The sequence below is a fragment of the Podarcis muralis genome, chromosome 6 (assembly GCF_964188315.1).
Source record: "Podarcis muralis chromosome 6, rPodMur119.hap1.1, whole genome shotgun sequence".
Taxonomy (NCBI): Eukaryota; Metazoa; Chordata; class Lepidosauria; order Squamata; family Lacertidae; genus Podarcis; species Podarcis muralis.
Window position 1 is genome coordinate 7,312,485 of NC_135660.1, and position 240,005 is coordinate 7,552,489.

General features: G+C 48.0%; 5 protein-coding genes, 4 non-coding genes and 1 pseudogene across 34 annotated transcripts; 7 read left to right on the plus strand and 3 right to left on the minus strand.

The window, feature by feature from the left end:
* Positions 1 to 27,339: 27,339 nt before the first annotated feature.
* LOC114598062 (mitochondrial ubiquitin ligase activator of nfkb 1-A-like) lies at positions 27,340 to 35,957 on the minus strand. Of its 2 annotated transcripts, none has more exons than XM_028731713.2 (5): positions 35,819 to 35,957; positions 34,063 to 34,198; positions 31,563 to 31,650; positions 30,594 to 30,714; positions 27,340 to 29,422 (listed from the first exon to the last, which is right to left on the minus strand). In XM_028731713.2, exons 2-5 carry the CDS (start codon positions 34,177 to 34,179, stop codon positions 28,696 to 28,698), a joined length of 1,053 nt encoding a protein of 350 aa, XP_028587546.2. In that variant the 5' UTR covers positions 34,180 to 34,198; positions 35,819 to 35,957; the 3' UTR covers positions 27,340 to 28,695. The 2 variants fall into 2 exon arrangements, with proteins under 2 accessions (XP_028587546.2, XP_028587547.2); XM_028731714.2 differs by having other exon boundaries at positions 35,714 to 35,867.
* Positions 35,958 to 37,924: 1,967 nt separating this feature from the next.
* On the minus strand, positions 37,925 to 86,590 carry ECE2 (endothelin converting enzyme 2). 3 transcript variants are annotated; one of them, XM_028731712.2, is made up of 19 exons: positions 86,456 to 86,590; positions 76,243 to 76,329; positions 72,135 to 72,282; positions 70,128 to 70,343; positions 68,889 to 69,013; positions 66,783 to 66,929; positions 66,346 to 66,411; positions 62,158 to 62,346; positions 56,556 to 56,698; positions 54,471 to 54,585; positions 53,595 to 53,705; positions 52,778 to 52,876; positions 52,291 to 52,368; positions 49,202 to 49,305; positions 47,013 to 47,123; positions 46,074 to 46,141; positions 42,507 to 42,697; positions 42,228 to 42,323; positions 37,925 to 40,942 (listed from the first exon to the last, which is right to left on the minus strand). In XM_028731712.2, exons 1-19 carry the CDS (start codon positions 86,486 to 86,488, stop codon positions 40,766 to 40,768), a joined length of 2,304 nt encoding a protein of 767 aa, XP_028587545.1. In that variant the 5' UTR covers positions 86,489 to 86,590; the 3' UTR covers positions 37,925 to 40,765. The 3 variants fall into 3 exon arrangements, with proteins under 3 accessions (XP_028587545.1, XP_077785817.1, XP_077785818.1); XM_077929691.1 differs by lacking the exon at positions 86,456 to 86,590 and adding an exon at positions 86,261 to 86,399; XM_077929692.1 differs by lacking the exon at positions 86,456 to 86,590 and adding an exon at positions 86,064 to 86,155.
* TRNAI-GAU (transfer RNA isoleucine (anticodon GAU)) lies at positions 41,804 to 41,877 on the minus strand. Its single transcript has one exon. It is a non-coding gene; the product is annotated as a tRNA-Ile (tRNA).
* Positions 51,658 to 51,821, plus strand: LOC114598254 (U2 spliceosomal RNA; annotated as a pseudogene).
* Positions 86,591 to 86,634: 44 nt separating the features above from the next.
* Positions 86,635 to 95,375, plus strand: LOC144327938 (uncharacterized). The gene is made up of 3 exons (XM_077929693.1): positions 86,635 to 86,964; positions 92,497 to 92,554; positions 93,777 to 95,375. Exons 1-3 carry the CDS (start codon positions 86,635 to 86,637, stop codon positions 93,806 to 93,808), a joined length of 420 nt encoding a protein of 139 aa, XP_077785819.1. The 3' UTR covers positions 93,809 to 95,375.
* Positions 95,376 to 95,507: 132 nt separating this feature from the next.
* Positions 95,508 to 116,136, plus strand: PSMD2 (proteasome 26S subunit ubiquitin receptor, non-ATPase 2). The gene is made up of 21 exons (XM_028731711.2): positions 95,508 to 95,702; positions 97,318 to 97,374; positions 98,217 to 98,381; positions 98,835 to 98,956; positions 99,683 to 99,907; positions 101,239 to 101,397; positions 102,062 to 102,206; positions 103,445 to 103,505; positions 105,017 to 105,163; positions 106,269 to 106,375; positions 106,723 to 106,850; positions 106,933 to 107,020; positions 108,271 to 108,433; positions 108,556 to 108,657; positions 108,752 to 108,897; positions 110,166 to 110,249; positions 111,417 to 111,585; positions 112,541 to 112,635; positions 114,465 to 114,591; positions 115,492 to 115,610; positions 115,825 to 116,136. Exons 1-21 carry the CDS (start codon positions 95,544 to 95,546, stop codon positions 116,005 to 116,007), a joined length of 2,751 nt encoding a protein of 916 aa, XP_028587544.1. The 5' UTR covers positions 95,508 to 95,543; the 3' UTR covers positions 116,008 to 116,136.
* Positions 116,137 to 121,049: 4,913 nt separating this feature from the next.
* EIF4G1 (eukaryotic translation initiation factor 4 gamma 1) lies at positions 121,050 to 201,052 on the plus strand. Of its 23 annotated transcripts, XM_077929697.1 has the most exons (36): positions 121,097 to 121,200; positions 127,408 to 127,451; positions 129,415 to 129,482; positions 140,813 to 140,921; positions 141,345 to 141,434; positions 141,863 to 141,895; positions 147,711 to 147,731; positions 149,007 to 149,180; positions 152,179 to 152,278; positions 160,028 to 160,128; positions 170,089 to 170,181; positions 171,128 to 171,194; positions 174,907 to 175,773; positions 176,668 to 176,753; positions 177,738 to 177,912; positions 179,361 to 179,494; positions 181,266 to 181,385; positions 181,699 to 181,872; positions 184,976 to 185,173; positions 186,116 to 186,262; positions 186,440 to 186,676; positions 187,662 to 187,766; positions 189,462 to 189,621; positions 190,462 to 190,562; positions 191,289 to 191,391; positions 191,493 to 191,595; positions 193,230 to 193,495; positions 193,604 to 193,719; positions 194,603 to 194,775; positions 194,911 to 195,036; positions 195,130 to 195,211; positions 196,605 to 196,703; positions 196,874 to 197,008; positions 198,406 to 198,487; positions 199,229 to 199,369; positions 200,584 to 201,052. In XM_077929697.1, the coding sequence occupies exons 4-36, from the start codon at positions 140,847 to 140,849 to the stop codon at positions 200,763 to 200,765; spliced, it is 4,866 nt and encodes a 1,621-aa protein (XP_077785823.1). In that variant the 5' UTR covers positions 121,097 to 121,200; positions 127,408 to 127,451; positions 129,415 to 129,482; positions 140,813 to 140,846; the 3' UTR covers positions 200,766 to 201,052. The 23 variants fall into 23 exon arrangements, with proteins under 23 accessions (XP_077785821.1, XP_077785828.1, XP_077785833.1 ...); XM_077929696.1 differs by lacking the exon at positions 129,415 to 129,482; XM_077929703.1 differs by lacking the exon at positions 129,415 to 129,482 and having other exon boundaries at positions 141,348 to 141,434.
* LOC114598227 (small nucleolar RNA SNORD66) lies at positions 177,990 to 178,066 on the plus strand. The gene has a single exon (XR_003706985.1). It is a non-coding gene; the product is annotated as a small nucleolar RNA SNORD66 (small nucleolar RNA).
* Positions 181,442 to 181,518, plus strand: LOC114598229 (small nucleolar RNA SNORD66). Its single transcript, XR_003706987.1, has one exon. It is a non-coding gene; the product is annotated as a small nucleolar RNA SNORD66 (small nucleolar RNA).
* On the plus strand, positions 200,078 to 200,150 carry TRNAE-CUC (transfer RNA glutamic acid (anticodon CUC)). The gene has a single exon. It is a non-coding gene; the product is annotated as a tRNA-Glu (tRNA).
* Positions 201,053 to 240,005: the final 38,953 nt, after the last annotated feature.

Sequence of the window (240,005 nt, forward strand, 5' to 3'; positions counted from 1 at the left end):
AGGAGGAGATGTACAGAAGGCACAGCCCACATTTACGGAAGCTGCACAGACCGTCTGCAGCATTCAAGCCACAGGGGGAACTCACAGATACCGAACGTTCAGGGCAGGAAATGTCATCACAGCTCATTGAGAGGATCTTCATTTGTCGAGCCAGGAAGAGTCAGCACCGGTGGGGAAAGGGCTTTGGAAGGCTTCTTATAGCCCATTACCCCAAGACAATTATAGGGGGACGGGTGGGTGGACAGCATGCACAATGTTTGCTCCATCAAAAAAACATTGACAGCAAAAGCATCCCTGGGCAAGTACAGTAGCACCTGCCTTCCTTTGTCTCTTGCATTCCTGGAGACAAGTCTACAATAGAACCACCTACAACCCAGCATTTATCACTCAGTCCCGCTTAGAACCAGTGGCAGTGAATCCACTGGGCAAATAGGGCACTGCCCCAACCACCTCAGCCTTGGTTCCTCAAGGCTCACCTGCCTTTGTGCCTATAAACAGGTTTGACTCCTGTCAAACAGGCAGATTCAACTTGCATCACTACCACCATAATTCTTATTGTATGTTATCACCTATCCTTCAGCCTAAGGTCCCAACATTTTTAAAGGACTTTATAGTCGTCCAGTCAACTTTTGCATTGTATACTCCCGTCAAAATATCTTTGATGGAACTCTTTTCATGTGTGTGTTAAACATAAATGGGTTTTCATAACTGACGTTATGGCTGTAAACCACTTAGAAGCCATTTTGGGTTGGTTGGTTGGTTGGTTGGTTGGTTGGTTGGTTATCTATCTATATCTATCTATCTATCTATCTATCTATCTATCTATCTATCTATCTATCTATCATCTATCTATCATCTATCTATCATCTATCATCTATCTATCTATCTATCTATCATCTATCTATCTATCTATCTATCTATCTATCTATCTATCTATCTATCATCTATCTATCTATATCTATCTATCATCTATCTATCTATCTATCATCTATCTATCTATCTATCTATCTATCATCTATCTATCTATCATCTATCTATCTATCACACACAATTGCTCTCTTAGCTTCTGACAGGCTTGACTCTTGTGAAAGTGGCAAATCCAACTTACATCCCTACCATCATAACTCTTATTTTATTTTACCATCTGCATGTCATGCCAAGGTCCCAATGTTGTTGCACAGATGAGAGGTTAACTAGGGTTAAGCATTTTGACTGTCCTTACTGAAAGATTGGTTTCTAGGCTAAGGAGCCAGTGTGGTGTAGTGGTTAAGAGCGGTAGACTTGTAATCTGATGAACCAGGTTCGCGTCTCCGCTCCTCCACATGCAGCTGCTGGGTGACCTTGGGCCAGTCACACTTCTTTGAAGTCTCTCAGCCCCACTCACCTCACAGAGTGTTTGTTGTGCGGGAGGAAGGGAAAGGAGAATGTTAGCCGCTTTGAGACTCCTTCGGGTAGTGATAAAGCGGGATATCAAATCCAAACTCTCAGCAGAATCATATGACCAGAGCTGATCATCTTATGAGAAATACAGAAAGGGGGAAATACCATTTTTGGGCAGGAGCAAACGGAACCATGGTGTTAATTACCTGGATGAGAAAATAATTGCCTCATTCTTCAGAATCCATGTCTCTATTTGAAGTGGGGTCTTGGTAAATAGCAGCCTTCCCTTCCGCTTTGCCTTTGCTCAGAAAAATGACAAATGAACATACAGCACATCCTCTAAGTGACATCAGCTTTGATGGGAAGGATGTGTTGCTTCAGGTATGTTTTAATGCTTTCTAACATTAGAGAAAATAATGAGCTGTGCTGTGGTGACAAATACTTCCCTTTCTTTTCTTTGCTAAGTACTAAACAGTTGGCGATGAATGTCTAACGTTGAGCAATTGGTGAGTTGAGATATTTGAAGCCCTTTAAGAGAGACAGATGGGACGAGGGTGGCGCTGTGGGTTAAACCACAGAGCCTAGGGCTTGGCGATCAGAAGGTCAGCGGTTCGAATCTCTGCGATGGGGTGAGCTCCCATTATTCAGTCCCTGCTCCTGCCAACCTAGCAGTTCGAAAGCACGAAGTGTAAGTAGATAAATAGGTACCGCTCTGGCGGGAAAGTAAATGGTGTTTCCGGCACTACTCTGGTTCGCCAGAAGCGGCTTAGTCATGCTGGCCACAAGACCCGGAAGCTGTAGACTGGCTCCCTCGGCCAATAAAGCGAGATGAGGCAGGTCCCTTTACCTTTAAGACAGACAGATGTGTAGCAAGACAGGGTGGTACAACGCACAGCCCAAGGGCCACATGCAGCCCTCAATGCCTTTTTCATTGGCCCTCAGCAACATTTGATGCCCCCCCCCAGGCCTCACACTGTCTTCTCAAAGCCAGGTAAGCAAAGCACAGGGCTTTGAGAAGAAGGCGTGAGGCTCTGACAGGGTCCTAGAGCCCTCCTTTCTCCTTCCCAAAGTCTATTCATCACTTATCCAGCTTTGGGAAGGAGGTGGAAGGACTCTAGGCCCCTGCCAGAACCTCATGCCTCCTTCCCAAAGCCCAGCTCCTTGCTTAGCCAGCTTTGGGGAGGTAGCATGAGGGCTGAGGGAGGGGGCCTGAAATTTTTGCTTTCTCTCCCCCCCCCCCCCCCGTGACAAAGCAGTGTGGGGCCTGCAGTTTTCCTGTCAAAGTACTCTTGCTGCCCACTGGGTATGAAAATACACCACCAATAATTTCACTTTTACTTAATTCAGGTTCTGCATCTGCGTGACTTCCTGGACCACTTTGGTCCTTCTCCTCCCCGAAACACATTCATGACCAATATAAATATGTTTGGTTGACCTCCATCACTAACTTGAGGTGTCAGTCAGGGGCCAATGTCCTTAGGGCATCAGAACATAAGAAAAGCCGTGCCAGATCAGACCAAACACCCCCCTAGTTCAACGTCCTGCTTCTGCTATGGCCAACCAGATGTTCATGGCAGGGGTGGCTAACCTGTAGCCCACCAACTCCCACCAGATCCAGCTAACAAGGCCAATGGTCAAGGATCATGGGAGCTGTATTCCAACAACCTATGGAGGGCTACAGGCCAATCACCCCTGGCCTCTGGGATGCCCACAAGGAGGTCATGAGCACAATAGCACTCCCAGCAACTAGTATTCAGAGGTAATACAGCCATGATGGCTAGTAGTCATTTCCACAAAATTTAGAAACCTGAAATGCAGCACATATGCAGTTGAAGAGGCTCAGTTTGTGAATGGAAGCCTGAAAAGTGATCTTTGTGCAGCCAACAATCAAGATGTAAAGCACCCTATAAAAGAGTGAAGCAGCCCAGGACAGAGGAAGCAAGTCCACCCTGTTGGGCTGCACAGATTCCATTCCCCGCCCGCACACTTGGAGAGGAGGAGTTTCCAGGTGCACCTGGAAATGCCTCCTGGATACAAGGGAGTTTATCAATGCACACACTCAAATGGCCACGATGCCACAAAATCCACGTTGCAAGACAGATCCAGCGACTCGCAGTGCGGCGACAGCTGTGCAGACCTCCTTCCCTCGCAAGTCTCTCTGGAGTCACTTTCCACGCTTGGAACAGCCTTGTGGCTTAAGGTACTGGTTTGGGAACGCTTGGTTCTGGCTCAGATTCCCTGGACAGTGCTTTGACTGCTGCATTGCTTTCCCGGCTGCTAAATGAGGTGGCGGTGATGAGAAGAGGGGGTGCAGCTCTCCCCTTAGCTGGCAGAGCTGCTGTGACGATGAACATCCCATTAATACCTTAAGTCTCAAAGCGCTACATTTGCAGAGGCTGAATAAACTGCTGCATGCCATTCATTCCCTTCTTCCGGTTCAGACTGCAGAATCATCGAGAAGAGGCAAGAAGGCAGGACTGCCCTCGCTTAGTCCTAGTGAAGGTCACACTGAAGGCTCACTGTTAACACCCACTGCAGGAGGAGTGCAGACAGAGAAGTAGCAGCAATCACTTCTTGTTTACATTTTTTTTGTTTACATTTTTTTTATTAAAAATCCTTCCCTCCCCACTAATCTGCAAATTTTCTTTTTCTTCGTTCCTTCCCTCTATCCCACAGTGATTGGCAGCTGTCTGTGAACCTTCTTTCTTTATTTATGTAATATTTCCTGATGAGCATGCATGAAAGTTTGGAAGAGCCACCAGCTTCTCAATATGTGTGCAGGGACATGGTGTTTGTGTGTCCATCCTCCAGTTAATAGGGCGTGGTATCCTTATTCTGCAAAACTTTGGGTAATTTTTATTAAATGGGGAGGAAACCACAACACACCCTCCCCTTCCCACCCAGGGTTTTGTTTTGTTTTTTGAATGGGCACCTTTTTGGGGGGGGGGGGAAGCCTCATTCATCTTTTCCTGCATTGCCACCACTGCCTCTGCTGGATTTTTAAGGAAAAAGTAATTAACATCTGCATCACCTTGACGCAGAGTGAGCTGTGTGTAATGGTGATGATAGTAGATCCCTTTCCCGCACTGCTGACAGTGATCAAAATGTTGAGCCCATTATAACCACACAAACAGAAAGAAATGTCAACCAGCAATGCCTCTGATCCCCAGCATGGTTCTCCTGCCACGCCTGTGGATTTAACATGCCACTTAGGGGCTCTGCAAGCTACCCCTCTAACAAAATACAACAGAAGTCAGCATGAGTGGGGTCCAGCATATTCATGCTCTCAGCATCCACAACAAACCTCTGCTCTTCATTTTTAGGTTGTTTCATGCTCTGCTCTAACTGCCGGCTGGTTCATTCATTCGCACAACAACATGCAGGAACTAACAAGGATGCCTCCCCCCTCCCAAGAAGCTTCCAGTCTAGATTCTGCCAATAGCAGGGACAACACAAGGAATAGGTGGGGATAGCAAAGAACAGAGAAAGGGAAGCAGTGGGAGAGGGCAACAGGAAAAGGGGGCAGCAAGGTGAGCACATGCAATTCCTCCTCCTCCACCCCCCACTCAATGCCCACATCATTTGCTTTGTCTTCATTTGATTGCTCAACACCTGGTGAGCCAAGTGTTTGACTGTGCAGAACAGTGACTCTTCCCTGTTTATCCAGTGAAATCTGTTGTCTGAAGGAAAGTGTGGTTTGTGGCGGCTTATTTACACCCAATGCACCTGGGGATGGTCCTGATGCCTCATCCTTGCTTTTTTTGTCCTTGACCACTCTGCTTCTCCTAGGCTTTTCTGCTATTAGTGCCTCTTGTCCTGCCTAATCTCCCACTTCTGCCTCTGACTTCTACCAAGGCACTCACTGTACAAATGGAGCAACCTTTCCCCATTAGTTCTCCAAGCCACGTTTATTGTGGTTCTTCTCAAGACCTTCACCAAAGACTTTGCTAGACCAACATACCTCCACCTTGCCCTTACCAGGCTCACCTTTGGTCCATTAATCAAACACCAACTTCCTCCTCCACGCCAGATATGCCCATCCAAAGCAGGTTGCTAAGCCCTGTAATCAGGGCCCCTGTCATGGCATTGCTTCTTACAGGACCCATTGGCACCAAATATATTGTGCAGCCATTGTTACGAGTTGTAGAATGTTGATTTGAGGTTCAACCACTGCTTGGCCATCAATTTATTTGCTGGCCTTGGGTGAGTCATCCTCGGCTTCATGTTTGCTTTCTGTAAAATGGGAATAGCAATGGATATCCTAGATGGTCAGGCAGGCTAGCTTTTCCCAACTGGTGCCCCCCAGACATTTTAACTTCAACTCCCTTAAGCCCACATCAGGTTGGGTAATGCTGAAGACTTTAGTGCAATAAGGACAGGGCAGTCTCAAAGCACAGAGATAGATAGACAGATAGATAGAGATAGAGATTCCCTAAATCACAGCAAATAATAAGTAAAGCAGTGCCCACATGGCTGTCCAATAGATCTGAAAACCAAATCCCAAATTCTAAGAACCCTTTCCCCCAAATGTGAGCGGAGAAATAATGAGAAAGTGTTACATAAACACTTACATAATGGTATAGTCTTACATAAAAACTTTGCCAGGCACGCCTCAAACTGCCACCCAGATCACCTGTCTGATGTCATCCATCCCTTGTTTCGGATTCCTCCTCCAATCCCACCTTGTCCTTGAAACCTTTGGTATGACCCCTTGCATCATATATGCTCTACTGGAACCAACTCCAAGTAGGTGCAACTGAAGCAATCCCATAGACTTCCCAGTCTCCTCCTGCTTCCCCTCCTTGGTTATCCTTGGTGGTGTTGAAGTTCACATAGCAAGCTCCTTGGGGGCAGGGACCTTTCCTTTTGCACTCTCAAACACCGTGGACATTGATGGTGCAGCAACATAAACAAGCAAACAAAGAACAAAGGCACATCGTCTTACATAAAGCTAAGAGCTAAAGGAAAAGGTCTGCCCCTTCTCAAGAAGTTGTGGTAATGGGAAACCCATTCCTTTCAAAGCTTTCGTAGAAAAGGGCAGCTTTAGGCAGATGATGTGGAGCTCTCTAGGACAAGGGCTCCGGGTTGGATTGCATAACCTGCTTAGGTCTTTTTCTCAGTTCTGTGACTCCTCTCCCTGCAAAGGGATGTTGATGTCGCAGTGGCGGCAGGCGGGGATGGTACTAGAGCATTTTATCAATGAGAGCCACAGAGGAGGAGGAGGCTGCTCCTCTTCCCTCTCCCCCACCCCTGCCTATCTCCTAACCAGGACGGAGAAGCTCCAGATTTTCTTTTGCCGAGGATGCTACCTTTGGCGCAAACGGGCTGTATTAATATTCAGCACCACAGCCAGCTCCTTAACGCCCCGCCGCCCCGTCTGCCAGGCTGCATTGAGAAATTCCACTAAGGCTCTGGCAGGACTGCAGCAAGGAGCTCGTTATCTCCCTATGATCTCTGTCACAGAGGGACAGAGCAAGAGCAGAAACGCCGCCGGCAAGACCACTTCTCCTCCTCCAGCTGGTCAAAGGGGAGCAAAGACAAGGCTCAGCTGCAGGGCTGTGGGGCTAGGAACCCTCCCGCTTGCTTGGTCCAGTGGAGAAGCAAACTGCGAATTTCTGGGGTGCAGAGAAGACAAAACTCCTGTAGAGTAGCTATGTGAGGGATATTTGCAGCAGCAGCAGGGGATGTATCTAACATGGCAAAGGGGTAGTGCATCTGTTGTACAGTCAGGGGGTCTCAGGACCAAGCCACGGCAGTCCCAGGCAGGGCTGGGGGGGGACCCGGTCTGAAAGCCTGGAGGGCTGCTGCCAGCCAGTGCAGGCAATGGACCAATAATGGCCTGATAATGCAGCTTCCTAGGATACCACAAGTGTGTGGGAGATCTTATGAAGAGTAGATGTGCAATGGAAGGAAAGCAGTGTACCTGTTGCTGGAGACCACAGGAGGGGAGAACAGGCAAATTCTGGAGCAGTAGCTGTGTTACTTTGCTAAATTTACTGGATCAAAAATTACACCGCAATAAAATCTGATAGTCTTTCAAGGTGCCTTAGAAACCTCTGGGGCAAGCCTGGCAGGGCCGGCCCACCCATAAGGCTAGGTGAGGAGACCACCTCAGGCAGCAAGATCTACAAGGGCAGCAGATCCTGATACAGATATTTGTTCCCCCTTTGTTCCTGATGTCGATCTTCTTCCCTGTCATCCACTTCTTCCCGGGAGGGGAGGGGAGGCACCATTTTGTGGTTCGCCTCAGGTGCCAAAATGTCTTGGGCCGGCCCTGAAGTTTGGGGAAGGCAAATCATATGGGGAAGAAAGAGATTCTGTCTGGGACCAAGATGCTGTGGGTTTGCAAGAGCTCGTGACTTTTTGCATGCCTGAATTGCTTTACGAAGCTCAAGCAACACAAGAAGAGCCCTGCAGGATCGAGTCCAAAGGCCAAAGGACTCAGCCTTTTCTTTCTACCCAGGTGCATCCAGGAAGTTCTCAAGCAGAACGCGAAGGTGACAACCACTCAGCAACTGATATTGCATGGTACACTGCCTCTGAACAGAGAGGTTCGATTTAGCTAGTAGACTAAAGGCCTCCCTGTGCCTAGCAGCTGGTTGAGGAAAGAAGCACTTGCTGGGAGTTTAAGGGGCCAGGTGGAGGGTGGGCAAGGGGCCTGAACAAGCAAAAAAAATTTAAAAATGTGGGGGAGGAGATTGTGCAACTGTGCACAGCAGTGTGTCCCTTTTGTTTTGTGATCCTTTGTGCGGGTGCCTTTTTCATGTGCCTGTGCCAAGGGCTGCATCTGCGGCAACTGGCACTGGAATGCCTGCAAGCGCCTTTCACTAAAACCCTGAGTGTATCCATTGAAGAGGTAGCCAGGCACGTAGCCCATTTTTATTCATAAAATCTCTTGAATGAGACTGCGACTCAGAGCCCCGCCTCCTCCTCCTCCACTTGGCATTCTGGAGGGAGGCCTGCCGCTGACACCACTGCAGCTGTAGGGAGGAAGGAAGGCATGGAAATGTAAAGAGCTCGCTTCACCCAAAGCTGGGAAGCGTTTTGGTCCCCCCCGGAATAGCATGGATGCAGTCCAGGAAGCACTTCTGCATAGACTATAGAGCCGAATTCTATGGCCTGCCCTCCATGAGAACTAGTATGGTGTGATGTGCAGTGTCACAGTTTGAGTGCAGGTGGCACTGTTACACATCCTTGCTCAGCCAAAAAGTGTGCTGAGCTTTCCCAGCTGTGCCATACAGTAACAGAGGCAGTGTGGTGTAGTGGGTGGGATGTGTGTGCCAGACTTCAACCTGGTTCAAATCCCTGCTCAGCAATGTGTGGGATATTCACAATGCAGTCAAGCCAACAATGGCACATGATGGGAAGAGTTTTCCTGTAGGTTTTCTAGAGAGAGCTCTGAGTGCCACACTCAGTGTGCCCTGGCAGGGAGAGGATGTAGCCACACATAATCTTCCTCTTTGCTCTTTGCTTTTTCACTTCATTCCAGCAACGTGAGAACATATCTGAGCTCCAATGCTCAGACACCATCTTAAGCTAGACTAAAGTATGTCTTTGTAACTGAACTGCCATTTTAAGCCTGCCTGAACAAAGCTGCTTAATCTGCTACTCTTCAACAAGTACTCTGTGTGAGTAAATGTTATTTTTAGTGAAATATACTCGGAGTTGAATAGTGATTTCATGCTCTTTATTGCAGCTCGTAAAAACAGTGAATGAAATTTTTCCCAAACCTCTAGCTTTACATGCATTATTTACACAATGGGTCCCATCTGATTGGCCGATTCTGCTTCCCTCCTGGAGCCTGATTGGGTTGCCTTCTAGGATCCTACCTGCCTATTGTTCTAGGATCCAAGCTTGGTACATAACGTTTAGCTTTTACAAGACGGTTTATGTGATTGTTGTTTTAAGGGGGAGAATGGGAGAAAATACAAGGAGAATTTAGTCTGCCTTAAAGCATCCTGGATTGCTTAAACCAAAAATCTAAAACTAGCCTATCTAAACTTCCCTTTTAACCTGCCAAGGGATGCACTCTGCTGAACTCATAAATGTGAGGAAGAAAGGATAATATCTAATACATATATCCTCTCCTAACATCTACATACATCCCTAGACCATGAAGTTCCCTGGATAGCCTTAAACCAGTCAGTCTCTTAGCTTAATCTACCTGAAAGAGGATGCAAGGGAAGGGAGTCAATCTACTCCTGGCCTATTATGCTGATATGTGGAATTGATACTCAATTTGGATGCTTACCTCCCAATGCAATTAAAAGCAATGCCCCTGGTTCAGTGATCTGTGGCAGATAGGTCCAGTAGAATTGTTGTTGTTGTTTATGTATCTCATTTTTAAAAAAATTACATATTCTATCTTTATTACAGTTTTTGTTCTAGATGTATGCATAGATGTGCTTTGTATGTTGTGCTCCAGCATTTCTTTATTTATTTGTTTGTTTTAATGGAGGATACAAGAGGGTATGTACACATCTGCTCCTTGATCTCCTTTCAGGGATGAATGGGTCAGAAATGTAATAAATAAATTGAGGTGCGATTTGAGGTAGGCATGTCTGGGCTCTTGTGCTGCTTGCAGCAAAGCTGGTCTCCTAAGCAAACTGGGGTCATATGGTGGGATTTCCTAGTCAAAATCACAAAGGCATGGTTGCATGGCAGGCACGTAAGGGGCTGGCACTAATAGAGTTCCTGAATCAATATGGAAAGGATTTTAATGCTTTGGTGGTGTTATAAAAATTTTAAGGTCTTATATATAAAAAATAGATGTTCATAAATGTACCAAGCAAACACATACAAATATGGAAACCACATGTCTGAAACCCACAGAAAAGTCCTGAAAACATTTTCTCTCTCTCTCAAAATGACCTCAAATATTTCTCTGCAAGGTCAAAGGAAATGGGAAATCTCCCCATTGTCTCTTTCACAAATCCTGCCTTAAGGACACATTTAAGATTTGAATAGGGTGTGAGCCTGTGACCTGTGGCCTGGATTCAGGAACTGAGTAACAAAAGAGTGGCCAGGATGCCCAGGTAATCCAATAAAGCAACCTGGCAGACAAGAGAAAAAACAAAATAAAAAAATTCCTTCCAGTAGCACCTTAGAGACCAACTAAGTTTGTTATTGGTATGAGCTTTCGTGTGCTACTGGTAGGATTTATTTTATATTTTGTTTCAACTATGGCAGACCAACTATGGTGTTTCCTGCTTGGCAGGGGGTTGGACTCGATGGCCCCTGTGGTCTCTTCCAACTCTATGATTCTATGATTCTATGAGACCAACACGGCTACCTACCTGTAACAAGAGAAAAAACACTCTGATTTCTGTTGTAGTCTGCCCCTCCTGTGATGTATGTATGATGCATTGGGGGAGGTGGTCCTGGGATACACCCCTTCTGTGATGTATGTATGATGTTTCTGGGGGTGGTATGGAGTTTGAGGGTGGGCAATTAAAAAAGTCTATATAAGGGTGGGCACACCTTTGTTCTGGGTCCCTCCCCCCTCCTATGTGTGAGGGGAGCACCCTGTTGCAACAGCTTTAATAAAGATCAGGCTTACTAGCTGCTTTGCTTCTCAATATTCTCTGGTTGGTCTCTGTTATTTTCTCCTCCTGACAGAGAACCTACAAAGGGACTTTATATAGGCTCTTGGGTACCCCATAAGGAAAAAGGAGCAGTTTTTTCTCATAACAGGTGGGTATTTCTAACAAAGGAAATGATCCCCTGCACTTCCTTCTTGTGTGAGTGCGCTCTCTCTCTCTCTCAGTGTGAGCTGGTGTACCCAGTGGCATAGCACGGGTTGTCAGCACCCGGGGCAAGGCCAGTAATTTGCGCCCCCTAACCGTACCGCACGCCTGGCACCCCCCCTCCACAGTGGGGGGCGACCCGCCGGCTCGGATCGGATTCGCACAGCCAGCACTGTAGTGAGAGATAGTGAGTGAGCCAGGTAGGGGCAGAGAGCTGCAAGTGGGAGCGCGCCCCCCCCCCCAGATATTGCGGCCGGCCCCCCTGCACCCCCCACGCTACACCACTGGGTGTACCTGCCTGGGCTGTGGGGGCCACCTAGATAGGACAATAGAGCATTCATCAGAGAATTAGGCTAATATGTGGCAGGCATAGGTTGCCCATTTAAAGTGGCAGGTTCTAACTTCAAATAACCCATTGCTTGCCATTATCCAACTCTAATTTGGTGGCACTCTGGTAAAGATTATTGATTCCACTCCTGGTGTCTGTCCCCTGCCCCCCATGATCAGGCATGTTCCCTGCCTCTCTCCTCCTGCCCTCCCCCTCCCCAAAATGTGGAATCCTATATGGTACGTTGGACATGAAGAACAAGCAAGGCGATTATCCACAGTCACTGAGCTGTGTTTCCTGCACCTTAGGCTGCCTCTTGTTCTCTAGGTGACAGGCAGACTCAGAGCTGTCCATCTGGAGTCCCCTTGGGTGCGATTTCTCAGTGGGTGGAAACTGCGCTCTAGACAGCTGGCCATCACTTGTGAGTGGAGGCACCTCAGCCTCACCAACTGGAAACCAGGGCAAGGAAGAGAGTAGATTCCGGAGTGAATGGCAGAGGGCATTTTGTTCTGCTCAAGACAGTGGTTGACTGATGACCATCTGGCACAGGCACAAACAGAAAGGCTGCAGATGTGCGTCTTGGTAGCCTCCAGGTGTTTTGGACTACAACTCCCATCAGCCTCTGCTGGCTGGAGTGGAAGGGGAATTGCAGCAAAATTGGGTGAAGTGACAGCTGCAGCTTTTTACATTTGCACAGTGATAGGATTGTCATATTCCCCAAAGTGAAAATTCAGACGTTGTTGTTGTTAAGTTGTTTTGCGAACACCCCCCCCCCCAAAAAAAAATTTATGGGGCTTTTGGATGTGTCTGGAAAAACCTGGACATATGGGCAGCCCTACACAGTGCGATAGTTTCAATGCACATGTAATCCCCTCTATCCTCCAACACTGATGCTGAACACTGGAAGATTCAGGGCAGTCAAAAGTGCTCCACACAGCACATGGTTAAACTGTGGCATTCACCCCCACAAGAGCCAGTGGCTGCCACCAACTTGGATGGCTTTAAAAGAGGGCTAGACAAAGTCACAAAAGAGTAAGGCAATCATTGGCTGCTAAACCTGACAACTATGTTCAACAGTGGAGCAGACTCAGGAGGTGGTGGTCTCTCCTTCGATGGAGCTTTAGTGGCAGAGGTTGGATGGCCATCTGTCCTGGATGCTTGAGTCGAGATTCCTGCCTTGCAGATGACCCCTGGAGGCCCCTCCAACTCTGCAATGAGACTTCCATTGTGAGCCAGATTCCATGATGGTGGGATTCTTGCAGCCATCCTGCTTTTTGATCTGCTGGCTGAGGAGGGCTGGATGGGAAGCAGCAATCAACACAGCCGTGTTCTCCATAAGGCAGAATCAACACATCCCACACAGCTCAGACCCACTCACCCCCCCCATCACGCTAGCAGAGTGTTGCTAAAACTGCTCCTGGCTCCAGAAAGGCTTTTCAGCACCCAACTGCAGCTCCTGCCCTAGCAAGATTCCAAGTCTGCTTTTGCCAGCCAGCAACACAAACTTCTCATCCACTGGATGTGTGTGTGTGTTTTTCAAAAATGTATCTGAGTAGGAGACAATTAAGGACAAAAATCATTTGCTCCCCCCTTTGTTTTTAGGAATCATCTGATGCTGCTCAAAGAGCTCTGGATGGAACTACAAAGCACAAATAATCTTTGGAATAAACTGTACATAGGTTTTGGAGTGCCTCTTTCGGGAGTTTGGCATTTTGCTTCTGTGGGAAATGAATATTCTGAAATGGGGCATGGATGGACCATCTTGCCCTGCATAGGACAAAGAAAGCTGCCCTCTACTATTGGTCAGACTATTTCTCCATCCCAGGGTGGTTTGATCAGACTGGCAGTGGCTCTCCAGGGTCTCTGGTTGAGAGAGTCCCCACCATCTCTTACTACTAATTACAAGAAAGGAGATTCTGACTAAACATTAGGAAGAACCACCTGACATTAGGCGTTGTTTGACAGTGGAGCAGACTCCCTCAGGAGGTGGTGGACTCTCCTTCATTGGAACTTTGCAAACAGTTTGGCTGGTTATCTGCCAGGGATTATTTAGCTGTGATTCCTGCATTGCATGGGGTTGGATTGATGGCCTTTGAGGTGCCCTCCAATTCTATGATTCCTTGTCATCAGCCAGATTAGACATTGCAAGTGGATTTTTATTTTTATGTTCGTAATTTTAAACCAGCCTTCACCAACCTGTTGCTCCCCAGATGTTTTAGACCATGACTGCCACCATCTCTCTACTGGTTGGGGCTGGTGGGTATTGTTGTCCAAAACATCTGAATGGCATGGGGCTGGTGTAGGTTGTTTTAAACACAAGGATTCCAGAAGACCCAGTTTGTACTGTTGCGAGTTTGTAAGGATGGTGGTGGTGTTTAGGCAGTGTCCCTGAGTCCCTTCTAATTCCTGAATCCAGCAAAGTTTCAATTGTTGAATTAGCCAGGCAAGGGCTAATGGCCTCCTAAGTATGGGTAAAAAAGGTAAAGGTACCCCTAACCGTTAGGTCCAGTCACAGATGACTCCGGGGTTGCTTGCTCATCTCGCTCTATAGGCCGAGGGAGCTGGCGTTTGTCCACAGACAGCTTCCAGGTCATGTGGCCAGCATGACTAAGCCACTTCTGGCAAACCAGAGCAGAACACGGAAATGCCGTTTACCTTCCCGCCAGAGCGGTACCTATTTATCTACTTGCACTTGATGTGCTTTTGAACTGCTAGGTGGGCAGGAGCTGAGACTGAACAACGGGAGCTCACCCCGTCGCGGGGATTCGAACTGCTGACCTTCCGATCGGCCAGCCCTAGGCTCTGTGGTTTAGACCACAGTGCCACCCACATCCCTTTAAGTATGGGCACTTAAGGTAACAAAGGAAGTGGCTCTGTGCCAGAAAGCAAATGGGTGGGGGCCCTTCCTTACCTGGCTGGTAGTTAAAAAGACAAGGGCCAGTGTTGAGATGTGTGTGTGAGCTACAAGCAGGATGAAGATTGAAGCCAATGAGGAAGAGACATGCTTGATTTCTACTGGACTCCAAGGCTGTGGCTAAGGCAGAAGCAAGACCCTCTTGGGGTTTTAATGCTGTGAAGCCCTCCATCATAGACCCAGGCTGTAGAAATGTATAATGTATTTTTCTAGAAAAGGAAAAATAGGTGATGCCCACCTGAGAGGTTCTGGAACTGAGTTCCAGCGAGTTCCAGCTGGGAAAAAAGCCCTATAAAAACACCACAGTTGCCTCTCTCCCTCATTCGGAGGAAACGGAACCCTGAAATCTTGGAGGTTAGGATGGCATGAAGCAGCACATTTGGTGGTGAGTCACCATGTTTGAGTCCTTAACTGATGAGTAATCCAGCGCGGGGGTCCATCAGGCATGTCAGAAGTGACCTGCAATTCACCCAACACCTGCAAGTCGGGGGCCAGAGCTTGTAAAGCTGCCTCTTCATCTTTGAAGTCTCAACCCGGCCTCCTCCTCCTCCTGGACTATCACATGGAGCAAGAGATGCTTCAGCTCAGCAATCTTTCACCTGCTGCTGCTTCATATTCATCAGCTGCGATCTCACCCTGTCTGTCGCCATAACTATCGTTGCCGTAGCAACAGACAGCATGAGGGTTAGCGAGGGGAGGGAGCAGCCAGACGCAACAAGGGGGTGGGTTGCTGGAGGCTGGGAGGAGAGAGGGCACAGGCTGGCACATAAATGTGGGGAGGACAAGGTGGGGGTGGGTAGGGACAACCCATTCCTTGTTTACAAACACAACCTGATGCTTTAGTACATGTTCTGCAAATCCCAAAAGGTTTTGCCTGCTCAGAGATGGGGCAGCCTTTCTACTTGTAGGCCGGGCCAAACAAACCCTAAGGTGCGGCCAATTCACACATGCATTCTGCACCAGTCCATTTCCGTACACACCATGTGATTGGGAACCCCTTTAATTTCCCTTGCCTATGTGATGTTCGGGACGCAGGTGGCACTGTGGGTAAAAGCCTCAGCGCCTATGGCTTGCCGATTGAAAGGTCAGCGGTTCGAATCCCCGTGGCAGGGTGCACTCCCGTTGCTCGGTCCCAGCACCTGCCAACCTAGCAGTTCGAAAGCACCTCCGGGTGCAAGTAGATAAATAGGGACCGCTTACTGGCGGGAAGGTAAATGGCGTTTCTGTGTGCTGCGCTGGCTTGCCAGATGCAGCTTTGTCACGCTGGCCACGTGACCCGGAAGTGTCTCCGGACAGCGCTGGCCCCCGGCCTATAGAGTGAGATGGGCGCACAACCCTAGAGTCTGTCAAGACTGGCCTGTACGGGCAGGGGTACCTTTACCTTTACCTTTACCTTTATGTGATGTTCATCTCCCTAATAATGCTGCCCCACACTTTGTTATCCCTAAATCCAGAGATCCCCTATGCCCTGAGAATCCAAAGAGGAGAGCTACGTCCAGTGCTCTTTTTCTAGAAAAAGAGGTGCCGGAACTCAACCTGAACGCCTCCCTTGTTCTCTTAGAATGGCTATGGCGTCCACATGAGAGGTGCCAAAACTGAGTTCCAGTGAATTCCTGCTGAAAAAAAGCCCTGGCTATGTCACTTACACAGGGAACCTCCAGATTTAGGGAGGAGAAAGTGAGAGGCAGCATTAGTTGGGAGGAGAACCTCACATGGGTGAGGGACAATGAAAGGAAGCGCAAGGGGTTCACAATCCACATGAAGCCTGGAATGGCTGGGCCCTCAGAGTGGTCCATTATGCATTCCTAAGCACAATGGCAAAAGGGACATGGGTTTGCCTAACATGGACATATCCAAGGACATTCCCAGGCCAACTACCTGATGTTCTGATGGGTGGAGATGCCAGAGGCTGAACCCAAGACCTTCTGCATGCAAGAATGGGTTCTGCCGTTTCTGCCTTCCCCTGGGGAATGAGGGGTGGGGCCTGGGAGATTATGACAGGGGAGGGAACCAGTGTGGCATAGTGGTTAGTGTTGGACTAGTGCGTGGGAGACCAGGGGTCAAATCTCTACTTGGCCACAAAGTTCACTGGGTGACCTTGGTCCCAGCCTAGCCTAGCCTACCTTCCAGGGTTGTTGGGAGGATAAAATGGGCCAAGTGGTTCACACCTGTACACTGCTTTGAGCTCCTTGGAGGGATGGTGGGAAACAGGTGTAACAAAAACAACCACCACCTGTTTGTTTGCCTTTTAACAGCAGCTTGATGTGCCGGAATCAGCAGGTGAAGTTCAGGTGAAGTCCAGCCACACCCCTCACTATCCATGCATCTCACTCTTTGAAAGTATTGGCCTGGCTGGAATGTGTCCTTGAACTCTGCAACTGCTTATTGCTTGCCTGGGCGGAGACTAAAAAGGTGTCCGTGAGCAAGTGTTAGACACAACCCTACTGTACAAAGGTAAAACTAACATTCCTTGTTCCAACCACTTTGAGATTTTTGACTCTGCCCACAGCTTGTGGGAATGTTCAGGGTGGCAGGAGAGGATATATTGTTTAATAATATCATTCCTAACTTCCACTAGCAAGTTTCTTTACTTAGCAGAGTTTACATTCCACCTTTTACATGTACAACAGATAGCTGGTTGCAGGCTCGTGTGAGCCTCTCACTAATATACAATTCAGTCTGTCTCAGATTGAATTGTAGGTTCCTGGTAAGTTCCCTTGAATCCCTCTTAAAAGAATAAAGACGCCACAATCTTATTCAAAGTCAATAAAAAGAAAGTTTACTCACAATCAGGCAGAGCACAGTGTAATCCCTCAAGGCAGGCTTTAGGCTTAAAGTTACAAATATGTACATGTGGAGCTACCCCATATGAGGGAATAATCCCAGTGACTGCAAGATCACACAGGTTAGGTCACACCCACCTTCTATCACATGCGAAAGGAAGGATGCTCCAGCCAGGAGGAACAAGGAAGTTTCAACTGGTTGGACCGAACATTCCCTCGCATGTCTTCTCTAGCATGACAAGGAATGTTGTACTTGACTGCTCCCAGCGGATTACATCCCACACAGTTGGCATTTGGCCCTTGGAAAGTTGCATAGAGGGTAATGTGGCCCACAAGCTGAAGAAAAGTATCCTCACCACTGTGTCAAATGCACAGCTACAGACAGGGACGCGGACTTATAAAAAATATTGGGGGGGCCCGGGAAAGCTCATAAATAATAAATAAGCTCATGAATATGCAAATAAAGTGGCGCCGCCTCCTCGTGAGCGAATAGGGGAGAGCGTGCTGTGCCTATTAATCAGCTCCAAAGGAAATTGGGTGGAGCTTTTGCTCGGGAGGGTGGGCAGGAGGCATGCAGCCCGCCCCTCCCTGTGCATTTTGGGCTGGGGGAGGGGCGGCGATGGCGCTCTGCTGGAGGGGCGCCGGAGATTATTGGGGGGGCAGAGCCCCCCCAAACGAATTTTTGAGGGGGCTCGGGCCCCCTCAAGCCCCATGGAGTCGGCGCCTATGGCTACAGAGGCCGGTTGAAAAGTCAGCAACCTTAAGCCTGGTAGGAGGGAAGCCTGGGAGAATTTGCAGTTTCCTGGGCTCTCAGACCCAAATATGACAGGGCATGAGTTTTTTTTGTTCAGACCAGTAAAGGGCTGGCTGGCTGGCAGCCTATGCTGTGGAGTGGGCACTCAAGCACAAGAACCTAAGAAGAGCCTGTTGGATCAGGCCCATCTAGTCCAGGATCCTGATCTCATAGGTGCAAGGAGGTGCAAGGAGTCAAGCATTAAGGCGCTCTTGCCTCCTGTGGTTCCCAGCAACAGGTATTCAGAAGCATTGCTGACTCCAGCTGTGGAGGCAGAACATAGCTATTAATAACCCTCTCCCTCCGCCAGAAGCTCGGCCCTGCCCTCGCCAGTCCTGGAAGGATCCTTTTAAAAAGTCCCATGTGCTCAGAGACTTTGCGCCTGTTCATTGGGGGAGATAGGAAGCCCAGAGCACTTGTTCTGTAGATATCCCTTTTATGAAGAGGCACATAGTGAAACCATTGATCCTCTGCTGGTGAGGCTCACTGACCTCCCGGAAAAGCAAAAATTTGACTTTTTCCTGTTAGGCAAAGATCATAAGACGACCCGGATGGTCGCCAGATTCTGTGTACAGATCTGTAGGTGTAGACCATCCCCCAACCCAAACTAGTTCGTTAAGAAAATCCCCAAACCCAGTTCCATGGGTGACTCTGGGTCATCTCTCTGCAGCAGCTCATCTTAAAGTTTTAAGTATCTATACGCTTATCGCATTTATAAATTTTAAATTTATTGCTGTACATTGTTTTAAATGTTTGCTTTCCTTCTGGGATTGTACCCCGAAGTGTGTTTTATAAGCTGGTCTCCGCCCGTAATAAATTATCTCTCTATCTATTCTAACCCTCTCCTCCACGAATTTAACCTAATCGTCTTTTAAAGCCATCCAAGTTGACGCCTGCTCCTTGGGAGAAAGGCGATGGCAAACCTAGACAGCGTCTTAAAAAGCAGAGACATCACCTTGCCAACAAAGGTCCGTATAGTTAAAGCCATGGTTTTCCCAGTAGTGATGTATGGAAGCGAGAGCTGGAACATAAAGAAGGCTGATCGCCGAAGAATTGATGCTTTGGAATTATGGTGCTGGAGAAGACTCTTGAGAGTCCCATGGACTGCAAGAAGATCAAACGTATCCATTCTTAAGGAAATCAGCCCTGAGTGCTCACTGGAAGGACAGATCCTGAAGCTGAGGCTCCAATACTTTGGCCACCTTATGAGAAGAGAAGACTCCCTGGAAAAGACCCTGATGTTGGGAAAGATTGAGGGCACAAGAAGAAGGGGACGACAGAGGCCGAGATGGTTGGATAGTGTTCTCGAAGCTACAAACATGAGTCTGACCAAACTGCGGGAGGCAGTGGAAGACAGGAGTGCCTGGCGTGCTCTGGTCCAGGGGGTCACGAAGAGGCGGACACGACTAAACGGCTAAACAACAACAAAAAAGTTGGATGTCGAGGCAAGGAGGCACCTTGGGTCTTGCACGCTGAGAACTGGCTCCTTTGCTCCTCCTCGAGCTTTCAGTCTCTTATATTGGGTGCAAATCGGCAAAAGAATCCGTGGCTATGCAAGCACAAGTGTGATCACCAGAGGCGATCGCTGCCCGCCCCTCTCTCACGTATGCACTCTCGGAGCCGACTCACTTTTTCACACATCAGACATTCTCCGCCTGTTCCTGACAATCAAGCGCTGCCTCCCGCATCTGGTGTTTGTTTCATTCCTGAAATATCTCGCGCTGGAATGTTAAAAAGTCTTAAGTGCTAAGGGAAGCGGGAGGGAGGGAGGGAGGGAGGGGATGTGTCTCCTTCCTCTGCACACCGCCCTCTCCCCCAGAAGTCCTGCTGAACAACCCGCTATTCTGGCTGGACTTCTTTCCGTTTCAGGTCTGGCAGAGGGCTAAAGGGATATCAGAAGGGCAGAACAATTCAAAAAGGGCTGGGGATTTGGTTGCATGACAAATAGGACACCAGCTGATTTCAAAACACCACTTCTTTTTTGACACGTTAAGAACACTTTCTTTTCTTGCAGCTGATTTGATTGGCACTTTTTTCTGATGGATACTTTTAACAATGTATGGAAGCAAACCCCAAAATTAAATGGCAGGCAAGTAGTGTCTTTTAGGTATGCTTAGTCCTGACTCAAACTCAGGCAAACACAGACCACTGAATACATAACAGTGATTATATCCTCTCTCTCTCTCTTTTTTAAAAGGAGAGTAAAGGGATTTGTACATTGTGGCCAGAAAGACTTAATGCATGTGACAGCCCAATCCTTTGTATGTTTACTCAGGAGTAAGACCACTGTGTTACATGGTGTTTATTCTCAGGTGTAGATTATTTCACTGTTATACAACTCTTCCTCCCAAGGCTGGCATACATGACTCCACCCCCCACCCCAAACCTGTGAGGAAAGCTAGGGTGAGAAAGTGTGACTAGCCCAAGGTCGTTTTGAGTCTCCAACCCAAGACGGGGACCCTGTGACACCCCAAATGTTTCAAGATTACAGCAGTCGTCATCCCTGACCACTGGGCCATGCTGCCAGGGGCTGATGGGAGTTAGAAGTCCAAAAAGATGTAGGGCCGCAGGTTAGGAAGCTGAGTTACACACTTGGTGGATCAGAGGAATGCCGTGGACTTAGTGTATCTTGACTTCAGTAAAGCTTTTGACAAAGTCCCCCATGATATTTTTGAAGAGAAGCTGATAAAGAGTGAGTTGAAAGAGCTTACTGTTAGGTGGATTAGTAGCTGACCAAACCCAAAGAGTGCTCATTAATGGTTCCTCGTCATCCTGGGAAAAAGTGCCAAGTGGGGTGCCATCTGTCATGGATGCTTTAGCTGAGATTCCTGGATTGCAGGGGGTTGGACTAGATGATCCTCAGGACCCCTTACAGCTCTAAGATTCTATGAGTCTATGGCTCTGTGATTCAGACCAATGGTCCACCTACCTCTGTTCTTGCTTGTCCTCTCTCTGTATCAGCTGCATGGCAGGAGCATCTCAGAGACTCCTCTCTCCGAGGAGGTTAAGGTGGGTCTCTGAGAAGGCATGTTGGGTCACCCTGATGCTCTTGTGTCCTCGCCCACCTCCCCAACCCATCCACCATCCTCCTCCCTCTCCAGGTCTTCCCACGAGCACCCCCACCACAGAAACCAAAACAAAACAAGGTACTAGGGCTTTGGAAACACAGAACACCCAGGGATGGGTTGCCTGGGCAACGGAGGCGCCAAAGCGCTTTGATCAAGCGGCAGAGCGCTGGAGATGATGAGTGTGGCGTTGCCTTGGAAACCGGGAGAAGGAGCATGGCGCTTGCCCGCATTGTTGCTCCAGAGGCAGATCCTTTTAACTCTTTGGCAGCTGGGAGGGGAGAGGGGGAGCATATGGGCTCCCGCAGGCAAGACGAAAGAAAGAGAAGCAGCAGCAGCGCTGTTTAATGCAAGAGGTTTTGCTTTGTCTCTGCAAACTAACCTCTCTGGTTTCTTGGGTAAGGAAGCAGAAGAGGCGCCACGGGAGCATCAAGAGATGCCAACCTCCTTCCCCGATTTGTGAATAAGGAGTTTTGGGGGTCTTCCCAGCAGCTGTGCACAAATACAGTGCCTGACACTGGAATCAGCGACTGTGCGAAGCAGGGGTTGTGAAGCTGTGGCTCCCAATATGTCCTCGGACTCCATGTCCCAGCATTCTTGACCATCGGCCATGATGGGCTTTGTAGTCCAACAACATGCCCCCCATCCCTGGTGAAAACAGTTCCTGGACCAAATTTCCGAAGAACCCAAGAGGTTCACCTGAAGACCCATTGCAATGTTGCAGAGGATGCCAAAGTGAAATCCTTGGCTTGTGTGCAGCCTCTTTCTTCATTGGCACCACCACCTCATATTGGAGTCCTCAAGCAAAGGAATGGGGAACCTGTGGAGCTCCAGGTGCTGATGGACTCCAACTCCCATCAGCCTCAGCCAGCATAGCCAATAGCCTGGGATGATGGGAGATGCAGTCCAACAACATCTGGAAGGCCCTCATCTGAGCCTTCTTCCCTTGGTAGTTCCCCAGCTGGTTCCTCCCACCATTCCTCTGCGTCCAACCAGTCCATGACACCCGACAGGGAGGAGGAAGATGGGGACAAAAATATAACTAGTGGGTTCTGCCTGTTATTGGTGCCAGCTCCACCTACTGTTGGAGTCCCTGCCCTCTGTCCCACCACTGCCAACCTGGTACCCCCACTCCAATATGTACACAAAAGTAGTGTGTGCATCCGCAGGGCTCAAGTTGCTTGCAAAATCAGGCCGGTACCAAGCACAGCACGAACTTCCATGGACTGCTGCCGTCAGATGTGGGGTTTAGATTTGGAACAGGATAATGCGCCTAGACACAGGTCAATCTGCCTGCCTGCCTACATGCATATAGAGCTTGGGTTCTGCAGACCTAGGAATGCATTCACAGCGGCTGCTAAAACTCCTTTCCTCTCCATCCTCACCTCAAACCCATGCCTGATTCAAGAGTGCAAAGTTGCCCCAGAACTTCAGAAACCTGTCTGTCACAGCACCCCAGGCCTGACTTTGCCTTTTGTAAGGCCGTTTTCAGTTTTGGATGACTTTGTGACTCAGATTCTTAGTACAGTGGTACTTCGGGTTAAGAACTTAATTCGTTCTGGAGGTCTGTTCTTAACCTGAAACTGTTTTTAACCTGAGGTACCACTTTAGCTAATGGGGCCTCCCGCTGCTGCTGTGCTGCCGGAGCACGATTTCTGTTCTCATTCTGAAGCAAAGTTCTTAACCTGAGGTACCATTTCTGGGTTAGCAGAGTCTGTAACCTGAAGCGTCTGTAACCTGAGGTACCACTGTACTGGGTGAGAAAACCTCCCAGTATACAGCTGCTCTTCTAATGAGCGTGTTTTGGGCTGTGTACCAGATTATAGATTTTTAGTAACGTGGGAAAACATTCATCATGTTCCCCATTTTTGAGGAAGAGAGGTACAAAACGTCGCTCTGGCAGATTGTCCCAGTTATCAGGCTCCCTTTGACTACGTGTGTGCTGAATCTCAGCTTTCTAGGTCACATGAAAATACCTTAACAACTACAGTATATAATATCCTCCATCAGTCAGTTGCCAGTATATTACTTGGGGAGGTTTGCCTTCTTCAAACGTCCCTCGCTGCCACTGACACCCCTCCCCAAAAGTAGTTATTATGATCCCCAAATGTTAGCTGCCTTAGTTTATATTGATGTCTAAGACGATCTTTACTAATCGTTCAATGTTACTTCAAAATGTGGGGTTTTAATTGTGGTTTAATTGTGTATTTGTGACATTTTAAAAACGATGCAATCTGCTTAGAGACTTCTTTGAAGTACAAAGGTATATTTATAAATCACCTGGATAAATAAACAAATAAATGCTGTGGCAGGAGCCTTATAAGAACAAAAACTAGCCTAACCTTCCAGCAAACATGTGGCCTGGCTTGTTCTGTGATGGAATGCTGGGCTGTCCTATGAGATAAAATTCATGCTCTTGTTTCATGATGAGATATATATATAAAATCTCATGTTTAAAGTTTCCTGGAGATCTGTAAAGTACCAGATATCAGTTTTCTAGGTGGCCTAGAAATACCTCAAACATCTCGGGATACACTGCTTGCCCTTTGTTTCTGAGGAGAGATTCGGCAGAGCTTTGCCTTTCAGATTTGTCTAAATATTCACCAAATGTCAGCTTTGTGAATTGTCCGGAAGTACCTTAACCATTCTGAGTCCCTCCTTTTACTAATGATTGATGAAGATGAGTCTGTAGAAATCCAGATCTGTTAACAACAGCCACCCATTATAATACAAAGGCTGTCTTCCTCCCCCTGCTGGAGGCCAACAGTATTGCTTCACAAACCAACTGGTGGGACCAGCTTTTTCCATCTCCCTTAACGCCACACAAATATTTAACCAGCCCCGTTCCACCTGGCCCTCCAAGTTTGCTAATGTGGGAAGCTTCTGAATAAGGGAAGGGGGAAAAAAGGGTATTCCTTTCAACCAATCATTAAAAGCAAGCCTGAAAGGTATTTTTAACACAATAAATCTGTTCGCCTTCAAGGAGGGTTTAGTGTTGTTTTCTTCTGCCACCCATAAACACATGACTACCTTTCTGGAAGTCAATGTATACAAATGGGACCCACAAACATTCTCCATTCCTATCCCCATTGCACCCCCCCCCCCAAGCCAGCCATTCACTGTTGTGGGACCACTAATAATGTGCAGCGCTTACTGGTCTGATTTTGCCTGTGCTTTTATTCTGGATGGGGGGGTGTGGGTTACTTTTGGGGTTTCCCAAAGACTGCAGACAGTCACCTGTATAAAACAGATGCCTGTTTTCCAATCATAGCTGAAACAATAAGCCAACCATCTCTTGCTCAGTTCTTGCTTAAGCTGGCGTTCTCAGACTTTGGGGGTTCAATCTCCCCCTCTGAGCTCATACTGACCGGCTCCCCCAATCCCCCTAATCCCAGCCCCAAACCATCTATTCCAGAGGTGAGGGTGCAGAGACTCTTGCACAAAGTCGTGTGCTTCCAGCCTACCGAGGCTTGTGGGTTGAACCAGATGACCTTTGGAGTCCCTTTACAATTCTCTGATTCTAGGACTGGCGTTAAAAAAGGACTAGCAAAATATACCCCACATATTTAAACCATGCGCTGGAAAGTCACCATCAGAAAGCAACAGCTCACTCTCAGCTCCCTAGGTGAAGGGGGAGTGTGTTGCACCCACAAGGCCAATGGGATCAACTAGGGTTCCTATGCCGGGGGTGGGGGCATTCAACCCTACAAGGACGAGGCCAAGGGGGAGGGGAAATGAAGGCTCCACCTGCTTCAAGCATCCTATCATCTCCTGGAATGTCGCAAACACGCTGTCCCAAGAACTCTGTCCTGGAACTCGCTGGTGTTAATTTCTGCACTTGGTACCCTTTAAGCTAATATTATTATTTTTAATCATTTATTTCTATCCCACCTATTTCATCAAGGAGCTCAAGGTGGTCTACATGGTTCTCTCCCCCTCATTTAATCCCCACAACGGCCCTGTGAGGTAGGCTGCTGGCCTAAGGTCACCCTGTAAACTACATGGCTGAAGCAAGTTCACAGGAGGGGAGAGAATTGCTCTTGCGCTCGAATCCTGCCTGCTGGTTTCCCACAGGCACCTGGTTGGCCGCTGTAAGAACAGGATGCTGGACTAGATGGTCCATTGGCCTCACCCAGCAGGCTCTTGTGCTCCATTTCTGCCTGCATTTTCTACAACGCAAATATTTCTGTTTTAAAACAATGGCAAGCCAAGGACCCCTAAGGCAGGGACAGGGAACTCTTGATTCTCCTAACCATGTTAGGTTTTAGCTCCCATCAGTCCCAGTCGAGGATGATAGGAGTTGTAGTCTTAACAGGCTCCACATCCTTGTTCCAAAAGATGGGTCATGGTGCTTTAGTTCTAAACCCTGAACATCCACAGGGAGGCTGAGCCTCCATCAATTTATAGGTGGATTGGTGCCAGTACAGCTTCTGCCACTGGGCTCTGCCTGGACCTACATCTCTAAACAAGAGCACAGACTTCCCCTGCTTGCAGCAGGAGAATAAGAGGCTGGTTTGGGATGCCTCGGACTCAAAGTGCAAACCTCAAGCCACCTCTGCAGCTCATGAGCCTTCTTTGCCAACTCCATCCCTAGACATCGCATTAAGTCTGTCCGTTTACGCGGTTGTGTTTGTGTGTTCTCTTTTCTTTGCACTCCAATTTCTCCACCGTCTTTCCACTTAAGAGACTGCTGGCTTTGCTCTACAGACCAATTTGATCATGTGGCTTGGAAATTGGTGTTTTAAGAAACAAAACCCCCAGCTCCTACAAGGGAATAATTAGGCAAATTGACGCCTTCCTGAACTTGCACCGCTGCTTCTTCTCCAATTGTTCTTCAGAGGGTGTTTGTTTGCTTTGCAATCGCGGGGTGGAGGCACAGCTCAGGGACGCTGAGTCAACTCTGCGCTGGATGGATCCTCCCCCCCTTCCAGCAGCCAGCTGGGGGCATAGTGAGCTCACACCCACAGAAAAGCTGAATCATACGATTGCTTGAAATGGATCCTTGCTTCCCCTCAATTCACCCTCAAATCCCTCTCTCTTTTCTTGGCCCCCTCCCTTGCCAAAAGTGAGCTACAAATCAACTAGAACAATAGGTACAAATCAACTAGAACAAAGGCCTGGACTCAGCAATTGCACAGGGAAAGTTCATACAGCAGGGCCTGCCAAGCTCCTGTCCTATGTTGCAAAGAGAACGTCAGCAATGTATAGGCAACACAATGACCATGTACATACGCAATAAACAATATTTTATATGGTGGGAGGATATAGAATTGCTTCATAAACCCATCTTATTTCGAATGAATGTATGTAAATGAAAATATCAATTGCTGTGGAACAGTGCTCATGTAATAATGTAGTCAGTGACTATATTACTACATGAGCACTGTTCCACAGCATTTGATATTTTCATACATTCATTCTATATCCTCCCACCACACTGACGAAGAATTCTATGAAACAGTAGTCTATACCCGGAATCACTGTTTCAGTGTTGGACATCATATTTGCTGAATACACAAAGCTTCACAGCTTGTCTTTCATCATACAAAGTCTGATACCTCGCTTCCTTTAAAGATTTTCAGAGACTTTGAGACTAAAGATTTCATTTTGGACTTGTTATGGTTTGAAGTTATTCTATAAAAGGCTGTTTATTGAGCATGTACATGGTCATCGTGTTGCCTATACATTGCTGAGGCTCCTGCCCTAGTCAGCCTCCCCACCTGTCCTCTGGGACCCCCGGTACTTTGGCCCACAAAAGCTAAGCAGAAAGACCAGGCCTTTTGCTCCTTAAGAAGCCTGGAGACAAGGAGCCACCCACCAGCCAGCAGCTGCCCAGGAGTGTCTGAATTTTGGTCATTCCAGCGGTTGCTGGACTACCAAGGAGAGCCGGAGTGATGTAGTGGTTAGTTTGCTCGACTGGGAGACCAGGGTTCAAATCCCCACTCAGCCTTGAAACCCACTGGGCAGCCTTGGGTGCCAGTTGCTGCCTCTCTGCCTAGCCTACCTCACAGGGTTGTTGTGAGAATTAAATGGGGCCCGAGTGAATCTGAGAAAGTGCTGAATTTGCATCCCCAAACTAAGCCTTATGAGCTGCATATGTTTAGCGTGGGAAAGAGGAGACTGACAGAAGATCTGATATGTTCAAGTATCTCAAGGAAGATGGAGCAAGCTTGTTTCCTCCTCTATGCCCCTCCGCCTCCCAAAGTTCTGCTGCTTCGTTCTTGCCTTCCAAAGATGAGGACCCTCCCTTCAGATACTCCTGTCCGCCCTTCCTCCCCCCTTTGCTTCGATTCCAGCAGTGTTTAGATTAAAGAGACAAGGCAGGCTCTGAAAGATTCATCAATTTATCAATAAGCCTTGATTCCACATTTGCTCAGTGAAGCTCTGCCAGCGCTCGGCTCATGCCCAGAGGAGAGCAAACGCATCAGTCCAAACAGCCAGACTAAGACAAGCCGAAGGACTGTTGCTAATCCACCAGGAGCTCGATGCCAATAATCCGGGGGGTGGGAGACGCCAGCCCAGGAAGGCAAGTCCCCACCAGCAAGACATCAGCCAGTTGAACAACACATTGGGATGCTCACCCAGAACTTATCTGCCTCTCTGCCTCTGCATGAAACAGGAAACAGCTCCTAGTCATTCCAGGATGAGCAAGGGGACCACTGGCAGATCATGACTGAGCAACAGCCTGCTGCTCAGGGATTGGGTTGACTCAATGGAGAAAAGAATTGCCCTGAGATCCCAGGTGCAGGACTGCAACCGTAAGGGATTAGAGCTAGAGTACCGTTGGCACATTTCACCTACAGCTGCCGGCCTGCTTTTAGCAGACCCCTGCTTGCCCTGTTCCCATCTTGGCTACCTGTGGGATGATTCTCTAGGTGAAGGCAGCTAAAATGAGGCTGGTGCAATGCTGAAAACCTTCCTGCCCAAACGTGAGGCCAGGTCAGTCATCCCCACAGATCCTGCAGCTGCAGCAGAAGTCCTGTTGCAGAGGCCACGACATTACACCAAGCAGGTAAATGCTCCTGCGTCCTGCTTGCTAACAGAGGGAGGTGCTCCATAAAAACAAAACTCTACTACAAAATCTAAATCCATCTTACAGTACAGCACGAGGACAAGTGGTTCTTCCAGCAAGTTTTTCTAAAATGTGTTGCCTTTAACCCACTGCAACCCTTTTTCCTTGGGGGCCGGGGAGGTCAAAGCAGGGAGAGATGGTAGTCAGCTGGGCTCAGAGAGGTTGCCTCAGAGTGGAGCGTGGCCCAGATTCCAAGAAGCTGAAGTTGGGGGTGAAGATCCTCACCCGCTGCTGAATCTGCAAGGTCCTCCTCCTGTCTCCTGCGGCAACTTGGCACATGGGCAGGAGAGGTCCAAGTAGCTCAGGGGCTCCTTCCATGCCTCTGGGCAGAAAGTGCAATGGATCAACACAGCTTGCAGCTCTTTCCCAGCCTAGGAGTGCCGAGATGATGACCTAACTATTGCAATATCATCTTTGGACACACCTCTTAGGAACAATAATTTTTGGGCGGTGGAGGAGAATGTGCATCCAGCTCAAGAGGTGGAGTTTGCACCCCTACATCACTAATGGACACCCTCGCTTTCCATGCAATCGCACGCCTGTTCTCTTAACCTTCGCAGGCTCTCTTGGGGGCACCTAGTGGGACACTTTCAACATCACCCAGAGCTGTGCCCTCAGGCTTGATAGAGGGGGACCACCCGGTCTATGGGGCTCCTGCAGATGGGGCAGGTGCGGTTGGGGAAGGCCTGGAAGCAGCGGAAGCAGCAGCAGACGTGCCCACAGGGGAGCAGGACGCACTCGCGGAGGCTGGTGAGGCAGATGACGCAGGCATTCTCAGGCGGCTCTTCCGACAGATCCAGACCGGCACTCTGTTGGTGCCGGAGGTTCTCAAACTCCTGCCGCTGTGCCTCCTGCTCCTGGTGCACCTTGTGACGGTGGTAAGCTCGGCAAAGGGCACGGAGGATGACAGCCGCAGCCGCCAAGCCGCACAGCAGCGAAGCCCACTTCCAGAAGCTGCTGACTGAGCGCAGGTCAGCCAGGATGGTTTCCCAGTCCCCCAGGCGCAGGAAGTAGCCGGTGCCGTCCGCTGGGGGCTGGAGGTGGAGGGAGCCGTCCCGGTGCAGGGTGAGCTCACCGATGCCAGTGAGGCTGCTCCCCACCAGGAGCATCTCTTCTGTCTCCAGGAAGCCCTTGGGCTTTTCCCCGCTCAGGTAGTGGCTGAGCAAGTCCTTGAAGCCGTGCGAGGTCTGCTGGAAGCGCTCGTACACCGTCTCCACGGGCAGCTCGACGGCGTGGAGGGGCGACTCCACGCACACCTGCCCCGAGGCCTTGCCGCTGGGGGACGCCAGGACAAACGGCACCGTGTGGACTTGCTCCAGTACCACCCGCTCACTGTCCGTCCTGCAACGAGGTAGAGAGCTCTGAGGAGAGGGGCTGGGGCAGGGCGGCCGAGGAAGCAGCCTTTGGAGCGGTCTGAAATCTCCCCCAAACAGCACTGACCACCAGGGGCATTCATGCTGCAACACTTCTGCCGGGATGCAAGGCTGCACTGATCTAACCGTTTCTCGTCTGGCACATTCTAGCCTGCTCCACCCTGAGGATTAGGCAGGGTTGCAACCTACAGGCAATGGGCATCCGTATGAAAACCAGGCTCCCCATGAGCTGCAGCCACCAAAACCTTGTGATTTCTGCATTGCCGAAAGGGAACGAATTCTGCACCAAGAATAATTTAAATCTGTAAGGTGCCTTGGTGGTGTAAACAAAGTATGTTTGCACCTGTGTCCTTAGTCATTTTTTCTTTGCAAGTTATGGGGAGGCGGCATAAATAAAGGACACTTTATTCAGGACACTAAATAAAGCCTTGCTCACTAGAAATATGGCCACCAAATGATGCTCAATTGACTGTAAGGGCATTTACACAACCAAAAGGGCTAGATTTTCCTTTTCTTTTTAAAAGCAGAGATTCTTAGGACACTGAGCTGTGGTACCTGGCATCCTACTCGGAAGGGTTTTATGCTCCCGTCCACTGATAAAGATATACCTCTAGCCCTGCCAAAAGCCAAATAGGGTCTTGCAGAATTTCTAGAAAAATGTTTAAAAGAAGGGCTGGGGGATCTTTTTGGGCTTTAAAGGCCAACTTTGGCAGGTGGGTGGATCAGCCCACCTGTCAATCACATATTATCATGATGTCACATGATTGACAGGTTGGTTGTCCCGTCCTCCTGCCAACATCCCTTGTGTTGCATTCCCAAGCACTGAGGAATCTACTCCTGCCTTGATAGGCCAGCGCACTTCCCACCTGAGGAAGGACCACAGCTCTGCAGCAAAGCATCAGGTCAAAGAGTTCAATGCGCAGCATATCTAGGCAGGGCTGGGAAAAGCCCTCTCTGCCTGAAACCCCTGAGAGCCCCTGCCAGCTAGAGCAGGCAGCCGATGAATCAACAGTTTGACTCAGTGTAAGGCAGCTTCCTATGTACGCCCAATGCTCTCCTTGGGCAGCCTGATCTACAGCACATGCCAGCCAATGGGGCTGCCTCAAAACAGCTGCTTCCAAGGCTCCTCTCTTGCTTACCAGCTGCGGGCCAAGCTATTCCAGATCAGTCGGTGCTCCTTTAGCACCAGCCTCTCGATCACCCCCTGCAGTTCTTCATGGTATGGGCTGGTCAGAGCCGCCTCGACGGGCTGGACTACTCCTAAAGAAGGAGAGAAGGAGACGGGGGGTCGGGAAAGGAAGGGCAGGGTGTTTGTTGCAGGGTCTGAGTCTGGCTATCAGTTTGGTATCACCAGCACTGCCCAGCAGCGCCTCTCCAGGGTTTCAGAGAGGAGACAATTCCCATTCCGAACTGGAGATGCCAGGGAATGAACTAGAGACCTTCTGCATGAAAAGCAGGTGCTCTACTTTTATTGCAACATCGTTTTTGGACGCGACTCATAGCAACAACATATTGGGCGGTGGAGAATGTGTAATCCAGCTCACTAACCCCAAGAGAAGGAGATTGCATCCCTCCATCGTTAAAGTAGAGCCTTACTCTCCATGTGATTTACAGGTGTTTAAGAACCACCCCATTCCGACCCACTTAGATGGAACCCAAGAAATGAAACAGGGACTGAGAGAAGATGAAAGAATCAGAGAACTGTAGCACTGGAAAGGACCACAAGGGTCCTTGCAATGCAAGGCTCTTTTGCCCAACGCGGGGCTCGAACCCATGACCCTGAAATTAAGCGTCTCATGTTCTACCAACTGGATCAAGATTCCAGGCAATGCATATAGTAAGCCTGGGACTCCAAACAGAGACGCGCCATTCAGTTCTCCCTCTCTCCCATTTACAAAAATTTCTCTGCCTGGTGTCCTGGAGGCAATTCCTGCTCACCACAGCTGACCATTTACAAGCCTGCAATAAATCCCAACAGCAGAGATTTGCTGTTTCTCCTGGCAGAATTTGTGCAAAGAACTCCGAATGCAATAGAAAAGGGTTGAGGTGCTCTGATGTGGCCCCGATGGCTTCCAAAGCCAGGCAAAATAACCTCAGGGGCCCCTTACCTTCAATGGCAACATAGCCTAGGCAGCTGCTTCCTGTGGCAGAGAGGATGCTGGGAAGACTGTCATTGACTTGAAGCTTTGGTGCTTCCTGCATGGAAGAAGAAAAAAAAACAAGTAAGGGTTGAAATGGAAGAGGCAGTATAAGAAAAAACGTTAAGTCCCGAGTTCAAATCTAAGTTCTTTCCTGAGCTTCCGATTCAACAGTTCTAGTCAATTCTCTATGTCATAAGAACTGTATTTCTTATGTTCATCGGTTTTCTTGTGCAACGAGCCTCTAGGTGAGAGACGATCCAATATAGAACAGACATTAAAATATAGCAAGACACCAGCGGATTGCAAACATTTCAAAATAACACAGCTAATCAGCAAGGGAGGAAGAAGTATCTGCACCAGTGCAATAATATCAAAGCTAAAAACCCAAATGCAAGCTAAAGCTAAACGCCATCAAATTATACGGAGGCTGAAACTGGCGATGTTATAAATGTTAAAAGGTCCAGAAAGAATCCAAGCCCCCACCATCCTCCATGTTAGAGTGGGATGGATTGACATGGGGGTGCCCCTCTACCCACCTCTGCCAGCAGAAGAGCTCTGCCATGGCAGGAAGCCTTGTCACCAAGGGCCCTGGCGCCCCAGTGCACCCGCCTAAATGGCAGATGAGCAGAAAGTGCAAAAAGCTGCCTGTAACCAGCGGAAACCCCTGGAATAGGATGTGATGACGCCAGTACAAAGTCCCTGGTGTCCTGTGTGAACTCAGATGCTGTCACATAGTGGCAATGTGCCTGCACCAGTCCTCTTTGTTACACCAGCCTGGGAGTTGGCACAACACCTCCATCGTTCAGCCTGGACACTGAGGTCCAGCTCCGAGGGCCTTCTGGCGGTTCCCTCACTGCGAGAAGCGAAGTTACAGTGAACCAGGCAGGGGGCCTTCTCAACAGTGGTGCCCACCAAGTGGAACGACCTCCCATCAGATGTCAAGGAAATAAACAACTATCTGACTTTTAGAAAACATCTCAAGGTAGCCGCGTATAGGGAAGTTTTTAATGTTTGATGTTTTATTACACTTCTATATTTTGCGGGAAGCCGCCCAGAGTGGCTGGGGCAACTCAGTCAAATGGATGGCATATAAATAATAAAATGGTGGTGGTGGTGATGATGATGATGATGATGATGATATAAAAAGGGGCATTTATCCACCCCCACTCTTCTGCTCTGGCCAGGGTGAGCCACAGGACTGCAGGTGTGGTGCTGGCTGTGCTTTTTGAATTTTAATTTATTTTAATTAATTTTGGGATGCATTTTAATTGACTGATTGCTTGTTTTTATGCTTATTGTATTATTTATATGATGTTAGCTGCTCTGAGCCCAGCTCCGGACGGGTAGGGTGGGGTACAAATAATTTTATTATTATTATTATTATTATTATTATTATTATTATTATTATTAGTCCATCAAGGGGTCAGGATTGTAGCCTTGAAAGGTCTCCGTCCAGGACCAAAGTGGCATTAAAGTAGGTATCAGGAGAGCCTCTTTAGAGACAGAGTTCCATAAACGGGGGGCCAGCACCAACAAGGCCATCTCTCTCATTGCCACCCAAGCCATGTAGGGCTTTAATGGTTAAAAGCAGCACATTGATTTGGTGCTGTGTGGCTTGGGAACTAATGGACCATCTCTCCCTGTACATTCCTCCCCATGCCCCAAGGTCATCAACGGCAGGGATGGGGAGCCTGCGGTCCTCCAGAAGTTGCTGGACTACAACTCCCATAGTTCCTAACAACTGGTCATGTGGGCTGGAGGTTATGGGAGCTGAAGTCTAACAAGATCTGGAGTGCCACAGTCTCTCTAACCCTGATCTATGCAGATTTTTCTGCGAGTGCCACCTTAAAAGCTGCCCAATTCACATTTCAAAACTTTTCTGCTAAATTTACACTTCAAAGCTACCCTGCTGGTTTAGGCCAAAAGCCCATCTAGCCAAGCATTCAGTTTCCAGCAACACCCTGCAAGTTGCTTGGCAGAATTCTACCCCCCCCCCCTGTGAATTTGACCAACCCCCTTCCAAAGCCATCAAAGCTCATGCCCATCCCAAAATCTCATGGTAGTGAATTTTGCTCACTTGGTGGAGCATGAGACTCTTAACCTCATAGTTGTGGGTTTGAACCCCACGTTGGGCAAAAGATTCCTATATATGAAGACTAGATGATCCTCATGGTCCGTTCCAACTCTACACTTCTATGCTGTGCAAAGGGATGCTATCTTGTGTCTGCCCTGAAGTGACAACCATTGGGAAACCCTTCTAACCACCCTGGGTTCTAGCACTCCACTCCCTCGAACTCCAGATACAATATGTGGATAAATACCAGACTATCATATAGTACTATCGTAAAGATGATTGAAGCATCATGGGAAATGCTTTGAATACTTGAGACAAGCTGTACAGATGCTAAATATCACTCTGATCTGTTCTCCCAAGAGCAAGGGAGAAGCAGGATGTGCAACAGCATACCTGGATCTTGGTCACCACCTTGGCCTTCTTCCTGTGTAGGTAATAAAAGAGACCAGAGAAGGCCAGGCTGGATCCTAAACACACCAGCTCTCCTGGTGTCAAAGGCAAAGTATCCATCAGAGCTTCTTCCTGACAGCTGGAAAAGAAGCGAAATCAGATACTGAGTTACATAGGAAGAAGGAAACACCTCTCCCACCTAGAGTGATTCTTGGACATGGAAGTGTCCAGAAACACGGAGAACAAGCACTGTCTGAATAACACCAGAGGAAGCTGCCTTCTACAGTCACCAGACCCCTGGCCCATGTAGCTCAGTGCTATCTATACTGACTTGGAGAGACCCAAGATCAAACATGGGACTCCCCCCCCCCATGCTATGTCTGCCTAGCCCTTTATAGATCTGTAAAATCACTTAGATTATCTGGGGAAATTCCACTCACGGCACCACTATACTATGAAATGCCCTTCCCTCTGTAATACATGAAGATCGGACCCACAAGGTCAGGTGCTGTTTTTATTCTCTAGAGCATCCACTTTCGTTTTTAGATGTTTCCTTTACTGCGGCTGTTTTTAGTGGTGTTTTTTTTTGGTGTTTTTTTTTGTTCTCATGATATTGCCTATCACTTTTATGTTGTACACACTGCTTGGAGATTTTTAAAGCAGTTTACAAGCACAAATAAATAAATAAATGCACTGCAAAACTCTTGCTGACATGCCGCCCTCCGCTTTATGCAGAAAGCTGGTCACATGACAAGGGAGGATCACCCAGGCCGAGATATGCTTTATCAAGTCTGAACAAGGAAGAAGGCAGTGCCAGATTGATTTTTCTGCAGAGCTTTGCTTGGCATCCTATGCTCTGGTCAGTGTCCCCTTCAGTTGTCCTGCTGATATCAAGGACACCCAAAGGGCAGTCTCTCCAGGATGAAAGCAGGATTTCTGGGAGGTGGACAGGAATGAGAAGTTCAGCACTACTGGTTCAACACCTCCATCTTTACTCCGCAAAACCACCTTAGACCGGTGACCTGCATTTCGTTCATGAGCCACATAAGACACCTTGGATTGCATTCTACAAAGTTCAACTCGGAGCAGAAATGAATGAGCCTACACAATGGTTAGAATGTGGAGTTATCCTGGGAGAGACCGGAGTTCAAATTCCCCACTCAGTCACCAAGTTCCCTGGGCTAGTCATTGTCTCTCAACCTAGCCTACCTCACAGGGCTGTTGTGAGGACGAACCAGAAGGGGGACAACCAAGGACGCCACCTTGACACCCCGGAGGGAAAAAGGTGGGATATAATTGTAAAATAAATAGGCTGGCTGCTGACTTCAAAGGGTGTACCCAGCAGGGCTGGCCTTGACGTGTGGAATAGAGAAATCTAACTGCTGCACCAGGAAACTACTTGCTCCAGAGAAGGGAGCAGAGGGCTGGTAGGCCCTGGCAGCAGAGGAGGGCGCCACAATGCTTGCCCACCCAGGGAAAGGGAAGCCCCTCCATGCCCAGCCCTGCCCCCCACCCGAAAAACACGTGCTCCGAGGCACCCACGCCCGCCCCCTCCACCCAACTCCGCGTCCAGGATCTGGGTTCAAATCCCGCCCCAACTCAAGCCACGAAGCTCGCCGGGCGACCTGACAGCCTGTCCGCCTAAGGAACCCACCTCGCAGGGTTGAGGTGGGAGGTGAAAGGGAAACGAGACAGGTGGGGTACAAAGGCGACGCCGACATGCAGGTGCAGGTACCCGGCGGGTCCCGGGCCCACCTACCTCCTGGCGCGAGAGCGGTCACCTCCATCTCCGCGGACCTCTTTCCCAGCGGAACCAAGCAACGCGCATCAGATCCCCGGCCGAGCTGCCCAGTGCGTTACACCCACGCCGCTCCGCCCCTCGCCGCGGTGGCACACGGGAAGCGAAGTCCAGCGGGCCTCGCGCCCTGGTGGCGACGCGGCGAGCGCCTCCAGCGACGGAGACTACGACTCCCGGCATTCTCTGCATCGCCCAATGGCAGGCATCGGCATACGGTAAGTACCTTCCGATTCGCTCCGGTTACCTGGGACTACAAATCCCATCAGGCATAGCGGCGAGCTCAGCAAGCATTTAAATGGCTTTGACAGCGATTTGGAGGCGTGGAAATGGACGAGGGCGACGGGAAGGTTATTTTTTACCTTGCCCGGAATTTACCCCGTTTATCCGAGCTTGCACCGTGGTCTGGCAGAGGAGTTTGTTGCATTTAATTATCCTTCACCTGCTAGAAACATTCCTGCTTTAGAAACATTCCTGCTTTAGAAACATTTAGAAACATTCCTGCTTTAGAAAATTGAGGTGGTTTTGATCTGCTTTAGCATTTCAATTTTTTGTATGTTTTTAAAGTACGCCTGCAATCCCCACCCCTTGTATTTTCTTGTCCTATTTATTTTTTTGTAAGCCCCTCTGAGGTGTTTTTTTAAAATGTACTGTCAAGCGGTGTATACATTTTATGAAATAAATAAAAACAAATAATAAATCAATTATTGTTAAAGCCATTCATATGCCAGTTTAATGTCATGCCCTCTCTTATTCTAGGCTGCATCAACAGAAGTGTTGTGTCAGGATTAAGAGCTCCCTTCAAACTATGATTCTATCTAGTTGAAATTAATGCTTCGCAGGTGTTTGGACTAAATGACCCTTGAGGTCACTTCCAACTTTACAATTCTGTGATTCTAGTGTTCCTCTATTCTGCCTTGGCCACACCCAGCCTGGAGTTCTGTGGCCAGTTCCGGGCACCCTAGTTCAAGAAGGGTGTTGACAAGCTGGAAAGTGTGCAGAGGAAGGTGACCAAGATGATCAAGGGTCTGGAAACCAAGTCCGATGAGGAACGGTTGAAGGAGCTGGGTATGTTTAGCCCGGAAAAGAGGAGACAGAGGTGACATGATAGCCTTCTTCAAATATCTGAAGGGTTGCCATTTGGAAGATGCAGCAAGGGTAGGACCCAAACCATTGGATTTGAATGACAAGAAAGGAAATTCTTACTAAACATTAGAAAGAACTTTCTGACTGTAAGAGCTGTGGTGGACTGTCCTTCATTGGAGGCTTTTAAAGAGAGGTTAGATGGCCATCGGTCAGAGATTCTTTAGCTGTGATTCTTGCCTTGCAAGACCCCTTACAACTCTACAATTCTATGATTCTATGTACTCTGGAAAAGAAACATACCTAATAATCACTATAAGTAAAATAACAAAATATGGGTCTGATGCTGCATGCAGGCTACTGGTGTCATTAAACCACATAACTTGTAATGTTATGTGAGGAAGGATCCAGATAGATAACCATGGGATGCTGCAACACCCCCCCCCCCCCGACACACTCACCAGTGCAAAAATACCACTGAAGAGAGTGGGCATTTTCTGACCAAATGTGCATCGGGTATATGATGTCATTGACTATCACCATTATCCCACCCCTTTCCTGCCATTTTTTCTTACCACAAAAATTCCTTCCTCCTCACTTTTTCGGGGGGAGCATGCTTGTTATTCAAGTGTGTCAAATCCACTTAAACTCTGCAACTTAAATTTGCCGGTATATGACTCACAAACAGGGACTGGCTGGAAATGACCTAAGGCTCTACCTACTGTAGAGCAATGCCTACTAAGCATGGCCATAGCTGAGTGATAAAAGCATCTGCTTTGTGATACAGGAGGTCCCAGGTTTCCAGGGCTGGGAAAGACTCTGGAGAGTCACTGTCAATCTGTGTGGGCAACATTGAGGCCGATTGTCTAGGGTATGCTCCTTATCCCAATTTCTAGCCTAAAAGCAGGAGGCTGTGTTTGCTGTTTCATAAACCTTCTCTCTCCAGATTTCATTTTTCACCAGACATTATCCAGGACCACTTTGAAATAACCAAGCGGAAAGTGCTTTTAATAATTAAATACACCAACAGCATCCCCCCCTCCCCAACACACACACACACATACATACACACACACACACATTCTAATCCAAGGCACTATTCCCCACCAAGCTCGATAGATGGGAAGCAAAAGTTTGGAAAACCTCTAAGCTAAGCTAGTTTTGGACCGGTAATGATCCTGGAAAAGGGGTGAAAGGAAACATCTCCGAAGTGATCTGGTGGGTCCCTCCCTCTCCCATCTCTCCTGGGATCAGTCTCCTTAACGCCCAGCTTCTGCATGGATTCGTGTGCTTTCAACAAGGTGGTCTGGATCTGCCCAAGGGATCTGGTGGCAAGAGGTGGGGATTTCTCTTTGCGAATGAGTGGGGTGCTTGGTAGGTGCAACACTAGCCAGAAAGAGGCTCATCATTCCACAGTGATTTGGGTGGGATTGTGCGCACGCGTGGGTGGTGCGGCACCTCCCTCTGCTGCACAATACCGGCGCCATGGCGCCATAGCCCAGGCTAGCAATAGAGGAAGGTGTCCTATGGCCAGACGCTTGCTGCTGCTTTGGATATTTGACTTTGTAGGAAAATGGGAGAGCCACGTCCCTGCACTCGCTGTTGCGGCCAGGTGCCCATACTATGGTAAAGGTAAAGGTAAAGGTACCCCTGACCATTAGGTCCGGTTGCGGACGACTCTGGGGTTGCTCGCTCATCTCGCTTTACTGGCCGAGGGAAGCGGCGTTTGTCCGCAGACAGCTTCCAGGTCATGTGGCCAGAGCAGCCCACAGAAATGCCGTTTACCTTCCCACCGGAGTGGTACCTATTTATCTACTTGCACTTTCACGTGCTTTCGAACTGCTAGGTAGGCAGGAGCTGGGACCGAACAACGGGAGCTCACCCCGTCACGGGGATTCAAACCACCGACCTTCCGATCAGCAAGCCCTAGGCTCTGTGGTTTACACCACAGCGCCACCCGTGTCCCCCATACTACGGTATAGGCATACAAATCCTAGCTACATTGCACACCCTTGCACTGCATGGGAAAGCCACTGGCTGAAATGGCTATTTATTTGTGTGTTTAAAAAGAGAGATAACGACAATGAAGGATAGATTTGCTTTTAGTTAAGTGGGACCTCTCCCCATATGAACTGACCCAGACCCTCTGATCATCTGAGGCCCTTCTTCGTGTGCCTCCTCTGCAAGAGGCTCTGGAGAGCGGCAACATGAGAACGGGCCTTTTCTGTGGTGGCTCCCCATTTGTGGAATGCTCTCCCCAGGGAGGCTCGCCTAGCACCTTCATTATACAGTGGTACCTCAGTTCCCAAATACCTCCGTTTTTGAATGTTTCAGTTATTGAATGCCAAAAACCCGGAAGTAAATGCTTCCGTTTTCAAACATTTTTCTGAACTCAAACATGCGACGCAGCTTCCACTGAGTGCAAGAAGCTCTTGCAACCAATGGGAAGCCGTGACTCGGTTTTCAAATGTTTCAGAAGCCGAATGGTCTTCCGGAACAGATTGTTTGAGACCTGAGGTACCACTGTATATCTTTAGGTGCCGGGTGAAAGTGTTTCTCTATAACCAGGTTTGCAGCTGATTAAATAATCTTCAGCCTTTTAAATGTATTTGTTGGGCTATTGGGATTCTTTTTGTTTTAATATGTATTTTGTGTTCTCATTTTGTATTTTTTTGTTGTGAGCCACCCTGGGGTCTTTGGCTGAAGGGCAATATACAGATATAATATAATAATTTCCATGTTGAGCCAGTATATCTCAATGCCAGGAATGGGTTGCTGCCTTCATGATCTGCCTGTAAGCTCCCTAGCCTGCTAGAAACAGAACGCTATCCTGGATGAATCCTGCAGAGGTTGGATGGCCAGCAATCATGGATGCCTTAGCTGAGATTCATGCATTGCAGGGGGTTGGACTAGATGACATCTGGGGGCCCCTTCCCGCTCTACAATTCTCTGATTCTATGCTCTGATGCAGCCAAAATCTTCCGATGCACCACTCCCTGCTCAAGCTTCAAAGGCTCTTTTGCTATACCTGAAGCTTTCATAACTAGTCCCGCTACATGGTTGGGAATTCCTCGACTGAATCAGCATTGCCGGCCTCCAAAGAAAACCCCGCGGTATCTAGCTTGGAGGTCAAGAACCTGAGGCCATCCAGATGTTGCTGAACGACAACATCCTCCATCACCCCAGACTGTTTGGCCCATGCAGGCTTGGGCAGATGGGGGTCAGAGCCCAGCAGCACGAAGAGACCCACAACTTCCCCACTGCTAGTCGAAGCGCATTAGTAGACGGTGGTACCCTCCTTTGCCTGGCCACCCCAAGACCCCCCCACCCTTAAAAGTAGCAGTTTACAAAGAACAGGGGGTCCATCCTCTCTGCAGCTGCTGCAAGCGGTCGAGCAAAACAAAAGAGAGCGAGAAGCCAAAGGCATTGGGGCCAGCCTGGTGGGGTGTGGAGGAGGATCAGGGAGACGTTTCCTGGAGAAGCCAGAGGCAGGAGAGCTATAGCTGAAGGAGGAGAGCTGGAGATCCTTCGCAGAATCCGCGGAAGATGGAGCAGGTGGTGGGGCGAGCTAAGAGAAGTGAAGCTGTGCTTTTGCACACCACCCCATGAAGCGGGCTTTGGGCGGGGTGGGGGGGAGTTCACGTTAAGCTCACCTTTCTCCTAGGGCCGTAAAGGGGACCAAAGCTGATGAGGCAAAACCGCCAGTAGCACCCCAAAAATGTGACTGCCGGCCCCTCCCTCCCCCCCCCCCATGGGCTGGGTTTTGAGCACAGGCAAGTTGTGTGTATGTACAGACTCCTGCCAAGGGCAGCCTCTCTCTCTCTCTCTCTACCACACTTCGCAGTGCTTCCCAGGGTTCATGAGGGAGCCGACGGGGCATTTAAAGTGCTCTACAAAGTCCCGCGAGTTGCTGAGGGTGCCGATGACGCGGAACTTGTCCGGGCTGTGCGGGTCGGTCACCAGGCCCTCGTGCGAGCTCTCCGGGGTGCGCACCGAACACCAGACCTGCGCCAGGAAGGAGATGCTTGTTTATTTCATTCATTTGTTTCTTAGGTTTATATCCCAACTCCCCCCCCCCCCCGCCAAGGAACTCCACCTGGCATACGTGGTTCTCCTCCTCCTTATTTAATCCCCACAACAACCCTGTGAAGTAGGTCAGGCTGAGGGGAAGTGACTGGCTCATTCTCACCCTGGGAGCTTCATGGCCAAGTGGGGGAGCTGTTCAACAATGGAATGGTCTCCCTTGGGAGGTAGTGGACTCTCCTTCCTTGGAGGTCTTTTAGAAGAGGTTGGATGATCATCTGTCATGGATGCTTCAGCTGAGATTCCTGCATTGCAGCAGGTTGGACTAGATGACCCCTGGGACCCCTTCCAACTCCACAATTCTATGAGTTTCAAGCAGCATCTTCATGTTGCCCTGTACAGGCCAACAGCTGATCATTCTGTTGAATCCACGGCTGGTGCTGAGCTGGGCTCCAGCAGTTCCCACTCAAGAGATGGAACTGGAGCAGAACATCGCTCTAAGGACCCTGTGAGAACCATGGTACAGTGACAGGGCACTGCATGGCAACAGTCCCTCCAGTTCTCTGGAGGTTTCTCCAGGCTTTTTCTTGCCTTTACCATTATTATTATTATTATTATTATTATTATTATTATTATTATTATTTTATTACATTTAAATTCCACCTTTCCTCCAAGGAACTCAGGGTGGTGCGCATCGTTCTCCTCCTCCCCCACATTTTGTCCTCACAGCAACCCTGTGAGGTAGGTTAGGGCCAAAGGATAAGAAGACTCACGGAACTGCAGAGTTGCAAGGGACCCTGAGGATCATCTAGCCCAACCCCCTGCAAGGCGGGATTATGCAGCTGTCCCATACAGGGATCGAACCTGCAACCTTGGCGTTATCAGCACCATGCTCTAACCAACTGAGCCATCCAAGCTGGTCATGACTGGCCCAAGGTCACCCACTGAATTTCATGGCTGAGCGGGGATTTTGGACCTGATCTCCCAGGCCTCAGTTTGACACTCTAACCACTGCACCACACTGACTTTCTTTACCTGGAGATGCCAGGGATTGAACCTTAGCTCTCCAGCACTGAACTATTGGGGTGGTGGGCTCTCCTGTACTCCTGAGATGGCTTTTGTGCCCATTATCTTCAGACCTGCCAGGAGGGCTGCTAACACAGGGGTACTGGCAGTGGCAGACAGAATGCGCATAGATGTGGGGAGGGGGATATTGGGAACGGGAAGTTTCTGTTTCTCCTTCCCCCACCTCCAAGCCATGAGTTACCTGTGCAAACCCTAAGAAGAAGAGCTGGTGGCTAGTGAGGTCCACGGACGGCAGGCGCTTCTCCTCCCCGTTCTTTTTCAGCCAGACTTTGTAAGCCTGCAAGGAAAGCGAGAGCAGAGCCTGTGCTTCCAAGCTCAGGAGGGCTCAAGCGCCTCCCTCGCCTCACGGCCGCTGGGAAAAAAGACACCTTGCAGACACAACCAGCTCAAGACCTGCCAGGCCTCTCCCCCCAGGCCTGCCTTTTCGGTGAGGGGCACACAACCTGGACAAGCTACTTACGTTGTAGGCTGCCTTGAGCCCCCCGTTGTCAGCGATGTTCTCACCCAAGGTCTGCTTGCCATTGACATGCTCCCCGTTGACAAGGTACTTGTTGTACTGCTCCGTCATGCATGCCGTCCGGTTCTTGAAAGCCTCCAGAGATGAGTTCTGCCACCAGGGACGCAGGTTCCCTTCTTTGTCGTACTCGCGGCCTGGAATAAAATCGCCTTGCTAAACTGGGCTGAAGGTTCGTCTAGCACAACGCCTGAGCTCCCACAGAAGCCAGCAGGTACCCCCAAAGAAGCTCACAAGAGGTGCTTGATGGAGAAAAGAACCCGCCTTTCCTTTGTTCCTAATCAGGTGTTTACTGGCTCCAGGGATGGACTTACAAAAGAGCAAGGAACTCTAGGAAGCTGCCTTATTCTGGGTCCACTTCTTGCAATAACGTGGATTCTTACTGCCAAAGTGCCTGGGGCAACCCAGTCAGATGGGCTGGGTACAAATAATAAAATTATTATTATTATTGCAGTACTGGCAGTGGATCTCCAATAAGGGACTGATCCTTCATTGTGCAAATCAGGTGCTGGAGGTTCTTTAACTGGCAATGCTAGGGTCTAAACCTCGGCTACTGGCTTTGGTTCAGCTACAACGAACTTACAGCCAGCAAGCTGCTGTTTGGGTCTTTTGGTTCAGTTAATGCTGTGCATACTTTGCATTAAAAAAAAATAAATCAGAATTCTATGCAGAGGTAACCTACTTCCTGCTGAATTAAGGAAACCCACACTTTACACACAACCCAGAAGCAACCAAACTGTATGCATTTTCTTTTTGCACAATTTGTTCAGCTCCTACATGGCACAGAGAGTGCAGAGGAACCAAATCCTGCCCCTCTCACCAATGCAAATCCAACTCAGTCGCTACCTGCTTTCTGAGTCTTCTGCCAGGCGTTGCCCACACACTTTCGGGCGTAAGAGGTAGAAACTTGCTTTGATACAAAAACAAAAGCTCAGATGACCAGGAGCAGAATTCTGTGCCCAATGCTGCGCTCCATGCTTTATCTGTGCTGAAACGTCGATGTGGCATGCACACAGCCTTGCTCTATGGCTCCTTGGCAGCTGGCCTCTGCTAGACCTCTGAGCAACTGCTTCTTAGGGGGCATTAGAGATCCTCAACTCCATTCCACCATACAGGAGGGATTATCTCAGATCCAGGAAGAGTTGTGGCTCAATGGCAGAGCATCTCCTTTGCATGCAGAAGGTCCCAGGTTCAATCCCTGGGATCTCCAGGTAGGGCTAGGAGTGAACCCTGTCTGAAACTTTGGAGAGCCAGTCACTGTACACAATATTGAGCTAGAAGGAACACAGTGGCTTGGCTCGGTATAAGGCAGCTTCCTATATTCCGAAGTTCCCTGTGATTCACACCCTCCTTCCCTCCTAGCAAGGCACAGTTGCCCTTTGGGTCCTGCACCATCTACAGCTGTTGAGCACTGCAATGCTGGAAGAGTTGAGTTGCCCCAGGCAAAGGGTTCCCCAGCTTTAAAGGAAAGGGGACCTGGGGGTTGCTCCTGAAGTAGCCTTAAGCAGCTGTGAGTTAAAAGGAGAGGAATGGATCGGTTGTGGTGGCAGTGAACTCCCTAAGCTGCCAGCTGTGGCCCACTCGTGCAGAGATCATGAATGCTCACCAAGCGGATGGAGCAGGAGCAAAAGCAGCACAAAGAAGCCGGGAAAGATGACTGGAGGTGTCACCTGGGGAGAAAGGATTGCAAACAGGTAGGGAAGCAAGTGGACCGCAGAAAGGAAAGGGCGGCTTGATGGCAATGGCGGAATGGAAGCTGCCATGGAGATGGGTGCAAGTGTGGAGCAGGGGAAATGAATGGAAAGGCCACCAACAGGAGTCTTTCAGACAGGTCTGGCTCAACCCTATAAACCAGGAAGTGGGAACCTGTGGCCCTCCAGACTTTGTCGGACTCCCACTCCCATCAGCCCTGGCCAGCAGTGTGGGATGTTTAAAGCAGTGGCGTAGCGTGGGTTGTCAGCACCTGGGGCAAGGCAAGTAATCTGCGCCCCCTAACCCGTGGATTTGCGCCCCCTAACCTGTGGATTTGCCCTAACCCCAGATGTTGCGCCCGGTGTGGCTGGCCCCCCCTGCACCCCCCACACTACGCCACTGGTTTAAAGTGAAGCCAAACCACCAATTCATGTTTTGCTAGACAGGCACATGATAGGAGCTGAGTTTTCCTGTGAACTTGCAAGAGTTGTTTATTATTATTATTATTATTATTATTATTGTTATTATTATTATTATTATTATTATTATTATTATTATTATTACCCTGCCCATCTGGCTGGGTTTCCCCAGCCACTCTGGGTGGCTTCCAACAAAATATTAAAATACAATTATCTTTTAAACATTAAACGTTTCCCTAAACAGGGCTGCCTTCAGATGTCTTCTAAAAGTCTGGTAGTTGTTTTTCTCTTTGACATCTGGTGGGAGGGCGTTCCACAGGGCGGGTGCCACTACTGAGAAGGCCCTCTGCCTCATTCCCTGTAACTTGGCTTCTCACAGCGAGGGAACCACTAGAAGGCCCTCGGCACTGGACCTCAGTGTCCAGGCAGAACGATGGGGTGGAGACGCTCCTTCAGGTATACTGGACCGAGGCCTGTGAGAGATGCTCCCACTGTGCCCTGACAGAGGGAGGGCAGACCTATATATATTCTCCTACCTGCCTGGGAACACCCTCTTCCTCTATCTCTTTCCACTCTGCCAGCAATGTGAGAGCCTCTACATCTTAAGCTAGACCTAAGTATGTCTTTGTAATTGAATTACCATTTTAAGCCTGCCTGAACAAAGCTGCCATATTTGTTGGTATCCAGAATGAGTAAATGTTATTTTTACCTTTGACAAAATTGAGTGATTGTTGTTTTAAGAGGGAGAAAAGAGAATCCAGCCTACCTTAAAGCATACTGGATTACTTACAAGGCTAAAACTAGGCTATCTAAGCTTCCCTTTTAAGCTGCCAAGGGATGTACTCTACTGAACTCACAAACATGAAGAAGGAAATATTATATCTAACATATAAATCCCCTCCTAGCATCTATTCACATCCCAGGCATGGCCAATGGTTGGGGGTGATGAGAGTTGGGCGTCCAACAAGATCCGCAGATCTTCCCTAATGCAATCTCGAAAGAAGTCTAGGGAGGCTCACAGCGGAAACAGTTCAAGCTTTGCTCTGCTCTGGTCATGGCTGATTTCCCAACCGCCTCCCAGAATCCTCTGTGACACCAAGGTGACCTGGTCTGCCTAGGGTGGCAAAAGCCCTCAACGGCCCTTGCTGTTGGAAAACCTAGCTAAGGCACGAAATACTAGGAAGTCCAATGGGATGGAGCCAGAACAACTGGGGAAGAGATGCCCAAGGAACACAAAGAGAGGTTCGTTCCACCAGCTTCCTTGCGATTTGTTACAGATCTAAAGGCCCACGCAAGGCAGCACCAACCAAAGGCCTCCCTCGTAGGAGGACAGACAGCGCATACATGCAAGACACAAGAAGCCATGAGCACTGGTCCATCGATCCAAGCGCCTTGCTCCTACCTTGATCATCGAAAGCGTGGGTGAGCTCGTGCCCCATCACGACGCCAATGCCTCCAAAGTTAAGGGCCCTCAAGGGAAGAAACAAAGAGGAAGCAAGAGGTTATGACCCTAGAAGGCCACCTTTGGTACCCAGTTGATGAGAGGTAATGTGAGCTCATGTCTGAAATAACATTAAGGCAACTTTGGACACAGCATCAAAGGAGTTAGGCGTCTTGCATCACACATTGTGTAGCACAGGAATGGGGAACATATGACTTGACTGATGCTGCTGGGACTGTCAATTCCCATCAAAAATGGGCAACTGGCTGTTCTGGGTAGCCCTAATGGGTGCTGGTGACTAAATATAATATCTGGAGTGCCACAACTTCCCCATGCTTTATGTAACAAACATTTCTTCAGCTCCCCCCCCCCCTTTTATTAAATATGGATCACCAAATATAGAGCCTCTCTTTCGTTTTCAAGTTGCGTAACGGCGTTATTTCACACTATAAATAGATGCAAAATAGTGGAAGAAAGCCTGAAATTAAAGCCCTTCCTTCCCCCTTCCGGGAACGAGCACTGGCTAACTATAGGCCAATTATGGTGCAATTAAGTAATGCTGGGTCCCCTCTGATCAGGAAGCAATTACTGGGGCAGGAACCACAAGCAAGAGATTTCTAGTGGAAGGCGTCAGATGGACAGGCACTGCAACTCCGCTGCAAGTCTGTGTGTGTGTGTGTGTGTGTGTGTGTGTGTGTGTGTGTGTGCCAGAAATAGCCACATACAGGAAGGCCACCGCCATGTGCCCTTCTTGGTACAGATCTGATTCCCCTCCCTGCAAGCTAGGCAGTTGCAGAGCAGACAGGTCAAGTCTGAGCATGGCCAGCACTCCACCATATCCTCCCCAGCCTCCCGGCAAGCTTTCTTTTCCTACCAAACAATCAAGAGACCCAGACATACTTGGGGTGGTTGTGAGCGTAGAAAGGAGCCTGCAAAATTCCCGCAGGAAAGACGATGCCGTTCTTGGTGGGCAGGTAGTAAGCATTGACTGTCTGAGGGGTCATGCTCCACCTGGAGAAGGAACAACAACAAAAACTGCTTTGGAGGAGGCATTGTTTGTTCAGGACCACGACTAGCAAATAAGGCTGGAGGCTGGAAGACCCTAGAGCAGTGTTTCCCGACTTGGTGCCCTCCACTAGTTTTACACTACAGTTCCATTTTTTAAAAAAATGTTTTTATTAAACAATTTCAACATTACAAATTGTCAAACCGTATGATCACAAACATAGTCCCCCCCTCCCCCCTAGGACTTCCCTCAGCTCCTCTCTCTGATTTCTCTGCACATATTATTCTCTGCATGTTATAAAATTGTACATATCCTTACCTTATCTATCTATCTATCTATCTATCTATCTATCTATCTATCTATCTATCTATCATGTTATCAACCAATAAATTTGTGTGTGTTTCTTCAAAACCTGCCAAGGAGTCCAGTTCATTTTGTTGCCTTTTTAATTAATTTGTGAAAAGCTCCCATTCTTCCTTAAAGTCACAGTTGTCCTTGTCCCGCAGTTTTACACTGCAGTTCCCACCAGCCACAACCAGCGTGGCCACGCTGCCCTAAAGAATGAGATTTAGGCCTCAACTTTGAGAGCCAGTGTGGTGTAGGAGAACCAGTGTGGTGTAGTGGTTAAGAGTGGTGGACTCGTAATCTGGTGAACCGGGTTCGCGTCTCTGCTCCTCCACATGCAGCTGCTGGGTGACCTTGGGCTAGTCACATTTCTTTGAAGTCTCTCAGTCCCACTCACCTCACAGAGTGTTTGTTGTGGGGGAGAAAGGGAAAGGAGAATGTTAGCCGCTTTGAGACTCCTTCGGGTAGTGATAAAGCGGGATATCAAATCCAAACTACTTCTTCTTCTTCTTCTTCTTCTTCTTCTTCTTCTTCTTCTTCTTCTTCTTCTTCAACTGCACCATGCACTATGATGCCACTTTCGACGGTCATGGTCCCTCCTCCCCTAGGAGTCCTGGGAACTGTAGTTTGTTAAGGGTCCTGAGAGCTGTTAGGAGACCAGTGTTCCCCCTTGCAAAGTCACAGTTCCCTGGGAAGAGGTTTTGAGAGTTTCACCACTCCAGAAACTGTAGCTCTGTGAGGGGTTTCCTAATGACTCTCCGCACCCATAACACACTACACTTCCCGGCATTCTTCAGGGGGAGACCCATGACTGTTGAAAGTGGTATGATGCAGCGTTATAGTTCATATGGGGCCTAAGAAATTGCAGAAATGACACGACAGCAGAGCACTTTCTGGCCTTTGCTGCTTGAAACTCCTTGCTTGAATGCCCTGTCCTGTGGAGAGGGGAAAACTCCCTTCATATGAAAAGCTAGCATGACAAGATGATGCTTAGCTTAGCTTCTCCCTGAGATGCTCGCTTTCCACATGCAGTGTGGGTGAGTTTGCTTGCTTTCGTGTGGGAAAGCATTCTTTGTGAAATCAGCCACCTTCAGTTGGATGTGATGCAATAAAAACGGTTATTTGATTGTGTGCAGATTTGAATTTTCTGGAAGTTTTGGCTTCATCCTGACCGACCCTCCACGCCGTTCTCCTGTTCGAATTAAAACATGACCCTAAACTCAATCAATGTAAAACCAGGTCATTCCCATCTCCACCCCCCACCCTGTTTGCCTGTACTGAGGTCCAGTTCCTAGGCTGCAATCCTGACCGTGCCTACTCAGAAGTAAACCCCATTGAATTTATTGAGAATTACTCCCAGGTAAACGGGATTAGGGTTACCACCCTAGTTATGTAAGTCTAAGGTGTTCTAAGATATTTTCAGAAGCAATCATTCTGGAACAGGATCAGGCCCAAGGTGATCTGAGTGTGGACCTTCCCCTCTCTGTGACACTCTTTGTCAGGCTTGACACCAGTGACGCCATCTTGGGAGAGCTGGAGAAATTTAAAATGGCAGCAAGTGGGTGCCCAGTGCCACTGCCAGACAAGCCTGCTGCCAGGGGGCTGAACAATGAAGCACACTTTGCCATAGGCCTCCTCAAATCTTCCCTATGCTCCACCGAGCTCTGACCCCCCTGCCCTCCTTCTGCCATCTCTCAATGAATGAGAAGGGCAAGAAATGTATGGAGAGAAACCTTACTGGTCCCGGTTGGGGGGCTTCCTCAGCTGGTCTGCCATGAACCTGGCCGAGAAGTTGTAGAAGTTCAACATGTTCTGAAAGAAGGAGTCTTCTGAGACTTCGTACTAGAGAGAAGAGCAGAAAGGAGATGTCATGGACTTGCTGGACAAAGAGGAATGGTGGGAGGCACCAGCTGGCGAACCCCCCAAGGGAAGAAGGCTCAGAGCCCAGGGAGTGGTGGTGGGTCGATGATGAGCGGTCCCAGGGAACAGACTGGGAAGAGGATGTGTCAGAAGCTGAAGAGGTAACAGGGCTTAGTGAGCAGTGGGAGCTTGCGCCAGAGAGAAGCAGAAGCAGGAGAGGAGGAAGGCCAAGAGGCAGAGATGAGTCTGACTGGTGAAGAAGCCAGGGTGTCTCCCCTTCCTGCTGTAACAATCTCCCATGCCTCTGGTCTCCCAGAACCAGGAGAGGCATGAAGAGGGCGGAGCTGAGACGGGACATTGGCGTAGTCTCAGATTGCTTGGGAAAGACCTGGGAGAGAAGGAGATTGAGGCAGCCATGGGAAGGTGAGGATCTCCAGCCTCCACAACTGCCCTATAGGGGCAAGACCTATCGAGAAGAGTTGCTTTGCTCCTTGAGCCTTTGAGAAGGGTGCAGAGTGGGATCAGCATGTAGTGTGATCTGGATAAGAGGGAGTCCTAAGGGCTGGAAACACAGGCCTGGAGGAGCACATTTGGCCCCCAGGCCCAAGGTTCCCCACCCCTGGGATAACACGATCAACTTAATTTTTATTACTAGAACCCAAAGACCCAATGGCTGGGGACAAATGAAAAATAATGGACAATGCAAGGGGTACAGATGTCACATGCCAGCTGCACTCGATGAGCTGCAGACAGTGGAATGCTCATGAATACCTGCCTCCTAATAATCATGAATGATAATGTTATGCTTGCACCCAGGTAGGTTCATATGGAGAGAAGCAGTCCTTGAGGTGATAATTATGTTTCCTAGGATTTTTTTTATTTTTTTGCAACTGGTGTAAGGTTTGAGAAGAGACTTGTGTAGGGGAGATGGTTGAGCACAAGAAGCTAAATTTGCTTGTGTGGCTCCCCTCCACAACTGTATGTGGGATATAATCCACTGGGAGCAGTCAAGTGCAACATTCCATGTTTTGCTAGAGTGGACATGCAAGGGAATGTTTGGTCCAGCAAGTCAAAACCTCCTGTTCCTTCTGGCCTGGAGAATCCTTCCTTGCATGTTACTAGTAGATGGGCATGACTTTTCCAGACCTGGTAAAAGGCCAAGTCACACAGCTACCTTCTCTCTTTCCAACCTTCCTGTTTGTCCTGCCTGCTTTCTGCATCACCTGCCTGCCAACCAGCAGTCCCCTAAACTATCTGTACTGTTTTTAATATTCAGTTGGAAGCCGCCCAGAGTGGCTGGGGAAACCCAGCCAGATGGGCGGGGTATAAATAATAATATATTATTATTATTATTATTATCTCCCATATGGGGTAAACCTGTTTATACACGTTTGTAACTTTAAGCCTAAAGCCTGCCTTCAGGGATCACACTGTGCTCTGCCTGATCGTGAGTAAAACTACTTTTTGTTACTTATGAATAAGACTGTGGTGTCTTTATTCCTTTAGGAGGGATTCAAAGGGGTCTTACCAGGAATATTAGAACATATCTCAATCTGGGCAAGCCAGATTGAATTGTTTGTTGTCTTAAGAAACTCACATGAGTTTGCAACCAGCTTTCTGCTGCGTAAGAAGGGGAATGCACTCTGCTAAGTGAAGACACTTGCTAGCGCAAGTTAGGAAGGATATTAATAAACAATATATCCTCTCCTGCCACCCTCAGCATTTCCACACTGTATTTTCCCATTATTCTTTCCAAAGAACAGAAGGCCGTTGAAATGAAACTTTGGGGACCTCTGGTGGCATGCAGCAAGTTAACAGCTACCCAGAACATGATGCACTAAGTGGGTGGGATAATGCAGACATCTGGCCAATGCCTATCAGAGCAGCCAGGCAGGTGTTCAAGAAATAGACAAGGCTGAGAAAACCCACACTTCTTTTGAGATTAAACTGCCCACCAGGAGGCTGCTTAGCTGCAGAGGGCCTTCTCGCTAGTGGCACCCGCCCTGTGGAACTCCCTCCCACCAGATGTCAAAGAGAAGAACAACTACCAGACTTTTAGAAGACTTCTGAAAGCAGCCCAGTTTAGGGAAGCTTTTAACGTTTAACAGATTATTGTATTTTAATATTTTGTTACTTATACAGGTGGGGTATAAGTAATAAATTATTATTATTATTATTATTATTATTATTAGAAATGTTGTCACCGTATATTTTCTGGAATTGGAAATGGTCATTAGTCTGATGTGTCAGTGAGCAACCTGCAGCAACCTTTTGCTCTTAAACAGTTCAAAATCCACCAGAAAAAGGAGTCCTGGGTACTCAGGACAATCCAGTATCGCCTCTCAGCCTATTGGCTAAGATCAAGTGTAATGCTTGATATCTGATAAGTCCTCTCTTTGAGGATTACACATTAAATGGTTTTTTGGAAATGGGAGATGGAACAGGGACTTCATGCATTGACCTGGTGTGGCAGTATCTCCAGGACTGCTGCATCTCTCCTGTGGGGGAGATTATTTCTGTTTCCAAAAACAGACGATAAATAATGGAAACCTTGGAATAGTCCTCTTTATCATTCTAGGTTGCCTTTTTGTGTGTGTGTGTGTGTGTGTGTGTGTGTGTGTGTGTGTCATCTCCTAACATTAGAACTTGGTGACATTCAATGAATGTTGGAAGATTCAGGACAGAAAAAAGGAAGGACTTCTTCATGCAGCACGTAGTTAAACAATGGAACTGACTGCCACAGGATGGCCACTAACTTGGATGTAATTAATTACTATACCACCTTTCTTCACAGGCCCCAAGACCTGCAGGTATAGGGTGGTATACAAATTGAATAAATCATCATCATCATCTCAGGGAGGTTCGCAGAATAAAATACAAGGCAAAAACACAAGCAACTAGTTAAAACAAAGCAATACCCCCACTTCTCACAAACACATCTTAAAGCCTGTAGAATATTACTCTTACCCCATCATAGACATCATCCAACTCCTTGTCATCAAGGATGAACTCCGGGAAGCCGATCATGTCGTAAATGGAGTCAGCCTGCAGAGAAAGGAAAGCATAGGCAGCCGAGGCTTGCAGGCTGCACAACTGCAATAAAAGGTTGGGGCGAGGAGGGGGGAACAGGCTGTGCAGGTGGCGCCACATGCAGTGGGTAAAATCTGCAGGTGCCACCTCTCATTGGCTGGCAAACATGGAACCTCCATGCTCAGAGGCAGTTTATCTCCAAGCAGCAAGAGAAGACACAACCAGGGATAGCCATTGCTTTCATGCTCTACTTGAGGCTTAGGCCCAACCTATCAGAAGGACTGCATTCTCCCACCCGGATCTTCACATATCTAAGTTCTCATAATGTAAAATGCACAGTCATAAGGACTAGAAACTTCCTTTAAAAATTAAAGCCATGATTGTCAGGAATCCGAAGTCGGCAGCAAATAAATATCTGGGGCACCTTCTCTTTAGCGGCTTGTTTCGTCTTCTCGTCCATCCAGTCAAGATGGTCCAGCGATTCCTCGAAAGCAGTGCGTATCTCAGCAATCATGTCCTCTGCCTGAAGGAAAAGACATAAGAAGTCTATGGAAGGGCATCAGTGTGTTCCCCTTCACTCATCTCATCTCCAGCATGTCATCACCAGAATACCGTCTCATTCACTATACGCCCAATGAATCACTGTGCTCTGCAGGAGAGGACACCCTGCAAATACCAGCCTATTGGGAAGTCTGTTCTGCACCATGGGTAGCCTTGCCTAAACATGAAAGCGGTTAGCAGCTGCTGAAAACAATGCAATGAAGGTGTCTGCATAATATCAATAGGCAGGGAGTTCCAGAGAGTTGGTGCTGGGATAGCTCTCTCAGTGGAGCACGAGACTCTTAATCTCAAGGTTGTCGATTCAAGCCTCACGTTGGGTAGATGACCCACGGGGTCCCTTCCAACTCTACAGTTTTATTGATTCTATAAATGACTGATTCCTTGCAAGTTAAATGTTGTTCCATGATTGTTTCTGCATGTAAGTTCCATCCTTCCTGAGAAGGATGAGCAGAGCAGCTATAAATGGTTTCAGGTTGAGTGACAGGCTGGCAGGAAGCTGCTTAACCCTCCCCTTCCCGGCTGCGGCTACTGCATCCTGTCCCCAGCTGCTTTTCTCCCAGGGAAGAAAAATATGTAGGGGCCACATACAGCACACGGACAGGAGAATTTCACATCACGGGGTATTGTTGAAGGCGGGACATACAGAGGGCAGCTTTGTCGACATGCCTGGGGATACTCACAATCTCCTTGCTGTGCCGGTCGAAGGTGGCTTTTACGAACAGAGCCCCCAGGGCAAAGCCCAAAGTGTCATCAGTGTTGGAGATGCAAGTTTGCCAGCGGGGTGTGCAGGACTCCAGAGAAACGAGAGAGAACGAGACATAAGCGGGACAGCTCATGTGGTGTTGTGGTTAAGAGTCTTGTACGTCTTCACCTTAGGGGTGCGGGTGGCGCTGTGGGTTAAACCACAGTGTCTAGGACTTGCCGATCAGAAGGTCGGCGGTTCGAATCCCCACAATGGGGTGAGCTCCCGTTGCTCAGTTCCTGCTCCTGCCAACCTAGCAGTTCGAAAGCACGCCAAAGTGCAAGTAGATAAATAGGTACCACTCCGGCGGGAAGGTAAACGGCATTTCCTTGCGCTGCTCTGGTTCACCAGAAGCAGCGTAGTCATGCTAGCCACATGACCCGGAAGCTGTACGCCGGCTCCCTCGGCCAATAAAGCAAGATGAGCACCACAACCCCAGAGTCGGTCACGACTGGACCTAATGGTCAGGGGTCCCTTTACCTTTACCTCTTCACCTAATCTACCTCACAGGGTTGTTGGAAGCACAGAATGGGGGGAGAGCGGAGAAACATGCACAATACTCTTAAATATCCTTAGAGGCAGGATATTCATGTAGTAATAATAAATAAGTAAGGGGGAGCAGAGCTGGGCTCGTGTGTTGCTCTGTAAAGACACTGGCTGGCTGAGGATCCTGCCCCAACAAACAAACAGCTGGTCAGGTGGGCTGCAGCTGGTTCTCAGACTACCTAACCAGGAGGCCTGGGGTGCCGACAGCTCCAGAGGCCTACAAATCAAATCAATCATTAGATGCAGCCCCAAAGGAAGATTCACTTACCTTCTTGGTACCATACAGGGTCTCCAAAAGCTTCTCCTGGGCTGCCTCAAACCGCTGATCCAGGCTGGAAGCTGTCTTCTGAACCAGGTTCCAGATCATGTAATTGTTCAGGACGCTCGAAGAAGGAAAAGAAAGAGAAGAGGACCCAGCTGAGACCCAGGATTGGTGGCCAATGGGCTGGAGTGCTCCCTACCCTCTGCAAAGCTCAGACACTCTCCTCCCAGCTGCTTATTTATGGGAAGGCACAGCTGTAGGCTTAGTTCCTACTTTGGCCGGGCACCTGCATGCCTCAAACTCAAGTGCGACCTGCACCATGCTGAGGAAAGTTGGAAGAAAGATACCTGCATAGCAGAGGGGTTGTACTTGGATGACCCTTCCAGCTCTACAATCCTATGGTTCAAAAGCTCCAGATTTTTATATAATCTGAAAGGCTACACTGGGCTGACAGAGGGTGATGATTGGAAAGACTTGAGCAAAAAACCTGCTTCCGCAAAAGATCGGACTTTTTGCGATAAGGAAAGCGATGGGAGAATGCACTGGGAAATGTGGGCTAACACTTGCTTTGATGCATTGTCATCTAACCTTCATTCAAGCAAATGATCAGAAAATGAATGCCCATTAAATAGCCAGTGTTGCCTAATCTCCCTGCAAACAAATCAGGATGAGTGCCCAGTAAAGAAGTCATCTGGGAGCATTTATTGTGCTTTCTCACATTGCATGAGGGGTACTGAAGGGGAAGGGGAGGAACAGGACAGGAATGCAAAACAATATTTTCTATACTGCCCTCAATCCAAAGATCACAGGGCAGTTTACAATATAAAAACGCAAAAATGCAAAACTTAGTAACAAAAACAATATCCACCCCCAGTTTAGAAGGCCATAGGTTGTTTAATTAGCCAAAGGCCTGGGAGAAGAGGAATGATCTTGCCTGGTGCCTAAAGGTATGTAAAGAGGGTGCCAAGCAAGCCTCCCTGGGGAAAGAATTCCACAAGTGGGGAGCCACCGCAGAAAAAGCCCTGCTACTCTCCATACTTCTTTGGTAGGAGGCACACACAGAAGGGCCTCAGGTGATGGTCACAGGGTCCAGGTTGGTTGATATGGGGAGAAGTGGTCGTTGAGGTAATAATTATGCTTTCTAGGGTTGTTGTTTTTTTGCGAACAGCATAAAGTTTGAGAAGGGACCTGTGTAGGGGAGATGGTTAAGTACAAGGAGCTAAATCTACTTGCATGGCTCCCCTCCACACTCATTGCAAATTCCTTTTTGAGCTGCTTTTTCCTTCACAAAGAGGTCACACATAATAGCACTCTGGGTAGAATGAAACAGAGCGTATGTTGATGTTTAGTAAAAGCTGGGTTGCCGTGGGATAAGGGCACACTACTGTGTAGAGCGCCGAAACACACTTGCATCGTGCCTTTGTGGGCAGGCATTGTAAACAGCCATGACGAATGCCCCATTAGCTGCAAACCTTGCCTACGATCTAACCTGGTTTCTGAGCCTTCGCTAGTAAACACTCACAGAGCTGTGAGCTTTGCCACATTCTAAAAGAATCCACTGTGTCAGAGGCACCAGAGGCTGATTCAGCCAAAACCAAAGCATACCAAGGATGCTGAAATCTGTGGCCTCCACTTGTTGTCAGACTACAACTCCCATCATCTGTGACCACTGGCCATTCTGTGGTATACAATCAGATCAAAATAAGGGGCAAAAAGTAAAAGTGCAGCTGAGCCCTTAATTGCTGTTCTATGGTTCAACCTGACTTGTCAAATGGAGGTTGCTGTTTTCGGATTTTCTGGTAGAATTCCATTGTGGTGTTTTATTCTTTTAAATTGTACACCTGCCCTTGGAACCTATGACACGGGGCTGCTCAAACATATTCTAAATCAATCTCACAGCAGCACAATATTCTGCACCCAGTATTACAGGCAGAGAATATATCTGAGAAGAAGGCCACTGAGCCAAGATGCAGGAGCAGATTGCGTCCAGGCCTTCTGGGCACGAGGAAACAAACAAACGAGAACACACACACACACACACACACACACAGGCAGGCATTGTGTTCCTGCTGCATCCCCACCTCCTGGTACCTTTTGTCGGTGTTATTGATAAGCTGGGACACCTGCTGCAAATATTCCCTGCCATAAACCACCACAGGCTCAGCCTCGGTTAGCTCTAGCGGTGAGAGGAAGTAGGAAATGAAGTCTAGCCAGTCAATGGCAGGGGCAAGAACCTGCAGAAAGCAAGAAGAAACCTAAAGCTTAGAAATGAATTTAGCTGTAAGCGAAAAGGAACTGGTGAGACTGCCTGGTTGGCCACACCCTCTGACCAGTTTTTCGCTCCCATGCTGCAGATGCTGGAAACTCATGCCTTGTGAGTTATATTCCAAAAAGCAGAGAAGGCTGGAGATGCATCTGCATAACTGCTGAATTTTGTATTTTAAAAACATCTGGCTCAGTCATCTGTAACCCAGCTGACCTTAGTGCATAGCAGAGCTTAATCCAATGATGTTTGCAACGTGACCTGTCCGTCTTAAGTTATGTCACATCTGCAGCATACATTCTTCTTTTTTTAAATAATTTTTTATTTGATTTTCAAAAATATAAACATACAACAAAACCAATTCTGAATCCAAATATCGAGATTACTCTGAATCTCCTGACTTTCCCCCCATCCCTTCCATGGGCCCTATTAATCCCGTTTTTAAGGGCATATCACTACTTCTCCAGTTTTTTTATCTTCCTAAGTTATTCATACATACTGTTACATTACAAGCGTATTTAAAATCCTGCCAGTGTTTTAACCTGCTTACAATAATCTTGTATATACATTATAAACTTTCCCCATTCTTTTTTAAAGATCTTGTCTTCTTGATTCCCAGTTAATTTTGCCAAGTTGTCTATCAACTTGGTTTGCCATTCTTCTCTGGTCGGGGTTGTCCCTTCTTTCCATCTCTGGGCTAGTAACATTCATGCAGCTGTTGTCGCGTACATGAACAGTTTTTTCTGGTCCTTTGGGATCTTGGTACCTATGCATCTGCAGCATACATTCAAAACACATCACTCTCCCAAAAGAATCCTGGGAACTGTAGTTTGCTATGGGTGCTGGAAACTGTAGCCCTGTGAGGCATAAACTACAGTTCCCAGGATTCTTTGGGGGAAGGCCTTGACTGTTAAAAGTGGTAAAAAAGGTAAAGGTACCCCTGCCCATACGGGCCAGTCATGACCGACTCTGGGGTTGCGCGCCCATCTCGCTTAAGAGGCCGGGGGCCAGCGCTGTCCAAGGACACTTCCGGGTCACGTGGCCAGCGTGACGAAGCTGCTCTGGCGAGCCTGCACCAGCGCAGCACACGGAAACGCCGCTTACCTTCCCGCTATAAAGCGGTACCTATTTGTCTACTTGCACTTAAGGGTGCTTTCGAACTGCTAGGTGGGCAGGAGCTGGGACCGAACGACGGGAGCTCACCCCGCCGCGGGGATTCGAACCACCGACCATACGATCGGCAAGTCCTAGGCACTGAGGTTTTACTCACAGCGCCACCCGCGTCCCATAAAAGTGGTACAAACATGCTTTAAATGCACAGTGCGGATGTGACAAACTTTGCAACTTCACCGAGCCAGCTTCTTGGCACACATCCCCTTCCAGTTTTGCCCAAAACCCAGGCTAATGTTCTGCAGGACTCAAAAGCTTGCTCCCTACTTGTGACACTTTGGTTTGCTGCCATACAGATATTGCCCGATTGCAAACGTGATTATTTGGGTGGTGGCAGAAATGAACTCTGCACGTGCCCAATTTCCTTCACATTAGTCCTGTATATGTCCTGGCAATTGGCTCCAGCACCAAAGAAAAGTTCTGGGGCCAAGTTGTGAGCGAGATCCTGGGCGTGTGAGTGAGCAATAAGTGATTTCTCTTCCTTGCCTCAGTTTACAGCCCTGTCCTAATGCAGACCCGCCCCACCCCGCCCCCCATAGCAAGGGACCAGTTTGTTGGCTCCTGGCTCCTTTCCCCCAGGGACCAGATCCAGCTCTAGTCACTACAGGCCAAAGCCTGGACTTCCCAGAAGTGACACTTCTACAATCAGATTTTATTTGTCTCTCTCTCTCTCTCCCTGTTGCCATGGCAAATAGTTGCTTGGCAACCAATGAGTGATGAAGGAAGCTGGCTTCTCCATTTCACTGGGAGGTCCAAGGGATGGGAGGGGGACAAGAAGAACAAAGAGGAGCAGAGGAACAGAATACAGAGCTGGGGGGGGGGAGAGAGAGAGGCCAGGGTAGGGGAGTTAAACACCAGGAATACAGTTGTGCCCAATGGGGTGGGAATGCCAGAAGCCAGTGGTCAGAGGTGCAAAAACAAGGGGTTTTTTTTTGGGGGGGGTGTATGTGGAGTTTCACAAGCTAAGCCAGCCATGTGAATGGCCCAACCCTTGTCTTAAAAGAGCTTGCAATGCTTCCAGCAACCTTCCGAGGCGAGTCACTATTATTTGTTTATTCGTTATTTCTTTATCGCACATATATTCCTCCACGGAGCTCAAGGTGGCTTACGTGGTCCTCTCCTCGCTGAATCCCCGCCAACAACCCTGCGAGGTAGATTAGGTGGAGAGGCAGCAACTGGCCTAGCAGCACCCAGGGAGCTTCATGTAGCTAAGGGGGGGGGTTCAAACCCTGGTCTCCCAAATCCTAGTCCGACACTCTAACCACAACGCCACCATTTGGTTGAGAGGACCTTGCCTTAGTGAACTAGTGGCAGAGACAAAATTCAAGCTGGGATCTTCCTGATTCATGCTTCAGTTCCCTAGCTAGTACATAAAAATCTAAGAAGATCCTGGATGCTGGATCAGGTCAGACCTAGCTGATCTTTCTATTATTTCAGGTGCCTCTGAAACCCCCGCAAGCAGGAAGTGAGAGCCAGTTGCTGCCTCTCAGTCTAACCAGCCTCACAGAGTTGATGCGAGGATGAACTGGAAATGGGGAGGACTGCTTGAGGAAAGGTGAGATATGAATGTTGTCGTGGACCTGGGAGAGACCAGGACTCAAATCCTCACTCAGCCATGAAGCTCACTGGGCGACCTTGGGCCAGTCACTCCTCCTCAGCTTAACCTACCTCACAGGGGTGTTGGGGGGATTAAATGAGGATGGGGAGAACCATGTATGCCAGGTGGAGCTCCTTGGGTAAAAAGGTGGGATATAAACAGATAAATAAATGCAACATTTCTGTTGCATTTTTGCTGCAATGGCCCTTTTGGGAAGCAGTGATCCCCAAGGAGGCGGGTGGGGAGGATGAACTGTGTACAGCACTCAGTGAAATATTTGCACTAGCGCAAGGATCAGCACAGGTGCAATGGGACTTTTCCAAAGAGATAAACAACTACCTGACATTCAGAAGACATCTTAAGGCAGCCCTGTTCAGGGAAGTTTTTAATATATGACATATTAGTGTATTTTTGGTCTTTGTGGAAGCCGCCCAGAGTGGCTGGGGAAACCCAGCCAGATGGGTGGGGTACAAATAATAAATTATTATTATTATTATTATTATTATTATTATTATTATTATTATTTGCTCCCTGCTCCTCCCTCTGTGTGTGCCCGGACTGACTCCAACTACAAAAGCTGAGCCTGCTGAATAGACTCTTGGGCTGGAGTATTGTTTAGGGTTTTCGTTGTTGCTGTTATTGTTATTGTTATTAATTGTTTGTATCTTTGTTTTAAGAGCTTATTATGTGGAAATTGTTTGATTTTGTGTGTGTGTGTGTGTGTGTGTGTGTGTGTGCATGCACTTGCTTGACGATGTGTTCCATTTACTGCTGACGACTGCTTTTGCAATTATGTAAATTGTTTCATGTTTGTTGAAAGCCGCCTTGAGCCTGGTTTTAACCATGCAAAGACGGCGTGCAAATGAAACGAGGATGACGCACCACTCCCAAATTTGCCCCAGAGGACTGAGGGAGCCTCCGGGACAGAAACAGAGGGCGTACGAGGGGAGGAAAGGGGGAGATTGTCCCATGGCCGCAAGGAGAAACACTGTGCGCTGGTGCGCTTACGTCGAACACAACCCTCTTGCCTCCGGGAGCAGAACTGCATCCGAGGAGGGCCTGGAGGCCAGACTCAGCATCACAGCTGCAACTCTGGGCTCATTGGGATGCCGATCAGCTAGCCAGGCTCCTGGGTGTGACGTTCACAGCGGCTGAATAGCAGCACGGAGATGGAATCCTAATGAAGGGTCTGATGACGGTGTTGGCTGCCGCCTGTGCAGTGAGGTCTTTGCTTATGCAACAAAAGCTGGTTCTCTGTTAAGGAGGCTGCAGGAAACCAGGATGAGGGAGAAGGAGGAAGGTGGGAGAAGAGGGTGCTACTGCAAGGGAAGGAGAGAGGAAAAGCTGGTTGGCTGGGGACCTTTGAAGGCACTGCTATATGCCCTTCTATCTGCCCCTATATGTCTGGGGAACCTCCCAAAGCTCCTGCACGACACAACTGCAGCCTCCAAAAATCACAGAGAAGGGACCTTAGAGGCTCTCAAATCCAACCCTCCTTGCTGAGGCAGGAGACCCACTGCTGCAGCATCCCTGAGAGGTGGTCATCCAGCCTCTGCCCACAAGCCTCAGCTGGAGGAATGCTTACTAACAGGGTGGATGATGCCCTTGTTAGGATTTTAATCTATCCGAGCTGCTACAGTGGAGGGTACTATGTTTTGTGTATATCATGTGAGTGTCTGAGAGAGTGTGAGAAAGGAAGTCTGTCTTATCTCTTCCTTCTGAGTACTGTTGGAAGTTGGTTTCACTTCTGTAAGTGTCGCAGTTCTGTACTGGTGTTCAGAGAGCACAGATGTACTGATGGAGTCTGATGCATATAAGACTGTAAATAAAGTAGTTTAGAACTACGATTGAGTCTTTCTTCTGTTAGGTAAAGGTAAAGGGACCCCTGGCCATTAGGTCCAGTTGTGGCCGACTCTGGGGTTGCGGCGCTCATCTTGCTTTATTGGCCGAGGGAGCCGGCGTACAGCTTCCGGGTCATGGGGCCAGCATGACTAAGCCGCTTCTGGCGAACCAGAGCAGCACACGGAAACGCCGTTTACCTTCCCACCGGAGTGGTACCTATTTATCTACTTGCACTTTGACACGCTTTTGAACTGCTAGGTTGGCAGGAGCAGGGACCGAGCAACGGGAGCTCACCCCGTCACAGGGATTCGAACCGCCGACCTTCTGATCGGCAAGTCCTAGGCTCTGTGGTTTAACCCACAGCACCACCTGTGTCCTGTCTTTCTTCTGCTATGATATACCAAAAGACTGGCGTGCTCTTTTCAGGACAGAAGGATCGCTTATTACCAGTCTCTCTGGACTGAGGGAGATTTAAAGCCAGAGAGGACCACTGGAGAGACGCTCCAAAGACTTGGGAAGTTGGCAGCCTTCCCAGGGCGTTTTTCCAACAGCCCTTTGGGACTGGCAGGGCAGGGGGCTGTTGAACTACAACTCCCAGCAGCCCTGGTTGCTGGCCACGCCTCCAGCAACAGTGCCTGGAAGGCCACAGGCTAGCCATCACTGGCCCAAGGAATGACCCCACGTCTCTCTGCTCAAATTACGCAAGATGTCCCCAGTTGCCAAAGAATCCCATTTAGAGCCAGGACCAAACCAAGAGACCGAACAAGACCCCTCCCCACCAGATCCGCTCCTCCCCAGGGCCTTATCCAGGCAGGTCCCACCTGCAGCCCGGCGATGTTCAGCTTGTGGTAAATTTTCTCGTCATCCCGCCGCTCGTCTTGGGGGACGGTGAGGTTGGCCAGCTCGGTCTCCAGGTCCAGCACCTGCTGCATCTGCTCTTCTGTCGAAGCTCTGGCCCCGCCCAGCAGCATCCCCAGCTCCACCATGTAGTCCAGGTAAGCAGCCAGCACCTGCCAGAGAGGATGCAAAGCACCTGGGTGATTCCAGGAAATTTCGCCAGCCAAGGAGAACAAAAGGCGACAGCAGCAACAGGCCTCCTTTCCTCCCCGCTCAGCTCTTATCTTATCCAGCACCTTTTTCAAACTATGGAAGCTAAGGAGCTTTAGGCTGGGCTGCCACTGTCTCCCCCAACCTTATTGCTATTATTTATGAATCTCTTCACATGAAGCATCCCTAAGCAATCCAACAACGCAATGAAAACAATTGAAAACAATTGCACATATTAAACACACACACACACACACACATCCCCAATGCAATTGGTTAATGTCTGGGATAAAAATCTCCACTTCAAAAACTTGTTCTCCTCCTTTCACCAGGATGAGGAATGATGGCACACCTCCAAAACTGAAATATTTTAAAACTTAAATCTTTTGTTGTTTGGGACTGAAGTGTCAGGAGCTGTGGGGGGTGGAATGAGGATCTATGCTGGTGCAGTGCAGGTGGCTAAGAGATGGAGCTATGAATGAGGAAGTCACCAGTTTGAATCTTGCCCCTGCCGTGTGCTTGCTAGGTGAGCTCAGGCAAACTGCTCTGAATCAGCAGCCCCCACCTCCACCAACACTGTCTTGTCTTGCAGGGCTGTTGTAAAGATTACTTCTGAATAACACAAGTCAAGCACTTTAAACACATGTGAAACGCTAATAAAACAGTAACAATAATAATAATGCTATAAAATTATTTTCGTTTCTGCATGTGGCTGCCTCCAGCGGTCAGCAATCAGAGCTGCTTCTCGAAGCATCTTCTCTCTGCTGTGAAAACATCTGGGGGGGCGGGCAGGGGGGGGGGCCTCCAGACTGTCAGTGTTTGCAAAACGCTTTATTGTCCAACCCTTTCCAGAGGTCCTTGCAGGCTCCGCCCGTTGGCTGATTGTCATGTCTGAAGTCAGTGCTTTGAAAGGGGATTCTGAAGACCCTTGCAGGCAAAAAGAAAAGTCACCTGATGTCATTGTGACATCAGGTGTGATTGGCAGGTGGACGGAGTTACCCACCTGTCACACTTGGCCCATGAGGGGTGGGGGAGACCCCTGGGATAGACCAAAGTGCTGTGCTGAGTTCCCCACCAGTTGTCCTGGCCTCTGCATCTGTTCCCTTTCTCTTCACACCTATCTTTTCCATTTAATTTACCTTGAAATGTACAGAAATTATTATTATTATTAATAATAATAATAATAATTAATAATTATTATTAATAATAATAATAATTAATAATAACAATAACAATAATAATGCTGCTGCTACAGTTCTGTTTGGGCACAGAATCTCTGCCCCAGCCAGAGAATCTAAGCAGTTTATTTGTTTGCTTAAAGCAAGCTTCTAGCTTCTGATAGCTGCTGAGACATGCTAGACGGCATTTATTTCTCTATTTAAAGTACCCGTTCTACCATCTTTCAATTTAGCCAAAAATTCACAAGGCTGCTTCGAGGTGACAAAAAAATTCACACCAAGCTCCCAGAACAACAAAACCATAAAGCATAATGATTTTTTTAAAAAATCAGCATAAGGCAACATAAAATCAGGTGAAATGCCCATAAAACGCTGCAGGAAACGAGCTCAGCAGCAGCATAACCGTCGCCATCGGTGCTCAATTAAAATCCCGGGTAAAAATACTTATTTTGACCTGGTGCCTAGAATGGAATGGAACTGACAGCAGGCAAATTTCTCTGGGGGGGTGTGTTTCATAAACTGAAAAACCCCACCACTCTGCTGCTGTCACCCACCTCTGCCCTGATATTAAGGGCACTGATAGAATAGCTTCCACAGATGATGATGATGATTTATTCAATTTATATACGGCACCACCCTTTATCGAAAGATTCCAGAGCAGCGTGCAACATTAAGAACACATTTTACAGAGCACCAATAATACAAACATAAGAGCAAGCATAAGAACAGACAGCGCAATAATAAAATAATCATTAATAGCAGTCTCCCAACCCCCAGCACCCAGGCAGGGTTGTGGGCTTCCTTCAGATTGCCAGTTCCTAAGCTTGAAATGGCTATAAAGGTTAAAACCAGCATTTCTGAAATTGTGTGTGAAAACATACTGGAAGCCAGCAGGGCTGTTTTAACACCGCCAACGTAGTTTTAACTACATTCCATGCGTAGAGATCTGTGCACACACCGTACTTTTAAAGCACATTCAAAGCGCCAAATAATTCTAGGCACTGTAATTTTACCCCTCAGGGAGGTACAGTTCCCAGAAGCCCTTAGAGAACAACAGGGCCCAGAATTCTTTGAGGGGTGGAGGGGAAGGAAACGTTCTTCGAATGTGCTCTAAAGGGATACCATGAACACTGTCCCAGCTGAAGTTTGCAGCACTTACGGCTTTGCTTGATGCTCAACAAGGCCGGCCGCTGACAATATCTCACCTGTCAAATTGTGAAAGATAGGAGGGGGAAGCTGCGGCCCTCTAGATTTTGTTGGGCCCCAACTCCCGTCAGCCACGAGGCCAATGTGCCCCACACATCTGTCATGGATGCTTTAGCTGAGACAGGGGTGGGATAGATGACTTTCCAAACCCTGCAATTGTACAATTTTATTATTCTGTTTATGATTTTTATTATTCTGCTCATGATCCCATTGTTCTTTCCCTATTTGCTGCTGCTTTCTCTTTCCTCCTTCTGCTGGCTTCTTGTGTCTATTTTTGGATAGTAATCTGCCTGGGGCAGGGACTTGTCACACACCTGTTCTTTGTAAAGCATTGACCTTTGCAGAGCCAATGTGGCTTAGTGCTTAAGAGCGTCAGGTGGTGTCCTGGGGGTTCGAATCCCCACTCAGCCATGAAGCTCACTGGGAGACTTGAGGAAGGTCAATGTCTCTCAGCCTAACCTACCTCACAGGGCTGTTGTGAGGGTGAAAGGGGGGGGGGGCGAGAACACACTATGTGCTCCCTTAAGCTTCCTTGGAGGAAAGGAGGGATATAAGAATAAATGCGCAGTGTACTTACATGTGGTGCTATATAAATATTTAAAGGGCAGCATTCACTGAACCAAGCCCGTCAGTTAACACCCGTCGTAAGGACTTCCACTTGCGTAATGGGGCTTTTCCTCCCCCCCCCCCCCCGCCAAAATTGGCAGGGGGGGAGTTGGGAGAACAGCTTGTGGAGAGGAAAGAAGAGGTCGCTCTGTCTAGCAAGCTGCAATCCTTGCTCAGACGAAACATTCATCATGGTGCGTCACCAAATTCCACCCTAATCAATATTAATAAAACTAATATTCATGCACAGAAGCCCTGGTATACAGAAAGGAATAGGCATCTCTGCTTATCCTCAAGTATCTGTTTGCCAACTCGATAAAGGAATACCTACCAATGAGCAGCTATTGAGAATGTCAGCCAAAGGGGTCTGTCCCGCCCATCCTCACCTCAAAAAGCATTTTGACACTTGCCTTAGAAGAAGGAGGCACCACCCCCAAAAAATAAAATAATTTTCAGGGTCTGAACAGAGCCAGCAGAGACCTATTGCGCAAACAGCTCACTGGGCTGGAGAACAAAGATTTATTGGTAAATGTGACTAGCAATGACGAAAAGCAGACCATTTCAAAGTCGGTGGGAGCGCGCTATTTATTTACTAAAGCATTGGCAGAGAACTGGCTGCCCTCCAGATGTTGCTGGAACTCAGCTTTCGTGAGAGTGAGAGAGCAAGGGCTCACCCACCCTTCAGCTTTCCTTCTGCCTAGAAAACATGGATCCAAGAGGTTTTGCACTTGTCATGTGCTTCCTAGGCAAGGGCCCGAGCGGTTTTTCGTGCTCCCCACCACTTTCCCCCGGGGAAACTCACTGTTTACCATTGAATTGGAACGAGTGTTGAACCACAGAAAAACTGTTTGGTGTTCATTCACCAGTAAAGAGAAGGTTTCTCCAGGGGAAAGCAGCAAGACAATTGGAAGTGTGCATGACCCAAAGTGAGAGGCAGGGGTTGGTACCTAGTGCAGACTGTGACCACCTTACCTTTTCATTGGCTGTCTTGTTCAGGTAGTAATCCCGCGATGGTAAGAAAAGTCCTGACTGGTCCAGCTGCCGTGTACAAAAGGGAACCAGTGAGTCTATGCGGCAGAACACCCAGCCCTTAGCTTCCCCTACAGCTCCTTCTAACTCCCTATAACGCAGGAGAGGGAGATAAGGAAGGTGCCTTGCACAGGTAAGATCATAGGCCCATCCAGCTTAGTGCTGTCTACACAGACTGGCAGAAGCTCTCCCAGGTTTCAGGTAGAGGACATTCTCAGCCCTACCTGGGGGGGGGGGCTGAACCTGGGACTTTCTGCAGGCAAAGCAGAGGCTCTGCAATGGAGTTACGGTGCTTCCTGATGAGATCAGGATGCCGATAGAGATTCCCCTCCTCCAAGCTCCTTTTGCACAGAAACGCTCTCTCAGGTAGCGGGGCTTACCTGGATGATGTTGCTGTTGGAGCTCTTGGAATCAGCACCCACAAAAACGGTGAAGAATGGAGAAGCCCGGTACGTTCCCGATACCAGTTTCAGGACTTCCATGAAGTTGCTCTGATTCCATGGGCCGGTGATGTTCCAGCCTCCAATCTGGGGGTGGGGGAAGAGAAGGAGGATGCAGAGAGTAAGGTGAACAAGAGAGAAATTGCCACCAGCATCTTGCCTGCATTTTGAGATCACCTGCTGAAGTTCTTTTATAAGTGCCTCCTTCATCAGAAGTGTGCAATGCAAGGCGATGGCATCCTACATACGGAATGCCCAACCCAAATGACACCGGCATTTCCATTTTTTCTGCCCCATGCTAAGATTAAAAATAATAATATCCCCTGGCACTTTAAAGAGTGTCTTTCCTTAACTTGCTGCATGTTCTTGCTTGCTGCCTCATTTTATTGTTAATATTATGGATTTTATTATAGATATTTTAAGGTAAAGGTAAATGTACCCCTGCCCGTACGGGCCAGTCTTGCCAGACTCTGGGGTTGCGCGCCCATCTCGCTTAAGAGGCCAGGGGCCAGCGCTGTCCGCAGACACTTCCGGGTCACGTGGCCAGCGTGACAAGCTGCATCTGGCGAGCCAGCGCAGCACACGGAACGCCGTTTACCTTCCCGCCAGTAAGCGGTCCCTATTTATCTACTTGCACCCGGGGGTGCTTTTGAACTGCTAGGTTGGCAGGCGCTGGGACCGAACGACGGGAGCGCACCCCGCCGTGGGGATTCGAACCACCGACCATGCGATCAGCAAGTCCTAGGCGCTGAGGTTTTACCCACAGCGCCACCCGCGTCCCATAGATACCAGCATAGATATTTTAGCATTGTGTTATTAATTGTTTACACTTCTTGTTCACCACCCTGGACTTTGTAGGACAAATGATGGTATACAAATTTCTTAAATAGTCATTACATATTCTCTAATAACAAGAAGGAAAGAGCTATGCAAGTTGATAACAACTCAAAGCTCCTGCAGATCCTCCCCTGCCTCGTTTTTCTGGCTTCTGTGATTTCACTAAATTCTGCCTCTCCTTCCCAATGTTTTTCTCCTGGACCTTTGACAACTAGAAATGAAAGCAGCAATTCCCAGGAGGGTGAATTTTGCATCTGCTGCTGTTTGTTTTTTTTTTTTTATAATATTTTTTATTGCTTTGTTTTCCAAGGTCAAAGTACATCGTCAATACAACGTCAATAACACAACCAAAGCTATTTTACAAAAAGGAAGAAAAAATTAAACAAAAGTAAATTCATTTTTCCAAGTCTTTTTTCATCATCAACTGGACTTCCCCACATCCCCCATCCCTGCATTCTTTACAATAAAAATAAACAGCAAATTAATACCTTGTTTCATGTGTTTTTGTGTTTTCATCTAATTATTTACTCTAAAAATTAAACTTTTCTCAGTCGTAACTTAGTTTCAATCATTTCCGAATCTCAATACTGAAGCATGTTTTTCTCAAAACTTAGCAAATTCTCAACATTCATATAACTTATAATGTTTTTGTAAATAGTCCTTAAATTTTTTCCAGTCCTCTTCCACTGCCTCTTCTCCCAGGTCTCGGATTCTGCCAGTCATTTCAGCCAGCATCTGCTGCTGTTTGGATCCATTTGAGCTCTAACTGAATTGTCACTGTCTGCACTTTTCACATTTCATTTCCTCACTTTCATCCCACTGTGTTTGTGTGTGTGTTCTCTCTCTCTCTCTCTCTCTCTCTCTCTCTCTCTCTCTCTCTCTCACACACACACACACACACACACACACCTGCAACTCAAGAGTACACTCCAGGCATCTGATGAAGTCTAGTCTATAAAGCTTAGGCCATAATGATTAAAATTTGTAGTTTTTTGCTGCAAAAGCAACCAATGCAGGGAGAGCTCCAGAGTTTGGTTCCCACTTCTTCTATCCTTCTTCTGGTGCTAACATGGCAACTGCCATTCACTGACTTCATACCCAGCCCAGCCCAGCCCAGTGGCAGGAGTAAAAAGAGGGCCAGTTCTCACATGCTGGAATGAGACCTTCCCTCCTTCTCTGTACATTCTGCTTGCACCCTGCCAGGCTCACCTTCTCAATGAGCTCCATCAACGGCTGGGAGCCCAGTTCCTCAATCTTCTGCTCTTTAAGGCAAGACAAGTAATAGCGCTGGGTCTTCCTCTCTGCCTCGCTGCTGGAGTTGAAAGTTGCATTCTCTGCCAAGGAAAGCACACGGTTGATGAGGGAGTTGCAAGCGCTGGTCAGCCTGAAGGTGCCAACAACAAGGCACCTGTTTCCTACAGTGTCCTGGGTCCCAGCATCTCAAGATATTACAACGCTTGGGGTGGGGGACCAGCGCTTCCAAGTTGCCACTATTTTGGGGCAGGATTCAGTCACATACCAGCAAATCCAGATCCTGCAATTAAAGTTGATTTGGAGCACTTGCGCAACGAACCAGTTCCTTCTCCACAAAAATCAAACTTTTTTTGCAAGAAGGTCAGAGGCAGGAAAATGCACTAGAAGGTGCAGAAGAATAACTGCTTGGTGCAACGTGGTCTAACCTACCAGAAACCAGTGTGGTGTAATGGTTGCAGGGCTGGACTAGGATCTGGGAGAGAAAGGTTTAATCCCTCACTCAGCCATGATGCCCGCTGGGTGACCCTGGGCCAGTCACTGTTTCTCAGCCAAACCTACCTCACAGGGTTGTTGTGAAGCTAAAATGGAGAGGGGGAGAATTGCTTATCACACCTTGAGCTCCTAGAGGGGAAAAGGCTGGGATACAGATATAATACATGTGACAACCATCTAGTGTGGAGATTGCGTTCCTGGCCCCCGTGCACATCAGCGGAATGTGCTTAAGTGCCCCATACCCCATTACGCCCCCCCCATTCTGCCCTTTTCCAGGTCCAAAATGACCCACTCAATGGCGAAACAATTGGAATGTGCCTAAAATGGTTGGTACCTGCAATTCAGGTTGCTGAATTAAAGGTTTGACTCTCTTGTGCAACAAACTCACTCCCCCCCCCAACTCCAACCACCCCCCACCCCACATCAGACTCTGGGGAAATGCACTGAAAAGTATGGGATAACATTTGCTTGGCCCAGTATCAGCTAACCTCCCAAACAGATCAAAGCCAGTGCTCAGTAAATAAGGCAGAACCCTGCATTCTTTGCGAAAACAAGTCAGGACAGATGCTCAGTAAACCAGCTGCCATAAAGGGGACTTTCCTTCTCCAATGCTGAAATTAAAAGGTGGCTCAGAGAAGAGAGATTGTGTGTTTGTGTGTGTGTGTGTGTGTGTGTGTGTGTGTGTGTAAAGGAGCACCTCACCTAGCAGGTGTTTCATGATGGCCTGGTTTTGGTCCCAGATACTGTTGAAGGTGCTCCACTTGGAACGCCCGTCGGGCAGTGGATTCCGCTTGATCCAGCCCCCACATGCGTACTGGTAGAAATCATCACAGGGGTTGATCTCTCGGTCCAGGGCCTCCAAGATTTTGCCGGCCACAATGATGCAAGCTTCAGTCAGGCAAGTGGTGTGCGAGGGATCTGGAAGGAGCACACAAACATGCGTCGGGCAGCATGCCTCACCGAGAAAGACCACCTTCTTCAGCCCTTGCCATAACTTGGAAGAGTGCTCGCCATGTGTCATTCACCCCACTCTGTGCCATCAGGGGGGAGGAAGTCATTCTACGGCAGTGCATCGCATTGTGAGGATTCCCAGGGCACAATGGCAAGGGGGCAGCGATAATTTACCATGGGTGGTTCAGCTCTACTTTGGCCCAGGCAAAAACGTGCCACCACAAACGATGCCACAGATGCCAAAAGGTGTGGCCCAGTGGTGAAAAGGTTATAGCCAGCCCTGCTCCAAAGACCACATTTGCCAACTGCCCCCTACAATTTACAGCCACTTCACGGTGGTCGCTTGGTTAGCTCAGGCAACAGCAACTCAGCCTAAGCATGTACAAATGAAGCAGCCATAAATTGCTCCTGACTCCATTCCCTCCCCTTTTGCTGTTGTTTCCCTGCGCTGAATTTTAGGTTGTAAGCTCCTCAGGGCAGGAACCCGTCCTCTTGGAAGTGCCGTGCACACTAATCATGCTGTATCAATAACTATTATGCACTAGAAATTGGCTTTTTAGCGTTGCAGCTCCAAGCCCTCTGGAATCAGTTACCAACTGAAATGAGACAAGTGTGTAGATGGCAACTAAAGACACTTTCAGTAGTAGAAATGCTTTTATTGCCTTTAGTTTACTGAGTTGTGATCTTTCCTCTCTTATTTTTGTTATTATACACAGAGCCAGTAACTCTTAGTTTCAAAGGGGCTTAAAGACCTGCAAAAAAATTAATATTAATAGTACGGACAGGTCTGACCCGTGACCCTGAAAAAGCGGACGATGTTTTTCCTGCAGCAGGAAGCAGCTGCACAGATTCCTCAGAGGAAAGGTTAATGTCCAAAAGAATCCCTGAACGTAGGTGGTTCAAAATCCCCTGGCTTAAAGGAATCATCTTGCAGCTCTCCCTCCCATGCACTCAGTTTCTATACCTGCCCCTTGCCATTGTGCTTCCCAGCAGACCTGGCAGGTCCAAATGGGGTGGAGGGTGATATGCGACTCGTGGAGGATACTCAAGTCCACTGTGGCCACACCAACTGACCAGTGGCAGAGGAACCAACCCCCACGGCAAGTTGCCAGGAACGAATAAGACAAGGGAAAGTCCTCACCATCTGCTTTTATTCAATACAGTGGATGCTCGGGTTGCGAACGTGATCCATGTGGGAGGCACGTTCACAACCCGCAGTGTTTGCAATCCCCGACCCCCGTGTCTGAGCACGTGCAGGTTGTGATTCGGCGCTTCTGCGCATGCGCAAAGCACAATTTAGCGCTTCTGCACATGCGCAAGCCCTGAAACCTGGAAGTAACCGTTCTGGTACTTCTGGGTTCGGCGCGGTGCACAACCCAAAATCGTGCAACCCGAAGCGTCTGTAACCCGAGGTACGACTCTATTTACAGAGAGCGGCTTTGGAATGTAGCCTCTTGTCTCGAGTAAATATCCCATCTCCTCCTCTCCCACTTCCTCATTCATCATCTCTTTACAGGTGGCGCTGAGGGCCCTTTGCTCTCCTACTTTTAAGGCCTGCTGGGTTCTGTCAGCCACCTGCTCCAGCTCTGCCTCTTCCTCCACTCCCATTATCTCCCAACTTTCCACCTCGTCTTCCTCTGTGATCTCCCTCAACCCTCTGTTGTAATTCTGAACTGTCTTCTTCTCTGGAGGAGTCAGGCTGGGGAGGCGGTCTCCAGCCTTCATCCTCTGCCCAGTTCCTGAGACCATCTCGCCTACCTTTACTGTACTGGATGCCCATGGCAATGACCGAACTCAGCAGCAGCAGCAGCAGCACAAAGAGAGAGATGGCGCAGAGCACCAGCTTGAGTTGGGTTCGGGAGCCCAGGCGACTCAGCAGGGGGCCATCGCTTTTCCTGAAGCCCACCTGGAAAGGAAGCAAAAATGGAACCAGGAAATGAAAAGAAGAAAAGGGCAAGGAGAGGTGGGATGGGTTATTAAAATCAGCTGGAGAAGTGAACTGTCTCCACGGACAGCAGAGCCTCAGACAGAGCATTGCATCAGGGTTGGAAGGGCCTTGGAAGTCCAACTCTCTGCTCAGCACAGGAAAACATCCCTCTGCCCTGCCTCTGCTTGAAGACCTCTGATCTCAAGGGCTGGAACTGCTGACATGCATCCCTGGACTGCTCTGCTAGGGGAAAAGACCCCAGCTCAGTGGTAGAGCCTCTGTTTTGCATGCAGAAGGTCTCTGGTTCAATCCCTGTTGTCTCCAGGGAGGACTGGGAGAGTGATCGGTGTGATGCAGCAGCAAAGAAGCTAATGCTCTTCTAGGCTGCATCGACAGAAGTATGGTGTCCAGATCAAGGGAAGTCATAGTCCCACTCAATTCTGCCTTGATCAGACCACACCTGGGATACTGTCTCCAATTCTGGGCACCACAATTTAAGAAGGATATTGAAAGCTGGAAGGTGTGCAGAGGAGGGCAACCAAGATAATCAAGAGTCTGGAAACCTTATGAGGTTTATGAGCCTTATGAGGAGTGGTTGAAGGAGCTGGTATGTAGAACCTGGAAAAGAGGAGGTATGATAGCCATCTTCAGATATCTCAAGGGCTGTCACATGGAAGAGGGAACAAGCTTGCTTTCTTCTGCTCTGGAGGGCAGGACTCGAATCAAAAGTTACAAGAAAAGAGATTCTGACTAAACATCAGGAAGAACTGTAAGAGCTGTTCAACAGTGGAACGGACTCCCTTGGGAGGTGGTGGACTCTCCTTCCTTGAAGGTTTTTAAGCAGAGGTTGAATGGCCATCTGTCAGGACTGCTTTAGCTGACTCCTGCATTGCAGGGGGTTGGACTATATGGCCCCTGGAGGACCCTTCCAACTCTACAATTCTAAGATTCCTGCCTAAAGCCCTGGAGAGCCACTGCCAGCCAGTGTAGACAATGCTGAGCTAGATGGATCAATGGTCTGACTCAATATAAGGAGGTTCCCTGTGTTTCCCAGGTCCTGCGTGTTGGTGGCCCATCACTGCCAGGGGGCAGTGACATACCTGACAACACCAGCCTTTCTCACCAGCACCAGCACCCTGGCATTCACACGGAGCACCCATGGGCTAAGGCCTCTCCAGGAAGGGGGCAAGTTGTCTGCCATCCCTTTTTCTGGAGGGGACACAGCTCAGTGGCAGGGCAGGCGTGTTAAAAGTTCCCAGTTTCAGTCCTTGGCATCCACAGATAAAGAGCTAATGTTCATTTGGTGGGTTGTGGACCTACGGTGGGTTGCAGGATCAATGCTGACTTTTGAAGTGAGAGAGAAAGAGAAGAAGAAGAAGAAATACCAGCAGAGAGCTCTGAATAAATTTATTGAATAATAGATCCCCCTGCCCTATCATCATCATTCCATACCCAGCCTTTTGCCTTTTCCCCTCATAGGACTCAAGGCAGCTTACAGATAAAAACAAGAACCATTAAAAACAATCATTAAAAAACAATGGAACATGGATAGAATCTAAACTATATGCATACCAAAAAAAAACCACCAAAAAAAACCACAGCCCATTTAAAACTTACAAATGATTCCAATAAAAACAGTGCAGCACCAGCCCTTTCAATAAAAAGAGTCAGTTCCCAACAGCCTGTTGGAACACGGAAGTCTCCACCTGCCAGCAAAAGGACAACAAGGAGGGAGCCTGTCTGGCATCACCAGGGAGGGAGTACCAAAGTCTGGGAGCGGCCACCGAGAAGGCCACTGCTGCATTGCTAGGGTTCAAAGCAGTGCACATATACCCTTTCGTTGGAGGGGTATGTTGGTGATGTCTGAACCAGACCAACCATCTCCTTCCTCTGTGAGCAACCCACACACACGGTGCTGTGTGTGGCATAGGAGGGATGTGTGGCACTCAGGAACAGAAGCAATGTACCTTTTGAGTATCAGGTGCATTAAATGAATGCAAATAAAACCTCTAAAAGAGAGAGAGAAAACTCCTGTAGACAAGGCTTAAGGCAGGGTTCTCAAAGACTGTGGTCTGTGGACCACCAATGCTCCATGAGGTTCCTTCAAGTGGTCTGCAGCACGTCTGTGAATTTGTTGCTGAAACCAGGAAATGGCACTTTTCCGTCGCATTAAATAATCACATAGATTTTTAATTGCATTTGGACTGCTTCTTTTAGCGCCTAGGCTGTATTGTCTTGGGACTACCGTTTGAATTCAAATTGCAATACGACAAAATGCAAAGAAACAAAGAAGCAATAAACATACAATTGAAAACCAAACAACATCAGGCATAGTGCACTGCAATTGCTACAACAAGCAAAAAAACCTATTAAGTGGTTTGTCAAGGCATTCCGCGATTTTCAAGTGATCCATGGGGAAAAGGTTTGGGAACCGCTGCCTTAGCACTCAGGCACAGTTTTGTTTCAAATTCCAGGGTTTCGTCCTGGAACGTGTAAATAAAAAGGGGAGGAATAAGAATATAAGAACTGCCTTTATTGGATCATCCCAAAAGATTAATCTCTGGCTCTAATAGTGACCAGACCAGCTGCCACCAATTTGGTGCCCTTCAGATGTTGCTAGATGATGGTCAACCCTGAGCATTGGCCATTTTCCCTGAGGCTGATGGGAGATGGAGTCCAAAAACCTATAGAGAGCACCAGGTGGTGGAAAGCTGGGCAGAACCGTGGGAACTTCACAGGCCGGTCATGCGGGAGGCAAGAGTCCTCTGTGAACTGCCCCCAGCACCCCATAATCAGAGGTAGACAGCTCCTGACCACTGAAGTTTAATATGGCAAAAGCCTGTCATAAACCTCTTAAATAACTTTTATTTATGTAACCGGCAGATGGAGAAACAGCAGTCCTTTTTATCTTTCTTTATTGCTTCTTTTCGCTTTCGCTTCTTTTCCTTTTCTTCTCTCTTTCATTTCTTTTTCTTGCTTCTTTTCCTTTCCTTTTCCCCCTGTTTTTGCTTTTGTCTCTTGTTTTCTATACCTTACCGTATTATGAAAAGCTTTAATAAAAACCCTAACACATAAACTTTACCTCCATACATAATCTTTTTTTTTTAAAAAAAAAAAAGATTAGCTTAAAGATAATAAATTATATTTCCATCGCAATTTCTTCCATATTTCAAAGAGTATAGCTTTTCTGGGCACCATGAGACAATTTTAGTATGCGTGGTGCTACCTTTTCTGGATCCCAGCGAAGAACTACTACACAATCCTGTGCACGTTTACTCAAAAGTAAGCCCCACTGATTTCAACAGAGCTAGCAAATGTGCTTAGGAATGGCATTTAAAAATGTTCACGCTATTTCCTCCCAGTAGTTTTTACAGTTGCCTTTAAAAAAAAAGTCTATTTGTCTTCCTCCCTCCCTCCCATGCCTGCTCTGAAGTTACCTGTGCCTTAAATGCAGTTTATCGCGTCCATCTGGTTTTTAATTATTTCATACATAAGCAACCATATCATCCAAAATAAGATCATTGTAGCTTAGACTATTAAATTTGCCCCATAAGACAAATCTCCCTGGCTTCTCTTGAGGATTAAAGGCATAATCATAAATCACTGGTAATATCGGTGACTTTGGAGGGCAATGAAAGGTTTTGGCAAAGCTGTTGCCTGTGTCCTTTATGCAAGCTCTTTCGAAAGAGCTTCCCTTCCCTTTAGAAATAGCCTTTTTGCTCATCTATCTCCTACCCCCCCCCCCGGTTCAGGCTCGGCAACTGGCTTTGGTACGGTAATTACGTAGGCAGCAGAGACAATGCCTTTATTATTAATTTAATATAGTAATTGTGCTGCCAGGCGGCAGCAGGGGCAAGTCCTCTGGGACGACGCAGGGATGCTCTCAGAGCGCCTTGCACAGATTGCTCAACCACCTGGGAAAGGCCCGGTCTACCCTACCTCCACGCTGTCAGGAGAGATGCTTCCATCTCCAGCCGTGTCTGCTGCTTCGTCGTCCTGAAACATAGCTCGCTTATACTCCGCCATCTGAAGAGGGAAAGCATGAGAGAGAGAGAGAGAGAGAGAGAGAGAGAGAGAGAGAGAGAGAGAGAGAGACTAATTGCTGGAAAAATTAACAGGCCCGACGCTCAGGCTCGCAGGCAGCACCAATTCCATTAAGGCTCTGTCGGCACTGCCAACACGATGCCATTCATAGTCCAGTCTTCACCAAAGGAACCCTGGGAGTTGTAGTTTAATTACGGGGTTCTCTGTCAAGGGAACTCTGAAGTGCAGATAACCAGACCTCTATGATACTTTCTTGGCATTAAATTCTGGGCTTGAGATTCATCCCCCCCCCCCCGGTGTTTGTTAAAACAAGCTTTTGCATATTGGATTGCAAAAATTTCCCATGATGAAATGCATGGCACATCTTGAAGCGCAGCTGAGCTCTTGAGTGCCTTTGTCCACGGGATATCTCCTTTCGCACTCAGCTATTCTGTTTTGAAACCTCTTTGTTCAGCTGGGTCTAGAACAGGGGTCAGCAACCTTTTTCAGCCATGGCCCGATCCACCGTCCCTCAGTCCATGTGGTGGACTGGACTGTATTTTTTGGGGGGGGGATGAATGAATTCCTATGCCCCACAAATAACCCAGAGATGCATTTTAAATAAAAACACACATTCTACTCATGTAAAAACACGCTGATTCCAGGACCGTCCATGGGCCGGATTGAGAAGGTGATTGGGCCGCATCCAGCCCACAGGCCTCAGGTTGCCTACCCCTGGTCTAGAATCCCACAATTTTAAGGAACAATCCAAAATTGCAAATGCAGATGTGTGGGAAAACAGTAAGAACAGCACAGATCTGTTTACTCTAGAAATGCAGGGTTGCCACATTTTCTCCTGTTAGACGTTTCACACTCTTAAGTAACAGGCAGAAATTCAACAGATGCTGAGTTTTCTGGTTTGGAGATGCAGTGATGGAGAAAGAGGCAGTGGCTGAATTTCTGCCTGTCAAAGGGATGTAACTTCTATTTTTTTAAAGTGGCAACTCATTTTCTCTCTCTGTTATAGACAAAGTTATTTTCTTTACACAAAACACACGTGCTTTTAAAGGTATCTAATCTTTGCCAACCATTGACGGCAGCTCAGGACAGGCATGTAGCAGAGAGCAGGGCTGTTCGGGGGCTGGGGGGGGGGGTCACTATTCAAATTAGGTAGGAAGAAAATTCAAATTCTATATTCAAAAGAAATGACCCAAAACAACACTTATCAATCTATGCTTCCTCACACTGCATTCTCAGAATTTGCTGTTGCTAAATTTGGTCCTTCTGTTTGAGTAAGTCGCGCATGCAGGCAGTTCCACAGCTGCTCTTCCACTTCTACGATTGCCAACTTTTGAATCTGCTCCTGAAACTGTGCATTTAATAACTGCAGGAATTAGCAGGTGATCATGTCAGAGGTTTCTAAGCTGAGGTTGGATGGCCAGATATCTGTCATGGATGCTTTCGTTGAGATTCCTGCATTGCGGCTGGTGGTGGTGGTGGGGTTAGACCCAGGGCTATTTTTCTAGAAAAAGAGGTGCCAGAAGAATTCACTATGAATGCCTCCCTTGTTCTCTTATAATGGCAATGGCACCCACCTGAAAGGTGCCAGAACTGAGTTCCAGTGAATTCAGGCTGAAAAAAGCTCTGGTCGGACCAGATGACCCTTGAGGTCCCATCCAACTTCTATTGTTTCTACCTCTATGCCATTAAAAGTTTCCTTCGTTAGTATCTGCATCTCAGGCTGCTTCTCAAAAGAGCAGAACGTCCCACTCACACACACACATCCCAGGTCAGTTGGCAACCCTCTTTACTTCCATGGTGTCCATCGCTTGCAGAACCTCCCAGAATTCCTTGCACCCCAGCTGAAACAGACACTTAATTTCTCATCTCTGAAGGTGATGGTCCTTTCCAGTAAATTAAAGGCCTCAGGTGTGCTGGGAGTTTTCATTTCCCCCTGTTGTGCATGGTGGCTGGCCCAGAGGGGTCGTTTGCACCCAGTCCGTGCCAAATGCACAGATCAGCCCCAGCCTAGGTGCCACTTTGGTGAAGAGGGAAGCCCAGCAGGGCCTCAGGAGCTGAGAGCCCTTTTATCTTCCTCAGGTTGTCATGACTGTCTTGCTGGCTCTTTTGTCTCCCTGACAAGTGTCACACATGCTTCCGAGAGAGAGGCTTATCCTCCATTCCTTGGCAACCCAAGGCTCTGTCCCCTAGCAACACCACCCCGGGGCCGCCTCCTCCTCCTCCTCCTCCTCCTCTCTCAGCACCTCTCCTCAATCTACCATGCTGGAACTTCCCATATAAGCAGAAAGGTGCCACACTAAGGAACCAACCGAGATGGAGACAAGCAAAGGTGCCTTGAAAGGGAAAGGGACCTCAGAGGGCATAGCTGAGGGGCAGCACAGGAAATCTACCCTCAGTGTCGAGAACATTTTAGGTCACCCTTGGCACTAGCTTTCCACGGGTCTCAGCCAATTTCCCCCTCAGGAGGAATATGCAGAAAAATCACCCGGTCCGTGCACACCCAAGCAGTTAACCACATGCAGGCAGTGATGAGTCATGGGAAGGAGAGATTTAAAATCACCCCGGTTTACTAATATTAATGAATACAATTAACAATTTATGTTAGTGTTAATTTGTACTAATATTGGGAGGGAGGGATGGCTGTCGTTCTAATTAACTACTTTTATCTCATCCTTCTTCCGAAGAAGCTTTTGCTAGTAGATGTGGAGTTGTCCCTTTTTATCCTCCCAACCACCTAAGTGAGGGAGGGAAGAATGAGACGTAAGTGTGCTCAAAGGCCCTGGACGTCCCCCTCCAAATACATTTAGGGGAAAGCGGGACCAGGGCCGGCCCTAACATTAGGCAGAGTTGAAGGGGTCAGCATAAGTGTAGCCATGATTGTTCCTCTCACCCAGACTCTGCTTGCAAACCACAGGACCTTTTTAGCTGACACCTGTGCCTCATAGGAAAGGCTGAGCTGTTAACCTGGCTGACTTGGTGGTTGTAAAGTTCCTATTATTCTCTGAAAAGCAAAGCTCGGGAGGGAAGGGCTACAAGCAGCTTGCTTTAACCTGCTTTTAGAGGAACTAAGCCATCAAATCTTGTTGGAGACAGACCACAAAGTTCTCCTCTTGACACACTTTGTCTATGCTTGATGCAAAAGGGTATCAAAATAGCACATCCTCCAACATTTCTCTGATGAAAATAGGGATGTCCTATCCCATAATAATAATAATAATAATAACAAGAATAATTTATACACTGCCCCTCTGATTGGGTTGCTCCAGCCACTCTGGGTGGCTTCCAAAATATATATAAAAACACAGTAACACAATTAAAAACTTCCCTATACAGTGCTGCCTTCAGAGGTCTCCTAAAAGTTGTATAGTTACTTATCTTCTTTGCTTGGGGGTCAGATAACTCCATACCCTCCAATATTTCTCCGATGAAAATAGGGATGTCCTAAGGAAAAGTGGGACATTCTGGGATCAAATCAGAAACTGGGATGGCTTCTCCTAAATCAGGGATGTCCCTGGAAAATAGGGATACTTGGAGGGTCCAAGGAAGCTTTATATAGGGCCCTCAGCCTTTCAGAATGTGAAATGTGAGCTGACGTGATCTGAGATCTTGCAGATAGGAGAAATTGACTAGCAACGAGAGGTTTAGGAGCTGGGGGGGGGTGGGGGTTCCCAAGCTGCCATCTGACACTGCCCCATGGATTTGCAGTTCTCTCTCCAGAGATAATAAGGGCTAGGAAAACAGGAGAGGTGAAAGCAAGAAAAACAACAAGTGGATCTCAAGGTATCAAATGACATGTTTTCATGAAAAACAGGCACAGGCCTATAACTGAGGACAAAATAGTAGTTCATCCAGTATCACAGTTATTCTCAAAAAAATATCAGGCGCAAGCAAATTTAAGCATTCATAAGTTCCTGTGTTTCCTGCTTCTCTACAGAAGTTTACTTAAATCAGTGGGCACAAACCTGATGTCTGAAGTACAGTAGCAATATTCATAAACCAGTAGGGGGACATTTCTTTTTAACCAGGGCATTCAGAGACTGATCTTAAGATAGCCATAATATGAACAAATGGATTTCAGAGGGAGGCTGCAGTGTGAAACTGCTGAATTACAATTCATCAAGATGTTCAACTCCATTCGTTTGGGTCTGAATCAAGACAACGGTTTCCTTTCCCAGCACAGATGTTCATTAACTCAGCACTGCTGCCAAGGGGATGGTTCTGTCACCTACCACTGCTGTTGTAAAAGGGTCACTGCGCTTGTCTTGCATGCATTCTATCCAGGAGCGGCTGCTGCAGTAGTGTCATTGCTGTGTAAGAGGATGGGATGCATCACACACCAGTAGGAATGCCACATTGCACAGCGGTTGCACAGCCCTGATTTCATTGCTGTGCTGCACCAGTGAGTGGCAGTTTTGGACAGGGGTGTGGCACCATACCAGCACATTGGCTACATCTGAATCCAGTTATAATTGAATTGCCAGTATCAGTACTTCTTCCATTTCTTTTCCCTCTGACCTTACTGCTTACAATTCACCGCCACCACAATATGCATGTATAATACGTATTTATATTTGAGGATTATGCTTCCTGCATCTGCTGAAGTGGGCTCTTGTCCACACACAAAACTTGAAGATTGTTGCCATAACACATTTCGTTAGCATTTTAAGACTCTTTGTTGATCTTGCTCCAACAGACTAACATGACTGGATAGTAAGAAAACTAGAGGGCTCATAGGGAAATGAATATTCCCGGGCACCCCTAAAGGACCAGCATCAGAGAACCATCTGTTTATGCATGCAGCAGCCAATGAGAACAGAGACCCATGGAGGGATGTCATGGTTCTTGCAAGGAGGGCAAGAGCACCCAAGGCTGTAAGCTAGAATTCTGTCTGCCCCAGGGAAGAGAGAGGCACATTTTCCAAGTGGGGTTTGGCTAAAAAAATAATTAAAAAAGTAGAAAAAGATCAAGGGTCTGGAAACCAAGCCTGATGAGGAACGGTTGAGGCAGCTGGGATTGTTTAGCCTGGGAAACAGGTGACTGAGAGGACATATGATAGCCATCTTCAAATATTTCTAGGGTTGTCAAATAGAAAATGGAGCAAGCTCGTTTTCTCCTGCTTTGGAGGGTAGGACCCTAACCCATGGATTCAACTTACAAGAAAGGAGATTCCGACTAACCATCAGGAGGAACTTTCTGCTGGCAAGAGCTATTCAGCAGCGGAACGGACTAACTTGGGAGGTGGTGGACTCTCCTTCCTTGGAGGTTTTTAAGCAGAGGTTTGATGGCCATCTGTCAGGGATGCTTTTAGTTGTGATTCCAGCATTGCGGGGGGTTGGACTAGATGACCCTCGGGGTCCCTTCCAACTCTATAATTCTATGATTCTAGGTGCCCTATGGAGGGCAATGATGCAGTGCCCCCTTGTGTCTTTAAGAAAAGGCGTTGCGGCCACTGCAGTTTATTTCTTTTAGAGCAATTAGAGCCCACTGTTTCCCAGAACAGGTTCAAGGGTCATGATACTATTCTGTATTCCAGGCTTCCTCAACCTCGGCCCTCCAGATGTTTTGAGACTACAATTTCCATCATCCCTGAACACTGGTCCTGCTAGCTAGGGATCATGGGAGTTGTAGGCCGAAAACATCTGGTGGGCCAAGGCTGAGGAAGCCTGCTGTGTTCAGAGTGTTGGATTCTCTTTCATTGCAGGTTCTTAAGCAGAGGAGGGATGGCCACTTGCCATGGTTGCTTTAGCTGAGATTCCTACATTGCAGGGGGTTGGATCTGATGACCCTCAGAGTCATTGCTCTGGACTGGCCTTTCTCCAAATCCAGAAACATACCCAGTACCCAGAACCAGTGACTAGGGTTGAAAAACGCAACAGTTGGGTGGGGTAGGCTCCTTTGAGGGAAGGAGATTCTTACTCTTCCGCACTGTAAAAGTCAAATTTGGATAAAAACTGAACAGCGGCATACCACCAGCTATAGAGAGCAGTCATGCCAGGCATAGGCAAAGTCAGCCCTCCAGATATTTTGGGACTACAACTCCCATCATCCCTAGCTAACAGGACCAGTGGTCAGGGATGATGGGAGTTGTAGTCCCAAAACATCTGGAGGGCCGAGTTTGTCTGTGCCTGAGTCATGCAGCAGGATGGAATCAAAAGAAGCACTGAATGCTAAGGTGCTTCATGACTGCTCATCACAGAGGTGACAACCTTCTACATTAAACCTCTTACAGTAAACCCAAAGTTCTGCAACACACACAGCTAGGTGGTTCAAGCTGCTCAGATCAGGAGTCCATCTGCTGTTTCTTTTAACACCAAGTTCTTCTTGATTCTGTTTGGTCCCCAAATCTAGTTGGGCGTTGCTTTATTCAGGTTGCTGGTGGTGTGCAATTCTGTGCCCTGGCCCCTGGAAGAGCCGCTGGCATGTATCGAAATGCTACGCCAGGCTTGCAGGGCAGCACCTGTCAGTTCAACCTGTCAGGCCTTGTTAGATTTCTTCCCTGGGGTTGACAGGCCTTGCAGAGGGTAAATGAAGCCCCAGGGGTTCAAAAAGGGCATTGGAGAGGAATAGTGCAAGAAGGAGGAGGAGGAGGAGGAACTACGAGCCTCCGAAATAAAGGGGAAGAGTCACAGCTCAGTGGCAGGCATCTGCTTTGCAAGCAGAAGGTCCCAAGTTCAACTTACAGCATCTCCAAGAAGGGATGAGAGAGAACTCTTCGTGAAACTATGGAGAACTGCTACCAATCAGTGTAGACAAATTGAACTGGATGCCCATCAGTATCAGTGGAATGAAGCCACTGATGCACCTTCCTTGCCAACGAAGAATCTCTGTGCTTAATGAGATGATCCCACAAGGCAATAGTTTTCCTTGCTTTTGTTTTGTTTTTACATGTTATGACTCCTAGCGAGTGATAAATGCCAATTGTATTTTGGTATTTCTTCGCTTTATTTCATTCACATCCCTAAGAATTTGGGTTGGGGGTTGATGGCAGCTTAGTAAATTCATCAAGTTTGGTGAACCCTGCACCAAAATGTGAACACAGCTCTCGTCCATGTGCAGAGTTCTGGGTTTCCAAGCCTGCTGCAGCCTCAGGGATGGTGGAAGATGGAAAACATGACTTGCTTTCCTCCTCACAGCCATGACCTTTCCATTCAAGTGCTGTTGTTTTTGTTTTTTTGAAAAAAGAGAGATTACATTTTCAACCCTTGCGTCCTCAGCATCCAAATGGCAAGGAGCCAAGGCCCAAGGAAGTGTCACCTTCACGTAGCACCGTGTGCAGGGCTTTGCAAATACACAAACACCTTGCTGAATCAGGAGCCACGCTCAGTTTTCTGATGAACAAACAGTTGGCAGGCAAAGGAAAACAAGAGTCGGCGAAGGAAGGTTCCAGCGAACTGTTGGCATCTCGGCATATGCCTCGCCAATATGTTGCCAGTTGGAAATGGGCATCCCCACCCTGCCACCCACTCAACCAGCTTGAGGGATGCCCATCTCCTGGGGGCGGGGGAAATGAAGGATCCATTCTCCCCCTCACTCGACAAGGCTGCATCTCTCCCTCTTGCCCCTTCTCTTGTGGTTTGTATTTCTTCGACTCCTTCCTTCCCTTGCCAGTAAAAGGCCAATGAAAATTAAGCTACTCGCTTTCCTTCCAAATTCCCACACCCGATCTCAATCTTCCCTTTTTGCCCATTGTGTTTGCCCAACAGAACAGTTGTTTTCCAGCAGTCGTCCCCCCCCCACCCTCAGCAAACTGGGTTCTTTCAAGGGGAGCTTGTGCTTCCTTCAAGGCTCACCCACGAGAAGGCGAATCACGGCAGACAAGCTTCTCTAGAAACACGGCAGGTCTCCTGTGGCTGCCACCCTTCCTTTGCTGCGAGGAGCTGCAAGACAGCATAGGGCAGCGCTTGCCCAGGCCCACAGGGATCCCCTCCCCACAGCTGAAATAGGGCTTGGAAACATGCTATTGTGGCCAGTAGAGAAGGGTGTGGCGTGTGCTGGTTGCAGGGTGTGTGCCCATGACAGTCTCACCTTTTCGCACATGTGCTAAAGGGCTCCAGAACACTGGCAGAGCTTGGCATAGGGTATCGTGCAAGACCCATAGGGCCAGGCCACTGCATGAGCCAACTGTACACTCTAGGAAGGGGGGGCGCATTTCCTTGTGCTAGTCTTCTGGGGGTCACATGACAGTGGTGGTTGGGGCCAGTGGAAAGTGGGTGTGGCCATCCACTCTCATACAAACAGAGGGATAGCTCAGTCGGTAGAATGTGAGACTTAATCTCAGGGCTGTGGGTTCAAGCCCCACATTGGGCAAAAGACCCCTGCATTGCAGAGGGTTGGATTGGATTCCCTTCATGATCCCTTCCAACTCTATAATTTCCATGATTTCTATGATTCTACACACATCCCCATTCATACACAGGAATACCCACCAATTCATATAAATGGAGACATTCACACGTAACAACGGCACATTCATTCTCACATAGAACACAAACACACACTCATCCATCCATCCCCACTCACACCCATTCATTATCCTCTCTCCATCACACACACACACACACACACACACACAGGATACTTCAGGATTTCCTACAATATACAAGAGTAGTCAAAGACTCCCTTGGGAGGTGGTGGACTCTCCTTCCCTCGAGGCTTTTAAGCAGAGGTCGGATGGGGCCACCTGTCATGTATGATCCAGTTGAGATTCCTGCATTGCAGGGGGTTGGGCTAGATGACCCACGGGGTCCCTTCCATCTCTGCAATTCTATTATTCTAATAGGTGCCAAGTGAGCTTGAACACGCATTGCATTTTACATTCCTGATGCCACAAAGCTCGTTCCCTACCACCTACCCTCCTCGCACCTAATTCTCTACCACTGTACCTTCCCCATTCCCACACATCCCCGGCAAAGCACACAACAACAAAGGAGACTGTTTGTGAAGCTCCTGGCCACAAACACCAGGGCAATTTGTGCTTGGGAGGAGGACGTGCCTGCGATTAACATTTGGGCATGGGCAAGGGGGTGTGCATGGGGGAGAGCATGCTGTTTGAGATGTGGGCCATGAAATGTTGGCAAAGAGATCAAGATGCTACTTGGATGCAGAACCTGTGGTGCTGAGCTGCCAGCTTTGGGGAGGGGGAATCGAAGGCTACATACAGAAACAGCACCCCAGGCACCAATCCTCTGCACACATTTTACCTGTGAGCAGGGCATGGGTGAATTTGTCAGTTTAGGTTTCTGGGGGGGCTCTCTCGTTTTCCCACTCTTAAGTTCAGTTCCCCACATTCCCACATCACTCTGTGAAAGCTATTTTTTCAGCCTACTGGAAAACGCACCAGCATCTTAATTCCAATTTCTCCTAACATGCACAAAACAATTGCTCTCTCCCCCCCCCCCCCCAAATATAACGCACGTTATCTTCAACAATATTTGCATTCTTGCACGCGCTGCTTGGCTGGAGGGCCGCATTGCAAAATTCGGAGAAGAGCGGATTTCTAAGGGCGGCCACGATCCCGTTCTTGAATTGGCGATGTGCAAACGAGGCGGGTTCGCCTTCAGACGAGAAAACGAATCGGACCCCCTGCCTTATCCCTTCGTAGGGTTTTTCTTTCGACCAAACCTGGCAGGATCGGTAGATATTAAGTGGCAGAGCCAGGATCGGACCGGGGTGGGGGCATGGGAAACAACCACTCAGCGCCCACCTCTGGCACCCACCTCCAGAATGAAAAGTGTCTCTCTGTGTGCGCCGTTACAGAGGATGGTGATGGAGGTTTCCCTTGCTAAAAAGGTGGAGGCGGAGTGCGGGGATGAGGAGGAAAAGTTGAGGGTGGTTCATTTCTCCATCTCTCACCCCTTCGCCCTCCCTTCCTCGCCCCCACCCACCATCACCACCGCCCTCCCGCGGGGCTTACTTGCATCTTCGCCTGGGGAGCGCAGGTGGCGAGGGGCGATTACGCGCGGGCCGGCGGCGTCGCGGGGCTTCCTGCTTGCCCCGCCCGGCCCTCCAGGAAAACAAGCCCGCCCACCCGGGAGCGGCGAGGCGAGGACCCGGCTCTCCTTTCCCCGAAAGCAGCAAAGACAAGGCGGTAGCTGCCGCCACTACTTACGTTGCTGCCAAGATCCTGGAGCGCTACGTTCATGCTGGCGATGGGGACGCGGAGGGACCCGGCAGGCGCCGCCGCCTCCTAGCGCCGGACCCAGCCACGGGCGAGCCGGCCAGGAGCTGGAATAGGAACGGCGGGGTCCTCCGCCTCGTGGGCCATGCCGAGCTGCTCCACCAGGGGGGATGCGAGCCACCGTTGGGCGGGCCGGGCCCTTCAGTCCCTCCCTGCCCAGCGCGCCACGAGGAGAGGAGGCGCGCAGTGAGCGCACGCGGAGAGTTGCTATGGCGAGCCGACCATCGCAGCAGCAGCAGCAACAGCCGTCGAGCTCGCAGCGCAAGCGGCGCGCTCAGCTCCTCCCAGCGCAAGGCAGACGCCGGGCCTTGCAGTGCCGCCGGCGGCAGAGAAGGTCAGCGAGCGCGGGCTCTGCTGCTAGGACCGGGTGGGTGGGCGAGCGGAGTTGCTCCGGCGCGCTCCCACATCTCTCCATCTTTACGCACGGGCACACCCAGGCGGTGAGTTGACCGCCAGGCTTCCAGAGCTTTTTTTTGGGAATGAGACCGACTCCACCGCAGAGCTTTCGGAACAAACCCTCCCCCCAAGTTGCTAGTCCTCATAGAAGCAAAAAAACCAACCCCAACCAACAAGCCAAAATAGCCAACCAGCACAAAACACTTGGGAGCGTTGGGGGTGGAAGGGTGAGCTCTGGTTCTAGGGATGCCCAGCTAGAAGGAACAACCCCTTGCAGGCAGCCTGGTATGGCAATTTACCTCATGTACAGCCTGAGCCTAGGAAGAGTTTCTTATTAACAGGGAGAAGACTTTCTGCACTTGCTCTTCATCTAGTAGAGTAGGAGAGCTGGAATTTAGTACAAGGGGAGATGAGTCTAAAAAGCCTGAGACACAATTTTCATGGCCCTCTAGCAGCTGTAGTGGCTCATTGGTTGCCAGATGTGAAATATATTGACATTATTTTCCTACCCCACTAATCTGCTCCTGCTCCCACTCAAACATTAAAAACAGGAGCTCTCTGTTGGATTGTTTAGCTGGGATTCCTGCATTGCAGGGGTTGAACTAGATGGCCCTTGAGATTCCTTCCAGCCCTACAATTCTATTACTGCAGCCCTGGGGTGATTTTGTGCAGGGCAGCTATGCATCGTCCTTTGTGTTTAATGCGTGTGCCACATGATGTTCATGACTGATTCTTAACAGTAGAGATCTTTTCCTGCAAAATCAGGACTGAAACTCTTGGTGCCTTAGAGACCAAAGGCCCATCTAGACTGGTGTTCCCCCATCTGGGTGTTTTCTGCAACATATAATTGTGCATTTTTTGGTCTTTACAGCCACAGCAGATGCTGTAACTCTCCAACAGCTTGACTTCACCCCCAATGGTGCACTCTTCCATTGTCTCTCAAGGCAGACGGATGGCAACAATTTTGCCTTAGTGCTTGGCTTATACTGGACTGGACCACACACCATTAATCTTTAGTACTTGTTCTGTGATGCTTCCCCAATGCATTATTGCTATATGGAGGGGCACTCTTGCACTACAACAAAAGCGGAACAGCAACAAACAAATCAGAACCTGGAATCTTTGAGGGGTAAAAAGTTGCGGGAAGTGAACTTCTCTAAGCCTTCCTTCTCAGGTCTCAAGGATCCGCAGACTGTCAGGATGTATCTTATCTTCTGAGGTTTAGACTAAGCCAAGGGCTTTGGGGCTTGCTGATTTAGGCTGCTTCCACCCTGCACACCTGGTCTTTGGGAGATGCCACAGCTAGGTGGTAAATCACATCCTTTGCAAAAAGTCCCAAGTTCTCATATTTAGCAAGATTTTACAATGTCTCCAGCAGACACTATTGTACACAAGTTCCGAGTCCTTGCTAACACCAGCTCTCCTGCTAAGGAAGTTTCTCATACCCCTTCCTTTCATCTACCTTGCCTTTTATGGCTCCTCTAGGGAAATGCTTGCCAATTCCTCTTGGCCTTCCTGCTCCATCCTCCATTCTCTCTTTCCTTGTCTGCTTTCCTCTGTACAATATTTATGTCTCTGCTTCTGGGAGCCTCTCACTAGCAACTCTGCCGATCTCCACTCCTTCCCCTCCAACCTTTCCCTTCCTGGGACCTCTCTCTGACACACTTAATAGCTGCTGGTTTACCCTGCTGCTCTTTTCTCCAGCGTGTGGCCTTGCCACACCGCTTCTGGCACACTCCACACACAGCTCTCAGAGTGCCTGGTACACAACTGTCCCGGTACTTCCTTTCCCAGGACTTCAGTAGGAAGCTTTGGGAGATGTGCTGATTGCAAACAAAGCAGAATGACCACCCCAAAACGTTGCAAACAGTACTGAAAGCGGGATTGTGTATAACCTTCCCAATACCATCATGTGCACAAATAGTCATGAATGCGCAATATAAATGCCATATGGAGAGGCCCTGGCTGGTTTTGGCAGAAGCTAGTGTGGACTAGGGACCACTCCGTCAGGTGCACAATGATCTCTTCACCATCATCTCATTCCTAGTAGTTCACTGTTTGTGTATCCTGTACCCACTTTTCCTCCTGCAAAATTAACAGCTTGCCAGGAGTCCTGGGTCAGAGACATCAAGCTTCTGAGAGGCTCAGCTAGAAGGCATTATTTTTTTAAAGGACTGGGGTACTTTTGTAAGCTTTAACAGTGTACTTTTATTTTGGTTATTGGGTGTTCAGATTGTATAACAGTTGCTTTGTGAAGCTACTTTCCTAAAATGCAGAATACTAGTCTGTTCAATAAATTTAACAAATAAGGCCTAGGCAAATAAGAATGAAATCTCTATGTATGATGCTAAAAGTTCAGCCAACCGACTTAGCCCCAGGAACGTCTCTCCAGGAGGGGCATTCCAAATGTGTGGGGTGGGACAAGTGAAAAAGCCCTTTCTCCCGTCACCTCCCACCTAACCTCAGAGGTTGGGCAGACTTAATAAATGCTTCCAAAATCTGCTCCGGTGCCCACAGGACAAAGCAAGCCTGTTGCTCAGCACCAAGGAGAGTTCCTAGTGAGCAACTTGCTTTTGACAAGGCTTGGAAATGAACAGAAGTCTTTTGAGCCTCTGCATAAGAACACAGGAAGCTGCCTTAGAGCAAATCAGACGATTACCTTCAATGACTGGCAGAGGCTGTCCAGAGTTTCAGGCAGCAGTTTCTCCCAGCCCTACCTGACAGTGCTGGAGGTTGAACCTGGGACCTTCTGCATGCAAAGCATAGGCTGTACCACTGAGCTGCAGCCTCTGTGACAGGAGGGAGCCAGCAGGAAACCACACTGAGAAAGTTGGCATCAACTCTTTATTAGCAGAAATAGGATCTACACAGGAGTGCCAGGCCTACTGAGCACAGCAACTCTTCTCTGGCAGGTCTTGCCCCCCTGAAACACATGCGAAGACTAAAGGTCCCCACCTCCCCACAGCTGCCAAGTCCCTGCCTCTTCAGGGTTTTCCCCAAGCAATCTGAGACTGTGCCTGAGTGAAGCCAACTTCTCCACTCTCTTCATACCTCTTCTGTTTCTGGGAGACCAGCAGGGAAGTGAGCTTGTCACCATAGGAGGGGGAGACACCTGCGCCTCTTCACCATATGGATTCCTCTCTGCCTCTTGGCCTCCCTGCTTCAGCTTATGCCTCTGATTCTGGACTTCTCTCTGACACAGACTCCTCCCGCTAACTAAGCCCTGTTTCCTCTTCAGCTCCCGACACCTCGTCCTCCCAGTCTTCTCCCTCTGACCACTCATGATCACCTACCACCACTCCCTGGGCTCTGAGCCTTCTTCCCTTGGGGGATCCCCAGCCAGTTCTTCCCAACATTCCTCTGCGCCCAACCAGTCTGTGACACTCTGCTTCTATTCCACTTCTCCTGCACTCCATGGGCTGCTGAGTTGGATGCTTCCTACACTGTTGGGCTAGCAAGGTACTTTGGGAAGCATTTCCAAGGGAAGACACACATGTTTATCCTGGTTTGGTTTTATGGACTCTGGTGCTGTGGTCTCTGGTTCAGTAGGTTTCTGCCGGCCAGCCTTGGGTTCAGTGGTCCTCTGATAAGCAAGAACATAGTTTGACTCCTTAGCTGATGACACTGTATTCTCAGCTTAGTGTCCCGTTCGCTGCTGGACTTTAGGATCATGACACTGATGATGACCAGAGAAGTCACAAGGTTATGACTTCTGGGCACGAGTGCTGCAATGGAATGTGGCTGCACTTCTTTAAAAAAATCAAAATGGGCACGGGATTAAGTAGTTGCAGGCAGCCTTGTCACACCCCGAGGGGAGGAAGGGAAAAATTTAAGTGCACCATTTATTTACAAATTTATAATCTGCACTTCCATAAATATATAGCAAGGCAGAGTACCAACATACAAGAGTAATAAAACCAACGAGATGCATAAAAGCACCAACAAAACATCAATAATTCTAGCTGACAACTGCCCCCCTCTTTAAAATGGTGGTGTGACTCAGGCGGTAGCCCAGATGTAAATAATAGCTGGGAGGGAGGTTTGAGCTGCAGCATTTGTTGCCTGTCATCTGCTGGGAAGCTTGATGAGTGCCATCTGGTGGAGCTGCGGGTAAACAGAAGCAGATTGTGTTGTAGAGCAGAGCATCGTTGAGGACACATAAAATAGCTGAGCCAAGAACATGGGAAAGCTTCTAGTGGAACCATACATGGCAAATAACTCCCGTGGCACCTCAAAGCCCTCCAGATTTATTGAGGCAAAAGGCTCTTGCAGACTTTTGTTGTTGTTGTTTAGTCGTTTAGTCATGTCCGACTCTTTGTGACCCCATGGACCAGAGCACGCCAGGCACTCCTGTCTCCCACTGCCTCCCGCAGCTTGATCAGAGTCATGTTGGTAGCTTCGAGAACACTGTCCAACCATCTCGTCCTCTATTGTCCCCTTCTCCTTGTGCCCTCCATCTTTCCCAACATCAGGGTCTTTTCCAGGGAGTCTTCTCTTCTCATGAGGTGGCCAAAGTCTTGTAGCCTCAGCTTCAGGATCTGTCCTTCCAGTGAGCACTCAGGGCTGATTTCCTTCAGAATGGATAGGTTTGATCTTCTTGCAGCCCATGGGACTCTCAAGAGTCTCCTCCAGCACCATAATTCAAAGCGGACTAGACAAAAGTAAATAACCACACTAGCAGAAGTCAGTGGAATGATGTCTGCTAGTGAAATAAGACTTCCCCCCTTGACAAAACTGCTCTGGAGAGACAAGATAAGTCCCCGAACAGCATGCAGGGGGAAGAAGATAGGAGATTGTTCCATCAGGCAAGCATAATGCAACCCTTAATTTTAAAGTCACAATTTTAATTTTAAAGCCACAGGACATGTCTGAAATTTTACTGCAGTTTTTGCTTTACTGCTCTCAACTCAGCTACTCATGTTATTTGAGATGAGTAAAGCAGCATATACTCCAACATTTATGTGATAGGGACGTCCCATTCCATAATGATAATTTTAGTATCCATACCCTACACATCTTACTGGGTTGCCCCAGCCACTCTGAGCAGCTTCCAATATATATAAAAACATAATAAAACATGAAACGTTAAAAAACACACCTTTCCTATACAGGATTTCCTTCAGACAGCTTGGGGGTTGGATAACTCCATACCCTCCAACATTTATCCAATGAAAATAGGGACATCCTAAGGAAAAGCGGGACATTCTGGGATCAAATCAGAAACCGGGATTGCTTCTCTAAATCAGGGACGTCACTGGAAAATAGGGACACTTGGAGGTCTGAAGGAACAGTGGCAAATACTAAGCAGAACAACCTTATCCAGCTATTATTATAACCTTTAATTTTTAAAAGTGTTCAGTACCTGGGGCTGTAGCAGAAGCAAGGAAGCTTTGGATGCTCAGAAGAGTTATTGAACCGAGGAAGCCTGCATTTTACCGCCTCAACATGAAATAGTGTCAAAAGACACTCCTTCTTAAATACTTCATTCTTAGGCTGCAGTCTTAAACAGTGAGTCCTAATTTCAAACAAGCATTGATAGGGACTGAAATGTTAATGCTACTTTCATTATGTTCCAGTTAATGTGTGTTGGATCAGCAAACCAGGATCGAGTGGTGGAGAACATGACCGTGGAAGGTACTTTGAGGCAAAATGGTAGTGAAATTATAGAAGCAGGGGACTGGGGAGGTATATGTGGAAAAGTACAGGCATTAGGCTTTAGAAATGCTTTTCTTTTTTGGCAAACCAGTAGGTAGGATGTTTATTAAATTATACACATATAATTCAGATTTTACTGAGCTACGCCATTGGGTGGGGAGGGAGAAGTTGCATATTTTACTACTCTGCAGTATGTAAAACCTTGTGCACATACAAAGCAGCGTGTCAGAGAGAAAAGTCCTAGTCTAGCATTCTCACTGACATAATCACTTTTGTATGTACCACTCTGGCATGCAAAATGCTAGTTTTGCCTTGCAGATGTTAGTGGGCTTCAGATGCTGCCATCGCCAGCCAGCATGGTCAATAATTAGGGGAACTAGGAGATGAAGTCTAGCAAATCTGGAGGGCCATAGGTGCACCAGCCCTGGCTTAATAAATAAGCCTCTTTCCTGATAAAAATTGGCTATCAGAGCCCTTATGGAATATATTACCTCCCCTGTCCCTAACCAAGGCCATAGAATGCATTCTGACTCCTGATGCTGGTTATAGACCAGGGCTAGGGAACCTCTGGCCCTCCAGATGTTGCTCCATCATCCTCAGCTGGTCTGGCCAATGGGCTCAGGGCTGATGGGAGTTGTATTCCAACAATGCCTGGGGGGCCACAGGTCCAACAGACCTGGCCCACAGGATCCTGCCTTGGAGCATTTAAAGGCACCAGGACGATTAACAATGGAGCGGTCAAGGAGAAGATGTGAATGGCCTTTGTTGGATCAAGGCCAGGAAAGTAAGCGTTTGCCAGATCTATTTCATGAGTCCATCAATACAAGCTGCCAAGGCTGGGGTGACAGCCAATTAATAAGTGCAGCAGAGCCAGACAGCCGAGCCAGCAGCAGAAAAGGGATGCCAGTGCTATGTAACAGTGTCTCGGGAAGCCAAGTCAAAAGTAAGGGCTCGCAAGGGAGGAGCTTGGGGAAACCAACCCCAGAAAGCAGGAGTTTGGGGTCAAAGAGTCATAGGATGGTGGACACAGAGTGGTTATAAAGCAGGCAGGGAGATTTGAACTTGAATATATAGAAGGTGAATCCTGGGATTCTTGGGGAGTAGCCTTGGGGAATCTGCTTTGCTTTTGCCTGCCTGATGTGTCATTGAACTCTGATAATGCCTCTTGCTTATTTCAATCATTTCTTCGTGCACCATCCAGATTTTCCTGAAAAGTTTCTGTGGGAAGATTAAACTTGGCTGTCCAAAGTGGGAAGTCAACGCACACCAGTAGCTTCTCATGTACAATGGTTCCCAGACACTTCAATAACGGCTCTGTTTTAGGAGGAACACTCTGGGGGTCGATGCTGCCCCCGCCCCCAAAGCACCTGCCACCTGTGACAGGTGCTGCTTTCTGGCTAACGGTAGGGCTGGCCCTTTACAGCTATAACATTCAGCATGGAACATATCCATGGCTTTGTGATAGCTGTACGCAGGGTGGGCTCACCCATGAGACAAGGTGAGGCAACTGCCTCAAGCAGCAGGATCTACAGGGGCAGCAAATCCTGTTGTCAATCTTTCTCCCCCCCCCCCCATTTTCCTGAAGTAAATCTTCTCTCACCCCTTCTTCCCTGGTGGGGAGGGGGATGCCATTTTGGGATCTGCCTCAGGTGCCAAAATGTCTTGGGCCAGTCCTGGCTGTTTGCTACCTCCAGGATTCAGTCTCCGGGTACCAGTCACCTGTGGGCTTTCCATGTGCACCTGGCTGCCCAGGATACTGGGATTGAGATAATCTCTGGAGTCCTTTGGCTACAATTAAACAAAGAATGGGCTTTAAAGCTGTGAGTGATTTACTGTTTCATTCATTAACAGTTTGGGGCCAGGTCACCCACGAGATCGTCTTATCCCACATGTGCCCTCTCAACTGTTTCGATTGGCGAAATTGGCACTACTATAGGTGACACATGATACCCATTCCACATTTGTAAGAACTCAGTTGTTTAGTGTGGCAGTGCCTACACCTTGGAACTCCCTGCCTATTGAGATCAAGCAGCTGCTCTTCACTGTACTTTTTTTGGCGCCTGTTGAAAACATTCTTGTTTAGACAAGCCTGTCCAGACGCTTAGAAAGTCGAGGCAATCCTAATCTGTTTTAGTATTTTAACGTTTGTGTATTTTAAAATAGGGTTGTAATTTTTTTCTTGATTTTCTTGTATCTTTTTGTAAATCACCTTGAGAGTTTTCTTTGTTTACAAATGGTGTATAAATTTTATTAAACAAACACGTGTTTTTATACTATACACTGCCCTATGAACCTCGTTTCAAGGGCAACATATTAATGTAATGAATAAATGAATGTTTTTATGTCAAACTTCTTGTGGGGGAATGTATGCAGTATACATCTTTTATACATACTAAATGAAAGAGTTTTTTTCTTTGCACATATACATATGTACGCAAATAGGCTGCCGTACGTTGAGAATTTCCCGGACACATAAGGGATTCGCCCGTCGAAAACAGCGCCCGGAAGGATTTCCCGAAAGTCAGTTACAGTGTCCGTGAAAACCCGGCCGTATGGCAAGCCATGTTGTTTTTGGCGAATTTCCTAAAAATTATCTCAAAAACTTCATTTTTGAAACATGGCAACCTTGATTATACAAAATGCATCACGTGCTAAAAAAACAAAACCTATTCTCTAATTTTAGCCAATCGGAAGCGGGCGGCCCCCTGGAGGTATGGAGCGACCTCCACGTGGTCTTCGCCGTCGCCCCGCCCCCCTGATCCCCGCTCGCCAGGCTCCTCCCCTTCCCCGCCTTACTTCCCCCGGCTTTTCTGCCTCGTAACGTAACGCGTCACTCGGCGCGCGCGCCCCGCCGCTCTTTTTCATTTTTTTCACCTTACCGCGCCGCGGATTGGCCCGCCTAGGCCCCTCCCTCCCCCCTCGCGCCTGCGCAGCTCCCCTCCCGTCCCCTCAGAGGAAGCGTTCGGCGATGGAGGACGGTGGCGGCGGAGGGAGCAGCAGTTGCCAGAGGCGGTCTCAGTCGGGAGGAGGGTCGGGCCCCGGCGGCGGGGACGACAAGCCGGCGGCGCTGTGGAGCAAGGACAAGAAGGACCCCAACGCCTCGGCGGCGGACAAGGAGCAGGAGCTGGTGAGCTGCTGCGCCGGAGGGAGCCGAGCTGAGTCACCGCCAGGCCCCGAGCCGGGAGTTAGCGGGGACGGCCGTCGCCTCGGCGGCGCGTGACGTCGGGCCCCGATCTCGCGAGTTTGGGGGATGGGCCACATAACCCCCCCGCAACCCCTCCTCCCTTGTGGGCAGCGATTGATGGCCAGGGAAATGTCATTTCTGGAATGTGGGAAGAGCCGAAGGAGCATGTGCAGAGAGAGCTCTCTGGCAAGCCTACTGCTTCTGAGCATGTGCAGAGTTCCGCACAGAGCCGAGTTGCTTCTGAACATGTGCGGAATGCTTTTATGGGGGGGGCGGGTTGCTTCTGACAGCCGCAGCTGGGCTTAGCGGGATGTGAATTTCATCCCTCTTTACTCCCCTTTTTAGGGTGCGATGTTTATATTGTGCTTTTACGGCTTGCTTGTTTTGTTTTGTTTTGAGCTGCCTAGAGTGACTGGGGCAACCCAGTCAGATGAGCGACAAACAAACAAACAAACTAAAAATAATTACAGTGGTACCTCGGGATACATACGCTTCAGGTTACAGATGCTTCAGGTTACAGACTACAGACCCAGAAATGCCTTGGGTTAAGTACCTTGGGTTAAGAACTTTGCTTCAGGGTGAGAAAAGAAATTGCGTGGCGGTGGCGTGGCAGCAGCAGGAGGCCCCATTAGCTAAAGTGGTGTTTCAGGTTAAGAATGGACCTCCGGAACGAATTAAGTACTTAACCCGAGGTACCACTGTAGTGTTGTTTCTGCGGGCACTCGCAACCTGGGTTTTCCTAGTATGCCAAATGAGACCACTTGCTCAGTGGAGCTGGTAGGTGAGGTAATAAAAATGCTAATGACAATAATTAGTGGTACGTATTTGGCAATACTTTGGGATGGGTTATGTTTGCCACGGTAAGAAGTGGGCTTGCCCTCCCTCTGCTGAGAATATTATGATTGGGAGGCCCTCCTTCTGTTCCTAAGGGCAGGAAGGTTATATCTGGGCATATGAACCTGAGTGGGTGTGTTAAGAGTTTAGGATCTGATGGTTTCTTCCTAGGTGAGCAAAATGAAAATGAGTTAGATATGGCATTATTCCTCAATAGGGAAGGGAATTGCACAGAATTAAGACTGGTCCTTCATCTAATTTAAATGAAAGCCCCCTCAAGTTGGTAGTCAGTCTAGTCCAGTGCTGGCGACAAATCTATATAACTACCTTCCTAGGTGTTTTAGGCAGTCTCAGTGCTTCCTGTCACTCACCCCCTTTTCTGAAAGTGTTTATCACCAGTTTTGCCCAGCAGCTGAAGATCTTTTGGGCTGGGAGAAAGCGAGCACCCCCTCCCACTGCATATTGTTGCAAACATCAGTTGCACTTCAGAGCAATTGAAAGGTCTAGTTGATTTTCTAGTACAGGAGGAGAACATTTTGCATGGGGGTGCTGTTCCTGGCCCCTGCACGTGCTGGTAGAGCATGCAGAATCTCGCCCCTGTTCTGCCCTCTTCCAGGTCCAAAAGGATCCGCACATTGTCAATTGGACATGTGCAAAATGGTCACCAACAGTACAGGTTTTCCAAGAGGCCTGAAGTTTCACATCTTTCCTTAATTCCTTACAGTCTGAAGAAGATAAACAGTTACAGGATGAGCTGGAGATGCTTGTGGAGCGCTTGGGGGTAAGTTCCCTGTTCTTGACTGGGAGCATTATGCTTTTCTACATCAGTAGTATAGATCACTGTGTGGTGCAGTCACTCTCTGGAAAGGTAGAGTGCATGGTGGAGTCTGCAGGCTGTGTTGGTAATAGTCCTCATTCTCCCCACTCTACCTCCACCAGTCAAAACAATTTCTCTACTCTTCTCTTCTCCCAGGCGTTTGGCTAATTAAACAATGTATGGCCTTTGAAATTGTGTGTGGGGTTTGTTTCCTAGCTACTATATTTTGTATTTTTATGTTTTGTAAACCACCCTGTGATCCTCAGATGAAGGGTGGCATAGAAATTTTATTAATTAATTATTATTAATAATAATAATAATAATTAAAAGAAATTTACAAATTAGATCAAGTAGTAGTACTGAAAATGAAGCATCACAGAATAAATGCTCAGGTAAGTAACAATCTATGTATTAGTAGATAAAATTAGATTTTGCTGCATGTTGAAAGCTGAAGCAAATTAAAAGGTATAATCAACTTGTTACCTACAATTTCAGATAAGGCATCTCGTATTCCATAAATGTGGTATCGTTAAAAAAAAAAAAAAAAGCTTTCCCTGGTTGCCCCCTGGGTCACCAGGAGAGAATCTGGTGAAGAACTCAGGGCTAGGGCAGGTTCTTAAGAAGGTTATTGGCTTCAAAAAGTTATCTGTGTCTGTTTCCAGTAACTCTGTGTGGGTTTCTGGTGGCAAAGATGTGTGTTGACTCACATTGACACTATTAGATATAAAGAGGCGGTCTTGGAAGTGGTGTTTGGGTGGTGTTGTTTGATCCCCTCCCACTCCTGATAGCAACTGATTTTATTGTAGGAGCATGACACCACCCTCTATCGACCTGCACTGGAAGAGCTACGCAGGCAGATCCGTTCTTCCACAACCTCCATGACTTCTGTACCCAAACCCCTGAAGTTTCTGCGGCCACATTATGGCAAGCTGAAGGAGATCTATGAGGCTATGGCTGCTGGGGAGAACAAGGTATGTAACATTGTTTGGCCTGAGAAAGTGTTAGATGTCATCTCAAGTCTTGCTTTCATCTCTCCCAGTGCTGCAAAAGCGAATGTGGATTGCAAGTGCATTAAATTTATTTGAAAAGAAAGAAAGATGCCCTTCTGGTATGGATTGCAAGCCCACTTCCTGTCTTTGCAGTGGGAGGACTAGTATTTAGTGGAGTTGGTGCTGTTGTTTGTTCTTTGGAAAGAAGTGAACAACCTTTACCTTGAAGCATTGTGCCTTATGTATTTGGTTGGCCCCTATGAGAACAGAGTACTGGATTAGATGCAGCTTTGGTCTGATTCAGGGAGACATATTTTGAACTGGGGAAGATGCAAATTATAATATTGTTTTCAGTTCTGCTGTTCTTCAATTTATACCAACCATATTCATGGTTGACCATATGATGCATCTCTAACACTTGCTTTCTGCCCACAGCGATTTGCCGCTGACATAATCTCAGTTTTGGCCATGACAATGAGTGGAGAGCGAGAGTGTCTAAAGTACCGGCTGGTAGGATCCCAGGAACCCTTGGCCTCGTGGGGGCATGAATATGTCAGGTAAGCAACAAATGGAGATATTTGACTTTACTGAAACTCTGGGGTGTATTTTTTTGTATTTTAATTATTATTAACTGAAATGCCACCTTCTGGGTAACTCCAGGAGGTATGCATAGGGTTCCCAGGTGAGATCTCCCATCCAGGAACTAGGTGGACCAGCTTAGCTTCCACAGAACTGCTTCATCAAATTCCTACAGCAGCTCAGTGCTGTTTTCCATTGCCAAGCTAATATGCTTTTATCAGCTCAAAGAATTAATTATTTAATTATAAAATTTATACATTGCTTGATTGTAAAACACGCTCAAAAGCAGTTTATTGAAAAGATAAGACAATAAAATCAAGATAAATTTATGATACTTTAAAACGTACAAAAGCTAAAATGCTAAAGCAGATTAAAATTAACTGAACTTTCTAAGCATCTGGGAATCTTTTTAGTAGGTGCCAGAAAGTGTAAAATGAAGGCACCTCCTTGATCTCGATAGGCAGGGAGTTCCAAAGGGTAGGTGTCGCCACACTAAACAATATGATTTTTTACAATAATATTTTTTATTATTGTTGCTATTGCTATAATTATATTGGCAGTTTTGCTTCATTTGCAACCTGCTTTGAGAACAGCTGGTCAAACGTAGGTTATAAATCCCGCCAGAAACAAGATGAACCTGCCAGAAAAGAGATGAATAAATATTGCTTCTGTTGTGACTCTTCCCGCTGTTTCTTCCTCTACAGACACTTGGCTGGTGAGGTGGCCAAGGAATGGCAAGAAATAGATGAGGCAGACAAGACCCAGAAGGACACTCTTCTGACCCTAGTGAAGGAGATTGTGCCATACAACATGGCACACAATGCAGAGCACGAGGCCTGTGACTTGCTTATGGAGATTGAGCAGATGGACATGCTGGAGGAGTATATTGATGACAACGCCTATGCCAAAGTCTGCCTCTATCTGACAAGGTGAGGGAACTGTGGTGTTTGGTTCTGTGGTGTGTGTGTGTGTGTGTGTGTGTGTGAACTGCTCTGCTGAGCTAGGATGGAGACTTGGGCTTAAGGAAGTTGGTGTATTCAGAACCTTCTTGCCTCCACAGAGACTATTAAGTGGAGGACAGCAATAATGAGATCTAGTTCTTTGGTTTGGTAACGTAGAGGATACCTAGTTTAAAAAAAAATCTGTGGAACTAAGAAAGCCAGCCTTTGGATCCTGAGGTGTAACTGCATGAGAGGCACCTGGTATGGCAACAAATAATTAGCCAAGACCCTGTAGGATCACACAGAAGGACTTGGAAAATGGAGGGGAGCAGCCTGATGAAGAGTGGCGGGTATAGTATATTTGCAGGTATAGAGGCCAGAGAAGAACATTCTGAAAAACAGCAGCTGAGGGCTAAAAGGAGATGAGCTTGTGCAGGGTGGGAAGTGTAAAGGTTTAAGAGAGTACAAGATGGAGAGCTTTGAAAGTGGAGGTATTGTTCTGTTACTTCACAGTCAACTGATCTTTGCATTCCAGTTTTGATTATGACACTGCAGTGCACTTCAAACGAAGGCTGGAACCACATGGGCTAGCTTGTGTTTCCAAATGCCCACCCATCTCTCCACCTTTGCAATGTATCATTTGGTAGGGGACAATTTAAAGGACTAAAAGGGCAATTGGAGGAGGGGGTTTAACCCTTGCTTACCTCTTTTCCTGTGCAGTTCATTCTATTCTCTACAGTTGAGCTTCCAACAATTTTATTGTTGGCAATAAAATCCCAATGGGGGACTTGTGGAAAGGTGATGAGTGGAGGCAGGGTTAAATACCTTTCTCCCATTCACTGCTTCACCCTCTTGTAAATTGTGCCATCACCACCTTGCAGTGGAAAAGGTACAGTTAAACAATAGGACATGTAAGCTGGCAAATAATGTGTAGCTTTGGCCTAAGAGTGTCTGCAGAGTGAATTGATCTCTTGTCTTGGCTCACAGAACTGAAGTTCTTGTTGAATATTCACTGTGGTGTAGCTAATCCATCTTTAAGTAAAGTGTTTTATTGTCACAATTTGAACTGGGATGCCCCTTGAGTCTGGTAACACTCATAAACGTGGATCTTATTTACTAGCCATTGAGATTTCTGGCTGCATCAACAATGGGTGTGTGTGTGTGTGTGTGTGTGATGGCAAATATTTTGCTGTGCATACAGGTACGGTGTTCCCCCCGAATGTTGTAGCGATTGCCTTCTCATCCATTACTGAGGAAAGGGTTTGCCCACCATGTTGATACCACCCAAGCTTCATCATCTCCCTCCCTGTCTCTTGCAGCTGTGTTAGCTATGTCCCTGAGCCGGAAAACTCTGCCCTCCTCCGCTGTGCCCTCAGCATCTTCCGAAAATTCAATCGCTACCCAGAAGCCCTGCGCCTGGCTCTCATGCTGAATGACATGGAACTGGCAGAGAACATCTTTATCTCCTGCAAAGATGTGTATGTGGGGACCTTGTCTAGGGCTGGGTGTTGTCACAGAGGTCCAGGTTGTTGGAGGAAAAGGAGAGCAGATAAGTAGTGAGAAGGCCAGATGCAGTGAGCAAGGCTGGTGTGGTTATTCTCTCTTAAATCACAGGTCAGGGTGGGGAATGGCCTTAGAACTGATAAGCAAGGAGTAGATGAACCGCATCCCACAGGCCACATCTGGGTTCCCAAAATGTTTTCTGTGACCATACCAAAGTTTTCATTTAGTTTTTTAAATTACCTTTATTTTTTTGCTGACCGCTGACATTGGTCCCCTGCTGTGATTTTGTGATGCCAAAAGGTTTTTGTGAACCTCCCCCTCAAAAGTTCTTCCAGAATTTGATTTTTAAAAAATTAAAAATTGGCCATGACCACTTAAACTGGCCACACCTGAAAGGTCATAGTTTAATGGTAGAGTAACTGATTTGCATGCAGAAATTCACTCGTTCCATTCCTGGCATCTCCATGATGCCTTAAATACATAAATTACTTGCTCTAAACCTGGTCTATAGTTCTTTTTTTGGCTGAAAGCTAGGAAGATACTAGTGAGGTTTCTGCAAGCCTTGTTATGTGAGGAATGGAATGTTGCATGCACGGTTCCTTGTGCTCACATGCTTGCATTTTCTGCCCTTTACTGCAGGGTTGTTCAAAAGCAAATGGCCTTCATGCTGGGTCGCCATGGAGTCTTTCTGGAGCTAAGTGAGGATGTAGAAGAGTATGAGGATCTCACAGAAATCATGTCTAATGTCCAACTCAACAGCAACTTTCTGGCCCTGGCCAGGGAGGTGAGTGCCCTGCAGACTGCTGTGAGCTCACACTTATGGATGGAAGTGACCATTGGATCATGTAGGGGAGCAGTTGTCTCTGGTGATTTGCAGAAGACACATTTAGAATGGAGCGGATAATATCTCTAATAAATACCAAATTTATTAGAGATGTCTGGGAATACTTACCGAGGCAGTGAGGTTTAATTTAACAGAAAACCATGTGAAACTTTGTTTCCTTTGTCTTTTGCAACCAAAAATTGAAAGTTATTGTTCTTGAGATGAAATGCCTCTTAATTAAGGGCCAAGTGCCTCATAGGCTATTCAGTTATCCCCTGTGACTAGGGGTGTGTTGCTTGAGAGACCACCTTATCCCTTAAACTCCCAATAGATTGCTGTGATCTGTGGGAGAGTTTCTCCTGCAAGTTTCTAAGGTCTCAGGAGCCTGTTCTGCAGTAACTCAGAGCAGGGCTTTTAGTGTGGCTTACCCTGTTCTGTGGAATAACATTATTTGTTTCATGTTTTTAGTTATTTTCAATGTACATCACTTTGAGAAGGCAGTTAATAATTTGAGGATAATAATTATGGTAATGATAATAATGCAGCATGGGCTGCAGTGTTGTGTGGACTGGGCTGGGATGCAGAAGTCAACTTCAGGGACCCAAGCTCATTAGAGGCAGAAATATTTCTTCTCAATCCTTTTTACATACCTTGGTCTCTGGATTGGAGGTTTTGCTGTGGTGTCTTGAGGAGGAAGAGAAGGCTAAGACAGGCTTGCAAGTAGGTTGCTTGCACTGCAGAGCGACTGGGGTTAAAGGACTGACAACTTGGCATAGCTTCTGACAGAAGCATAGCTTCTGAAAAATGGCATACAGCCTTTTTTGCAAAATGTGTATCATGGCAACTGATTGGTCCCCAGTGGAGATGAGCTATACAGTGGTACCTTGGTTCTCGAACATAATCCATTCAGGAGTCTGCTCAACTCCCAAAACGGTTTGAAAACCAAGGCGCGGCTTCTGATTGGCTGCAGGAGCTTCCTGCACTCAATCAGAAGCCGTGTTGGGTGTTCAGCTTCTGAAAAACATTTGCAAACCAGAACACTTCTGGGTTTGCGGCATTCAGGAGCCGATTTGTTCAGGAGCCAAGCCATTCGAGTACCAAGGTACCACTGTAATGCTTTCCTGTAAAGTTAGGAAAGCCATGTTATGGTGCTGCGGCATCATATGGCTAAGAAGAATAACCTCTTCTTTTCCTTCCAGCTGGACATCATGGAGCCAAAAGTGCCAGATGATATTTACAAAACCCATCTAGAAAACAACCGTAAGTGTTCTACTCAGAGCAGTGGGGTAGCCATCCAGGCAGCTTCATCAGGGTCCTGACGGCAGAACCAAAGTTTATTCAAGTTACAGTAAAGGAATTTCACTTATAAAGTAAATAAAAATGGTTTCATGCTATGTTACATATCTACAGTGGTACCTCGGGTTACATACGCTTCAGGTTACAGACTCTGCTAACCCAGAAATAGTACCTCGAGTTAAGAACTTTGCTTCAGGATGAGAACAGAAATCGTGCTCCATCGGCATGGCGGCAGCAGGAGGCCCCATTAGCTAAAGTGGTGCTTCAGGTTAAGAACAGTTTCAGGTTAAGAACGGACCTCTGGAACAAATTAAGTACTTAACCTGAGGTACCACTGTATTAGATTTTGAATGACAATATACACATTAGCATGTACTTTATACGAATAAAGTACATGTTAATGTGTACATTTTCATTTGTATACTGCTATTGTCTTTAGGCACTCAAAGCAGCTTATATACCAATATCTATAGCATATTGAGACTGATATCTCGATCATCATAGCAATTTCTAAAATTCACACATTGTAATATGTAGCATCTATTACACGGCATCAAATCAGTGAGCTTTTATCAGAGCTAGAAGAGACCTTATGAAATAGGCATGCTTCTGAAGCTCTTAGTAGATTGGGCCTGGCAAACTTCCCTTGGGAGGGAATTCCACCACACAGATATCACTGCTGAATATCTCTGTTCTTAAGTAGAGGCTAACTGTAAGCAGATAGTCTAGCTGAGTTTAGCTGCTGCTACTGTTCATTGAGTTTATATCCTGCCCTTCCTCCCAAAGGAGCCCAGGATGGCAAACACACCCACAATTTAAAAAGAAAAACAGTCTACTCTAAAACAGTTTAAAACATTTAAAAGCAGATTCATTTAAAAACATAACTTTATCCAGTGATCTTGGGCTTGTCAGGAATAGTCTGATTAAGCTGCCAACTGCTGCTTGCTGTAATATTTGCACATTTATTTTGCGACGACTGTGGGTTTGGAATAAAACAAACTTAAGAATTAACTGCAGGCAGTGGTGGAACCTGGAGCAATGTCTTGCCTGCTTAGTTCACAGGGATGATCTGGTATTGTTATATGTAAGAGCTGGGGGATTCCAAACTTTTCAAGGTTTGACCACATGCAAGGTATTATGATAGTCCAAGCTGATAAATAAGTAGTTCTGCCGGAGCTCTTAGGCTCACCAAATTACTTGTGCTTTACTGCAAAATGCTGTGTCTTGTCTTCATTGTTGCATGCAGTTTTCTATATTAATCAAGCAATCATTCAGCTAGAAAGTGTAGGTGTCTTTAATAGCTGGTGACTACTCATCCTGCAAAAATGCTATCTTTCCTTGCCTGCCACGTGAGATGAATGGGAGAAGTGTGAATGGAGCGCTGGCTGAGAGGAGGACCTGTTTGAGTAGTTCTAGGCTGACACCGGAGTCTGTCATCCTCAACTGGCTCCCTCTTGTGCGTTCTGCTCCTTCAGGGTTTGGCGGCAGCGGCTCTCAAGTGGATTCGGCTCGCATGAACTTGGCCTCGTCCTTTGTTAACGGTTTTGTGAATGCTGCTTTTGGGCAGGACAAGCTGCTGACAGACGACGGCAACAAGTGGCTGTACAAGAACAAGGACCATGGTGAGTCGGAAGAGGAGCAGGCAGCAGCTGGTCTGCTTGGGAGAACATTGTGGGGGTGGGAGGGGGATGGTGGTCAGAGAGCTCTCCCCTACTGTTTTTCTGTGGCAAAATTTGACTGAATGACCTTTTTGACAAGGGCCTGGTGATACTTTTGTATGTTATACTTTCTAACTTGGTGCTCTTGGCCAAGGACTTCATTCCTGAGGTTTGAATTCTTTTGGCTGTTATGGGCTTGGGACATTTCGTTCATTGGTACTGGGAGTGCTGCATGTGTGACATTCGCTCAGTTAAATTGGTTGCTTCAGGCCAAACTAGGGGTGAGGGGTTAGCCACTTTTGTTTATTTTTATATTTCATTCGTGGCATCTGCATGGATGATAGGTGGCCCAGGATTTGCTTTTAATTATAGATCGATCTGGCATAAAGCAGAAGGTGGGAAGCAATTTTTTACAAAGAAATGTGTGCATAGGTGTGGAAGCATCCCCTGCTTTGTCTCCCCATCCTCTGTCACATCAGGCACTTTACTTCCCCAGCCTGGATCTCTGAACATGGTGCGTGATGGTGCCTCACACCTTTTCATTTTAAGACTTAGGACCCCTCCCCTTACTTTATATGTGAATAGGAAAGGCATAAACGAACGAGATTGCTGCTGCCTTGCCAAGATTGCTCACTCCAACCCAGGCGTGAGCCATGTTTTCCCCTGGGTTAGTTCTTCAGAGTGTGAAATCCTCACCATTTGATGTGGGGTTGGTTTGACTTTGCGCAGCTGAGAGTATTTGAGTTAGATGATGTCTCATCTGAAAGACATCTCATTACTGTGCCAAGCAGTGTCTTGATGTGAAACACCTAGCTTTGAAATAAGGGCTAGTCTCTTGACCTTTAAGGCTCTTTGACTTTAACACAAGGTGTTCTCTGAAAGCCTGGAATATTTTTGGTTACTGCTATCATCTGTTAAGCAGCCTTTGCTGCTTGCCCCTCCTAGTTGTCCTGAATCCCTTTCTTCTTCCTCCCCGGTGTAAATTCCCATAACCCCAACAAGACATCCTCTCATTCTCTTATAAGAGTGTCCATCTTCACCCTAAGCATCTTTTACATTTATTTTATAGGGATGCTGAGTGCTGCAGCCTCGCTGGGGATGATCCTGTTGTGGGATGTGGATGGGGGGCTTACACAGATTGACAAGTACCTGTACTCCTCAGAAGACTACATCAAGGTGGGTGACCTTCCTTTCAGCCTGAGTGTTAACTGCTCACAGCAATCCAGTCATATCAAAATAACAAGACAGACTCTTTTTAAGAGTATAGGAAGTTTCTTTACACTGAGACCACTAGTCCATCTATCTCCACATTGACTCTTATTATCAGGTTGGCATGTGAGGCATCTGAGTGACAGGTCATCTGCCCTGATTCATCCGGGCAAGGACTACATAACTTCAGTCTTTAACATAATGCCACCCTCCAGTTGGTTTAGCCCTTTTAGCTTACTAGATACTGTATGGGCTTGTCATGACATGCGTTGTACTTGACATTGCCTCCCCACTTCCTATTTTGTGTCCTATAGTCGGGGGCTCTTCTGGCTTGTGGTATCGTGAACTCTGGCGTGAGGAACGAGTGTGACCCTGCCCTTGCATTGCTCTCGGACTATGTCCTCCACAATAGCAACACCATGAGGATCGGCGCCATCTTTGGGTGAGGACCTGCCTAGGCTTCCATTTCCTTCTCTGCAGAGCATTGCATATATCATTCTAAGTGACATGGTATTCTCTTGCAGGCTGGGGTTGGCGTATGCTGGTTCCAATCGAGAAGATGTCCTGACCTTGCTTCTTCCTGTAATGGGAGATTCCAAGTCCAACATGGAGGTGAGGGAACAGCGCCACAGCCATCTGGTGCTTCGGTCAGCTGCTTGCCCAGGGGTGGATGGATGGGGCTGTGTCTTTCATGGAGTGTAGAAGGCAATTAGAAGCAGAGTTTCTGTGCTCTAGCTTGGAGTTTGTCTTTGTGTGAATGGCTGAGGGCCATTTAGTTGACTCAGACTTTTATGTTGTAATATTGGGGTGTGTTCTTCCCAGAGTCCAAAACAGAATGTTGGATCTAAAAAGTAAGTAACCTAGTAAAAGCCTGTTGGTCTATCCTATTGATAATGAGAAGGCAGGTGGACCAAGACCTCTCCAAGTGACCTTGGGAAGGGGGAGGTTCATATCCCAATGCCCTCAGCATGTCGCCCAGCAAAATCCAATTTTGATAGGAAGTTGGTACAACTTTAAAGATGCACAGGACTCCAAAAGCATCCCTGTGGAGAGCCTTCTGCTTGACTCTCTTGGCTTGGAAGGATTAGTGAAAAGGTTTATCCATTTCTTAAGTTTGCAGAAACGCAGACCCTGAAGTGTGGATGTCATCGCAAGCCACTTAAACGTGTTTGCCATGCAGTAGGCAGTGGGCAAACAATGCTCAAGGCCAACCTAGGAGTTGTGTAACCTTGAGGTTCTGAATGCCAATATATGTCAAGTCTAGGTTTGAAAGATGATCTTGACACTCTTCTTCTCACGTGGAATGGTTCAGAGTTCTTGGCTACCTGAAATCCCATCTGTAGTGGTTTGTATAAACCTTGAGGAAACCAGGGAATGCTGAACCCGTGAAATGATGTGTTTCCTAGTTTCAACTGCTCAGTCTAGTAAAGTGTGACTAGTTTTAACGGTTGCTTCAGACCTTACCCTGATAGATTGGCGGCTATCACTTGGAAAAAGGGGAATGTTGCCATGCATATTCTTCCCTTTGTGTGCTGCAGGAAAATATCAATGAGCAGGTGTTTCAGTGATTTGGCTCTTGGGAAGTAGCACTGCTTTGCAGGAATCTGGTGGATAACTTTCACTCTGTAGTCTCCTTCAGGATGCTGCTTACAATATGCCTCTGAATTCCAGTTGTTAAGAATCATAGGTGGGGGGAGGGCTGTTGCGCTCAGGTCCTGCTTTGAGGCTTCCCACAGGCATATGGTTGGCCACTGTGAGAACAGGATGCTGTAGGCCTAGCCGAGCCAGTGGCCTGATCAAGCAGGCCCTTATTGTATTTTCCAGCTGCAAGGATTTTGGTGTGATACTATTTTTCTCCCCAGGTGGCCGGTGTGACAGCCCTGGCTTGCGGAATGATTGCTGTGGGCTCATGCAATGGAGATGTTACCTCCACCATCCTCCAAACCATCATGGAGAAATCTGAGACGGAGCTGAAGGACACTTATGCCAGATGGCTACCGCTTGGCCTGGGCTTGAACCACCTTGGTAAGCACATTCACTATGGCCAGGTCTGTGGGTGTCAGGCACACACTTGTGTAGTGAGGAGGAAGGGTCTCTGGTCAGTATTTTGGGCTTCTCTTGAGCTGCTGTTGTGATGTTTCCTATAGGAAAGGGTGAGGCCATTGAAGCAATCCTGGCAGCACTGCAGGTCGTGTCGGAGCCTTTCCGCAGCTTTGCCAACACGCTGGTAGACATCTGTGCCTATGCAGGTGAGTCTGGGCTCAGCATTGTTCTGGCTGCTTGTGAACTGGGTGTTGGAGGCCCCAGTCCCATTTTACTTGTGGTCTTGGGTTTTTCCTCCAGGATCCGGCAATGTGCTGAAGGTGCAACAGCTTCTCCACATCTGTAGTGAGCATTTTGACTCCAAAGAGAAGGAAGAAGAGAAAGAGAAGAAAGAGAAAAAGGACAAGGAGAAAAAAGAGAACTCTGCCGACATGGGGGCTCATCAGGTAGGGTAAAGGTTCCGGGTCTAAGAAAAGGTGAGAGGTCTCTCTCTCTCTCTCCCCCCCCCCCCCCAGATGCTGTGAATGGGAGAACAGAAGCTTACGGGCAAGGCAAACATTTGGCATCTGCTGTGTGTGCAGAGGTTCCCAGGCTCAATCCCTGGCATTTTTACTTGAAACATCAAATAGCCAATGATGGGAAAGAGCCTCTGCCTGAGACCCTGGAAAGCCACTGCCTGTCAGAACTGATTCTACTTGGTTCTTCAAACAGTTTGGCCTTGGCATATGGTTGATTCTTGTGCTCCCAACCTAGACAGATGGGCTGACAGCTGCATAGACAAAGGTGATTCTGCTCCTTGGCATTGGGATTGACTGTGCAACAAGACCAAAAAGAAAGTCTGGTTAAACAATTTTAAATTGTTGCCTTAGGTTTGTGCTTGAAATAAAACCACCAGCTTAGTGATATGTTGAGAAATGATGAAAAAATAAATCCTGAAGAAATGTCATTGGTTATCTGCTTGTAGGGTTGTATAATTGTATATGCATGGTAACAATCAACACCAAAAGCTGGTCTTAAAGTGCAGTTTTGGTTGTACCAGCCCAGAAGTGTGGGCCCTTGTTCCTAACTGAGGAGAAATTGCTGATAATTTGCAGCATCAGCTGGTTGTAATGTCCTCAATTATGTCCTCATCTTGAAATCAGCACAAGGGTGCTCTTTCACTTCATGGAGTATTTGAAAGCACTTGGTCATGGTTGTAGGAATATAGGAAGCTGCATTATACTGGGTGTTGACACACACTGGCAGTGACTCCAGGATTTGAAACTGGGGACACTACCAGCCCTAGTTGGGAGATACCATGGATTGAGCTTGTATGTAAACAGGTGCTTTACCACTGAGCCATAGCCTTTCTTCAAAATACTAGCTGCTAATATTTTATTGCCCAATTGGATGGTGTTGCCTTCCTGTTTGGCGAAATGTGATTTAATTCTGCTAGTCATGGGGAGGGCCATATGGGGCACTGTGGAATAAAGAGCCCTGAACTAAACCAATGGACAGCAATCAGCCAGAATTGGGCTGACAGATTTGAGTGTAAAGTTAGTACTAGCCTGGGAAACCTTTTTTCTTTCTTACTCTCACAATAAAAAGCTCTGAGGCAGTCTTAGGGTGGCCTTGCTTGAGGAAGTTGGGATGCCACATTTAGCTTTGGGGAAAATGTGTTTCATCCATGTCACAAGGTATCCTGTGGTTTCAGAATTTGTATTTCCCTCTGCAGGGCGTAGCTGTACTGGGGATTGCACTCATCGCTATGGGGGAAGAGATTGGGGCCGAGATGGCTCTGCGCACCTTCGGTCACTTGGTGAGTAGGATGGTGTGGGGGAAATGTTCTCTCCATTTGGGGGCAAAGATTGCCACTTGGGATCCAGTGTGCAGCCAGGGATCATTCTGTGTCATTGGCCAGCCCTGCCGTAGTCTGAACTGAAAAACAGAATAAACTTGCCTGCTGTTCCAACCCCTTGTCTGAATTCCTTCCTCAGTGAAGCCAAGTTTGTCACAATTTTGAAATAGTTTTGCAGGACTAATGGAAAAGAGAGAAGACCTTCCAGGATTACAAGCCATGTTCTTCATTTAGCCCTACAAATAAGGGATTGGTCTGCTCTTAAATTTGAGCAGCACCTACCATTAAGTCATGACAAGGGAAATACTGTTTGTTGGAAGGGTGGGGTAGAGGAGAGCCTTTTGACTAAAAAAAAAAAAAATCTGTCGTGTGAATAATGCAGATCAGACTAGGTCTCTGGAATGTCCCTAGTTGCCTAGGAATGTGTTGCTTCAACATGCCTTTTTTTTTGGTGTTTGTGTATAATACAGCTAGATATATTAAGTCTACCCTGAGAGAAGAATTCTGAACTGGAAATGTGTCCCTAAGGGACTGCACTGACACTGGGGAACAAAGTGAAAGTCTGTCCTATCCCGTTCATTGCCTGCAAGTTCCAAGATCTACATTCCATGTGTTCCAAAACATTTCTTGGCCCTGGTTCACATCACAATTTATACAGGCTTGTTGGGTGGTCTGCACTCTGGTGCACCACTGTAAAGGGAGGGTGACCTCAGCCAAGGAAATACTGCTGCTGCTGCTGCCCCTGTGAGCTGCACTGCTCCCACCCCTGGTCTGCCAGCCGTATGCAGGGTGTGAGCTGTGAACCTAAATGAACATTGCATTCCTGAGAATTTAGGAGGGGCAGGAGTTGCAGTTTGAAACTACAAAGCTTTGCATCTAACAGATGTTGTTTTAGGGTTTGTTGAGACTTTAGCTTTGCTTTCTCTGTGGATAAACTGGATGGTTGCTACATATTGTCTGTGAAGCCCTTCTGCTAAGAGTTTGGAGTTACTTTTTGTTACTCTGGCAGCTGGTGGATGCTCTGATGCCTCTTGGACTGCTGCTGCAACCTTCAGAAGGGCTGCATTTTTGTCTCTGGTTGCGTGTGTCATTCAATCCTGGCCTCACCTTCTCCTCTTCCTTCTACAGTTGCGGTATGGGGAACCCACTCTTCGCCGAGCTGTCCCCTTAGCCCTGGCCCTCATCTCTGTCTCTAATCCCCGCCTCAACATACTTGACACCCTCAGCAAGTTTTCCCACGATGCTGACCCAGAAGTGTCCTACAACTCTATCTTTGCCATGGGCATGGTAGGCAGCGGTAAGCATGTTCAGAATTTTGGGTGACTGTGCAGGCCATGGGCCAATGGGAAATCCATGCAGTTGGTCTGAAATGCCTTCTGACGATCCAGAATGCTCTGGTGTTTAGAATACAGCATTGACAAGTGCAGAGGAGAGGTTGGATTCATGCAGGCGCAGTCTCCAATTGCTTGGGGGAAAGCTCTGGAGAGGAGGTGGCTATAGGGAGGTGGGGACTTTCAGTCTTGGCAACTGATCCATGGGGCAAGACCTACCAGGGAGGAACCACTGTGCTCATTAGGCACGACAACCCACCCAGTCTGTGCAGATCGTGTTCTTGCTGATAAAGAGTTAACTCCAACTTTGAATGGTGTGATTTACTGTTGGCTCGCTTCTGACACAGTGTTAAGTCTATTTCGGAGAAAGCGGGAGGAAGTATTTTGTGGCACTTTAAAAACCTAAGAATTTATTTTGGTACGGCATCTTAGGAAGCTGCTGTACACATGGTCAGACCATTGGCCCACCTGGCTTGGTCTTGTCTGCTGTGGCTGGCAGCGACTCTGCAGGGTTTCAGGTGGAGGTCTCTCCTGGCCATACTTGCAGATGCTGGGCTCTTGCATGCGAAAACAAACTAAAATGAAAACTGAAAATATGTGGACCACAGTGCTCCTCTATACATTCACTTCAGTTTTTCTTCTCCCCCATTAAGCATGAGTTAAAATATGTGCAATAACAAAGCTAAAATCTTTTGGATCTTTCTGCGATGGGAGATTAAGGGCTGTACCACCCTGCAGGCTCCTTTACATGCCCTAAGTTGCACTCCCTATGGAACCTCCCCGTGCATACCTTTTCATTTTGTCTAGTGGTGGGAGGAATCCCCCTTGTTCGCAACAGCAGTCCTGTCCTACCCAGAAAGTGATTGTGGGAGCTTGGACTTTTTTAGTTGCTTCCTGATCCCTCCTTTCCGGACCTCACAGGTACCAATAATGCCCGCCTGGCTGCGATGCTTCGGCAGTTGGCACAATATCATGCCAAGGATCCCAATAACCTCTTCATGGTGCGATTGGCCCAGGTAAGTGGCTCAGCTTAAACTCTGCCCCAAGCTAGAGGTTAGCATTGTTAACTTTAGAGTTGTTAAACAGCTAGATTAATATACCAAATATTATTATTAGGCTGCATCTGTGATTAACATTCTCAGCAGAAATAGTGACTTTTGAAATTTAGTATAGGTGGGTTTTTGTTCTGCTTTTGTACTGTGCCACTATTCCTAGGCAGAGATTTCACAGCAGCAGGACTAGGTTAGGGTTGCTAATGGGCTTGCTTTGAAGTACGGCTGCAGGGTTTTGCAGCAGTGGCGGAAGGGGAGCTGCAGAGGTGTGTGTTCAGGGGGTGTCTGTATGGGATTGTTGTGTGTTTTGCTGTGCTGATTTTCATTCCCCTTGGTGTGCTTCTATCCCCACTAAATATTACCAGAAGACAGATGCATTTTTCCCCCTCAGTTTTGCCTCTGTCCTGTTTTCCGAATAATATTTCTCCAATGCTGTCAGTGCCCATGGCATTTTAAAGAGTAACTGCAAGAAAAGGCAATAAAATAATAATAATGCATCGAGGCAGCCTGTGGTTTGTAAAAAATTATGCAGATTGGGCAGATTTACAGTATTTTTGCACTGTGTAATCTGCTTATCAGCATCTTGAGAAGTAGAGACGTCACCTTGCCAACAAAGGTCCGTATAGTTAAAGCCATGGTTTTCCCAGTAGTGATGTATGGAAGTGAGAGCTGGACCATAAAGAAGGCTGATCGCCGAAGAATTGATGCTTTTGAATTATGGTGCTGGAGAAGACTCTTGAGAGTCCCATGGACTGCAAGAAGATCAAACGCATCCATTCTTAAGGAAATCAGCCCTGAGTGCTCACTGGAAGGACAGATCGTGAAGCTGAGGCTCCAGTACTTTGGCCACCTCATGAGAAGAGAAGACTCCCTGGAAAAGACACTGATGCTGGGAAAGATGGAGGGCACAAGGAGAAGGGGACGACAGAGGACGAGATGGTTGGATAGTGTTTTCGAGGTTACCAGCATGAGTTTGACCAAAGTGCGGGAAGTAGTGGAGGACAGAGGTGCCTGGCGTGCTCTGGTCCATGAGGTCACGAAGAGTCGGACACGACTAAACGACTAAACAACAACAATCTGCTTATGCTCGTTATTGGGTGGAGCAAGGGGCTATGCAGAGCACCAAAGCCCCTGCTCTGAATCCTGGGGACCATATTCAGCTACACCCTTCAGTCTTTCAAGATTTCCACAAACATTGCCCATGCATCAAGCACTTACAGGATCATGATGCATTTGCAACCCTGAATGGGAGTTTAGGGGGATGTATAGAAAAGAGCAATTAGAACTCAAGCAGCTTATCAACTTTCTGAGAAAGAAATGGGATTTGGGGCTTTGCAAAAATAATAATAATGATGCAGTATAGTACCACATGAAAGGTTTTCAGTCTGTGAAAATTATTTGGAGTCTTGGGACCTGCATTTCCAAACAGTCCCTGCTGTGACCTGTATCTCTGTCATGGTGAGGAGGGTTGTCTTCCTGTAGAAGGAAGGAAAGCTGGAGAGAGGGTGGAGGGAAAGGGAGCAGGTCTGCAAGGGTTGGTGAAGCACCACCACCGGGCACTCGGAGCAGATCTATGGTAGCAGTTTGGAATGATAATGCATACACACTGCTGACCTCTTACACTCCTCACATAGTGACAGCAAGTTCAGAATAGCCAAATGTTTGGTGTTTATTGAATGTTAGGTTTATATCCCACATTTAAGTTGAATGAACCTCAAGACTGCTTGCGAGTGGTCCTTTGGTCCCAGCCATGGATTTCCCCATCACCAATATATTTTCTGCTTGCTATGCAGGGCCTGACACACCTCGGGAAAGGGACCCTCACTCTCTGTCCTTACCACAGTGATCGGCAGCTCATGAGCCAGGTGGCCGTGGCAGGCTTGTTGACTGTGCTGGTGTCCTTCCTTGATGTCCGTAACAGTAAGTATTGGCCCCTGGAGTTGGGGAGTATAATTGGCTGGCCCCTCTAATGGTGAACTCTGGAATTAATTACTTTTCAGTGGTTAAGAGACTATTTCATTTTTACTGGAGGCAGGTGCCATCATTACTGTAATGTTTTTGGCCCCCGTTTTTCAGCCATCATTCAGATGTGAACAGTTGAGAGTAAGTGGAGGAGTTCTAGGTGTCTAATTCTGGAACTCCTTTCCTCTAGAGATCCACAAAGCTTCAAGGGAGAAGCCTTAGTACACAAGATCCTTAATTCAGTGCTCCTAGAATTCTCCTTTCTCTTTAGCGTGAGATCCTGGAGAGCTTTCGTAAGTCAGGCTTAACAGTTATCCAGTTCGGTGGGTCATTGTTCTGACATACATAAAGGATTCCTTCGTATGTGTCTGAGCCTAGGCTTCCGGGCCATAATCCTGCTTTGGTTTTGTACTGGAGTATAGATGACAAAGAGCAAAATTCATGTACCCAGTGGCAGTAGAGAATAGCACATGCACATTTAAATTGCCACTTGGAAAAAGACAGAGAAATATGGTAAGTGCTCTCCTTTGTCTTTTGCTGAAAAGAGCTTGCTTGGCTGATGAGGACCATGTCCTTTTTGTGTTCTAGTTAAATAAAAAGTGAGAAAGTGCTGTTGATGATCAAAGGACGATAATGATATTTCTGTTCTATATTACTGTGCATCAAAATGGTAGCTGAATCAATAGACAGACAAGATATTTTTTTTAATGTGGTTCATTGATCCCTTGAATTCTGTCTCTGCCTTTTACTGGTGAACAGATTTAATCAAGTATGAGGGCAGCTTTGGATTGGATAAGGGAAACTTCCTTAGTGGACCAGTCTCTGCAGGCCTTGACTTATGTTTCCTTTCTCTCCTAGTAATTTTGGGGAAGTCCCACTATGTACTGTATGGCCTTGTGGCTGCCATGCAGCCACGCATGCTTGTGACCTTTGACGAGGAGTTGCGCCCCCTGCCAGTGTCTGTGAGAGTGGGGCAGGTAAGTAGGCTCTGAACAGTAGCTGGGAGGGTCCCTGCTTTGCTTAGGGATCCCATGGGGACTTTGGCTGTTCATGGGTTACTATGGGTAGCCTTAGTGGAGAATGGGGATCTGGGGCTCTTTCGTTTCCTGGCTTCCCTGAAGGCTTGAGGACCAGAGGGTTGGGGGAACAACTTTCCTGTTCACTAGCACTAACCTCTGGCCTTCCTCTCAGGCGGTGGATGTGGTAGGCCAGGCAGGCAAACCGAAGACTATCACTGGCTTCCAGACCCACACAACACCAGTGCTGCTGGCCCATGGTGAGCGGGCAGAGCTGGCCACAGAGGAGCACTTGCCAGTGACACCCATCCTGGAGGGCTTTGTTATTCTTCGCAAGAATCCCAACTATGATGTCTGAATTGCCTGAGGTTTTGGGGTGGGGTGGGAGTGGGGAGTAGGATGCGGCACTGTGAGGAGGGACTAGCCTCCTCCATCTTTTTTGTTACAGAAGGAGCTCTTCTTAGGAAAATAAATTGACCGGAGTTAATTTGGCTTCCCGTTTGTTCTGTTCTGATCTTCCTATCTGTAGAATGGCAGTAACCAGAAATCCCTTGGCCTTTACTTAGGAATAGGGAAGGTAGGTTGTAAACTTGTTGGGCTGTGCATAGGCTGCCTGTAGTCTCCCAGGAGCAGCTGCAACCTGGACACTGTTATTAAGAGGTTTGTGTAGCTGACATCTATTGATGACTGAACAAAGTGTCTCATATTCATCACTACACTTGAAAAGGGCAAGGAGAACTTAGGTGGTTTTGACAGCTGGAAAACTATTTGGTGAAGATTGTAATGCTTGAAAAGAAAGTATTCCCTCGAGAACACAGGCTACAGAGGTTTATAGATTACAACAAACTGGGCAGAGGGCTGAAGGCCCCTAGCCATTGGAAGATTCCAAGTCTTACTGTGTCATATCCTGTCCCCCTGCTTTGATTACAGGGTCACTCCACTTTGCCAGCATGCCTTCTAGCTTGGTGGTAAGCGCAGGTCTTTAAAAATGCAAGACTCTTGCAGAAATTGTTCTGTTGTGGCTCCCACACTACCCAGTATTAATTCACAGAATACTGCCAGATCCTTCCAGACCAATAAAGTGGCTGCATTTCTCTAGTAAAGAAAGGCAGCAGTTCAAGGGAAGGATGCAATTTTTCAGTCACTTTGTTTTCTAACATGAATAATCAAAGAGATACAGAACGGCAGAATCACATTTCCAACCACGGAAAGGTATTTGGGGCTGAGGAGCTGGAAGAAACAATGGGAGACCATGTATGGGTGAGCTAGTAAACTGCTGTAATCTTTTGTGTGCTGGATAGAAACTCAAGGGAATCTTCATATGATAATCATATGGTGCTGCTGTGCTATCCTACATTTTTACAGAATCAGATGAAGTAGGTTTGCCTGAAGAATTGTTTCAACTCAAAATGTGCTGGACTACAGCAGGTCTCCTGAGCACAAAGCCTAAAGGTCTTGCCTGGCCCTCGGTTGCCTCTGTAGCCTATGGCATCCCCATCTCCACATTAATTCACCAGAGAAGTGTTGAGGGGCTGATTTGGCATCGGTTTGTCCCAGCATTAACAGCACAGGTGTCAAAACGAGGGCAGAGTCCAGTGGGTGGGAGCTGGCATCTTGGGAGGCTGATAAAGGCAAGATGATGCAAGATGGCACATCGTGCCCCCTGGACATTGGTTAGATGTGTGTTGGGTCCTCCAGCCCCTCTGAGGTTGAGACAGATGCTGTCTCTGAGTCTACAAGCATCATATAGCCATTTATAAAACTAATTTGGTGAGTTAGTTTTAAACAGATTGGCCAAACTTGGCCCTCCAGATGTTTTGGGACTACATCTCGCATCATCCCTAGCTAACAGGACCAGTGGTTTGGCCATGTCTGGATTAGACAATGTAAATGGGTGGGCACCACCACATCTTTGAGAATACCAGAGTTTAACTGCACCACGTGAAGAAGTAATTCCTTCTGTCTGTCCTGCATCTCCCATCATTCTGCTGTAGTGGATTCTAGCTTTGGAAGAGGGAGAAAAAGCTACTTTCTCCATGCCATACGCTTCTATTGTGTCTCTCCCTCCCTTGCCTTTTTTCCCTAAACAAAATAGCCCCCAAATGTTTTAAGTTCTCCTTGCAGGGGAAGTTGCTGCACGGCTTGTGAGTATTTTGGTTGTTCTTCCCTGCACCTTTTCCAGCGGTGCACCTTTCAAGTTTAATATGTTGTAGATGCATTTGATCAGGGAATACTATTTAAAACATGTATATGTATGTGTGTGTGTGTATATATATATAATTACACACACACACACACACACACACACACCCCATTGTGGCTGTAAGTACTTTTCAGAAATCGCAAAAGGATGCATTGCACCAGTCTCCTAAATAGCCAAATTGTACCTTTATTTCACTATTAGAAATACATCAACTGAGGCATTTTTTTTTAAATAGCTGTAGGTCACAAGATAAGTCATCCTTGCTAACCGCACAGCTATATGCATTGTACTGATTAGAAAGTAAGCAGATGGAATCTCCTCTATTATTCCCCTCATGGCTGTGGGGCTGGGGGATTTATTTTCTACTTCCTTTCCTTAAATCCTGATACTGAGTATCTCAGTGCTATTATATACCTTGGGTGTCTACATTTCTTTTTTTTTAAAAAAAGTAAATTCGGGAAGACATCATGCCAAGGCTTAAGAATCACTTGCTATAGAGCAATGCAAAAGCCAGAAGTTTGGCATGTAAGAAACCAAATGTTGGGACAATTAAATGGTAGACACGCATTTTTTTGGGACCCTGTGGTGAGCTTATTCAAATTTACATTTGAGTCTGCTGGCCAGGGAGGTGAAAAGAGGAGCAGGCGATCCCTCATGAAGGCTCTTGATCCATAACTGCCAGAAATCTTACTTTTTCCTCGTCTTTTGTTTGAAGAGTTCACCAGACGGTCTGCAGATTCTGACATAGCCTGTGTTTCCTGTTTTATCTCAGTTCTTAGTGGTCCTGATGTTGGCAAGGAGTTTTCTTGAGCATCTGTATACTGCAGCTTAGGCAATGAGTTCAGATCTCTTGTAAGAGCAATCTCTGGCAGCACTGCTAACAGGGAGGAAAGGAATGGTAGAAAAAAATACAAAGGTGGCGGAAAGAAAAGTCACGTCTACTTCTGACGCTGCCTACCCGGCCCCTGTGGAAATGTGTCCCTCTTTAGAAAAAAAGGTTCCCCACCCCTCATGTGAATGACAAGAAAGGAGGAGTTTTTAGTGGTTGGGGACAGAACACAAACCTTACAAATTAAAAGGAAACAGAAAGGCACGGCAGAGGAGTGAGTGGGTTTCATATCTGACTCTGGGCTAGGTTTTTTGCAGAGGTAGTATGGGTGGCTGAAGGGAAGAAAAGGGAATTACATGAGTCAGTGCTACAGAAAAGACTAACCGTCCCTCCTGACTTGAACACTGGGTGATGGTGAATAAGCATGATCTCATATGAAAGAAAACACTTCAGCTCATTCATGCTCAGGCTCATTTTGCGAGAGGATGGTGGGGTGAGATGACTACTGCAGAGTGTCTGCATCGTTATCTGTCACCATAAGCAACATTTAGCAATTATCTTGCTTGCTGACTAACCAACAGTGTGATTTTGAAGCGTCTCTTGACAATTGGATTCAACTGCTGATCAAAGCCAGAATTCAAGATACGGATGTACTATGTTATTTAAAAAAGTGTCCTTTCTGACTCTAGCTTGTTCAAATTCCACAAGTGTCTAAAAGAACATTTGATGGCTTTGGGTTCAGGCAGGTTCATGGCCTTTCCTTTCCTTTCCTCTGCGTACAAACTTACGTCCAAGAGAGGGCACTTTTCAACATCTGCAAGCAAAGGCCAGCATAATATCTGCAGGGCACTGTCAGTTGATGTTTTTCATTACTGTCTGCTTCATTACGCCATTTTGACAGGTAGGTAGATCTTTCATAGGAAACACTCAATCATTATTTTTAAACCAGCATATTTGCACAGAGTATCTTCGTGCAATCTTGTTGTCTAGGGTCAGTCAATAAGTACATAATTTACTCACTTTTAAATCACCATGCAGTTTATTATTAGTTGGAGCTTAGTCCTTGTGAGCCCAAGTCATAGAGGTGAGTTGAGGGAAAAGTGAGAAAATGCCCCTAGAGATTATGTGTTTTTGAATAGGGCCAGGGAGAGGGGGGAGAGGAACAAACCGATTTAGAAAGAAGCAATATTTGGAGGGAAGGTGTTAAGAGTGAACAGTTGGAAACAGAAGGAGATGGCTGCTCAGTCAGCATGCACTCAAGCCATTTAGAACTTTAGAAGTAATGACCAGCATGAATTAAGCCCATTTACAAACTGCCAACCAATGAGTGCAGCTGCTGTAAGATAGGTATAATGAGCTCCCGTGCCCAAGCACCCACTTGCACCCTTGCTGCCACATTCTTTGCCAACTGAAGTTTTCAGACACACTTCAGAGGCACCCTCTATATGGTTTTATCACCCAAGACCTGCAATCTGGGATCAGAGTGCCTCTGAACCTAGAAGTTCCATTTAGCTCTTGTGGGTTAAACTTGATACAAAGGTGCCATGAGGAAATCCAGAGGCGGGGTGGAGGCTGTAAGGGAACAGCAGGGACCACCGACAGAATGTCAGTCAATCATTGGCTGGGAGCATCGCATTCTGAACCAGGTGGAAGAGAAGAATGAGCTGACGCCGCCCTTGGAAGCCTGAAGCCACCAGCAGCTCCTGTTACTACGTATGCTGGTAGGGCCAGTCCTATTGGAACACTGGGATGTTTAGTATAATTATTGTGCATTTATTTATATCGCAGCTTTCCCCCATCAGGTCTCGAGGCGGCGTACATGGAGAAAAAAATAATTAAAAACAACTAAGCATTAATAGAATAAAAACATTATTGCTCTCCGAAATTACTGTTGTGCGTGTGTGTGTGTTTATAATGTACATATATACAAACACACTTATATATATATTGATTTCCCTGTGCTTATTCATTAAGAAGAGCGAGGAAACTACTCCGGGCCCGATCCCCTCCCCCACCACCCACACGTGTCACGACCATAGAGTGGCACCGGGCGGCGGCAAGAACGCTTTTCGACAAGGAAAGGGGAAACGGAAGCTCCTCTCCCCGCCACATGACGCAGGTGCGCGCGCCGGCCGGCCAGCCCGCCCGCCTCCCTGCCTCGCGTGGAGGTCACGTGCCCAAAAGGCCGCGCCGACCGCGCGGGGGTCACCTGACCGACTCTTTTCTTTCTCTCCCCTCCGTCCCCCAATACCAGAGCATGGCGCGAGCCACGTGACGAAGGCGGGGCGGCAGCTCACCCCACCCCTCCCAATTCGCCCCACCTCCCTCCCTTCCCCCTGAGAGGCTTCAGGCGAGCCCCGCCCCCTCGCCGCCGTCCTCCCTCGCCCCGTGACCGACCCTCCTCCTCCTCCCTTCCTCTTGCCCCGCCCCTCCCCTCGGAGAGCGGCTCCGGAAATGGTCGTGCTGGGCTGCGCTGCGGCTGCGTCGGGCCCCGCTCCCCGGACTGAAGGAGACTGAAGGTAACCGCGGTGGGGGGAGGGGGGAAGGTGCGGCGGGGGGGGCGCGAGAGAGAAAGCCCGAGTAGGCCGCGGTTGGCGCGGTGGGGGGGGTGGGTGGGAGGATCGAGGCGGGGCTTCGCCGGTCTCCTCCCCCTGCTGCCCCCCTCCCGCGACGAGGGCATCCCCCCCCCCCTCGTCGCGCCCTGACTGGGCTCCGGCCGCCATTGCCCCCTCGCCTACCCGGCCGCCTGCCTGGCCCTCGGAGGCCTCGCCTGAGCACCACGTGGGGCGGGAGGAGGAAGGAAGGAGACGCCGGCCGGGCTAGGCCTCGTGGTCCCCGCGCCCGGGTGAAGGGCGGCTGCCGGGAGAGAGGAGAGAAGACCCGGCCTCTCCCCGGTTCCTCCTCCCGCTGACTATGCTTTCTCTGGGAGCGTGGAGCCGGCCTTTGTGCTCCCGCTTCCTTCGGCCTGCGCAGGGTGCTCCTGGGCGCGTGCAGACGGCGCTTCTCTCTCGGCTTCCTCGCGTGCGTGCGAAGCGCAAGGTTACGGAAAGGGTGTTTCCGAGCAGGGGCGAACCTGGGCTTCCATTTCACCCGGGTCAAAGACCCGGCTTGGTATCTCTTCGCACGCGCATTTGGGTACACACACGCAGGCCCCTTGGGGGGGCTTCACCAGGGCCAAAAAAAGCCCCCTCGTAGCTACGCCTCTCATTCTGAGGCTCTGTCTGCTCCAACAAACAAACCTTTCTTTCACCTAACGCCAGTATCTTGTTTTTAAAACGTCTCCGCACCTGGAACAGATGTGAGGTTTTTCGGTCCTGAATTCGAGCCCTTTCTCTCGCTCCCCACCCCAAATGCAAACTCCACAAGGCAGCCTAGTCTCCTATAGGTCATGCCTGTGGTGCCTGTATTTTAATAAACAGTAAATTTATTTTTTGCCCTGCATCTTACTCAAGCTGTGTTTTAAGAACGAGAGCTTTCCAAGTAAATACGCCCTTGGCACAGGCCAGTAGTGGGGGACAAAGGTCCACCCTCATAGCCAGCCTCCTTTCGGAGAACGCCCTGAAACTTAGAGGAGCCTTTCCTTATCTATCCAGGTACTGAGGAGGATTTTGACCCTAAAACTTGAGCCCTTTATATGTGCTGCTGTTATAGGGCCTTAGTACAGGTACTAGGCCTCTCTCAAACTGCATATGAGCCCGGAAGAGAGGCCTGTGCTCTAGAAGCATAGCCAGTCTTGCATAACTATCAGTAGGAACTCAAAACAGTGTCTTTCCAATGGGCAAACACTATAATAAACAGACCCCTCTGCTGCACAATCTGTATAATATTTATGGAGCCCAAGGCCTTTCTATGCAAGCTTCTTTAGGGTTTCTGCTATACGTACAGTTAACTCTAGATAAGTACAGTGTGAACAAAGTCTGAAGCCAGTGTGCCATGAATAAAACATGACTTCTAAATAATTTTGCACTCTGAAAGTGTTAATCAAAATTACTGAAGAAACAGAATTTCGAGCTCCACAATCAATTCTCTCCCACAAAGTATGGGGTCAACAAATCCCTTCTTCCCATGAATTGTGCACTGTTTAAGACATGAAATCACATTTTCTGAAAGGATACCTGAAACCAAAGGGGCCTTCTAGAGCTTAGTTGCATGACAACTTTGGCATGCTAGCGCAGTACTACAATGTCTAAAGTTGAGACCAGCTGCTATCTCATATAATTCTACTTGCTGCTGAAACTATCAACCAACTCATTTCTGTACAGTTAGACCTTGTTAAAGTCCCCTCCCTGCTTATCTATAGAGCCCAGTATCTAGCACACACAGTATTTAGGGCACCATTTCCACAATTTAGAAGGAAGTGTGGAGCTTCTAAGGCCTCCAGCTGCCCCTATATGCCATATTTATGATATTTGTAGCATTTGATGGAGATTGAGCTTTAATTTTATGCGACTTGAGTTTAAATAGCTTGAGGTCTTAAACCAGGTTCCCTTCTTGGCCAGTAGCCATGAGACAAACCAGGTCTGTCCCAAAATGTACTGGCAGCTTGTATTTTATGAGGTTATGCTCTTCTGAGGCCTGAAATTTAATATCTTCAACTAGCCCCCATCCTATTTGGACTATTAAAATACAAGACTGGACCTTTATAAGGTTCTTATACTTATAGATTATTTCATTTCCTTATGATTATTTCTCTTTGAGTTCCTTTACATCTGAGCCATTTAGACTGCATCTGGAGGGTCCGATCCTGCTTTCCACTGAATTGCAACTTTGTCCCTGACAAATCTTTTAACACCCTCCTCTCTTTCTTTCCACAATAGTTTTGTTGGTATCACTTATTAAAACGTTTCTACTCCACTTTTCCTTATAGAGTTCAAGGTAACTACGGGGTGTCCTTGGATTTACCACTATGCCTTTTTGGTAGTTTAATCCATAATCTAGCCCTTTTCTGAACTCTGTAAAATAACATAGATTAAAATAACTTAATTAATGAACCTGAATAAAAGGGAGGTGAAAGCTGCATAACCTTGAGTGGACATCTGAAGATCTTCTGGCACATAAGCTTTTGTTCTCCTTAGTACATATAGGCAGGAATCAATTGTTTTGGTACATGCTTGTGACATTCCAGTCTCCTATTGTGCATGTATAGGACTGAATGTCCCCAGACAGAATACCTTTATGGAGAGGACCAGTCACCTCCTGGATGTTTTGGACTACAGTGATGTTTGCCCATGTTGGAGAAGGCCGATATTATGCAACAAAACAGCCACTCCTCTGAAATGCGCCTGCCCCATATAAGGCTGTGATGTGCCTGCTGATTGTATATACATTTCCTTGGAAGTAAAACCCATTGAGCTCAGTAATTTACTTACAAGGCCTGCCTGCGTTCCTCTGTAGAGGTTTACAATGTGGTGGTGTATTTAGATTCCTGAATCCTGTACCCCGCTCCATATGCTTTGAAACGGGCTCAGATCTGCCGATAACTGCGACCCCCCCTCCCCAACCGCCTCCGGAGTTTCCAGTCCCAGCATACGACCTCATAAAATGTGGCACTCCTCTCACCCCACCCCGCGTTTGAAACCTGCAGGACTCTCGACCCCGCATAACCTGTGGTATCTAAGTACTGTTGTGCTTCGTATGCAGTGTTTTGGTTCATTTGGCATAGGTAAGCACCCCGTTCAGTTCGGAATGGCCCTGCCGTAAATGCATAGGGCCTGCGGGGGTCTGAATTTATGGAACACGCTGGGAAATGTAGATCTTCACTCTTGCATCCAAACATATCAGGGGTGCTGTGGGTGGGTGCACGCCTTAACGGGGCTCATCGGCGCAGCAGCTGCCCGCTTTTAGGCGAAGCCGGGAAGCTTAGGATCGCCCCGTTCTGTAGTGGTATTGGGGCGTGGGTGCACCCTCCTCTAAAATTCCAAGCAGCCGCACCCGGTAGGGTCTCCCCTTCCGTGGCCTCTGCGCACGTGGGAACGGGGCGGAATCCGGGCGATGGCTGCTCTGCAGCTGCGCGCCCACATCTGCGGAGCACTCGCCGCGCGCAGGGACCCTGCGGCGCCGGATCGGCCTTTCCCACCCCGCTTGTAGGCCCGAAGCCCGCCCGGTGCCTGCATCCCGCTGGGCCCACGTGTTCGCCTCTTCCTTCCTTCCTTGCTCACTTCGTCCTGCCCTAGGCCGCCGTCGGGGCTGGCCCTGCTGCGGCTCCACCTCCTCCGCTCCCTCCACCTCCTCCCTCGCTGGCTGTGGCTGCTACCGCGCCGGTGCTTGGCGTCCGCCTCCGAGAACCGGGCCAGCCCCACGTGCTTGCGGCGCAACTCGGGTACGGTCGGAAGCGGCGGCGGCGGTGCGGGGACGGGGCCCGGCCGCGCTACGCCCGCCTGCCTTTCTCTCGCCGCCCGCCGCGGGCGCTCTTTCGGCCATCGCGCAGGGCGCCCGGCAGTCGCCACCGCGTGGGCCGCGGCTCCCTCCCTCCCCTGCGGGGCCGCCCGGCTAGGACACGTGTCCTTGGAGCAGGCGGGCCGGGGCCTGGCTTCCTGCTTGCCATCCTGGCCGGCGCGACGCGCGGGGGAACCTCGGAGGGGAAGAAAGGCCACCCTCCACCCCCGGAGGAGGAAGGTCTCGAGGTTTGGGGTTCTCTTTTTTTTGCGCCCATGTGCCACCGGCGGAGGTGCGTCCGGGTCCTTTCTCTCTCCAACCCCCCCACCCAAATTCCCTTTACCCCTCGCTTTCCGGTTGCGGCTGGGTTTGGGGCTTTTGCAGAGCAGGAGAGGGGGGGGAAGGGCTTGGGGTGGTGGGGGGATCTTGGTGCTTTGTATTTAAGGCACCCCCTTCTCTGAAATATTTTCTGGCCCGCCCTTATTCGCCGGCTGCTGCCCTTTCCCCAATGGATGGCTCTTCATGCTTGCCTTCCGGCCCTTTGTACAAAATAAAATAAATGCGGAGGGTAAATAAACCTCTGCATCTCCTTTGTCTTGTGCCCTCTGTTAGTTTTTGCGTGTGTTCCCCCCTCCCCACGCCGGCGCACATTGGTTGTGCCTTCTTTCCCCCAAACATATGTTAGTCCTCTTACCGCCTAGAACAGACTTAAAAATTACTCAGCAATTTCTTAAGCAACCCAGTTTTACTTGTGCACGTCTAAACTTTCAGATTTTGTTGTGTTGAGTTGTTGGGTTTTTATTTTGAAAACAACAACAACCCATATTAATCTGTTCGTTCAGTCCCTGAAAGGCTGCCACTTGTTTGCGCATTTTCCTTTTAGGAAGGCGGCTTGCTGTCATGGTGGGTTTGGATGGTGATTAAAGGAGATCTTACTGTGTGGAGTAACACCAACTGTCTCTGAAAGTGTGGGAGAGGGAGGACATCTTGAACCTCGATTGCACATTTCCTGGTTTTATGTAGTTTGCCCTACAGGGGAGGGTGGAAGGCTTGTATCGTAACAGTCCACGTTTGCATTTCATGCTAAACTGCGTTTCATTGGGTTGCTTCTGGCAATGGTGGTGGGTGGAATTCTCTTCTATTTTGTCTGGGAGTGTGTTTGTGTAAAGTGAAAGGGTGAGGGGAGTCAGGGAATAAGGGTGCTCAGTTCACATCTGAAGACTTGCTTCACTTTTCTGCATAGCCTTCTGTAATGGAGGAATACTCTGGCTCTTCTTTATAATTGCAGAACACATGGGTGTGTCCCTCAAAAGTAGGGCTAGGAAAATATTTCAAATTCCTAAGCTCTAGAATAAAAATAACAAAAATAGGAGCAAGCTCTGCCCAGGAGCAGGAAGTGTCAAAATGAAGAGGAACTACCACCATGTTTCCCCACCGTAAGGTAAAGGTACCCCTGCCCGTACGGGCCAGTCTTGCCAGACTCTGGGGTTGTGCGCCCATCTCACTCAAGAGGCCGGGGGCCAGCGCTGTCCGAAGACACTTTCGGGTCACGTGGCCAGCGTGACATCGCTGCTCTGGCGAGCCAGAGCCGCACACGGAAACGGCGTTTACCTTCCCGCTAGAAAGCGGTCCCTATTTATCTACTTGCACCCGGGGGTGCTTTCGAACTGCTAGGTTGGCAGGCGCTGGGACCGAGCAATGGGAGCACACCCCGCCGCGGGGATTCGAACCGCCGACCTTTCGATCGGCAAGCCCTAGGCGCTGAGGCTTTTACCCACAGCGCCACCCGCGTCCCGTTTCCCCACCATATCACTGGGCAAATGTAAGAATCACAAGTCAAACTGAGTGGTTTCCTAGTTTGATGCCTCCATTGTACTTCTGGGGCTATACTGTGGGGCAGCTACTGGCCTTGTCCTCTGGGAAGCAGTTTCCCCTCTATCCAAAGCGGTTTCCCCTTGTTGTCTAGCATGTTACATGTCCCCTGTGCTTATCTTCTTTCACTGTTGGCATTTGCAAGTGGTTACAGGATTAAGCTGTGACCCATGAAGGTCCTGGTTCAAATCTCACTCTGCACAATCTTAAAGGCACAGGATGCCTTTCTGAAGGCAGGTCTGTATCAGTGCTTGGATGGAGGACCACCTGAAAGCCCCTCATCTACCATATTCCATGATGGACGGAAGGCAGAATATGAATGTAATACATAGTCACTCGCAGGGGAGGCCTTTGTCAAGCCTCAGACATTTGTGGATAATGCTAACCTACCTTACATTGTTGCTATTTTTGATAAATACTGAGATAAAATGTGGAAAGGTGCTACATAAATACTAAATATTATTGTTTTCATTACGCAGTTTAGGAGCTGAGGCTGAGAGTGTGACTTCCCCAAGGCCATTTGGTGAGTTTGTGGCCAAGCTGGGTTTTCAGCCCAGGTCTTCTGAATCCAAGGATACAAGTTTGTTCATTTTAACCACGCTACCTGTCATTCATCTGAGATAAAGATTTGTAATGGACAGTAGCTTCTGTGTAGAGAATTGTATGTACCCCGGCACATAGTGGTGTGTGTGTGTTAAATGGTCAAGTTTTGTTTTTTATTGAATCTGAATGCAGCAAAAAGCCTGAATTGGTCAGTCTGTATACTGGTGGAGTACACAACTGCTCATTGCATGCAGTGATGTCTGTATAATTCCCTATACAGAAGTCCTAAAACACCCTTAAGCAGTTCAGAAGAGCAGTTTATATTCTCAAGACTTTCCCTTTCACCCGGAAAGGTCCTCCCTCAATTAACTTCCCTCAGAAATGGTGCCTGTTGCACTCTGTTCCATGTTCACTTCCTGTCACAGAGAAGACGGAACAAAGTTCTGCCTTCAGGGACTAATGACAGGGTGGAGGTGCAAAATGCTTCCTCTTTCCCTTTCCCCACTTCGTCATCTGGAGAGAATCCTGCCTTTCCAGGTTTCTTTTATCTTCCCAAATCCCTTGTTGGAGAAGGCATTTCAGGAAATGATGATACTGCCACAGGCAAGAGGCACAAGAGCGCTCCCTTGTAATTTTTGTTAATCTGGAATATTAACTTTAGCTACCTTGAGAAGTTGTGAAGCGTTGAGAGTAGAAGTGTGAGCCAGGAAGTCCCAGATTCAAAACTTACGCAAGCCAGTATTCGCCTCCCCTCAACCCCAAATGAGTGAACAATCTTCAAATCCAGCATTTTGTTCTCACCCTGGACAACTGGATTCTTCCAGTGCCTACAAGTTTGACAGCCTTGAGTGTTCAGATGCAGGTTTCATATGGCAGTGATAACTAATAGCCAGAGATAGGCCCATCCTCCCTTAATTTGTGCCATCCTCTTGATTGTATATCTGCAATTTGCGGTGTGATAACTAACCTAACAGTTGCCAGGGTCACTTAAGGTAATGTATGAGAAGTGCCTAGATGTTTTTACATCAGTGCAGATAAAACAAGCAACTTGAGGTTTCATATCTGCAGTCACCAGAACACAACAATACTCCTAGATCCTTGTTTTGCCCATAAACATTCTTTGAAAGGATGGGAGAATATCTGCTTTTGCTGGGAAAACAACAGCGCAGTTGGCAGAGTAACTGAACTGCATTAAATGAACACGAGGACAGAGCATTGCTTTGGGATTCCAATACCATCATTCCCTTTTGAAATGGGGATCTAGGGGAAAGGACTTAGATGTTAGGAGATGGGACCTAAGTCTGTTTAGATCTGGAGCAGGCTGCTTTTTGGAGTGCTTTTGTCGAAGGCCAGTTGGGCATCTGCTGAGAAGTTGCATAAAAGGGCACCATCTTGTTATACTTTCGTTAAGTGACGGAAGATATGAAAGGTTTAAGAATAATGGGTTGGAATCGTTGAATTGTAGAGTTGGAAGGGACTCCAAGGGTCATCTAGTCCAATCCCCCCTGCAGTGTAGGCATCTCAACTTGTTCATATGTGACAAATGGCCATCCAACCTCTCCTTAAAATCCTCCCAAGGAAGGAGAGTCCACCACCTCTCATGAGAGTCTGTTCCACTCTCAGACAGCTCTCACTCAGAGAGTTCTTCCTGAAGTTTAGTCAGAATCTCCTTTCTTGTAACTTGAAGCCATTGGTTTGGGTCCTACCTTCTGGAGCAGGAGAAAACAAGCTTGCTCCATCTTCCATGTGACAGCCTTTTAGATATTTGAAGATGGCTATCATATCACCTCTCAGTCTCTTCGACACCCAGAATATGTGTGTGACCTCTGGTTTTGGTTGTAAGCAGCACTTAGACTTAGCATTAGAGAGCGCAATACCACAACTCTTAAGGACTAAGTCATGGCCCTCCAGAATTAGACAAAAATTTGTTGCTCCCTTAATAGGATTTACAAGCGAACAACGAAGGAGCAAAATAAGCAGGGTGCCTGTCCAGACATCGCAAGAACCCAAGGTAAATTGTTTCTTCCTGCCTTGTTTCTCTCAGTGGCAGCAGGGCACCATGCTGCTCATTCTCAATAAAGCACAGTAAGCTAGGAGCCCTTCCCTATCATGATGTGGTCGATCAAAAGTTTTAAGTTGGAGGTGTCAAAGGAAAGGGAGACAAGCAAGGTCTGAAAGGGAACAGTGGGGAGCAAATTTGATTAAATGTGCTTGGGCTTTATTTTTGTTAGGATAGGAGTTATGGTGTTAACCCAGCTTTCTCCAACTTGTTGCCTTGTAGAGGTTTTGAACTGCAGCTCCCATCTGCTCCTGATAGCAGTGCACGTATCTCATATCTTACGCAGGGTTTAGTTTCTGGGGGTCCATGTATATAAATGCGTACTGCCAGGAATTTCCGGAACCAGGCTCCCTGAATGGTGGAGGACCTCTTGCCCAACTTCAGGAAATAGGCGGAAAGGGCTCTGGCAGTGTCCCAGAGCCCTTCCGTGGCCGCTTTGTTGTGAGGGTTTTGGCAGGATCCTAGAGTCCTCCCACCTCCTTCTCAAAGCCTAGTAAGTGCTTGCCCAGCTTTGGGGAGGAGGCAGGAGGCATCTAGAACCATGCCAGAGACGTTGCACCACCTCCCCAAAGTCTGGAGCCTCCCTTTGCTGGCGAGGGCTCTGGGCTGCCTGGTAAGCCCGTAATGGTGGGCAGGGAATAAATAAAATGAAGAATGGGTTTCCTCCACTCTCCATTTTATTTTTAATTTCCCCCACCCACACAAAGCTGTGAACACAAGTAAAATAATGTAAGATTGTGAGTTATCTGTAGTCCTAAATATCTGGAGCACTCCAGGCTAAGGAAAGCTGTGTTAAGCAGTTGGCTTCAGTGGAGAAAGGTATTTCTTTGAGAGGAGATTTGTAGGAAGATAGACTAGTCAGGGCAGTTGCAGTGCCTGCCTGAGCACCTGTGGAAGAAGTTTTATTGAACCAGTGAATAGGAAGCTGCTGTAAGCAGCCACAAAACAAAGAGTACAATTCCTGCTTTGTCAAATGCTACTTACGAAGTCGTGGGCATCTTGCATTCTCCATCGGCCGTTTTCCATTTGTGGCATGTTCACCCACAAATGGAAATTCTGCAGTTGGATTAATTTCTGCAGCCTCATTTCCTAAACTCCTATTATACCTGTTCCTTATTGCCCATTTTCAGTGCTTTGAGGCAGAACTCTCAACATGCCAGCCCCATGTTAACCTACATTGCATGGGTTGCAATGCATGTAAGTGAAGCAAGATTGAATTTGCTGTCTGCTCGGTTTTAGCACAGTCCAGATGAGCCAAGCAAGTGAGCTAATTCAGTGTTCCCATGCAGCATCCTTGGGCAGCTGGCATGGGCCCCAGGGCCCTGGCATGGCCTGTCACCATTAACGTCCCCAGGGACCCTCTTAATGCTCCCCCTTTGTGTTCTATACTGGTGGCCACCATGTAAAATCCTTGGAATGGCCTGGAGTAATTCTAAATCAAGAGCATCATGAAAAATTAAAATGGTGGCAGCCTGGTGACAAATCAAAAGGGTGCCACCCCAGGTAGGCCTGGCAGGAGGGGTTTATCAGAGGGCACCCTGTAACAAATTATTCCCAAAATAAAACTTTCACCAGGGTGGAGGGGTTGAGAAGGAAGCCATGCCATATCTCCTGAGCATTTGCAGTGCATTGGCGCCAATACTCAGTAGATGGGTTGCTTGCTGTTTCTTACAGATCCTGGTGAAGCCAATTGCCCTGGACATCACAGTCCCCACCCCTTCCAAAACTTAAGTCGATTCTGAGGGAGCATCAGGACCTTCTGTCCGTCCTTGCTGTTAAAGATGGAATTCATTTCCTTGTTCCCCTCAGTCCTAGCACAGAAACCTCCCCAAGTTTTGGGTTGGGCGTTGCAAGCTCTTGCACCACTACAGGCCTCCTTAGTGTGCTTTAGGTCATGTACTGTTCTCTCTGAGCCCCACTTTCCACCCGAGACTTCTTGCTTGTGCACCTGAAAATTTAGAACGCTAGTGCAGCAGATGTGTTTCTTCCACATGTTTATTGGGTGCCTGAGAGCTGTGTAACATGGTGATGGTATGATGATATTTATTTATTTATTTATACCCCACCCATCTGGCTGGGTTTCCCCAGCCACTCTCCTGGGGATCATAGTTCTGTCCATTGAAGCATAAAGACAAGCCCCCCGGAGCAAGATCAGAGATGCCTTGCACCGCTTCCCTTCGATCGGCAAGTACTGATCATGATATATCAAGGTGAATTTTGGAACCTCACAGTTCATTTGGCAAAAGAGGATTCTAATGTGCCTGTCACCCATGCCCGCCCCCAAATGGGGTGTAGTTTGTGATGGCTGGTGACCTAGTCCATGCAGACTGACCTTTTGATTTCACAAGTTTGGGAGCATTTGGGCAGCCTAAGGTCAGAGTGGCTATTGATTTTTGCCAGTGAAATAACCAGTGCCACTGTGGTCTCTTCCCAGAGGAGCTTGCATCATCATTGGACCCCAACTCTTGACAAACAGGTCGGGGAAGTTTCCTTTTCCCGCATGTGGGTGTTGTCTCACCTGCTGCTTTGCTTTGGTTGGCAATTAGGGTTTGGGTTGTTGTTTTTTTTAAAGGAAGGGGATCTACACCAACAGCAAACCTTAGCATTTTTGTAAAAGTTTAGAATTTGGAAAAGGTGTTTTGCATTCAGCACCTCAGCAATTTTGCGGCAATCCTGTCAAGGTAGGCCAGAATTACTACCAATGCGTGGCTGATGGGAGGCCTTGCAGAAAACGCAACAAATTCCTGGCACGGGTGTGATTTGGATCTGGTGGCAATAAGGTCCGCTGCTGCTTGGTCCCTGTGCTGCCCTTGCAGGGAAGGGCCGGCATCTGGAGACAGAAGAGGGGGAATCAGAGAATTGTAGAAGGCACCATGAGGGTCATCTAGTCCAACCCCCTGCAATGCCCAATGTGAGGCTCGAACCCACAACCCTGAGATTAAAGGGTCTCATGCTTGTGCCCTACTGACTGAGCTATTGCTGGTCTTAACTGGACAGGAAGAGCCAGGATGTTGACAAGGAATAAAGAGGGGGGATGTGGCAAGTAGAGTTCTTAATTCCAAAGCTTGTTAGGAAGGAGGTGAGCTCCAGTCATCTCCAGTCATGGGTGTGGTGAAGCTGGGTGGAAAAAAGCATTCACAGCTGAAAAAGGGGGCTGGGGAGGGAATGGTTATCTGCTCCTCCCATTTGTTCCTTGATGTGCTAATGGACCCTGGAGCACAAGGGAGCTGCCTCTTGTTAAGTCTCCGCCTCCCTGCTTTGGCACTCTTTAACCTTTGAGGTGTTTGTTTAATGGGCTTGGCCATGCTAATCGATATGATGCCGGCAGACCTTGAGTGGCTGAAGTCTTGGGTGCTTGTGAATTCGCCAGCAGCCAGCTGGCCGGCTTTTGTGGGGAGCAGTGTGTCTTTTCCTTCCAATACAGGAGAGAGGAGGACCCACTGCTTGGGGTAGCAGTTGGGTCAAAGTCCTGGAATAGCTCCCTTCAAAAATATGACCTGCATATCCCTTTGACGGCAATGATCTTTGTGGATTGGTGCTAACACCTTAATGGTTACCCTTGGTGATGGTAGCGGAGCCTTTTCTTCTCCTCCCAACCCTGCAATATTTTGGACAACTTTTTCCATTTATATCATGCCCTTCCTTCAAAGGATATCAGGGCTGCAAACATAGCAGCGATAAAACAGTTAAAAAATAAAAGCATAGTTGAAAACGGTCGCCTAATCTCACAGCTGATAATTTCAGGGTTGCTGGGAATGTTATCTTTTAGCCATTAAATGCCTAAGTAGACTGGAGCGCTTTAAAATTCCTCCTAGATGTGGCTACTAAGGAATACCTACACACCTCACCAGGAAGGGCACTCCCCAAATGGAGAAGTGCCACCGAGAAGGCCCTGCCACTGGTCAATGCCAACCGCATGCCACCACCAAGTTGGCTTCCCCTGCCAAGTGTAGGGCCCCAAAGTGGGTGATACTGGGGCAGCCGCTCTTTAAAGAACTTGAGTCCAAAACCTTTTAGTGCTAACACGGTAGCTCACTGGTAGGCAGTGGAGGACTGGTGGCAAGGGATCCCAACAGGTTGGACCACTTGCCAACCTGGCAGTCACACTATGCTGGCTGCAGTCTCTGGACGTGGGGCAGCCCCATATAGAGTGCAATGCAGTGGTTCAGGTGGGAGGTCACCTGAGATTGGCTGGTCCAGGAACTTCCATAGCTGGTGAAACAACCTAAGTTGGGCATAAGCACTCCTAGCCACAGAAGCCACTTGAGACTCAAGTAACATGTTGAGTAACTCCAGTAACATGTTGGAATCCATGAGTTCTCCCAGGCTACAAACCTGTTCCTTCAGGGTTGTGCAACTCCTCTCATAACTGGTTGCCTACCTAATTCCCGGACACAGGAACCACCCACCCACAGAACCTCCCATCTTCTCGGGTTTCTCCCAGACACAGGTCCCGATGTCCTCACTTTCGAAAATGTATTTAGTGTACTGTCTCTTGCCGCTCCTGAGTTTTTTGCCTTGCACCCTTCCATGTGGAGCTTGAGTTCTCTAGACCTGAGATGTCTTAAGCAGGGACTCAGTGTGGTTGCAACCCAAACTTTGGAATACCTTAAGATATGCTAATGAAGAACCGTGATCGCAGAGTTCCTGAGTTAGGAGGCACCACAAGGAGCATCTGGTCCAACCCTCTGCAATGCAGGAATCTTTTTGCGCAATGTGGGGCTCAAACCCAGGACCCTGAGACTAAGAGTCTTGTGCTCTATTGACTGAGCTACCTTTCCCACCTTCCCCAAACTCCCCTTCTTGGCCTTGTTTGAGAAACATTGGCCCATTCGATGGGACCAAAGAAAGAAGTGGTGACTGGCCATTGGGGAGAAAAAGAGCATTGTTGTCAATGCTTCAATTGCGGCTTGGGCTGTAGTTCTGTGCAGTGTGTGGTGCTGTCTGTTTCATGCATACTGTGTTGGGTTCAGGCCTAAAGCAGGCAATGCTGATTCTGCTGTTGGCTTGTCCCTTTGTGTGTGTGTGCGTGTGTGTGTGTGCGCGCGCGCGCGTGTGTGTGTGTGTGTGTGTGAAAGAGGGGAGGTCTTCTGTCTCGTGTGAAGAGAGTTTGCCTCTGTAAGGCATCGGGTTCTCAGGTTTTCTGTAGGAATTTGAGCATGGGAATGCGGCTTTCAGTCTTTCCTTGTGCATCTAATAATAATAATAATAATAATAATAATAATAATAATAATAAATGTCGCCCATCTGACTGGGTTGTCCCAGCCATTCTGAACAGAATCCAACAAATCAAAACATCCAACACAGTAAAAACTTCCCTATACAGTGGTACCTCGATTTAAGAACAGCCCTGTTTACGAACTATTCAGTTTACAAACTGCGCAAAACCAGAAGTCCTTTCTTAAACCGAAATCATTCTTAAACCGAGTTGCACTTTCCCTAATGAGGCCTCCTGCCGCCGGTGCTCTTCCACCGTTCATATTCCGTTCTTAGACTGAGGTAAAGTTTGCAAACTGGGACACCACACCACTTCCGGTTTTGCAGAGTTTCCATAGGGAGGGCAACACTGCCGAGAAGGCCCTCTGCCTGGTTCCCTGTAACCTCACTTCTTGCAGTGAGGGGACTGCCAGAAGGCCCTCTGAGGTGGATCTCAGTGTGATTCTGGGCTGAACAATGGGGGTGGAGGCGCTGCTTCAGGTATACAAGGCCAAGGCCATTTAGGGCTTTAAAGGTCAGCACCAATACTTTGAATTTTGCTCAGAAACATACTGGGAGCCAGTGTAGATCTTTCAGGCTGATGTTACATGGTCCCAGCGTATGTTCCTAGTCATCAGTCTAGCTGTCACATTCTGGATTAGTTGTAGTTTCCAAATCGCCTGCAAGGGTAGCCCTGCATAGAGTGCATTGCAGTAGTGCAAACAAGGGATAGTCAGAGCATGTACCACTGGTGAGAGAGTGCATAGGCCGGTAGGGTCTCTAATGGAGCACGCCCTGGACATAGAAGTGACTTGTGCCTCCATGGACAGCTGTGAGTCCAAAATGATTCCCAGGCTATGCACCTGGTCTTGAACTGTTATTTACAGGTAGATTCATGAAGCCTGCTTGGCTACGAGAAGCCATCTGTTGGTGGGACAAGGTTGTTTGAGAGAAGGCACTGAGGAAATGGTACCTTCTGGTGATTGCTTAAGTGATTCCTATAAGTTCCCAGAGTGTACGACAGTCTTCGGTTGTGCAAGCCGGCGCATGGGTCGCTGCTGTTCCCAGTTTTCAGATGGGGAACTGAGTCTGGGGGTGATCCTCGCCTGAAACCACGCTGTGTTTATAGTTGTCGTGGGAACCGCAACCCCAAGTGTCCCAGGCCCAGCTAGTGAAGTACTGAGAGAGGAGCTGCACCAGTGTCTATCCAGTCAACCCCCCCCCCCCACTAGGGCTGCTGCTTTGCAAATTCCCTTAGCTGCTTTACTCCTCTCCCTCTTAAGGCAAGTGTGGCTGCCTCTTGCTGCCCCCTCTCCATTCCAGCCACTGCTGCTCTTGCTGATTTTGAAGGGCAGAGTCTGAAGGGTGTGCAGTTCCCTCTCCTTGACCTGCGTCTTCTGCACTTCGGGATGGGGGTGAGGCAGGGCGCCTTCCTGGGCGCAGGGAGGCTTCCTGTGGGTGTAGGCACTGCGAAATGGCGCAGCACCCAGACTTCCTCTGCTGTCTGTCTCGTGCCTGCATTGGCAGCACAGGTGGGTGCCTGGTTGCTTGGTCCTGCCAAGAGGGAAGAGGCTGGGCTGGGCCAGGAGCCTGCCTCCTTCCTCCTCTTGCCTGTGCAACGCGAGTGACTCAGGCGTGTAGGCGTGGGATTTTCTCCGACTGGTTTGGGCAGTGCCGGGGCCGAATGGCTGTGACTGTGGGTGGGGTTTTGGGTGCTCCCTGGTTCTCTTCAGCCTGCCTCTCTCCTCTCCCTGTCTCGGTGTCTCTGCAGTGCAGCAGACTCTGCGATCTGACACCACCGGCAGCTCCCGGCACTCATGTTCCTGGCCTTCCCAGGGTGGGGGTGGGGGGCTGTCCCCTGCCTTGCCCATGTTTGGCAAGCCCGACCCTCCATGCCGCTCACCAGCAGGTTTGCAGGCTGATATTCTCCCCCCCCCCTCCACCCCACCACCCTCTGTCGTTTTCTCAAAGTCTGGCAGATGAAAAGTCTCAGCTGCTTGCAAAACTGGCCTGGGGTTTTTCCTACTTAGGGGTGAGTATTTTGCATCTTTTCTGTGCATGTTTTGAGGATGGCGGGGTGAGGTGGGGAGGCTGTTCCACATTGAGACCTCGACTTTCTGCTTGCCCCCGTTTTGGGAAGGGGGTGTCATGGAGCAGGGTGGGTGGAGGAAAGGAATTGCATAGCAAATATCTTTTCTTCGTTGCCGGCGTTGGTCAGGGTTGGGCCTGCTCTTCGAGAATGCCTCAGCGTGGGGAGGGAAGGGTGCTTGGCACGGGAGCTGGCCTGCCTAAAGAATTAACTGGGCATATTTGGAGCGCCGGGGAAACGACTCATGCTCGCAGTTGCCTCTCCCCAGACCTTGGGGTGGTGCTGACTGTCTGCAAAACTTCGCGTGGGCTTTTCAGGGGGGACTAGCTACTTCAGCTGGGCCTCCCCTAAAGCAACGATCCAGCTCCCTATACCTCCTCTGGGGCCTCTGGCCTCAGTTTTTTTGGGCTGGCCCCTTTTCTTTCTGGGAGCATGGCTGTCCCTGCAGTTTGGTTTTGCAAGAGGTGTGGGGGGGTGCTTCTGTTTCCATGTCTGGAAAATTCAGAACCGTTTGGGGTGGTGTCTCCTGGTAGACGTGCCCCATCAAGGCTGTGTGGAGCTGCTTCCTATAGGAAGGGCTGCTGCATGCTCCCTCCTTGCCTGTCTGCGTGATGCTGCACCACACTGTGTCTAGATGCTCAAAGGTGGGGGGGGGGGATAATTGTTGCAAACTGTGCAGTTGTGGTCTGTGCAGCTTCAGCTGCTCCCCCTCTCCTAAATCTGTGTGTGCGCGCACACACACACATACACAGAAACGTAGTAAGTACTAAATTATGGTCCTTAAAAAAAACATATCCCGTTTTAGTAAGGGCTGACGATACTGGGGAGAAGGGAATTATGAGAACTGGTGGCTCTAATTCTGAGCAGAGGTGAAGAAATTGGTGCTGATGTGCCACCCACACCCAGGACCACCACATATACTTAAGTTTTTTTATTGTTGTTGTTGCCAATGCCCTGGGAAAATTTCAGAATCAAAAGGCTTGTTAGGGTGTCCTCGGCGAGGCCCCCCCACAAATATCTGGCCACGCTGTTCTTGTGTGCTGAACTGGAGCCCTGCAGAAGCCTCCTGGTCCTGTCTTGGTTTTTTGCCTCCTTTGCATTGCGTACGTTTCCGCCTCTCTCCCAAAGTCTTTAGTCGCCTGCAACGCTGACAGCAGCAGCCCAAGGGTCAGGTTACGCCAGGGCTCTGGGTCTGTTTGGGTAGAGTGGCTCTACCTTGCTTTGTGCTGGAGAGGGCACTGCCCCTGTCCAGACCAAAGGGATCCTATTCCCATAAGGTTCCACAGGGCAGCTGTAGGACTGTTTACTGCCTGGCGTCCTGGAAGACGTTCCCTCTGCCTTGCCACCCTGGCCTATGCACCTTCGCCCATCTGCATGTGCTTGTGAAAGCTGCAGCCAGTTAGCCCTTGCTTAGGCTGAGGCCTGTAGACCAGGGGTCAGCAAACTTTTTCAGCAGGGGGCCGGTCCACTGTCCCTCAGACCTTGTGGGGGGCTGGACTATATTTTGGGGGGAAATATGAACGAATTCCTATGCCCCACAAATAACCCAGAGATGCATTTTAAATAAAAGGACACATTCTACTCATGTAAAAACACACTGATTCCTGGACCGTCCATGGGCCGGATTTAGAAGGCGGTTGGGCCGGATCCGATCCGCAGGCCTTTGTGTGTCTCCCCATGCTGTAGACCATTAGGAGGCTTCTAAACCCACCTTAGCCCATGCAGGCACTTGGTGGAGCAAACCTGGGATGGGGTGGGGGGTCTTTTCTTGTCGTATGTAGGAGCTGGCTGCTCAGATGTTTGCTCCTCATTCCCACCCAGGTGAATTTGGCTGCTTTGTCATATAATACAATGCTGGGTGGGCTTGCAACACGGTTCCTTTTTGACTTGGCCTATTGCACTAGGGAGCACAATAGCAAGAAGAGCTGGCATGCTACCTCTGCAGGAAATGTGTGAGGGGCACCCACTTGCCCCTTGTAGTGACCGAGAAAATGGGGAGGACCTGTTGCGAGGGGGTAGTGGGGATCATCATGGTGCATTGGATTTGTGTGTCTGGTTTGGAGGCAGAAAACGCTGTGGAAGTCCTTGGCCGGCCAGCCAAAATATCTAGAGTTGAAGCTCCGGGGTTGGGTGGAGGCTGTGCGGGGAAGTGGTGGGTGCTGCTGCACTACCCCGTGTGTGAGCTGTTGGGCGGGGAGAATGAACAGTGTAAACAAAGTCTCTGTGTGCCTCCATTCTCCTTGGGGCTTCCCCCACCCTCGCTGGACTCCAGAGAGGGTCTCCTGATGAACCCCGAGGACTCTCCAGCTCTCTCTAACCATTTCCTGGTATTCTATTTATTTATTTCCTGGCACCATGTGTATATGCAATCACACGGGAGTTGGAGGGATGCCTGTATGGTGGAAGGCCCCAGAGCAAAGGCCAAGGCCGTGAAAATGGGTTGACTTCCTCGCATTATTTGTATACAGTCTAATGGCCAGCAAGAGTCGATAGGGAGTAGAGTTTGTGTCGATTCAGAGTCTGGGTCTTAGGTGGGTGGTTCTCAAAATGGTTTCTTAGTGTGGCTGCAAGTGGGGCCAGAGACATGCAAGATAGCTGCCCTCATAGCCCCATGCATCCATATCCCATATAGATCAGTGGAACAAACTGCGGCATCTTAGCAGTTGCATTCAAGACATACGGGGGTCTTGGATAACCTCCATCCTTCAGCTTACCCAGAGAGACTTGGCTCCGACATTGGTCCAAAGGCATTCTGCATATTGCACATCTCTAAGTGCATCTTTTCGTTGGGTGCCTCTTTCATGCGCTTTAATGTGAATCTTTCATTGTGTGGTGCTGCTTTGCCTTCAAGGACTGGGTGGGATTGATCTCTGATGGATGCCTTTCAGGTGAATTGGGGTAGAAGAGTGCAGTTTACAGCCAATTTGAGACCCTTTTGACACTACCGCAGCAACTTTTCATCTGAGAGTTGTTGAGTTTTTTTGAGAGAGATGATTAACTTAGGGCTGAATGCAAGCTGGCAAGGTTTTGTGCCCAGAATTTTTAAAAAGTCACTATTTCCCCCCAGATACTGTGTTTGGGCAGGTGGGAGATGATAACTTTTTGAAAAAGCTTCTTAAGAAGCAGGAGACCTAGAAGAAAGGAAGACAGAAGCCATTCATCAGATAGCCCTATGTTTCTCTGGGAATTATGGGTACTAATGAGGGTTCAGAAGGTCCCCCTTCCTCATTCATAGTTGTTGCAGGCATGGTGGCTAGAAACTTGATTTTTTATATATATATATATATATATATATATATATATATATATATATATATATATATGCATATATTATAATGTTTCAGTTGCAAATGGATACCTGCACTTCCTAGGTGCCCTCCAATCAGCCCCAAGCAGCACAACTGATGGAAGTTGTACACTAAAACAGATGCAGGAACCAGGTGTGTGGCCGCTGGAGGCCCATGTGGGTGTCTCTGTAGCAATACAGAGCATCTTCAGGTGAAATTTAAGCCAAGGCACTCTGTGCTAGATGAACATCAAGCTGCCTAAGGATGCACAGGCATAAGGTTAGGGAGCGAGTCTACAGTGGGGTGGGGGCTGCACCACTAAAAAAGTGCGTACAAGCATAAAGGTACATGGGGTGGCTATTTATCTTGGTACCAAAAGATGCAGTTGCCTAGGAGTCCTCTGGGACTCTCATTGGCAACATCCATTATAGCCCCTCCCCTGAATTTTGCCTGAAGTTGCTGCTGTTCCATTTCTTCTCTGATCCAATCGTCATGCGGCGCTATGAGATCTGTCCGTGCAATGCCACTCATGCTACGTGGAAGTGCGGTCTGGAGGGCTGACCATCCATCCTTGTTTGGGCTGCTTCTGTTTGCCCTTCCATTCTGCTGCGGGGTCCAGTTTTAGCTTGGAATTTTCCCCTCCGCCTCTAGTTGTGTTGCGTTCCTTCCATGCTTGTTTTTACCGTGCCTCTTTTTCTCTATCTCAACAGGTAGCAAGGGGATCCTTATGCAGCACCACGTGAAATGAACAAAACTCCACAGCCCTCAGGAGGAACCCCATCAGCCCCACACCCCTCCCCCTCTCCTGGACTTCCACAGGTAAAAGGATTCTCCCTCCCAAGCTGCCATGTCCCCCTCTGTTCTACAATATGTAATAAAAACTATCTCATCTTTTCCCCGTTCGCAACCTCCATTGGCTGCTCTGTCTTCTCTGGTGGCTCCTCTTCAACCCAAGTTGTCACACACACACACATGCACACCTTTCTGCATTTCTCTTGCCTTTTGCTTGTGGGTCAGTTCTGCACTGTGGGTCCAAACAACCTTGCAAGGCAGGATTTGATTGGACGACCCTCTTGAGCCCCCTTTGCAAAGTTTGCCTTAGGCTCTCTGCATGCGCCGAGTGTTCGCACAAATTCTCCACGCACCCCAATCTTGCTCTCTAGAGGGTGGGGTTTGGGTGTGGGTTGGGGGCAGCTACGGAAGCTGCTAACTTCCTCTTCCTCCCTTCTCCCCCTCCCCCAGCAGTCAGCATTTCCTCCTGGCCAGACGGCACCTGTGGTTTTTAACCCAGCGCAAGCTACCCAAATGAATACGCCTTCCCAGCCTCGACAGGTAAGGGGGTGGCCGCTCTTGCCACTGCTGCTCTTCGGCCGCGAGATCTCTGGGGTGGTAGCCAGGCCTTCTCTGAGGGGCTGCCAAACAGGTTCTTCCATGTGGCTCAGGGATTGCCAGGCAAAGGGAGCCCTGGAGGCTGACTCCGTCTGCAGGCACCGCTGACTCAGGAGTTCATCTGCAGCGCATGCTGGGTGGATATGTCTGTTTGGGTGAGCGCAGCTGAGACAGCCATGAAGGCAGAGGTGTGGTGGAAATTGCCCTATCCTTGGTCTTTGCACAGTGGGGGGTTGTGGGGGTTCTGAGAAGGCAGGTCGGGTGACTAGATAACTCCGAGGAGTGAGTTGGTGGCGGTGGCAGGGGGATGCTTGTTTCTGTTAGTGATGTTCTGCTCTTGTCTCCTCTCCCCTCGCTCTTTCCTGTCTTAGTTTCCAGCAGGGCCTCGTGCTTTACATCAGCAGGTACTAACCCTTCTCTACTCCCTTCACCGCATGCTGTGTATGCAATCCGGGGCTGGGCTGGGGTGCATCTACGTTGGGGAGGGGGTTTCCTTGGACACTGCAGGGAACCTGGCTGGAGAAGTGTAGAGGCTGCTGGTCGTTTGTCCTGGCTGGCAAGGCAAGAACAGCCCGAGATGTTTGGTGCACATACTGTAAAAGACATAAGCTGTGAAGCCCCTGGTCCAAAATTTTTGGCTGCTGCCTGAGGTCGTCAGGTGGCCCAAGGCAAGGTGCGCTCACTTGCCCCCAGCTCTCTGCCCTCAGTATGAGGATAATGACACCAGCCACACCTTACAGGGGTGTTGCAGTGATCACACGATAATAGACGTGAGATGTTCCGGATGTTCTGAAGTGCTGGATGAATTACATTCCTAAAGAGAAGTATTTTAAAGCATACAGAGAGAAAATGAATTAAGTCAAATAGGAAAATGAAACATGGGAAGGCAAAACTATATCTCAGGTGCTCGGCTGTGTCTGCTGATCCCAGGGGTGACCAGGCTGCTAGGGTCTGTTTGACTGCAGTGTCCAAGGCAGAGGACTCTCTCCCCTTCCCATGTGACTTGCATGACATGCTGACTCATGACAGCTGCTTCGCTGCTGCTGCTGCTGCTGCTTGCTTCTTCCTTGTTCTGTGCCACCCCTTCCCTTCCTGTGGAACAAGCTGCCTGTCTGTGCCCAGAGATTGGTTTTAGGACCATTTCAAAACTGTCAGCTCGCTTTCCTTTCTCGGCCCGCCCCCCCAGTTGCCCTTTGGGGTGCCATGGAGAGATGACGAGGCTTCATAGTGTTGCCCCCCAGACATTTTCTCGAAAGCTTCAGTTACTGTTAACTTTGAGGGGATCTGACCCAAAAAAGGTTGGAGGTCTTATTCCAGGGGTGGGGAACCTCTGGACCACCAGACATAGTTGTAGTACCCTGGTAACAGGGCCCATTCATTGGGGGTGATGGGAGTTTTAGTCCAGCAAAATATGTAGAGCCATAGATTCACTCATTCCCAGAAGTTACACATTCAGGAACTGTTTCCTGTAACCCTACATGCTTGGTTAGGAGTTTTTAAAAGGTGTCACCTAGGATTTTGAGTCTGGTCTCGTTCCTCCTCATTGGTTCACTCTGAAGAGCCCAATCCACTTTTGGTCAAATAGCACCTGTAATGCTAACCGAAGAGATTTGTATCCTTGCTGGACCTCAGATTGTATTCTCATTTGAAGCTGGTGTCCCAGTGCCTAGTCAGAACTCCTGACTCCTTGAGTCAGCCCTTGGCGTGGGTGTCATACACACCCACAGTGGACAAAACATGGAGCGTGGTTTTACAGTAGAGAATCTGTGGACTGCTTCAGATCCCCTACTACAGTGTTTCTCAAACATGGGTCCCCAGCAGCTGCTGGACTACAGCTCCCATCATTCCTAGCTAGTAGGACCAGTGGTCAAGGATGGTGGGAGTTGTAGTCCAACAACAGCAGGAGACCCAAGTTTGAGAAACACTGGCCTACTGTGTCTCTTGCTAAAATACTGGGCTGGGAATGAGGAAATATGGACTTCAGGTTTCACTTTTGCCATGATCTCAGTGTGTGACTTTAGGAAGCCACCACCTGTCAATATCAGCCTTCCAGAGAAGATGATATTGGCCTGTATTACAGTACTGTTGTCAGAGTGAGTGCGGTTTAAAAAAAATAAAAATTAGCTGGGAATACTTCTGTTCCACAGTTCAATTTCTGAAGATGACCTGCTAAGAATTAATTGCTACTCAATACTAGTTCCCTTAGTTCAGAACTGATTCACTGTGTTAAATTACACAGTCTAGCAGTTTTCCAGTTTGCATGCCCAGTATCTTAAGGAACTGCAGAGTAAAGAGCACCTTCTGGGTGCATAGAGGGGATTGCCCCAAGGTGGCAAGTTGATGATGCAGGGGGAGGCAGCTCCACCTGACATCTACGTTGATGACTATCTAGAATAACCCTTGTCCTCAAAGCTTGGATGGCTTTAGAGCAGATTGGACAAAATCCGTGGGAGAACAAGTCTCTCAGTGGCTGCAAGTCTGGATGTCTGCAGAGCAGCTCCCGTATCAGAGGCATTTGGCCCCTGAATACCAGCTGCTAGGGATCAAGAGCTATCGTGCTCATGTCCTACTTGTGGCTTCCCAATGGTTGACCTCTTTGGGAAACCGGAGGGCAGGTTAGACTGGCCTTTGGTCTGATGCAGCAGGGCTGTTACCATTCTTCACGTCTGCCCCCCGCCCTCTGGGGACGTCACTATGGATCTGGCTGTTGCTAATGAAGCCCATGAGAAGTAGCGAGAGGTTCCTTGTCACGGCGAGATGTGCTGGTGGGTCACTGGTAGCCCACTCCCATCTGTGATCTCCTCTTCTGCTACATTGCCCCTTGTCCCTTGGGGTTTGAATTCCCCTCCTCTTTACCTCTTCCAATTTGCACAGCACTGCCACTTTGCTAACCACTGAGGCCTCCAGCTGCTTTGGGTTCCAGGCTGTGCACATGTGCATGCAAGTACATTTGCAGTTATGGCTCATTTGGGCCGTGCTTAGAAAGGGGGTTGAGGGTGGCTTTGCCCTTCGTAACACATGGCCTCCTTTGTGATCCCAAAGCTTCCCCTCCCTCACCCATCTTCCCATCTTTTGAGGGCCTGCCCAAGAGCTTAGAAAGCTGGAAAACTGAGATAGTGTTATGCACCGGCTCCCAGTTTGTTTCCGATGACAATTCAAAGTGTTGGTGCTGACCTTTAAAGCCCTATACGGCCTCTGTCCAGTATACCTGAAGGAGCGTCTCCACCTCCATTGTTCTGCCCGGGCACTGAGGTCCAGTGCCGAGAGCCTTCTGGCAGTTCCCTCACTGCGAGAAGCCAAATTACAGGGAACCAGGCAGAGGGCCTTCTCGGTAGTGGCACCTGCCCTTTGGAACGCCCTCCCACCAGATGTCAAAGAGAAAAACAACTACCAGACTTTTGGAAGACATCTGAAGGCAGCCCTGTTTAGGGAAGCTTTTATTATTGTATTTTAATATTCTGTTGGAAGCCGCCCAGAGTGGCTGGGGAAACCCAGCCAGATTAGGCGGGGTATAAATAATAAATGATGATGATGATGCAGGGAGCACGGCAGCTGAAAGGTGTTTCTTTCCTTCAGAAATGGGGCATGGGTTCCAGTAAGGAAGACTTGCTCATTCATGGAGGATAAGACTGCCGATGGTTATTGGGCTCATTGGCTGCATTCTGCCTACACTGTTGGAGACAATATGCCTCTGAATCCTAGTTGCTGGTAAAGATTTTAGGGATAGTGCGATTCCACCTGGTTGCAGGTTTCCCATTGGTTGGCCAATGTAGGAACAGGATGCTGGACTAGATGGCTCTGTGGTCTGACCCTGCAAGGCTCTTCCTACGTTCTTACATTTTAGTCATGGGGACACTTCAGGTAGAAGCAGTTAAGGCTTTTATTGGCTTCTCCTCTTTCTGTCCCCCTTCCCATTTGTTGGCATCCGTCTGTCTCAAGAGACAATGGAGTGCACCTCTGGGGTGAAACCAAACCACTGTGTTGGCAGCACCAAAATGACCTCCCTGGGGTGGAAGCCTGGGCAGAGTGTATGGAGGTCCTGGGCTGCCCGGATGACAAGACCCCTCTATTGGACTCTGATGTGGTTCAAAGGAAAGCAGAGCAAAATGTTTGGCACCACCTTGGCTGCAGCAGTTGCTGGAAGGAGGTGTACAAGGTGCCATCATTTATTCCCATTTATTCATTATGAAATTGAAAGTATTCGTGCAAATATCCAATCATATGCAAAGAAAAGGAACCTTGCGTTCAAATCTGTATACATCTATTTCCAGCAGTGCTGTCATTATATAATGTGCAGTTGAACTGCAAACATCTCCTTACGTTTTCATACTGTATCTACTGGCCTAACCAAAATAAACAAATCCCATCACTTCCTTAAGCAATCACTTTTTCCTGGTGCAAAGATCACTTTCCAGTGTTGTGCAAATTCCAGTCAATGAGAGCAAACAGTGTTGGATCACATAAAGAGGAAAACCGTATTTGCACAGTTCAGCAGAAATAGAAAGTTCAAAAATTAAATGAACCTTTCAGAGCAGTTCTACAAAAAGATTTTTAAAAAATCAAGAAAAATGTACAATACTTAAAAACATGCAAATGTTAAAATGCTAGATTAAAATTACCCAACTTTCTAAGCATCTGTGTAGCCTTATCTAAATAATGTTTTTAGCAGGTGCCAAAAAGAGTACAGCAAAGGTATCAATAGGCAGTGAGTTCTAAAACATAGGTGCTATCACAGTAAACAATCAAGTTCTTACAAATGTGGAACGGATATTATGTGGCATCTGCAATAGTGCCAATTCCAGCCATCGAAGCGATCACGTGGATATGTGGTGTAAGCTGATCTCATAGACAAACTGGTCCCAAGTTGTTACAGGCTTTATATGCTGATACTAACACCTTGAACTTGGCTCAGTAGCAAATGGGCAGCCAGTGCAGGTCTCTGGACACAGTTGTTACGTGCTGACAAGGCCTCATTCTTGTCAGCAATTGTGCTGCAGCACTCTGCACCAACTGCAGCTTCTGGATCAAGCACTAGGGAAGCCCCACATAGAGCGTTGTGCTGGGGTGCTACACCCAGATGCATATTCTTGTAGGACTTGTAAAGAACACTTTTGATTAATGTTTTCAGCAACTTCCATGACTCTTGAGTGCTGCCAGGCGCCCATCTTACATTGAAGTTCCCAAGGATGTGTTCCAAGTCAATTAACTGATGCCATAGGTGACATGTGCCATTTCCCCCTTCCTCTTTCCCTGTGTCTCCAATAAAGACATAAATAGTTATCATTATTATTATTATTATTATTATTATTATTATTATTATTAGTAGTAGTAGTAGTAGTAGTAGTAGTAAATTCACACTGACCTTCACCCAAACATCACAGGGCAATTTAACAGCATTAAAAATCCAAAATGAAAACAAAACCGTATTAAGAACAGCAAAAACTGCAATATCTTCCTTTCTAGGTTACAGGATTTGTTGCCTCTAGTATGGGAGACACTGCGGATGAATCCCTAGTTCAGAGTTCTTACTCAGGGCCAGCAGTGTTTTGGGCGCTGTGACAGTCTCTGCCCAAAGGCCGGAGCAGGAGATGCTAGGACGTGAGTGTGAGAAGGAGGCAGATTATATAGATGAGCTTGGTAGCCAGCGGGAAAGAGGCAAGGGGAAGGAAGACGAGTCAGAATGCAGAGATGGAGAACGCGTTGCAAGTGAGGGCTGGACCACTTGCAAGTTAAATGCAGAGCATGTCAGTCGATGTAAAGGAGGCCGGCACCATTTGTGACTCACGATCTGTTCTGAACACAGCACAGCTGCACATTCTGGCCTGCCCAGCTGCTTGACAAACAACACCCTCCCCAAAACACACACACACACTTTTCTGCAGTTAGGTCCAGAGTTTCATTGAACCCTTGGTGGGAAGTGGTATAAGGACTTTGCAAGCAGAGTTGTTCCCCAGGATGGCGTTTTCTTGCCTCTGGTCATGCATCCCAGCCTATTTCCCTTTTCTCCCTTGAGCCTCCTCCTCCTTACCCCTCCCCCAATTCCAGTTTCCTTCTCATGGCGCTGCTGTTGCTTTCCTGCTCAGCATTCAGCTGTTCCCCTGAGCCTCGTAACTTGTCTGGCTGTAGGTAACTCCTGTCTCTTTCTCTTTCTCTGTGTGTCTCTCTTCTCTCTCCCTTTTCTCCTTGTGTGCGTGTGCGCGCGTGCGTGCTTGCTAACAGGGAGGATTCAGGTCTCTTCAGGTAATGCCTTTTCTATAACCCTACTCTGGTTGGGAGCGGGAGGGTCCGAGCATTGGTGCAAGTCACTTAGAGCCCACTCTAGTCTCCAATCCGTAGCTCAGTGCGCAACTAAAACAAAAGTCAATATATAGGGTCAGTCTTTGTGGGAATGGGGAGAAGCACAACTCATTGGCTAGAGTACCACTTTCATTGTGCAGAGGGCTGAGAAAGAGAGTCACGTGAATCAGCATGATCCATAACGGGCTTCCTTTGCATCTTGGCAAGGGGTGGAGATGTTCCGTACTGATCTGGCTGCCTCTGGAACACCCTCTTGCTCTTGTGTAATTTCTTAAAAAGTATTTGCTCTGTGGGTTGCAGAATTCACTGCTTCTATTCCCCCCCCCCCCCCGCTACCTTGCCTTGCCCATGTGATGTTGCGTTGCATCCTGGGGCTTGTACGCATATGCCGTAGCACCTCTAGAAACCCCAGGTTGGCTGCAGATGAGCTTCATGTGTTAGTTCTGTGAAATTCGGGAGAGGCAACCCAGGTTTGGAATTGCCTAGTGTTGCCAGTTCCTGTTGGATGTAGTCAACTATCATTTGATCTTGAGTTTTGAAGAAACTTGACCCATTTGTAGTCAAGGTAATTTGCATCATGTATCCTCTCTGCACATCTTGCATTGAGTTTGTTTTGTTGAGTTTTGGTTATGCTTATTTGACTAAGGAGGACCTACACACATAGAACAGTATAGCATTGAAGGTCTGCAACAGGAGACCCCAGGCTAAATTGAACCGTTTTCTCTGCCCCTTCAGCTATATTTGTGGACAAAGTGGTGGGCCACTCATAAGAGGTGGAAGTGCCAACCCACCACCATTCTCCTGCTTCTCACAGGTAAACTAGGTTGCTGCCTAGGGCGGCTGGAGGATTGTGGCCTCTGCCATCTTAATATAGAGACCCTGTAACCTTCCGTCTGGAAGACTAGAGCAAGGCATGTGGAAATTGGCCATTTGTATTTCTCTGCAGCCTTCCAGGTCCCGAAACTTGCTTTCCTTCTTTGAAATAAAAACAAAAGCTTGGTTTGCAGAGAATCCAGGTTTGGCATTGGCAGTCCCTGTGCCATGCTTTTATGGGTACAGGCAGATTCCTGTGCGCCACCTTCTCCACGTATCCACAGCCAGAGTCTTTGGGAGGTGGACACGGGACTGGCAGCTGTGTCTCTGGGGTTTCCTCAGGCCAGGCCTTGCTAACCAAGCATGCCCCTCTCTCTTCTCTCTCCCTCTCTCTCTTTCTTGAAGCATTTCTACCAGAACAGGGCCCAGCCTCCGACAAGTGCTTCCCGGGTGCAGAGTAATACGTCGGCTCGGCCTGGCCCACCCACTCATGTTTATCCAGCTGCTTCCCAGGTGATGATGATCCCCTCACAGATCTCCTACCCTGCTTCGCAAGGCTACTACATCCCTGGACAGCAGGTGAGGGCTAGAACGGGGCTGAGGGCAGACCTGGAGAGCTCTTTGCACTTTCCCAAGCGAGCCTTGTCTCCGGGAGCCTGCTGCTGGCTGGTTTTTCCTTGGGCCTCTTGATAGAGTTGTGGGTCAGGCTTCAGACCCTCGCTCCTGGCACCCTCACCTGTTAACCCCCAGCACTCTCCTCCTGCCTCCAACGTTTCCTGTGGTTATCTATGGGCACTGCTGTCTTGTTTCGTAAAATAAGATTAATGGTAACCCCGCTTATGCATGTGCACATATTCCTGGCAAATGTGCTGGTCAGAAACAGCAAGCCCTGGGAGCAGAAGGGAAATGTCCCCCGTCCTGATGAGAGGGGGCAGTTGCAGAGATTTGGCATGTCTGATGTGATCCATGTCCCGCTTATTGAGCGGTAGGAGCTTAAGAGGTAGCGAAGCTGCTCTTACAACCCTGCGTGTGAACTATTTACTTCATGTGACGCATAACCCACACTATCCCAAGGGCTTGGGGTGGGTAACCTGCTAATTATGCTGCCCTCTCCCTCCTCATTCACCCCAAAGGAGTTTGAATAAATAGCATCTTGCACCTTTTAAGGAAACCATGAAAGGCCGGGCTTGGGTGAGTCACCCAGAACTGAGGGATGACCACTGAGAACGTTTTTGTGTGTGTGCACGCTTTCAGGCTGGTTTGATGCACCTATGATGTCTGTATGGGCTGCGAAGTTTAATCAGTTTAAACCATTTTGATCAACTCAAAAAACAAAAAAGTGACCCCTGATTTTGTCAGGTAGCGGATCTAAAATGTAATGTTGGTTTCAGGGTGGATAAAAATCAATGATTAAAAAAATGGATTTTTAAAAAATTGGCTTTTTAAATTTAAATCGAATTTTTAAAATAAAATGCTTTTGGAGGAAAAATCTTTCTAAAGATAGTTTTCTATTTAAGTTACGTTATAGTCCAAAGGCTGTTAATCAGGAAATAAGGATTTGTCTTAAGTTTTTCATGTGTGCTAAAACTCAGTCTAAGTTTTTTTTAAAAAAAGATTGTTTAACCACATCAGTTAACAAACATGGATACATATGCTATAATGTTATTGTTTGAGTTAACTAAATTGTTTAATTTGTTATTAATGAAATGATTATTTTTCTCCTTCCAATAAAGTACAGTAGAAAAGCTGTCCAAATATAAACAGTTAACTTATTAAACCTCACAATTTCCATAATTACCTGTCTATGTATTTCTAATAGTAAAACCAAATCAGTAATTTTTTTATATAACGGTAAAAACTACCCTGAAATTTTATTATTCCAAAAATGAAACCTTCATCTGGTTGTAAATATTAAGATTATACCAGCAAGAATGAGTCTTTGTGTAAAAAAATGATTTAAATCAAGTCTTACTGACTTACTGGTTGGTTTTAATACAAGTCTTTTCAAAAGCTGCAAAGGGCAAGCCTTGTTTTTCAGAAAGCATTAACTTGTACAGGAAGGCAGGTGAGATCTCTCATTGGTGATGCCTGCAGCAACTCCTGGGCACACCATAAAACAAACTAACCGTGCTGCTGTTTTCTTTTGAACTGGTGTGTATTCTTGTGGAAAATGTATACAGAGAGGATGTTGACAATTTATTTCACTCGTACTGTTTTTATCAATTTGAGATCTGATCCACTTGCAGCCCTAAGCTCTCCTGGGCTATGTGTCTACTATTTATTTAATTTCTATGCCGCCCTTCATCCAGGGATCACAGGATGGTTTACAGTATAAAACCACAAAAAACATGGGAACAAACAAAAACAACTCCTGCTCCCTCTACGTTTTAAAAGGCCATGGATCCTTCCACTCCCACATTTTCACCCCAGATGCTGGAGTGGAGAGGCTACTGATCTGGGGGTGTTGTTGTCGAATATGTGCGTGAGTAGGCTGCACATGTAATTCTTTCAGGTGATGGGTATCCAGCTACTGGATACCTTCCAGCCTCGCTTTATGCCAGCATCCATCATAAAAGTGGGAAGGAATCTCCCTGATGGCCTTGTCTGATGTCTAGGGTAAGGTACCCAGAGCATCAGTGCCATCTGAGCTTTTATTCAAAAGCAGATTCCACAATGCTAGACCACAGGTTCTTGATTTTCTGTCACTGTGAGCCTCCCGCTGCCCCAAAGTCAGGGGGTTGAGAGGGGTAATGATCCAGTTTTTGAGATAGTACCCAGACATGGCTGGTGGAGCTCACTGCCATGGCACACAGATTAAACGCAGCATTATTTATTTCATTTCATTTCATTTCTATACTGCTTTATATTTTCAAGAAAAATCTCAAAGTGGTTTATAGAATATTAAAATATCAATAAAACAATCTGAAGGAAGTCAAATGTAGAGTATAAAAATAGGGAGAGAACATGAAAGCTGTGTGTCTATGGCTGCTTTTTAAGCTGGTGGGGAGAAGCTGCGGAGGATCAGAAAGGCTGTAGACAAATGGTATCAGGCAGCTTCTGTGTCAACCCTTATCTAGGATGGGGCATAGAGTTATGTAGTACTGGATAAGGGATAAATGAGCAGGTGCTTCGTGATTCATTAAAGCGGATGCAAAAGAGGCAGTATTTGGAAACGCCCCCTTTAGTTAGAAAATGCCTTCACCACCTCTAGGGAGGTTGAATGTAAGCTTTGGAAAGCCATAGCTTGGTGTCCCCAGGTTCACGAGCCCCTTAGTGGGGTTGATGGTATCTTTTGTTCTGTATGTATCACAGTATTTTAATATTCTTTTGGAAGCCACCCAGAGTGGCTGGGGAAGCCCAGCCAGATGGGCGGGGTATAAATAATAAATTCTTATTCTTATTCTCTGTGTTTATTGCGGCCTTGCTTATGGCCTGCCGGTTCTGCTCCTCTTGATCTGGTGCACATTACTGGGGCATTACTGCAACCCCTGCCCCATTTGTGTCAAGTCTTCCTCCTCCAAGCTTAATCTCGGGAACTTACTTGCTACCCTTTTCTTCCTTTTCCTCTCTGACCCAGGGCCGCTCCACATACGTTGTTCCGACTCAGCAGTATCCTGTTCAGCCAGGTGCCCCCAGCTTTTACCCTGGAGCCAGCCCCACAGAATTTGGCACCTATGGTAAGGGGACGGGTATGACTGTCATTGTGTGGTGTGTGGGGGGGAGAGGAATATATCACTACATGTTCTGTTTGTAGCATTGCAGGGGGTTGAACTTCCAGTTCCATTGGGGTCCCTTCCAGTTTTAAGATCCTGTGATTTTGGTGGTGCTTAAAATTGCAGGGTGGGAGCAGCTTTTTCTTTGCCTGACTGAGCGCTGATGGCATGCAGTGTGTTTCTGCTCTTGATCCTGTTCTGCAAGTTCCATCTATGTACAAGACGTCTCTGGGCTCGAGTCACCTTTGCAGTTTTGCCTTGAGCCAGTGGCTTTACCTGCTGTGAAAGTGTGGAAGTCAACTGATGTTCTCCCTGCTTGATTAAGTTAGAATTCCTTTTGCCGCAGTCATTCTGTGTCACACACAGTCAAGAAAATCTGGGGTGGGGTGGCGTGGGGAGAGAGGATGTTGTGGGAGGGAGAGAAGTCTAGTTTGACTTAGCTCTTCAACTACAAAATGAAAGGAGGGTCTCAACTGCGGAAAGCCTCCAATTGAGCGTGGTTAAGAATTTACTTCTACACCACTGTTTGTTACCCAGGTTAGGGACCAACTCTTAAATAAAACACAGAACTAAGGGAACTAATTCAAGTCCTGCATCTAGGAGGGACCTTCAATAAAAAGTATTTATACTAAACATTTGGCCCAAAATTCTAGTTTTCTAGTTTTGCAAATTCACTGAATAGCAACCCAGTGTTCTGATTGGAAAATTAATATAAAGCTAGTTCAGTTACAGCCCGATTCCAAATTGCTTCTGTTCTTCCTGATTGTTGATTTGCACGTGTGTGTGTGTGTTTTCCAAGTGATTCTCCTCTGCCCCTCACTCCCTTCAGACTAGAATATGGAAGTGCAGGAGTATCTAATCACTGAGCAAAAGATGTTTTCAGAAGAGACTGGGGGAGTCCCATGTAGTTGGATTCTTACCTCTGGACTGCTAGCCTCTATTCCCTTTCTGTGTCTGTGCTGTGGAAATCTAGCTAAGAAACAAGCAAACTGAGTGGTGCAAGAGATTTTTGTTCCAGGAGGTTGAGCCTATGATTTTTGACAAGATTGTAGGCTGCGCACGATTGCAGGCTGTGCTCACTATCCCAATTAGTTGCAAGGTTAGACAAAGAGAGACGCTGTAGAAGGAGAGTATATTGGCTCAAGATTACACAGTAGATGCAGTTGCAAATAGGTGTGTCATTGTTCCACTTTCAGTAGGGGATGAGAATTAAGGGCCTTAAGAACAGGGTTCTGGGGAGGGCAGATGAGAACCTCCCTGTGTGTGTGTGTCAAAGAGACCTTTGCTAGTATGAAAGGAAAGGCTGCAGCATAGTTATTAAGGGATTGAGCTATGAGACAGCAAGTTGCCCTGTTCAGATGTCGTCTCAGCCATAAACTTGCCAGATAGCCAATAGCCTGAGGCAAGCTGCGGTTTTTTGCTGTCAGCCTCCCTGCCTTTTTACAGGGCAAGGGGGTAGACTAGTGGCCTACGTTAAAGGGCCATTGTAAGGATCGCTGAGATATAACATACATGAATTGATGTAAAAGTTCAGAAAACTCTTAGCACTTTCCCCATAAAAGCAGACTTAACTGTGAGATGATCAGGTCTGATGGAGTTCTGGACAGCACCATTTAAGATCACAAAAGGGTCTGAGCAAAGGGCTTTCTAGTCCAGCATTCTCTTGCCTACAGCTGCTTGCCAGATGCACCTTGGGAGTCTTATCAGCTGGTTATGAAGGCAGTGGCTTTCTCTTCCACAGTTGCCCCCCAGAAACTGGTATTCGTTGTATGCTGGCCCTGATACCAGGACTTGAAAGAGTGCAGGGTGGGGCGGGGGACAAAAGTACAAAGATTCACAAAATGTTTAGGGGTATGCGTACCCCCAGAAAAAAACTTCTGTATGTGCTAGTTCACACTACACACAGGGAGCTCTTTGCATTGGAAGCGTGTTTGAAAAATGTATGATCTTCCACTGCAATTTTGAAGCGGTGTTTATAGGAGCAGGCCACACGGAATTGGCACTACTACAGGTGCCGCAGAATACCCATTCCACATTTGTAAGAGCTCAGTCATTTAGTGTGGCAGCAGCTACGCTTTGGAACTCCCTGCGCTTTGACATCAAGCAGGTGACTTGACTTGACTCATTTTGGCGCCTGCTAAAAACCTCCTTGTTTAAACGAGCCTACTCAGGTGCTTAGAAAGTTGAGACAATTTTAATTTGCTTTAGTATTCTGTATGTTCTAAAATGCGTTTGCCTTTTTTCCTTGATTTTCTTGTTTTACCTTTATTGCTTGGGGGACTTTTGATTTTTCTTTTCTTTTTTTTACAATCAAGCAGTGTATAAATTTTATTAAATAAAGACATGTTTGATAAAGATAAACATAAGGGCGGGAGTTGCATGTACTGGAAGGAGGCCTAGTCTAAAACTGATCAATTTCCAGTTTAATTTCCTCTCGCCCTCTTGCTTTTTACTAGATGCACTGATTCTCACACTTCAAGGAAGGGAGCATGCAGTCCCAGTAATAAGATTTTTATTAAAGTTTTTCATACTACAGTAAGATAACAGTGTGTGTGTGTGTGTGTGTGTGAGAGAGAGAGAGAGAGAGAGAGAGAGAGAGAGAGAGAGAGAGAGAAGTAGAGCCTTAGCACTTGCTGGGGTGGCAGGCCTGTGTCTGGGCTGCATCACTTCAGACTGCATGTGTGGGCTCAGGTGATCAGATGTTTGTTCTTACAAGACGTTGCATGCATTTTTGGGGCTGGTGGGGGATTTCATTGTATGGACGATTGTTAAATCGTGGGAACCCTCACCTGCAGTCTGAAAATGTACAGCTGCTACCCAGGTTAGCTACCACAGCAAGAACTAGGCCAGAGAAGCAGGTAGCAATGTGAGAATAAGAAACACCACCACATGGGACTTCCCTGAGAGGCCTCCTGGTGGTACTGTTAAGAACACGGGTGGCCTTAAAATGTTCCACCACCCATCTGCTCACAAGATGGCTCAGCGGCCAGGGAGGATGGCAACTGTAGGCCAGCAGCACCTGTGTGAATGCTCTCAGTTTCTCCATTTCTGGTCTAGAAACTCGGGTGGGTGTTTGGTTAATTGCAAAGCAGAGATTATTGGGAGAGTCAGAGTGAGCAGGTAAGGATATATATTCAGAGCGAGGTGGAAGGGTGAAGCCTAACAGGGAGGAAGTGTTAAGCCAGCCCTGAGCTGCACATTCAAATAAATAAAAGAAAACATGCAGTGGAATGGCCGAAGAATGGAAAAATCCAGAGCCAAGCTCCCATGTCAATTTCCCAATTGCCAGCTTTGTTGGTGCAGATTTTCTTTCCAATCCCACTATTGCCTTAGGGATACTTAAAAGTCCTTAGGCAGCCACCCACCCGAATGGTTTGGTCCAGATTTCCTCTGCTGATTCTGGACCGATGGCCGCAGGGATGGGGAGCTTGTGGCCTTCCAGGTGTTGTTGGACTCCAACTCCCATCGGCCCCAGTCAGCATGGCTGACGATCAGGGATGATGGGAGTTGGAGTCCAGAAAATATCTGGATGGGCACACGTGTCCCCATTCATGGCGTAAGCCTGGGAGGTTCACACATTCGTCTCTTGTCTTGCTACCCCTAAATGTCACAGAAATGGGACATTTTTGAAGCCCGACTCCTGTTGGAAGTGATCCTGAGCTGCGAAACAATAGTTCTGATGGCAAACCGAGGCCGTGGTTGCCCTGGCAAGAGGGCGTGGGAAGCAATCTTGCATGACATTCCCTCAGAGTGACTGAGAACTGTGCACACTTGTTCTCTTCAACTCCCGTTTGGTCTCAATACTTTTATTTGCTTTGAAATAATTTAGCCCACGAAAATACAGTTCCAAGAGTGACTCGGCACTAGAGTGTTGGATCATGCAACCTGTGTGCTTGGGCAGGTTGGGTGCAGGATCCGTCTCGTCTCATCTCTAGGGGCCCCTCTCCTCTTCTCCTTTCTGGTGGGGTCAGTTTAATCTTTAACTGCCCAGCCAGTGGCTGCGCAGACTTTAGCCTCAGCCTGGCTTTGGATTGCTGCGGCAGCACAGTAAGAGAGCTGCGGGTTTGATAGGAGCCCCTGACCCAGTCACCCCTGAAGTGGCTTTTAGTCTTGCGTTTCCAAGCCACAATGGTGGGTGGGTTTGCGCATGCGCAGCAGGGGGAGACAACACATTCTCAGCTCTGCCTTGCACAGATTTGCTGCTGTTGGAGTACACACTCTCTCCTCACCACCCCAGGATTTAATATTTCCCCATAACTTCTGTCAAGTTGCCTTGAGTGTTTGGTCCTCCTCTTCCTCCCTCCCTCCTTCCCTTCCCCACATGGGGCTCACATGATCACTGAGCACTATTGCTATATTTAGCCTGGACCTGTCCCAGTCTGCTCCTGCAGACTCAGAAATGTGAGCTGAGGCCTCCATCCCATCCCAGTCCTGCATGTCATAGTTCTTTCAGTGCTGCAGAGGTTGCAAAAAAAACCCCCCTCCTGCCCACACCCTTTCCCGAAAGGTAGGTGCATTCAGCTTCTTCAGAGGTCTGAGTTGCAGCGGGTGTGCTGAGCCTGATATGCTGCCTGCTCCTATCCCATCCCTTCCGTGCAGAGTTGGGGCCTCTAGGAGAGAAGCTTGTGTGTTCAGGACCCCAATCTGACTCCTGTGCCTTGAGACCTGGAGAAGCAGGAAGCAGTTGATCAGTGCGCAGTTTCTCCTCTTCCAAGCCTGCGGTGATTGGAGGAGGTGAGCTTGATGGTCCTCTCCCCTGCTGCCCATCTCCCACAGGCACTGGCAGCTTCCCTTTCCAGGATCACTGCCTGCTTGGGCAGCCTCATGCCACGGCCGGCTTGCTGCGTGCTTCTGCGGCTGCTTGCTTCAGGGGTGACTGTCAGCTTGTGAAAGTGCCGCACTGCACTCCCCACCCATAAAGTTTATTAGGCCAGATGACTCAGCACAGGCAGAGGGCTGCTTCCATGTGCTCAGAACAGGCTAGACTAGTCAGTGCAGCAGCTCCTCTCTATGGTCTAGCACATGCAGGCAATGCGCAGGCTGCGGGGTTGGTGCTTAGGCGCACCTGTGGAACGTGGGGCATTCGGGGTGGAAACACCTTGACTATGGAGAGAGAGTCCCACAGGAGGTCTGGAAAGACACTTCCTCTGTAGTTCGTGATCATTTTTGCTTTGAATTTCTCCCACCCTTTAGAAATCCTTTGAATGCCTTCTTTTGTGCCTCCGCTGGTCCAGGCTACCTTAGCTCTGACGATATGCATCACACCTCAAGGGTTTCTTGCTCCCACCCCCAATCTTGTTCCTTCTGATACCTGATTCACTTTGGCCTGGTTATTGGAAGGACTGAGCCACAGTTGCCTTGCGGAAGGTGTGGGGAACCAGATGTTGCAGAACTACTGCTCATCTTAGCAAGCATGGCCAGTTGTCAGAAATGATGGGAGTTGTAGCTGAAGAACATCGGGGACGACGACGGGGGGACAAACGTCCTCCACACTAGGGCAGGGCAATATCTGGTTTTCAGCTTTGTGATATATCACCAGCTAAACATTGTGATATACTGATACATTACAATGTCTGAAATAAGGATGGAGCTATGTAAAGGCATTGGCTAGCTTCACAATTTTTACCACATTGTGATTTTTGCATAGCACACATGTACATATACCCACATACATCATGATTTACAGTATATTGCCAGGTCAAAAATTATGAAACCAATATCATGGCATGGGTTTGAAAATGGTTTTGGACACTATATTGATATATCACTCAGCCCTCCCCCATGCTGTGCTGCATTGCTTTGGTTCTGTTTGAGGAAACCACGGCAATTAAACTGCTTTTGAAGCTTCCCTTGTAGCACAGTTGTAAATCGGAACATTTTGTTCTGTTATTATTAATCAAGTTGGTAACCTTTTGGATGTGCAGGACAGCCAGGAAGTAAACACTAGCAGTGTCTGGTAGCTATGCCATCTGGAATCTAGGTTCCTCCCAACCCAGATTGCCTGGATTGCACACAGCTGTAAGGGTGCTCAATGCCTAAGGAAGTGTGGGGAACATGACAAGAATCCCTGTCCCTGTTTTATTTCCCCCCTTCTCTTCTCCATGGGCTCTGTCATACCACAATCGTTAAAGGCTGTCCTCCCATCATTTTGCCCAAGCTCTGGTCCAGGCATAGTCCAGTTTCATGGTTGTCTCCCCTGCCAAAGGCACTCTGTCCATCATTACACCTTAGCACCACATTTATCTTGGGGCTTTCTGTCTGCTCAACCCCAGAGGTCAACTAGGCGAAGCTTTTCCATTGCTTTCCTCACTTCGCATCAGCAGGTGAGATGTTTGGGAGAGCAACCTTGGAAATCCCTTGATAGTTCCTCTCAAGGCTTTGCTGCAAATGTCCATTGGGATTGGGTGGCCCACAGTTGAAATATCTCATTCTGCCAGGAAGATGTCTGTCTGGCAGATTTTGGGCGGCCAGAAAGAAAGTCCGTCTTCGTATGGTGCTTAATAACTTACGGATTTTTTTGCCACAAGCTGTAGGAGGTGAATCTGTCTGAAGTTGGCTATATGGTGCACCCTTTACTAGTTCTGTTATTTGTTTGCTCTGGTTTTTCATGTTTTCTACGTATTGATGTTTTAAAATGTGTCTTGGTGAGTTTTTAAAATGATGCAAACGGCAACTTTTCTCCTTTTGAGTTTGCTCTAGGGCAGGAATGGCGAACCTGGTGCCTCCCAGATGTTCAGAGCCAGCAGGGCCAGTGGTTGGGGATGATGGGAATTGTAGTTCAACAGCACCAGCAGAGGCCACATGTTCCACATCCCTGCTGTAGAACTTGTAATTCTCAGCACGATTGCTTCTCCACTCATTTCTAGAACTCCTTGCCCTCCCCTAGACTCTCTTACGTTTTGTCTCCCAGAGTCTTAGATTCAAAATAGTCTGCCCAATGGAGAGACTAGGTGGGTGCCATGCATGCTGGGTAGAAGATAAGGCCACGAAGCTTGGGAAGGTGGCTGGGGGAGGAGATGCCAAGAGACAGTCCCTGCTTCTGTACAGTCTTCCTAACTCTCTTGTTTGCTGCTCACAGAGAGAGTTGGGTTGGAAGGAAGTTTGGAGAAGAGCTGAGGAGGTGGCCCAGGGAATTCTGGGGACACGCAGTTCTAGACCACAGCCATACTTTCATTCCTCCCCTCCCCCCTCCATGCAACCAGGCAAACGAGGCCGCAGATTTAGGTAGTTACAGCTGAAGCTCTTCAGCATGCCTTAATTTAGGATGGGGCAGCCTCAAAGCAAGGGGTTGCCCCAGGTGGGGAAGTGGGGTGGCTTAGGGACGCTCAGGATCATGGAGAAAGAATGCTGAGGTGTCGCTTGCTGAACAAGTTGGTCTGGTTTTGACATTCCTGACCAGGTCTAGAGGCGAACATGCCACCCTTGAGCCTCCTGCCTCTTTTGGGAGTTCCTGCTGGGATATTCATTCTCTCTCTTCTTGTTCGTACGTGTGTGGAGGGGGAGCTGAGCAGTGACTTGCCCCAGTGCTAGTCGGGGGATTATTTCCCCCACTGAAAAAGGTGCTTGGCAACATCGCCTGATGGCTCTGCCCTGCGGTTCATTCCTTTAAGCTTGTGAGATGAGCTCAGGAACTACACCTGCAGATGCATCATTTGCCCCTTGGAATTCTGGGACAGCAGTTCCTTAACTTTCCTCCTTTTCTCCCCTCTCCAGCTGGTGCATATTACCCTGCCCAGAGTGTGCAGCAGTTCCCTGCTGCTCAGGTCATCATGAATCAGCAGCCACCGATCCCGCCAAAGCGAGAACGCAAGACGGTAAGATGGGAGTTGGGGGGTGGCCGCTGGGCATGAGTTAAAAGTTTATGTTGTACAGAGACTGCATTTTGTTGGGTGGTTGATGCCTCTCATATCCTACCCACCCTCTCATTCTACCTAGTCTTGGGTATGAGGCTGTTGAAAGAGAATCCCAGGCATTGTGGTTCTCCTGGAACCTAGGAATTTGATGCTGGCATCTAAAGTGCAAATTATAGACTTAGCCCGTGTCTGTGTGTTTATGTTCCAAGGGAAGTGGCTCAAAGTAAAGGTGAGCACAAGTATATGTGCCAGGCAATGGGATCTTGCATAGGTTTATTTAGAAGTAAGCTCCATTAAGGCCAATGAGACTTGGGCTCAAGTTGGGGCTCAGGGGCTTGTGGGCTTCAGCTTCAAGATAAGAGAGTTGAGCAGCTTCTGCAAAATTGATATGTTACCGCAGTTAAACAGAAAACACACACAGCCTGTAGCATTACTGAGTAGGGCTGGGTGATACCTGGTTTTCAACACTCTGATACATTACCAGCTAAACATCACGATATACTGACATACCACAATGTCTGAAATAAGGATGAAGCTGTGTAGAGGCATTGGCTGGCTTTGTGGTTTTTCCCGCATTGTGATTTTCGCATGGTGCATGCACACACACATATTGTGATTCCCAATATATTGCCAAGTGAAGAATTCTGATACTGATATCATGATACGGACTTAAAACCGGTTTGGGACAATATATCGATATATTGCCCAGCCTGATTACTGAGTTTATGAGGGCCAGTTGGATCTTCTAAAAGGAGAATGCTGGAGTTCAGGTGCCAGAAAAGAACTGTAGCTCAGTAGAATAGCATGTGGTTACAGCATCCTGGCAAATCCAGCTGAAAAGATTTCAACTAGCAGGTTTTGACCTGAGATTTGGAGAGCCGCTGCCAATCAGGATAAAAAGGTAAAGGGACCCCTGACCATTAGGTCCAGTCGTGAACGACTCTGGGGTTGTGGCGCTCATCTCGCTTTATTGGCCAAGGGAGCCGGCGTGGCCACCATGACTAAGCCACTTCTGGCGAACCAGAGCAGTGCACAGAAACGCTGTTACCTTCCCACTGGAGCGGTACCTATTTATCTACTTGCACTTTGATGTGCTTTCGAACTGCTAGGTTGGCTGGAGCAGGGACCGAGCAACAGGAGCTCACCCCGTCGTGGGGATTTGAACCGCCGACCTTCTGATCGGCAAGTCCTAGGCACCCACAGTGCCACCCGCGTCCCAATCAGGATAGGTGATGCCTATTTATATGGCTCAGTAAACTGACAGGGTCTGTGGCAGCATTTGATATGAGCCTACAGTGGTGCCTCGCAAGACGAACGCCTCGCAAAACGAAAAACTCGCAAGACGAAAGAGTTTTCCGTTTTTGAGTCGTTCCGCAAGACGAATTTCCCTATGGGCTTGCTTCGCAAGAAGAAAGCCCATAGGGAAATCTCCGGGGACCTCTTTTAAATGCTGGCGGTGGGGAGCAAAGCCTTTCACCCCCCTCCGGCCTTCAGAAGAGGTCCAGGAAGGCCGGCGGGGGCCGAAAGGCTTTGCTCCCCACCGCCAGCATTTTAAAAGCGGTCCGGGATAGCAGGGAATTGCGCTGCGCTTTCCCGCTATCCCGGACCGCTTTTAAAATGCTGGCCGTCGGGAGCAAAGCCTTTCGCCCACCGCCGGCCTTCAGAAGAGGTCCTGGACCTCTTCTGAAGGCCGGCAGGGGTCAAAAGTCTTTGCTCCCCCCCCCCGCCTGCCTTCCCGGGGCAGCGGAGACTTCTCCGCTGTCCCGGGGCGATCTTAAAATGCTGGCGGGCGGCAGCGAAGCCCTCCTGCCCCCAGAGCTTGCGGGGCGGGAGGTGGGGAGAAGGGCTTTTCTTCCCACCGCCAGCCTTCAGAACAGCCTTCTGAAGGCTGGCGGTGGGAAGAAAAGCCCTTGTCCCCCCCCCCCAGCCTTCAGAAGAGGTCGGGGGACAGACTGTCCCCGGACCTGGTCTGAAGGCGGTTTCCATAGGAACGCATTGATTGATTTTCAATGCATTCCTATGGGAAACCGTGCTTCGCAAGACGAAAAACTCGCAAGAAGAAAAAACTTGCGGAACGAATTAATTTCGTCTTGCGAGGCACCACTGTATCAGGAAGCCATTCCCTCTGCCAAGAAAATCCTTCTTCTAGAAGGGTGCGGTAGTTGGCCTTGGCTGTTTAAGTGGTAAGGACATCTACTTTGAGCCATTTTATGGTTTCCTCTATTCTCTAGGTTTAGCCCTGGCACTGGCAAGAGGTTTCCTGTCTCAGCCAGGGAACAAATCTAATTCCTGGTTGACTTTCTCTTGGTATCTGTCTCCCTCCCTAGGTGGAGTCATGGCTGGCATTTTGAAATCTATTATATTTTAGAAGTCTATCTAACCGTCCACACACACCCATTGCTGGGTTTTTGTGCAGTTATCTGAAGTTGCCTTCGTGCGGAGAGCTCGCTTTGCCTGTCCCCTGCCGTTGAATTCCTTGCAAAACTCATGGCGCCATAGGAAATATACAGCTACACTCACAGTTGGGTGCAAAAGACCTTCAGAATCTCTGTGAAGCCCGATGGAAAAGTGTAGCTGCTCACCTTTCCTCAATGGATTTTGTGTGTGTGGATTTGGCAGGGCAGGGGAGCAGGGCCCACCTCCGCATGCTCTTGTGTAATTTCCGGCCGAGGGGCATGTGGCAATCTGGGTCAGAGTTCAGCAGGGATCAGGAGTCCGGAATGCAGCTCGGCACAACGTTGAGAAATGGCAGGGGAGAGCAGGCTGGAGCTGTGCACAGGCTGAGGCTACAGCTAGGTGTGGCTGCACGCACCCTGGGCTGGTTATCCTCCATTACTTGTGTGGTATGCTTCTACACGGTCCATTTCCACCCTGTGCCAGTTAATGTCTCTGGAGAAGAATCGGGTGAGAAGAGCAAATGCATTGATTTCCTTTCTCCAAAGGAAGATCCCGGCTTAATAGTAGCTTTTGCAAGCGTCTCGCCCCTTCTCCCTGTGCTTCTGGATATCTTCTTTATGCCAAGCCAAGGTGATTGGTGACAAGGGGCGGGGCCTTCTCTGTAGTGACGCCCTCAGCACAGAACTCAGTCCCTAGACCAACCTCGCAGGTAAATCCTTACTTTCTCTGTTTAGGAGGATGTCAAAGGGGATTTTCTTCTGGCAGGTGTGTTGGGACGTGGCATGACCGTTTCTCTTTCTCTTTTTCCTTTTAATCGAAAACTTTTGAGCTTACCGTAGTCCTGCCTATCTAATGCTATTGCTTTAGGTAGTTTGGTGGCTATATGATGATGCACTTTCATCATGTTTTTGAAGTTTGGTTTATTTCAAGCTGCCTCTCTGGAGCCATAATAGCAGGGTGAATATTGCAGCAGCTATAAATAAAAAGATGCATTGCTGATGGGGGCTGTCAGCCATGCAGGGGCCACATCCGTGTCACTAGTACACCCACCTGGCGCCCTCTAGATGTTTTGTACTACAATTCCCATCAGCTCCAAACAGCATGGATGTGTAATGCTGAGGCTGATGGGAATTGTAGTCTCAAAACATCTAGAGGGCACCAGGTAGGCGAAGGCAGCACTAGCATTAATACTTGATATTTTATTATGTTTTTATATGTGTTGGAAGCCTCCCAGAATGACTGGGGCAACCCAGCCAGATGGGAGGGTTATAAATAATAATAAAAATTATTATAGCAGCATATGGGTGGGATTGGAGCTTGCTTATTCTTGGAGGACATCTTGCCTTCCTTCTCCATCACACATTGCACAGAACATAACAGGTAGACCTAGAGGCACAGACTGTGTGCATGTAACTACATGCGGCTCGCCCTGTTTCAAGAGATGCATTCCATATTCCTGGGGGGAGAGAGATGTCCTGTCGGAGGCGCACAGACCATAGACCCATCTGGGCTTTTCCTCCTGTAAAAGTTTTGGGGGAAGTGTTGTGCAAAATGCGGGGATCTTCTGAAAGTGTTCCACCCACCACCCCCCGTATTTTGCTAGTCATTGTAACTGTCTTGTGAATCCTAGTCAGGCAGGGTGTCCAACAAGCACCTGAGCTGTTTATAGCCACTAAGGAGGGGTTGTTAGAGCAGAGAGTTATGCTAGACACTTAAAATAGTAGCATTTGCGTGCAATGAGTTACGCCCGTGTAGGCGACCGGTTGTCGCGGCCTGTGTGCCTTGTGTTGACTGAGTCGGCTTTTCTTCCATCGGCTGGTGATGGTTGTGTTTATGGGGATGTGAATGCGAACTTCACTTCTGAGGCTGCATGATGTAGGCATGAAGCCCCTTTTTACGGGCTTTGGCAGCCGTTTCGCATTCATCAGTGAAGGTGGCAAAAGGGTGGGTCCCTCTCTCCCCATGTCATCCCTGCCTTCCAGTGTATACATATGTGTAGAGTCAAAGACCATCTTAGTTGGCTGCTGAGAAGCATTGTGTTTTGTATAAATCTCCTCTAGAACATGGATGTGGGAGCCTGAGACCTTCAAGAAGCAGCTGGACCACAATTTGTACCATTCCTGATGTTTGGGAGGGTTATTGCTCAGTTGAGAGGGCCATAAAGTAACTGAGACCATACCCTCCAACATTTCTCTGATGAAAATCGGGACATCCTAAGGACATTCTGGGATCAAATCAGAAACTGGGACGGCTTCTGTAAATCTGGAAATGTCCCTGGAAAATAGGGACACTAGGAGGGTCTGTGAGACCTGCCAGTCAGATAATGGTGGTGTAAGAACAGAGCCAGTAACAAAATGGAGGCAGAGGTTGGCATAGCCAGCTGGCAATTGGAAACGTAATTTTCTACTGATCTTCTCCTCTGATAGATCCTGCCATTCCCACCCCAACAGTTGTGGGGCAGCATACAAATGCCACTTAACAAATAACAAGCAAAATAACAAGCAACTTTTTTATTTTTGAGTAAGCAGATTTGATTGGTGTCAGCTTGGTGTAGCATCCATGTGCCTGGCATAGGTCACTGTGACTCTGTTGCAATGTTTCTCAAACTTTGATCCCCAGCTGTTGTTGGACTACAGCTCCCACAATCCCTAAGCACTGGTCCTGCTAATTAGGAATTATGGAAGTTGTAGAAACACTGCTCGCATTCAAGGCGTCCAACTTTGTGGCCATTGCTGCCTCCTGCAGCAGTGAATTCCGAAGGTTAACTATGTGTTGCAGGGAAAAGTACTTTATTTCATCTTGTCACAAATCTTCCAATGTTCAGATTCATTGGATGCCCCCAAGTTCTAGTATTTTATGCCCTTACCTTACTCAGCTTTTCTCTAAACCAAAAACAAACAAACAGAAACAACAACAACAAAAACCCACAAACCAAAACCCAGCTTTCCTCCCAGGGGCGTATGTTTGGTTGCCCTTTCCCAAATCTTTCCCAGCTCACCTTTTTGAAGCAAGGTGACAAGAACTGTACACAGTATTCAAAGTGTGGCTGTGCTGTAGGTTGGTAGAACGACGTTATAATATCAGCAGATTTATTTTCCTTTGTTTATGATCCCTGTCTTTTTTTTTTTACCAATATTTTTTATTAATTTCCATCAAGAAAAATACATATCGCACCACATTACAACTTAACAAATTTTCTCATTTTTGGACTTCCTTCAGCCTCTCTGACAATCGTGCGAATTAGACTTTTTAATTACACATTTCCTAAATTTTCTATTGCCTTTTAACATACCCTTCCACACCTATTTTTCTTTCTTACAATATTTCTTAGGTTTTTACAGAACGTCTTGTTTATGATCCCTGTCAATGCATTTTTCACAAGTTGCCACATGCTGGGTCAGCTAACCACCACAAACCAAGTGTCTCTTTGTTGGTCAGTTGCTGCCAGTTCAGATGCTGCATGCATATTTGAAATTTAGATATTTTGCCCCGAAATATCTCTTGTCGCCTCCCACCTCACCTCAGCTGACCCCTTATAAATGCTGGGTGCATTACTGTTAGGGTCTCTTTACGGACAGAGTCTGGGTTGCAGCCATCGGTTGAAGGAGCAGGAGAAAAACCGGCCCATTTAATCTTTCGTCAGCTCCTCTGCGATCATTGAAAGGGTGTCTGAAGTGCCTCATTCATGTTGAGTCATCGGGAGTGCCATGCCCTGGTGTGAATTTGGCACATTGATGCTGCAGCCAAGAGTGTGCGCTCATTCAGAATCCAACTTGATTGTGTGTGTTTTTTTAATTACTGTTTTATGTGTTAACTTCCTGGAGCTCTCTGTTGTTGCAAGTTGGGAAAATATCGCCATGGCACAGACTGCAGGGGAAACGGGATCCTGTGTTGTCCAGGGCAAATGGACAGTCTGTCCTTAGTAGGCCAAAGTCCCTCCCCTGTACTTCCGGATGTTCCGTTCTACCAGAGGGAGATAATTCACTGCACGTAACCACTTGCTTTGTGGGGAACTGTGCATTACTCTTGTGGCAAGGTGCCATTATCATTTGCAAGGCATCATCAGTGCTGCTGCCGAACTCTACACAGTGAATTAAACAAGCTGGTCCCTGCCCTAAGAAGACCGCAATTTAATTTCCAAGAGTGGAGCAGAAACAAGCAGGAAAGGTGAAGGCAGCGTTAGAAACTCGAATGTATAAGCTAATTGCCGAATGGCATTGTAAACCTGGGTTACGGAATGTCTAGGAGCTATTTTCCCCCGATGGAATTTTTTATTATTCATTTCATTTATATAATGCTTTATATTTTAAAGGGGAATAAATCTCAAAGTGGTTTCAGCTCACTAAAGCATCAAATAAAACCAGAATAAAACAAATTGGAAGTTTTAGGAATAATATTTCAGATCCTTTTCTAAGGGACATTTTGCTTTCCCCATATTTATTCACCTGCTTAATTGGATATCACTGCCCCATGGCAGAAAAACTATAGGAAGCCAGTGTGGTGTCTTCCTAGGACCTGTGAGAAATCAAATCCCCACTCAGGAAGCTCACTAGTTGACTTAGGGCCAGTCACAGCCTTCTAACCTACATCACAGGGTTGTTGTAGGGATTAACTGAGGAAGGAGGAGAACCATGTGGGATATAAAGGCAATGAATAAGCCCTTCTGCTTGCCTGCTTAAGAAAGATGGGGGGGGGGGCAGCCAGATGGATGATGTCACAGTCACCAATCTGGCATCCAGAGATCTCCATGTGGTTGCGACTGGACCTGTGCCAGTTGCAAAATGCGCCTGGCTAATGTCTAACACTGGGTAAAGGTTAACAGGAATAAATGCCAGCTGCTGCAGGCACATCAAGGCAGGCTTCGTTTTGGTTGGAGACCTCACAGGAGGGGAAGGTTTTGTAAATTGAGGGGGGGGGGGAGAGAGATGGTACTACAACTGTGTACAGCAATGTCCCCATTTTGGCCTAAAGTTGCATCCTTTTGTACATGTAGTTAGAAATAACAGTTGGTGCACCCTGGCTCCCTCACAGAAAAGGTATTTTTATTTTTCTGCATGGGAGCTACTAATTTCCCACCCCTCTTCCCTGAGCCTTAACAGACCTTTGGTTCATATGAAGCCTAAGTGACCGTCTTCCTACTGCGCTGAACCATTAGTAAACCAAACTCTGTTGTTTCCATTGTTGTCATTGTCATCTGTCTGTTTTGAGAGAGAATGGAGTATGCCTTCGGGAGTGAAGTCAAGCCATTGCATTAGCCTCTCTAAAGTGACCTCACTGGGGTTCAGACTGTGGGCAGTGTGTATGGAGGTCCTGGGCTGCCCGGGCGACAAGACCCTTCCCCCCTTTGGCCTCACTGATGTGGTCCAAAGGAAAGCAGAGCAATACGTTTGGCACCAGCTTGGTTGCAGGAAGGAGGCATACCAGGCACCACTCAACTGCCTTAGGGACTCCACTCTGGATTTGTGTAGGGTTTATTCCGTAGCTTTTTCTTCTCCTGAAGATACCCTGCAAGGCAGCAGAGGTTTAAGACCAGTTGTCCTTCTCCTAGAGGGTCTACCTTCTCAGGTGGATGAGTTCTTGTCTACTTTATCTGGTAGTGGCTGCTCAGCCTTGCTTTCTGAGGTGCAAAGGGCAGAACTTGTGAGGCTTGTGCATGTAGAACAAAGGTGGTTAAGCTCTGGGTCTCCAGGTGTTGGAATCTCAATTCCCATTAGCCCCCATCACCATGGCCAGTAGTCAGGGATGTTGGGAGCTGGAGTCAAACAACATCTGGAGGAATGAAGGCCCCCCCCCCCCCCCGATCTGAAGCATTTTCTCTAGCTGTGAACTATGGCACATTTTTAGCAGCTTCAGCACTGACTGAGCCTATGGGCTTGTGATGCTTCTGCGAATATACTCATAGCCACAAGAGGGAAGTATATGGATGCAACCCAAGAGTATTACGTAGCTGCTGCATCTAAGGGCAGAGCTAGCCAATGAGTGTGCACCTTTCTCAGAGCATTGTGACATGACTCAGGTCACGTCAGAATGCATGGACTGTCCTATTGGGAAAGGGGTGTGGAGGGTGGGGGGCGCTGCCGCATTGGGGAGAGGGCAGAGGGGGAAGGGCCCATGTCTTGTTCTCCCCCAGTGCTCCATTTTGCTGCTCTGGGTTGCCTCTGCCTTGGCTGCAAGCTCAGGCCACTCTGGAAGAGGGGCTAGTGCCCAAGCCTTGCCCTTGCTCAGCTGCTGTGTCCAGAGCTGCCAAACAGAGCTTGCTTATGACCTCATCAGCTGCTGCTAAGGACCTGTCTTCCCTTTGCTCCCTCCAGCAGCCACCCACCCTGGGCGCTCAGGGCCAGGAGGAGGAGCCGGCTTCCTCCTGGCCTCAGCCCTGTGGTCGGGAGGTCGGAAGGGATATGCGCCAATCTTTGAACGGCATGGCAGCTGGCTTTAGCGAAGTTGCCCCCCTGATATGGGTGGTCTGAGGTCCTTGCCACGCACGAGTTTTTGCAGGGTGACTTTAGGCCTCCGCGTTGACCTCTGGAAGCTGGACTGACCCTTTTCTGTCTCTCTGCCTTTGAGGTTCCCTGCACCTGCGAGGTTTTGGATGGGCCAGGGATCTATAAGGTGTGAAGTTGGCTACAAACTCTGAGATTAGACAAATAGGTGGAGGTTTACATCCGAGTGTCATTTAACAAAGCTTAATGGATGCTCAGCGGCAACGTATCTCCGAGTACCAGATGCTGGGGTCAAAGAAACTGAAAAATTAAAGCTAGGAGCTAAATGGCACCTTAAACCTAAGTTATGGGCACAACAAGTCTAGACGCACTTTTTTATAAAAAGAATACAAGGCTGAAAATGAATGAACTGCAGCTAAAATATTATGTTCATTTTCACACCCCTAATATTCTTAAGAGGGTCTCATCACCAGTATTCAGAGAGTAGCTGGAAGTGGGGAGGCAGAAAAAGGTCCTCCGTTCCTTTCCACTCTGCAGTTTTAATATGAAATCTTAGGCCTAGAGCTTAGAAACTGCTCGCGTTAATGAAATTCCCTGTCGCAAAATGCTGCTAGAGTAATGGGCGTTTCAAACACTGACAACAGGAGATGGTCATCAGCTGCTTAGGAGCTTCCATTGGCCAGTCTTGGAAGCAGAATTCGATGGAGCTCTGTCTGATCTTGCAAGGCAGGAGGCTGCTGCCTTCATGTCCTGCATGTGAGCTGCCTGGCCCTGTTGGAAACAGGAAATAGAACGAGGTAGACAAGGTTTTTTTGATCCAGCACAGGACAGTTATTTTACGTTGTTAACCTAGTTGTGTGCATTGCGTGGGTGTGCTGGGCCAGACCATGCACTCGACTCCAAAATGAATTGTAGATGTCCTTCTGGGGTTACCTTGAGGGTGGGGAACCAGGCATGGTTTGGCAGTCATTAGCGCCTTAGGAAAGTGACAGTGGAATGCCCCTCTCTCCAGCAGCAGAACATACACAATCTTTATACTTACAGTGCTAACAGCAAGTGCGTCTTTTTTCTTCCTGTCTGGCAGATCCGAATACGAGATCCAAATCAAGGCGGCAAGGATATCACAGAGGAAATAATGTCTGGCGCTAGAACTTCCTCTACCCCCACTCCTCCACAGGTAATGTTGATCTGCTTTTTTAGCTTTATTCCTCTTCATCTGCCCTGGGAAGGCATGTAAGAAGCAACAAATCTGGGGCCAGTTCACGCGGCCAATTTCCTCTGCAGGTGAGCAGTTCTGGCCCCCTCCTCAGAGTGAAGTTTGTGCAGGAAGAGGATGTGAACACGTTCGCACACAGCCTTCGCGATTCCTGTGATTGTGGCGGCTGGCGGCGGGGGGAATTGCTGCAAGCACAGAAAGCAGCTACCGGCCATTCCCAGTACATGCTGGTTCATGCCAGTATTTCCACAGACAAACAAAGTTTATATGCCGTTTGATTGTAAGGAGAACTCCAAGCATACCAAACGATCGTCTACCAAACGATCTAAAGCTAATTTTGAATCTCATACGTAACTAGTCTCTCTCATGAATGCAACCACAGTGCCTTGGAAATCTTTTCTGAAGGAGGGATGGGAATAATTTTGTCTCCTGGAATTGCAGAAATGAATTCCACAAGCTATATTTGTAGAGGTGTTGGGTCTTGCGTTAGAGGGTCTCTCTGCGTTAACTGGGTTGCATTGCGTTAAGAAAACGTGACATATCTATATCTGAACTCAGTTTTTTAAGACTCCTTTCCTTAGAAGAAAACAAGGTCATGGCACAGTGATAATGGCACAAGCCATTTATTTATTTCCATCTCTTTATATATGTCAGTCTTTCATCTATTTGATGAAATGTGGAAATCTATGTATCAGTTCTGAGCTGATATTTGAGAAAGATATAATTGGGAAGGGGAAAGGGAAACTTCAATAATTCAACCCCTCAGTTTTGCGGGAAAGGCTTTGCAGCTAACGCTTTACACTGGAACCGAAACTTAAGCTAAAATATAGTCAGTTGAAGCAAACTTGGGCAGGTAATCCTATAATAAAATTGTTCTACTTTTTGTCGCCCCTCCCCTCTCTTACAGGCTGGAAGTGGTCCAGAACCACAAGCCAACGGAGAGACATCACATGTAGCAGTTATTGTCCGGCCAGGTATGAAATCCAATTCAGGGTTTGGGTTTGGCTAAATCAGACAAAGGGAATGCTGAGGTTTCTCTTTCTGTGTGTGTCTCTCTGTCCCACTAATGTGAGGTGGACAGAATGAGTGGTCATGCGGGGGGGGGGGGGGGCAGTTTCAGTTTGCTTTCAGCCCAGATAAGACAACCTGAGGTCCAGCCTCATTTAACGTGGCTCCCAGCACCACCTGAAGCTTCCTTCCTCTGTTAGAATGCCTTCCTGTTTTGTTTCCTTCTGATTTTCCGCTTTTTAAATATGCTTTACTCTGTTTGTGTGCGACTTTATAATAAGGTGAAGGGGAACTATTTCATCTATTAGTTTTGCTTGTTCATTTTTTACTCTTTTCCTGATTTGGATGGCTTGGAGGGTAGGTAAAGTTTGTCTGAGAGCAAAATTGGTCACCTGCCATTAATGCCTTGCCTTATCTATAGCACACTAAAGTCAGAAAACAATTATTTTCACTTGCTTTTCCAGAACGGTAGCTGTATTGGTCTTATAAAATAATAATCTTCCTGCATAATTGTTTTGAGAGTAACTCCATCAAACCCAGCAGAGTTTATGTCTGAGCTGACCTGTATAGGATTAGGAATTCTCATCTGAGGTGGCTGTAATGAAATTTTGAAGCGGGGCAGATTTGTCGGCCGCATTGAGCTACATTTATTATGCAGCATAGCCTGATGCATGAAAAGTGCTTCCTTAGCACATTTCCTACAGGTGGCTAAATTCAGCTTTTTCTTTGGGTATATAATTTTGATGCCATGCTGGACTGATGCCAAATGGCATTCAGTTTTCAGACCGGCATCTGAGAAAAGCGGAGCTTAAAATGTACATCTTTGAATCTTGGCAGACGGCCTCAGAAACGATAACTGTGCAGTTGGCCCGACAGCTGGTTCTTTGAGAACCTTCCTGGCTCTGCCAATTTTGTTCTGCTTCTGTGATGGAATTATTCAAGGTTTTGAAAAATCTAAGCATCATCCGTTCGTTTGGCCAGCCAGAGGGGCCTGCCTTAAACCGAGCAAATGCTCTCGCGTGGTCCCATTTGCACCATTAGCAAATTAAATCTTTTAACTCTGTGTGCAAGAGTCTGTGTTTTGCTGTTGCCCTCCTGGTGTTCTTGGGCTGCAGTTCCTAATAATCTCTGAACGTGGGCTGTGCTGGCTAGGACTGATGACAGCTCGAGTCCCAACAGCAATGCAAGCGTCACTTCTTCCCTGTCCTTTGCACACCCCTTTCAGCAATTACAGAAGTCAAATGTGGATTCACAGCAGATGTAGATATCTCCATAGGTACTGAGTTCATTGCAAAAATGAGTAAATCAGTCACTGAGCAAGTTCAACATTGAAGCCAGTACTGCACAGCCATACCTCGGCTCCCGGACACCTTGGGAGTCAAACTTTCCGGCTCCTGAACGTTCTTTTGGAGGCTGAATGTCTGACGGGGCTTCCGATTGGCTGTAGGAGCTTCCTGCAGCCAATCAGAAGCCGTGCTTCGGAAGTTGACTGTTTCGGAAGTCAAATGGACTTCTGGAACGGATTCTGTTAGACTTCTGAGGTACAACTGTACTCTGTTCCTAAGAGTCATTTACACTTTCGAGCCTGTCACTGAATTAGTTCATTCAGAGTCTTGCCTTACTTAGCAGAAAACCCTTCTGGTTTGGAATTGTGCAGGCTGTTCCTTCGGATGAAGATACCCATGATTAGAGCTACAAATTAAAAATAATAACAACAGCAACAATAACAATAATATTCAGGGACTTAAGCTCACTGTCCACCTTCTAGCAGCACTGAAAGCTTTAATTGTCCTTAATCAGTAGGCCAAGCAATTAATCATTGTGCGTTGATGATCTTTGAGGCTGGAATTTCATGATACAGTTCTTTGTGTGTTGGGGCTGAAGCAGCAGCCAATGTGGTGGCCAGTAGATGTCATTGGACTACAACTCCCATCCCGCCCAGCCAGGCATGGTCAGTGTTCAGGAATGATGGGATTCGCAGTCCAGCAGTTACACATTGGCTAAACCTGGGATAGAGGGTTATCGTACATCAGCACTGGGGAAGTTGTGGCCTTTCATGTGTTGCTAGACTCCCAGCCACTGCCATCCCTGGCCATGCTGATCGGGGCTGAGGAGCATTGTAGTCCGAAAACATCTATAGGGTTGGAGAGTTCCCATCCCTCACTTAGCACCTTCCATCAAGATCTCAAAAAATAGCTCACAGTTTTGCCAGGTAATGGCCTCAGATGCTCTGTTCTGGGCACTAGGAGGCAGGATCTTTCAACAGAAGAGTAGATGGGTTTGAGTATGAGCTTCGATCCTTAGGACCAGGTGCATCTTGCTGTTTTAGGAGGCCAGAGGTTGATTTTGCTTTTGTTTCTTTCTTGATTTCCATATTTCAAACCAAGTCATCAGTAGAACTCCACCCCTTGCCCCAAAATCCCTTCCTTAATATGCAGCTGTTGTGCAATCCAATTATTTTGCCATTTTCAGTGTGCTCCCTTCCAGTTGTAAATTGTGACTAAGCCAGGGTTTTTTGCAGCTTCACATACAAGACCTTTATTAATTATGCACATTTATTACCTGTAAAACGTCCCAGGGCAGGTTGCATAACAAATGCAGTTTATAGATCAGTGATTCTCACACTTGTGTCCCCAGCTGTTGTTGGACTACAGTGGTACCTCGGGTTAAGAACTTAATTTGTTCAGGAGGTCCGTTCTTAACCTGAAACTGTTCTTAACCTGAGGTAACACTTTAGCTAATGGGGCCTCCCGTTGCTGCCATGCTGCCACCGCATGATTTCTGTTCTCATCCTGAAGCAAAGCTCTTAACCCAAGGTACTATTTCTGGGTTAGCGGAGTCTGTAACCTGAAGTGTCTGTAACCCAAGGTACCTCTGTATAGTATTTGTAGTTGTGTTTGCAGAGCATAAGATCTCAGATGAACCCACCACAGGAAAGATGCCTCCTGGTTGCTCAGGGGGGAAAGTAGGGGGAAACCACAGGGGGGTTTTAGGACTAGAAAATAAATGAAAATCAGTAAAAGTGCACTAAAGCGGAGGGGAAAACAACCACTTTTTAGGGCATATGGGATTCTTGTCACCTGGTGTCCATATAACTCACTTAATGATAGCAGCTGTGATTTTACTCATTGGCTAGAAACATTGACAGGTGGAAACAGCCAGGTTGGCTCATTTCACACAGATCGCCTAGAAAGGTACTTACAGAGTTGACTTCCTGGCTTTCTTACTTTCTAGGAGGGCTAGAGAAGTACTTTTTTGAAAAATGAAGGCTTAGCATCCGGGGGCCCTGCCTGGGTGGACCAGTGAAGGCCTTCATGGGTGCCAAGTTGGAGACCCCTGGCCTGAATAGAGTCGTATATAGGGATTTGCTGGAGCCAAGGCCCTGGTTCGGCCACAGTCCTATGGTGTGTGGAACGCTTCAAAAAAGAAATCTTCCTTTCTTCAGAATTGGTTATTTGCCTCTTTGTTTAAAGAGCAACTTTACGGGTCCAGAAAAGTTGCTGTGAGCAGATAAAAGTTCCCCCTGGGAAGTTTTTCTCCTTATGTGTGACCAGCCACGTGCTTCTTTACAGGCCCGTCTTGTGGTTTCTGTTGCCCTCCCAGGTGTTAGAAACATTCCTTTCCCCATTCACCTAAGCGCTAAATGCTGCCTTCTCTTCCTCTTGTTTCTGCACGCAGACGATCGTCCCAAGGCTGGCCCAGTAGTAACTAAACCTGTTTCCTTGGAGGCGAGCAAATCGGCTTCCCCGTCTCCCCCTCCGCCGCTCATAGCAGAGGCCGAGGCCGTGCTGCCAGTCGTGCCGCTGGTGCGCCCAGGGAGCCCCATTGCAGTGGACACTACAGAGGAGCCGCCTGAGGTCCCCGCCGATATATTTGAACCCGTTAGCGCCACCACTACAGTGCCAGGGGGGCCCGTGCTCCCCCAGGAAGCCCCCGTCTTGGACACAGAGTCACAGGAGGAGGCTGCTGCTAGCCCAGTTTTGGAGCCTCCCCCCCAGCCGGTTCCTGCAGAAATGCCGGTGGCCGAAGAGACGGTGCCGGCGGAGACAGTGACTGCCCAGCAGGAGACCCCTCAGCCAGAGGAACCGCTTCCTGCGGCTCCGCCAGGGGCTCCCCCGACCCCACCACCTTCCCTGGAGGAGGTATCTGAGGGGGCTGTGGAGTCTAACGGGGTGCTGGAGGAGGAGACGCCAGAGCCCGTGCCCAAGGCTGCCACGTGCCAGCCAGATTCCGCCGTGGAGTCCCCCATCGCTCAGCCGGAGGAGCTGGCAGCGATGTCCCTGGATACCCCAGGGAAGCTGGCAGCCGAAGAATCCGAGGATCAGCCCGAGTCGGACATGAGCCCCATCTCCGAGCCCGAGGAGGTGAAAGCCGAGGAGCCCCTGGCCCCACTGGCCACACCTCCTGCCGAAGAGGAGGAGGAGGAGCCGGAGGAGGAGGAGGAGGAGGAAGAAGAGGAGGAATGTGAGGAGCCGGCCGAGACCGCAGAGCAGAGCACCCAGCCAGCAGCTGCGCCCTTGGAGGCCGCAGAGGTGGCCACACAAGGTGAGTGCGGCATTTCAGAAGGAGCCCAGTGGGAAAATGCAAGCAAATCTCCATCTGTGAGATGGGGAGGTCAGTGGTGTGCAGCAAGCCTTGACTGCTTGTTTGTAGCTCTTCAGTGCAGCTTTCTTCCTTTAGGAATCAGCTTTGGTTTTTCCCAGAGAGAGAGGGCCGTGTTTAGTAGCCAGCTCTCTGTAGCTCTTTCTCTCCAGAAATTCCTTTTGAGTCAGTCAATCTGTGGCCCTAGGTAGTAAAAAAAAAGTCTGGTTGGTGGATTATGGATTTTTGTCTGCATTTAGATGGCAGTGAAATGGGAACAAAAAACCCTAGGCTCCCAATAACTAGGTGTGAGCTTGTTCTGTGTTCCCTGTTGAACCGTGTGTCCTTTGGGAAGAGACCCACGTTCTTTTCAGGAACCTTCAAAGGGCACCAGCAATCAGTTCCAGAATGCCATTCTCTGGTTAGGTTCATTGTATTGGTGGGAAAACAGCAAAGGCTGTTGGGTTGTAGTTTCAGTACATTTAAAGGACCTGGAGTCTCCTGGAGCGTTTTCTCCTCGGCTTCTTTGGAGCCTTCTGCCTTTGATGATGCCTTGGTTTGTCCCAGCCGTATTATTCTAGGATTCTTTCCTACCAACAGCATAGCATGTCTGCATGTGGCAAAGAAGCCAGGACATTTACCTGGCAGGTAACAGCAAACGTGTTTTGTCACAAGCGTTAACATCCCGCAGCAAATCACTTAATTTGCTTCGTAAGATTAATTGGAACTTGTTCTGTGTTAACCTCCTCCCGCCGCCACCTTGGAGCAGTGGTGACTGTCACTGTGGCAGGGGCTGCTCTCCTGTGAGTCCCTGGCTAGTGTGGCTCATCCTCCCCAACCCTCTTTGCAACTCTCTAGTGGCTGTATCGGTGCCAAAGAAGAAGCGGAAGATGAAGGACCTAAACAAGAAGGAAGCTGTTGGAGACCTGCTGGATGCATTCAAGGTGGGTGGCCCCCACGGTTTAGTCAGGAGCTGAGAAACATAGCCTGATCCATTACCCAGAGTCACCTAGCTGGGTACCACTTCTTCCCATCACTGACTATATGCTGCAGGTTAAAATAGTTTGACGATTCTTCCCCCTGCAATCCCATGGAATCCTGGGGAACTGTTAACTCTGCAAGCAGCAGCATCAGTCTTGCACAGATAATACTTAAATATGTGGATTGTGAACTATGGCTTGGGGCAGGTGGCACTGTGGAATCATAGAATTGTAGTGTTGGAAGGGACCCCTGAGGATTGCAGTCCCCTGCAATGCAGGAATCTTGCCCACAGGTGGGCTCAAACCTGCTTAGCACTCTGTCCCACTGTACCAAGTAATAAGGAGTGAAGGGTGGATTCTGCAACGTGACCCTGAATAGCACAGATTGGCATAGCCTTAAGATTTCAGCACCTTGAAAACCTCTTGTTCAAAAGGCTGCTAAGGAGGGCTTGAGGCCCTGCTGGTCAGTACCCAGTGGAATCTCCAAATCCTGGCAGTGGGTGCAGAGCAGAGTGATCAGGGAGAAGAGGTTTAAGTTGAACTGATTTATTCCCCCCTACCCCTAAAAAGTGGTTTCTCCCAAAGGAAATCCATCAACATTCCACATGGAATAGGCTGTGCTCATCTTCGTTGATCACTTCAACATGCATGTTGGCTGCAAACTAATACAGTAATTTGAAGAAATGTATATACAAGACTGCAAATGGGTTTACACTTCCCCATTGTTATTTATATATCCCTTTTGGGTTGTTACTTAAAACTCTCTTTGTTCTCCTTTTCTTGCTTAATCACCGTAATTGTAATTTTGTCACAACAACTACCTCCTTAGCTGTGATAAACTATTATGGCACCACAAATAAGCCATTGACAGTAAAATGATTCCTTCACTGGAGCTCAGAGCTGCAGCTTTTGCTTTATTCTTGAGATCTTCTCTGCTTGCCCTCTTAGCCCAGTGAGGGTGGCTCAGAGATAGAGAACAAGCCCCCCGTGCCAGCCCCAGAGCCCGAGGAGCCTGCCCCCGTTCGCTCCCAGGAGGAGCCCGATGAGACGTGGGAAGAGAAAGAGGATAAGCTAGACCCTGAGAAGGTCAAGCAGGCTGACCAGAAGTACAGCTACACAGCAGGTGAGGCTCGTGCCAAATGACTTTCTCTGTTCTACCTCCCCCCCCCCCCCCGCCCCCCGGCTGCTACCTATTGGAGCCTTCTGTGATGATCTCGTTTTTGAGCCATCGTGTCTGGGCCACTGACACACTGTGATGGAGCTGAGCATCTGAGCAGGCTTGTGACTGCTGGCTTGTCTTGGGCTGTTGGGGAAAGGCTTTGCAGGAATTCCCCTCCACTGGGTGTCCAGTCACTTCAGTATTAAGCAATAGTTGCTCTCAGCAGGGGCCGAATCACTCATGCCCCTTTCGTGCTAAGTCACTGTGTTTACAGAAGCCTCTCTCTGACAGTAATGGTTCCAGCAGCAGGCACAGGCACTCGTGGCTATGCAGCCCCCTGCTAATTCACAGCTAGCCGCTCCCCTGCAGAGCAGCCCCCAGCTTTTCCTTCCTGAAGAGATCATGCAAATAACTGGGTGGTTTGTTCCTTTCGCTTTGTACTAGAATGGGACGGACGGAGATGCAGATCACCAGCACACAGAAATAGCTGCAGCTCTTACACTGACTTGCTTGTTTTCTCTGGCAAGGAAGAGCTGGGTCTGCTTGGAAACTGAAGTGCAGTGCCTTTGAACTAGCTCTTTGCTAATTATGTAGGATGAGATGTGAGCCAGAAGACCTTGGAAGGCATGTGCTGACTCTTGGATCCAGAAGCAAGCATGGGCACAGAGAGCACCCCCTCTCCCCCCTTCACCTTTTGCATGCAAATGTTGCAGTATCTTTAAGAGCTTAATCTTAAAACAACAGCAGTTCTGCAAAGTTACTGAATGGGAGGAAAATGTCATTGCTGCATTAACAACAGTAACATCTCATATGTTAAAAGAGTAACTGTGACACTGCAACAAAGGAGATGCAAGGCAGTCCCAAGTTAGAGATCTGGCAGTCAGCATTTAGATAACGGGGGGGGGGGGGGGTGTTAGAAGATTGGGAACTCTGGGTAAGGAAACAGTGAAAGATGCAAGGAAATTTGAGTAGGAGCATTTGCCAGGCACCATGGTGGGAGGCACAATTTTGCATGCCATAGCAAGTGTCTGGGCTTCTGAAGCTCTCCAGAGTGCAGCTCAGTTCTGGGGTATGGAACCCCCCCCCCCCCCCCAGTTGAAGAGAAGGGCTGAGAACTGCTCCTTCCGAGCTCCAAGCTTACAGCAGGGAAAGTGGAGCAAGGAATTGTCCCTGGCCTCACTGTAAAGTTCATTGTGACGTAGGAGCAAGACCCAAGTCCTTGTGGAAGGGTGATCTTGGCAACAACGCATTTTTGGTTGGCCAAGATTTGTGAGCCCCACTCGATTCTTGCGGATGCACCATCACCCTTTGAAAGTGCAGGTGCTTCTTGCTCTACTGCTGCTGGGAATTCTTGACCACCTGTTGTGAGTGTGATTTCAATTTGGTGCTTTCCACCTTCCTTTCCTTAACAGAGCAGTGGAAGCCATTGAACCCAGAAGAGAAGAAGAGATACGACCGGGAGTTCCTGTTGGGTTTCCAGTTCATCTTTGCCAGCATGCAGAAGCCCGAGGGTTTGCCCCATATCAGCGATGTGGTCTTGGAAAAGGTCGGTCCTCCATTTCCAGCTGGGGTCACCAGATGTCCCGCAGACGCTTCCTTTTGTTTTTCTTGGCATGGTGTGCCCAGAGAGTCTATCCTCTCTGGACAACTGCACAAGGTTGGGCATTGACCCGGTGGGTGGGTGGTGGTGGGGTGTCAGTGCACATCCCAAAGGGCAAAGAAGGGGAACTGGCCATCTGGTCCGATTGTACTGGCTACTGATTAGTTTCTGGGCCCAATTCAAAGTGCCGGTTTTGACCTATAAAGCCTTAAACGGCTCAGGACCGCAGTACCTCAAGGACCGCCTCTTTCCATATGAACCTACCTGGATCCTGAGATCATCTTCTGAGGCCCTCCTTCATGTGCCCCCTCCTCGAGAGGTTTGGAGGGTGGCAACGTGAGAACAGACCTTCTCGCAGAGGCTCCCATCTGGGGAATGCTCTCCCCAGGGAGGTTTGCCTGGCGCCTTCATTATATACTTTTCTTTCTTCTTCTTTGGCGATCACTCGTAGCTGAGTAAGATTGTCTTCCATAAACACGGTTTTAACAATGAGTCCATAAGTGACTGTGGAGGCCAATTCTGGATCCACACGTCCTTTCACAGTGGGGACATTGGTTTCCTGGTGGGAGTTAGCTAAGCATGCCTTCCTCTTAGCATGTTTCTCCCTTTTATCCTGAATTCAAGTGTCTTCAAAGCCCATGACACCTTTGGTAAAGGCTGTTCTCCAGTTGGAACACTCGCAAGTGTTCCCCAGTTGTTGGTGTTTATACTACATTTTTAAGATTTGCCTTGAGACACTCTTTAAACCTCTTTTGTTGACCACCAGCATTATGCTTTCCATTTTTAAGTTTGGAATATAGTAGTTGCTTTGGAAGACGATAATCGGGCATCCACACAACATGACCAGTCCAACGAAGTTGATGTTGAAGTTGATGCGGGTGGTGCTGTGGTCTAAACCACTGAACCTCTTGGGATTGCCAATCAGAAGGTTGGCGGTTCGAATCCGTACAACGGAGTGAGCTCCTGTTGCTCTGTCCCAGCTCCTGCCAACCGATACACCTTTAGGCGCCAGGCAAAAACGTTCCTCTTTAATCAGGCCTTTGCTTAACTGATCAACATCTTACACCCTTTGAAAGGTGGCTCTATGGGGGGGGGGCGGTTATTGGATTATTGTGATTTTTATATTATATAAAAAAGGTAAAGGCACCCCTGCCCGTACGGGCCAGTCTTGACAGACTCTGGGGTTGTGCGCCCATTTCACTCAAGAGGCTGGGGGCCAGCACTGTCCGCAGACCCTTCCGGGTCACGTGGCCAGTGTGACAAAGCTGCATCTGGTGAGCCAGCGCAGCACACGGAACACCGTTTACCTTCCCGCTGGTAAGCGGTCCCTATTTATCTACTTGCACCCGGGGGTGCTTTCGAATTGCTAGGTTGGCAGGCGCTGGGACCGAGCAGCGGGAGCGCACCCCGCCGCGGGGATTCGAACCGCCGACCTTTCGATCGGCAAGCCCTAGGCACTGAGGCTTTTACCCACAGCGCCACCCGCGTCCCTGGTCTATATTTATATAGAGCGGTATATAAATTCAATAAATAAATGAATGAATGAATCTCATTGGCATCAGCTCATGTTAGGCTAAGACCTGTGGTGATTTCTGAAAAGTAGATTTTTAGGCATGTTCAGAGGCAAAACTTCGAAGATTTTAGCTGCACAACCTTAAGACTCTCAGAACCTGTCTTACCTTTTGTGTGTTCTTCTCCTTGCCCTTTGACTTAACAGGCAAATAAGATGCCCTTGCGACCGCTGGATCCTGTGCGCCTGAGCACCATGAATTGTGGACCAGATTTCACACCCTCCTTTGCCAACCTGGGCCGCCCAACGCCACCTAACCGTGGACCGGTATGTACCATCACACCGTGTCTTGTCTTCCGGCTTGTATCCCCTGCCAGCTTTGTCTGCATGATGAACTCCAAGTTAGTGCCATCGTGTCTGGGCCACTGATGCTGTGTGATGGAACTGAGTATCTGAGCAGGCAGGCAGGCAGGCACACCTTCTGCTGCCCCCCCCCATCTTTTGGAGCCAAGCATACTGGGAGGCAGGCTAGCATCATGCTGGCAGCGCCACCTCTACGCCAGTGCTTCTTTGTGCTGGGGGGCAGGTTGGGTGGCATCTGAAAAGTGCTGGCATCACTTCTCCCCCTTTGCTTCCACAGCCTGCAGGACCAGGGCAACGCCGTTCCCAGCAAAGCCTGAGGAAGGAGCCTCGGAAGATTATCGCTGTAGCGTCCCTGAACGAAGATGTCAAGCTCAACAAGGCTGAGAAGGCCTGGAAGCCCAGCAGCAAGCGGGCAAGTGAGCCAGAGGATCCTGAAAATTTAAAAACTCAGGTAAGGACTTGCATGACCTCATCTGTACCTTCACACTTTCCTGGTTGGTGAGTCTCCTGCTAGCTGCTTATAGATTCTGCAATTCTGGGCTGCATCAATAGGAGTATAGCATCTAGATCAAGAGAAGTAATAGTGCCACTGTATTCTGCTCTGGTCAGACCTCACCTGGAGTACTGTGTCCAGTTCTGGGCACTACAGTTCAAGAAGGACACTGACAAACTGGAATGTGTCCAGAGGAGGGCAACCAAAATGGTCAAAGGCCTGGAAACGATGCCTTATGAGGAACGGCTAAGGGAGCTGGGCATATTTAGCCTGGAGAAGAGGAGGTTAAGGGGTGATATGATAGCCATGTTCAAATATATAAAAGGATGTCATATAGAGGAGGGAGAAAAGTCCAGAGAAGCGGACACGGAGCAATGGATCCAAACTACAAGAAAGAAGATTCCACCTAAACATTAGGAAGAACTTCCTGACAGTAAGAGCTGTCCGACAGTGGAATTTGCTGCCAAGGAGTGTGGTGGAGTCTCCTTCTTTGGAGGTCTTTAAGCAGAGGCTTGACAACCATATGTCAGGAGTGCTCTGATGGTGTTTCCTGCTTGGCAGGGGGTTGGACTCGATGGCCCTTGTGTTCTATTCCAATTCTATGATTCTATTCTATGATTCACATGCTCTCTCACTTCTCATATGTAAAGTTCCCCTTTTTCCTTCCGTGGTTTGCTCAAACCCTAGCTAGTGTGACCACCCACCAACTAATTAGAGCTGAAGTCAATTACTTGAAGCCCTGATTTGCATGCACCAATTTTTAACCAACATTTTAAACCTCAGCTTTAAACGATTGTAGTTAGTTCTAACTATAATTGGTCCCAATGCTGATGTACAGTGGAACTTTGGTTGTCGAATATAATCCATTCTGGAAGACAGTTCAACTTCCGAAAGGTTCAGCAGCTGAGGCTCAAAGGGTTATTGGCAATACCCATTGAGAAAATGGAAAAACACACCGCGGAACCCGTTTGATGTCTGAGGCGCGTTTGAAAATGGAAGCAATTTATTCCGGGTTTTCGCTTTTCGGGTTCCGAAATGTTCGGTTTCTGAGACACTCGAAAACCGAGGTTCCACTGTACCACTAAATGAGGGTAACAGCAGGCTGTATAAAGGGCGCGTGTCTCCGTAATTTATGTGGTTGAGACTGTGAACTTTACATCTGAAATAGACCACCAGGGTACAAAAAAAGAGGTGGGGAAATAACCTCTTGCTTTCTTTCCAAGTGCTTTACATTGTGCATTTTATTTCTGGAGGGTAGCTCCCCCCCCCAAAAAAAGTGGTGAAAAACAGCTGGGTGGTGGTGGATGTCATTCAGTAACTTGCATTTTAGCTCACCAACAACTTCATCTGGATACTGGTATTTTGGAAGACATTCCTGCTCTAGTCTCTGTGCTTGCCTCAGAGGAAAATGTGAGTGCCTGCTTTTGCTCCCTGGAGGGAAGAAAGCCATGCCCTCCGTGGTTTACTTCCAGGCTCCTTTCCCTGAACCTCTGGGACACGGTTCATTCCTGCTGGAGTTCCAGCCTCCTTTACTTCCTTTGGGGTGTGAACTCTTCCTTTGAGGTGGCAGAGATTTCAAAAGCCCCCCCCCCCCCCAAAAAAAAACCCTGAAAAGAAATTGGGAAGCATTTCCAATGCATTTTATTTTTCTGTGCAAAATAGTCCATTTCTTAAGTTCATTAAGGAACAATGAATAGATGGCAATTTCAAATACAGTATTTAGGCAAGCGTGGCAGTTTGAAAGGGTTTGGCTTTGCTTACTAAATACAAGTAAAACTAACGTTCTAAATTGGCACATTCTATAGAGAAGTGGGGACGCGGGTGGCGCTGTGGGTAAAAGCCTCAGCGCCTAGGGCTTGCCGATGGAAAGGTCAGCGGTTCGAATCCCCGCAGCGGGGTGCGCTCCCGTTGCTCGGTCCCAGCGCCTGCCAACCTAGCAGTTCGAAAGCACCCCCGGGTGCAAGTAGATAAATAGGGACCGCTTACTGGCGGGAAGGTAAACGGCGTTTCCGTGTGCTGTGCTGGCTCGCCAGATGCAGCTTGTCACGCTGGCCACGTGACCCGGAAGTGTCTCCGGACAGCGCTGGCCCCCGGCCTCTTGAGTGAGATGGGCGCACAACCCTAGAGTCTGTCAAGACTGGCCCGTACGGGCAGGGGTACCTTTACCTTATAGAGAAGTGGTTGTGAACGCCCCTAGGGAGCAGTGGGATTACACGGGGTAGCAGTAATAGAAATAGGGGGTGCTGGAGGCCGTAAATGACTCTCGGACTCAGAAAAGCTGGTATCAACAGGAACAAGTTAATCAATCTTGTTGCAAATAGTTCCAACTAGATTTTGAATACATGTGCAAGTAATTGTTACTGTTTTGAATGTTATGTGTCAGTATCTTCCTTAGTGGGTTGTGTAGATCGCTATTCTGAATAATGCCTTTTATAGGGTATGGGGCACTAGGGAAGGGTTTATGGTACCCAGGGGGTGGTGGCCCAAAATTTTTAGGGACCCACTGCTCTAGAGCAGGGTTTCTGAAACTTGGGCCTTGGGGGCTAGCTAGCACCACCAGTGGTCAGGGATGATGGGAATTGTAGTCAAGCTTGGGAAACCCTGCTCCTTGAGCATTGGGAAAACATCTTAAAAGAAAACCCCAATACAGAATTATTGGAAAACCCACGTGGCTGCTCCCGAGATTAAACCGTAGAAGATAAAGGAAAATGATAAGGTTCTCAAGATTCAGAAGGGGTGCATGCTTTTTCCTGCCCTCAGCACTTGTGGGGAGACTCGTGGGGAAAGGAAAGATGGTTGCCACCTTCCAGCCCCTGTGGATTTGCTTTCCTCTTGGCTTCTCCTTCGCTTGCCCAGTTCATTCCAGCAAACTCAGCCCTGGGCAGAGCAGAGCAGCCAGGAGCTGCTTGCCCTCCCTACCAGCTTGCTGGGCTGGCAGGTTTCTGAGCTCCCACGTCCACACCTGCAGAAGGAAGGAACGGGTGGAGCAGGACAGGTGTCTCTGTGTGTGTTTATGCCAAGCTTACCTTGCTGACGGCGCCTGGGTGTTTCCTCCCCACAGGAGCTGTTCCGGCGTGTGCGCAGCATTCTGAACAAGCTGACGCCGCAGATGTTCCAGCAGCTGATGAAGCAAGTCACTGAGCTGTCCATCGACACCGAGGAGCGCCTCAAGGGCGTCATCGACCTCATCTTCGAGAAGGCCATCTCTGAGCCAAACTTCTCTGTTGCCTATGCCAACATGTGCCGTTGCCTTATGGGGGTGAGTGCTTCCACCTCTCTCTGGGCTGCAAAGGGCCTCAGATTCTTGCTCGGGATGGGAAGAGGCATGGAAATGCTGTTCGCTCAGGGCCACGGCTTGGCTATCAAGCCTGTATCCTCACCGCCCTTAAAGGACCTTTGGAGAGAGGCTGGCAGTGTGTCCCAAAAGCACCAGGCTAGAGGACACTGTCAGGCAGATCTTGCATCCAATCTCCAAGAATGGTTGCCTGCGGTCGAGGGGGGGGGGCAGTCAGATCTCCGGTTACGAATCGGATGGGCCCCACAGGAGTTTACTGGTTTAGAGCGCGTGAGCTCATCCCTAACTGCTGCAGACACATGAATTTACAGGTTGCATGCGAATATGAAACAGAGATGTAGCATTAGAAAAATGGGATAGCTCTGTTTCTTACTACGTTTGAATTATTTCATTTCCCATGGAAAGAAATTGTAGCCAAAGTAGCACACCTTGATTTTATATATGTACAAGACAGGGTCAGAAATTGGCCCAAGGGGCCGCTTGCTAATAGTGGTTGCATAGCTTACTATTTGAGCAGTACTTTATCTGTGGTTTTGTTAAATCTGTGTCAAAAGAGGTGCCTGGGTGTAGATTTCAGTTTCAAGTTTCTGTTCTCTCCCTTTGGCTCGTTGCCGTAAAGATGCGAGGAGTCTGGAATTCACTCCTTTATCCACAATTACATGGCTGCAATGCATTGATACATTTATTTCTATTTGCTTACTATGCATTTTGTCCATGTATTTTCCTTTCGATCCTGTGTGTTTCCTCAGTGCATGTTGATGAGCTGTGGCTCGTGGGAAAGGCTTGTGGGTTGAGGTGGGGGAGATCAGAACTGGGGCTTCCAGCCCACTCTGCTGGCAGTAGAGGGCCAGTTGGAAACTGTCTGAAACCGCTTCCCATTGTGACTCGTGTCTGTCCCTGCTCTAGCTGAAAGTCCCCACTACTGACAAGCCGACCGTGATGGTCAACTTCCGCAAGGTACTCCTGAACCGGTGCCAGAAAGAGTTTGAGAAAGACAAGGACGACGACGAGATTTTTGAGAAGAAGCAAAAGGAGATGGATGACACAGCTGGTGTGAGTTGAGCTTGAAACTTGGGCGGGGTGTGTGCATGAGAAAAAGGTTCCCCACCCCTGGGTTCCAGTGATTTATGGAAGTAACAACTGTGAAATACGTATGCACAAATACAGAGATAGAGGTAATCAAGTTCAGCTTTCGGATCCTCCTGACCTCTACCCCTGTTCCATCCGCAGCCCGAGGAGAGAGCTCGCCTGAAGGAGGAGCTGGATGACGCCCGGGACAAGGCCCGTCGGCGCTCCCTGGGCAACATCAAGTTCATCGGGGAGCTCTTTAAGCTGAAGATGTTGACCGAAGCCATCATGCATGACTGTGTGGTGAAGCTGCTCAAGAACCATGACGAGGAATCGCTCGAGTGCTTATGCCGACTGCTCACCACCATTGGCAAGGACCTAGACTTTGAAAAGGCCAAGGTATGGCCTTGCCCAGTGTTCAGAAATGCAGCTTTTCATAGCACACAAGAATACACATCCCAGATGGCACTGCCCTTTCGCTTCATGTTGGGCATCAGCAGGGCGGTTTCTCTGCTGCTGCTTCTCCCCTGGCCTTCCCCTGTTGAGATGCTGGCTTCACAGCTCTTGCTTAGAGCCTACAGGGTTCTGTCCTCCATGCTTTGGTGCCAGATTGGAAATGCCAAGTATAGCTCTAGTCTGGAGGATCCTCCTGTTGTCATTGAACTACATCTCCCATCATTCCCCAGCATTGGCCAACTTAGCTGGGGCTGATGGGAGTTGGAGCCCCAATCATATTTCGAAGGTTGCAGGTTCCCAGTCCCTGGCATGGCACCACTGCTTAACCTGGCAGGCTTTCCTTGCATTTTCCGGGAAGGTTGAAATTTGGTGCTCATAATCTGACATGGGAGAGGGGGAAAGGCAGGAATTGGCAGAGGGGCTTTAGCAGCAGAGCTGGGAGATGGCTGCATGCCACTTGACAGTCGGCCCCCCCCGTCAGTTTGCCTCTTGCTCAGGAATAAATGTGCAGCCATTGCCCAACTATACAAGCTTACTTTTTTCTGTAGCTACTTGTGATGCCTATTGGAGAGTTTCGAGGGAGCAGCCTCCCCCAGCCAAGCTACTTTGCAGGGTGGAGAGAACTGTGCCCAGGACTAGATATTTCCCAGACAGACAGAGGCCAGACAGCTGGGCTGGGGAAAATATGTCTCTTCTCCCCAGCCCAGAAACATTCAAGGAACCAGCTACCCCAGCCCTGGCTTCAACAGGGAACTTGTACAGTGGCTGCTTGTTTCCTTTCTTGAACCTCACCTTCCACCATGAGTTTGAAGCCCTCAAGGAGAACGTCTTGCCTTGGTTGCTCCCATCCCTCCCGCAGCACGTAGGCACATTGCTGTCTCTGTTCATTCGTCGTCACTTCTCTCCTTTTCTCCTCTTCCCCACCCAGCCTCGGATGGATCAGTACTTCAACCAGATGGAGAAGATAATCAAGGAGAAGAAAACGTCTTCACGTATCCGCTTCATGCTGCAGGATGTGATTGACCTCAGACGGGTAAGGTGCAGACAGTTGCTCCCTTATGGCCCCCTCCGGGCTAGATGAGAGCCCTGCCCCCTTCCTGGGATAGGCCGGCCTGACTCCGGGTAAGGTGCAAGACCCGCCTTTCCATCCCAGGGCAACCTGAGTGGGAACGATGGCAGCACGAGCCAACGCACACTTCTCTCTCCCCCAGCCCCTTAGACACTGTTGCAGCCTGCAGCCCTTGGCTTGTGCGGCTTAGGCAATGGGCTGACAATACTGCAAGCAGCTGTGTTTGGTGAAGGGAGGTTTCCAGCGCTGGCCCTTTTCTACACCAAAGGGTGCTATGTGCTCAATTGCACCCCGGGAGAAGGTGCTGCCCAGGAGCTGCTCGCCTGTGTTCAGGCATTGTTGGACTCCCATTATACCTGGCCATTGACTATGCTGGCTGGGGAGTTGGGAGTTGGAGTCCAACAATGCCTGGAGGGTCACAGATTCTCTAATCCTGACTCACACCCAGCGGCCTTAAGATTGCAGTTCCAAGTGTCACACACAAATGGCTGCTTTGCTTCCAGCATGTGAATTACAGAAGCTGTAGGGGTGAGGGGACAGGCTATTGGAAGTGCTGCAGGGGCTCTCAACTGTTGCAAGGGGAAGGGCTGCCTGCTTGGAAGGGGTCACACGAAAAGCCCCCCTTGCATGTTGGGCTGCTGAGCATTCCCCTTGCATGGGCCTCCTGCCAAACAATGCTTTGATGCCTGGATAGCTCAGGACTTGCTTCCGTTCCATTCTCTCTTACTGCAATTACTGGACAAGTGCTCTTTCCAGAGGTTTGAAATAGAGCTGCCCTTGTCAGGCATAGATCTTCAGAGACATAACACATGAGAAACAGGGCAGCCTTCCCCAGATGTATGGGGTGGTGCTATCGCTTAGTTGGTAGAGTTTGTGCTTTGAAAGCAGAAGGTCCCAAGGTCAATTGCTGGCATCCCCAAGTAGAACTGGGAAAGATTCCCTGCCTGAAACCATGAGGAGCATCTGCAAGTCTGTGTAGACAATCCTGAGCTGCTGCATCATCATCATCATAATCATCATCATCATCATCATGCCACTGCCCATCTGACTTGGTTGTCCCAGCCATCTCCCAACAAAACATTAAATTAAAGCCTCAAACATTAAAAACTTCCCTATACAGGGCTGCTTTCAGATGTCTTCTAAAATTTGTGTAGTTGTTTATCCCCTTGACATCTGGTGAGAGGGCATTCCACAGGGTGGGCGCCACTGCCGAGAAGGCCCTCTGCCTGGTTCCCTGTAACCTCACTTCTCACCAGGAGGGAACCACCAGAAGGCCCCCGGAGCTTGATGGTCTGGCTTTGTAAAAGGCAGCTTCTTGTCTTCTTACAATGTTGCTGGGACTGCCAAGTGCCATCACTCCTGCTGGCTGGAGATGATGGAGGCTGTGGTCTTTAACAACACCTGCATCTGGCCAGATTAAGAGATGTTGGAGGGAAGAACAAAGGGTGTATGTTTAGAGGTCAGTTGCAAGAACAGCGACCAGGTGGACTGGCCGCTGGTGCTGTTGGCTCTGGAAGGGAACCTGAGCCCAGAGGCTGGTCCTGGCTAGACCAACAGAGAAGCTGGTGCTGACTGTCTCTCGCTCCTCCCTTGCCTTCACACGCCAAGCGTTCTGGGTGCTGTAACCTCTCCCCTTGCTTTCCTCTTTGCCTCTTGCAGAACAGTTGGGTGCCAAGGAGAGGAGACCAGGGCCCCAAGACCATTGACCAGATCCACAAAGAAGCTGAGATGGAGGAGCACCGTGAACACATCAAAGTTCAGCAGCTGATGTCCAAGGGATCAGATAAGAGGAGAGGGCCTCCAGGCCCATCGTCCGCAGGTGGGTGGGTTGGTCGCCTTCTCAGTTTCTGGATCCATTGCTGCCTTGTGGAGGCCCACCCGCTTTGAATGCCCCTGGAAGAGAGAGCAGCTTTGGGACGCCCCAAGTTAATTGTGTGTCTATGTGCGTGAAGCAGCCGGGCGCCACCAAAAGATGTGCTCCTGGCGTAGCTCGCCCTTAAAAATTAGGCAGAATTATTGATTTTATTCATTTTCATAAAATTTATACACCACTTGATTGGAAAAAGAAAAGTCAGAGTGGTGTACAAAAAGATGAAATAACAAAATTTATGGACTTTGGATCCATGGTGGTGGTTAAACAGAGTTTCCCAGTTTAGAAGCAATATGCTATTGAACATCATAGAATCATGGAGTTTTGAAGGGAACCCAAAGGTCATCTAGTCCAACCCCGCTGCAATGCAGGAATCTCAACTACAGCATCCGCGACAGTTGGCCATCCAACCTCTGCCCACCACCTCCCAAGGGAAACCATTCCACTGTCAAACAGCTCTTGCTGTCAGAAAGTTCTTGCTGGTGTTTAGTGGGAATCTCCTTTCTTGTAACGTGAAGCCGTTGGCTTGAGTCCTACCCTCCAGATCAGGAGAAAAGAAGCTTGTTCCATCCTCGGTGTAACAGTCCTTGCTGAACTGAATAGGCTTTTGGGCTGATCCTGCCAGACTTTTTTTTCTTTTCTTAGCCAGCCCCAAGCTGCCACACCTTTCTGGCCTTTGATAGGCTCTCTTGTTCCAATAGGAACAGTAGACATGTGTACGCATTCACAGCTAGTTTGCCACGGATAGGCTGTTACAAATGATAGACCTTGACTCGGCTGTCTCTGCAGGTGGGCGGGGCAGCCAAGTTTCGGATGACGGCTGGAACACCGTCCCCATCAGCAAGGGCAACAGGCCGATTGACACCAGCAGGTTAACAAAAATCACCAAGGTAAGCTGCTGGGCTGGAGTGGGTTTTTTGGGGTAGGGGAGGGTGCTTGTTTTTTCTGCATTAGGGAATTGTGGCCTTTTTCAATTTAAAGCAACAGTTTCTATTGGTTGCGAAAGACGAGAGAATTTTAAAAACCCACTTAGGATAAGGCTACCTGCCTGTGTCAGCTCAATTCATGTGCTTGATCTGTGTCCCTCTGATGGGAATTGTAGTCTAAAATATCTGTAGGGCACTAGGTTGGGGGAAGACTGTATTTAAGCTCTGGGCAACAAAGGATTGAATGCAGGCAAGCACATAGAATTGCACACATGAGTGGGTGGACTGGCTGGCTGAGGAGCAGCAGATTGTTTGTGCACTATATCTGGCATAGAAAGCAAACAGGTTACCAGATGTGGGGTGGAATCCTGTACCTCTCCTACCAGCCCCGCATCAGGCTAGTGGCATTTGTGGGCTGATTTACAAGCCTGTACTAACTAACTTTGTATGGAAGGACCTTGTTTATCCCTCCAAAATTGAGGGTTTTTTTATGACTTCTGGGGTGGTTGATGGCGCTATTGTTGACATGGAGGGATAGGGAAGGAGGAATACATATGGGGGCGGACATCTAGTAGGGGTTGGGCAATTCAGAAAGCATTCTGTCATTGTTAAGTAGATGGGTTGGGTGCTTCTTTGGCTGCCTCTGATGGTGAATGAATTGCCTCCTCCTCTCTCCTTGCCGCCTCCCAGCCAGGTTCAATCGACTCCAACAACCAGCTTTTTGCACCCGGCGGGCGTCTGAGCTGGGGGAAGGGCAGCAGTGGTGGTTCGGGTGCCAAGCCTGCCGAACCAGGTAAGTGCAGCTGGCGCAACGAAGGGTTTGCAAAGTGGGTGGTTCTTCTGCAGCTCCTTGGTCCTCTAACCCGCTGTCTTACCTGTCCTTTCTTTGCCCAGCGCCTGACTCCAACCGGCCAGCCACAAGTACCTTGAATCGCTTCTCAGCCTTACAGCAGTCGGCTCCTGCAGAGAGCCAGGACGTGCGGCGTGTGGTGCAAAGGTCCGTCTCATTCCCACTCTTACTTAGATTCCCCGCCCCCCCACTCTTGCTCCTCAGGCCTGCCAGGTCCATCCTGCTGTTCCAAGCACCTTGGGTGCATTTTTGGATTTTGCCTTTGCTCAAGGGGAGGAAAGTATTTGGCTTTTGCCAACGCATGAGCTCCTAAACCTCCTCACGTGCGAATAGGGCATGGCTGGCTGCAGATGTTGGGTAGGAGTACCAAAAACAGATACAGTGGTACCTTGGGTTGCAGACGCTTCAGGTTACAGACTCTGCTAACCAAGAAATAGTACCTCGGGTTAAGAACTTTGCTTCAGGATGAGAACAGAAAATCGTGCAGCGGCGGCGCGGCAGGAGGCCCCATTAGCTAAAGTGGTGCTTCAGATTAAGAACAGTTTCAGGTTAAGAACGGACCTCCAGAATGAATTAAGTACTTAACCTGAGGTACCACTGTAGATCAGAGTGGGGGAATAAATCCCCATCTTGCAACTTGAATACAAGTATTCTAATAAGTTTGCGTAGTTTGATACATGTACTTTATTCTGACTTTCCCTCCTGCCTCCCCATTTTATGTAACTTGGAACTACATGGGACACTTGAGCATCCGGGGAGAATGCAGGGAAGCAAGATAGAAATTGATGTGGAGGTTTCTTCCTGCAACCTTCCAGCCTCTCTGCCACTTGCCTCATCGCCCTCTGCCGCCAGCAGTGCCAGTGGTCAGGGATGATGGGAGTTGTAGCCCAACAATGCCTGAAGGGCCACAGACTCCCCATCCTTCCTTTGTTTTTGTAGTCTTGGGACACATTGATGGCATCATGGGGGAAGGACCATAAATCTGCTAGAGTGCTCTCCAAACAGAGGGTCACAGGCTCAACTCTGCCCATCTCCGGTTAAAGAATCATAGAGTTGGGAGGGACCCCAAGAGTCATTTAATCCAACCCCCTGCAAGGCAGAAATCTCAACTAAAGCAGTCATGACAAATGGCCATCCAACCTCTGCTTAAAAACCTCCAAGGAAGGAGATCCACAGCCTCCCAAGGGAGTCCAGTAAGAGTTCAACAGCTCTTACTGTCAGAAACCTCCTCCTGATGTTTAGTCAGAATCTCCTTTCTTGTAACTTGAAACTATTGGTGCAAGTCCTACCCTCCGGAGCAAGAGAAAACAAGCTTGTTCCCTCTTCCATGTGACAGCCCTTGAGATACCTGATATCGTATCTCCTCCCAGTCTCCTCTTTTCCAAGCTAAGCATGGCCAGCTCCTTCATCCATTCCTCATCAGGCTTGGTTTCCAGAGAATCATAGGCCTGGCAAGAGCTTCTACCTAAGACCTTTTGAGTAGGCAGAACCAGGCTGGATTAGACGAATAGTCAGCATAGGGCAGCCTTCCCTAACCTGCTGCCCTCCAGCTGCTACAACCTGCAATTTCCAGCTGTGCTAGCTGGAACTTTTCATCCACTCCATCGGGAGGGCACCAGGTTGAGTGAGGGAGGGTATTACAGAACTTTGCCCTTTTCTTCCCTTCCCATCTTTCTGTTTTTCCTTCTGTGCTGGTCCTGAGCGAGACCCCAGCCGCCCGGCAAGTGTTTGTCTGGCATTCAGTGCAGTTTCACCTGAACTCTTGCGTGGTCTCCTTGCAGAAGCAGCAGTAGCCGCGACCGCTCAGAAAAGGGCGGTGAACGAGGGGACCGCTTGGAGCGTGAACGGCCAGAGAGGGGCGATCGCCTCGAGCGGTCAGAGAGGCCGGAGCGGTCGGACCGGAACAGGACCCCTGTCACCAAGCGTAGCTTCAGCAAGGAGATGGATGACAGGAGCCGGGAGCGAGAACGAGAGCGGCAAGGGGTCCTCGAGACAGTGCGCAAAGTGGCCAGCATGACTGAGGAGCGGGACCGAAGCAGGGAACCTGGTGAGTGGCGGGAAGGTGTGCGGGGTTTAGTGGGCGGTGGCCTCCCCCCGCCGCTTTCCCATTTGGTCCAGGGCCAGTGCTGACCTCTCGCTCCCTCCGTCTCTGCAGCAAAGCGTGAGCCAGTGGCCCCCGAGCCCCCCGCCAAGCCTGCCTTGTCCGAGGAGGAGCTGGAGAAGAAAGCCAAGGCCATCACTGAGGAATACCTGCACATCAACGACATGAAGGTTTGTGCTGCAGAGAAGTGGCAGGAGCAGGGCATTTAATGGAAACTGCGGAATAGGACGCAGGACATGGATATTATACTTGACATTTTATGAGAGGGCAGTAGATAAATATGGGTTTGTGGTTTGGCACTAGGATGGAGGGGGGGGGGAGGATTCTGAAGAGCAGGTTGGAATCCCTGCTCAGCTGCTAAGAGTCTTGTCTATTGAGCAATTTTCTTAGATAGGAAGCATAGCAGATTAAAGAACTTTCAGGTGACAAATCATTTGCCTTTTCAATTCCAAAACTGCTGCTGTGCCCCCCCCCCCCATTAACTCAGTGGTTCATTGATGCTTGGAAGGCAACATGGATGCACAGCCATGGCGGAAGGGAATGCTGAGCACCGTCCACTGGGCCTAACAGGCTGCATTGATGCCTCCTGTTAACAGAGAGGCCCCTGGAAGGACCTGTTCAGATTCACAAGTTAAGGGATTGGTTCGTTGGAGGGGGTCAGTCTTGGACCAAGGGAAGCTTGGGTTGAAATGCTGCTTATCATGAAGCTCACTGAGCTATCATAGGCTGAGGGTGTTTTACTAGTACAGCATAGCCCACCGGTAAAGTTAGGGCAGATGGAGAGGGAGAGCTAAGGGCGTAATAATATATCACTGCAATAAGCACGTGCTTAAATCAAAGGATCAGTATTCTGCATGACATTCTCTTAAGGAGAGCGGCTCCCGTTTTGGGGTGTTGCCCTGAAATACTGCATGAGCCGAAACTCTCTAACAGGTCCTTGGATTCCTCCCTGCAACAGGGTGGGCTTGGGTCAGATCTCACCAGTCCAAGGTGCAGCCTTTGCTATGAGATGTTTGCACTAAGCTCTCCCCCTTCTCTGCCCGCTTCTTGCAGGAGGCTCAGCAGTGTGTCCAGGAACTGAACTGCCCCTCCCAGCTCTACATCTTTGTGCGGAACGGAATTGAGTCCACGCTGGAGCGGAGCACGATTGCCCGCGAGCACATGGGGCTGCTGCTCTACCACTTGGTCAAAGGAGGCATCCTCTCTAAGGAACAGTACTACAAAGGGTAATGGAGCCCCGCTATGATTTTTTTTTTTGGGTCGGGCATGCACAACGCAAAGGCGGCCTCTAACAGCTGCACTATCCAGTCTCGGTCCTTTGCACACACTGACTGCCCCCTCCCTTCCTTTTCCACCCCTAGGCTGCATGAGATCCTGGAGATTGGTGAAGACATGGAGATTGATATCCCGCACATATGGCTGTACCTGGCGGAGATCATAACTCCCATTCTGAGAGAAGGTGGCATCCCCATGGAGGAGCTGTTCAGGTGAGCTGGAGCCTCTTTCCTTCCCTCCCCGTGGGCTTTCCTCTCTTTTCCTCCCCCCCCCCCCAGTGAATGACCTTCCTGTGGTCTTTTCAGGGAGATTGCCAAGCCTTTGGTACCTATTGGCAAGGCCACGACTCTGCTGCTGGAGATCCTGGGCCTGCTTTGCAAAGGGATGGTAAGTTGCTCTCCTTCATGCCCGGGTTAACCTTGTCCGTTGGTCCTCAGGGAGTGCATGTTGTGATTGGTGAGCAGCCATAAAATGTTATTGGTGCCTTTTCATGTTTGGTTCTGCTTGTTTATGGAAAAACAAGCTAATTCTGCCTCCCACCCTGATCAGGGGAGCTCAGCTGTGGACTGGAGCAATTGGCTCCTGTTGCCTTGAAGGCAAAGATGCAGAAATTCCGTGGGTCTCTCTGCTCTGGGTCTGAGTGATGGAGACACTTTGCCTCTCAGCCAAGCAAAAAGCAGGCGACTGGTCTGCCGGAGCTAAGGGAATTTGCCTCCTCTGTTTCTTCTCCTCTTCACACTCACTTCCAAATGTGGCCAGAGGAAAACTTGCACATCATGTATTTTTTAGGTGCAAAAAATAGCCACCCACAAGGAGTAGTTTGCTATCTCACACATACACACAAATTCAAAGGTTTGTGGGAATCAAGTAGTTAATTGCAATTAGAGTTCCAACATCAACAAACATTTCAAAGTAAAAAAAAAGATCCAGGATGACTTTAGATAGAGGCACCACAAAGCAGCATCCAGCCCTCCTTTGGCTTTGCTTGTTTAAGTAACTGCTACCCCTTTAAGTAGTTCCTTCCTGTTCATTGGCATGTCTATTGAATTGCTGAATCAGCCTTTTGGAAGGGGTGTGTTAATGATCTGGAATTATGATGGCGTCCGGCACGTTTCTGCTGTGCCACTGCGCTCCTGTGCCTAGCTCTCTTTCACTCTCTCTCAGCATAGTCCTAGCAGAGGGCCCGCAGCGGTAGAAACTGTTACCGTGTGTGGGTAATAACTCAGACTGTACGCAGGCTTCTTGCTTATCTCCAACAGTCTTTTATTGCGTAGAATAACATCGTAAATTCAGCCCGGCGAAAAACCAGACATGCTCTTCGCCTCTCGGTCAAAACCGAAAGAGAACTCACACACAGAGACACATTCCCGTATGTGAACATAGCCACGCCTCAGAAATCGTGGTTTCTTCTTTGCTTGAGGCTGAGAATGGGGGTCTTGCCAGAACCTCCATACACACTGCCCAGTCTTGCGCCCTGGGGAGGTCACTTCGGTGCTGCTAACGGAGCAGTTTAGTTTCACCCCTGGAGGTGCGCTTGTATTATAATTATGCATCTAAAAAAAAAACATGTACGGCAAGCACAAGGTGGAGGGGTTCTTCTTGTTTTGTGTTTTTATATTGTGATTTTACGTTGTGACCACCCAGGCACCTGCAGGTATAGGGCGGTATACAAATTTTATAAACAATAATAGCTCCCTATTGAGGGTAGACGTAGTGGTGAAGCCGGGCTTGCGAGTGTCTTGGATGAAATGTTCCTAAGGTGGTCCCTGTTCCCCTGTAGAGCCACAAGAAGGCAGGGACCCTGTGGAGAGAAGGTGGCCTTAGCTGGAAGGAATTCCTGCCCGAGGACCAGGATGTCAATAAGTTCATCACAGAGCAGGTGAGCACAATGAGCTTTGTGGGGGAGGTTGGGGCAGCTCCTGGAGCTGGAAGGGGCTTCAGCTTGGCCTCACAAAGCATCCTCTGCGGAGGCAGCGGGATGCCTGCTTTTGCCATTGCCATTGCCTCTGGCCCTGACTCTCGCCTCCCCGTTTCTCTCCTGCTGCTCAGAAAGTGGAGTACACAATGGGTGACAACTCTGACGCACCCAGCCGCAAGGAGCTCACGTCGGAAGAGCTGTGCAAGCAGCTAGACAAATTATTGAAAGAAAATGCAAATAACCAAAGAATATATGACTGGATTGAGGTGAGTTGGGAAGGGTGAGTGCTGCTGTGCAGATGAGCATGGGAGGTGGGACTGGGAGGTACCAGGAGGAGGAGGAGGAGACAATTGGAGGGGCAAGTTCTTTCAGCAACTTGGATGGTTTGGAAAAGGGCCCAGACAAATCCATGGTGCACAAGGCTATTGGCGTCTCCAAACCACAGTGGCTGTGGTCTCCCTCTTCTGTTGCAGGCAGTATGCCTCTGCATGTCAGTTATTGGGGAGAGTGCTGTTGCTGTCAGGTCCTGCTTCTGGGCTTCCCACGGGCATCTGATTGGCTATGCTGAGGAAAGGATGTTTGACTAGATGGGCCAGACTCTTCTTAGGTTCTTATAAAGAATCCCTGGAGAAAAGAGGCCTGCCAGGTGGATCCCCACCCCCACTTTTATTTCATTTTATATCCCACTTTTTTCTCCCAAGGAGCTCAAGGTGGTCACACCCCATTTAATCCCCACAACAACCCTGTGAGGTGGGTTAAGCTGAGAGGCAGTGATTGGCCTCAGGCCCCCCAGTGAGCTTCATGGCCAAGTGGAGATTTGAACTCTGGTTTCTCAGCCCCTTAGTCTGACACACTAGCCCAGGGGTCTGCAACCTTTAAGACAAAAAGAGCCACTTGGACCCGTTTCCGAAGAAAAAACAACAACTGGGAGCCGCAAAACCATTGCGACATTTAAAACAAATATATCTCCGGAGCCGCGATCTGACAGCGGGCGGGAAGGTGACGTCGGGACGGTGCGTGACTAATGCACGCACCGCCCCCATGCAACGTCACAGCCAGTACAGCGCCCGCCACAGTGAGGAGTGTCGGGGCGCACAACGCGCCTCCTCCCCTCGCTAGTATCCGCCCCGGAGCCGCGGCAAAGATGTAAAAGAGCCACATGCGGCTCCGGAGCCGCAGGTTGCAGACCCCTGCACTAGCCGCTCCGCCACACTGGAAGTTGCAGCTTCCTGAATTGGGAGTCTTGCTGCCAAGCTACTCCTGACTTCTCTGGAGAGTTGTGGCCCACAGTCATAAAAGTCCATTCCACTTGGGACTTGACAGCAGCTTCTTTGAACTGAGCATACCATCAGATACTCTGTGAAGCACACCATTTTATATTCTTAGGAAGCTTTGCCCCTTTTCCTTCTCCAGCTTGGAGAATGGGATTGCTGCCTCCCCGTCCCTCTTTATTGATTAGATGGTGGTTGGGGGAATCTGGGTATATCGCTAAACCGGCAGGCCTTTGTGGGGTTGGCTCCCTTGCTGGCACATACAAGGAGCAGCTTCAGTCAGGTGGGAAAAGTGACTGGTATGGATGTTTTTTAAGTGGATTCCCAGATACTTAGGTTGGCAGCTGCAAGCGCTTCCAACCTCTGATCCATGGCCTCTTTTTTCCCACCAGGCAAACCTGAGTGAGCAGCAAGTCTCATCCAATATGTTTGTCAGAGCCCTGATGACGTCGGCATGCCATTCCGCTGTTGTCTGTAAGCATTGGTGCAAGCCTGGAATGGCGGGGGGGGGGGGGGATGCGTACATGTGTGGTGGTTTAGTGGGATGTGGGTGTCTCTCCTGTGAGCTGGGTCTGGGGGCTGATGTCTCAGATGAGAGCAGAGCCTAAAAATGCCTTTGGCCCACCATTGTAAGTGACGTGCCAAACCAAAAAACAGCCCCACAACATTGCAAGGCTTCTCTGTGAACTCGTTTGTGACACCTGTGTGGAAACGCAAAAACCAAGTGAAAACAGCCTGTCAAACAGGGAGCAGGCCATGCGTGGTGGGCGTTGTTCAGCTTTCTAGCTCTCATTAGTTGATTACAGTGGATAAATAGGAGCATTGTTTATTACATTCAGGCCTGGTGGTTTGTCTGTTTTTATAGACTCCTCCCCTCCCAGTCTAGTTTATTTGGGATTTAATCTGTTTTATTTACCTTGTTGCAACCCACCCTGAGGCTTTAGGATTAAGGGCAGGTATTCAATCTTCCTTCCTTCCATTTCCTTATTTGGGGGAGCTTGGTGGCCGCCACTGGGATGTCTTGTGAGGAATGGGACCTGTGGCAGAAGCCAACTCCACCTTGGAGTAAACTACCCTCTAGGATTCGGATGAGGCAACAGGCAGGGGACCAGGAGGCTGTTATTGGCTGTTTTAGGGGTGCAGTGATTCTTTGCACAACATCCTTAACTGAGCATCCTTCTTCCCTACCCCCCTCCCCTCTTCCTGCCGCTACAGTCGAGAATCCTTACCGGATGGACAGTCCCGTGATCAAGAGCCGAGCCAAGCTGCTGCAGAAATACCTGAGCGATGAGAATAAGGAGCTGCAGGCTCTCTATGCTTTACAGGCCCTTGTGGTAAAGCTGGACCAGCCAGCAAGTGAGTGTTTTGCCTGGAAAGGCGACCCCCTAGCCTTGTATGCCCAAGCCGCAATAGAGATGACCTGCCTGTAAATCAGTGTTTCCCAAACTTGGGTCTCCAGCTGTTCTGGACTGCAATTCCCATCTTCCATGACCACTGGTCCTGCTAGCTATGGAGTTGCAGTCAAAAAACAGCTGGAGACCCATGTTTGGGAAACACTGCTGTAAAATCAAGAGAGGCAGAGGTGCAATAGGTTCAGGGAAAGCGCAGTCAAAATGGCTGAAGAAACTCCCCCATGAGCAAAAATTGTAACATTTGGGGGCTTTTCAGTTCAGAAAAATGGCAAATAAGAGTGGGTGGGGTGGGGGATGAAAACACGAAAGAGGTGTAATATCCACAGTTATCCGAGAAAGATAAATATGGGAAGATTCGGGATAGACAAAGTACTTTGTCACACAGAGCATAGTTATACTGTGACATTCACTCCCTCTCTATTGGATTGATTTAAAAAGAGGGTCAGGCAGATTCATGGAGGATCATCTGTTACCAGTGGCTGATATCAGTGGATAGAGGCATTGTTCTTCCTTTCATCTAGGGCACTGCCTTACACGGAGTCAGACCACTGGCTCATCTAACTCAGCTTTGTCACCACTGGGAGCATCTTGCAGCTCCACGGGGATAGAGCTCAGAACCTCCTGCATGTAACACAGATGCTCTGAGCTTATAGCTGGGGTAGCTCAGTCCATAGAGCATGAGACTCTCAATCTCAGGGTTGTGGGTTCGAGCCCCACATTGAGCAAAAGATTCCTGCATTTTAGGGGGTTGGATTACTCTACAATTCTCTGGTTCCCTTGATCATAGATAATAGAACTTGGGCTCAGCCAGTTACAGCAGTGTTTCTCAAACTTGGGTCTCCAGCTGTTTTTGGACTAAAATTGCCATTATCGCTGCTAGCTAGGGAACTGGCAGTGGAATTTGTCGTCCAAAAACAGCTGGAGACCCAAGTTTGAGGAGCTGCGAGATGGGGGGCTGGTGAAGAGTGCTTTCTTGTGCCTCCTGGATGGATCCTGCCCGTAGGAGTAGAGAGGAGTCAATGATATGATGTTGGTCGTAAGACCCTTCTTCCAAGCATCCAGAGGGGCGAGTTGAGTCGGCTGGCGACCTGCATTCCCCCCACCCACCCTTGCGTTATTTGACTCTCCTTCCCCCACCCTCTCTCCTGCCGCTTCCAGATCTGCTCCGAATGTTCTTTGATGCCTTGTACGATGAGGACGTGATTAAAGAGGAAGCCTTCTACAAGTGGGAGTCAAGCAAAGACCCGGCCGAACAGCAAGGGAAGGGAGTCGCGCTCAAGTCCGTTACAGCCTTCTACACTTGGCTGCGCGAAGCGGAGGACGAGTCTGACAACAACTGAGCACCCACGTTGTGGGAGGTGGGGCGGATGGACGGACGGAGCCTGCCTGCCTGCTCTGACCCCTCCTCAGAGCCTTGGACTCCCGTGGGGGTGGCAGTGTGGCGGGTTAAGGATACACAGGAACTGGGCGCCGCTCTCCGTACCTTCCTCCCACACAGGACTTCTTCCCCCCCCCCCCCCCTTATTATTATTTTTTTTTTGGTTGGGATTTTTTTTTGTTCTTTTGTTTCTGTTTTAACAGCCTGTATTGGTTTGTGTCTGACGATAATAAATTGATGCTGAAGGAGGCGGTAAGTGTTGCTGCTCCGCTCAGCTCCCGAGGCCAATTGCCCCGGGGCGCACCTGGATGATGATTTTAATGAGCGGGGGGCCCCCCCTTGAATCTTTGGCAGGTGCAAAGCACCCGAAACACATGTCTGTGGGAAAGGGGTTGGGGGTTGGGAGAGCCTGATGCCTCTGCTGCTCCCCCCCTCCCATCTCCCCTTCCTCCTCCTCCTCCTCCTCCCCAGTTATTGCTGAAATATAGAGAGATTATATAAATATATATATAAAATATAAATATAGACTTATTAAATCTTTTGAGGTTTGAGAGGATAGGACTCTGCTGTCCGCAAACTTTGCCCTCCTGTTCCCATCCGCCCTCCCCCATCCCACTGCCCCCCCCCCTCGCACCCTCGGATCACCGCCTGGAATTAACACAAAAGCCTCTTGACGGATGTTGTTGCTTTTTTAAAATAAAAGGGGGGAGGGAATCATTTCAAACATCCGCCTTGCTTGGGAGCTGCTGGAGAGTTGCTGGCAGAGGGAATAATATGGGGGTGGGTGGTGTGTTTGCAGCTCTTTAGTTTTGAGGTGGGGGGAGGCTTCCTTCTTTGGGAGGGCCCTCCCACGTCCCCTCCCCCCCACGCCCACACTGAGGCCACGGTTTTGCGACCTGCTTCGCCTGTGATGGATGGTTAGAAGGAGCTGCTCTTGTGATTGAGAGAGGTAGCGAGAAAGAAAACAAAACAAAAAAGCGAAAATGAAACAAGGATTCGGAATTATCGGTCACATGAATTTGTAAATACTTTTTTCTTTTCTTTTTCTTTTTTTCTTTATGGAGTATTTAATTGAAGATTCAAAAAAGCATCTTTTCACCGTAAACTGGAAATAAAAAAAAAGAACATTGCTTAAAAAAAGGTGACGTGTTGGCTGCTGTCGCGTCCCTGCCTCCCGCCTCGGCAGGTCTTGTCGGGAGAGTGAGAGAACCCAGGGTTCCTGTGCCCCTGTGGAAAAGGGGCAGGGACGTTTCCTTAGCAGAAAACATTTGCCCTGGGGAGGGGGGGGGGAGAGGTTATTGCGAGGAGAGGGTGTTTCAAACACTGGTGATGGGCTAGTGCAAATGGAGTGAGCTTTGGGTGAAGTGTGCAAGCAGGCTCTCCAGGGTTTGTTGCCTTGCGGGCTTTGTAAAATGCAGGAAATTTGATTTGGGAGAAGAGGGGGGACAAAAGGCAGTCTTGAGGCCCTGGAGAGCCTGCACAAAATACACCTGTGTCCCCTCCCCTCCCCGAAAATGTTGGGCTACAACTCCTAATCGTTGGTCAGGCTGCCTGGACTGATGGGAGTTGGGAGCGTTTAACAGCTGGATGCATTTATCTGGTGGCAGAGTGTGGTCCAGTGACGGAATTCTTGCCTAGGGTTCACCTTCACTTCCTCGGGAATGAATTTGAATCCTTAATTCAGCGTTTGGAATTTCTCAAGGTGATTTTTAAGCATGGGCAGTGTTAGCAGGGAAAGGGGCTTGCTGTGGGTGGAACGGTGAGGATTCATGGACTCCTTGAGGTGCCGGAGGAGATGGGGAAGGGCAGAGCATCATGGCATTGTTCTTGTGACTGAGCCCTCGTGGTTTTCCACACTGGCATGAACTGAGATTCCCAAGAAGCCAAACGCTGGACCTGTACCCAGTGTTGTCACTCTCAGGGTTCCCTGCTCTACAGTTCTCCAGGGCTGGAATGGGGGAGACAGCAGAACAGCTACTGCCTCCTGCAACTTCCATCTCTTCTCTTGAAACGGTGGTGTTGGGGGCATTGTGGATCTTCTTTGCAAATGTGGAACCGCTGTGTATCCCAAAGCGATGCCTGTTGTTTTCACCTTCAGTGCCGGAGGGTGTATCACGAACGGAGTGTCCCACTTGCTCCAGGCGTCGCCACCCCCTCTTCTAGGCAAAAGGCAAGTTTCTGCACTTTGTCCTGGTAGATAAGATTTTAAAGTGCGTATGAGCAAGAACTGCCAGAGTCAGGAACTTTACCAAGTAAACCCCTTGCTCAGGAAATGAGGGTTATTTTTGCCCTGCATGACTTCTGGTACCTAAATTAAAAATTCTTGTTAACCCTTCTCCAGAAATCTGATGGGATGTAGAATTATCTGGCACCCTTAATATCACCAGATTGTGAGCTGATCTGTTCACAAGACACTACAAGGTGGTAGACACCATTGTAGAATTCTGGAGAGTAGCATCTCAAGACTGCAGAATATGGAGAATAGAGAGCAGGGACATGCTGTTCATTTATTTAACAAGAAATATGTCCCATTTAATTAAAACCTCTAAGCAGCATGCATAAAACCGTACAATATATTCATTTATTGATAGCAAAATAATATTGTGGCACACGAAGACTAATGTATATGTCAGGATACTTTCCAGTCAAGGATGATGCCCAGTGACATGGGATGTGCTCCATGAAAACTTATGCTAGAAGAAATAACATCACCCTCTCAGATTTTATATACAGTGGTGCCTCGCAAGACGAAATTAATCCGTTCCGCGAGTCTCTTCGTCTTGCGGTTTTTTCGTCTTGCGAAGCACGGCTCTTAGTGGCTATTAACGGCTTAGCGGCTTTAAGAAAAAGGAAACAAACTCGCAAGAACTCGCAAGATGTTTCGTCTTGTGAAGCAAGCCCATAGGGAAATTCGTCTTGCGGAACGACTCAAAAAACGGAAAACCCTTTCGTCTAGCGAGTTTTTCGTCTTGCGAGGCATTCGTCTTGCGGGGCACCACTGTGTATATATATATTTGCATATTCTACTAAAAAATAACCTGGAAGCAGTAAATTAGCACAGTGTTTCCAGCATGACCACTACATTGAGCCCAGTTTAACCAGGGATGGGATCAAGGAGGGATTTCCATGGGCTGTCGACTTCTAGCTCATTCGAGCTCCCCAGGAAGGGGACAAAACAAGAAATGGCAGAAACTGGAACAGGTCTGCCCACTGACTCAAAGTAAAAACGAGTGTTTGGAAACAGCTGCAGAAGGATGTTCCTCCACAAGGAAATATTGGGGGCTTTTTTTTTTTCTTCAGGAAGAAAAGAGCAAACAGGCTGTCCAGAGTTGTCCTATGAAGTTGATTGTGGTGGGTTGGGAGGAGAGTAAAGGTAAAGGACCCCTGGATGGTTAGGTCCAGTTAAAGGCGACTATGGGGTTGCGGCGCTCCTCTCGCTTTCAGGCCGAGGGAGCCAGCGTTTGTCCACAGCTTTCCGGGTCATGTGGCCAGCCTGACTAAACCACTTCTGGCGCAATGGAACACCGGGACGGAAACCAGAGCACATGGAAACACAATTTACCTTCCCGCCGCAGTGGTACCTATTTACTTGCACTGGCATGCTTTCAAGCTGCTAGGTTGGCAGGAGCTGGGACAGAGAGGCAGGAGCTCACCCTGTCACGGGGATTCGAACTGTCAACCTGATGGGCAAGCCCAAGAGGCCCAGTGGTTTAGACCACAGCGCCATCCACGTCCCTTCCTGGGAGGAGAGTGAAGAGATTCAGGCCAGGCAAAAGAACATGCTTCACACAGCACATACAGTGGCACCTCTGGATGCGAACAGGATCCGTTCCGGAGCCCCATTCGCATCCAGAAGCGAACACAACCCACATCCACGGGTTGCGATTTGCCGCTTCTGCGCATGCACGAGCGGCGAAACCCGGAAGTAACGTGCTCAGTTACTTCCGGGTCGCCGCAGCGTGCAACCCGAAAATACTCATCCCGAAGCTTATCCTTACTTATCCTGAAGCTACTTCAACCCGAGGTATGACTATAGTTAAACTATGGAACTCTCTCCCACAAGATGTAAAAATTTGGACAGCTTACTAAAAGGTTTGACAAATCAAAGATGGATATCGTGTATTAGGGAATATCGGTGGCGGAGAGGGGGCTGTGGTCTTCTGCTTGGGGGCTTCCCAGTGTCATCCGGTTGGGCTCTTTGGGGAATGGGGTGCTGGACTAGACAAGCCTTTGGCCTCTTCTTAGATCTTAAAGGGGCAGTGGTAGCAGATTAGGAATTCCGGTTCTGGCTTCCTTGCTCGTTTCATTTCAGGTTCTCATGTATTCTTCCTAAATGCATGAGGCTGCTTTAAATGCAGACAGTCTCAGGTTCATTCCCTGAAGTCTCCAGGCAGGGCTTGTAAATACTGAAATACGTTGAGTAATGGTCTTCCCTGGTATTTGCACAAACTAAAAATAGGCCTATGTATTAAGCTGGAGATCTTTCTGTCTTTCTGTGCCCATGATAAGGACTTGTAATGTACTAAGCAGCCCTCCATGATCCTGGGTAAGAAGAACCATAGCTCCAGCGATGCCGTTGTTAAACCACCAGCAAATGCTGATAGGTTAAAAAGATAATGAATACTGCCTGTTGCTCCCGTCCATAAGCAATATAGTTTTCGAAAGGCACCTGAAGAAAGGCTGGTTCCTTCCAAACTTCTGGTGGCAGGGAGTTCCACAGGGCCAGGCCTGCCACACTAAAGACTTAGTCCCTGGTGAGGGCCAAGCAAACCACAGGTGAGATGGGGAGGTGGGGGACGGGGGGGACGGACCACCAGAAGTGCACTATTAGAGGATTTGGGTGATGGAGGTGGCGCATAAGGACTCTACTGTCCTCAAGGTACTTTGGGGCAGTTCCAGGCTTTGTAGGTTAATGCAAGAACCTTGCAGCTGGCTCAGTGGCTGAAGCTTATGGAAGTTTGTTTATTTGCAGCATTTTAGCAAAAAGAAGACCCTCAGAGCAGCTTCAAAAAACTTCACTTTTCGAACAAGCCCTGCCCTTGGGATCAGAGTCTCAAAAGTCGTATAACACATGAAGAAAAAGGAAAGGGGGGGGGGCAGGTTCAAACTGCAAGTTCTTCATGTTACAGTTACTAGAAGACATTTACATCGTTCTGTCTGTGCGGATTCCTGCTGCCTAGAAGAGCAGCAGTTCCTCATGGGTGAGCTGCTGTCAGAAAGTTGCAGCCTCTTGAAGCCTCTTTTGAGCCTCAGCTTTTATAAGAAAGAGCTTCATTAGATGCACACAAAGTGGGAAGCAAAGGTGTTCAGTGCCCAGTACTTATTCTTACAAAACCTAAGCATTGTTCCGTGACAGACTGGAGTCACTGGTGCAAGCGATTAGGCAAATTAAGCCCATCTGCATCATTTTAGCTGGCCATGGAGCCGCCACACTGCCTGTCCTTGCCCATCAGAAGCCTTTGGTATTGTAGGGCTGGAAAGGGACCCCGAGGGTCATCTAGTCCACCCCGCTGCAGTGCTGGAATATGCAGCTCTCCCTTGTGGGGATTGAACCTGCAACCTTTGCATTATCTGCACCAACTGAGCTATCCTGATTTTGTCAGGTATTGCCACATTTAAGCATGTATACACAGCCTTAATAAGGACTAGGAACTTATTTTGTGGTGTATGACAGAATCTTGGGAAGAAGCTCCGCTCTGCTGCATCCAGTGTCTGCCCTATCCTTAAGCCCGTTCTCTCTTTCCTGCAGTCCTATGGTATTGCAATGTGCACATATCCCCACATAGATATTCTTGCGCATAAATGGGGTGTGTGTGTGGATGAAGGGTGCATGGTTTGAATTCCCTCAGGAGAGCCAAGAGTCCATTTCCCCTCTGTATGTCTTTATGACATTGGGATGACGGGTGTATGCAGTTAGCAACATCTCTCACAGATGTAAGTGCGCATGTAGATTTGTGTGAGAATGCAGTTTGCACCTAGTGCCACCAGGGAGCAGCAGAGGACCAGCTCTTAATGCAACTTAGACGCACTTAGAAGTTCCTTTGGCTTGTGGCTGGGGAACATTCACAAACTGGCTAAACAGTCCTAGGTACACACACAAAGATTCTTAATACCAAGCACATCCCACAAGTAAAGGTGGATGATTCTGTTAATCTCGATTTCTCATTTCTCCAGCCTTAAGTTCTCCACATTTTCATGATATGCAAATCGTTTTTCCTAGTCCTCGTGAGAATTCAGCATTTTAAACCAGATTTCTCCTAATGTACATGCTTTTGGAAGTAATTCTGCTTGATGTGCAAATTGGGCCAGCAATTTCCCCTAATAATAATGCATTTTGGTATGTTGTTGGCAGTGGCGTAGCGTGGGGGGTGCAGGGGGGGGCCGGCCGCACCGGGCGCAAAATCTGGGGTTAGGGCAAATCCACGGGTTAGGGGGCACAAATCCACAGGTTAGGGGGCGCAAATCCACGGGTTAGGGGGCAAAAATTACTTGCCTTGCCCCGGGTGCTGACAACCCACGCTACGCCGCTGGTTGTTGGTAATGTATACATTTTTAATGTATGCTTTACCCGACATAGGCATTTTTGGACATATTACTTGCAGCGGCGTAGCGTGGGTTGTCAGCACCCGGGGCAAGGCAAGTAATTTGCGCCCCCTAACCTGCCGCCACTGCCAGCTTCTTCTTGCTGCTGCCTGGGCTGGGGTATTTACGGTAAGGTAGCCACGGCGGCGGCGGGTCCATGTCAGGTGATCTGAGGCGAGTTGCCGCTGGCGCTGCCGCCCAAAGGACGCCGCTTGCCCGGAGGAGGAGGAGGGCAGAGAGGCGAGGAAAATGCAACATGGCCCAGCAGCTGCAGCAGCAGCAGCGGCGGCGGGGCTGAGAGGAGGGGCTGCCTGGCGCGCCCTCTATGGCCCTGATGCGTGGGGACCGCGGCGAGCGCTGAGAGCCGCTGCCAGCTCGTCGGTTCCGCGAGACATGGGGCTCTGCTACAGCCTGCGCCCGAGGCTCTTCAGTGACTCTGGAGGCGGCGAGCGCGCCCCCCCACAGATGTTGCGCCCGGTGAGGCCGGCCCCCCCTGCACCCCCCACGCTACGCCACTGATTACTTGGAGAATTGCATTGCAGTATTTGGGGAATTGTGAATGTTGAAAGCTGGCTGCCACTTGGCTTTGCGTATTGTTTCAGGAAGTGCAGCTTCATCTCACATGTGAGCAGAATTGTCTTTGCCTCTCACCCCTGCCTACAACCTAGTCTATTGGCTACAATAGAGTGCCTGTTTCAAGCTCAATTTCATTGTGGCCTCCATGCTGCTGACTCCCTGGACCTTTGGAGTGGGGGGGGGGGATGTCTGCTGACAGGTGTTTCCAGGCAGACCACCAGACTGCCTCCATTGCCCTCACTGCAAGAAGCAAAGCTACAGGGAACCAGGCAGAGGGCCTTTTCGGTAGTGGCGCCTGCCCTGTGGAACGCCCTCCCATCAGATGTCAAAAAGATAAACAACTACCTGACATTTAGAAGACATCTGAAGGCAGCCCTGTTCAGGGAAGTTTTTAATATGTGACATTTTAATGTATTTTTTACCTTTGTTGGAAGCCGCCCAGAGTGGCTGGGGAAGCCCAGCCAGATGGGTGGGGTACAAATAATAAATTATTATTATTATTGGGAGTCATTTCTCACCACTCAAGGAGTCTTGTTCAATGTTAGTGTCTTGATCAAGGGAAGTTGTAGTGCTAGTCTGTTCTGCCTTGGTCAGACTACATCTGGAATATTGTGTCCATTCTCGGCAACCCAATTTACGAAGAATGTTGACAAGCTGGAAGGTGTACAGAGGAGGGCGACCAAGATGATCAAGGGCCTGGAAACCAAGCCTGATGAGGAACGGTTGAAGGAACTGGGTATGTTTAGCCTGGGAAAGAGGAGACTGCAAGGAGATATGATAGCCATCTTCAAATATCTCAAGGGCTGTCACATGGAGGAGGGAACAAGCTTGTTTTCTCCTGCTCTGGAGGGCAGAACTCGAACCAATGGCCTCAAGTTACAAAGGAGGAGATTCTGACAAAACATCAGGAAGAAATTTTCTGGCAGCAAGAGCTATTCAACAGTGGAACAGTCTTCCTCAGGACGTGGTGGGCTCTCTTTCATTGGAGGCTTTTACGCATAGGTTGGATGGTCATCTGTCATAGATGATGTAGTTGAGATTCCTGCATTGCAGGGGGTTGGACTTGATGATCTTTGGGGGGTCCCTTCAAACCCTACGGTTCCATGAAACTTTACTGGGCTGTGTCCAGTTCGGTTGCCTGCCACTAGCAGCCAATGGGCCAAATCCTGCTCAAGGTGCATGACTCATTTAGCTTCCATCGCAAGGCGTCAGTGGAATACCCCACAGCTGGCTCAGCCCCCAGAGCTATGGCAACAGGTCTTTGAGTCATAAATTAGGCTCATTTAGAATTCCAAGAACTTTGATGGGGTTTCAAAGCACGCAAGTAAATTCAAAGGAAGGTAATTGGTTACAAAGGTGAACTTCAAAGGAAGATAATTGGCATCAGCAGCAGTTCCAGGTGTACAAGAAACTGAGTGTTGGGACATAACAAAAGTTCCTGTGAATCACTTTTAACCTAACGGGAAACCAGGGCGGGTGGAGGAAAAGAGGTAAAATGGGATTACGCAAGGAAATCAACGCAAACTTGAATGATTAATAGCCTAAACCTACATTAACTGTTCTTTGGTTGCAACATTCCTATTGACATCATACTAGCAATTAGCCAAATAAAAAGGTTGCATTCAAATAGGCTTCTGAGTGAAATAAGAGATTCCAAAACATCATTTTATGTGTGAGGCTGAAGAGCGTCAAAGCTGAGCTGGGGGTGTCCAGGACTTCATTGTAGTGGTTCCCAACCTGCTTAGGTTTCCAATTTCAGGTGGTTGCCTGGGAACTTTGTTTGGCCCCATGGAGTCTCCAGCATGGGGTTCCACTCCAAAGCCACTTCCGGCCTGCCCAGGAGGTGGGGTTGCGGGCTTCACGCCCACCCCCACGTGAGCGGGGGCTGGTTTCAGCCACCGAGAGAGCAGGGGAATCCCGGCCGTGTCTCCCCCCCCCCAGCCACCCAATCGGCTGGCTGGGGGGGCGTGGCCTGCCCTATTTAGGGCCGGCGCAGAGGGGGCTCATCCTCTTTTCGCCGGCTAGCCCCCACCAGTGCCTAAGCCAATGCCTCTCATTCCTGAATTCAATAAAGTTGTGGCCTAATTCGCCAATTTAACCTTAAATTATGGTGTCTCGTGTCTTTATTTATCCTGGTGGGTGGCGGGAACTCGCCACGCAATCTTATCCCCCATGCTGTTTAGCGCCTACATGAAACCGCAGCATGGAGTCGTTCATAGTTCTGGAATACGTTCTCAGCAATGGCTCTGCTTCCTTGCATCTGCAGGCGAGCTGAACCAATGTCTTCTCTTGGTAATGGACTGGATGAGAGCTAGTAAACTGCAGCTTATGCCAGACAAGAAATAAGCACTGTTAGTGGGTAGTTTCCTAGACGTGGGTGGTGCTGTGGTCTAAACCACTGGCTCGCTGATCAGAAAGTTGGCGGTTCAAATCTGTGTGACGGGGTGAGCTCCCGTTGCTCTGTCCCAGCGCCTGCCAACCTAAAAGTTCAAAAGCCTACAAGCACAAGTAGATAAATAGGTACCACTACAGTGGGAAGGTAAACAGTGTTTCCGTGCACTCTGGTTTCCGTCACGGTGTTCCGTTGCGTCAGAAGTGGTTTAGTCATGCTGGCCACATGACCGGGAAAGCAGTCTGTGGACAAACGCCGGCTCCCTCAGCCTGAAAAGCGAGAGGAGCGCCACAACCCCATATTTTATTTTCAATCCCTTTCCTAATGTTTCCAAGCATGGAATTTGCTGCCGCACAGTCAGTCGACGTCTTCATGGAGCTGTCCTCTGAGAAGCAAGGTCTCATTCCTGGTCAGTCGCCATTAGTTCAGACCCCAGGAGTATATGTGCGAAATTAGGAAATTTTGCTGTAATATGCATCACTATACACTTGTTTACTTTGAGTTGCATGTGCCATTTTACTGCCTTGTGCCAACTACTCCCTCTGAGCCTAGGCTACCTCACAAGGTTGTAGTGGCTGGCCCATGCACTTATTTAATTATTTCATCTATTTCTCCAAGGAGCTCAAGGAGGCGTAATAGTCCCCCTCATTTAATACCCACAACAAACCTGTGAGGCTGAGAGGCAGTGACTGACCCAATGTCACCCAGTGAGCTGCATGTCTGAGTACAGCTTTGAACCCTGGCCTCCCAGGTCCTAGTCTGATGCTCTAACCATATAACACTGGACCCTGGGCTCGACACTAAGATGGCGCCGAGGTAAGACGCTCTTATCGGAGCTCAAAGAAATCTTTTAACTAAATGCCTTTGTTGCTGGCTCTCCTCCTTCTTTTGGATTTTATTTCCTTTCACTACTTCGCTGTGCTTTTGAACATCTTATCTTATCCTCCTCGGTGCCGGGACTTAATGAAGTTAATGAAGTTTTAACGAAGGCTCTCAGACATTCCCTCCCGGGCATTAAGGCACTCCCTCCCAGTTTCTCGTTGACTCCTCGTGACAAACTTATTCCAAGGATCTTTAAGGACTTCTAATGGGCTTTTAACCTTAAAAACTACAAATTCATAAAACCACAAATTTCTCCCACCACCTCTAACTTCGTGGACCCCCAAACATCTCAGTTGTTTTAACAAACTGAGAAGAAGGGGGGGGGGGATACTTCAAAGGAGTGCTCTAATTGGACCCAGTTTTAAACTCCTCGCAGCAGCCCAGCCAGGACTGAATGAGAAGTGAATGAGATTGCGACCTGAGAACTTTAGCACTCTATCACTCCATTTAGAAGTCTGATCTCATTGATTTAAGAAGAATCTAGCAATGAGAAGAGCCAAAAGACTCAGGTGTCCTGATACAGAAACTGACGCAGAGCCCTCTGGTTTCAAACAGAGTAATCTAGATAATTACCTGCTACCTCAAAAACAGCACATATCTCCTCCCAAAACCTTCCTCAACTCTTTACATGGAAAGACAGTTGAAGAGATATCCCTAGGAATAAATGAGGACAAGACTACTACTCCCATAATCGAGGCACAAGCACTAATTGATAGAAAGGTGGAGCTGCTGGAGGAATGCTGCCTATTGACTGCTCAAACAGTTCAAAAAATCTTTGAACAATTACAAAACATCTCCAAGAAGCTGGATAACCCAGATGAAAGGAGGCAACTTACTCCCTTTTTGCCATCCTTAACAAGCCCTGGAGATAAACAGACCAAATACAAATTTATACCTCTAAACCAGCCAAAAACCAGAGGAAGCCCCCCTCACTCAGTCAATCTGATACTGAGGCCATGTGAGATTGTTCTCCACATTTTTCCATATAGAGGGCCCCTACCTTACTGGGAGTCATCCTTCTGGGCCAGACATCATCTAAATCTGCTCCTAGGCCTTGAGGGTGGAAGCATCGACTTAAAAGCAGTCAAGAGGCTCACTAACGATGGATACTCCAAAAAAGTACTACTAAGATTTGGTAGTCATAGAATTCCAACCAAAATCTTAAGGGAAAAGGCTCATTTAGCCCAGAAAGGAATTATTCCGCGTCGACACTTTGAAGATATATCACTCAGACCATTGATTGCATCTAAAAGACAGAACAAGATGAACAAGGCCATTCCACCAGAAGCCGACATCTGCCCTACTCCCGTGGAAGAACCCAGTAGATGGGAGAAACCGCAGCCAGCTACCCGGGAAATCACGCAAGAAAAATCCAAGCTCCCAAACCATGCGACTGTAGCATCAAATAACAGCCTCGCCCTTGACACAATAGACTGGACAGTCCCAGAAGAAGAAGATCTGCTGAGTAACTTTACCAAGCTACCAGATAAAGAACAAATAAACATACTCAGTAAATTGACGAAACTACAGGCCAGATTGACCGAAATTCACCAACAAGGTCAACAAAATGCAGTAGAAACAATACACAATCAAACTTTACACTTACCAGCCTTCTCCCCAAAATGCATAGTCAAAAAGAGAGCTACTAATGGAACTTTCAAATGTATAGATGCAGAGCTTCAAATCCAGCCTCCTTTAGAATATGAAATGGCAAGGAAAAACTCCAGCAATGAGACCACAAATTCCTGGCTGAGATATCAAATACTAGCTCCAAACGAAATAGGTACCCCTTATTTAAGTACTACAAAGGACTCTAACATTGCCGAACAAAAGATGACCTCCAACAGACCTGACACACTGAGCTCAACACCAAATGAGGCCAAAGAAATGGAAGTAGAGACTGAAAACAGTCCTACTGCCCATAACAGTCCACCAACCACAGAAATTTCTCAGGAACAAGGAACAGTTAAGGAAGAAAATCAAGAAAGGGAGGAAATTTTAATTTCCCGCACTTTAAAAAAGAGTCTAAAAGATCCACCATTATGTTCCCCACCGAAAGCAGCGACAAATGGCTGTATCTGCACAAGACAAAATCCCTCGCTGGACTCAATAACAGAACTAGAATGACTAAATGCTGTCAACCAGCCACCAACTCAAAAACGGATCCTACGCTTGCTGTCCTGGAATATTGCAGGGTGGGGAAACAAAGACGGAGACCCAGACCTAATGAACTTCTTTAAAGATTTTGAATTAATACTTCTACAAGAAACATGGTCAACTAGAGATATTAAAATCAATGGATTCACCTCCTATACGAAACCCGCACTGAAAACAAACACGAAGGGCCGGCCGAAAGCAGGGTTCTGTTGTATGATCAAAGACAACTTAGGGTTTGAAATCAAGCAGCTAGAAAAATGCTTACCACTCTACTTTTAACCCAAAAAGACGATACTTTGCTACTTGTAAATGTCTATATCCCCCCAACTAAAAACAACAGCAGCAGTGAAAATTGGTCACAACTAACCTTTTATATAGAAAATTTGACCGATAAATACCCAAACGCCTCACTGATAATAGCAGGTGATTTTAATGCCAGAGTGGGAACCAACAATGAACAACTATGTAGCAAACTAAATTGGAATACTGATAATGATATCGCACATGCCCTGAAAATAGGACGATTCTCCAGAGATAGGGTTGTAAACAACGAAGGCCTACGCCTACTTGAATTATGTAACAACTTTAATTTGCAGATTGTGAACGGTTCAACAAAAGGCGATAGAAGCGGGGAGTTTACATACTTCTCCCCCCGAGGATCCAGTGTCATCGACTATATTCTTGTCCCTTATAATATTATAAATTCGATCATGGACCTCAAAATTGGAACGCGTACTGAAAGCGACCATCAGCCATTATCGTTGTCTATTAACTTAAAGGTCGAAACCAAAATAACCAAGTACAATATCATAGAACCTTCTCAATACAAACAAATGACCCAATTAAAATGGTCCCAGGAAATGAGTGCAGCAGTGAGGCAAAAACTTACAGCCAACCTGAGAAACCAAATATTATCCAACTTAAAGACCACTAATTCCCACAGTGATATTCCGAAAATTTATAATGAAATCTTCCAAATGTTCGTAGAGCTTAGTACTCCACCTAAAGTTTGGGTACTTAAACATAGCGCTAGCCCTTGGTTTGATGATGAATGTTTCCAGCTAAAAAGAAAACTGCGCCAAATATTTAAAAATAATCGCACTAAACTAGAGCCCTCTTATCTTGATGAAAAAAGAAAATATCATTACATTCTGGCCGAAAAGAAACAGAAATATGCAACCCAAAAATGGCTACAATTACTCGACTCAATTCAGAGTAAAAACAACAAAGCGTTCTGGAACCAGTGTACGGAGGATTGAAAGCCGAAAATCAACTAACTCTACCACCAATTGCAGAATCCAAATGGTCCCAATACTTTACATCTGTATTTAACAATCTACACAGTGAACCTAAAGGAAATGAGACCACTAAAAATAAAATCAATAAACTCCAGGAGTGGTCAAGGGTAGAAGAAGAGGAAATTAGAGAGATAGTTAAAAATTTCAAATCGGGGAAATCTCCTGGGCCAGACGGTCTACCAATAGAATTATTCAAGACCTATATAGATTGGTGGGCAGAACCCTTAGCTCAATTGTTTACTCTCATAGATAAATATGGGATCATACCTGAGATATGGCTAAGATCAATAATTATCCCAATCTTTAAAAATGGCGACCCAAAAGAACCAAGGAATTATAGACCGATAAGCCTACTATCAGTGATAGGGAAAATCTACGCTAAGCACCTCTTATCTAAACTCCTTACCTGGATGAAAAACCTAAATTTACCAGGGAAAGAACAAATAGGCTTCTCCAAAGGTTGCTCTACATTAGACCACTGCCTTATACTTATGCATTTGGTTGAAAAATACAGATCCCAAAGGCAATCTAAGATATATGCTGCTTTTGTGGACTTTCGTGGTGCATTCGACTCAATTGACCGCCCAAAGCTGTGGAGGAAACTCGCAGAATTAAAAATTGATCAGCGCTTATTGATTCTAATACAAAATCTATACTCTTCCAATACCTGTCAAGTCAAACTTAACACCAAAGGTCACCTTTCATCAGACATCCCAAACTCGAAAGGGGTAAAACAAGGGTGTATTCTTGCCCCCTTTCTATTTAATTTATTTTTATCAGACTTGCCAGATCACCTTCAAAAAATAGAATCACATGCCCCTAAACTTAATCAGAAACCAGTCCCTCTCTTATTATACGCAGACGATGCTGTCCTACTATCATTAACGAGCTTGGGTCTGAAACGTCTTATATCTTCTCTGATCCTTTACTGTGAATAATAATAATAATAATAATAATTTATTATTTATACCCCGCCCATCTGGCTGGGCCTCCCCAGCCACTCTGGGCGGCTTCCATAAAAACCAAAAATACAATAAAATATCACATGTTAAAAACTTCCCTGAACAGGGCTGCCTTAAGATGTCTCTTGAATGTCAGGTAGTTATTTATCACTTTGACATCTGCTGGAAGGGCGTTCCACAGGGCGGGCGCCACTACCGAGAAGGCCCTCTGCCTGGTTCCCTGTAGCTTTGCTTCTCGCAATGAGGGAACCGCCAGAAGGCCCTCGGCGCTGGACCTCAGCGTCCGGGCAGAATGATGGGGGTGGAGACGCTCCTTCAGGTATACAAACTCTCTATAAATTATGAGAAGACAAAAATTTTGGTCTTCTCGAATGGTTGGAAATTAGAGAAATGGAAAATAAGAGGGCAAGAAATCCAACAAGTGAAAATCTATAGGTATCTGGGAATCTTATTCCAGAGCAATTTAGGGTGGGCAAATCATCGCACAAATGCCATAAAACAGGCAAAGTGCACCTCATCAGCAGTTGCCCGTTTTTATTATCAGAAAGGTAATCAATTTATTCCTGCGGCCAATCAGATATTTCAAACAAAAGTGCAATCCCAGATATTCTATGGAATCCCGCTATGGGTCCAAGCATATAACAGTGATTTAAAAAAGATTCACTCCAGCTTTCTGAGGCGTATTCTTGGACTCCCAGCTGTGATCAAATATGAAACAATGTGTGCAGAAATAGGCATACACACAATGGAATATTGGGCCTGGTCCACCTCAATAAAGTACTGGTTACGCTGCCATTTTCGCTGCCCTCCATCAAGTCTGCTCGCTGATTTGCTCAAAGACTCCTATAAATCAAGATGGTATCAGTACCTCGAAAAAAAGATTGAATCTTTAGGCATCGAGCTGGAGCCCCTGCACAATTCTAATGAGCAATACATTTTCCATAATATCCTAATTAGACTAAAGGATGTCGAGAGACAAAATATTATGGCAGCTGTAAACAAAATTTGCTCCCCCATATTCTATGATTTAAATATCTTAGATAGCAGAGCCAATTATGTCACTAAATTAATAATCCCAGCCCAACGTAGGGCTTTTATGCTGGCCCGTTTGAATGTTTTTCCCTCAGCATTTGTCAGGGGAAGATATCAAAACATTCCCAGAAACAAGAGATTCTGCAGATGTTCTATGAATGTCCCGGACACTGTAGAGCATATTCTCTTTCATTGCCCATTGTACAGTACGCTCCGTCAACGCGTGCTGTCCCCTCTTTTGGGTGGTCTGGAACCCCAGCAAGGTGAATGTGTGGGATTCTGCCTATCCGACGTTGACCAAAGGGTAACGGCGGGGGTAGCCGAGTTTTTGGTAGCAGTCCTCCAAGGAGCAGGTTAACAAGGAAAACCACTGATTTTATATGTATATATATAAATATGTATGTAGCCAACTGCTGCCTTTCTATATATATTTTAAGGCTTTTATATGCTATTTTCTCTTTTATGGTTTTATTTGCATAATGCCTAATAAAGGTTTGATAAGTAAGTATAACACTGGTCCTGAAAGACCTACATTGGCTCCCAGTACGTTTCTGAGCACAGTTCAAAGTTTTAGTGCTGACCTTTAAAGCCCTAATTGGCTTTGGCTCTGCACAGTGGCGGAGGAACCCTCTCTGGCACATGGGCTGGCGCAGCCCGTACAGACTGCGCATGTGCGGCATCCCGCATGTGCGCACTCCATATGGAATGCTGCACATGCGCAGTCTGTATGGGCTGCTGCTCGTGCGCAGACGGAACTGGGCCCACAGTGTTATAACACTTTTTCTTTACTAATGTAGCTGAGTCCCTGTATAGGGAAACATCTTAAGGTGTAACGTTTTATTATATTTGCTCAGAGCGGTTGGCGCATAAATAAAATCACCACCACCTTGAGCTCTTTAGAGGAAAGGGGAAGTGTTGGACTAAATTAAGAAATTAGAAATTAAAAAATGAAGAAATAGAGCTGAAGCCGTGTGTGCACTATTGGGTGGGTGCCCTGCCCTCTTTCCTCCATCACCTCCACTGCCCCATATATCACAGGTAGCTAACATGTGGTCCTCTGGGTATTGCTGAACTACAACTCCCAGCTTCTCTGGCCAGGCTGTCTGGGGTGGATGAGAACTGTAGCTCAGTAACCTCTAGGGCAGGGGTCAGCAAACTTTTTCAGCAGGGGGCCGGTCCACTGCCCCTCAGACCTTGTGGGGGGCCAGACTATATTTTGAAAATACCGTAAATGAATGAATTCCTATGCCCCACAAATAACCCAGAGATGCATTTTAAATAAAAGGACACATTCTACTCATGTAAAAACACGCTGATTCCTGGACTGTCCGCAGGCCAGATTTAGAAGGCAATTGGGTGGATCCGGCCCCTGAGCCTTAGTTTGCCTACCCATGCTCTAGAGAGCCTCAGGTTAACCACCCAGCCATACAAAAAGTGTTTCCCATTCTGAGTGTGTTTGAAGCAGCCTTCTGCCTGGGTTCCACAGCCTGTATTTTTCCACAGCATCCAGCAGAGGTGGAGCAGCAAGATCCCTCGCCTGAGAAGCATTTAGGGGGTTAAGACTGGCTAGCAGGCTGAACATGAGTCAACAAAGCGAAGTGTTAGGAAAGGCCAGCACTATTTTTCGCTCATATTAACAGAAGGCTTGTACCCAGAAGGGTCGGGAACAAACAGTGCCTCTCCTTGCAGCGCCACAAAGGCCTGTTTTGCTTTCGGTTCAGGGTGCCACATTTCAGGAGAAAGTACAAAGGCTTCGAGATTGCAACTTTGTTGTTTAGTCGTTTAGCCGTGTCCGACTCTTCGTGACCCCATGGACCAGAGCACGACAGACACGCCTGTCTTCCACTGCCTCCCGCAGTTTGGTGCAACTAGTTTTTGACAAAGGCCATTTTAGGGCTGACAGCCCAGCTCCAGCAACCTTGGCTTGCCTACATTGTGGCGGGGGGCCTGAAGGTAGAATTGATATGGGGGCCCTTTCTAACCACTGTTATCTTATTCCGTTGGGTTGTTCCATGACAAACACCAAAATTATTATTTTTTAAAATAGCTGCTACATTTCAGATTTTGATTAAAATTGCTGTACTGGATTTTCCCACATGTCAAAGTTGCTGGTGTGAATAAAAATTTCCTATGCCTTATAATTTTTGAGTTATTGGGGGTGGGGTGGGGATGGAAATGAAAATTAGGGGAAATTAGGGAACTGTTCTATACATGCATGGTGCATATTTTGAAGCAAAATTTTAAAGCGATGTGCATAACTCACATTTTGGTCATAGAATCGTAGAGTTAAAAAGGACCATGAAACTTTTCTAGTCCAAGCCATTGTAATGCAGAAATCCTCGAACGCACAACCATGAGATTAAGAGTCTCATGCTTTACCCACTGAGCTATCCCTCACGCAGGGCTGTGCTGCACATGTTTCCCAGGCAAGGACTTTAAGCTCAAGACATTGTTGGGAAAGGAAGCCAGGGAAGGGCCATGGCTCAGTGACAGAGCAACTGTCTTGCAAGCAGAAGGTCTCAGGTTCAGTCTCTGGCATCTCCGGGTAGGGTTGAGAAAGACTGCTGCCTGAAATCACAGAGAGATGCTGCCAGCCAGTGTAGACAATATTGAGCTAGATGGGCTAGTGGACTGGCTCAATATGAGGCAGCTTCCAATGTCCCTATGTGACACCAAGGCAGAATGTCCCTTTGCACTGAGCACCAGCACTGAACTTATTGTAAAATGAATAAATAAATGCTGCACCTTGAGTCCGTTTCACACCCCCTTCCTGGTGTGTATGCTAGACCAATGTGTGCCATTGGGAGAGGAATAATAGGATCATAGAATTCTAGAGTAGGAAGGGAACCCGAGGGTCATCTAGTCCAACCCCCTGCAATGCACGAATCTCAACTAAAGCATCCATTCCATTTCTCAGAGGCAGATGATACAAAAGACACTGCAAGTTATGGAGCTGAGTACATATCAGTGAGTCTAACTACATTTTATGCAGCTGCACGTTCTCTTTTCCTTGTGCTTACCTAACTGCAAGCGGCTTATGCCTCACCCACCTACTCTATCTTCTACTCTGCTGCCTGCAATGGTGCACGAAACCCACGACTGCCTGGGGCAGTTGGCACCTCTTGCCTTATGGTCAGGCTGGCCCCTGCCTCTGCAGAGTTCAGATCTTGCACCCTATCCCTGTTCTGTGCAGACCGAGGTAGCAGGGTTACCCTACAGGGGTCTTACAGGTCCTTCTCACTCCACTCAGGTCAGTGTGAGTGTCTCAGCTGGGAAGTGGGGTCTTGCAGCTTCTACAGCAGTCTTACTCTATGCTTTCCCCCATTTCTTGGAAACTTCCCCCAGATTATTGGTGGACGGGTGTTTTTGTAAAAACAAGGCTTACAATGATCAGCAGTATTTGTTCAGCCTAGTTTGGCTATATTGTTCGCTTAGCAGCTGCATCCTAAAATTCACCAATGAGCGTAATTTCTGTAAATAGATCGTTGGCTAAGCTATCAGAATTGGTAATGTCCCCTTGTCCTAATCTGTGGATCCAAGGGCTTGACGATTTGGAGCTGATCCTTATAAGATGATGGCAAACCAAAATTTTAGCAGAAGGAGGGACAAGGAAATATATTGGGGGAGAAAGTGATAGAAGCGGTGACCTAAGGCTTTCCATATTTTTTTACCCCATGAGTATTGGGATGGGTGTTTTGGTGTGTGTTTTTAAACTTGTTCATGAATGATTTCGAGTTAGGGGTGAGCCAATTTTGCTGATGAAACCAAATGAGTCCAGAGGATGGTTAGGACAAAAAGGGACTGCAGTGAGCTCTTAAAAGGATCTCTCCAAACCGGGCGAATGGCCATCAAACTGGCAAGTGCAATTCAATGAAAGCAAAGGCAAAGTGAGACACATTGGGGCAAAATTTCCTAATTTCACTAATACCCTAAATGGGCGGCAAACTGGAAGGGACCGAGCAGGGCCGAGACCTCGGGGTCCTAGTGCATAACTCAGGAAAGATGTCGACCAGATGTGTGGGGCAGATGTGAAAAAGTCTACAATTCTGGTCGGCAGACATCAAAAAGGATGTTGTAGAGCTGGGAAATGTTCAGAAAAGAGCTTTGAGCTTTTGGATGTTCTTAGAACAGGGTGGATTTTGCAAGCACTTCTCTCCCCTGTTTATTTCCTACCCCCAGAAAGCATTTGGCTCGACCACAGCAGATTCTCCCCCTCCCCCATAAACACACATACGTACAGACACATCATCTGCACGGTGTGCAGTTTTGCCCTCCTCTCCCACCCACCCCATGTTTGCTATTGAAAAGTCAAACCTCTTGCTTGTGTGTCGTGGCTCCCAACATCTGCTTGGTGCTGTTGTTCAGGGCAACGCAGATGATGCTATTAAGGTCCCTTTGTGTATGGCTGAGGGTGTTTATTTTTATTTTTTATAAAAAACCCTAATGCTTCTTCCCTGCTGCTGCCTAATGCCAGGAAATCAAATTGGGCATGGGAGCACATCCAAAATGCCAGCCTATTGGCCCTTTGTGCCTTCTCCTGTTCTCTCCGCCTCACTCCCAGTTGTGGCAGCTTTGCAACCCTCCCTGTCTTCCCCAATACATTATAACAGGGGCTGAACCCAGTCCTCAAACCCTCTCTGTCTGGCTCTCAAAACTCTCTAAAGCATAGGTAGGCAAACTAAGGCCTGGGGGCCAGATCCGGCCCAATCACCTTCTAAATCTGGCCCACGGACAGACCAGGAATCAGCCTATTTTTACATGAGTAGAATGTGTCCTTTTTAAAATGCATCTCTGGGTTATTTGTGGGGCCTGCCTGGTGTTTTTACATGAGTAGAATGTGTGCTTTTATTTGTTATTTGTGGGTCAGAGGAATTCGTTCTCCCCCCCCCCCCTTCTAGTCCGGCCCCCCACAAGGTCTGAGGGGCAGTGGACCAGCCCCCTGCTGAAAAGGTTTGATGACCTCTGGTCTAAAGCCCCAGGTCAGGGCTACTCAGCTGACCTCCCTTCTCCTCATTCTACCTTAAGAACTTTATAGCATAAGAAGAGCTTGCTTTCTGGCTCAGACAAACCCCCCCCCATCCACTTCAGCACCCTGTTCTCACTGGGGCCAACCAAATTGCTATGGGAAGCCCAGAAGAAAGAAGACAGGAGCGCAACAGCCACTTGTGAGCCCCAGCAATGGGTCAGCAGAAGCAAGCTGCCTTTGACAGTGGCAGGAGCATAGAATCGCAGAATTGTAGAGTTGGAAGGGACTCCCATGGGGTCATCTAGTCCAACCCTCATTCCAGGAATCACAGCTAAAGAATCCCTGGCACATAGCCATCCAAACACTGTTTTAAAACTTCAGATGAAAGAGAGTCCACCACCTTCTGAGGCTGTCTGTTCCACTGTCAAACAGCTCTTGGCTAGGAGGCAAATTTGTGGAAGCTAGAGCTATCAAAGCCATGCAAGATGCTGGCCCTCACTGAACATTATAACCTTGTGTTTTAGCATCAGGATCAAAATCTGGAATCTGGAGCAGGTAGCTGTCCAGGAAGAGGTGGCGAAAGCTTGCAGCATAATGGAAAACTTAGCAGTGGCACTTGTCATAGTTGCTTGATTTGTTCAGGTCTAGAGTGTGGTGCTTTGGGGAGGGGGACAAAAATCCACCGTCCTCAATCCAAGGATCCCCTGCATAAAAAGAATGCCCTCTGCCACTAATCTCTAGGGCCCCTTGCTCTCCCCCTTGTCAAACATTCACCTATCAACCGTACATTCATTTTCAGTCTTCCACAGCTGATCGTTTTTCCAGTTGGACATGCAGTGGTGTCCTGCATTTGGCAGTGTTTTACAGGTTCAGCTGTCACAAACTTAACACTACTGCATGATAGCTTACGGAACTTCAAATCTGCACACACCCAAATATCCCAGGTTCAAAGGATTTCTGTAGGTAGGTCATGGACAGCAGGAGAGCGAAAGGCCTCCTGCCCCCTTCTAGGTTGGGCAATACCAGGCTGGTGAGGGTGGCAGAGGTCTGACTCCTTATAAGGCAGCGCCTCTTGTTCATTTGAAGGATGCTCTCGATGAAAAGATCATTGCACCCAACGATGGCTGTGAGCCTGCTCACTGTTAGGCTTCTCAACTGCTGTCAAAGTTAATGAGGTTTAAGCAAGCTAATTGTAAGCAGGATGGCTGCCCAGATTGGTCCAGGCAGACAGTTGTCATTTACTCTCCTCCAGAGCCTTCCACGTTCTCTCCTTTGGAAAGATAAATGAATTCCTGCAGTCAGCTGTGATTGGGGAGACCTCTGGAAGCAGCTGTGCCTGCTGTTAAGTCCCTCCCCCAATGGGGAATCTGTGGCCTTCCAGATGTTTTTGGATCACAGCTGCGATCAGCTCCAGCCATCAGGGTCAAGAGAAGGTCTCAGTCCTTTCTGCCTCCTCCCCAGCCAAGCCCCAGAGCAGGGGTTGTCAACCTGGTCCCTACCACCTGTTAGGATATCGATGTTCTGTTCCACCTAAACAGATGTGTGGAGCTGTTGTATGTCACATGTCTGTTTACATTCCAGCACAGCTTGCTGGGAACTTCCATTGTGTGTATAGCTTTTGCTTTATGCTTTTTGCTCTTGGACATGAAGGACATGAAGCTGCTTGTAAATATGCTTTACATATGCCTCTGTCTGCCCTTCCATCGCGAAGAGTTTGTTATCTCTGCTGGCTTGTGTGCTCAGCTTCTGAAAGGCTTCTGAAGCTCTGAGTTGCAGATTGATGCAGAACTGAGGACTGGAGTTCGACTGGCAACTTGCCAGTGGGCTGGAGCCAGCTGGGGGGTCTGCCAATTGCCCCCGTTCCCTTGGACACATCGCAACACCACCCACTAGTGGGCGTTTCAGGATTCTAGGTGGGCGGGAGGGGGTTCTGCGGCACAAGCTGAATCCTCCTTCCATTGAGCACTGGTGGGCGGTAAGGAAATGTTACCATCAAGAAAGATGCATTAGTGGGCAGTAGGTATAAAAAGGTGGACTACCCCTGTCCTAGAGGAACAGAATATGGGGAGGGGCTCAGGGTTGCATTTGTGCTGGGGCTCAACCCTGTAGGTCCCAAGCAGAGATGAGGAACCGGTGGCCTTTCAGGTGTTGTTGGGCTGCCATCTTCCATTGCCCCTGATGCTGTGTTCATGCCCTGCTTGTGGAGAGCCAGTGTGGTGTAGTGGTTAAGAGTGGTGGACTCGTAATCTGGTGAACCAGGTTCGATTCCCCGTTCCTCCACATGCAGCTGCTGGGTGACCTGGGTCACACTTCTCTGAAGTCTCTCAGCCTCACTCACCTCACAGAGTGTTTGTTGTGGGGGAGGAAGGGAAAGGAGATTGTTAGCCGCTTTGAGAATCCTTAAAGGAGTGAAAGGCGGGATATAAAGTCCAAACTCTGGGCCTTGGGTGGCAAAGGAAAAATCTCATTTTCTGACTTGCTCTGATCTACCATTAATTTTATAATGAATGATTTTAGAGTGTTGTTTATGCTGTACTTTTGTACTGTTTTATTGTTGTTAGCCACCCTGAGCCCGGCTTCGGCTGGGGAGGGCGGGATATAAATAAAATTTATTATTATTATTATTATTATTATTATTATTATTATTATTATTATTACCAGGGCTCTTCTACAAATCCCGAGCAGGCTGCCTGGAGCTGGTGGGAGTTTGAATCCATCAGCAACTACAGAGCTGGAGGTTTCCCATCCATGACATAAAAGGACACCCACTCTGCAATACCAATTTAGCTCTTAAGGGCTTATTCTCCCACAGAACCCCTGTTGTGAGACAATAATTCTCTGTTAAATTTCTCCAAGCCTTAAGATGCTTCAGACTTCTCCTTCCAAGGCCCTCTGGGGAAACTACTATTAAAACCAGTTTATGGTGCAGAATTTCCTTCTGAACACATGAACGTACCCTTGAGCATGTGCAGAGTGTACCCCCTACATCGTCACTAGACAAGGCCATAGCGCACTATACATGCAAGTAGGTAAAAGGTAAAGGACCCCTGGACAGTTAAGTCCAGTCAAAGGCGACTATGCTGTTGCGGCGCTCAGGCCGAGGGAGCTGGCATTTGTCCACAGACAGCTTTCCAGGTCATGTGGCCAGCATGACTAAACCGCTTCTGGTGCAACAGAACACTGTGACAGAAACCAGAGCGCACAGAAACGCCATTTACCTTCCCGCCGCAGTGGTACCTATTTATCTACTTGCACTAGAGTGCTTTTGAACTGCTAGGTTGGCAGGAGCTGGGGCAGAGCAATGGGAGCTCACCCTGTCACGGGGATTCAAACCGCTGACCTTTTGATCGACAAGCCCAAGAGGCTCAGTGGTTTAGACCACAGCATGCATCTAGTGCATTATACATGCAAGTATGTGTTTATTAGCTGCCACTCTCCCGTGAAAGTGGATGCTGTTTGTAGGGTAAGGATGTTTTTCTGTGGAGGGTATGTTGGCGAAGAAGACACCTGCAGCCAGCAGGGTTGCCCTCTCCACTCATCAGGTGGTGATTGGAGGGTTCAAACGTGCAGGGAACATGCTGGCAAATCAAACTCCCTCCTTCCATCCCGCTGGCCAACTTTGACAGGCGGTTGGGACTGCCCAGCTATCATTCATGTAGCTGTTCTAACACCTTCCTATATCAGGTATGGGGCTGGTAAGGGCGAGGGCTGGCTGAAAGGGGCTGTGCGCTGTTCTCCCCAAATGCCCAACAGCCAGCTGATTGACCCCATCAGAGCATAGGAGCATCCTGCTGGATCAGGCCAATGGCCCACCAAGTCCAGCATCCTGTTCTCACAGTGGCCAACCAGATGCCTCTGGGAAACCAGCAGGCAGGATTCAAGCGCAAGAGCAACTCTCCCCTCCTGTGCTTTCCAGCAACTTGTATTCAGAAGCATCGCTGCCTATAAGTGAAGGCATATAGCTATCATGGCCCTTTCCCAAACGCCTGACAATCAGGCACTGTGCAAAATGCTTATGCTACATAATGTAAATTCCAGTTCATAATAATAAGCAATATATAATAAATATTTGATACATAATAAATGCCATCATCAGATTCACAGGCTCAACCCAGCACCAAATTCCACCACTGGACCCCCTGGGAAATACAAGAGTTGAACAACATAGGTTACTAGAGATTTTCCTGTCTCCATTAAGGGTGGGCTTTTCAGAGCATTTCCTTTGCAAACTTAATACTGGTTTAAACCTAGCCTAAAGGGGATGGGACTCCCCACTTCTCCACTTGTAGCGCTCTGGCAATAAACTACAGTTCCCAGGGTACACCAGAGGAAACCATGTGCTTTAAACAACAACAACACACTCTTTACCCTAAGGTCCCAGGACAGGTTACAGCATAATAATAATAATAATAATAATAATAATAATAATAATAATACTTCTATTATTTATACCCCACCCATCTGGCTGGGTTTCCCACAGTATTAAGAAGAGTTTAAAACAATTTGCAATCACAAAAGTAATGTGGGCCCTATCAGCTACATTAGTAAAGAAACAGCATTTTGAATGTGTTATAAACATGCAGCACCAGATGGCGCTGGAGAGTTAAAAAAATTCTAAGCGGTTTTCCATAGCGTTTTTTTATTTTGTTATAACTATTTACCAGTAACTTCTGACTTATTTATAGTGGGTCCACCCCGTGTGTAGGTCCTCCCTTAGAAATAGGCACCTTGCCAAATGGATGGTGTGCATGCAGCAAAATTCTCAGGTTCTGCTCATCTCAACTTTGGATATCATCATCGTCATCAAACTGACCAATGTTCTTGTGCAGGCATGGGCAAACTCGGCCCTCCAGATGTTTTGGGACTACAACTCTTATCATCCCTGACCACTGGTCCTGTTAGCTAGGGATGGTGGGAGTTGTAGTCCAAAAACATCTGGAGGGCCGAGTTTGCCTGTGCCTGTTCTTGCGCCATTAACAGCAGCCTGACACACAAATTTAGCAGCTGCAGTTTGTTCCTGGCCTGGAAACCAAGCTTGATCTCCTTAGTTTCTGTTTGTCGGGCTGCTGCTAAAGGGCCAGGATCAGGGCCAGTAAATGCTGGCAGCCTCTTTCTTCTTCACCTGCTGCGGTTAGAGCAGGTGGGACGGGAGTGCTGGGGGGGGGGGCAGGCTGGCAGAGAAGCACAGCAGTGTCTTGGGCACTTGAATCTAAATGGCCTCGGTCCAGTATACCTGAAGGAGCATCTCCACCCCCATCATCCAGACACTGAGATCCAGCGCCAAGGGCCTTCTGGGGGTTCCCTCATTGCAAGAAATGAGGTTACAGGGAACCAGGCAGAGGGCCTTCTCGGTAGTGGCACCCACCTCAGATGTCAAAGAGAAAAACAGCTGCCAGACTTTTAGAAGACATCTGAAGGCAGCCCTGTTTAGGGTAGCTTTTAATGTTTAATAGATTTTTGCATTTTAATATTCTGTTGAAAGCTGCCCAGAGTGGCTGGGGAAACCCAGCCAGATGGGTGGGGTATAAATAATAAATTATTATTATTATTATTATTATTATTATTATTATTATTATTGAACCTGTCACCTAGGAAGCGGCCTTATACTGAGTCAGACCATCGGTCCATCTAGGTCAGTACTGCCCATGCTGACAGACAGCGTCTCTCAAAGGTTTCATTCTCTCCCAGCCCTTTCCTGAAAATGCCAGGAGCTGAACCTGGGATGCTTTGCATGCAAAGCAGATGCTCTCCTTGTCACTCAGACCATGGATGAGCTTCAGTTCTCCCGCTTGGCAGAGGCTTTCCCTGCCAACATTTCACGGCTGCAGAATAGGGATGCTTCCGTGTACTCGGAACTTCCAGCTCGCTGCAGACTGCAAATTTGGTACTCTGCAACTGTTTTGGCCCATGCTGATTTAATAGCAGAGGGAGTTTGCTCTTTGGGTTCACGTAAGGCCCATCTAGTCCAGCATCCTGTTCTCACAGTGGCCAACCAGATGCCTCTGGGAAACCAGCAAGCAGCATTGAGCACAAGAGCAATTCTCCCTTCCTGTGGCTTCCAGCAACTGGTATTTGGAAACATTGCTGTGGAGAGAGAGCATAGCTATCCTGGCTAGTAACCCTTGATAGCCCTCTCCTCTCCCATGAATTTACCTAACCGTCTTCCAAAGGTTGGTGGCCATCACTGCCTCCTGTGGCAGGGAGTTCCATAGTTAACTCTGCGCCGTACGAAGTCCTGCTCTGGATTCTCTGCAGAGTTTAAAAAAAGAAACCAAGCAAAAATTGCATTGAGATGGTTCACATTTTGCACATGTGAGCCATGAAACATTTTTCTTTGTGTGCTTTTTTCACAGAAAGCGCATTTTTCCACGCATTTTTTTTTGAACCTGTCATTGTCAATAATAATATTGACTCCAAAGTCATGTAGGCACCAAGAGTCCAGAGTAGCCTTTCTCAGCCTTGGACCCCCAGGTGTTGTTGGACTACAACTCCCATCATCCTGGGCCAGTGGCCAGAGGTGATGGGAGTTGTAGTCCAACAGACCTGGGGATCCAAGGTTTAGAAAGGCTGCTCTAGAGTATGTAAATCTCTCAGATGGGGGTTTGAACCATGAGCTGCAATGTGGGACCCAGACTGAGACGGTGCTACATATTGGCCAGCTGAAGTCTCTCCATCATTGTTCTCTGGAGCTCCCGATGGCAAAATGAAGGAAGTGGTTTATCTTGTTCATGCTGTGATATTTGCTTAAAGGCTGTTTTGCTTTTTTTTTTCTTTTTTTTTTTGGTGCTGTCTATTTAATGAAAGCACTGAACTTCCTTCCACTTGCGTTTTTATTGCCACTGGATTCAGAAGAACTCTTGCGTTTGGCAAAACAGGTTCCTGCAACCAAAGCAAGGGATGCAAGATAATTGCAGTGCTCTGTGGATTTCTTTTAGCTATTAAATGAAACCTTTAACCTTCATCTTATGTGTGTGTTCATTGCTTTTCTGAATCCCAAAAGCACCTCTGTCCCTTGGCAGAACAGGGTAGCTAGTCAAAATCATGGAGAGTACATCTTTCAGTGACTACTAGGCATGATGGATCTGTTGTGATGATGCTGTTGCTGGTAGCGTTCCTTTGAATACCTGGTTCTGGGAATCACAGGTGTAAAGAGTGCAGTTCTGGGCTTCCCATGGGCATCTGGTTGGCCACTTTGCAAACAGCATGCTGGACCCTTGGTATGGCCCGCCCAGCCTCTTCTTATGTCTTTAAGAACCACCAGGGATTTACAGGGGTTAAGTATCAGAAAACCGGCTTTCTCTGGCAATCTGCTGCGGTGCATTAAAAGCTCCATTGCATCTGAGTTCATTTGCTCTGCTATTCAAAAGCAAGGACCTGCATTCCCTCCAGCCTTATTGCATAAGAGGGAATTGTTCTAAGGTGCCTGTCAATTCAAAAGACCCATCCAATTAAAGGCCCTCCACCGCTAAGTGGGTATTGCTAAGTTTTCTCCTCCGAGGCAATGCTTCAGAGGCAGGCGAAGCCCTGCAAAGGATTCACAAAGGTGTTTTCCTTGTTTGAATTCATTTCATCAAGGCTGAGTAATGGCCTCCCCCTGGAGGAAAAGTACATTTGACGGGGCAGCTGTTTATGTGCAGTGAACAAAAGCTGGAGCTTGGCTTGGAAGCCGCTTGCTCCCCCAAGGGCAAGTGGAGGGGGGGGGGGTGCACACGCAGTTAATGAATTAATGGCAGGGAGTCGACCTCGTGATGAAGGCGCTGCCGATCCCATGATTGGCTCTTCCTGGGGAGAAGAGGCCTCCTTTTGCAGACAGACCTTGATGAAGCAGCCACTACTGGTCACAATAGCATCTGGTTGGCCACTGTGAGAACAGCATGCTGGACTAGGTGGGCCACTGGCCTCATCCAACAACCAGGGGCTTCTGACTTTCTTAAGCAGGGGAGAGGGGGAAGGTCAAGAAGAGAAAGGGAAAGAAAGCCTGTGGCATGCAAAAGGTCCCAGGTCAATGGCTCAATTTCAGAGGTGCCCTGTGCAACACCAGAATTTGGTACCCACTGCCGCTTGCCTTCCATCCTACATAAGAGTTGTGGTGCCCCCAAAGCTCCACACCCAGTGCAACCGAACTGGTTGAGCTCCCCTAAATCCGCCTCTGCCCAGGTCCAATCCTCTGCATCTCCAGGTGGTCTGGGAAAGACCCCCTGAGTCTGAAATCTTGGGGAGCCATTGCCGGTAGACAACTGTCAAGCGAGCGACTGGCAGCAATGAAGAGCAGCAGCAGCAGCAGGAACTGGTGATGATGGAATTGAGGCAGTTGAGTCAATAGAGTGGGGTAGGAGAGCTGGGGAATCACAACTGGCAATCAATGCTCTAGGAGGCTTAGTTCGGTCATAATTTATTATACACTTCCAGAGTTGATGCTAAATACATTACCTCTGGTAAATGAGTCACCATAGTTGCTAGAGGGCCATGAAAATTTGAGCCCTGGGCTTTTTAGATTTGTCTACGTGTGTACTATCTGAAACCAAAAGGGTGCATTGGTTGCCAGATGTGAAATATATTGGCATTATTTTCAGCTCCCCTGTCCCACTAATAAGGGTTAGGGCCTCCACTGTGGAGTGCCTTGCCTGGTGACCCTCTAAAACCTGGAGCTCACATAGACCTGGCTGACTGACCACTGCTGAGCTGGATAGGCCTTGCCCTGGTACAGCTTGCTCTGCATTGCTGCATCTCTTCTTCACACACATCATCTACAGAAGTCTCCACCAAGCTGGTGCCCTCCAGATGTTTCAGATAGTAGTTGTAGTCCATCTGGAGAGCACCAGTTTGGTGAAGTCTCATGTGCACCTTCTTCTATAGCATACGGGAGAGAGGTTTAATATGGAACACACACCAGACATCACAACTAGCCTTGCGTGCTTTGCTTTTAATGTCACTGGGAGGCATATATTTTGATCATCCAAAGAGCCAATTTTCCTGGGTCACGTTGTCCTGCTGGTTGGGCATGCAGAGCTGGGAGCGAGGGGAGGGGGGTGGGGAGAACCGGAGCACACCCTGCCTGCCTCTGTCCTTCATCGACTTCATTACTGGCGTCTGCCAGCATTCCCTCCTGGACCTCCTCTGACCGGACGCATTTGTCATTGTCTTTCATCATGTGACATTTTTGTCACGAACGCGTCACCCCTGTCATCAGCGCCCAGACGAGGGCTGGAGTTGGCGGCTACTGCCAAATGTGGGATGAAGCGTCTTCAAAGCCTCAAGTCACTCATTTCATCTGGAGAAGGGCGAGGATGAGAGGAGATGGATGAAGGAGAATGATCTCCCTTCGGGACAGTACCTTAGCTGGGGCAGTCATGTCAGAAAATTGCATCATCAAGAGGAATCAAAAGTTCACCCAATGCATAATTAACCTGTGGAACTCATTAGCACATCCTCTCCCCCCCCTTCTGCTTTTAAGGATTAGACAGATTTGTGGATGAAAGGGCTACTGCTAGATAGGCTAAACGAAGCACTTCGATTGGAGGCAAGATCTGTGAAATTGTTGGAAGCAAACGGCAGAGTTATTATCAAGGCTTGCCTATAATTTCCTGAGGCATCTTGCCTACTGCTGGCGGATGATGAAAGCTGGATTTGATGGATCTAGCAAGGCAGTACCAGCCCTGTGATGGGGTATCTGCCCCAAACCAGACCACAATTTCATGCAGTTGGAGAGTATGGAGAGAAGATGCCAGCAACAAACTGCAATGGATCCAGATGTGCACAGATTAAATCAATGGTTCCCAAACCTTTTCCCCTGGGTCACACTTTCAGAATAAAAAATTGCGTGCACCACGCCACATTTTTATTGATAACAAACACAATGGAAGACAGAAAGAAACAACTCAAAGCAGTGCTTAATTTATAACATAGAACATGACTACTTTATAATAATTATGAAGAAAGTATAAAACAATGCAGCTACGTAAGAACATGAATCATCCCTAAAATATAATATTGATCCTGAATCTTATCGCCATGCTTGCCGTCCTCTCCTGCCACACGAGTGTGGCATACTATACCCTTTGAGAACCACTGGATTAAATGAAGCCTCCTTTGCAGAATTACCATAAGAAGGTCCTGGCTGTTGGATCAGACCAAAGGCCCATTCGTCCACATACCAGATGCCAGGGAGAAGCTCCCAAGCCAGACCTGAGTGCAACAGTCTTCTCCACACCTGCTATTCTCAGCAACTAGCAACAACCTACAGTTTTGGAGTTTGAGTTATCACTGTTAACTTCAGCTCAGGACTGCAATACCTCATGGACCACCTCTTTCCATATGAACCTACTTGGACCCTGAGATCACCCTTTGAGGCCCTCCTTCATGTGCCACCTCCTCAAGAGGTCCAGAGGGTGGCAACACAAGAACAGGCCTTCTCTGCAGTGGTTCCCCATCTGTGAAATGCTCTCCCCAGGGAAGTTTGCCTGGCGCCTTCATTATATTCCATTAGGTGCCAAGCAAAAACATTCCTTTTTAACCAGGCCTTTGGTTGACCTGATCAACATCCCATACTCTTTTAAAATGTGGGTCTTTTGTGGGGGGTATTATTGGGTTGTTGCTTTTCTTTTCTTTTTAGTTTATATACCGTGATCTTTTTATGTGAACTGCCCTGAGACCTCCAGGTATAGAGTGGTATATAAACAACAACAACAACAACAACAACAAAACAACAACAATGGGGTTGTTCCATGACAGATCACCACACCATTGCAACATGTGTGCTACTGACTCTCAAACTTTGGAATTATTGAAATATATGCAACAAATTAATCAATTTGAGTCATGTGACTCAAATTGGGTCTACTGGACCCAACATTTTTAATCAATGGGGACTAAAGTCGCTTCTGGGGGCCCCTCCAGGATTAGGGACCCTGCAGTTGAAGCTTCATTAGTTTCATAGTAGTTCCAACCCTGACTGCTAGCATTCTGAGGTCCACAAAAGGGTCCCTTCCAGCTCTATGATCCTATGATTGATTCTAGTGAACCCTTGTGTGGACGGACATGAGGCTTTAGCCCACTGCAAATGCTGCAGACCCAGTCAGGATCATGGTCCCCATGCTATTTCCACTGTGGGGGAGGGCAGGCTCCCATTTGCTATAAAGAGAGCTTTTTACAAAGCAAGTAATGCATATGACCCCATCTTAATCAAGCTCAAAGCGGGGTGGGGTGGAGTGGGGAGCACATGGTTAAAGCTCCCTGATCTGGATTGTACTTCCTCTGTCTAAAATTCCCTTTATTAAAGTCATTCACACAAATGCTAAGTCTCTGGATAGCATTGTAGCTCATTTGGACGGCAACTTCCTGAATCTCTGAGCGTAATAAGCGCCATTGCGTGAATCACACTGAGAGTCAGCTACTGTGTTTGAGCGTGTGGAGGTTGCATTGTATGAATCAAGTCATTGGCTCCACACCAGACACAGTTAGTTATTTTGTTAAGTTATATTTAAATCAATGGACCATGTTAGTCATCTCTACATTGTCCCATTGATCCCAATGCTATTTTTAGCTGTCTGGTGTAACAAGCTGTACCGTTCAGCCTGCGAGACATTTTGGTTGTTGTAGCACCTGTGGAAGATGGAGCTGCAAATCTTGATGCAAACCAAGCTGTGCTAACCACAAGAGCCCGCATTCTGGATCTTTGCACCAGCTCCTCACATAATTCCAGGGCCTTTCTTCTGGATATTTGTTTGATTCTGTCATGCCCCATAAAACATCTCCAAGTGGTTTCACAGTAAAAACGTCAATGATTTGAAACAATTCCATATGTAAAAGCAATTTGACAAGGGTGCAAGGGACAGGGGGTGGTGAGGGATGATACAGCTCCTTTCCAAGGGTGCAAGGCAGCCTAGGTACATGCTCACAGTGGTCAACCTACATGAAGCCCTCTCTCCCCACTTGCAATTCCCAGCCACTCGTATACAGAGGCACACTGCCTCCAACGGTGGAGTCATAGTCATAGTCAGCAAAACATAGTCAGCCCTCCCAGGTGCATCCCAGCAAGCCGAAATGCTCTCTTCCTCTTCCTCATCATTCCACTTTCTCTTCATCCCTTCCCTCCTCCCCACAGGGTGGGGCATCTGCAGCTCTCCCTATATTGATAGACTGTAATAGTTCTCACCATCCCTGAATATTTGCCATGCTGGCTGGAACTTATGGGAGTTGGAGTCTGCAGTGTCTGTAGGCAGTGCCGGATTACCAAACAGTCAGAGGAGGCCCCGGCCTATGGGCCCCACTCCATTTAGGGGCCCCACTCCAACAACGGATCAATAAAGATTGATTTTGATCTTGAAAGATAATTACAACCACGCTTTCTTAGTTCAATGTTATCTCACGAGAGTGAGCACAAAGAAACATCCACGAAAGAAGCTTTCAAAAAGTTATTAGGAGATAATTTACGAGGGCCCCCTCCCAAGAGAGAAGAAGAGAAGAAGAGTTTGGATTTCATATCCCGCTTTATCACTACTCTAAGGAGTCTCAAAGTGGCTCACAATCTCCTTTCCCTTCCTCCCCCACAACAAACACTCTGTGAGGTGAGTGAGGCTGAGAGACTTCAGGGAAGTGTGACTAGCCCAAGGTCACCCAGCAGCTGCATGTGGAGGAGCGGGGAAGCAAACCCGGTTCACCAGATTACGAGTCCACCGCTCTTAACCACTACGCCATACTGGCTGTTCGACTGTCTAGGGGCCTCCACAGGGTTTAATCCAGCACTGTCCATAGGGTGGCAGGTTTCGCACCACTGAACTACTCTCTGCCTCGTACACCTTAGCAGCAGCACCCATCTCACTTGTAGGCCCTGAGATAGCTGCCCTTTCAAAGATCAGGGAAACTGGGTGAGAAGAAAAGGGGTCTTTGCCCAAGCTTCCTGCAACTGTACATTCAGCCACCCACTCACAATGCCATCTTGATGCCAAGGGGAAGGCTTCCCTTCTTCCCAAGCCTTGGCCTGCATGGGGCATGAAAAGACTCAATTGCCTCTTATCGATCACCTGCTGAGCTATTGGGAATTTATGACCCACAGCAAATAGCCGGGACATTGCGCTCATGATGAGACATTGAACTGCCCAGCAATCAATGCCTTGCAATGGCTAGCTGTGCATCGCTCCCCAAGCTGCCAGACTTTGGCTGTGGTGTATGTGTCAGTCACTCTGGGAAGTTGGTAACAACAACAACAACAACAACAACTTATTTATACCAGACTTTTAGAAGACATCTGAAGGCAGCCCTGTTTAGGGAAGCTTTTAATGTTTGACATACTATTGTATTTTAATATTTTGTTGGAAGCCGCCCAGAGTGGCTGGGGAAACCCAGCCAGATGGGCAGGGTATAAATTATTTATTATTATTATTATTATTATTATTATTATTATTATTATTATTATTATTATTATTATTATTTATTATTATTATTATTATTATTATTATTATTATTATTATTATTTATTATTATTATTATAATATTTATTTATTATTATTATTATACCCTGCCCATCTGGCTGGGTTTCCCCAGCCACTCTGGGCAGTTTCCAGCAAAACATTAAAAATACATTAAAACATCAGTCGTTAAAAACTTCCCTAAATAGGGCTGCCTTCAGATGTCTTCCAAAAGTCAGATAGTGAATTGGTGGAATTCTCCCTCTTTCTGCCCACCCCCACCCACCATCAAGCATGGTTTGTTGTTCATGCCCAGAAATTCCAGGCTTGTGCTGAAGCAAACATCTCTTAAATTGATATGGTTGACACTTCCCTGACCTCCCTAGTCCTAATTAATGCATAAGGGGCCAAGCACTAATCTACTGGGAGAGTGGAGATATTAGACCCATTCTCATAATATAGCTGATCTAAGCTTCTAAGAGCTACAGTTGGTGCTGCCAGGATGAATGTGAACCAGGTGAGCAAACAGAGAAAGTATTTGGCAATGGTGCTTATGGGGGGCAGCAGGGATGGATGGGAGAATATTAGTATGAATATTAGTATGTAGATTACAGAATCTACAAAAGGAACCTCAGGGAACTAGCCTTACCCCTGCCAAATCTACCATTTTTCTGGGGCTTGTCTGCTCCACAGGTGAACAGCTCAAACTGTTGGCATGCTCAGTTGGCAGAGCATGAGACTCTTGATCTCAGTGTTGCACATTTGTGCCCCATATTGAGCAAAAGATTCTTACATTGCAGGGGGGGTTGGACTAGGTGATCCTTGTGGTCCCTTCCAACTCTACAATTCTATGATCAGGAGAAGCTTCCCAATGTGTAGCCTAAACATCACACTTTTTAAGAATGATATCTCATAGTTTTATATTCCATAATCTTATAGTTAGTTTTAGAGGTAATACTACTACTACTGTACTACTAATATATTTTTTCTTGCAGTTTGATCCCATCGGTCCAGTCTCTATCCTTTGGAGCCTCAGAAAACAAATCTGAGCCATTGTCTATGTGACATCATTCACATATTTGAAAATGGCTTTCCTCAAAGGACTTGTTCTCCAGGCCTCTCACCAACTTCGTTGCTCTCTCCTAGGTATGCCAGTTCATTTCTTGGACTGCGGTGCCCAGAACTGGACATAGAGCTCCAGATGAACCCTGGTCAAAGCGGAATAGGGCGGTACTATCTCACCACCTTGCAAAGCTAGACACTATGCTCCTGTTGATGCAGCCTAGAATTGCATTAGCCCTTCTGGCTGCTGAGTCTCACTGCTGACTCATCTTTCGCCCAATAGGCAATCTCATAATATAATCTTAATATTTTATATTTAACTCACACACCCTGCACCAATTATACAACTTCAGCGATCCAAAACTGACTTACACTGTCAGGCTATTGCTTCATTTAGCCTGATAAAGTCTAGGCAGCAGCTCCCCTGCTAGCTGGGATTCTTTCTGAGTGCACAGTGGAGAGAATGAGAATGCCAGGTGCTAGCACTGTTACTGAAACTAACCGTGTGCACTTGGTCAGGAATCTGGAGCAGGATAGATATGTAACAATTTATTTTAATTTAGTCTGTAATGCTTGCTCTATGACAGAGTCATGTCAACCAATCTTCCAATAATAATAATAATAATAAATTATTATTTGTACCCCAGCCACTCTGGGCAGCTTCCAACAAAGATTAAAAATACATTAAAATGTCACACATTAAAAACTTCCTTAAACAGGGCTGCCTTCAGCTGCCTTCTAAATGTCAGGTAGTTGTTTATCTCTTTGACATCTGACGGGAGGCCGTTCCACAGGGAGGGCGCCACTACCGAGAAGGCCCTCTGCCTGGCTCCCTGTAGCTTTGCTTCAGGCAGTGAGGGAACTGCCAGAAGGCCCTCGGCAATGGACCTCAGCGTCCAGGAAGAACGATGGGGGTGGAGATGCTCCTTCAGGTATACTGGGCCAAGGCCGTTTAGGGCTTTAAAGGTCAACACCAACACCAACAGCTCACTTGTCCCCACCCTCTGAGTATGAAAGCAAAGCCTGTATAGAGAGGAAAAAATCCATAGATTCTATATGATTCTGTCATGGATGCTTTAGTTGAGATTCCTGCATTGCAGGGGGTTGGACTAGATGACCCTCGGGTACCTTCCAACTCTATCGTTCTGTGAGTCTATGAAATCCAAACTTGGTGCTCACAAACAAATATTAAAATAAGAGGAATGTGTGAGAGTATTTATGCATTTATCATTCCATTCTTGTAGTTTTCTAATAATTTGGATTTTGTTCTTGCTATAAGAGCTAGGCTGCAAGGTAGCTGTCACTGATTCAAGAAATTCCTAGACTGAAAATAGACAATCCAGCTACATGAGGAAAGACATATTCTCATTTGAGTCAGAGATATACTTTTATGTTCTCTGTTCTACCTCTAACATGGCAGGAATTAAAAATTAGGCAAGAGCTGAGCAAAACCTATTGAATTTCCTTGCAAAACTAGCAGTATTTTAATAAAATGTATTTATTAGGAGTCAGCTAATTGCAAGAGCAAATACATTGAAAATAAACAGGAAAGCCATAATCTAGCACACGGCTAATTGTGCTTAACCCCATTATTACTGCATATTACTCAGGTAATATCATGGTGTCTCTGCACATGAAGAGTGGTCTAGAAGTATTTTAAGCATTTATGTTTTGTTCAGCATGTTGTGGTTTAAATAATGTTGGATTATTCTGTAATGAAGGGCAATTTATGAATTTGGTTAAAATAAAAACCAAAACCAACCACAAGCTGTGTTAATAAAAGCCTGACAAGAAAGACATAGAACTAGTGGGTAAAAGTTGTAATTAAGCATCACTACACAAAAGTATCACAAATTCTTCAGTTAGGGCCTAGTTAGCCATGACAATGAGTCAGATTGCCATAATTAGCCATGAATATAGCAATAAAAATAAAAATATATAGCTTACTAGCGGGAAGGTAAACAGCGTTTCCGTGTGCGGCTCTGGCTCGCCAGAGCAGCAATGTCACGCTGGCCACATGACCCGGAAGTGTCTCCGGACAGCGCTGGCCCCTGGCCTCTTGAGTGAGATGGGCGCACAACCCTAGAGTCTGGCAAGACTGGCCCGTACGGGCAGGGGTACCTTTACCTTTACCTTTATAGCAAAAAGCCAGAACCACAGAGGTGCGAGGAGTATGCAGTTGTATGACAATAGAAATGTCTGAACAGGGAAACCTGTTACTTGCATATTACAATACAAATATTTATTTTTTAAAGTCATATAAGCAAAGAATCCAACAAATATACAGTCTATAACATGGGTAGGCAAACTAAGGCCCAGGGGCCGGATCCGGCCCAATCGCCTTCTAAATCTGGCCCGCGAACGGTCTGGGAATCAGTGTGTTTTTACATGAGTAGAATGTGTGCTTTTATTTAAAATGCATCTCTGGGTTATTTGTGGGGCATAGGAATTCGTTCATTTCTCCCCCTTCAAAATATAGTCCAGCCCCCCACAAGATCTGAGGGACAGTGGACCCGGCCCCCTGCTAAAAAGTTTGCTGACCCTTGGTCTATAATCACTGTGAAAACCAAACCAAATATTGTGGTTTCTTCCAATAACATCCAGTTTATGATTTCTACTAATTCCATGTTCTATTGGCAATCAATTCTGTCTCCATATTAGTATGTGGCTTGTACACCAGCTTGAAAAGATACTGTAGGTGTACTGAAGAATTAATCCAAATGCTTTATTGATCTACGCTCCACTGCTGTTCCATCAAAGGAAAAATCCCAGAAATGTTATCGATCCAATTTGTTTCTACTTGACTCAACAGGGGTTTGAGCAATCTCACACCTGTTTCATACACACAGACTTATTCATGAACATGAGAGAAATCTCATAAAGAACTAACAATGTATGCAAGCAGTGGTGGGGTTGCATTTTGTCTTCCTCAGAGGCTACCATAATTCATTGAGGGTCCTGGCCGTCGACATAATGTTATGGCTTTGCCAGCAATCTTCTTGGCTCTCAGGTGGGGTCCATTAGGTGGGAGCCCCCAGCCTGCATTCTCCTTCAGTCTCAGATATTTTAGCTGCCTGTATTTAGCAGGCACAGTGGGAGTGTCTCTCATAGAGTTCTCTCTAGAAAGTTTTCAGGAAAACTCTGCGAGCTTCAGCTCCTATCATGTGCCTATCTAGCAAAACACGAATTGTTGGTTTGACTGCATTTTAAATATCGCCCAGTTGGGAGTTCTAAGAAGTTGTTCTTTAAATAAATAGTGAAAACTTTGGCTTCTTGGGAATATGATATATTCCACATGACAATGCATTGTGTACTATGCTGGAAGGCCACTCCTGATGCCACTTCAATCGTAGGAGCATAGAAGGCTGACTTGTACAGAGTCAGACCATTGATTGTTCTAGCTCAGGCAGTGGCTTCAGGACCCAGAGAGTTCCCAGTCTTTCCCAGTCTTTCTCAGCTTCCTCCTCCTTAGCCTCAATGTTTCCCTTCTAGAACTCAGCAGAGAGGAAGATGGGGACAAAACTTAAAACAGCTGCCTTTGCCTATCATTGGCTCTGGCTCCACTTACAGCTTATCTCTCTTCTTTCTGTCCCACCAATACCAATGAGCACCAGCTACCACTACCTGAGATCTTCTGTATGCAATGGCTGTATTCAATCACTGAGCTACACCTTTCCATGAAGTGGAGTTGCAATGCTAATGCCAAAGCCTGGTGCTTAAGGGCAGCTCCCTTCTGTTTTTGGTGTATGATTGCACAGCCTCATCAGCTACTGCCTGCCTCATGAGGCTAGAAGGAAATGAAATTTTAGTTCTATCTCCCTTGTATCAATGACCATCATACATGCTGTCTTATGAAGTAACGTACCCTGAGCCTTATGAGGGGCTGG

Coding starts and splice junctions, on each gene's coding strand:
- LOC114598062 (XM_028731713.2), bottom strand. CDS start 34,179: ATGGATACTTTGCCTTTGACACCAGGAGAGCTGGTGTGTTTAGGATCC. Junction 30,715..31,562: donor AGGCTATGTTGCCATTGAAG/GTAAGGGGCCCC, acceptor CTCCTTCTTTAG/GAGTAGTCCAGCCCGTCGAG. Junction 29,423..30,593: donor AATAGCTTGGCCCGCAGCTG/GTAAGCAAGAGA, acceptor ACCTCGTTGCAG/GACGGACAGTGAGCGGGTGG.
- ECE2 (XM_028731712.2), bottom strand. CDS start 86,488: ATGAACGTAGCGCTCCAGGATCTTGGCAGCAAC. Junction 52,877..53,594: donor ACCGGCACAGCAAGGAGATT/GTGAGTATCCCC, acceptor CTTTTCCTTCAG/GCAGAGGACATGATTGCTGA. Junction 47,124..49,201: donor AAGCCCCCCAACCGGGACCA/GTAAGGTTTCTC, acceptor TTCCTTCTCCAG/GTGGAGCATGACCCCTCAGA.
- LOC144327938 (XM_077929693.1), top strand. CDS start 86,635: ATGCGAGCCACCGTTGGGCGGGCCGGGCCCTTCAGTCCCTCCCTGCCC. Junction 86,965..92,496: donor CGCACGGGCACACCCAGGCG/GTGAGTTGACCG, acceptor ATTATGTTCCAG/TTAATGTGTGTTGGATCAGC. Junction 92,555..93,776: donor GGAGAACATGACCGTGGAAG/GTACTTTGAGGC, acceptor TGCACCATCCAG/ATTTTCCTGAAAAGTTTCTG.
- PSMD2 (XM_028731711.2), top strand. CDS start 95,544: ATGGAGGACGGTGGCGGCGGAGGGAGCAGCAGTTGCCAGAGGCGGTCT. Junction 103,506..105,016: donor AACCCATCTAGAAAACAACC/GTAAGTGTTCTA, acceptor CTGCTCCTTCAG/GGTTTGGCGGCAGCGGCTCT. Junction 108,658..108,751: donor AGACATCTGTGCCTATGCAG/GTGAGTCTGGGC, acceptor TTTTTCCTCCAG/GATCCGGCAATGTGCTGAAG.
- EIF4G1 (XM_077929695.1), top strand. CDS start 140,847: ATGAACAAAACTCCACAGCCCTCAGGAGGAACCCCATCAGCCCCACAC. Junction 141,435..141,862: donor CGCCTTCCCAGCCTCGACAG/GTAAGGGGGTGG, acceptor TTCCTGTCTTAG/TTTCCAGCAGGGCCTCGTGC. Junction 177,913..179,360: donor GAAGTACAGCTACACAGCAG/GTGAGGCTCGTG, acceptor TTTCCTTAACAG/AGCAGTGGAAGCCATTGAAC.